The 210,000-nt window shown below is 38.2% G+C and overlaps 13 protein-coding genes and 2 long non-coding RNA genes across 24 annotated transcripts in view; 6 read left to right on the top strand and 9 right to left on the bottom strand.

The window, feature by feature from the left end:
• Nucleotides 1-2,343, top strand: part of gm2a (GM2 ganglioside activator) — a 4,339-nt gene extending 1,996 nt beyond the window's left edge. The window contains exons 3-4 of the mRNA XM_043256480.1: nucleotides 1,556-1,738; nucleotides 1,810-2,343. Coding sequence (XP_043112415.1) covers nucleotides 1,556-1,738; nucleotides 1,810-1,995 — 369 coding nt within the window. The 3' untranslated portion in view covers nucleotides 1,996-2,343. The remainder of the gene's footprint in view (nucleotides 1-1,555; nucleotides 1,739-1,809) is intronic.
• An 8,291-nt stretch (nucleotides 2,344-10,634) lies between these two features.
• On the top strand, nucleotides 10,635-19,855 carry ccdc69 (coiled-coil domain containing 69). The gene is made up of 9 exons (XM_043256467.1): nucleotides 10,635-10,778; nucleotides 14,854-14,917; nucleotides 15,239-15,396; nucleotides 16,665-16,752; nucleotides 16,859-16,932; nucleotides 17,078-17,179; nucleotides 17,255-17,374; nucleotides 17,670-17,767; nucleotides 18,525-19,855. The coding sequence occupies exons 1-9, from the start codon at nucleotides 10,731-10,733 to the stop codon at nucleotides 18,697-18,699; spliced, it is 927 nt and encodes a 308-aa protein (XP_043112402.1). The 5' UTR covers nucleotides 10,635-10,730; the 3' UTR covers nucleotides 18,700-19,855.
• A 7,495-nt stretch (nucleotides 19,856-27,350) lies between these two features.
• On the bottom strand, nucleotides 27,351-54,360 carry LOC122358095. 3 transcript variants are annotated; one of them, XR_006252573.1, is made up of 4 exons: nucleotides 54,219-54,360; nucleotides 46,972-47,087; nucleotides 38,050-38,189; nucleotides 27,351-27,714 (listed from the first exon to the last, which is right to left on the bottom strand). It is a non-coding gene; the product is annotated as an uncharacterized LOC122358095 (long non-coding RNA). The 3 variants fall into 3 exon arrangements; XR_006252571.1 differs by lacking the exon at nucleotides 27,351-27,714 and having other exon boundaries at nucleotides 37,744-38,189; XR_006252572.1 differs by lacking the exons at nucleotides 27,351-27,714; nucleotides 54,219-54,360 and adding an exon at nucleotides 51,761-51,956 and having other exon boundaries at nucleotides 37,744-38,189.
• Nucleotides 54,361-57,499: 3,139 nt separating this feature from the next.
• On the bottom strand, nucleotides 57,500-66,111 carry emx3 (empty spiracles homeobox 3). Its single transcript, XM_043256796.1, has 3 exons — nucleotides 65,422-66,111; nucleotides 60,040-60,224; nucleotides 57,500-58,630 (listed from the first exon to the last, which is right to left on the bottom strand). The coding sequence occupies exons 1-3, from the start codon at nucleotides 65,768-65,770 to the stop codon at nucleotides 58,463-58,465; spliced, it is 702 nt and encodes a 233-aa protein (XP_043112731.1). The 5' UTR covers nucleotides 65,771-66,111; the 3' UTR covers nucleotides 57,500-58,462.
• Nucleotides 66,112-69,627: 3,516 nt separating this feature from the next.
• Nucleotides 69,628-73,859, bottom strand: b4galt7 (xylosylprotein beta 1,4-galactosyltransferase, polypeptide 7 (galactosyltransferase I)). Its single transcript, XM_043258051.1, is given in 8 exon segments — nucleotides 69,628-70,192; nucleotides 71,124-71,228; nucleotides 71,299-71,382; nucleotides 71,471-71,696; nucleotides 71,781-71,854; nucleotides 71,856-72,111; nucleotides 73,030-73,068; nucleotides 73,247-73,859. Coding segments are annotated over 8 exon segments (993 nt in total). The 5' UTR covers nucleotides 73,300-73,859; the 3' UTR covers nucleotides 69,628-70,036.
• Nucleotides 73,860-74,640: 781 nt separating this feature from the next.
• Nucleotides 74,641-78,503, bottom strand: tmed9 (transmembrane p24 trafficking protein 9). The gene is made up of 5 exons (XM_043257655.1): nucleotides 78,338-78,503; nucleotides 77,736-77,836; nucleotides 77,519-77,644; nucleotides 76,170-76,316; nucleotides 74,641-76,095 (listed from the first exon to the last, which is right to left on the bottom strand). Exons 1-5 carry the CDS (start codon nucleotides 78,483-78,485, stop codon nucleotides 75,946-75,948), a joined length of 672 nt encoding a protein of 223 aa, XP_043113590.1. The 5' UTR covers nucleotides 78,486-78,503; the 3' UTR covers nucleotides 74,641-75,945.
• Nucleotides 78,504-79,612: 1,109 nt separating this feature from the next.
• Nucleotides 79,613-86,195, bottom strand: lman2 (lectin, mannose-binding 2). Of its 2 annotated transcripts, none has more exons than XM_043257838.1 (8): nucleotides 85,796-86,195; nucleotides 84,520-84,638; nucleotides 84,272-84,389; nucleotides 83,918-83,997; nucleotides 83,097-83,258; nucleotides 82,031-82,145; nucleotides 81,829-81,948; nucleotides 79,613-80,537 (listed from the first exon to the last, which is right to left on the bottom strand). In XM_043257838.1, the coding sequence occupies exons 1-8, from the start codon at nucleotides 85,980-85,982 to the stop codon at nucleotides 80,377-80,379; spliced, it is 1,062 nt and encodes a 353-aa protein (XP_043113773.1). In that variant the 5' UTR covers nucleotides 85,983-86,195; the 3' UTR covers nucleotides 79,613-80,376. The 2 variants fall into 2 exon arrangements, with proteins under 2 accessions (XP_043113773.1, XP_043113772.1); XM_043257837.1 differs by lacking the exon at nucleotides 83,918-83,997 and adding an exon at nucleotides 84,037-84,119 and having other exon boundaries at nucleotides 85,796-86,188.
• A 617-nt stretch (nucleotides 86,196-86,812) lies between these two features.
• On the bottom strand, nucleotides 86,813-93,830 carry pld7 (phospholipase D family, member 7). Its single transcript, XM_043257484.1, has 11 exons — nucleotides 93,231-93,830; nucleotides 91,359-92,249; nucleotides 90,345-90,532; nucleotides 90,084-90,267; nucleotides 89,889-90,003; nucleotides 89,679-89,806; nucleotides 89,194-89,397; nucleotides 88,667-88,806; nucleotides 87,850-88,015; nucleotides 87,654-87,753; nucleotides 86,813-87,420 (listed from the first exon to the last, which is right to left on the bottom strand). The coding sequence occupies exons 1-11, from the start codon at nucleotides 93,231-93,233 to the stop codon at nucleotides 87,215-87,217; spliced, it is 2,325 nt and encodes a 774-aa protein (XP_043113419.1). The 5' UTR covers nucleotides 93,234-93,830; the 3' UTR covers nucleotides 86,813-87,214.
• A 184-nt stretch (nucleotides 93,831-94,014) lies between these two features.
• gpr137 (G protein-coupled receptor 137) lies at nucleotides 94,015-98,168 on the top strand. 2 transcript variants are annotated; one of them, XM_043257486.1, is made up of 8 exons: nucleotides 94,024-94,254; nucleotides 94,668-95,249; nucleotides 95,318-95,367; nucleotides 95,454-95,682; nucleotides 96,533-96,676; nucleotides 96,753-96,881; nucleotides 97,502-97,620; nucleotides 97,704-98,168. In XM_043257486.1, the coding sequence occupies exons 2-8, from the start codon at nucleotides 94,905-94,907 to the stop codon at nucleotides 97,795-97,797; spliced, it is 1,110 nt and encodes a 369-aa protein (XP_043113421.1). In that variant the 5' UTR covers nucleotides 94,024-94,254; nucleotides 94,668-94,904; the 3' UTR covers nucleotides 97,798-98,168. The 2 variants fall into 2 exon arrangements, with proteins under 2 accessions (XP_043113420.1, XP_043113421.1); XM_043257485.1 differs by having other exon boundaries at nucleotides 94,015-94,254; nucleotides 94,668-95,367; nucleotides 95,513-95,682.
• A 533-nt stretch (nucleotides 98,169-98,701) lies between these two features.
• On the bottom strand, nucleotides 98,702-106,305 carry syvn1 (synovial apoptosis inhibitor 1, synoviolin). The gene is made up of 16 exons (XM_043257863.1): nucleotides 106,102-106,305; nucleotides 105,247-105,384; nucleotides 105,064-105,156; nucleotides 104,823-104,975; nucleotides 104,051-104,099; nucleotides 103,716-103,819; nucleotides 103,462-103,588; nucleotides 103,291-103,390; nucleotides 103,131-103,196; nucleotides 102,343-102,459; nucleotides 102,096-102,253; nucleotides 101,862-102,011; nucleotides 101,651-101,791; nucleotides 100,631-100,814; nucleotides 100,399-100,511; nucleotides 98,702-99,387 (listed from the first exon to the last, which is right to left on the bottom strand). The coding sequence occupies exons 2-16, from the start codon at nucleotides 105,376-105,378 to the stop codon at nucleotides 99,212-99,214; spliced, it is 1,863 nt and encodes a 620-aa protein (XP_043113798.1). The 5' UTR covers nucleotides 105,379-105,384; nucleotides 106,102-106,305; the 3' UTR covers nucleotides 98,702-99,211.
• Nucleotides 106,306-107,887: 1,582 nt separating this feature from the next.
• Nucleotides 107,888-122,483, bottom strand: smad5 (SMAD family member 5). Of its 2 annotated transcripts, none has more exons than XM_043257118.1 (7): nucleotides 122,344-122,483; nucleotides 114,722-115,485; nucleotides 113,336-113,593; nucleotides 110,934-111,044; nucleotides 109,705-109,926; nucleotides 108,704-108,960; nucleotides 107,888-108,621 (listed from the first exon to the last, which is right to left on the bottom strand). In XM_043257118.1, the coding sequence occupies exons 2-7, from the start codon at nucleotides 115,122-115,124 to the stop codon at nucleotides 108,478-108,480; spliced, it is 1,395 nt and encodes a 464-aa protein (XP_043113053.1). In that variant the 5' UTR covers nucleotides 115,125-115,485; nucleotides 122,344-122,483; the 3' UTR covers nucleotides 107,888-108,477. The 2 variants fall into 2 exon arrangements, with proteins under 2 accessions (XP_043113053.1, XP_043113055.1); XM_043257120.1 differs by lacking the exon at nucleotides 122,344-122,483 and adding an exon at nucleotides 122,002-122,260.
• Nucleotides 122,464-127,382, top strand: LOC122357655. 3 transcript variants are annotated; one of them, XR_006252511.1, is made up of 3 exons: nucleotides 122,464-122,598; nucleotides 123,330-123,571; nucleotides 124,588-127,382. It is a non-coding gene; the product is annotated as an uncharacterized LOC122357655 (long non-coding RNA). The 3 variants fall into 3 exon arrangements; XR_006252509.1 differs by having other exon boundaries at nucleotides 124,585-127,382; XR_006252510.1 differs by having other exon boundaries at nucleotides 123,330-123,575; nucleotides 124,585-127,382.
• Nucleotides 127,383-128,075: 693 nt separating this feature from the next.
• Nucleotides 128,076-139,462, bottom strand: tgfbi (transforming growth factor, beta-induced). Its single transcript, XM_043257862.1, has 17 exons — nucleotides 139,302-139,462; nucleotides 139,008-139,106; nucleotides 135,495-135,559; nucleotides 135,255-135,412; nucleotides 134,951-135,115; nucleotides 134,644-134,790; nucleotides 134,399-134,540; nucleotides 133,720-133,932; nucleotides 132,735-132,872; nucleotides 132,501-132,646; nucleotides 131,898-132,034; nucleotides 130,513-130,643; nucleotides 130,267-130,391; nucleotides 129,193-129,295; nucleotides 129,040-129,101; nucleotides 128,914-128,938; nucleotides 128,076-128,822 (listed from the first exon to the last, which is right to left on the bottom strand). Exons 1-17 carry the CDS (start codon nucleotides 139,415-139,417, stop codon nucleotides 128,767-128,769), a joined length of 2,028 nt encoding a protein of 675 aa, XP_043113797.1. The 5' UTR covers nucleotides 139,418-139,462; the 3' UTR covers nucleotides 128,076-128,766.
• Nucleotides 139,463-145,460: 5,998 nt separating this feature from the next.
• stard15 (StAR-related lipid transfer (START) domain containing 15) lies at nucleotides 145,461-152,820 on the top strand. Of its 2 annotated transcripts, none has more exons than XM_043256664.1 (6): nucleotides 145,461-146,042; nucleotides 148,183-148,330; nucleotides 148,989-149,092; nucleotides 150,137-150,254; nucleotides 151,236-151,288; nucleotides 152,002-152,820. In XM_043256664.1, the coding sequence occupies exons 1-6, from the start codon at nucleotides 145,896-145,898 to the stop codon at nucleotides 152,218-152,220; spliced, it is 789 nt and encodes a 262-aa protein (XP_043112599.1). In that variant the 5' UTR covers nucleotides 145,461-145,895; the 3' UTR covers nucleotides 152,221-152,820. The 2 variants fall into 2 exon arrangements, with proteins under 2 accessions (XP_043112599.1, XP_043112600.1); XM_043256665.1 differs by having other exon boundaries at nucleotides 145,986-146,073.
• Nucleotides 152,821-154,897: 2,077 nt separating this feature from the next.
• arap3 (ArfGAP with RhoGAP domain, ankyrin repeat and PH domain 3) lies at nucleotides 154,898-186,011 on the top strand. Of its 2 annotated transcripts, none has more exons than XM_043257851.1 (34): nucleotides 154,898-155,050; nucleotides 163,244-164,250; nucleotides 164,329-164,375; nucleotides 165,467-165,558; nucleotides 165,656-165,717; nucleotides 166,639-166,857; nucleotides 167,112-167,181; nucleotides 168,090-168,210; nucleotides 169,023-169,207; nucleotides 169,432-169,538; nucleotides 170,972-171,171; nucleotides 171,477-171,562; nucleotides 171,703-171,885; nucleotides 173,079-173,220; nucleotides 173,861-173,965; nucleotides 174,985-175,138; nucleotides 175,239-175,341; nucleotides 175,424-175,622; nucleotides 175,714-175,777; nucleotides 176,693-176,856; nucleotides 176,957-177,169; nucleotides 178,125-178,230; nucleotides 178,305-178,452; nucleotides 178,611-178,679; nucleotides 178,824-178,898; nucleotides 179,178-179,295; nucleotides 179,423-179,551; nucleotides 180,304-180,440; nucleotides 180,554-180,636; nucleotides 180,718-180,753; nucleotides 181,389-181,452; nucleotides 181,533-181,676; nucleotides 181,775-181,813; nucleotides 184,827-186,011. In XM_043257851.1, exons 2-34 carry the CDS (start codon nucleotides 163,316-163,318, stop codon nucleotides 185,226-185,228), a joined length of 5,001 nt encoding a protein of 1,666 aa, XP_043113786.1. In that variant the 5' UTR covers nucleotides 154,898-155,050; nucleotides 163,244-163,315; the 3' UTR covers nucleotides 185,229-186,011. The 2 variants fall into 2 exon arrangements, with proteins under 2 accessions (XP_043113786.1, XP_043113785.1); XM_043257850.1 differs by having other exon boundaries at nucleotides 174,982-175,138.
• Nucleotides 186,012-210,000: the final 23,989 nt, after the last annotated feature.

Genomic DNA, 210,000 nt, shown 5'->3' with positions numbered 1-210,000 from the left:
GCTTCAACAGAATTATTAAAAAAATAAACTCATGAAACAGACCTGGACAAAAATGATGGTACCCCTAACTTAATATTTTGTTGCGCAACCTTTTGAGGCAATCACTGCAATCAAACGCTTCCTGTAACTGTCAATGAGACTTCTGCACCTCTCAGCAGGTATTTTGGCCCACTCCTCATGAGCAAACTGCTCCAGTTGTGTCCGGTTTGAAGGGTGCCTTTTCCAGACTGCATGTTTCAGCTCCTTCCAAAGATGCTCAATAGGATTGAGGTCAGGGCTCATAGAAGGCCACTTTACAATAGTCCAATTTTTTCCTCTTAGCCATTCTTGGGTGTTTTTAGCGGTGTGTTTTGGGTCATTGTCCTGTTGCAAGACCCATGACCTGCGACTGAGACCAAGCTTTCTGACACTGGCTAGTACATTTCTCTCTAGAATTCCTTGATAGTCTTGAGATTTCATTGTACCCTGCACAGATTCAAGACACCCTGTGCCAGACGCAGCAAAGCAGCCCCAGAACATAACAGAGCCTCCTCCATGTTTCACAGTAGGGACAGTGTTCTTTTCTTGATACGCTTCATTTTTTTGTCTGTGAACATACAGCTGATGTGCCTTGGCAAAAACTTCGATTTTTGTCTCATCTGTCCACAGGACATTCTCCCAGAAGCTTTGTGGCTTGTCAACATGTAGTTTGGCATATTCCAGTCTTGCTTTTTATGATTCGTTTTCAACAATGGTGTCCTCCTTGGTCGTCTCCCATGTAGTCCACTTTGGCTCAAACAACGACGGATGGTGCGATCTGACACTGATGTTCCTTGAGCATGAAGTTCACCTTGAATCTCTTTAGAAGTCTTTCTAGGCTCTTTTGTTACCATTCGGATTATCCGCTCTTAGATTTGTCATCAATTTTCCTCCTGCGGCCACGTCCAGGAGGTTGGCTACAGTCCCATGGATCTTAAACTTCTGAATAATATGTGCAACTGTAGTCACAGGAACATCTAGTTGCTTGAGATGGTCTTATAGCCTTTACCTTTAACATGCTTGTCTATAATTTTCTTTCTGATCTCTTGAGACAACTCTTTCCTTTGCTTCCTCTGGTCCATGTCGAGTGTGGTACACACCATATCACCAAACAACACAGTGATTACCTGGAGCCATATATATAGGCCCAATGGCTGATTACAAGGTTGTAGACACCTGTGATGCTAATTAGTGGACACACCTTGAATTAACATGTCCCTTTGGTCACATTATTTTCAGTGTTTTCTAGGGGTACCATCATTTTGTCCATGCCTGTTTCGTGAGTTTATTTTTTAAATAATTCTGTTGAAGCATGGTTGAAAAACAATGTCTGACTTTCATTGGTTAACATTTATAGAATTTTTATTTATTATTACTTTTGTCAGATAACAGTTATTTCTGTGACCATTGTGAGTTTTTCTTTCATTGACCAAAGGGTACCAACAATTTTGTCCACGTCTGTATATATATATATATATATATATATATATATATATATATATAATATAGCACGTTCACCCCATGTTGTTTGTTTCAGGTGAACGTGACGCTGGAAAGAGAAATAGCAGGTTTGTGGGTGAAAATACCGTGTCTGGATGAAATCGGGAGCTGTCATTATCCCAATGGCTGTGACCTGCTCGATCAGCTCATCCCGCCGGGACAGGACTGTCCCGAGCCGCTGCACACATACGGCCTGCCCTGCCACTGCCCCTTCAAAGCCGTGAGTGCAAACAACGTTGCCTCGTTGTAAAAGTCCGTCACGCATTAACATTTATCACCTTCTTCTTGCAGGGAGACTACGCTTTGCCATCGACGGACATCATTATACCAGACGTTGAGCTGCCTGGCTGGCTGACCAACGGCAACTACAGGGTACGGAGCGTTTTAGGGAGCTCCGAGAAAGAACTGGGGTGCCTCAAAATCAGCTTTTCGTTGCATTCCTCCAGGAAGAAAGAAAACGACGTGATCGTTCAATAGGACCTTGACTTAAAGTTCTCCACATTTTTTATATCGATGAATGATGGGTCACAATGAGCACGTTTGTTTTTAACTACTGACAAATCTCTTGAATTGTTTTTAAATGGTTGGATGTTGCTTCGCATTCACTAGTATTGCTTTATAAACCACTGGACCGCACATTGTGGGTTTAATGTTTTTTATCGCTCGTTTTAATTAACACGTTAACAATCCTTTGTCTGGTTTTGACTGCTGGGTTTTGTTCTCTGGGGTTAATGAAGTTCAGTGCCAAGGGAAAACGCTTTTCCTCAAGTTTTCTTTAAATGGGAAGAGTCTATTTTTGTTCTCAATAAACATTCAAACATGCAAGTGTTTTGTAGTTTTATGATTTATAATAAAACAATTATATAAATTGTATAATGATTAGATGGATAATAGTTTAATGGACATCATATTTTGGCTGAGATTATGTCCATATTTTCACACCTTACAATTTATATTATAAATAAAATAAAATTATAAATAAACGTTAATGTTATATATAATGTTTTTATTAAAGGCTAGTTTAATTTATTTTGGCGTATTTGATTCACATCTTTTCTATAACTAATTAATTAAATTTATATAAAATAAATAAACATTATATAGACTACCAGTCAACAGTAAGAGTATTTTTGAAGATGTTTCTTATGTTCATCAAGGCTGCATTTATTTGATCATATAAAGGGAAAAAAGTAATACTGTTAAATATTTTTATCTTTTAAAATATATATTTAATATGCTTTAAATGATAATTTATTTCTGTGATGCAAAGTTGAATTTCCATCAGTCACTGCTGCAGTCTTCAATGTCACATGCTCTTTCAGAAATCATTTTAATAAGAGATTATTTGTATGTGTATTCCTTTTTTTTTGTGTGTGTGTGTGTGTGTTGTTGTTGTTGTGTTGTTCAAAAAAAAAAAAAAAAAAAAAAAAAAAAGTTACATGTGTGTATGTATACATATATTACAGTAATAAAAAAAAAAAAAAAAAAACATATAATCAATTAATTAAAATAAAAATGTTGTTGGAATTACTATAAAAATAATAAAAAAAAGAAATCATTTTAATATGCAATAATTATCATCGTTTGCAAAGTTTTTCGGGATAATATTTTTTCAGAAACTTCAAAACAACATTATTTTTTAAAAATAATCTTTTCAAACAATATAAATATTTGCCATCACTTATCAGTTTAACGCATCCTAGCTGAATGAATTTAATTTATTTTAAAAAATAAAAAATTAAAATGTACTGACCCCAAACCTTTGAACAGTAGTGTTTATTGTTAGAAATCTTTAAAAAAGTAAAAATCTTATGGTTTCCAAACTTTTGACTGGTAGTGTGTGTGTGTGTGTGTGTGTGTGTGTGTGTGTGTGTGTGTGTGTGTTGTATTCCAAAAACGTGACAGAGTAGTGTTTGAACATTAGATTTGTTTTTATCAATTTTTTTTAAGCTATCATCATTCACTGTTTTAAACGGGTTCTCGTGGTCAGCCTGCAGGGGTCGCTGTTCAACGCTGTTTTATTGTTTTCATGAATAATCACGGGGCAAAAACACATTTTATTACCACAGGAAGAACTGACATGACAGCAGACAGGGCATAGATCGCGCTGGTGTTTAAGAGCAGTCGTATATTTAACGTTAAGTAAATGCATCTTAGATTAGACCAAAAATGAATGACTCCGCCGTGAAATAAAAACATTTCCGTGTTTTTCGCTCTGCTCGCTGCCAGCGGATTTACGGCGTTGTAGTATCATAGTTTAGTTTTTATTTACGAGTGTTTTATATAGATATTGTTAAATGCGTTTTTATAATTTGATTTGTTTTATAGGCTTTTTACAGCATTTTATTTTCAGTGTTAAATCATGTGAAAAAATACTAAAATATTTTTATTTTTGTACTAAAATAAAATAATAAGGTTTTGTACACTTTACTTCAGGTCTTTTTATTTTATTTTGAGTAAACATAAAGGCCTTTTTTATTAGTCTTGGCGTCTTGCGGAGGAACATTGTAGCCGGATCTACTTTCTACTGTCTACGGCGAATCACGCAGGTAATGCGCTACTACGCGCACCGGTGTAAAATAGGCCGAATATAAACAGGACACACTTTGGAAAACGGGTTCACGGTGTCCTCGTTTATTATATAAATTCTTATTAAATTCTAAACACACAAAAAAATTACAAACTGCAGCTTTAACTCTATAATGACCCCGATAACCTTCCCATGAAACCCCAAACTGAGCAGCGCAGCATCCTATTCCCTACAAACCCGTGCTGTCATGAATGCATTTATGCCTGAGACTCGCTGTGAATGTTGTGTAGACGGCAAACCTGTCTGTCCACATTTCAACAGCTCTTTACATTCATAAAATCATCAGAAATGTTTTATTTGTTTCAGGTGAACTTGACACTGGAAAGAGAAGTTGCAGGGGCGTGGGTAAAAGTACCTTGCACTGAGGACTTAGGAAGAGTAGTTTATTTCATATCACTGTTTTAAGATTAGCATTTATCTGTTATCTTATTCCAGTGTGACTACTATTATTGGTAGTATTGCCATCTTCTGGTATCTACGTGCCAATTTTTTTACTGCCTGATAGGCTGAGCAATTTTAGACTGCAGATCGTTTTGGGAAAAGGGCTGGGATAGCATCGGTCCACAATTAAATGCGGTTGTCGCCATCAAGTGGCGGTCTGCTCTTTACCTGGCTTTTGGTCTTGAGATGGGACGGGTTCGGGACAGGATTCAAACTCCCGTCTTGATTGATGCACTAATGTGATTAATGATGAGGGATGCTGCAGCTAAATGAAGCCAGTTCGGTTTCTGGTTTATTTCATTAAATTGTTTTTCTTAAAAACATAATGAACATTTAAATAAGTAACAGTGTTCTTTAGTTATGTAGTATATTTTTTTGTTCAATATGCATATATAACTACACACCTGTATACATTTAGAAAATATTTATATATTTATTTATAATATATATATATATATATATATATATATATATATATATATATATATATATATATATATATAAAAATATTATATATTTTTCTTAAATATATGCATGCATGTGTTTATTTATATATATATATATATATATATATATATATATATATATATATATATATATATATATATATATATAAAATAAACTAATTACACGCTCATATATTATGGAAACTAAAAAATATTTATCTTGGATGCAATTAATCGTGATTATTGCTTGACAGTACTAGAAAAAAAAAGAGATAAAAAGTTGCAATTATTCTACCTTTATATACCTGTTATATCTACATCAGTAAATTCCATTCAAGTAACTGTAGGGGGCTTCAAAATCACCAACATATGTAAAAACTGCATTTTTTATATATATATATTATGTTCCTTTGGTCCTAACTCTGAAATCTCATTCTCACAGCTGTGTCAGCGAAGCAAAATAAGCCAAAGTTTAAATATATGCAAACACTAATGAGATTTGAAAGCGGCAGTGAAGGGAAGCGTCTCGGACGGCTTTTATGGCACTTTATTATTCTTTCTTTTTTTTTTTGAGCTAGACTTCCCCTGGCTTCTGTATATGATTTTGTTTTACGGAGCGAAGTGCACAAAATATTTAGCTTTCCACAGAAGAACGCCAGTCAAGGCTGGAATAAGCTACTTGACTCCTAAAATCTGTACAGATTTATAACCCGTACAACAAACGTGTGTACAGACGCGTGACGAATGAAACCAATGAGTTATCAAATGCGTTTAAACATCTTCTCCAATGCACGGAATAAGAGCCTGAAGCCAAAAGAAGATTTTACAATAAAGAGGTTTGTGCATTGAGTGCTTTGTTATGCTGATGTGCATTTATTACCCAGAATACGTGTAAAACCTCAGCCAGGTCTGTTCTCCTAAACATTGTTTGCATTCCTGATTTTTCAGGCCGTCTGTCAGGAGTGGTCCAGCCCTCGATCCAGATGTCCAGGTGGAATACCAACCGCAGCAGATTTCCCCCGAGAGCAAGACTAGCCATGTTCTTACTTTTTTAATGATCGCTGAACCCAGATGTGACATCACTTGTAAAATGCTCCCGACAAGTGAGCTGTTTACTCTAAACTCTACCATTTTGAACTCCCGTGTGAGCGTATTATTATGCATAACGATCTCATTTCATTTTTTTTTATTCAACCTAACCTGACGGAGCTCTCAGTAGGACTTGCGTGTTTTACTTCGCCCTTTGAAAGCGCTTTGAAAGGTTTTGTGAGGCCTGGAGGCTCACGCCATGCCTGGGGTCGGAGGGGGAGCAATGGAAAGAATGTTATCTCCTGGCTGACTGAGGGCTTGCGTCTGGATTTTTAAGAGCTTTGTGGCACAAAGCATGTTCAGGAAGCTTTGTGGCACATACTACTCCTGGCTGGCAGACTACATGCATTTACCAAGAAGAAAATCACACTTAACGGCACTGAGAAGTACATTATGTGAACTCATAAAGTATGTGTGCTTTCTTAAATAACGGAGACATTAAAGAAATCTTCTAATAAGGCAACAAATCCCCACAAATGTCTGTTCTGGGAGTATATTAATTGGGGACTGCTTTGTGACAGCATTAAATACATGTGTACAACTATCTATGGGATGATGTTTTTGCCAGGAGAAAAAAATAGCAACTTTTTTATCTCATACTTCTGACTTTCTGAAGAAAAAACAAAATACAGTGCTGTCAAGCGATTAAAATATTTACATATACATATATATATATATATATATATATATATATATATATATATATATATATATATATATATATAAATATTATATATTTTTCTTAAATATATGCATGCATGTGTTTATATATATATATATATATATATATATATATATATATATATATATATATATTAAACTAATTATAAGCTCATATATTATGTAAACTAAAAAATATTTATCTTGGATGCAATTAATCGTGATTATTGCTTGACAGTACTAGAAAAAAAAAGAGATAAAAAGTTGCAATTATTCTACCTTTATATACCTGTTATATCTACATCAGTAAACTTCAAGTAACTGTAGGGGGCTTCAAAATCACAAAAATATGTAAAAACTGCATACACTTGCTTTAAAGGGATAGTTCATATAGAAAATCCTGTCACTTTCAATCACTCACACTCATGCTGTTCCGAACCTGAACACAAATATGATAATCAACATTCATCAACATATCTTCTCTTGCGTTCAACCCGAAAACAGATCCTCTAATACAGGTGTGAAGCGTAATCTAAAACGCCCGTGGTTACGAAATGCACTCCGTAAATCATTATGGTCCGAAAATGGTACCAAAACGGTTCAGAATTGGTACGAGGAAATGTTTCCCGACGAGTCTTAAGGAAAACGTGCTCGATTTCTCGTTCTCCCTTCAAACCCTGAGCTCACGCCTGTTAACTTTGGCTCATCCTACGGTAAATCCAAACATGCTGTTTTACGCGATTGCTGTGTTTTTGTTCCCGTAGATAACCGGAGAGCTGATCTCACTTTATTATTGTCCCAGCAGCTGCCCGTCAATGGAAAGTTTGTCGTGACGCACGCTTCCCAGCGACAACTGCTCTATCGTTTTTTTATGACGGATTAGAAACCTTGCTATAAATAGACGAAAAGGAAAGTCTCGGATTACCCAGAAGATCTAAAAGTCGATGTATCATATTAACGCTTAATATACACCAAACAAGAAAGCCAAAGATAGATGTATCTCCGGCACACTAGCGTATGCACCATATACGACGAGCCCGTTTATATTTCCTCCACTCGGTATTTGACAATACGTTATGCTACAATAGGCAGCGGCAGAAGGCTAGAAAGGTTCGCTTCTCTCTTTCTAAATTTGCACTTAAGTGTTTAACTCATTAGTCATTAAAACGACGCCGGTGATGAAATCGTAACTAGCAGCCGGCATAAACCCGGTAATGTTTACATTCAGAGCGTGCATCCACGTACCTCGCCGCCGACCGTGGATCACTGCTGCTTTGACAGGTTCTCTAAACAGAATTCCTCCGCGGCGGCGGGGTGACAGTGCGGCCGCTTAAAATGCGTTACGGCTTACAATTCGCTCCGTTGACCCGCGAGCCTCTCATTCAAACGTTTTGGATAACGTGGCCGTGTTGCTGCGAGAATTCGTTTTTTAATTTGGAGAGCGTTGACTAACTAATGCTAAAATTGCTCGTTGCAAAGTTTTTCTTTAGTTGACGAGATAGTCTGTCTGTAGGGCCGTAGTGTACTTAAGTTATTTTCACACACTAAAAATGATTCTTTAGTATCTCCTAAGATAAACTTAAGATCGTCTAAGTGTGCTGGACGGTGCTGTTTTGAGACGCCATGAATATGAACTAAAATGCACTACTATCTTTGTTTTTAAAAATGTATTTAGTTACCGCTTGTAGCACACTTGAGGGTACTATCGGATGAAAAGATGGTTTCAAGTGTGCTACCTGGGAACAGTCTATAATTAACTTTCAAACATCAAACTTTGATATGAACTGTATAATGTATGGTGTCCATTTCTTCAATATGCATGGACTTATATGGCCATAAACATAAATTAAACATTGTCCGTGAAAACGGTTTAGCACTACATACCCAGATCTATACATGCATAAATATATGCATAGATACATTAATAATTAAACACATAAGTAAACAATAAATACCCATTGACGTTCCATTGACGTTTTTATTTATTTATTTTATTTATTTCCATAACTATAATGTAACTCTTTATATGTCGATTTAATGCATTTTATTACCAATATATAACATTCATATTTAATAAATATTTCATTAAGATTTGCTAATTAATTAATAATTAATTTGCTAATTCATCTTTTTATTTATTAATTCTTTTAAACGTACGCCAAGAAAAAGTGCCAGGGGTTCAAACGCGGCAATTAAAATTCAAAAGTGAGAGAAAAATACATCAGAAAGAAAGAAAGGAAGAAGTGAGGTGGAAAGGTGAAATACACTCCTAAACAAAATGTTAAAGACTTACAAGTATTCATATTTTACGCTGGTGGATTGTAACTAGGTTGCAAGTTCAAGATGGCGAAAGAAGAAAAAGGACCAAGAGATAAAAAAAAACTGCATTTAAACTCAAACAGGCTGATCAAAATTGAAGACCACAGCCTTAAAAAGTTAAAATCTGCACAAAATGGTGGCTTTCATGTCATTGTTCTTTAGGCAGCAACACTGTCATGGTTTCCTGATGGCAAAGTCTTCCAGTCTTCGAGCGTGGCAGGATTAAACATTCATTTCACAATTCCTAAACGATCTTGATAGTGATGCATTAAAGTTGTAGAACCAAAAAAGTTCAGGGAAACACGCAGCATGGACTTAAAGAGCAACCTTATTCCCCTGGAAAAAGTCCTTTGTTAGTTGTTGTGTTGTCCTGAAGATCTTCAGTCGATCCGATGCCCCTGCAGCATGTCCTCATGCCTCGTTTCACGCCCTGCACAACCTGAAGATCTGTGATCCCACTGAAGGAAAGAGCACACCAGATCATGATGGAGCCGGGTAGAAAACAAACATCTTCAGCGGGATCTCTTTGTCATGCACGTAATATTGGAAGCCATCCATACTGTCCATCCGAAATAAAACTTTCTTTCGCTTTTCAATGTTTGGTGCTGTCTTGCAAACTCACGGGAGGAGACGTGGCCTTTCTTCTTTATTGGGCTGCAGTCAGCATCAGTGAGGGCCTTCATTTGGGTCAAGGATCTTCCCGGACGGTCTGTCAGGTCCTCCGGTGCAGAGCAGCTGATTTTTTTGGGGGCCTACCACTTGACTTGTAAACAAAAATAAAGTTAAATAAGCTCTGCAGTGATGGCGTGTTGCGAGTGTGGCCTGCCACGTTCAAAGACAGAAAGACTTTGTGTCATAACAGTGTTACCGCCTGCAGAAAAATGAAAGCCATATTTTTGTGCATATTTTAATGCTATGGTCTTAAACTTTTGATCAGCTGATGAACAGCCTGTTTCAGTGTAAATGCAGTTTTTTAATAAATTGCGTGTTTTGTATTTTTCTGTCTCTTGGCCCTGTTTCTTCTTTTGGTATTTTAAAGCAGTACTATTCATCCGAGTCTTGTTACAGTATAAGCATATCACATAAATATAAACCAGTGCTCCCAAACAAGTATTCGCGTCTTCAAGTATCACATCCAAAATAAGTTTTTCTTTACATATGTGTGTGTGTATAATGTGTCTTTATTATGCATATAAACACATGCATGCATACATTTAAGAAAAACGTGTCGTTTATACATTATATATATTTATGCATTTAATAAATGCACACACGAACAAATTTTCAAAATCTATACTGTATGTGTGCGTATTTATACATGCACGTATTATTTTGAATACAATTAATCGTGATATTTATGGACATACTATTGTATTTTTTTATAGTATTCGAGGAAGTTTACGCAGCTCACCAATTTCCCGCTTGTCTCAAATTGTTCACGTAAATGCAGCCTGCTTTTTTGTAACGCCGCCCCGCTTCCGCATGCCCCGCCCCACAGGCCCCGCTCCGCTTTCGCATGCCCCGCCCCGCCTCCGCATGCCCCGCCCCTCTCGGTCTCAGCCTATTCGACAACGAGGATCAATGAGAGCTCAGCTCGTATTTGAACCGCCGCAGACAGCGACTAACCAGCGCCAGCGGGGTACAACACAGAGGCAGAGCAGAGGAGCATGGGTTGTCACAACAGCAAAGTTTGTGGCCAGGTCTCCCGGAAAAAGGTAGGTTTTAAAAACCTTCTCGGGGACGTTCAAAAGTCACGCAAAACTTACAACGACACAAATACTGCAGATGCAGCACGTGTAAAATGCGTGCTTTAAGGCAGCCCCGCTCGTTTTGTTCTCTCAAATCACTTGTTACTTCCTCCCTAATGCGTCAGTCGATGCGAGAGCTCCCGTGTTAGTTTGCATCGACTTGTGAAAGTTTTAATTAGTAACAGATGCCGGGTCGAAGAGATGAGATCTAGTTTAAAATGCGCCGATGACATCCGTTATGACAAATTAAAGGCGTGCTATCCTGCGTTCAAGTGTGAGCGCTTTGTGTTCGCTTCTTAAATCGTTCCGCATTTCGGTCAGCGATAAATCAGGATGTACGAGGTGATAAAAAGGTGAAATCTGGTTGTTAGACACGAGCTTGCTGGGATCACGTTTGTGGCATTAATCATTTAGTGCCTTTAATGGATGTCTTTCGGTGCACTTTGTCAATTTAATTAACCTTTTAGTCATAACTAAGTTTGTTTTTTTGGAGGGTTGCTCTCTAGTTGATGAACAAAATGAGTTAGTTCATTAGTGACCTGATCAGGCGATAATTAATGACTTGGTTATGTCTGTTTTATGTAGATTGCATTATTTATGCAAAGTTTTTCATTTAGTACTGCATGTATTTTTAACCTAGTTTTCTTGCATTTTGCATTTTTTTTTTTAATGTATATTTGAATGCATTAAAGGGGGGAAGTCGGTGACTTGTTTTAATGGGTATATATTCTTATATTTTTAGACAATTTTTATAAAGAGTATTTAGACGACATCATCGCTTGAGAAAAATGTGATCTATTTTTTAACATGCCTTCACATGCATGTTTTTTGTTTGTCATGCTACTTAAGTATTTCTGTTTTTCAAAATTGTCAGCTTTTTAAGCAATCGCACCATACAGTGAATGGAAAAAGTTTCTAGAAGATTTGAATGTTTTTAGCGGGGGTCATTGGCACTTAAAATTTGACTCTTTACGTAAGAGCATGAGAAAATATCGGCGCATTCCTGGGGCGTTCAAACATGCGGGGAAATCTGGCTTTGATATCAACAAGGTCAAGCTTTCATTAGCCCAGATTGCTGAAGGATTTAGACTCGCTGGGCTTGAATGTGACAGACACAGGGTCCCGAGTTTCTCGCTGCAAGTTTTAATGTGACCTATAAACGGCCGGAGTTCATTTGGTCCCGGTAATCGCGTAGCCATCCACACGGACAACTGGAGGAGTGTGAAAACTCTCTGAAGACCAAGCGGAGAAAGCCTCGCGCGCTCACTGTTACGGCCTCTGCTGGAGTCGCATCAAAAGCGCGTAACCACATGACGGAGAACTGCAATAAAGCCATGGGTTCATTAAAGTTCCAGAACATTTGGTTCTCTGCCACAGAGAGCCGGCGAATGCATAATAGCGCTGTTGTGGATTAAACCGAATTATGAGATGGAAGCGGTTCCTGTTCTGCCTTTTTATTGCTGATTAATTTTCGAAAAGTAAGCCTAGCCTACTGAATTGTTACGCTATCAGAAAGTTGTAGACCTTTTTAAAATGCTATTCGTGGTTCTCGGGGCACGTGGAGGCCCCGGGGGGCGACAGATCCATCGAACTGTGGCACATCCTTGTCGGTTTTCCATCGGTTTCAAGCCCACCTTTCAAAAGAAGGAAAAACGGATATATGTGAACGAACCGCACGTTTTCGATCCATATAAAACGCCTTGCGCAGTATTAAAAGACTAAAAATGTGGATGCGTCCTAATGCATCAAGTATATATGCATATAATATTAAAGTCCGCATGCACCTTATTGATGATGTAAATTATATATAAGCAAGCGTTTGAGCCCAGAAATGAATGCATTTGGTCATATTAATCGCTTTATAGTGATATTCTGGCTGCATCTTTTCATGATTAATGAGGCGTACAGTGAGCGTGCTCTTTTAACACCGCTGTCTCAGTGCATTAGTTCCTAATATAAACCTGGTTAAAAAAAAATAAGCGGCATTCGGCGGAGGAAAGATGGGCGTTTCTACACAAGCGTACTTGGGCAGGATGACATCATTTGCTTTGGGGTTGCTTTCAGCTGTGCGTTGCATGAAGCACAATGTCATGTTTTGGTTGGCTCGCATCCCACCCCGACACTTAACCGCGCACGTCTTGTCATTTCTCACTTAAACGGTCTCAAGTGACGGTGAGAACCTCGGCGGTTATTAACCAGGACGATTTGTTGTGGTTTGGCCCTATTCGTTCTTGAACGAGGGCGTTGGCTTCGGAGCGTAAGAGAAAGGAGGGCCCCTAGAAATCACCGTGAGACTAGCTGGAAGTCGTAGTGAGTGTGAAATGTACCTCGCTGATCGTCTGCGCTACAAACTGTGAAAATGCATTTGAAGTTGAGAAACGCTTGGAGATTTCGCTCCCAAAGCAGAGAGATGTTTTGCAGCTGTTTTGAGGCCGTGTGTAGGCCGTATCTCTAGACGTTCGGCACGTAAGTTTCAAAATGTTAAATCACCTGCGAACGCCGCTGACCCCGAGCGCCGTCTTCAAACATTCACACTTCAATCCCACATTCTTTACTCCCTGCATGTATGACTGCATTCTTCCTCGATTTCAGTGCTTGTTAAATGCATTATAATAAACCGAACGATAAGCGCATTGATGTTTTGAGCAGGAGGAGGACCGTCTCGTTGGAGAAGTCTGAATGTTATTCTTTCAGTTTGCTCTGTACACTCCTGATCAAGTGTTTAGGGTCAGTATAGGGCAGGGGGGTTAAAAGAAGTCAAGTCAAGTGGCTTTTTATTGTCATTTCAACTACATATAGCTGTGCAGTGCATAGTGAAATGAAACAATACACAGTGTCTTAGCCACATCAAGTGCAAAGTGTGCAGACTAGCGCAAACAGCAAGGAAGTAGAGTGGAAAATCCAGTGTGCAAACTAGTGCAAAGACAAAATCGGTGCAAGAACACAAAATACACACAACAATAAATATGAAGTGCAAGCACGCCTATGGAAGAGGAAGACCATTCAGGTGTGATTATTGAGGAGATGATTTTTTTTTTTTTTAGAAAGGACGCGTTAACAAATTTGGCAAATTGATCTAAACTGACAGTAAATATGTATGAAATTAGAAATATTTTGGAACATTATAAATAATGTTGTTTGTATCTATCAAAACAATTCAGTTTCTGCAAAAAAATTAAAATGTACATAATTTTGAGCACATTAGAATGATTTCTGAAGGATTGAGACACCTGATAAAAAAATATATATATATATATATATATATATATATATATATATATATATATATATATATATATATATATATATATATATATATATATATATATTTTTTTATCAAATAAATGCAGCCTTAGTTAGCACAACAATTCTTGAAAAATAGTAGAGAATATGTGGGATTTGAGTAGGCTTTTACATTTTTCTGTTTTTATTTATATCCTCAGTGTATAATAGGCAGTGACTTTCTGAAACCAGTGGAAAAAAACATAGTTTAGCAATTAAAGCTGTTTGTTAGTTTTTGAAAAACTAAAGCATAAAAACCTTGCAGATATTTTGGAAACTTGCTTCTTTTTTTTTTTTTTTTTTCCCTAGTAGTATTTTGACTCCCTGGGTTGCCAGTCGGTGGAAAACGCAGCGTATTACAGCCACAGACTCAACAAACAAACTCTGAGATCATAGATTCCTAAAAAAAAAAAAAAAGCCAGAGGAATAATAAAACGTGGATAAATCAATCAATGTGTACGGCTCGTCTCCATCCGCCGTCATTCCCATTTCAATCACTTCATATTACACTCTGCACCTTCAAAGTAAGTGAGATCAGACTTGTCCCACTCATTGAGAAATACAACTCAAGTGTGCTGTACTACCGCAGGTGGTTTTTCAATGATGTCATGTTGGTTGTGCAACCTTCAGCTCATATCTCGCCGGTAATGTCAGAATGCTCTGGAATGCAACAAATATCAATTTATATGACGCCAGAGCTGTGCATGCATAGCTTGTCGGCTAGCTTTTCATCAAGGTTTCGATCCTATGTCTCTTTCAGAAAAAAAATAAAGCACAAGGAGCTGAGAAGCGCATAAAGGACATCAAACTTCAAGCTGGAAGCGGTAAGTGGCTTCTCTCGATCATGTTTAGATGTCCTCAGATAACTGAGAACGGAAAGTGCATTGTGAGCGAAAACATGACGCGTGCGCGCTACGGTTATTTTCTGTTAAATGCGTCTTTTCAGTGCGCCGCGGCTCCATTGTGAAGCGTGTTGTTCTTGGCAGAGCGCGGGGGTTCGGTAGCGCCGGCGCTGGGTTGCAGGGACCTGTTAATGCTCTTGTGTTGCTGGCCGTGGGCGATCCTGGCTTAAGCTCGTGGAGATACTGTTTCAGATGTACCACGGTGCAAACGACGTAGTGTTCGATTGCTCTCTTTCCCCCCAGGTGCACGCTCGTCTGAGGAGAATCTACTGGAGGCTTACGAGAGTCAGATGAAGATACTGCGTGCGGTTCTGACGGCTTCAGGAGACCAGGAGAGAGACCAGCTCCTCAAGGACCATCCTGGAGACATCTGCACTTTAGTCCACAGCATTACGGAGAAGGTAGAGTTTGAAAGGCCTATTCAAAGCCTCGTCTCGTGAATGAAGTGCGTGTAGCTTCATGTAGGCATTCAAGAAGTACCGGTATCCCGATCCCAGATTATGTCAGCGGGTTATACGTTACGAAGCTGTCGGAGGCAATAAACAAGATGAGCTTTTCCATTACAACATCATTGGGAACGAGGCCGATTCTGTGCGCTGTTGTTCTGCGGTACATCTGTCCTTGTGCTAACCTCTGACCAGCAATGCTAAACCTGTTTGCAGGGAGGGATGTTATTCATTGCTCTGTGAAGAGGGCTGGTTTGTGTGCTTAAACGTAGTCGAGCGCTGCTTGTTTTAACAAGCGAGAACAAAGATGTTTTTTTTTTTTGTATTATTAACTGTTAAAAGTACAATTTTTATATAGCAATATAATGGGAAACGTTGCATAAAACATGCATTTTTTTTTTTTTTTTTTTTTAAATATAAAAAGCTGTGTATAAACACTATAAACCATCCCAGCCAAAAACATCCTTATAATGAATATTTATAAATATGAAAAAAAATACAATGAAAAAAATACTTAAAATATGTATACAGCATGTAAAATACTTATAACAATTAAAGATCCAGCTCTGTCAAGTATTGTAAATTTATACTGTATTTTCAGATTTATTAGGGTTTTTTTTTTAAGACAATTCAGTCAGCTTGCTTAACTTTTACTGGTGATTTGACAGATATTTTTCACTTTTTATTGATCATTTTTATTTTATAATATCAGTTGGTATATATGTATATATGTGTGTATGTGTATGTATATGTATATATGAAGTGTATTTGCAAAAACCAAACTTTTTGCAACTTTGAAAAATAGTTTTTAATGTTATCCTGTTTTGTGTCAGCTGTATCTTTTAGTTATTTTGTAACATAATCAAAATGACCCAAATGCTGTTTGATTCATCCACAATTTAAAAATATGATTTTTGAGAATTAAAAATGTTTTGTGTTTTGCACTCTTGTTGTTTAATAATATTGATGAGGATAATAATAATAATAATAATCATTGTTGTTGTTATTTAGATATTTCATTAATTGACTTTTTATGGAAAAAAAAGTATCCTTGGGTAAATATCATGTTAAACTGAAAGAGCTAAGCAAATGTAATTTTATTTTATTTTTTTATTGCATATAAGTTTATTATTTTAACTTCTACTACATTACCATACATATAGCCTGGTCTGTGCTCCCGATGAAGTGTTAAATAATAAATGCATCATGTCTTGTGTTAACAGGTAAAGACTGAGATAACTGCTGATCTAAATGATCTTCATGAAAAACAGATGAGGAGCACCTCAGAGCGGCATCAGAGCGCAACAGAAGGTCAGAGCGCAGATGGGAAACGTGAAGCAACTTTGGCAAACAGAGAGAGAGAGAGAAGTATAATCTTTCATTAAATAGTAATATTCAATAACTGTTGACTTTGCAGAGCTACAGCGATTACACGGTGAAGAGAAGAACGTTTTAATGGAGTCCCATGCAGCAGCTGAGAATGCGCTGAAGGTAAAGCACGTCTATTTGTAACATCACTGCTCCGATTTAACTTAACGCGTTTGATTGAGAGCAGATCTAATATACTTCCCACGCCGAGCTAGACGAAGCAGACTTGACTTTTGAAGTGACTGGTCTGAACTTCCTGTGAACTCAGGATCGGATTGAAGGGCTGACGTCGGAGCTGAAGCTGTTCGACGAGTTAAAGCGCAGAGCGGACGAGTCCACGCTTAAGAGAGACCTTCAGAGAAACATCGAGGTTTGTTATGAGAGCTGTTACGGAGCGCGCTTCAGATAGCAGCGGTATTCATCTACGTGTGTCTGTTCGTCCCAGACTCATGGCAGCCCTGGTGCTTTCTGGGAGCAGGAGCAGGAGAGTCTGTTATTCGTCATCGAAATGAAGCGTGAGCATTTACAGGACCAGAGAAACAAGCTGATGCAGATGGAAACGCTGGTATGAACTTGCATTGGTAGTTATTGCTCGGATAACTTATTTTTTTACATTTGGTCCCTCCGTATGAAAAAATTGGTTACGCCGACTTAAGTCGTCTGCTTTATGCTCCTAACGTACAGAAATAAGAGCAGGTGCAGTATTTGTTTATTCATGTGTATTTGAATGTGGCAAATTGACCTATTTGTTTGCATAAAGAAATGCAGAAGTCACCAACTCAAACCAAAACCAGTTTTTTTCTTTCTCCTCAGTATGTCAGCTATTTTGATAACGTCACACTTCTTGTTGTGATCGTCAGGTGGAGAGGAATCTGTCTCTGGAGGATCAGCTCCTGCAGGCTCTTCAGCAGAGCGAGGACTACAGAGTACGGATAGACAACTACCAAAGCCTCATACAGTAGGTCTTCACTTCAATCTGTGCAAACTAAGTCATTTAAAATGGTGAGACCAAAGTGTCATGCATTTTTAAGGGTCGATCCTCTAAAGAAAAATAAATTATATATAAATAATAAATATATAAATATAAATAAAAAAATTATATATATATTTTATAATTAAAGCACTGTAGTTTTTATTGTTTGGGCGACGCTTAATTGCATGCAACACAATGATAAGAAATAAACATGCATCATATTTTAACAATAGGTTTGGTAACATTTCACAATATAAAAATTATTTTTTCATTTACTTAGTCTGTAATGTATTCACTTAATATTGTAATAGATTAGTCAAAACGGGCTTTTTAGCAATGTTTTAATCGTGTTGATAATGAAACTGATCTCAAGTAGTTAACTTGCTATAGTTCAAAAAAAAAAGTTTAAAATTAAGTTTTCCTTTTTGTCATTAATTCTTGCGCTGATGTGATTTTTTTGAATCTGGCGCCCCCTGGCGTTTAAGATGCTGTTATTAACATTTCCCTCGCTGTTTCCAGGATTGCTCGGTTATGAATCTGTACATAAAACACCAAGAGCTCCTTTGCAAAAACAAACATTTACCAAAAAATGTTCAATCAAAATGCAGTTGGATTCTCTTAATTAGTTGTATTGTTGTAGCCTAACACGATAAAACATTAAACATTAAAAAAAAAAAGTTTGTTTTAGCAGTTTTTATGACGCTTTCTTAATGCATTTCTCATTTTCCATAAACTCTTTCAGACAGCGGTCCAGGGAGCAGAACGAGCTGCAGGAGGCGCTGGAGAAGCAGTCTCTGCAGAAGCAGAAGCTCGTCCAGGAGAAAGAGGAGCTGCTTTTTAAACTCCTGCAGCGCAGAGACTCGTGCTCCTCCTTCCACCTTCCTTCGGTCATACCCACGCCGGTGTCTCCCAGCTGACTCGCTGTGAGCGTGCGGCGCTGATACGGACCTACCCGCCGCGTTTCAACTATATTTTTATACGAAGAGACGTTTTTTTTTTTTGGTTGCTTTTTTTAAAATAGCCGTGGATCTCTGCTGCACTCGTTCATGTTAAGTCTTTTCGTTATCGTATAAGGTGTAGCAGCCCATTTTTGATATCGGTTGTAATTATTTTTTATTATTTCTTTCCGGAAAACGGCAGGTATTGTTAGCATTAAAAAAAAACGGCTATATTTTTTTTTAAGACTTTATTGGAGCCAGAGCACTTGAACGTGTAGCGTTAATATCTGCGATCTTTGCACTTGCACTTTTATCAGTGTTTTATTTTGTTGGAGAGATGATGGATTGTGGTCATTACCGGTATGCTTTCCATCCGTCACTTTGCACGCCATATTTCCGTTTTAAATACTGCTTTTTAGTGATAGGTAAGTTGTTCGATTAAAAAACCGCGGTGGTGGCTTCACCAGTGTGTATATATTTCAAGAAGACACTAGCCGTCTTCTGTTTTATTGTCGCTCTGGGAAACCCAAACTTTCAAAGAATAATCAAAACATTCAGAACGAGTCCAGTATGCTTAATTTTACTGAATACTTCAACATTTCTCTACACTTCTATGTGGCCTATTCCTTTAGCATTGCATTAGTTGCTTACCAGTGTCCCTCCGCGGTGATTGGGTGCCGTCAGGAGGGGTTAGCATCTATTAGTTAACATCTTGTGGAATCAAAACCCATCGTTAAGACATTTTAACTTAAAACGTAAAGGAAACGCCATGCATTATCAGCTTTTGTTTGGACTATCGTTCTGGCGGCACCCATTCACTGCAGAGGATCCATTCGTGAGGAAGTAATAATCCTCCTGATCTATCCTACGTCTTGGGTAAACCTGAGGCCTGAGTACATTCGGCAGACTTATTTTTGGGTTTAATCGTCTTCTAATCGCAGTGATTTTGATCCGAATGGTAGATAGGTTGCCTTCGTGCCCATATTTTTATTAACCTCTCCCTTTTTTTTCTAAGCTATTGTGAATTCTTGCAAATGTTCGACCATTATGTATGTTTACTTCTGAATCGGTGCCTTTTTGGTTTAAGATGTTTCCTGGAAAAAATCAAGCAATAAAAGCTGCCTCTGAGAGACTGTTTGAGAAACCCTGTACAGTTATTCCAGAACGAGCTACATTGGGAGAAAAATCACAAATAACACCACCACTATTAAGCGTCCTTGGGTTTTACTAAATTTAATTTAGGGTTTAGTCAAATTAGGATTAAATGAATGCAATTGGAGGATTGAAAGGCCTGTTAATACACCAGTTTGGCCCCCAGGGGGCGCAAGGACTCAAGATTCAAACCTGAGAACTTTAGTTGTTGCTCTGACAAGTTTAACATGTTTGTGTGTTTTGAATTAGTTATATGCAGCAATTCTTTAAAAATATGTCAAGTAGCCGATGCTTGAATAGTCGGAAGCCGTTTTAACAGCCAAATTAGCATTGCTTATTAATATTGCTCCTCGCTTTTCGGCTCGCGACCGACGTTGCCTGTCAAGTATAAGGTCAACTTTCACTGCTGCATGTAAGGGGACACTGATTGGTGGGCGTCTCTCGTGACAAATAAGAGCATAAAGCCCGGCTGATTGACAGACTGAGACGTTTGCCCCACTGTGCCCCCCCTCCATTAGACTACACCAGCACTTAACATGGAGAAGAGCCCGGCTCTTTTTGCTGTTTGAGCGGATGTTCCCTGACTGTTTGACATGTTTGGACAATACCTGCCTGGCCACTAAAGAGAGCCCAGGTCAGCCCCCTGCAGTGATGTCAGGAGGTTCCCAGAGCATTTAACAGCCACCTGGAGGATCTCCAGTGTTTTCATCCCACTTGATGTCACGGTGGCAATGCTTTTCCCCATTTAAACCATTGTAAAGAAACCCCAGTGTAGAGTTTCTGTACGTATTTGCAGCAAGAATTATATACCGATTATTAATTTTAATAACGCCCGGTGGGTGTTCGGGCAAGTAGGCTAGTGACTATTAAAAACAAAATATATATGTCAGAAATCACGCACATCGGGCTGCGAGGAATAACCGTTTATTTTTTTGTTGTTTTTTTCGCGAAAAATCAAATATGGCGCCTGTGCTGACGAAAATGTTATTTACAAGGTAGTCGCGATTTTTGCCCGTTTTTGTTTTTATTATTAACGTTATAAAACGGTTATATTTTTGCCTCGAGATATTATCGAAGCTGGAGCGCGAGTGTTAGCTTATTAACGTGTGGCATGAATATTAAATATATTTTAAGATGCAACTTTTACTTTTATCAGTGTCATGGCCTATTTGACGGAGATGAGGGCTTTTGGCGATAATATTATTGGAGCTGATGGGTTATATATATATATTATAAACGCGCTTTCTAATTTAATCAGCTGTTTGTCTAATAATATTAATAATAACCTGAAACACGGTATTTGGTAACACTGAAATAAAAAAATACTTGTTACCAACAATCCGTAGATATTCTAATTAGGCCTATTTTTCGTACTTTCAAGAATGTATGAATGGCTTCAAACGAGCACATGTAATATTAGGTCTGAAAAATAGTTAACGATTGTTTAAATACAACGGATGGTTTTCCTCATATTTAAAATCGACAAGAACCTGCGCGAGAAAGCCGCCTTTTTAAAAAGAAAGCCTGCCGTTCCTTCCTCCCCAGATTTGGCGGGAAGGCGCGCGGGTTTCGTGCACCTGAGCTCACGCGCCGTCCCTCAACGACGTCACCATCCGCCGCGCGAACGTAATACAATACCTGTCTTTCAATTCCACGATCTGCTAATTGCCCGGCCCCGGCGTCCCCATGTGCATCAACAGCGCGGAAAATAACGCGTCGCCATTAACTTACATCTGCCTCCGACGGCGACGCGCGAGGCGTGCGCGCGCCCGAACGCTTTTATTTATTACAATTTCGTCTTATTGCGGCGAAGATAGCGTTTTAAATCGTCAGGGGTTGCAGGCAGACACGACTCTTTCTCGAATGAGATGATTGCTATTTGGGGCTGCTGAGCTGTTCCTTATCACTTTGACTTAGAACAAAAAAAGGTGAAAATTGCACCCCGGGGAAAACAGCTTTGATTAAAAGGTGTGGGGCTGGTTATCACCCCACTTTTTTTACACGCCATAATCAGCTTTATTTCCTAAACTCCTGTTTCGCTGCAGCGGTATAATATTTTAAACATGATATTGGTAAACAGATGGGGTTTGAAACCAGCGGATCATTTCACAAACAACAAATAACGATATCATTTCGAGCATCCCCCCCCGTGCATGAATTCAGAGTCGCGTTTATTGGCTATTTAGATAAAACTGGGTTTTCTTTAAAGTCGGACCAATGCGTTTACGTTTTGTTCATGTTTATTAATTTGTTTTGCAAACAAATGCACAATTTTCATACAAAACGTACCTTTTCTGCGATTGGTCTGACGCGTTTGCGTATTTTGAATTCAAATACATTTAATAAAATTATTTACAAAATAACAATGATATTTTGTAAATACTAAAGACTAAATGTCTGCGGTTTAACTGTCTCGAGGTAAAAAAAAAAAAAAAAAGTCTCATTAATTGAGAAGGAAAAATAGGCTGCATGCTTTTGCATAATTTTTTTTTCTTTAGAATTCTTAAACACTTTTTTTTACAACGACACCTATTTTCTTTTTAAATGAAGTCTTTAAGAATACACAGGCTATAAAGTTATTTATAATTAAAAAAAAATAATGTTAATGTATTTTTAGGATTAATGTATTTTACCCAAACATGTACACATCGATTTTATTTTTACAAACTTGTCTTAAAAGTAGATTATTGAGACTTATTTGCAGCCTGTTTGATGCAAGACCTTTCCTCTTCACATTTCTGAGGGATTTAACGATCGCAAATAACTAAAAAAGCGTTTGTGTTCGCATCCAATAAACGGAAAACGTGCATGCGTGCAACTTCAGTGAAGAAAAAGTCTTTTTCTCGGTGATCTACCGCTGGGGTGCAACGCCACTAATGTCCACTAGAGCGCAGTCGCGCGCGCTCCTCCCAAGCTTGGCTCCACTCCTAATTCAAATCAGATAAGATACAACATGTTTGCACTGACTACTCGTCGTAATTTGTCGGGATGATAGCGCCATGTGTCTGGCTGCTTAATAAATCAAGCGATTTGATGGGTAGAGCTGATCGCTGAAACGATACGATACGTGTAAAAAAACTGCAAGACTTGAGCTTAAGCTTTTTTGCATTTGTATTAAAATAAGGCAAGTTATTTAAATGTGGAGGCTTCATTACGAGGCAATAAAAGTAGTGTAATGGGCTGGTTTAACTTTAAATGATTACCTTTTAGGCCTGGCAGGAAATCTAAAAGCGTGGCCATGACTTTTTGTGCGCGCTTTGCCTTTTTCCAAGCGTCCCGCACCGAGACGGACAGATTAAACCGACAGCTAGCGAACGGGGCCGTTTCTGTCGCTCTGAAATATGTGCTCGAGGTCTCCAGAAACTCCTTCGGTCGCCCAGAGATATGGTGAGTTATGGCATTTTTTGCATAGCTCCCATACAGGTGAAAACACGCAGAAGAGATTCGGTTTAGTTAATGGTACGCCGCCCCCCTGGAGCGAAGCGTCCCCGGGAACCAAACGTAAATTATCGTCTGAAAGCTGACTGTTACAGCCGGACGGAGTCGGACGCGAAAGCCGCACAGAATCTGGATTGAACGGCTCGCTTTTGCACGCCGTCGCGTAATTGCGCTAAACGCTCGCCGTACAGACTGCAGCGAGTCCCTCGTGGGGTCAAGGACGCTGGCGTGCACTTAAAAGGTGACTCCCTAATGAGTCTACATAGGTGCTCTCGGCTGATACAGGTAGACTAATTACTTCGAGCAGGAAGAAACCGCCACCAGGGATCTTCCTCACGAGGTCTGCTTTTTTTGGAGGCACAATAAACCGGCGCGTTTGAAGTACGGCGATGGCTGAACGTTCCCTGAAAATTGCACTGTTGTTTAACGACACACACGGATGCTCACCTGTCCAGACCCTGCATTTATTTATATTAACAATATTTTTCGGGGATTAATGGCTTGTTGTCGGCTCAGTGCTGGTATTGGGCGAGGGCTGCCCCGCGGCCGGGCTGAGAGCGTGACTGACATGTGCCTTGCATCGGTGGAGGATGATGGACAAGAGATGCAGCTTAGCCGCATTCCTGCCATACGCGAGTCCACACACACACACACACACACACACACACACTCTCTTTCGCTCGGTGGTATGTGTCGTGTCAATTTATATCATATTCGCAGGAAGAAGCAAATTTGAGTCAATCATCGGCGAGGACGCGTTTCAAAGACAGTCCTCTGAGCAAACGTTTCCTGCCGCGATCCATCAACCTGTTAGCGCTTTAGCTGAGTCATTCGGAGTCGTTTAGTTGGGGGGAAAAAAGCCTCGAGAAAGAATTATACTTCTGCAGGATAGTTACTCACCAAACACCCCAAAATGTTTCGTTGTGGAATATAGAAAAAAGTGCAGTCAAGTGATTAATCGCATCCAAAATAAGTTAAATATACAAAATATATATATATATCTATATATATATATATATATATATATATATATATATATATATATATATATATATATATATATCTATATATATATATCTATATATATATATATATATATATATATATATATATATATATATATATATATATATATATATATATATATATATATATATATATATATATATATATATATATATATATATATATATATATATATATATATATATATATATATAGATATATATATATATATATATATATATATATATATATATATATATAGATATATATAGATAGATAGATATAGATAGATGGATATATATATATATATATATATATATATATATATATATATAAAAAATATATATATACACACATATGTATATGTGTATATATGTATATATTTGTATGTGTGTGTGTATATATATATATATATATATATATATATATATATATATATATGACATACACATACAGCTTATTTAGAAAATATTTATATGTATATATTTATATTTGTATAAATTATATCATAATATAATAATAAAAAATGTTTAATTTATCAATTTAAAATATTTTTCTATAAACATATATATTAAAATGAGTATTGACATGTTTCTGCAGTTGAAGTGAAATATATTATGATGTTCATTCATGTTTATTTTGTGCTTTAAGTAAATATGAAAAGACTCTTTTCTTTACGGACATAGCAACAGTAACCAAGGAGAATGGGGTTTTGAGAAGGGTCTATTCCAAATGTTTTTTGTCATTGATTGACTGTGAGTGTTTTATTTGATTTTTAAATTGTATTTTATGAATCGCAAAAGATATTTGGAAGAAATGTTGAATGTTGTTGAAGTATGGTTCAAAATTTTGCCAAAAGATGATTCCCAGTTTGATTGTTTGTGACGTTTTCTTCATTGGGGTCCAGTGTTTTGAGTTGGTATTTGTACTTTTACAATTGTGTTCAAATTCTTTTATTTCATTATATGGATCACAAAAAAAGATATATCTATTAATGTCTCAGTACTTTTCAGTATAATTAAAGTCACTAAGCCTCAGTGTTGTTTCGAACCTCCATTTTCAGTTATTTATTTATTAGAATTATTTATTGGATCACAAAAGGCTTTTTTGAAGAATATATCAGGGTTTTTCTTTTTTTTCATATGAAGAAAGGCACCAAGGCCTTAATTGATGAATTGATTTGGATGCCATTGCTTTTCTTAGTAGCTGTCAAAAATAAAGAAATCAAAACAAAACAAAAAATTACCCAAAAGTATTTTATTTTATTTTAGAACACGATAGATATTTTAAGAAATGCTGACAAATGCTTTCGTTTTCGATACAGTGACGTTCGATGAGTTTCAGTGCTGTTTTGGACCCCACTGAATTACAACATAAGGAAAAAAAAAACATTTTTATATCGAAAAATCAATGCCCGGTTCAAAGACGACGCTCTTTAGACATCAGAGCCAAAGCTCTGAATGAAGTCGACGTCGTAAGAACATAACATACCACCAAAACAAACAATGAATCAACATGAAAACAGGAAAACAAACAGCGATGTACAAAGGCCTAATTGTGCACACCAGGGAGCCGTTTGGGCTGGTTAAAGCCTCTATTTAAAGCCCCATCACCTTTAGGGATTTCACTGGAAACATACGCCACCACAGGAAGACCCCAGGGGCAACGGAGACACCCCCTCTTCCCATCAGCCCATCTCCCCTTCACAAAGCAGAGGCACCCTACCTTGACACCTGTCAACACATTAGGTGTCAAATAAACTACCTTTCAACCTGGGCCAGCAGGTACGCAACTCAAAGACCTCACTTGACAGCACGGATCAGTGTTTCTTAAGTCCCTGGGCACAATACTAATGGGGCCCGTGTGATCTGTTGCCTCGAACCTTTTTACAAAATAAAGTCCAACTTGAGACAGTCTGTAGGTAATTTGTGACCGTTTTGCATTGATTCGATGTTTTAGTTGAGCTGCACGGATAAGCTCGTAGCTTTCTTCCGGTATTATTATTTTAGGCGCGCTGCAGTGTAGCTTCCAGCTGTCGGGATTGCAGCGGTTCGACAGTAAATCTTCTTTTATGGCTACTTAAGTGGTAATTTATCTTTGAAAATTCTACAGGTGTCGTCTCAAAGTGGTCTGGATCAGATAAGGCCACTCTGACGTCCCTCCACCCCTCCTCGAGGGCCAGTGTGCCGGAGATTCACTACAGGCATTAAATAAGAAAGTCATTATATATTTAGCACACTCTCTATTGCTGGGGAGACCGGGGCTAGTTGTCACATGGAGATAAATTATACAAATACGTGTTTTCTCTAGCAGTGGTTTGTAGATCGACTTTAGAGAGTATTTTCATAAATATTAGGCCGAGGCAAGTTATCATATTTTAATTGTTATACATCATTTTCTCATTGTGACGGCGATTCAAGGAAATTTTTGGGCTTTGTTTTCCCTCCTATTTATATTTCTGTGAAACAGGAAACCATAGCTGGATAATTTAAATGTTCATGGTCACCCTGGAGTGCTTAAAATTTTAAAATCAGAGGGATTTTACTCATACGAATTTCTAGGGGTGCCAATAATTGTGCCCAGTGTGTATTTGAGAAAAAACGTTTCATAATGATATTTCCTCCCATTTTAAATTCTTATTATCAAACGATTTTTTTAAAGATTAACAACACAGATTAAATTTTCACAGCTTTCTTTGATCATATTCATCGAGGGCCAATGTTTTTGGTCACGACTATATATAAAACGTTTTTTATTTTTATTTATTTTATTTTTTAGTTAAGACTTGGATAAAAAAATATTAAATTTTTTAAATAATTTAAAGGAAGCAGAAGGAAATGGCCTATTGTGTGATAGATAAACAGATAGTAAAAAAAAGAGACTGTTACTGTGTTAGTAATTTGTATTTTGTAATTTGTATTTTCTTTTCACCTTTGAAAAAAAAAAAAAAAATAGACTAACACCTAGCAACAAGTTCCTGTCTCTCCTGAATATAATAACAAGTTACTTTGCTAACATGCAATGAAAGTGCTCGATGGGAGGTGGTTTGAAATTAAAGCACGTCTGGCTCCAGCATGGTCTGCAATCATTGTATTAGTCACAGAGTGCATTACCGAAATTTACAGTTAAAATATTTCTTAGGAAGTTCGGTTAAAAGTCATCAATATACCACTAGCGTACCCAAACAAAGCCCTGAAAAATGACACTTTCGGAAAGCACTTTGGTTGATTTTCGAACCGCTAATATTTAGTTGTACTATCTGTACCACTGTTACTGACAACCGTAATTCTGACGAAGTTGTTATGCCAGTTGATTTGACTGCAGCAGGATGCCTTTTGCGTCATTGGAGTGTTTTTAGAAACACGCAGTGCAGATGGTAACATGCTAGTTGTCAGTCACCTATCAGGAGGAAACAAAAACATACCGTGTCATAAACACTGACAAAGAGCATTTGTTTGATGTTGGACGCGACCCAAAGCAAATAAAAAAAACACGGATGAATCAAAAGATATTGACATGCAGAATGTCATGTAACTGCTAATGGATACAGTGAGTTTCATAAACCCAAGATTCATCTCTTACACAGCTCGAGGAATGATTTGTTTTCTTTTTTTTTTCTGTAGGATGATTTGGCAGTCAGAGCATACAGAAGGTACAACAGGTTTATGACGTGTTGGAAATCTGGAACAACATCCTAGAGATATCAGAGCTCAGTAGACGTATGTGGTGTCTGTCTTATATATATATATATTCTTTTTTTTGAAATATTGACATGTTCAGTCAAGCAATTTGTACGCCATCGTCTCTCAATGAATAGGAAAATTCTCCAACTTGTTTCCTCTCTAATGACCTGCAAGCGCGTCAGGGCCTCAGACGTTTGAAAGGCGGCGTTTCCGGGGCGCTCGGTGCAAACTGACGAGATCAAATGTCTCTTAATGCTTGTAATTCGCTGTAAATCAAGGTGACAAACCACCATTACCGTGGATTTTGGGAAATGTGAAAGCGCAGCGTGCCAGGGGGAGCTGAGTCACTCTAACGCGAACGCAGACGAAATGTACGGTTTACAGTGAGGGTTTCGAGTCTAAACTTGAATTACGTAGCCCTTCATCGGCGAAGAATAGACTGTTTATCCAGTAATGTTTAAATTAAAAACTCCTCAATGTCAGGTGTTTCAGTGCCTGTCAGAGTTTTGTCACCTGAGACACCGCAGTCTGTCTAGTCTTGCTCGAGGCCTAATCGTTTCTCTCTAGACTGCTCATTTGTCAGATTATTTGAAATAAAATGCCGCATGCTTGAGTGATTTTCATGTCACTTTCACGAGCATGTTTTAGAAATGTCTTTTTGGTTGTGACGACGCGTTTCATATTAGGATGTTTAGCAACGTTACTCCTGCTGATTGTAATTGGTAGCAATGTACAGAGCACATCAGGGTTTTGTATTTGGGTTGGGAAATGAGAAATGCTTCATTGTCTGCAATCATCTGTTTTAGTATTTTTTTGCTTAATGAACATTTGCTCACATTCAGGACATCCAATATGTAGATGAGTTGCTTTACTGTAGAAAGCGCCATTATGGATTGTGCATTCATATTTTATTCAGAAGTGACAATTAAAGTTAAAATGATGGACAAACGAGAAGATTTTAATGTCACAAGATGTTAATTGATGGGCTGGAGCCATGCTGATTACTTGTAGTTGTTTTCTGCTGTTTTGGACGGCACCCATTCACTTCAGAAGGTCCATTGGTTAACAAGTGATGTGATGCTGTCCCAAATCTGTTCTGAAGAAATAACTCATCTATATCTTGGATGGCCTGAGGGTAAGTGCATTTTAAGCTAATTTTCACTTTATTCCTCTTTATTTTCACTTTATAAATTATTCCTTTAAAGTTTGTTCTTGAACCACTTTTAAACAGCTAATAAAAAGTCATTAAAACATTATTTTGCCACATTGATGTGGCATGCATATATATATAAGCAGCCTAAATAAGGTCTGACATGACCAGAGAGTTTTTTAAATTGAAAAATGCAAGGATAAATTGTTCACAAGACGACCAATCAGATGCTTTTATAGGATGAATTTTTATTTCATGCTGACTTTAAAACAAGGCAATTTGGGTTTTTTAAACCCATTTTTATCTTACTCGGTCTTAGGTTACTCATCTGTTATTTTCAGACAGGTGATGGGCAGAGCCCAGACATACGGGTTTATAGATTATAACTGTAGCCGTATAATTAGACTTAAAAGAATCATTCAGTCTGTGCCTGAAGGGACATTGATGAGAAATTAATAGAATGCCATGTCTCTCACTCAAAGAACTGAGCTGATGCTGTGCAATTTAAATAAAACTGGTATATGTCACAACAGATAGACACTGCAAATTATCAAGAGACAAAAAGCCTTGGCCACGTACCAAACTTTTCATATGAAAGGCTTAAGCCACGCCTGTCAGTATCACAGAAACAGACAGGAAATGGAAAATTTGACGTGAAAAATTGATTCCACACGCAGAGCTGAAAAAAACAACAACATGTCATTCAGTGTAAGAGCCGTTTTCAATGCCGATCGGCTTTGGTAACAAACCGCAACGCTAGAGAGTTACAGAGACTAATAGCACCTTAATTTGTGGTTGCTTCTCTGGCTTCGTTGGAAACAGTGGCTGCAAGCGAAAACTCACCCCAAACAGCCACACGGGAAAACGGTTGAAGGATTAAGGCATCAAGCATGTGAAAACTGACGCTGCCTTAAATGAAAGCCGTTCTGTCATCTCCCTTCACAAGAGTGCACGTCAAATCAACTGCTCGACGAGCACGAGGGAATAAAAACCTCCTTGTTTAATGAGCACCAAATAAGTAAACCGAGCCACTGTGAAAATAAAAAGAGAGGTAGCATGAAAATCAAATGTATGAATACTGTTAAATTCCCAGTGGGTGGGGAGGGAGCTGGGGGCTTGAGTCAAAGTAAAGCCTTTGGCCGTTGGAGGTGAAGAAATGTTAATCCTGAATTAAACGATCTGGCACTTTACAAAATACGAGACAATTACACGGATAATTATACCAAGCCTTCACACAGTGCCCGTGGGTCACAATTAGCATAATGCAGGCTTCACACAAGGAGCACTCGAGCGTCTCCAGGTGTGCCTGTTACAGTGCACAGACCTACTGGGGAGGTGAGGAGTGTGTGTGTGTACAGGTGTGAGTGTGTGTGTGTGTGTGTGTGTGTGTGTGTTTGTAAAGGGAGTGGGGTTTGCAAAAAAGACTTATTTGCAGCAAGGCTGACTGGCATTGGGATTTATGCCTTGATCATTATTATTATCAGAATTCAAATTGGTCTTATTATGCATGCTTCGTAAGTGCATGTAAATAAAAATGAATAACAGTAACACATTACAGGTAATGCAAGTTATGTAATCATTACTGTTCTCAACTAACTAGTAAAGAAACATTAGTTACGCAATAATGCAATGCAAAAAAAAAAACTTTCTCTGATACCAAACACTGATAACAATGAATGGATAAATAAATAAATAAATTAAAAAAAAATAAAAAAAAAAAAATATATATATATATATATATATATATATATATATATATATATATATATATATATATATATATATATATATATATATATTTTTTTTTTTTTTTCTTGAGAAATGTAATCAAATTTCCAATAATATTTCAATATTTTTATAACATCTTCAAAATACTAGTCGAGAAAGCAACCTACGTTCTCACTGTCAATTAGATATCGGCTGATGTAATATATTATTATCATCATCTTACATGTTCTGTGCCTTACTGTGCACGTTTTATAAGTGCATGCTAACCTTGAGGGAGCTCATGGATAATGTTAACCAATTATTTAGGCAGCAAATTCTGGTTTGTAAGCTGCAATCAATTCCTAATGAATAAAATCATTCCCGACCTACATTTGTTCTCAATACCCTGTTGCACTACTTCACAGAGGCAAATTAGCGTGCAAACCGTCATTTCTAAATTGTACTTCACAGTAAACACGCTCATTATTTTTAGCTTGGTCAGGAGGAGATTTGGTTATTAAATTAGTGCTCCGCTAGGAAACCGATTTGTCTTTTGAGACGCATTAACGTTGCAATAATGAACATCATTTGAATTACCTTTAGATAAACTAAGCATACTAATTATGCTGCATTTTAGCACCATTTATTGGTGTTTAACTGCCACATTGCACATACATATGTACCAGTGAGTTTATAAACTGTGTTTAATTGTATGATTCTTCTAATAGGGGCCTTGGAGGCAGATCTTATGACATCTTTCTTACTAGATGTTATAGCCACCTCAGGACGGCCATCTGTACAGCCAGCTTGGCTTCTCTCATTAGATCACCATCATCTATTGCGGACGACATGTTCACAGCCAAAACATCTGTCTTTACTGTACGTTGTGTTCGTTGGAAAACTATAACCCAAGCTGGTCTGTGGACACAAATAGAGTAAATTCATTAATAGGAGAACTAACTGGTTTGAAGACGCATTCCTCACCATTTAAAGGGACAGTTTACCGTGTCACTACCAACCCTGTTATTATTTCTCTGTGATATACGAAAGAAGATACTTAGAAGAATGTTGGTAAATAAACGGTTTGGTGACCATTGACTTTAAATTTACATGGACATTTTCCAAAATATTTTCTTTTGCGTTTCACACATTGCAATTAAATAAATGAATAAATAGCTGAAGTCCAATACAACTTAATATACTAAATGCAAAAAACTTTGTCCAGACAATACATTCAAAGCAAGGCAAAGATTCAATATTCATCGGTTTTTCAATTACTAAGACAATAAACTGATCCACCGTTGTTTTAAAACATAAATTACTAACTTACTAATGTGTTAAGCAAACTATGCTGTCTTTGTTAAAGTTTAATCATTCTACTAAATATTGTATAAAATGTTAAGACCTTATCAAAACATAAAAACCAGTCACAATCAACAAGTTCCTAGCATCACAACAACAATGAACTAATAATAAAGTATTTTTAAATAAATCAGTTTTTTAACTGCATGTAAATGTATTTTCTCGGAATTTAAATATATATATATATATATATATATATATATATATATATATATATATATATATATATATATATATATATATATATATATATATATATATTCTGCTGGATGAGAGCCTTTGTGACTGAAAAGTTTATATAAAGTGTGACTAAAGTGTGTATTTGCTTTATTGTAGTGCAGAATAAATTCAGTCATACAGATTTTTAACGACACAAAGGTGAGCGGTTATTTATGGGTGAACTACTCCTTGAACAGCTTCCACATAAATCTGATCTAAAAGATAGACTCTAAAAGTTGATATCAACCCGCTTTAACTTTATCTGCCTTCTCCACAGTTGACCCCTTCAATGATTTAAGGTTGTAATTTAAGTACTGTGAAGTCATTGGTCCATCTGAGTGCTTGTCATTATGGACTCTCTGGCTCCAGTCCAGGCCCTGAGGGCTGCTGTCACGGACATCATCAGGACTTCCTCTTCTTGAGCAGCAGGGCCCCCTGCCAACACTACAGCCACAACAGGGGGGTTAACCCAACTAAAGACTACTCAGCTTGTCAGCTTTGAGCTTATAGACTCCTTCGGCTTGACATTACGCAACCCTGCAATCATTAGAAATCTTCAAACCGACTCCATAGGACGTTTTCTGCGCGTCGCCAAAGCAATCAAGCTAATAAATCACATCACCCGCTGTAATCACGAGCGCAATTCACTTCCATTGTATTGCAAATAATTGCACGCGGACAACGCGTAGACATACAAACGAGACAGAGCGGTCTTTCTGCAGATGACAAACAATAGCAGCTCGCATTTGTCTCACCAAACTGCCAGGCGCGATGCTGCGCCTCCTCGCCGTAATTTATGCAGGGCTGAAAGCCGTTCCAGCGCGGATCAGGCCTTCTGCCGGTTTCACTCATCCTGGTGCCCAGACCTGCTCTCTTGTTCTTCCAAACAACTGTGACTGTTTTAATTCTGCTCACTGATTAGCCCGAATCAATTAAAATCGCCATGCTGGGCCCAACAGCAGCACAGCATGGGGCACTTAGAAACACATTCATCAGCCCCGGCCTCTTAATCATGCTTTAATTACAGCGCGGCTCTAGAGAGATGAAGGGCTACATTAGTGCAGCGCTGCTTGTTCCCGCTACGCCGACGGTAAAGTTGCCTCACTTGAGCAAAATAGTTCACTTCTAATTGCTGTAATCGGCGAATCGTAATTTTTCAGCCAGGTAATAAAGTTTGAAGTAGGAGCCATTAGACCAAACAACCGGGCATTTTCGCAAAACGCTACTTCGAATGTTGAACTAATGTCTGATGCATGTGTTTCGCTAAACACAATCATCCTTGTTTGACCAAACATGAGAAGCTCGGGATCGCTTTCAGCACATGATTACGACACGCTTTGTGTTCTCAGGATCTAGACATTTATGTAGGGTATCAGCGAGGATAGCGTTATTTAAAGGCCAATCGATAACGATTGTGGTTCGTCAATTAAAGCTGCTTTTACTCTAATCCTCCCCTCGTCGTAGAAAGACTCCGGCATAAAGGGGGAAAAAGTGAATCGCTTTAATGCCATCTAATGACGTTACCTCCAAAATAGCCCCATACTGCTGGGAACAAGCTAATCCATCCCTGCTCCTTTTCTAGTGGTGGTTTTCAAACTAGCCGCCACTCCTCCCACTCCTAAACCTCTCCTGGAGAGCCAACACAATAGACACCTGCAGGAGCCGCCGTCATCCCAGGTTCCCAAAACAACTCGCTCATTACGAGCGGCAGGACCCGAGCTCAGCAGTGATTAGCACAGCGCTCGCGATTGCTTCCTAGCCTTCAGCTCTCCGTAGAGGGGCATTCCGGCGTTTGCGTGGCCTTTCATCTGGTCATCGCTTTCATTGCATGGGGTGTGATATGAAAACATGCCTGCCTTGAAAGACTAGTTAAAGGTGCACTTCATGTGTATTGTGTTTTGGATGTATCGTAAATAAATGAATGGTACTTTCTAAAGCTTTTGTAAAATAACATACATACGAGATCAACAATTTAGTCTTTTTAGCATGATAAAAACTTTTTAATGTTAATCGGGTTGTCTCCAGTGCTTTCACAGAATACTTTTATATTTATTTATATTTTAATTGATTTTTATTTTAATATTTTTCAATTAACTTTTATCTAATGTCTTAGTGATTTTTGATTTAATTTTATACATATACGTACACATTTATTTATTTATTATTATTTTATTGTTGTTTGCTTTAATTAAACTTTAATTAAATGAAAATGAGAAATGTTGCCCTGGCAACTAGCTGAAATAAAATGTTTTATGTTTATATTATTGTAGGCAGTGAAATGTTTTTATGGTTTTAGTTAACTACAATACCCCTCATGACAGTGTGGTTATTGTTAATTAACAATATAACTGCTAAAAGAAAAAAACATAATTCCTGAAAAAGGAAATACGTTTGAAATAAAATAAAGATATTTCTTTTCTTTTTTTTATGTAAACAATACATAGATATATTGCCTGAGCAACTAATTAAAATAAAGTAAGCTGAAGTACAAAAAAAAAAAAAAAAAAAAAACAGTAATTAACACCAAAACTGCTAAAATAATTGCATGATCTGAAATAAGTTTGAAATAAAATAAAAACAAATTGAATAAAATGTATATAAAAATTTGAAATGTTGTAGAAAAGTGTAAGCTGAAGTACTAAACATGACTAAAATGGTACTAAAACAAAACGCTGCAAATTACAATATTTGAATATACCATATATATTCAATAATATTAAAATGAGCAATAAAAAAAATGTATAAAACACAAATACTCTTTTACTATAAATAATACTAAAATAACACCTCAGGCCGAGATCACATGACCAACAAATACTACTAATCTTTCTATTCTACACTATTGCTGAATAAGTTAATCATGGTTGACTGCTAATAGCTCATTACTTTATTTAAAATTTTTTCCAATTTTACAAATGTCTAATTACCCAGAGAAACGGGTCAGTTTTTGACCGTCCAATCCGATCTCATTCTTGCATCCTATTGCCACGGGCCTCTTTAGCTCTCAACCATTCAGGCCCTGAAAAGACGACAGATTAAAGCTTTCCTTTAGTTGTCCCTACATAAGCCTGTCTTCCTCTGAAAGCCCCAGGGCTTTGATGACTCACTTTTGTGACAGGTGGAACGGACATAAAGGATTCAGGAAACGAAGATATTTTAGAAGATATTCTTAGATTTGTCTTCCTTTTTTGTATCGAAAGCTGAAACAGATTGGGAGTTAATTGGTCACATGAATTTATGCCTGAGAAAATATTTACTTCAAGTCATATGTTGGCAGTTCACTTTGTGTGACATTTAGTGTGAGATCTATGCTTCTCCAAATACTTTCAGCGGATTCACACACGCAGAACGTCCAATCACAGTCCATATCCCACCACTTTTGGGAGTTGTCTGGAGAGAGTTATTTCAGAGTGTCGGCGGTGGAGGTAGAGCATCCCTGTGTGCCAAGAAAAGCCCTCGCAAGGGAAGAGCGGAGGACAGATGGCCCTTCCATTTGAAAACAGTGCTTGGTGTGCTGCAAGAGAGACTCTGGAGATAGTTTGGACTTTTCAGCAAGTTAAGAGTCAGAGAAAGCAGATGCTTCTGCATATGGTTTCATTCAAATGATTCATTTCATTAGTGGGATTAATGCCCTAAAAGTTATTAGGATTTATTTATTTACTTGATTAGCTCTTCCTGCCCTTCCTCTCAGGGTGCCTGTGTGTACCAGAAAATAACACCACTAGATAGTTAGTTGGCTAGCTGGCTGGCTTGGTAGTTAGTTATGTTACAGCTATTTTTCCCATACCCTTCTGCCAAGGTTACTCTGTGCGTGTTTACAATCAGATCGCTGGTTAGTAAGGAAGTTGGTTTTGCACTTTCTGTTAGGCCATTATGTTTTATCATAAGTAGACTTAATTAGTTAGCTAGTTCTTTTTCCTTTTTTGCATAAACATCATCTAACTAGTCAGTAATCTTATTATTTGTATTTGCTCTGTTTTAATCCTTCTGTCGCTGATTAGTTAATTTTTTTTTTGTTAGGTTGGTAGTGTTTTCGGTCTACCCTTCTGCCAGGGCCTATACATATTTACCTAAAATCAGATTACTAGTTAGTTATAAAAGGTTAGTTAAGTTAGCTTTGCTGTTATAAATCCCTCTGTGAGCACCATTATGATGTTATCAGAAATAGACCTCGGTCCACTTAGTTAGTTAGTTAGTTAGTTAGCTGTTTTTACACTTTTGTGAGGTTGTTCATCATCTCACTAGTTAGTGATTTAGTTATTAGTATTTCCTCTGTTTTAATCCCCCTGTCAAGGTCTATACTTTACTGGTTAGCTTGTGTAGTTAATTAGTTAATTATATAATTAGTTAAATTAGTGCTGCTCTGCTTTAACCCCTCTGTCAGTGCTATTAAACTGTTATCAGAAATAAACCAGTAAATTTATTTAGTTTTTGTCTTTTTTTCACTTTTGTGAGATTTGCTTATATCACATCTTCTCACTAGTTATTTAGCCATTTAGTTTCCCTTTGTTTTAATCCTTCTGTCAAAGTCTGATTTTTATACTTAGTTAGTTAACTAGTTAGTCTTTCCTGTTTCTACACTACACCAGAGTATGTGTTTACCTATGATCAAATCACTATGTAGTTAGTTAGTGAGTTAGCTGTGCTCTTATCCTCTTGTTTTAATTAAAAATAAACATCTGCTTGCTATGTATTTAATTACACTGAAAAAAAAACTGGTGCACATTGGAAAAAAATTTCACTCAGAAATTGGAAGTAAATTTCACGAATAAAACAGCAAGTATCACACTGAATTAACATGGAATTATTTATTTTGTATAATCTTTGTTTTATTTTTCCACGTTTTTAAACTAAATCAAGCTTAAATATCATCTCACTAGTTAGTTTTAGTTAGTTTCAAACATTCTGTCGAGGTCGATATGTTTTCTTAGTTAGATTTTAGAGTTAGTTAATTAGTTAGTTAGTCTTTCCTCTGTTTCATCCCGCCTGTAAGGACCCTTATGAGTTTAGGGAGCATAAAGATCAGATCACTTTGATCTAGAGTGGCAGATTATAAAGAACACAACAAGTCAGAGACAAAGAGCACAATATCAGAGACAAGCAGGTAATGAATATGGCATTTAGCGCAGAGGAAGTGGGCGTCCCTCATCAAGTGGGCAAACTCTCATTAGAGGCAAATCCTTGACAGATTTCACAAAGCCCCCTTTTGAAGTCTTGGCTCACTCAGATACTGCCATTCAGCTCTAAAGCTCCTCGGAGAGAGCGAGAAACCCCACATGAAACCGTTTCAGAATCTCAAAATCTCTGGCGAAAAAAATAGCTTAATTTTACACGCGCTTCAAAAATTCCTGCGCGCGCGATTACAGTTTATTAACACCGAGAGAGATACGAAAAAACACAAAATACACAGTCATTAGGCAAAATATTATCATTCAGAGTTAACATGGCTGCTCTGGGCAAGGAGCGTGGAAAGTTGCACGCCGGGTAAAAATACCTTCCTCTCCCCGGCAGAGGTGCCAAGCCCCGAGGCAGAGGGGGCGTGGAGTTTGCTGGAGCTCGCCGGCACCTCGGAAAGCCCAGAGCAAACAATCTGTCGTGACAACAAGATGGTACCTTCATTATCGGCTTCATCGCCCCACACCTTCTCCTCATCAGCAGAGCGGGCTGACAGCTGAGGTGCCAAAGCTAGGCGGGCACTGCTGCACGGCACTCTGGGAAAGGGACCGTTCCTGGTGTGCCTGATGTCCCAGGTGCTGCGGATCACACATGCGTACGCAAAAAAGAAAAAAGAAAAAAAAGTTACCATGCGCGCACACACACACACAAACAGACAGACCAGTAGCTACAGATACTGTTATTGCAAAAACAACAATTAATCCCGTATAAGCATCGAGCTCATTTGATACGGAGAGCAAAAACACCAAAGCGTACATTGGGGTTGTAGACTAAACATCATTCCCTTATTTTAAGTGTGGCACCGTAAATTTAAATTCCTGCCAATTTGATAATTGGCTGGAGATGACAGGTCGGGTCGGTGTTTAGATGGAGCGACAGTGTTTTGTTACGGCCGGGTAATAACTCCACGCTCTGTGATCTCTGAAAGCTTCCTCGCGTCTAAGTGTTCCTCGTTTCCTCGAAGTGAAGAGCGTCAGGGCTGAGCCGCGCTCTTCCCCTGGGGCGCTGCAGGTGTGCGAGCCGGACCGACGGCGCTAGCGGATTCCCGACATGAAGGAAAAGGAAAATAAACAAAATACGACGTAAGAATGTCACATTAAAACGCTATGAAAGCCGGAGCTGTCAGGCCTCTTTGAGAAGCGAGGGCCCTGTAAATCCGCATAGTGCTGATTCAGACCGAGCGAGGAGGTGCTCGGGGGAATATGTGTGAATCGGAAAGAATTCCCTAAAGCGTGGGCATCCGGTGAGAGAGGGCTGGGCCTGCTTGACTAATGCGCCCGTATAACACCTTCACCACAGACACCTGAACCGGCAGCTGAACGAGCAGTAAGAGAAGCTCAAAGTGCATCGTGTTAATACGGAGTTGCAAGTAAAAAATGAATTCGCTCCGATCCGAGCAGAAGCCTCCTGACAGTCGCGTATGTGCGAGTGCGAGCGTGTGTCGTCACTGCCATAAAAAACAGCTTGCGAAAGCAGCACGTGCACGAATGTTAATACACGCTGAGACGCATAAACAGGGCACATCACATTGTGTTTGTCATCCAAGTCACATTCTCACACTGTAAGTTACCCATAAACCTCTGAGATATGTTGATAGGCCTGTCATCATCTTCGCACAATTTTCTTCGCAACTCCATGCAACCTAATTAGAGACCCAAATGTGCCATTGACAAATGCGGAACGTCTCGCAATATTTGAGTACATGAACAATAAATTACCATAAACAATACACTAATAAAACACATTAAATTATGCCATAATCTCAAGCTAATTATGTACAGTCAAAACTAAATAATCACATCAGCCTTTATGAATTCTGAAAAGATAAATAAATTACTTCTATTCCCACTAACAAGGCGTACATGCTACTCGTCGAGCACAGGCTCAAATGCATGGGAAAAAAATATCAGTGTTTAATAAATTCTCTCGATTTGTACGTAGTTCAAAAATGTTCTCCCTTTATTTAGGTTTGTTTCAATTTTTTGGTTTTTTAAAAATGCTGTTGATAATTTTTATGGGGGGGGTCATACATTTTAATTTAAATATATAATTCAAATTGCATACATTAAACATTTAATATTTTCATACATATGTTTTAGTTAGGGCTTGCTGTTTACATATATTTTACATACATTTCTAATATTATATTTATTTTGGTCAAGAAAAATGGCAAATAAATTAAGTTACAGGACGTAATTGTTTATTTAAAAAAATGAAATACACAAAATACTACTTTTATACAGCCTGTATAAAATATTAAGATGTAAATAAAATGTTGGTCAGCTTTTACAAGGGTGTATATACTTTTTTTTTTTTTTTTTTTTGAAAAGAAAATGACTGAATGTAATTTAATGCGGGTACTTTAGGTAAAACTTTCTGTTCTCACTAGAAAAACTAAAAGATTAATATGATTAAGATGAAGAATTACGGTATTGAAGGTAATCCTCCTTTTAGCTCCTCAAAGTAAACTGTTTTGTAATTAGTGTATCAAAAGTATCACAAGCCGGAATCAAAGCTGCGTGTCTTGACATCCCTCATAGGAGAAGGACAATAAGTCTGAAGGAAAAGACTTGTCTTTGCATGCCATCTGTCCTCAGCTCTGACGCTTGCTCTAATTACTGCTTCTCCCTTGGCTAATGCTCCCTCATTAGGCATCGGGAGCATGTGCAATCCACACAAGCACTGAGAAATTTGCACTAAAAACGCTAGCTGGAGCCATAATGGGATCAGAAAATCTGTCTGGTGCGAAAGGCAATTCACACTCGCGGCTAAACGCTCATTTTGCTTTTCTGTCTCTCTTAAATTTGTGCATCATCCACTACAACAACGCTGCTCCAGCCTCAGATTTTTTGCTCCAGCATTGAAGTTTCACTCACGTCCTCCCGGACAGCACAATGCTTCCAAAAGACAACAAAATCCCAATGCAAGACAGAAAAGAGTTGGCAGATCTCGTTTCAAAGGGGATTCTTTTTGTTTATTCACCATGCAACGGTGTTAATTGATCACTGCTTAAAACATCAGAGAAGTTCTCGATGCTTTATGAGAGCAATTATGAGTTTTTATCTGGAAAGCAATCTGTTTTATTATCTTTAGGGTAGTAGGTGAGTTCTTGCACACCTCACGGCGTTTTCTCGTCTTGTTTTTCTCATTGTGTTGGATTTTTGTGGTTAATTTCTCCTGTTTTGGGTAACCAACAAAAAACAGAAGATATTAGAAAAAAAAAACCACACGCAGAATGTGTTGAAGTAATTAAAATCCATGGATGCAAAGGCTTCCTTTGTTCTTTAGAGCCCAAGTTTGTCATTTGTGCACAGCAGGAATCTCAGTACGGGTTGCTGTTATCTTTACAGCAATCAAAGCAATGGGAACGGTAACCGCACACAGCTTTAAAACTGTAATATCAATTGTCATCATTAAATCATTGCAACATCATCGCTGTAATGTGAGCATGGCTCAAGGGTTTTCACTGCATTCCTCAGAAAGGACTGTTGGTATGAGCTGCCAAGAAAAAATGTGATTTATATTCTATCAAAAAATGCATAGTAACCACAGATATGAAATCTCTCTACATAGCATTTATGTATTGTGATGGATGTTGTATAGCATAAAACACAGGTTGCATTTAGTGAGGTTAAACACGTCTTTCTTATCACTTCCTAAGGTGACGAGGCCTATTTGAGTAACATCGCATCTTTTCGCCAAAACGTCAAACGGAGGTATCATTGTATCGTGCTGATGCATATTCGCTTATTGAAGTTCGATATTTTAACTAATAAATTACTTCCTCTGGTGTTTCTGCTGTAATTACGGCAAAGCTGCTTGTTTTCAATTTGTATTAACACAAACTGGGAGTGTTGAAATTTTAAATTAATTAACCAGTGCTGCAGGGATGACATATTTTTGGAGGCTAAAACACGGAAATGCACTTGCACTTTAGTATATCCAGTTCCACTGTCCTGCGGTTTTTCAGTTAAACGCTTGAAATGAGGTCGGCGGTTAACACAAACTTCATTTCACCACAAGAAACACAGCAGTAACAGCCCTCTCGTGATTTTCAAAAACGATTCTATTCTAACTATTCTATTCTACTCTACACTGTGTCAGGGTTGACATACTGAAGCATTATATGGTTAGTAAAACTAATGTTTCTACTTAGATTTTGTGTCATGTTTGATAAACTTTGGAACATTGAACTAAATTTAAGATATAGTTCACCCAAAAATGAAAATTATGACATTTTTCTCACCCCCAAGCCATCCTACGTGTATGTGACTTTCTTCTTTCAGACAAACAGTAAGAGTTTTTAAAAAGTATCCTGGCTCTTCCAAGATTCGTAATGCTGATGGATAGAGGCATTATTTTAAAAAGTTCTGTAAATTGGATGCATCCTCAAGTACTGCAACGTAAAAACTAACCTAACCTGAAACTCTCTCGTAGGAAAAAAAAAAAAGTTATTTATGTTATAATTTTAAACCTAGATGTTTGTTACAAAAACTCGATCCGCTTTAGAGGACATGTAATAACCCCCCAAAGACAGATAGGTTCACGAAGAATATATCTGATTTACGAAGCTTCAAAACAAGCATTGCCAAGCTTAAAAAACCCAGGATAAATTTCAAACTGTGTTCGTCAGAAAGAAGAAAGTCACATAAACCTAGGATCATTTTTGGGTGAACTATTCCTTTAAACCTTCACAAAAATGTCCATCACTCCACACAGCATGTTCTCACGCAGTAAAAAAATACACTGCGAGGCAAAGAGAAATCTGAAAGCGTGCCCACACGAAACACTAAGCAGGTTACCTTAAGAACGAAACAAGGTATGAGCTTTCAAATTTTGTCATTTTTTAAAAGATTCAAACTATAAATAGCATATTGTGCCTCTAAGGTGTCATGACAGATTGCTACAGCGCCTCAGCTCAGGCAGTATTTTAAGTGATCGTCTCCTCTTTTTTACTAGTTATAGCAAGGAATAAACATGAATGAGCATCAAAAGGTGTCAACTGCATTTAGACATCAATATACATCCAAGTTAAATAAAGTCCACCTGTCTGGTAGAATTCTGCATCATGATTGGTCAGATCATCTGTCATGACTGACCTGAAAAATAACACCGCTGAGCTGCTTTACAACTGAAATTGAATAGTTTCGTCACTGACGAATTCTGCAATATTAACACTGTCACTGAACTCAAATGCATCAACATCAAGCAGCCCTGAGATGAACACTGACATTATCGCTTTCCGTAAAGCTTGTTGTAGAATTTATCAAGATTAACACTATAATCTCTCTAAGGTGAAACTGCTTTGATCTGCATTGCACAAAAGTGCTATATAAATAAACCCAACTTGATTGAAAACACATTTCGGTTTACCACTAATGGCATATTGGTACAACCACGTCTTGCTAGGTCGGCACCTCAATATTAATGTCAGTTACCCCTCTGGTACTCTAATAATATACGATCGTCAGTTTGGGCCTGTTATTGTTTCCCAAAACAGTGGTTTGCTTTTCCTTCAGCGGCACAGAGAAATCTTAAAAGAGGTGATGGAGGACTGAAGCACGTCTCCAGTTCTGTCCTGTTCCCAGCTCTCCTCTCTCCCACACAGAGACCCACACCCAGCCCCTGTCCATCTGCACCGGCAGGCACCTCAGCTGGGAGAGTCGCACGCACCAGCCTCCCTCTTCTGTTCAGGTCAGAGTCCTTCACACGCGATGACATCATCATTGTCTGTCAGTCACAGAAAGCTGTGGGCCTCCTGTCTCAAAGCAGACTTCAGCCATGCCAACAAAGTGCCTGCAGCACTTAAAGCCGGAGCGTTACAGATGAACGCGGATCCGCTGTAGTGACACCGTGCATCTAGAGGCCCGCTTTACGTGGGCTCCGTTTGTTTGCTGCGCGGTGATGTGCTGAGTAGCTGGCTGTCTTTAACGTGTGCAGACGGCGATAGAGAGATGTGAGCCAATCCAGCCATCTTGTACTGAGGATTCAGGGCTGGACAAGCGTTTGCCATCTGTAGCTGCGGCGAAGCGTGAGTCTGCAGCCAGCCCACATTGTGTCAGCAGCAGCCCCGGTACTGAGGGCTTTTTAAGACGTCTCAGCCCTTTTCTGTTGTACGCCATCACCCACTAATGGAGCATGAACTTTTAGGGGGTGACATCAATTACTTCAAAAGATTTAATGAGTGTAAATGATTTATCTTAAGTGCAAAAGAGGAACTGGGAAGGAGCTCATTATGTAGTCAGTGATTATCACCTGCATATTAAGTGTTGTTAATAGTTATGGAAATCCTCGTGTTACACTGCACTGGAAGTGTCATAAATGGGGGCTCAAGATACTTAAACAATGAAGGAATATATATATATATATATATATATATATATATATATATATATATATATATATATATATATATATATGATTTCATTTTAAAACTGAAGAGTGCCATTTTCCCCAAGAATAGTTACACTTTGTTTTTAGCATTATAAAAAGCCTAACAAAGCAAACAACGTCTACATCAACCAGCAGCATCAAATGGAGTGGTCTACACTAGCTTGTGCATACGAAAGCTAAGTATATTTTGGGCTGCATGTGCAATTGCATAATTTTTTACTTCTGAAAAACAGTATGTGAGTAGAGCAGTGTGTCTAATTTTAAAGTGTTCATAAAACAGTAGGCAAAAAATTTTTTCAGAGACATGTATCTGATGAACACTTTACCAGCCCATGATGCCACGGGAGACAATTTGCCAATTAAGCGATGCAACTGACGCTGTAGGTCACATGTCAATAACATGTCAAAACTAATTGGATTACATTAATACTACATGCATGCGTGCATATATACCATAGAATTTGCACACTATATAGATGCTTGTTTAACAGTCATTTAAAGGAATAGTTTGCCCAAAATTAAAATGATGTGATCAATTACTTGTCATTCTAAACCCATAAGACCCACGTTTACCTTTAAAACAAAAATTAAGATATTTTTGATGCATTTCGACAGCTCTCTGACCCTCCCAAAGAAAGAAAGGTCCGGAAACATAGCAAGGATATCAGTAAAATAATCCATGTGACATAAGTCGTCAACCGTAATGAGAATACTTTTTATGCATTAAAGAAAACAAAAATGATGAATTTAATTGACAATTTATCCAACAACATGGATCCAATGTAGACAATATCCATGTGACACGCAGTGTAAGATCACACAGAAAGCATTTTTCTTCTCATAAAGTCACAAATTGAGACTGAGACTGTCCTGAATTGAACCACCAAAATAACTCTAGTGTTTAGGATCATCTGCTCAAGAACAAGTCCGCAGGTGTTACCATAGCAACCCAGGCCTCTGTTCCTTTCCTCAGCGTCACCCTCAGGGTCTTCCAGCTGACAGTAAGGTGCCTTAAATCACAGCTCAGGCGAGAGAGACACATGCTAAACTTCTGAAGTTTGCTCCTCTTAGTCATTCAGAGAGTTCATTTCTGCTCCTCACCTAACAGTTTCATCATGTCACATCATATCACAGCAACCGCCTCTAATCCACAAGACGTCTGCATGCTAGCCTTGCTTAGGATTAGAATTAAGTCTTTATATGATGATTAAATGCTCATTACATGAGTCATATGTTATATGAAAATGGCTACAAAATCATAACTTCCTTTCCAGTCTAAAATGTGTCTTTATTGAAACAAAACAGCTGAAATGACTTACTCTATGATATGATTTTGGCAGTGTCATTTTATTAGTATAGTGTTTTAGTAATAATTATATTTACTGGTAGCATTTCTATACTAGGATAGTTTATATTCATTATTTGAAATTATATACTTTTTATTTTTTTCAGTTTTGGTTTACTTTTTTTAAATTATTTTATGGGTTGAATTTATTTTAATTTCAGTTTTAGTTTTTTCATTCATAATTTTAGAATTATTTTTTTCATTTGTAATGTTTCTATAATTTCTCATATATATATATATATATATATATATATATATATATATATATATATATATATATATATATATATATATATATATATATATATATATATATATATATATATATATATAGGAATAAATAACATTTCTGGTGCAAATGCAACAGCTTTAAATAGACACAGACATTAGACATTAGGTTTTTAATATTATTATTTATGCATGGAGGTGCTTACTATCCACCGAGCCACATTTATTAATTTATTTATGCATTTGCTCAGCATTTATGGAATTTATGCACAATTTCCAAGCAGTATATATGTGTAAACTTCAGCAAAACAAATCATACCACCACGCTACACAACTCTACCGAATAACTCAAATACTAGCATGTAAAACAGATTGAAGAGGTTTGTCCATATCATGCATGCATCTTAATTTGCTGAATCCTTAAGCTGGTTATTAACAATAATCAAATCTGATATTAACAGTTTGTGCGGCACATTTCAGCTTGGATTGTTTTATGAATCTGTCACAGTTTAATACAGCCTCTGCAAAGAGGGTGTTATTGAAGGATGGGGAGGTAAAAAAGATGATATTTAACGCGGCAGCAAATCCACAGCCAGTGTGTGAGCAGAGCTGGAGAAGGCGCTCGGCGCTGCTGCTCTTTACACATGCAAATAGAGCGTCGTAAAGATGCAGCAGCAAAGAATGGCCTGTTTAATGACAGGAAATATATTCTTTTTGTCATCTCACTACATTTTCTAGGAGGAAACCTGACTACGAACTACAGAACTCTATGTTCTTTGGCCTCAAAGACGCGTTTCAAGAAATCGGCAAGGCCTCGGTGAAAAGTTCTGTTCTTTGTCTCATCTTTGTTTTGAAGCCAGTTTGTGATTGTAAGACACCTTCCAAAATGGAAAGTGCCACAAACACGCAAGAAACAAAGCCGCATCAACTCAACGCGCACAACAACACACGCATTCGCGCACAAAAGAAAGTCGACATCCTTCCCACACCTGAGGTGGTGAAGCTCTCACCTCCCGATCGCGTACAGGTGTGAAAGCAAATACAATGGATCTTTATTCAGGTTGAATCACGTGAAGGCTCATCAAGCCCCGACGCAGGTGCGCAACAGACTTTCGGATCATCAGACACTTTAGAAGGTGGATATTGGATCTAATCACTCCATCAAGCAGCATGAGTAGGAAGAGCCTAATCGTTCGCTTCCAGAGAGCATCAACAAGGGTACGCATCTGTAAGAGGCCTGTGAATCTGTGTCATTTCATTAGGGAAATCAGCGGCGTGTTTAACCCCCGCTCGGCAGCAACACCAGCCGCTATATATACGAGCCGCACAGCCCCTGCGTCTCATTTTATGCAGCGCTGCATCATAAGGGAAAAAGAGGATAGAGTGATGTTTACCTATTCACACCTCCGATGGGTGCAGGAGAATTGAATTCATGCTGAGAGTGGAATAATTGATTTGGACGGCAGCCGCGCCACGAACATCTGGGGTCGTTCTCACTCCGGCACACCTTCTGATGACATAATAAAAGAAGGATGAACCGCGAGGCGCAGTCATTTACACCAATATTTCCCCCGCAAATGCATTGAAAGCGCTCCCCGATGAAGCGAATTAGCCTGTCTTTACAGTTGCGGCGTGACTTTGATAATCGGATCTTCAGATATATTATTTAAGTCGTTTTTTTAATTACCCGAACATCAGAGTCAACATCGCATTTAGTGGGATTATCGCTTGAATGGAAGCGAACGCGATGCAAAAACAGCTAGACGGGGAGCACCGGCCGACGCTTGCGCCCTAACTTGGGGCTCTTTCCTTTCTGGCATCTGGTTCGCTGAGTAAATTGGCTGCACAGACACCCTTCCTCGCTCTGCTCGGTTCTGTGGCGCTCCCATTTAAAAAGTGAGAAATTATAATTATCAGAATTATGCTTTTAATGATGCGTTAATTAGACTCCTACAGTGAGATTAGCAAGTGCTTATGAATTATTAACTGTGAAGTCTTTCCAGAATTTTAACAGGCAGGACGCACTAAATTTGCTTTTTGGTGATTAGCGTGCTGGAAAATAACACAACAGACTGTGGTGCATATGCTTATGATTACAACTTTAAGTGCATTTATTTAACTCTATCACACACCGGCAGTTTCGTGCCAAGATTCTGTGCAAGCAACTTCTCGGGCAAAGAGCCTCGCGGATTCCTACTTTCTCATTAACAGAAACATATGATGAATCATTCTCTGCCAAAAGTCTTTTTTAGCACGCGGCTGATATATATGGCGCCCGCTCTTTCTGTTTGGTGTTTTTGCTTTGATGCTTTGACAAGGTCACTGTAATGATGTATGTGCTTTCTTTGCTAATGCAGTCGTCAAATCTTCAGCTCCACTCTGTCAACAGCAGCGAAAACAACGAGGATTGGTAGCGCACCTTACCGAACCCCCTGCGAGCGAGCACGGAAGACGTTAAATAAACAAGCCTCCCCGCAGCCAATCCCGACCGGTGTTACATGAGCCAAACCTAACAGAGCATGGTAAAGCTATTTGGGTAATCCCTAGTTGTAATAACTAAGTCAACTGTTTTGAATTGCGAGAGCAGCCTCTGGCCCAACCGCAGTGGTCATGGCCGGCCTCTTTAGGGCCGCTTGCTATGCTTGATCTGAGCTGTCCAAACTTTCCGATGGAAATAAGCCTGCTAATTTGCAGGACGTGGGTACCACACCCCGCTTGGCATGCATGAGTGCACCGCGCACCCAGGAGACGTCGCACAAAAGACAATTTAAGGGGAAGGAAGAAGCCTGCTCTTTGCCCGCAGTCCATTTTAAACAAATAACCAATAAATAACCCATGTCCAAATGGCCAATTTAGACAGCGCCAGTACCAATTGGTCTGAGGACTATTAGAGTGAACAAAGGAGACGCCTGATTGACACCTCAATCTGTGATGCCATAGGGAACCATTGAGTTTTTGGACAGAGATGAACAAGAGAGATCTTACTCTTGCTAGTGATGCAAAATAAACCCAAGGCGAAGCAAGCAAATGGGTCTTCATTCTAAAGGAGTTTTAGACCTGAAAAATAAGTCAATAAAATGACATGAAATACTGTGGACAGCGAAGAAGACTAATGACTAAAAAAAAAATCCAGTATTTCAGAGAGTTGAGAAATATGTTACTATAAATTCAGCAATAAATCAGTGACTGGGCTTTTTTTCATTACTTTTTAGTAACACAAACTAAAAAAACTTTTTGTGATCCTGGGTTGTTTTTCGAAAACAAATTTTACATTTTGCATTGTTAAACATAATTTTATATATATATATATATATATATATATTATTTTATTTTATAATTAATTAAAATTTATTTTAACAATGCAAAATTTAAAAATTATAATATATATATTATAATTTATATATACATATAATATATATATTATAATTATATATATACACACACACACACACACAAACATACATATGTGTGTGTGTGTGTGTGTGTGTGTCTGTGTAAAAATGAAACAACATAATAAACAAGCCACACAATATAAGACACAATATACAGACACAAAAATATATTTATATATACTGTTGTGATCCATGTAACTTTTTATGCAATGTTTTTACATAAAACATGTTTTTCAGATTACAGGATTGAGTTATTCAGATTCCTCCGATTCAGTCACCGGTAACATGCCTGTGGCAATAACGGATTAACGGCTTGTTGCGTGGTTATCAAGTACCTCCATACATAATGCAGTGGATCACTGACAGTGCTCGAAAAAAAGTTCATCATATCAATTTCCTCAATGACAACGTGTGACTTATGAAGCGCATTTTAATGAACCATTGTTTCTTTGATATTTCCTGCTATACGTTTTTTCTCCACGGGGCATCGGTAAGCGTGTTCGTGGGCCGTAGGGCAGAAAATAACACAATGCAATGCATTTTATGAAGAGACCTCCGACAATCGCACCGAGCAAAATACTCATCGGCAGGTTTTGTTTTTGCACAGGTTATGCAAATCAGTCCTCGTTGACTCACCGACTCGTTATAACATTAATTAACACAGTGCTACCTTGCTCAATATTTGGTAACAGAGCCACTGTCTGCGGATGTAAAAATTTACAGGATTCCAATTTTAATGAGGGAGCAGAGCACAGGTGTGCTAATGAAGGGATTGGCTCATTTGAATAAAACCATCCTGTTTGGGAGAAAATTAATTAGCAACACTGGAGTAAACGCTGACACCTTTGAGCAGAGATGGTGAAATTATACCATAATGCAAATTTGCCTTTGATGACAAAGGTGCTCCTGCCTTATTATATCTGTTTAGTAAAAGTTTGTTAATCAGCATTAATCACCGTGTTATCATCCGCATTAGAGAGGTTAGTTACTTCAGACGGTTTTAACTGCGGGGCTGAATCGCGTTAATAGTCACAAGGTCGAGTACAAAAAGCAGCATTTACCAACAGCTTTCCCTCTTCATGTTTAGTCTCCATTTGAGGCTAAATTTATGCGACGCGCGTCTCAATTTTCCTTCCTGGATTACCGTGTTTAAGCCTTATTTTCGGCAGACAACACAAGCTAAACGCAGCTTATTAAAGCGTATGAGGTGGAATTTTTCAGCGGCATTCAAGACGGAGCAGATAATAGGGAAATACCATGTCTTTTCATGAAGTCTAGAGGAACGTAGTCTTAACCCGAGGCCTGATATTAAAACGTTCTTCTGCGCTTAAAGCAGCAATTAAGGAGCGTTGTGAAACAAGTGTTAGATACTCAAAAGTCTCTCACACGATACCTCTGAGTTTAACACTTTGAATACCCACTTGAGGCTAATGCTTTTCATAGCTGATGTTTCATCCGCTCTGTCTTGGTGGGACCACACATTTTCCACCTCTACTGAAAACTACGGCTATAAATCTAAAGCTTTACATAGAGCCGGCCTTTAGCCTCCAGCTAAACAGATATCATCCTGCACAGCCTGAAAAAAAATAAAAAATAAAATAAAATAAAAACAGTCACTGGGCTTTTCCGTACTTTTTAGCAATACAGGCCAGCAGTCAGTAATCTGCTTTTTCAGGATCCTGGTTGTAGTTTATCTTACAGTCGTTTAAATTTATATTAAATAATTAATAGTATAATAAATTAAATAGTATTATATTGAAAATAAACAAATATGATTAAATGCAAATGTACCATATAAAAAATATGAAAATAACTACAATTATTTAACACTGATTTTTACAATGACAATTATTTTCAACTGATCTTTAACAACATGAGATAAAATAATTGTCATGTGCATGCAAAACTTTCAGGAGTATGCACAGAGTTTACTTACAATATACTTCTATTTTATCCTACATTTGCCGTGTGGCACTATTAATGACAATTGTCTAACTTAGCCCACAATGTTCTTGGTACTTGCTTCCAATATAGATCGATGGATGGATGGACAGATGGATGGATGGACAGATGGACGGATGGACAGACGGATGGATGGATAGACGGATGGATGGATAGACGGATGGATGGATAGATAGATGGATGGATGGATAGATAGATAGATAGCTTACAGGTTTGTAGCTTTCAGATCCTTTTAAATTATGTGAGTATAGTAATAGAATACTAGTTCTTTGTACAACTTACTCAACTGACAAATTTTTGTCATACTTATCATATGGACACATGTATAGGCCTATTCAGAGACTTAAAATGTAATAAAAATGTGAAACAGATTTGCTATACATCACAGAAGGAGCTCTTTTGGATTGATATTTTTGGCATAGGGCCTAATAACTTCAATAATAGCCTATTGTGACAGCAATATTAATGCTGCTGGATTTTTGGCAAAAAAAATATCGCAATTCTATTGTTGTGAAGTAAACATAGTGCTCAAATGTGTCAGATTTACAACCTATTCGTTTAAAATGTGATCTGTCGGGTCGGACTTCCGTGATTACCTCATTTGTTTGGTTTTTAGGTCAAGTCCTTAAACACAAAAGTTTGGCGACTACACTGTTGCTACAATAAACAGCTGTTTGAACAAGTCAGCAGTATAGCAATTAGCAAGGACAGAACAAACAAACAAACAAACCTTGGGCCGCGGAAAGTCTGCATTTCACAAAACGGAAAGCTAAACCTTTGGCAGAAAATAAAACCTGAACCACAGCGACAAATATGATAGCCAACTTACTTGCTCGGGTAAAGCGTTTTTGTTTTACACGCTTTGATGGAAACGGTTCGCAGTCATCGGCGCTGATTGCTATTGCTATTACGGGTAACTATGGAGACCTCCCAAACGACCGCAACTGGCGTAAAATAACGTAAATTATGTTTCAAGCACAGATGGCGATAGAGGCCGAAATTTAAGTAGAATATAATATCAAAGATACCAAGTACAATATTAAATGTGCAGCAGGTAATATTTACAACTAGCGATTAAAATGAGTTATGTAAATCATGCGTTGTTTCCCGCCCCCTCGGACTCGACGTTTACGCGGGTTGCCAGATTCAAGAAGACCTCAACATGCAACTGGATTAAGGACAAGCAGCTAGCTAGAACAAGCCCAATCGACGATTGTTTATCTAGTCAGAGAGCTCTTTGGATAGAGGTTTTTTTTTTGTTAGATTAGAATATGAGTTCGTTTGCTGGATTTCATGACTGCAATTCGCTGTGTTTTCCGCCGACTGGCAACCCTGGTGTACTGTTGGGTAAATTAGCATTGGGCAGAACAAAAACAGATATTCCGACACTGAATGCATATTTTAAGAATTAATGGCAATGTTTATTTATTTTTTTTGAAGAAAGTATGCGTGTTTCCTAAATATCTGCAAATATATTATGGTATTTTTATGCTTTAGGTCAGTTAAAACTATTTTAAAAAACATTATTATTAATAAAATAAATAAAATTATTATTATTATTATTAGTTAAAGAGTCAAATGCAAAACATTTCTCAATTTACAGTAGAGATATTTTCAGGGCCTTCTACCGATGCACAGGGGGCGTACAATATTTTTTACTCCCTAAATATTTCAGCATATGATGACCTTCAGAGCGAAGCGCAAGCTGCTGATGCGTTGTAAATTTCTCACCTCGCTAAGTTGATGCGATTGTCAGTGGTCAGTCTCCTTACTGTCATCCATAAATACAGGGACTGATAAATATAGTCGCAGCAACCGGATGCCCGTGATGCTGATGCACCGCTTTTCATCATAATTCTGCACCCAGAACCAGACTGGGCCCCTTAAATAGTAATGTGCTAGAACACAAATAGGGGATGCGTGATCGCATTGGAGAAAACCTGCTGTCGGGTGTTGATTCGCGCTGTCTGGTGAGTGCCAATGGGGACGCGCGTCAGTTTTATAGCTGAGCCGGGAGGAGAGGCGTTGGCAGGGAAAGAAATGCGCTCATCAATGTTTATTAATCATCGGCTTGATATGATACTGTAGAATTGTGGTATTTTTACACACACTGAGCATGCACAATCATCTTTGGCTACAAGTCGATTAACTTAATTAGTCACAGGTCTGTGTGAAAGCCATGCAAAACTGTTTCTGGTATAAGCAAAAATCCGTAAGTGTCATTCTATCAGCTGTCAGTCAAAGTCATCTGCTGGGCCTGCTTTTTCTGTTTTTAACACGAATGTCGGGGTGTCTCAAGCTGTTTGCAAGAAATCAAGCGTCAAATTTTCTACATGAACCGCACGAAACAAAGGAGCAACAGCTCACACGTCGGAAAACCCACTGCGTATCTATGAAAATGGCAAAAAAAATGCTAGACGAGAGCGATGGGGCCAGGAAAGCGAGACAACATTACGAATAATGGTTCACCAGTGCATCCTCTTCAGCGAATGGGTGCCGTCAGAATCAGAGTCCAAACGGCTGATAAAAACACTCCAGTCCATCAGTTAACGTCTTGTGAAGCAGAAATCTGCACGTTTAACAAATCCGCCGTTGAGATGTTATAACGCAAAATCATGGCGTTTGCTCAAAATGTTATTTTATGATCCCTAATAACGCGAAAAGGTCCACCGCTTGTTTTCCTCCAACCTCAAAATCCACCAACATATTTATTCAGAACTGATTTGTGCAAGTTTTCGCCTGTTTGATCTGTGCGCATTTCTCTCCTGATTCAGATGAGACGGCTAGGACTTTCAGCCGGAAGCGATTATACCTCTCATCAGCTGTTTGGACTCTCATTCTGACGGCACCCATTCGCTGCAGAGCATCCGTCGGCGAGCAATGCCGCATGAAGAAACAGAACGCCCTGAAGGCGAATACAGTTTCGGCATAATCTGGTTGAACAGTCGCTTTATGATATTACTCTTATGCAATATTCAATAGTAAATATTAGAATTTAATATGTTAACACGAGGACAAGAGCTTTGAGGCGCTACGTGCTCTGACACGTGAAAGACAAAGTAGATGTCTATCTGCAAAGAGGCATGGCGCACGAACGATTGTTATAACTCCTTCCCTGTCTTTGTCCACTCAACACGCTATTAACCGATGTTTCTGTGTAATTACTCCGTCTGTGTGTTTTACAAACACGCAGACACTCGCAAAAGAGGCTGCTGTGTTTTTCGAAGAAGCAAAGCGGCATGTCTGCAATAATTTAAATATTTGTAATCAAAACAGAAAACTCTCACCGGCTGTTTTGGGTACACAGAAAAGCCTCGCCAATCAAAATATTGTTGCGAAAGCACCGCGTCAAAAAAAAAGCGATGCACTTTTGAAAGATCGATGAGCGTCGTCGTTTCGGATCGGCGACGGTCATTGTGCGTTAATTAGAGCTCCTAACACCGATTCACAAAAACCAATCAATTACTCTTCTAGACTTGACTGGCGGTACCCTGTAATTGGGTGGCTGCTTTCCTTTTCTCAAGTGCCCCGCAGCCAATCGGTGCGGACCAAACAGGTGGCTGCAGAGGAAACAAGCTCTTCCAGTCCATAAAACTGGCTAACTAGCTCCCGAAAGTTGCCAGCCTGCAATTATCATATCATTTGTGTTGTAAATCACACTGCTTCTTGTCATGGTATCATCGCATGCGGCAATTTAATGCACCCCTTAAAAAAAAGAAAAAAGTTTAGGGGGTAGAGTAAACATATTTCAGGACGCTGTCGATGCGTACAGAGCGAAGTAGCTGAGAAAACATAAATCATAAACGCGCGTGACGTCGTCCCTCCCTGCGCGTTGCACAATAATCTAGGACGCGCTTCCTCCTCCTCGAGTCCAAACATCCCCAATCTCGGCCTACCCGCCCGCATGCCGAATTATTATCTGAACACGAAGAGGTACAGCATTTTTATGATGCCTCACATGCATTACATCGCGAATAATTCTGCTTCGTAAAACGAACAAACCTTCCATCTGGCTTTTGTTTTCCATTGGCTGTTATAATCACGACAACCCCCGAAGACCGATAGCAGCATGTTTAGTCATTTGCGCAGTTATCGGATAATTTTACGGATACTCGTAATTAAAACACGCACAACAGCGAACAGTGACACTGTTTATAGCCTCGCTGAGGTACTGTATGTTCTCACCCTCTAAACACATGGTAATTGCTCAGCTGCAGTTGATACAGCCACAAATGAGGCAAATGAGTCACTGGATAGATAAACAACTAGGGGTTTTTAACCAACAGAGGTCATGATTTACATAAAACACTAACTTGTAAAGAAATAGTTTAAAAGTGAACGCTAATATAAACTTGTATCTAACACGTTTTCACTGAACTGCATTGAACTTTGCGTGAATTTCAGAAACATTTACAAAGAAACGTTAAGTAACACGCTGAATATAAATATGAACTTTTGCAGCATAAAGCATACTCCAGTAATCTTCGACACCATTGTTCTAAACACGTTTTTAAATATTTTTTTTATTTTTTAAGCATTAATTCTTATTTAATTAATGTGTCTTTTAATATTTTTCAGGGTAGTATTTATTTCATTTTATTTAGTAATTAAAATTAAATGTACAAAATTGAAAAGTTTTCACTAAGAAATTGCTGTAAAAATAAGAAACGCCAAGTAACATACTGAATCATACGTGACATTTTAATTAATTAAAACTGAAATAGTATTTTTGTTTTCGTTGTTGTCTTTGTTTAATTTTTTTTAAATGCAGCGTATAAATTATAAAAGTTATAAAAATTAATGGACATGCTGCAAATTCAAAAAATATGAATACACACCTGCTGTATGTTTCATATGTATTATTTTAATAATTGCACTCAGTTGTGCGTTTTAAAATTAGCAGGAAAGAGAATGACCACAGTGACCAATTTTTCAACAAAGCAAAAAATTTGTATTGTGTTTTGTAAGAAATGACTGTTTCAAAAAATCTCATGTTTGCTTCAATGCATCGCTTGCCATCTCTTTCCAACTGCAGAAATTTCGCGAGCGATTTCTGAGCGAAAACTCTTTCCAGGAGACCGATCGTGTACAAAAGACTCTATCACAGTCCTCGCGGACAGACTTTTTTTGTTTTGCGGGAGAAATAAGTATTTTGATTAACTCGCTGAAGCCAAATTGGTGGCCCACTCCGCGCTTGGCGTCGATCCAGATCAAATTACTGTAAGTTAGATGAATTATTTCACTTAACGTAGTTGGGAAACATCACAGACTGCTCTCTACACCTACATGCTTTCAACCATCTGTTCTTTTGTTTACACCTCTTCATATCCATGGCAACAACATGGGGGCAGGTAGCTAGTCGGAAATATTTGTGAGTAGCATAGCCCTCATAAGATTAATGAGCGTTTGTGTGCTTTGACACGGAGGAATATTCTGAGACGGGAATCGATGATATAACATGCAGTGGCTCCGGCCTAACTATTTCACGCGCTTCATCTCTTCCTGCGCACATCCGTGTTTCGAAATCGTGCTTTCCGTCTTCGTCGTCGCGTGTTCGACGGCGATAACGTCCCGTCTGTGCCATCGTTACTCACGCGGACAGAGAGTGGTCATCTCGCATACACAAACGTTACGTCGCCGTTAGTGAAGTTCGACTGCAGCCACGCGGAATAGATCAGGGGCCCATTGTTTGCCGCTTCGTTGCGTTTCGGACTAAATACCTGGCTATCTGAAACATAATGGCTACGGTTGAAACAGCCTTTGTTTACACTACGGCGTTCGAGCGAGCGACGTCTTTCGTGTAGTGGGTGTTCGAGTTTAAACGAAGCTTATTATATCTTTCTGAAGTGTCGCGGCGTATGTTTTTTTGCGCCGCGTGTTGCAGAAGTGTTGTTTCCCGGAGACTCTTCCATTAATTAAAGAATACGAAAAGACTGTTCTTATATTATCTTTCACAGTTTATAGGCATTGCGGCTGATAATGAGGCTTGTATTAACGTCTGCGTGTGCTGAGGTGACGCAGAGAAGCAAATTTAATTCATTTCTGTCACTCCTCAAGGGCCTTAAAGATTAGCAGGTGTAAATTACGGTACATAGAGGTGGCGTGGATGCATTTCAAGCTGACTGAAATATACATACGTATTTATGTACGTTTGAACGAGTGATCAGATGCGCGTAAGCAAACGGTTAAATGCTACAAAACGAGTATTAAATCGGAAAAGTTCAGAAACGCGTTTAGGAGTGACGGTGGCGGTGTTTGAGGTCGTACTGTTTTGCTCTAGTTTCGGCGTGACACTGACTGTTTGCACATGGAAATCCAAAAGGTGGAGATGTTTGTGTTCACGTTCGAGCACTTATATGTTGTGTGAGCATGTAAATACACTACTATTGGGAGTATTTCTGAGTAACGACACCCGTCTGCTTTGCGTACCTGAATTAATTAGGCCTCGGTCGCACAGGAATGCAAAAGCAACTTACTTTAAAGCTAAATAAAGGTTCTCAGAAAAGCATTAATCGAAACCATACGCAATAGTCAACGATGCAAGGAATGAATAAGTTCCAAACAGACATTAAGTTAAAGTTTTATTATCTAATAGTCTGCAGAAAAAAAGTTAAACAAACACATAACAAAAAAAAAAACGCCTGAACAATGAAGATGAACAGATGGGATTACAGTGCTTTTCACATCAAACGAAACCCAATCAAGAAACTACGAAGTGCTACAAACCATTCTGGGTCTTGGAGGTTAGACTGAGATTTTTAATCGAGCGAAGAAAGATATTCAAGCATTTTCTAAGCTTTCTCTAGGTCGCTGATATTTGACATCAGTTCAAGAGCCAGTAAAAAAAAAGAAAGTAAAATAATTCTCACTGCGATGCAAGTAAAATCTTTCGTAAGCTTTAACCCCGATGTAAAACGCAAAATAAAAATTTGGGTTTGGAGCTCAAATGCATAGAAAAGTCCACTCATTCAGAATAAATATGTCAAACGGCACTAGTGATTTTCTAGGGTATTCCACCGCTTTGAATTCGCCCCGGGTTCGTAAAATAATGACATCTCGTCAAATACAAACATCCAGTTTTTCAGAAGCACATCTAACGAGTGATATTTTGATTCACACACTGGATCAACCTATCGGTGTTTAGAATGTCTAAAGCAATTTAACACTACGAACATTTATCGATCTAGTCATTAAGGTGGTTTTTAATCATACCTTTGCCGTCCGATATACTACTTTATAATGGAAATGTTCTGACGGATGACAAAGGAGCGAGAGAGAAGAGTAACAAAAGAAAGCGTACAAAAAAAGTCTTCATTGCTCTGAGATGGAACGCGATCCAAAACGAAGAGGTCCATGTGTATTGCATACAGAAGTCTTCCGGTCGGGTCTTTGTTCAGCCGCGCACTGACTCAGTTCCTCAGTTTACGAGCCGAGTTCAACTCGCGACAAAGTCTGGAGAATGTCTTGTTTTTTTTTGTGTGTGTGTGGCAGGGATCCATCAGCGTGACCGATGTTCGTTAGCCGCGCGATATCAGTCTTCTGAAATGACGTCGATGTCCTCGGGGCTGCCCTGTTGAGTGGCCACCCTCCAGCGGCTCACGTGCTGGCTACCTTTCCTCTTCTGCTGCGAGTCCGGCGACTCTTCCTCCAGCTTCTGTCTCTTGTGTTTGGTCCTTCTGTTCTGGAACCAGACCTTCACCTTCACAGGAGGAGACGAAGAGAGGCCATTTTAACACATCCGCTTATAACAGTAATGCTTTTCGAAACGCTTGCTATTCTTTTTTTGATTAAAGAATAAGAGCCTCCCGTGCACTGTGCGCGTTTGCCATTAAAATGCTTTAAACGGCACGTTATTTAAAAACATGCTTATGCCTGCTGCTCGTTTGAAATATGGCTGCTGACGTAATCTCTCAATATGGTGAGGAAATCGTGTTTCATTGCGCTGCGCTTTATGTGAAAGCATGCAGGTGAGCTTTTAAAACAGTATGTTAAAAAGCATTCAAAATCAAGGTTTAACTTAAATGTACCATAAGAATACAGATAAAACTGCGTGTTGATAATAATTCATTTAAAGCGGGTGAAGGCCAGTAGTCTTACACCACAACTGTAGAAAATGTATCTGTATTTTTATAATTATAAATATATAAATTAGAGTAATATATATTATAAATATATAAATTAGCTGACTTTTTTTTTAATAAAGGTGAATATCACGCATGGAAGTAACATTTAAAACATCTAAAGCAAGTTTAAGATGTTAAACTAGTCTGAAGTATACTGCTGGAGTATATTAGTTGCTACACTGTGGCACGAGTAAACGTGAAAAACACAGCAAAATAAAGAAAACGTTCAAAATAAAAGCAGCTTGAAATACAAAATAAATAATTTCGAAAATTAGAAGTTCACTAGTAAACATTTTCATATAAAATAAAAATATAAAAAACCATGAAACTGTCAGTTTTTGTATTGATAACTTTTTTTTAACGAGAAATGTATCGGAAAACAAAAACTGTATAAATACTGTAAAAAACAGCAAAACATTTATTTTAGCGTTTTTTGCTGATGTTAGATTTTCTAAATAAAGATTTTTTTAAATTAAAAAACCCACAAAGAAATTGCCCACTTCCTAATATCTCTTTTTTTTTAAAGAAAAAGTTACATTCGCATGAATTCACTGAAGTGTTGATACGCTTTGATTTAAAGGATTCACAGCCGGTGCCCGAAAGCCTAAAATATATAACGTATTTTTAATTTCACATCATAACATTTATTCAGTTACTCTTTTATTCCATTTTTTCATTGGTTTTCCGATTTTAAATCCCAGCTTTTTCAAAAGCGCCTTTTAAAACCCCAGGTATTGCTCAAGCCTGACAATCCACGAATATGTACGTACGGACGATTGTGAAAATAACCGATTATTGAGAGTCGTATACATGCTTTGGAATTTGTACGGCATAACCCAAGGCAAGGGATGATGAATTACTTCCGTCCTGTGAGGAAACTAGATGAGTAAGTGTGTGTTCACGTCCCGTGTGTGTGTGTGTGTGTGTGTGTGGAATGCAGCCGTGTTTGCCGGAGGGATGGACCCTGACGCCTCTGTCTGCTCACCTGTGTCTCCGTCAGGCACAGGCCGTTGGCTAACTGCTTCCTCTCGGCTCCCACCACGTAATGGTTCTTCTCAAAGGCACGTTCCAGCCGGAGCAGCTGCGATGGGGAGAAGGCCGTGCGGATGCGCTTGGGCTTGCGAGAGAAAGGTCCGTGTAGCAGCAGGTTTTCCGGGCTACTGTCGTCACCTGGAGACGGGAAACAAAGAGCACATGTTAATTAGGAGCTCCGCGGCTTTACAGTTGTATTTAAAACGAATGAATGAAAATGTAAAAAGTGCAAGTTCATTAGGTATCTGATTTTTTTTTTTTTAAGTTTTCTTTAAACTATGCAAATTCAAAACAGAGTAATAAAGAGGAAGTAGAACTTTTTATAGGGTTTTTGAAATGATAAATAATGTAAGGCTTTTTTTTAAAGAAGATGGGGGGTAAAGAGTTTGGGATGTTATTTGTGTAGTTTTATAGTGGGATTTTAAATGAATTAATAAAAATGTCGCAATAAATAGCGCATGTTGGAAGTGGACAATCACGCAGTGGGATTTTAAATAAATGAAACATAATAAAAGCACATGAAAACTGAGAGCGGCGTATGAAAGCCTTTAAAAACGGAGACATCAGTTATAAGGAATGAGTAGGGAGTGTTTGTAAAAACAAAATCTACAAAAAATAATACATGCAAAACTGTCAAAATACGTTTTTGTGTTACGTTTTCAGCGCCGTTTTGCTGACATCACAGTGACGTCATTGCATTGCTTCTTGAAACGTAACTATTTAAATGCCACACGTGTACGGCACTACATGCGCATTCATGAAATTCTTCTGGAGTGAATTAGAATATTAAAATATCTTTCTCACGGCAAGCTTTACGCTGACGCCGTCTTCGTCCGGGCACATGTGCTATCCAAAGACTGGTTTTGTACAAATTAAGCGCTTTACATAGGCACAGCAATGCACGTCTTAATCGAGCCGCGCGAGTCGATTTGAATAATTCCAGGTCTGTTCTAGACGCGGCTGATGTAAAGTGTGTTCACACCGCATCATTCATACCAACCCAACGTCTCCGTGCATTCACAGACAAGTCTTTAACCTTCGGCCCTCACGATGTGGCATTATCCTGATTTTCATACAAATGCAAGGCTTTGAAATATGGCTGCTAATATATAAATAGACATCCGTGGCTGAAAAGACGATTGTGATGAATATGCTAATCGTCAGTTAAGCAAATCTAAATCCCTGACATTTGGGTTGATTACATTCAACATGAGGGAATAGTAAAATTGAGTGTCCATCAGCGTCAGGGCGAACGTGATCTCCGCGCGATCCCAGGCGACATCTGGAGGGATGCCGTTTATTGCAAACACACCAAGGGAGAAAAACATTTTTCATAAACAAATGGATGTGTAATTTACGTGACCACTTTAGTGTTTGGAGAGCCATGCCTGAAAGAATCTTCAGAAAGACGATGACCGCAATCACGTATAAACAAAATGTTCTCGCGGAGCGGTTGCTGGGAGGACGGTGAAGCGCGCAGAAGTGACAGACCATGAGCTTTTGTCAATGAAAAAAAATAACCAAAATGTTTCAACGTTCGCATCAGGTGTGCAACCGCAAAATGCGCGTCATCGGTAACATGCAAACGTCTCGAAAAAGATGTTTGCTTCAATAACGACGGAGTCAGGGTAGGCCGCAGATTCGACTGCAATTGATTAAAAGCGTGCTCTGAATAACATTGTCGTAGTTTCAACCCGAAGGGCGACTGAATCCTCTAACAGCGCATTACAAAGGCCGACTGACCTAATTGAACCCAAATCCGAAATGTTAGCCATAAAAGTTACGTTTACACAGAGGCCATTTAATTTTCGAACACTCATCATCAAAGAAAGCACAATGATGTACCACAAAAGCTCGCTAATGGCATCACCGGCCGATGAAAAGGGGATTATCATAAAGCTGTTCAGACTTAAAGTCTCTTTAAAAACCCCAAAACCGACCCTTTATCTGCAGACAATGGCTTTGAACTGACTCCATTCAGGGGAGCGTTAAGCCATCAACTCTCAGTCTCAAACACAGAAGCTGCTGTTTAATAATACGTCGTCTAACGCTCAAAAAAACACACACATTTTGGCCACTTGCAACATGTAGGGTGTTTGTTTCCACGCATGGACCAACGCAAGCCTTTATTAGCAGAGGCTTCCTGAAAGGTCCTAATAATGCGCGACCTTTACTTCCATTTCACTAAAAGGCGCATATTTTCTGTCAGAGCACTGTCATTGACAACTGCTTTCAGCTGGCGTGCTGAAAACGCTTTGAACACCGCAGGCAAAAACAATGGAGACACCTCCGTGCAAAAATGAGGGGAGCCGGGCGCAAGAATGTAAATAACGAGTTCTCCGCGGTTTGAAGGTGTTGAAAAGCCCTCCTTAAACCCCACTCAAGGTGCGCCGAGCGCCGACCGACCGAAACCCGGCTCGGTGGCGACTTCGAGAAACTTTCGCCCCTCAAAGTGTGCGCCCGGTCTGGCATCATCAGCATGTGTGGCATCACCTCGGCGTCTCTCAAGAGAGAGAGGTGCTGGATCAGACGCTGACAGAGACTCCAGCCTCCTGAAGAGCCGGGAGACCCTCCGGGGCTTTGGACTCAAACACACACTGGCCTCTCCACGGCAAGAAAGCCCCAACATGAGGAAAAGGGAACCAGATGGCACCCAGATCAGCTTTACTATCGTTCCCTTGGCACAAACAAGCTTGGTCTTGTCAGTGCTGTTCTCATTAGAGGCAGGGAGAAGGGTGGCCTATAGTGGGAAAGAAAGAGACTGGACCCTTTGGTCTCTCCTACAGAATGTGTGTCCCCCGTGACGCTGCCTCCCTCCAGTTTTTCAGTCTTGATCAAATAAAACGTGTACATGTACATGACTTTAATGTTACATTGTGATATTATTTTAGGCCATTATATTTTTGCTCATTGCCTCTATAAATTACAAGTCTGCTGTTTGTCAATGTCTCTCTCTCTCTCTCTCTCTCTCTCCTTACATATATATATATATATATATATATATATATATATATATATATATATATATACCACACCCATATATATATATATATATATATATATATATATATATATATATATATATATATATATAATATTACTATATTACATTATTATATTACAATATGGTATGAACATAAAAAAATTTGATGAAACTCATCTCAAAAAATGTACTGCTTACTTAACACTGTTAATACATCTATATCGCATATGTCTATTCAAAACACATATACATACATATCTATCTATCTATATATTTGTGTGTGTGTGTGAATAGACATATACAGGCTATAGATGTGCACACACACATATACCAAGTCTGAATACCCAAGAACAACATGACCATCAAACACAATAAATTACATTTAAAATTTAGATTTGTAACAAAAATGAAATGTTTTTTTTTTTCATATTTTCGAAACACGCCTACCATTACGTAAACTATACACAGCGCACATATATTTCTTAACCGACATGACCTGCTTTCACATTGCATCGTTGCTTTATTTTGCTACTTTTTTTTTTTTTGCATCGGAATGCAGCCTCCGAACATGAAAATCAGCAGTGCTGAGAGTCTGCCGATGACGGTGTTTATACCTCTGGAAGATTTGTACTGTAACCCGATCGCGCACAAATCTCAGTAAAGTGCATCAGTGTGGCACTGTCGCAGTCTGAGAAACGCACCCATAACACGAACCCCTGCTCACGTACGACAGCAGGCCGCTCTGGGATCCTGTTTACCTTGTCCCGCATGACGGATCCGAGGGCACGGGCGCCTCTCTTTCCCCATTCAGTTAAAACCCAGCGGACGCATTAGGCCGTCCTTTCCCACCCAATCCCCACGGCTGCATTTAGTCTTGTCCAAACAGTAGTTTTTCTAGGTTATTGGACACCATCAGTGAGCGGATCGGCTCTGTGTGTAAACAAAGAGGCTCTATCTGGCCCCCGGATCTGAGTAATAGTGACAACAACCTCTGACTTCCACCAATTACCTGAGCGATGCCCTCGAGGGCCGTGGAGCAGCTCAGGACCCTCGCAGACCGGCCAGGGCTACCCATAGCAAGCTTTAACAAATCGCCTGGTAAACAGGACCTCCCTGTATCGATTACGCTTTTTAAGGACTCCGCAAACAGGGCTGTCACATCTATCCAGTTTCATTTTTTCGTAATAATCATAATAAAAGACGTTTGAAGAAACCTCAAACAGCAATCTCAGTGATGCACGCACTACACTTAAATCAAACGAATGAATCAGTTCTTAAAATAAATTATTCTAGCTATCTAATAAAACCATAAAAGTAAGTGCTTGTGCAAATAATTGCTTGTGCCTTTGGCAGCATTATAACTGTTTGCTTTTTCATTTTAAGAGCTATAGACATTATAATAACTATATATATACATATATATACATATATATATATATATATATATATATATATATAATTGCAAACATAAAGGAGAGGGGCTGAATGCATTAAATTGAATGCATTAACAGTAATTAATTTTTGTCCCCTTCAAAATAATTAAATGATCATAATGGTTTACGTACATCCGACTTATTAAAAAACGACGCAGAAACGCAGCGCACAGCAGTGCATTGCGGGACCTTCGTTAGTTTTAATATATACAAACGAGATCAAATGGTTACACGATTCTATTGAATGCAACATTTTTAATTAAAATAATGATAAAAGGCTGAACTACGTTCAAGCAGCCTACAAGCGTGATTAGTAAAAAAAAAAAAAAAAAAAAGCAGTACATTTAGGCTAATCTATAATTTAGCCTTAAAAATATCGATAACATTCGGTTATTTATTCCAATAATACTGTACACCGAGAAGCGAAAATAACTCAAAAACGAGCATCGTTTTTCTTTTATAATATTTGTCTAAACATGCAGTCTGAATAAAGCCAAATAAAGCGGCGGTCTTCCGTAATTTAACGTTTATTATTTTGTAAGTCGCGTTTATTAGTTAAAGAGGTAAACATTTACAGTCGATCTCTAATAACAGAAGTATATCGCACGGCGTGATTTTTGAATATTTTCGATCAAATTAAAATAATAGTGTTACGTTATTTACGTCTTATTCCGTGCGCATCACCATAGGCCATATATATATATATATATTTTTTTATTTTTATTATTATTATTTTTTTATAAATAATACGCATATTTAAATAAAACGCTGAAGTGCTGAAAACATCGAATGCATCGTATTGTGCTCAGCATCTCTTTATTTTAACGCGCGAACACGTCAAGCCGCGTTTAACTTCCCAGGCCCGCGCTGCTTCTAATATTCCGGTATTTTCCCGGCATCCTCGCCGGCAGTCGCTCACCTTGGAATCGATGTCCCAGATACCTGTTCCTCAGCACCCACGGGTAGAAGTTCAAGGTTTCCCTCTGATGGGGGCTGAAGAAGGGCTGCGTGGGGATCTGGAGGTGCCGCAGAGACAGGCCGGAGTTGCTGGAGTGAGTGGCCGGGTCCGCGAACATCATCTCCGGGCTGCTGCTGTACAACGTCCTGCCCGAGTTCTGGAAGCAGCTCCCGAAGGGAGAAGGATGGATGGATTCAGTAAACCTCAGCGCGGTCGGTCTGATGGGCTCGTCCGCGGCGGCACTTGAGGAATTGGAGTCTTTACCGACAAGAGATTCAATGGTGAAGCACTTCTTGTTGTGCTGGAACATTGTGAGGGTTTATAAAAAAATGCGCTCGGTCAATAAAATCGAATAAAACAGCGAGCAAGTCACTCTGAAACCGAGTTTAAAAAAGCCAAAAAGATGATATTTATATAGTCCATCTACAATCCATAACTTCATACGTTTCCTTTGGTTGCAATACACCTCCAATAGCTGCAAATAGGCGCGTTAGTTATGTTCAAATGAATGCGGGTCTCATCTCATGCACGTCCCTGTCGGAAAACTCGTGCGCCGTCGGCCGTGTCATCCGAAGCGGGCATCAGCTCCTCCGATGCGGTTCGCTGCGAGCTCTGACGATCGACGGATCCCGTCAGCTTGTGCTCCGAGGATTGTCGCGAGCCAACTTCAATACCTGCGCGCGGAGCTCCGGCGGCGAGGTGCGGTGCGCATGCGCAGATCGGCCCGCGGCGCACTCAATTACTGCCATTTTGTGCCGTGTGAAGAAATTCGGGATTCGGCCCGAAAGAGTTCATCGGCAAAACAAATTAAAACTGAGACCCAGAGCCGAATCTTTATGACTGGTGGTCGGTGCATTAAGTTGCAGTTTCTTGAATTTAATTGCGTGCATTTTTTGTGCTTTTTTTTATTTTCTTGCTCCCCCCCCAAAATAGGCACGTAAAACGGTTTCATAAAATGTATTTAAAGGTAAATATAAAAGAAAGCATATTTAGCTACTATCTCTGTAAATTAAAGGTCGCGTGATTCCCCACGATATAGGCCTGTATTACTTTTTCGTTGTCTTATATATGAAACTGCCCGTTTTAACAGAAATAACCCCGTTTTTTCGCGTTCATAAATATCCAAAACGTTTTTTTTTTTTGTAATAACGCATTGCTTAATTTTATTAGCCTAATTCGTATTTTAAAATATTCTGAAAGTGCTTGTATGCACATATTAGACTAATTACTTTCCGGTGCAGCCTGTTAAAATAATAATTAAAAAAATTAATAATAAAATATATTTTTTAAAGGCGCTACCATCGTCCGTCACTCGTCAATAAGACTTAAAGACCAACAAATGACGAAATTCGTTATAAGTAAAACAACCGCCAGCCTAATAATATTATTAATTATAAAATAATTATTTAACATCAATAATAACCGCCTAATATTACATAATGTCATTAAAATGCCATTATTATTATTATTATTATCATTAGCAGCACTGCTAGTTATGTTATTAACCCTTGTTGTTGTTGTTGTGTCAAATGATTATTATCTTGTCTAGTAAGAAATATCCTTTATTTTTTAATCAGCTTTATATTAAAGTGAAGATCGTTTAGAAAAAGGCAACTGGTAACTTTCACATCCAGCACTCGCTCCTGTTTCGCGGCTAGCAAAAAGAGGACCCCGAAGCGAGTTTCTGGAGGTGTCTCAACGAAGCGCCTGTCCGCGTCTCGTCTGTCGGCTACAAACGCGATAAGCCGTCGAGGAGAGGAGAGGACGGAGGCTAATGGGGTGGATCAGAGTCTCGGAAACCCTGGACAGATGTCACCCTTTTGAGAGGGAACAATCGCGGCTCGGGAGCCGCACAAAAGCCCCCCTGCTCGGGCCTTTCACGAGCCACCCAGCGGAAGCCCGTGTGAACCACGCAGGGCACGGACCCCATTGAGCCCCGAAGCGGCCCGTCTCCAACCTCCCTTCTCAGTCCCTCCGCATATAATTAATAGCTTTCTCTGGCCAATTTTGTCCCCTTTGCCTCAAATACAAATGGCCATTAACGTCTATTAATTTCGCCTCTGGCAATTGATTGCGGATTGTGCGGAGCTGAAAGGCCATAACAGTTGGAGTTTTTGTAAGCGCTCTGGGTGTGAAGGCGAGTTAAAATGTGATTATTGTTCCCCTGCCTGGAACTAACTGGTGTTAAACCCTCTTTGAACGCGGAGAAGCCAAGATTGGTTATTTTACTAGTCATTAGCTGACTCGGAGAGCCCAAATTAAACGGACGGCCGTCAATAGAGGCCAGATAAAAAAATAGCTAGCAAGTTGTCGAATTCAGCTATTCACGATTTAAAATGTACGGATACATTACAAAAAGGCCGAATTGAAACTCGTTAAATCACGTACAGAACTAGTAGTGATGTTAACAGACGGCCGCAGTGAACTCTTATTTGCAGAAACGCGCAAAGTGCTGTTTTTTTTTTTGTTTTTTGCAAATGATGCGGAACAACGTGGGCTTGATTACTTTTGCTGCAGGGGTTAGTTAAAAAAAAGTTAGAATTAGTAACAAAAAGTTGGATGGTGATAAACATAGCACGAGTGAAAACAACAAAAAAACGCATTCAGCAATGTTTGCACGGTGGACTACAGCTGAACATGTAGCCTCAATTAAAACAGGCTGCAAAGATGCAATGGTTTAAGCGCACGAGCCTTGCTTAATGTGGGACTAGCCGCGCGTGCAGTATTATTATTGAATATACAATATGTTCTGATAAAGGTTTTGTTAGTTATGTTCTTCAGAAGGCTACCAGAGCCCAGGAGATTCGTGGCGAGTCTCATTCTGTACATATAGCGCCCTCTAGTGTACCGATCTGTTACAGACAGCATGCTCTCTTATTTATTTTTAACTAACAGACGGATTGAAATATATCGCCCGCACTCAAACGTTGCTTGATTAAATACAATTAACACGGAGAGCTATGCACATAATAAGTTCATGTCTAGAGTCGTTATGCTGATTATTAACTCCCTCCATCTGTTCAGGATTTTCCAGCTCTCACGTGCGTTTAATGCAATCATTTTGCGTCCTCATAGATATAAAATTGCTCAAATTGGCTGCTTATTACAACATTAACCCACTGATAAATTTTACGTCGTCACCCGTGGTAGGATATGACTTGATGTTTGAATTTGCTGTTGATATCACGCGTTGAATTGGTTTAGCTGCTCAAAATGATAATAATTTTAAACACTTTAACAAACTTAGCAGGCTTGCAAGCTAACGAGAGCATGAACTTGGCAAAAGCAGAAATGTATGTCCAAACGTTTCACCTTGTGGTCAACTTAACCCAGCTTAACCGGCCAATAAAAAGCCATTTATTTGTTTGAAAAGAAATCGCCAACAGCTCGTTAAAAGCCAGCAGGGTAAACTTCATTAACAGCACAACATCGTGTCTCAACAGGATCAAAATGCATTCTTTATGTGCAAAACAACACAGATCGCGTTCATTACTGACATTGCTCCGCCGGTGAGTGTGAAGTAGTACCCCGTGTTTTAATAAAGACAGTCATCGCAGTGGATTAGAGTCATACTCTCTTTATTTTTTTGGCAAACATGTTCTGTGCAGTTGTGCAGCAGTTTGTTGCCACAGGCACAATAACACTTTAGTCTGGACAGAGTACTGATTCACAGTTTTATCTCAGGCATTGCCAATAAAAAGTATGCATGTGTCCGAATTTTATGCTGCAAGAATTTTATTTTATTTTTTTTGGGATACAGCTTCATGCCTCCAGTCCGTAAGATCTATATATAGTCCTGCGAGTGTAAGTTATAACAGCATTCCATGCATCTGAAACATGGGAGAAAAGTACAAAGACAAACTAGGAAAACTTTTATATAAATACTGAATAATGTGCAAATACAATCCAAGTACCCTTGAAACCCTTCCATATATATATATATATATATATATATATATATATATATATATATATATATATAATATATATATATATATATATATATATATATATATATATATATATATATATATATATATATATATTTATATTTAATATATATATATTATTTTATATTTATATATATATATATATATATATATATTTATATATATATATATATATATATATATATATATATATATATATATATATATATAAATAAAAAACAATGTCCTTTTTAAGACATGGTTTTGAATTCAAGCGAAAAGAAATAGTTCTGTCAAGACACAGCTGAGCAAAATACTCACAATTGCACTAAGAGAAACGGTCCAAAACAGGCCACTGCTACAACTAAAATATTATAAAACTCATCATTAAAAATTTGGATGCTCGTATTTGAAATGCAGATGATGCAGTACCTGACGTTGCTCAATAGTTCGGTTGAAAAAAATGAGGCAGCGCTCCATCGTGGATGAAGCCAACAACACCGTCTTACAAAAATAAAAACTCGGGAGAAAAGTTCTTTTCCCGCAGTCACATGTTCAAGTCCTTTTGGTTAGACGTGAAAGCCTTCCCGCCGCCGCCAGGAGGAGGATGAGAATCATCCTGACTTCACAGGGCCTGCTGAAGCGCATCAGCTGGACTGGCACCACGGGGTCTCGCCGAGGTCGCACTCCAGGAAGGTGTTGATGACGGTGCATGGAGCTCCGCTGACGGTCACTTCTTGTCTGGACTCCACCTTGTAGCGGAGGTTAGTCAGGCCACCCTCCGGGTCCACCTTAAACTGCTCCTGCAAAACGGACACGAACGCAGACATTAGGACGGCGCTCTGCGTAACGAAAGTAGGTGGGGGGGGGGAAGCCCATTTAAATATTCAGTCAACATCTCATGTTATAAAAGATGAACTGCTATGGAGGCGATTTAAGACTATATTAGCTGATAGCTGTGGACCTAAAGTGATCATTTTTTTTGCCTTCTCTCTTTACTGTTCCCACATCTCAGACCTCTAATGCACAAAATGTATTTTATCTAATACGTAAAACAGTCCTGCACAAAACTTATTTTCAGTGTTGAATTTAAAAAAAAGTTATGACCGGTGCTGATGAAAAGAAAAATTAGATGGCTGAAACAAGAAATTAGAATAGTAAATTGTTTAGTACACTTATTTTCTCTTTATTAGTATTTTACGCATTTTACAATAACAGCAAAGTCATAAAAACTACTAAATAGGAAATTGTGTTATGACCAAAAATGCTCAGAAGCGTATAAACTACCATTCAAATCTTTAAACTACCTATTTTAATATTTACACATTTCTTCAGAGGCATCTGATCCTTCAGAAATCATTCGATCATGTGATTTAAGAAACGCTTATTATTATTATTAATTCTGAAAACCGTATTGCTTATTTGTTTTAGAAACAGTAATGCATTTTTTCAATATACATTATTCAATATTGTTCTGTAATTGTCCAAAATAAACGTTTGTATTTATATGATGTGTTTACTGATTATATTTATTATGTATAAATGTATATTAATAAAATATATACATGAAAATATATTCTAAATATATACTGTATATGTGTATAATATATATATATATATATATATATATATATATATATATATATATATATATTGCATGATTAAATAAACCATAATGTTGCAGAATTTCATATTTTATAGAGGTATACATATTTTATAGTCTAGATTTTTGACCTGCTTTTGTGCAGCAATCCGCTTCTGATCCCTCTTCCTCCAGGCTGGATCGTGGATGTGTCGAAACGTTTTAGTTCCTGTAGTAATACCCGTCGGCCTAAAAAGCTGCAGACGTTTGAAAGTTAAGCCACACAACGATCTACGTAACGTTTTCTTTTTCAAACCTTTCAAGTACCTTAAGATCAGCCGTTTTCAGTCTCCTAAAAAACTCGTCATCCTCTCTTCCCCATCCCCAGAAGCGGTTCGACATCCCGTTGCACTTCAGACACACACATGACAAGCGACTGTAGTTTGCAAACAAAAACCCCTTCAGAAGTTCAGTACTCGCAACTATTCAGGTGTCTTACCATCTGGTAATGCTTCTTGGTCAGCAGCAGGATCCCTCCCACGTACGTCTTATAATGATATAAGGGGTGGAGCTCTGGAGAGGCCACATGGAAGGGACCCTCCTTCGGAAAGCCGTAGTCCAGATCCTCATTTTGAGGCAACAAGTCCACATCATGCATGGCAATGTAGTCCGTGTCATTACCGCTTTCCATGAACCCGACGTTAATAAGAGAGGCCCGGTTGAACCTGCAAAGCATGGACGTAAACGCCATCTTTCAACGAAACTACAAAAGACGTACGAATCCAGGTGCAGCGATGAAAGGCACTCACCGAAAGTGATCCAGCTGGTTTATAATAAATATTTTGTGTCGTATTTTCTTTTTGCTGAGGAAAGCATGCATGTAACGGGACAAACACGAGCAGCTCTTCGAAGCGCTCTCTGAACGGCACAATGAGGGCCATTTTGTGAGGCCCCCAGGAGGGGTCGTCGGCGGACGAAGACGGTCTCTCCGCGGGACAGGGCTGGTGAGGGAGGTGGCCGTACCCGACCGTCTGGCCCATGTCTCCCGAACAAGTCAGCTGCACCCAAAGAAGAGACCCCAAGACAAACAGCATGCAGAGCCCAAAGAGCTTCCAGACGGTGCACTTCCTCGACAGAAAACTGGAAATATAAATACATTTGTGAAACCTCAAAACACTCGAGCTCAACCCGACACCGCCGTGTCTTCAAGCACTGAATAAACGGACCGCAACAGTCCCTGCGAACTAAATATCAGCGACCCACACACACACACTTAAAGAACTGAGCCGTTTCCCTTCAAAACCGGAAGTAGTGCTCAAACAAGTCAGAAGTGAGATGCAGTCACATTTAAAAAAAGCAAAAGACTTCCCTGTGCAGATTTCACAACAGCTATGTGTTGATTATGGAAACTCGCAGTGCTCAAAAAGTCACTCGTCTTCGCGTTAAGCTGTCATGCATAGCTACGGTTTACATTTCGGCCGCTTTTTTCGATTAGATTTAACTAACGCGACTGTACCTTTAAGCAACATTAGTGGGAGGGGCATTCGAATTCTAGAGAGCATTTCATTGGCCAGAACGAACGAGTACATGCCGAGTCATCAATACTTGTGGTTAGTTTTCCAAGAGGAGAAAAGGTAATGTATAGGCTTACGTGCAAGTGACTTACAAGAAATGGCCTAAAAGTAATAAAACTCTAGATTGAAGTATATTGCAAAAAGTTTTTTTTTAGCGAGCCAGCTAATCAAAAATTAATTAAATCTTTATTAGATCGCATTGTGAGTTCTACCCGCCTGAAATAAAAACTACAGAGCTTTGACATATTACTATGAGATATATAGGGAAACCCAATAATTGTATGACCTAATCTTTTTGCTTATTGCTATAATACACAGTTTTTGGTCTCTCGATAAAACCGATGCGCTCTCACTATATCATACCGATTTAAGATTTTTTTTCCTTTCATATTTTGTCTACACGTCCGTAAAACAATTGTTAATTCTTTTCGCAAGCCAGGCTTTAGAGGGTTAAAGCTCCACACACCGACACACTCATACTCACTGAACCTCTCCGCGTCGCTGCACCCTTTGACTTTCACTTCTTCAAACGATGAAACACATGAAACAACAACAACTGCTAGCGCGCTAAGATCTGCATTCATTCACACAGACGCTTTTACGAACAAACAGACCTCCCGTTGCACATGACTAAAACAAGTCTAACGGGGGAATACAGAAATAATTCACACGTTATAGCGCCCGTTCACACGTACGTTTACCTTCTGTCGTCTTTGAAATACAGCACAGGTTTTCTCCGCGAAGAGTACATCATCTTCGAGCCTTTCCGAGCGGCGCTGCACCGCGATACCTTCACGAATATTTCAGCCTCGAGACGCAGATCACGCCATCTACATGTTAAAATCAAATACCTAGTTTGCAACAGCGCCTTTTGTCTCTTTCCATCACAAATGACTTGCGACTTTAAATCCCATCCTTCTTCCTAGCGGTCCGGCTCGAACGGTTTCTCTCGCGGTAGGCGCGATGCCAATCACTCCGTGCTCCGTTGAGCACGATCACAAACCCGTTTCATGCTCGTTTGCGTACGATTAGAGGAATTTGGCGAGTTCGGTTACACGTCACTCACGACGGTACGACAAAAAAAACAAGCGCACGGCGCGAGCTCGCGGTAATGATTTCTCGGTTAACGCATCCGTCCGAAACATTTAGACGTGTTTCGCAAGCCGCAAAAACATTACAAGGCTTTCGTTTGTTTCATACGGCGCGTCACGCCGGCGATCGTTTAAAAACTTCAGTGACAACTGTGACAAAAGAAAAAAAAAAAATCACACGCTGGCTGCAAACCGTCCGTCTCTGAAATATTCCTCTGGAAACAACGTACGTAGAAAAAAGTTCCGGTGATATTCTGACCTGACCGGTACAAATACTTTAAAGACATATTTTAATATATGAATAAATAAAAAGGTAACCAAAGGATGTTGGTCCAGGGATACTAAAATTTAATAATCACATTTAAATTAAATAATAAAATAGTCACTTAATAACAAGCAGTTTTGATGGAAAGTTCACTACTCTTTCCCAAGAATCGGTTCTTTAGAACAGTTTAGTGAACCGGTTAAAATGATTCAGTGACTATTTTACGCTATATTTTACGTGATCAGTGACTAATACTACACGGTCCATTAAAGCTTGATGGGAGGCACAAAGTACCGTTTTTTTATGTTTATTGAGCAAAATAAGTTGCTTACAATAGTTAATGGTGTCCCGCGTGCAGTCTTCATTTAGCTCGTTTCCGTTTTTTAGAACCTAGATAAACATTTTATTTACGTTCAACTAAATATTTACATTTATTAGCTTCATCAAAATACGTCTTATAGGTGTTAATAAAACAGTTTAGAGACACGCTAAGAGAAACCGATTCACTATAAAGATCCGAGTCAAAGAAATATTTAATAAGTAGTATAATACAACAGTATAATACATCAAATTACTTTTTTAAAAATAGGTTATATAATTACATATACCTACGTGACAAAAAAAAAAAAGTTTCGTGTCAATGTAAATTTTTGTAACGAGTGCCATAGAATGACTGGCGACAAATGTGTTTCACATTATACAAGTATGGTCAAATATGATGAAAACAACTGAGCCAGTGTTGGGGAGAGCGGAAAACCTTTATTTCTGAGTGCAATTATGGGGTCGATTTCTCACCAACAAATTTCCCCTCCCCTGTCCCTAAAAAAAGTAAACCCATTTTCCTGTGGCTGTTCACAAACTAAAAAGTTAAACCATACAAACATGACGGCAAAGCAATTCAGTGAGCGGTAATCTACGAGTAACAAAACACCATGCAGTTTTTTGCTTTTTTAAAGAAATTACAACATTACGACACCAGCTGTGGTATCAGAAAAAGCGAGCGAATCGCAAATATCTTTCGCAGATTTTCTACAGTGTATTCCGGGCAGATCAATTCGAGAGATTTAACAACCCATCAAAATCTCTACTTCAACCTGAGGAGTCTACAATAGGAAAAAAAAATAAAAAGATGTGGAAAAACACGCTTTCAAAAGAAACAGGGAAAACTTTGCTAATGAGTATTCGTGAGAAGTATAAAACCTTTTTGATATCGTTTATTTCGACGTGCCAAGTGCTCACGATTAAACATTGCGCCTTTCTGATAACTACATTTCGCCGTTCCTTCGGATACATACATTTCAAACATGTGCACACTTATTCAAAATCACCGAGGTCGACATCAAAGTGTAGCTATCAGTGACCCGAGCGCTCTCGGCGGCAAAAAAATAAAACGGGGGCATGGAAAAGAAAACGTCGACCAACTGCATAAAAATTTAAACACCAAGAAACATTCACTCCGAGCAAAACTTTTTAAATACACTAGTTACTGCATAAACAAACAGAATACATTTACACCTGCCACCAGGATAAACTCGGTTATTTTCGTCTTGTAAATGTGTAAGCAAATAATCCAGGGTCATTTGGGAAAATCGTCACACTCGCAGCCCAGCGGGTAGTTCATCTTCATCGAATTTCTGAAACAAATACGTTTTAGCGAGCAATGGGGGGGTTATAACGAATGGCAAGGCAACCGTTACGCATATATATATATGTTTTGAATCCGGTTAACTGCCCTGTTGAGCGCCTATCACCTCGGTGACAAACTATAATGCGTTTCTGAACAGAAACTAGGTTCACATTACATGGGGCGTGGCACTGAAACGAGCGGCGTAAAACGAATCTCGATGCAGGATAAAAAAAAAAGAGAGGGCAATTTAGGGAGGGAAGTGAACTGGGAGCGTGTGGACTTCTCAGCAGTCTTGACCGCGCACACGAAGCAGGCGATCTTCAAAACGCCCCGTGTACTGTATCGGCTGACGATCGTCACAACTTTAAAAAGAAAAAAAAAAAACAACAAAAAAAAGAAAAATACCAGACTAAAGATCTATACTAATTTCTTGGCCTCGAAGAAGCTCTTCAGGTGTCTCATCTGCCAAAAGCCGATGGCCACCAGGATCAGCGTCTGGACGATAGACCACCACAGGACTCTCTGGTTGGTGCTCTCGCTGGTCTGTCTGAAGCGCTCCTCGCGGTACTGGAAGAAGGAGAAAACGGTCACGCGTGACAGAAAACGCCCACTCGCTCCGTCTGACCTGGATCTGGACTTACTCGCTGGTAGTTCTGCTCTTTCTGGATCTGATCCACCTGCTCCATCAGCTGTCGCACCCTCAGCTGCAGCTCCGTCAGCTTGTCTTTGGCCGCGATCTCTGCGTAGTTGTTTGTATGCTCACCGACCTGGATGTCCAAGTGAACGCGCTGAAAATTGAAAAGGAAAATCCATCTCACTAGTTAGCCACTGAATATAGAAAAAAAAAAAAAAAAAAAAAAAAAAAATATATATATATATATATATATATATATATATACACACACACACACATCTTTTTTTTATTATTATTAGTTATTATTATATATTAGGTGTTTGTGTGTGTATATGTATGTGTTTTTATATATATATATATATATATATATATATATATATATATATATATATATAAAAACACATATATATACACACACAAACACCTAATATATAATAATAACTAATAATAATAAAAAGATGTGTGTGTGTGTGTGTGTGTGTGTGTGTGTGTGTGTGTGTGTGTATATATATATATATATATATATATATATATATATATTTTTTTTTTTTTTTTTTTTTTTTAAATATTGAAATATTACATTTTATTTAAATAATAAATTGGAATTCTCCTTACACAGTGGACAGGCTGTATTTGTTGGACATTTGAACTCTCAACTTCTCCTATACATGGATCTAATGTTAAAACTATACATTTATGCTATGTCATCTTCTCTAAAACCTATAAAAAAATTATTATTTTATTATTATTTTTTTAAATCTACCAGGGGTGGGTTCTAAATTTGAAGAAGCATTTTATTTTATATTTCTGTTATAAAAGAATGACAAAATTGTTAAAAACAAACAAACAAACAAACAAAATAAAAAACAAAGATTTAAAAAATATTTTTATGTACATTACAGTGTGACCCGTTATTTTTTTCTAAGCAAAAAATAAGGTCCATCATACATTTTTACCATGATTTATAGCAGACACCGACTAAAATGTCATTCAGTGAGTAACAATAGTTCATTTACCAAAAATAAATCTTGTCAGGGATATTTAGAGCAAGCATATTTAAAGATCACAGTGCAGTCCCTATTTATTGTAATTTTAAATGACCAATCTTTTACCCATTTATATCAGCAAGACATTATTTCACCCATATTTTGTTTTTGTAAAAATTATTCGAAACATTAAAACTAGACACTTTCCATTTATATAATAAGTAAAACGTAAAATTAAATGAAAATATAAGTATTTTGTGTATTTTGTGTGGATCATGTTTGCATGGTGCATTCTGCAATATTTCACCCGTCTCGCCGACATATTTATAAATATAGTTTAAGAAGAGCAGAAGAAACAAAATGAACTCACAAGCATCCCTCCAGCAAAAAGAGCAAATTTGGAGGAATTTGAGTGCAAACAGATCTGATGCTCTCCCGGTGTGTGGGAGGTGAAGATAAACCTGCCCTCGGATCCGTACTGGCGGGACAGGATCACCTGAAAGCCCCAAAAAAGATGACCGAATGAGAGCAACGAAACGCAAACATGCATGAATTTTATTACTCGCAAAACCTTTAATCAGACCGACCTTCTCATCGGGATCCTTCACTTCCACAAACATCCCAAGTCCTTGAGTCGCAGGCAAATACTCTTCTTTCTGCTTGTCATAGAGCTGCGTTCGGTAGTTACCTGGTTAAGACAGAATTGCATACTTGAGGAAAAAGAAAGGTGAAGTCATTTCAATCCTTTCATAGTAATCCACTGAATAAAACACACCAAACACAGTAATTCGTGATCTTGCTGTGGGAAGTTATGTCATATTCACTTGGTGCTGTCACTGCATGCAGGATATTTCAACATCAGACCCTTAATTCATCTCTTCATCTAAAGTTCAGCACTATAGCGTTACATTAAAAACTTTATTTAATGTTTTTTAAAAAGTGTATTACTTAATACTGTCGCTGTCTCGGTGAAGTGTCGTTTTACATCCGCGTGTCTAATTAATTGTTATTTTTATATATATTATATATACACAAAAGCTCATTTGCAACTTATATTCTGTTTATACGAAGTAGCTGAAGTCAAGCTGGCTGGCAACGAATAAACTCTACCTGACAAGCCTGCTAGTTAGCAATAGGCTAAGCATTAACGTGCACCACAAAGTTGGCTTATACTGTTTATGCTGCTTACCTATGATCATGGTTTCGTCCGGTATTTCTTCTATGAAGCATTTCTTTTCGGTCTCTCCGATATGAAAATACAGCGCAGACACAAAACTGCTGTAAATGTTTAACAACAACACCAAATAAAGTGTAAACTGCATTCTGACTGCCACCATCTTGACACTGCCGGTGAAACGCGCACTGCGCATGCGCAGAGACTCCAATGCCACGTAACCCATCGCCGGCCATCGTCCAATCACGAGCGGAAAGAGCGTTCTCCAGATTGCTCACGGTCACTGTAGTTTTATTTAGTGGCGTTCGTCAGAGTGAATCGAATCTTTTGCAACTTTGAAAATTATTTAGTTATTTAAACGGCCCCGTTACACTAGCAGGTGGCGACAAAAGCCCTTGTCATCCGAAAATAACCCAGAAATTAGTATTAGAAAAGTGTTTCATGACCCCCTAACTTCACATTGTTCTTGCACAGTGAATAACAAGGCGAATTCAGTTTTATGGGCCTTGCAAAGCAGTTAATTTGTACCATTTGCATCTCCACAGCATTTGTTCTCGTACCACTAGCTTTTTTTTTCTTTTAGAAATACTTTTATACCTTAGAATCTTCGTAAAATCTTCTCTGACAGACGGTAAAAAAATGGCAACTTCCTGTAACTGTTCTTCAGATGAAGATAACGGTCGACCGAAAGACAAGGGGTCATTGTTTGTGGATGATTTAGATCAATTACACAGCTCTAAATAAACCTAATCATCTCCACATAGGCTTTTAGAAAAGGCTTATGACACGTGAGCTGCCCCGAGCATGTTTTTCCTCTGTATATATTATTTCCTGTGCTTTGTCATTTTACTGTTTTGATTATTATTTATAATTTTTGTAAAGCACTATATAACGGGGTGCTTCTTCAGTCTATCTGCACGGTGATCAGTGGCCTCTGCACATATACCTATTCATTATTTTATGCAAAATAAATAAGCAGATTAAAGAAAACGAGGCTGAGTGATACAATCCATGATTTTCACAGCAGACGATCTGTTTCAACACCACTAGATTGTTCTGACTGAATCTGATCTATCAATATTAGGTGCGCTTAGGTGCAAGATATTTATAAAGTTTCATGTTTCTGTGCACAACCTATCCTAACAGATAATGCATCATGCTGCATCACATTTTTATTATGAATTATTATTGAACACCAGTGGCTTAATATGAATATGGCACAAATCGTTGTACTAGCAATTAAAGGCAACATAAGAAAAAAAGAAGAAATGAATAAAAGTTAAACAAATGTTTGAGTAGTTAACTGTTGTAACTGCTTTATTTTCTCTCCAAGAGCATCATTTTACAGTCACTGCCCGTTTAAATGTGAACTTCTTTCCAGAAACAACTGTAAATCAGTGCAATAACTTCTCATAGAGGCGCAAAAAGCATCTAAATGAACAGAAACATAACTCGCATAAGGCCGAACTCTTGTTACCCTGCAGTAATAAAACAACTGAAAATGTGTTTTTGGTTTAATTTTAAAAACTCCTATGATTAAAAACCAGGCTTGATCATCGTGCCACAGAACAAAGGGGACCAGGGCAGCAACTTAAAATATTTACATTGATGTACGCTTTCATCAGTCTGATTTATTGTGCAGTCCATTAAAATCCTCTTAAGTAAATCACACAGGTTAATAAAAACAAAACAAAAAAAAAAAAAAAAAAAGCACTCCAGAGCAGAGCAGAGCAGAGCAAAGAAAGGTGCAGATGTGAAAGAAACATTAAAGGGTTAAAACAGTAAGAAAATAAAGCATGGATTTAGAGAATAAACTAAAAGAAGTATATAAAGGGTACTACTGTAGACCGCATTGAAAAGGTGTAATTTACTTCGGCAGACCCAAATCAGAAGACAAACATGAAGAAAGGTTTCTTTGAATCCACAAATCCCACTTTAGACTCCTTCCGGTCGAGCGCTTCAATAATATCCACAAGTATACAGCCGTTTCAAAATTCACATTGTTTGTTTTTTCCTCCGCCTACGATCTCCAGAGTTCTTTGAAATCCTGCCGTTTAGTAGAACCTCTTGTTCCTCTCTTGACGCTTCTGAAAGACTACGGCACCGACAACGGCGCAAACCACGATTCCCAGCAGAGCGCACAGCAGCAGCAGGAAGACCTTCCAGCCAGTGAGGGGCGTGCCTCGGAAATTTCCCGTCGGATCGTCGATATTGTCTGTTTTAGGGGAGAAGATGTGAACATGACCAGTGACCGAACGAGAAACCATTCTGTCTTTAACAGTACGGTTCGGTAGAGTAAGACGCAAATATGTCTGTTTCCATCGTGAACCGGTTTCCAACGGGATGCCCTTCACTCGTTCCGTTCTTGCTCCCATGCTTATTTTCAAATTATTCCCATTATTGTGACATAAAGAGCCCTTTTAAGAGTTTTTCAGGCGAGAATGTAGTTGACTTTGTTTGCCTTTTCTCTTAAGCGTCTAATACTTTTTGATAATGGCTATTATAGTTCAAAAAAACTGAGAGTTGTGCTTATTGTCATGCTTTACCGTCAATCTCTACGGTCCCTCATAAACTACACCTATAAGCCATAACAGTGTTGGGTAAGTTATAAAAAAAAAAATAAAAAAAATAAAAAAAAATATAAAAAATAAATAAATAATATATATATATATATATATATATATATATATATATATATATATATATATATATATATATATATATATATATATATATATATATATATATTTTAATGACTAGTTACTTATTGAATCTTTAACAGTGTAACTAGATAACTGTAAAAAGTATTCTCCAAAAAGCAAATCTTTCTAAATCCTTTATCAGGATGAACAAGTTACTGACACAAGGATAGATAAGAAACAGCTCTCAATTCTTTCAAATAAATAATAACTAAATATAACTATGATTAGGTATAAAGGATGTAGAATAAGTATTAATGTGCTTAATTTGTATTAATAAATGGCTAACATTCTAGTAATATGCATAACTAAAATAACGCGTTACCGTAATAATAACCACATAAATTATTCTGGTCACACTTTAGATCAGGGTGCAATTCTGACCATTTATTACCTATAAACTGACTTTTGCCTCAATATACTATATTACTGCCTATAAATACTCAAGCAAAGCACTTGCTCAGTTGAAGAACTGGGTAGCGTTAAGGATTTAGTGTAAGGTTTTGCAGAATAAGATATTAATATGTGCTTCGTAAGTAATAACGCACAGCCAATAACCAAGTAATATTCATGCTAAACAACTAGTTGAAACGCTAAAAAGTGTCACCAATATTTTTAATAACTCAAAGTATTTCAAGTGAGAAGTATATACTTGTTCTACAGTCTATACCAGTAAGTTTAATTACAGTATATGTATTTTATATTTAAGTAAACAGAAAAAAAAAAAGCACTTGAAAAGTTATTAAACTACGGTAACTTAGTAAGTAGCTACGCCCGACACCGGTAACTACATATTTGCCGTGTTACCTTTGGGTGACTTGAGGAGACTGACACTAGGCTCGATCTTCGTCCAGTCCTGGCTGTCCTCCTCAGGAGTGTGCTCCACCATCAGCTGGTACATCTTCATAGAGACGATGTCATGGTTATCTGCACGGAGCGAACCGTATCGGTGAGGACATCTAGGACGTCGCTGGGGATATCTAGGGGGGGACTTAGAAGGAACACTTACCAGAAAGGTCTCCTGTAGCTGCAGAAGACCCAAAATAGTATCCTGTGGGGAGGCGGACACCTCCGATATCGATGCATTCTTTCCAATCGTTCCTGTCATCTACATCTACCATGATCTATGGAAAAAAAAAAAACACACACCTATAATATTTATGTTTTGATTGTTGAGCTGCTTAATATTTGGTGGACACCATAAATACAGTTTTATATACACATTTGTACCATGCTTAATGTCTTTACTGTAATGTTTATCAATTTAATTCATCATTACGAAATTATTTATTACTTACTGTAATTCTTTATGAATTTAATGCATCATTCTTGAATCATAACAAATATCTTAATATCAAAGAAGCCTGATAAAGCTGTATTTATGGTGTCCAAAAAAATATTAAGCACCTCAACCCTGAATTTTTAGCACTGATAACGATAATAATGATAAGAATACATAACACTGACACTTTACAATAAGAAAGCATAACACATATACTTACAATGAGCAATACTTTCGTCACAGTATTTATTAATCTTTGTTAATGCTATTTAATAAAAATACAAACATAGTTTGTGTTAGCTCAAGTTCATTAAATAATGTTACAGCAATGCAACATTTTATTTTAATATAGTATTAGTAAATGTTAAACTTCATTTGGTAAAATATTCCTTTTAGGTCATGTGAACCATTTTAAGTAGAGCGTAATTGTAAAGATTTTATTAATTCATTCACTGTTTTTTTTTTTAACAATGTCAAGGCTACCTTCGTGACCAAAAAGAAATAAAGGTAAATAGACATACAATTAAAAAGAAGCTAAGATGTTTAAGGCTAATACTAGACATAAATCTTAAATGCATTCGTTTAATACTTCTTAAAAATGCATTAGTTAGTTAAACACATTTCAGAATAACAGTGCAGAATGAAAAATGTTACCGAAATTAAACGCTATTAAATCAGCAACAAACTGCATTTAAAAATGCAAAACATTATTACATCACTGTAATTTTGAGAGTTACATTTTTTTAAAAATTATTCTTACTGCCTCTTTATCAGTGTATTTGCAGTATCTTACCGTGAGTCTGCCTTTGGAGTATCTAATGGCCAGGTACGTGTCATGATCTTTGTTTCTGACTTCCACAGAGCAGCCTCCCAGTTCGGTAGATCGGCCATCTTTCCCGTGGTCGTACGGCAGGGAGCCGTTATTCACCATCGCAGAAATATAGGGAAAAGAGCGCTGGAGGACAAAAGATTGTGAATTCAATTCATTGCACGGATTTTTCACAAAAAGCAACGTAAATTACTAAAAGATAGCGCATTCCACCCTTATCCAGCGGTTCACGAGTCAGCTCGTGTAAAACAGAATAATCTAAATTCATTAAAAGGTCACTGCGTACTAATATCAAAACAATAAGCACTGTACATATTTTAAAGAAATGCTTCATCGACAAGTAATGAATGATGAGGGTAACAAAAAAAAAACCACATGGACATGATGCAAGCAAAACAAAGAAAGCATTGCTTATTTGTAGCAGAAAAAAATAGTTGCTATATGTTAATAATTCAGAACATATAGCAAATAAAAAAAGCGAAGGGATAGATTGAATAAAATACATTCTTCTCTAGTCAAAATATTTTTTTTTCAGTTTCAGAATGCAAATGATCATTAAAACGATCTCTTTGAAATCATTTCCCGTATGAGGATAAAGCTGAAGACCAAAAGCAGAAAAAGCATGCAAAAAAAAAAAAAAAAAAAAAAAGTATCGCCATCAATACTAGCGTTTTTGGAAATAGATATCTTTGTATCTACTCTCAAGTCCATCCCATAATGACAAAGCAAAGCTTTCGTTCAGATGAAGGTACGAATACACAAATATTTTACATCTCTCAACTCACATCCGGAGCCTCATCGTTAGGGTATGTGTCTATAAAAATGGCCAACCCGAGGAAATTGGCACTACTGCCAAACACGGTGCCTGCAGAGAAAGAAGGACCCGTGAGTACGGCGCACTTACATCCATTCCTTGTAGATCATTACGGAAGGTATCCACAAAAATAGCCAGGCCTACAAAATGGTCTTGGTTTCCAAAGACTGGGCCTAAATGAAAGTATGACACAATCAACCGCGGGGAAGAAAGAGCAGGCTTGCAGATGGATCACAGACGTGTACGTGGACTACACACACACAGCATTATAACTCATCACATTTAAAATTCGCGTTACGCTTCAGCTTTCCCCTCGCAGACCTACCAGGATGCAGCCTCTCTTTTGTGTACCAAATGGCAAAACCGTCTCCATGGAGATTCTTCTTTCCTGATCCATGAATTTTAAACTGCACGTGCATCTCCCAATCCTTCAAATAGCAGGGCTGCAGAGGGAACAATTAACATTACTCAACATCATTGTACATTGGGGTGCATCGCATTTTTTTTTTTTTTTTTTTTTTTGCATTTTGCATCAGGTTTAAGTTGGCCGCGTTTTAGTTCAGTTTTACTCACCACCGTATTCCAGATGGACCCCTGTTTGCTCCTCTCATCCGGAGTCAGGCGCACATACTGGCTGGTTACTAAAGTACTTCCCCAGAAGTCCCACTGACTTGACGGGCTTGTTCCAACACCTGATACGCAAAAGATCGTGCAATTTATTTGATTCGATAGCGAACTGGTCACTTGGTTTGATGCATAAGCATAAGCGTGCGTATGCAAACACAGTCTACGAGCCATGACACCATCACTTTTTATTGTGAATAAAAATTTAAAAAAAAAAAGTTCAAAAGAAATTAAAATTTAGGATTCCAATATTAATACACAGTAAATAAAAAATGCTACATCTAATTAGTTTACTGTAATGATTTTATTTTTTAATAAAATAATTTTTTTTAATTTTTTAATAGCTTATTTTTGTTAGCAGTAACCTACCGTTTTGCTTTACACGTTATTTAATATTTAACGCATTATTTTATATTTTACTCTGACAGTGTTTGGTGCATTTCGTATTAATGCATCATATTAACAGGGCACTTTTGCAGTATTAATTTCTTTTCGCCACATCAGCATCTACGGCTATCCTAAAACATATAGTTTGCATCGGTTTTAAACGTACAAGCTGCCAACAGCAATGGAAGCACCGTCAGTTTTATAGAGAGCTTTTTTTGCAGTGTACCTGAAAATAAACTGAAGGTATTAGGATTAAGCAGTTTTTATTACATAAAACAAATACGATATATTTTGTATCGGTGACACTGCTGTGCAACTTTTTGTCACTAGATACCCTTCAGGTCGTCCTCTCATAATGCAGGAGAACGAGATCATCAGGTTTAGCACAATCCTGTGGAGCAAACGTGTCCCTGATAAATACATTTTTGGCAATGCAGTAATGCAATTTTTACATGACATGACAAAACAAACCGGTCACCAAAATCTTAACTACGCCTTTGTCTTTTATCAAACATTACACGGACACTTTGCCTGCTTTCCCTGTAAAGGTGGATCCCTTTATAACCTGCACTTCAAACGCAAACTGTCCTCACCTGTTCAAATAAAGCCTGACTGGCATTGTTTACATTGAGTTGTAGCTGACTCCACAGCAGCCTGCTTGAATATCCTCAATTAAATACGCGACCCGTGCTATTACAAAACAACAACAATGAGGTGACAACCTAATTCAGGTACAGCAACTTAAGACCCTTTTAGCGACCGTGCGGCTAAAGACGTCAACAAACACTAGCAGGACAATAACTGCTCGCACTAGCAGGCGGCTACAGAAGCTACTCACCCTGATATGGCTTAATGAGCGAGTGCTCCCGCTTTAAGTGCTCCGTGTTCCCGTCCGTTATATCGGAATATACGGAAGAAAAGTGGAGCAGCCATAAAAGTAAGAGTATTCTGCGACACGCCGGCATCCTGCGAGCTACACCCGTTTGAGGGCGAAGCCACGACGCTGGGCTTCTCTCTCGTGCCATTTTTAACGTCTTCCTTCCTCCAACGCCTTCACTTCCTGCGCGAGGAGACCCGGGCTGCGTGTCAAAACCTCGCGAGCCGCCTGCGCGGACGGCACTGTCGCTCTTCACAGGCAGCACGTTTAAATATGGTTTAAATATGGTTTTACTACAAAGAATAGAAAAGCATTTGAGCGTGGCTAGCGCAAATCAGTAACCTTTAGTTGCTGCCTGGTTAAAATGATCCGCCGAAACCCACTTTTACTTTATTAAAACAACAGGCTAAAGAGGATTTTATTCGTGCTGATTTATCACACGTTGGATAGTGAAATGTCACGTGTCACGTCGTTTCAATGATTTTGTGACTTATCTTTTTGTTGAAAATCAGATAAGGTAAGGTAAGTTTTATGCTAATGGTAAGACGAGGTAAAGTGTCTTATTTTGTCAGTGGAACTGAATACCAAAATAAAAGTTAAAAGTATTTGTTTACCTAAATTGTGTGTACTGTTCATATTTATTGTCTATATATAAATATATGAAGTATATATTTTGGAAATATTCATAAGGACAATTAAAATAATTAGTGTGTGTGTGTGTGTGTATGTATATATATATATATATATATATATATATATATATACATTTATATATATATATTTATATACATATATATATATTTATATACATTTTATATATATATATATATATACACATTTATATATATATATACATATTTTTATATATACATATATATATATACATTTTTATATATATATATATATATATATATATGTATAAAAAAATAGAAAAATAATCTTTTAATTAAATAATATTAAAAACATCAGAGCACAAGGTTTTTCTTACTAAAAAGGCAGTTTAATCTGAAAACAATCCCTACAGTCATTAAAGCCAAGGCACCCATTGCAACAATACTTCATTTACATGCAAGTTTAACCAGTTCAACATCAGAGATCAGTGCTTGCTCAAGGACCTTGTCCTTATTCCGGCAAATGTCACATAATGCTAATATACAATAAATGCACTTCAAAAAAAAACAACAACAACCTAGAATGAATATATGCCATATTTTATAACAAACGTTAAAAATGCACAGCATCATTTGGGCAAATACATACATCATAAATAATTTATCAGTAGGCAGGAATGCCGCAGGGTTTTGAGTTTTTGGTGTTTTCTTGTTTGTCTTTTTTTCAATCGTACTGCATAGCAACATAACAAATAAAGAGCGTGGTATATTATGTAAGCTTTTTCCCGCTGCAGTGCTCCGCGTGAACGCCGGCGAGGGTCTGAGCGTATTCTGAATGCCAGTCCCTCTGGAAAATCTCCTGCATTTGGCTCTGAACGGTTCTCTGGCCCTGCCCTACCGCAGAACCCGTCTGATTCACAACAAGCCCAACCCCAGCCGTCTGGGTGAAGTAATTCTCAGACCAGTTGGAAGTTCCTGTAAAGCACAATATAACAATCAGTCATCGTACCAGGATTACCAAACCGACGTTCGCTTTATTGCAAAAGCCCATATTCGCAGCGATTCAATTGTGAACGTAAACATTGACTGTTTCTGTTGGCAGGTTTTTATGACGCGGCGCCAAACCTGCCGCCAGGTTGCTAGAATATTGAAAAGCATGCAAGTGAGACCGTGCTGTGAAATTCGAGCACGTCGAGGGGGAAACACACCGATGTAAACAACCCGATCAGTCACCATGTATTTGGCGTGGTTAACACGTGCATACAGGATCCTCTGCTGCTCTCGCGTTGAAGGCACCTCGAAAACTTTCTGTGAAAACCAACCGATTGAAACAATGAATCGCAAGTGAAGGCTGGATGGCAAAAGAATGCATGCGGAAGATGCGAAGGGCGCGCAGAAACGTACGGCGTGAATGTTGCAGCTCAGAGGGGGCTCGTTGAGAACCGATAAAGACCGGAGGAAAACAAACATGGCGCCGGGAGAGTGGCTCCAACAACTGACCAGCAGCTTGACCTCCACATTCCTCGCACAAGCCGCCTCGCGGAGGGCCGAGTCGATGACAGGCCAAAACCTAATCGAAGTCAAGAAAATTCATTCAAATCATCACAATAATCTTCTACATGCTTTATAACTGAGCACATGCAAAAAGAAATTTCAAATTATTTAGTATCATTGGCATACCTCTCTCTCTCTCTCTCTCTCTCTCTCTATATATATATATATATATATAAATATAAATATATATATATATATATATATATATGTGTGTGTGTGTATATATATATATATATATATATATATATATATATAAATTTTTCTTTTGTTTTTACATTATTATTTCATACATTTAGCGAATTAGTAAATTTTCTTAAATGTCTGAATTCTTATTTTTTATTTGTTTCAGTTTTTTTAGTACAAATTAGTCAAATGAAATTCAGTTTTATTTCAGTATTTAAAATTTTTTGTTCAATTTTAGTGAATTTGTCGTAACTTCGTAACAGCACATACTTCTTTAAAATGTGTTTAGTCCATTTTAAAATTTCTATACAATTTAAAATATTTTAAGTTTTAGTTATTTTAGTACATTAAAACAAAAAAAGCTGCTGTGTATTTTTTTTATATTTAGTTAATTAAAATGAAGTACAAAAGCAATACTTTTTTACGAGTTTAGCTGTAGTTAACTGCAATAACCCTGACTCAATATCAAGCGATAAAAGATTACCGAGTGGGCTCTGAGAACTGGGACGTGGGAAGGTAGTCCATCACGGACACATATATGATTCGCTGAGCATCAGCGATTACTGACAAGATGCTTGAGAGATCGTCAGAACGGCCATACGATGATAAAGCAGGAGGAGAACTCTACAAGAACAAGTCAAACATGATCATGTAATATTTGGAAAACATTTCTGCACACACTAAAAATGCATGTGTCAAGTTTAGAATTAAATAAAAATGAACAAGATGATATAGGCCATATATATATAATGCATGCAACTGGATTCATTAAAAAGCAATGTTTTTTGGTGGCAAAGGTGGTAATATGACAAAAAGACAACATTTCAAATTACATGAAAAACAAACGCATGAAACAAATGAAAATCAGCCAGCATGAAAGCCAGAGGATGAGTGGAAATGTGAGCGGGCTGAATAAAAATGATTACGAAACGTGCAATGAAAACGTGTTATGATTGTGGCAAAACGAAGACCAAACAAATGAAGTCAACTTGTGAAAGTAACGCAACTCACAGACAAATAGACACGTGCAGGGACACCGTTGAATTTAACAGCTAATGGGTACTTAGAACTGGAGAGAGCGGAGAAGCGGCCCGGCCAGAAATGAGGAAGAGATCCATTTTTCTGTGCTCCAACTTCCCAGTATACGTCAAATATCCGAGAGGCATCCTGCGCTAGACAGCCGCAGTCTTCCACGGACACCCCGACCTCTTTTACCTATTAGAGAAATGTATAATAATGCATACGTATGTATATTTTTAAAGATCGATTATTTGGGTTAATAACCATTTTGACATTGCAATCTAATAACATGCACAGGATAAAAATAATAACAATAAAAATCAAAATGAATGAATGTAAAACAAATGAATGAATAAAATCACAAACACATTAAATGACAGAACCTGCACGCACACTGACTGGGTGTACTTGCGTGTCAACAGAAACCTTTTGTCCGGTCAGATAATGACGCACGATGTCGCCCGAATGAGGCGTACCTGCGTGAGGGAACGCCAGTCCATGTTTGCGCTCCCTAAATACACGTGCTTCTTATCCACAACCCACAGCTTGGTGTGCAAAACGCCTCCGGTGATGCTCTGCAGGTCAACTCCCCTGACCTCAGCCCCTGAGAGAAAAGGCAAAAAGCCGCATGACATCCATTCCAAACCATCTGCGTTCCCGATTTATGCCTGCGAGACGTTGAGTACCTGTTGCTACCAGTTCGTCCGTGTCTGCGATGTACGTCTGAGGGGCGTTTACAGCGATCTTCAGCTTTACTCCTTTCGGTTCCAGCTGCTTCAGTTGGTTAAACACTTTTTTGCCCTATGGGAAAGTATACCGTCCTATTAGATCGCACGCAGGGTAACGAATATCCCAGAGTGCGTAAAGTGTCCGAAACGTACCAGCACAGACGAGGGCTCTGTGAGACCCAAATCTGAATCTCGGAGCGTGAAGTAGAACGCACCAATGTGGACAGAGCGGTTGGCTCCGTTTAGTAGATTAGTCCAAGTGTCCGAAATGCTGGGCAGGTGTGGCGAGCCGGAAGGGAAGCGGAGGCCCTCGGGGACGCTCTCAACTAGAGTGAGTCTGATAAGGGGCAATTTAGAAACACGTTACCATCTCGGACACACCAGTTAAATACCGAAAAGGGCCGGTTTTCTCACCTACAGTCAGAAGGGCAGGCGTCTTGAGGCGTCCAGAAACTTTCCATCCAGTGCAGCTCCAGCTGGGACATCAGGTGCGACGCAGATTTAGGGACTCCATACTGCCAGATGTGTGACGCAAATCCACCCGAAAGAAGGAGAACGGTGGGCAAGAGACAGAAAAGGGAAAGGCTCCTTCCTTTCGTCTCCTAAAACAATAGAAAACAATAGCGGCATTCAACGAAAACCATTAAAGACTTTCTGTTTACTCATGCAACAACACTGACGTAATGACTTTTGGGCCGTTTAATTTCACATATCCTCTCCTGTTGAAATTCTGCTGGGATTTCATGGAGATACAAATACTTGCCAAGGCAACTAGTCTCAAATTTGTATACGTATGCAAATCAAAGAAGACAAATCAGTCCAGAGAAAAACAATCCGGTCTGAACTGCAGTGTTTCACGTTCTTACTTATTGGATTTTTCCAATACAACAATTTTAGCAAGTGAAAATGCACATTTTTCTTTTTAAAAAGGTTTTAAAATGATGGAGTTTATGCCTAAAACAAGAGAAATTACCTTGGATATGATGGGGTAAAAAACAAACTTAATTCGAAGGCAAAACAAGATTACTTTTCTTATTCCATTTCTAAGCAAAAATAAACAATTCAAGATAAATATCACTTTTTACTTATCACTAAAGATCGCTTTTTTTTTCAGAAAACAGAATTATTGCCTCACATAATTTTTTTCTTAAGTATTTATTCTGGAAATCAAGACGAATAGGGAATAAGAAAATTATTTTTTTTAAGCGTGATTCCTTTATTTTTTTAATCAATTTTATTGTCCACTGAGAGAAAATTGTATGTCTGTTTACTTTAAACAGTAATAACACGTCTCTCCTCAACAAAACAGCGCTTTATGAAGTCTATTATTTAGGATTAGAGGCGCGTATGAACGATAACAGCATGCTTGCTTTTACAAACCCCGTTAATTTTGGCCATTGCATGTTTGCGAAATATGGTTCGCCTAACCTTGGAGGGCGTACACGTTCTGGTCTTGGCTTGTTTTGTCTGAGTAGTATTGACGGTTTCGCCTCCCTGCTGTGTTTCTTTAAAGCGTTTTCTGCTATCTGAAGGTTTCTTGATCTTAGCCGTTTCATCTTGACCGCCGAGTATGGATCCGTCGTCCTTATCTGGAACGCATTCCACAGATTTCGCATCCTTCCCCGTGCCGCCATCTTCTTCGATCCGATGCGATCGCCCCACGCTTCCATCATCAAAGCCGTCCTCAGCGTCTTCGCAGGCTTGACCAGACGCCTGAGACGAGCTGAGATCCTCTACGGCGGCATCCCGCGACGACGTCTGCTCGTCCTCTGAGACGGTCTCTCCGCTCGTGGCTTCGAATTCAGAAACCGGCTCCACGACGAGATCAGGGGCCTCGCAGGCATTCCTGAGCGGGGGTCGCTTTAGTGACGCGTCGGCCTGATCGCAGTCTTTTGTAATCTCTGGCGTTTGATCAAGAGATTGATTTATTTTCGGAGCCCAAAGAGCGGAGGCGTGACAAGATAAGTCACCCTGTGAGGGAACGTCAGCGGGGCTTGTGTGTGAACGAGCCGATGGGACGGGCAACGCCGTTTCTCTCCCCGCAGAGCAGGACATTTTCACTCGTCCAGCCTCCGTAGAGCCAGCTCTCTCTTTTTGGCTCTGCTGGATAGATCCATCCGTCTTCGGCGATGACTCTGCACTCTGGACGGTGACTCGCTTGCGGCCCAGGGAGCTTTGAAAGGTAGGGATGCGGGACAGCGGCGGTCTCCCTGCTTTGCGGTGTTCCTCTCCATCCTCCTTCCTCTCGAAGGCTGCTTTCTCGTTCTCTTCCTCACCCAACGAATGTTCTTCTGATCTGAAATGCACATCCTCTGGATCCTATGGCATTGATTAAATGCAAAAGCATTACACAACGGGTGTATACACATGTAACGCGTATGTAATTTATGCAAAGAAGTCGTCGTTTTAATTGCCAAAAAACTTCAAAAATCAATCAAACTATTCTATACTATTAAAAAAAACATTAATATAGCTAACTAACACAATACAAGCATGATAACACGAGTTATCCGTTTTGGCTAATAAACTCTTCATATGATATTATATAATAGTAGATAGATAATATGTATGTATATAGGTAGCTGATGTGTCAATTTGTACTATGGTGTAACCAAAAAAAACGGGAAATGTGGAGGAAAAAAAACTATTATTACTAACATTGAAGATAAACCTTTCTTGTGCTACTTGTACATACATTTTCTCATGTTATATGTATGTTTAGTTTTTCCTCCCATATTTTTGCTATGTCACACCATAATTTTTATTTGTCAACTACCCTACTATACCTACATATATATATATATATATATATATATATATATATATATATATATATATATATATATATATATGTGTGTGTGTGTGTGTGTGTGTATGTTATTAGCAATTATATTGTATTTAAAAGGAATAGACTGTCGATAGATAGATACTACTGTATACTGATAATACTGTTTAATTGTCTATATTTCCCATTTTCTCCTATATATATATATATATATATATATATATATATATATATATGTGACTGTTGATAGATAGATAGATAGATAGATAGATAGATAGATAGATAGATACTGTATAAGCATCCATATTTCCCTTTTTCTTCCAATGTCAGACTGGTTAGCGAGTAAGTAGCAATTACTGGAACAAACGTTTGTCTACCAAACCTTCATGAAGATCAGGAGAGACCGTGTAGAACAAACTTAAACGCTTAAACGCAAAAGAAAGCTCTCGTAACCTTTAAGAAAAGCACTAAGCCAGCAAGTTTGAGCCGTAAGTTAGCAAGCGGGCTATACTCACCATGACTACAGCGGAGAACTACTCTCTATTTATCCGCGGCGAGTAACTACTTTTACTATAAAAAGCCTGCCCGACGAACCGTACGAGGAGATGAAGGTGTCGTGGGTCCAGCTGAACACGGTGAGGTTTGTGAGGGCGATGCTGTCTCTGTCTGCGACGTGGCTGCAGAACTACAGCACACAGTGCGGTATAATGAAGAAAAAGAGAGAGAGAGAGAGAGAGAGAGAGAGAGAGAGAGAGAGAGAGAGAGAGAGAGAGAGAGAGAGAGAGAGAGAGAGGAAAAAGTGAGGAAGAAGAACCTCGCCTACTAACACGCCAGGAGTTACACGACAAACCAGCTCTGACTCACTGAATCTATTCGTACTTCTCATAGAACTGCCTCAAAACATAACACATTAATAAAGTTATGAGACGATGAGCTCATCTGTTGCGGTGGAGTGCACGCGTAATTTTGCTATTTGAACCAGAATACTGATTTGCGTTTATTTATCAGTTACAGGTACGAAACAAGATGACAAATAGAAATGACAGCTCGTAGTGACGGTTATTGGTGGTGTAAAATTGAACTAACCGCCGTTTCCTGTTCTCAGTACAGCGCAAGTAAAGCAATGGGCGTTTTTTTCATGATAGGTCTGCTTCCTGCAAGACTGCAAGCCACGCCTAGCTTGTTATAAACCCCGCCCGGGTATACAGCAGACCACGCCCACAACGCACACGCGCGCATTATATAAAGCTATCGTGTTTTCGTAATGGCGGAAGTCTCTCTGTTCCTCTTTGCACTCATTAAAAAAAACAACTTGGTCTTCTGTACCGCTAAAAGTTCAGGTAGGAAGTTAGGACGCGTGGGGTGGGCGTGGTCTCGACGGAAGGCGGAAGACTCTTTTGTTGACGTTTTTCTTTCCCAGCGTGCGCCGCTAGATGTCGCGCGCAGCGATGGTTTGGTTCGATGAACACGAACGGGACTCAAGCGATGAGGATTTATCGGATTTGTTACGTCGATTACACGACCTCAGCCGTTCGCAAGGTGATGTCCAATTCAATCTAGTAATATTTAAAGCGGTTTATATTAACGCGCGTCGCATATTTATTTTAAAACCGGTCCGACCTGTGAACTAGCAACTCGATTTTAAACTCAATCTAGCAACGTTAGCCGCTCAGCTAGCTACTTTAGGTCAGTTTAAAGTCGGGTCGGGGCTTTCAGTATTAGTTAAACGGTCTAAAAGGATTTTAATTTGCGCGGTACAATCTATCGGGTAGATGAAGAACGGCTCTAACGAAGTCAGGGCTGTCATCGCGGCTGTCAAAGTCAGTTAACGTTACAGTCACGATAAACGACCGGCGTTTGATGAGGCATAATGTGTTACGTTTTGACTTGTTGCTACGTAAAGCTTGGCTGTGTTTATTTTAACTCCACTTTACTTTTATTTTATTTTGCAGGTGCCCATCACCGAGAAATGACATTTCAGACTCCGCTTTTTTGGTTTTCTCTTCCCCGTCGCGTAGTTTGATCCTCATCGTACGCGACGGAATATTATATCAACGACGAACATGCCACAAATGACTTTTTCATTTTTGTGAATGCGTTCAAGATTAGCATTTTGCACACTTTCTGTTTTATTTCCTGTTATTAAATCTATGCGTTGTATCGTATTATTTTAATATATTTTCATCGTAATGCAGGCTCCGGTCCCGCCTTCCCCCATAAAGCCAGCCGTGGCCCCTTCAGTAGAGCTGGGGGTCACGGTCCTTTACACTTGTCTTTACGGGGGCCTGTTTTTAGTGGTGTTCGTTCAGCTTTGGCTGCTGTTGCTGTACAGGCATAAGCGATGGAGCTACCAGAGTATTTTTCTGTTTCTTTGCCTCTTCTGGGCAGCGCTTCGCACGACGCTCTTTTCTTTTTATTTCCGTAACGCCCTCGCGGCCAACCACCTGTCCACTCCGGCCTACTGGCTCCTTTACTGCTTCCCGGTGTGCTTGCAGTTCTTCACGCTGAGTCTCTTCAACATTTACTTCACTCAGGTGAGACGGTATATGAAGAGAGGTCGGAAACCGACCCGGGGCCTAATAACTGTGCTTCATTTTGACAGGAGCTGCTCAAAGTTAGGGACGTGTTTCACGTCGAGCCCAGGAAAGGACTGTGAGTGGATTTCCATATCAACGCGTTAATGGATGCCACCTTTATTACGCGTTTAATGAGAACTGTGTGTGAACTTTGACTTCTAGATGGGCGGCTCGGTGTGTGTATGTCACCATGAGCGTCGTCTTCCTGTGTGTCAATATAGTTTGCGCGAGCCTCGGACAGCACGGAGCCGGCGGCGACACTTTTAGGCTGGTTCTGCTTCGGGTTCTAGTCAACGACCTGCTGTTCATTCTGGAAGCTGTGTGTCTGGCCACATCTCTGCTCCTCTTAACCCGATCCTCGCCTCCTACCACCCCTTATCTACGCAGCAAGGTACACACCTTGCGCCCGCTTAAAGAAATCGTAGCCAGTCCTCTAAACCGAATGGGTGCCGTCGGAACGAGAGTCTGAACGGCTGATAAAATCATCTTGTGAAGTGAAAATCTGAATGTTCATTTTTTTTTTAAATACCTGTATACACTTTTTAATATTCTATAATTATTTTTATATATAATATTAAACTATATAATTTTTTTAATATTTAAATTTTTTTACAAAATTAATGTTTTTAAAATCATTTTTTTAATATAATATTTTAAATAAATGAGTTTTTGAAGAAATTAATAATTTATTTGATCGAGAATGTAACTGCATGTCAACTAGCAGTCATTATGGTCTGCTTTATATTTTCGAACACTTAATTTTGATGGTACTATCAGAAACTTAATATACTAACCCTAAGAGTTAGTAGACATGTAGTTGCAAACTAATGAGAATTAGTTGACACGTAGTTACTAAGTCACTTATAGTTAGTAGACGGTCTAAAGCGGACTGTCAAAATAAAGTGTAAAGTTATATTCGTTCGAATTTTCTATTCGCAGATAATCCTGAAAGACATGCATTAAGGTTTCCAGATAATATTTATACTCCAGTCCGTCAGTTATTATCTTGTGAAGTGAAAAGCTGCGTTTTCATCATCTATAATAACACTTCCTACAGTGGAAAAAGTGTGTGGTGTGTGTATATATATTTATTTAGATTTGTAAACAGTGCGTATTTCTCACCTGGTTTGGACAGAAATGCTTTTTAACCGGGTAACTGAGAATGATTAGTGTTTTACAGAGACCGGCTTCGGGATCAAAAAGGTCGCTCGTAGCCGTTCATGTAGTTGTTCTGCTTGCAGGGGTTTTGCCGGACGGCGGTGCTGGGGGCGGGCGTCATCTTGCTCTTCTCTAGCAGGGCGTGCTACAATCTCGCTGTGCTGTTTTTGTCTCAAAACCATAAAGTTGAGGCCTTTGACTTTGACTGGTACAACATCTCCGATCAGGTGGGCAGACTGGTGGCTAATAATAAAGGTGTTCCTGTCAGTGGTCCGCTTGTGACGTTTGGTGTCGTTTTCAAAGGCTGATCTTCAGAGTGAGCTTGGAGACAGAGGCTACATTATCTTCGGAGCTGTCCTCTTCATTTGGGAGCTGCTTCCTACCAGTCTGCTCATTCTCATCTTCAGAGTTCGTCAGCCTCCTCAAGAAAAGGTCTGCCGAACTTTATTCAACCGACTATTGCTTTCCATTTTAGTTTTTTAATACACTACCTTTCAGGTGTTTTGATGCATACATTTTTTTTAAATAAATGCTTTTATTTGATCATGAATGTGTTCAGTGGGTCAGGTTTATATAGTAAGAAAAAAAAATGTATTATTTTTGATAAAAAAAAAAAAATTATATATATATAATATATATTTTTTTTTTTAAGAATGTTCATGTAGTAACAAAAATATTTTAAATAAATTAGTATACTTTATTTGATCAATAAATATGTTTTAAATCAATAATATTTTAATGAATAAGTTTCAATAAATAAATACCTTTTAATTTGATCAAGAATGTGTTAAGTTTATAAAGTTACGATATAGTTATTCAATTCTATTTAAAACTAATTTTACATTTTAATATTTTTGCTGTATTTGTGATCAAACAAATGTATAAGAAACACCTTTTAAGAAACGGCAGTATTCGTGCTGGTTCTGTGTTTCTGAAAAACATTTTGATTCAATGCTTTAAAATGACGTCAAAACTAATTTAATGTAACTGCATAAAAAAATAGGCCCCAAAATAGTGTCCCAACGTCGAGCTGCTCGCTTGCTTCGTTTCAGAGCTGCAGCCCAGCGATGTGCAGCACTCGAGGCTCACGCTCGTATTTCTTCGACGATCCTCGTGGAGCGGATGACGACGCGGCTTCTCTCTGGAGTCACGGTATCAATCCTCACAGCAGGTAATGGGATGTTTAACATTCGACAGCTTGCGGGATCCGTTACGATGCAGAGGTCTAACTAAAGCTCCGCTTCCTTCTACCAGCTGGTTCGGATCCGGCGAGACGACTCCGCTCCTCTTCAACCGGACTCAGCAGAGCGACCAGCACCACTCTCTGTACTCCACCCCGCAGACCTGACCACACGCAGCGCTGCAGAGATCTTCTCTGACCTTCTCAGGCAACAGCACAGCATTACCTCTTCCTGTTGAGTAGCTCAATAGGTTCGTTTGCACTAAAATTCACCAGAAGCTTCTGTGCTTCTGAAGTTGCACCTTGACTTTTTAAAGACTAGACGCTTGTGATATAAAAGGGACCATTTAATTATATTTCTATAAGGATTAATTGTTTTCATCGTTTTATAAGGGTATCTCTGAAATGTATTAACGGATGCTATTTTTTTTTTTTCCATTTTAAATGGTGCATAGGAAAGCAATCATTTTGGTACTAACCGTGAGCTGTTATTTGACAATGTATTTTAATAATAAAAAAATAATAATAATTTAACCATATAATTTGTACTTTGCTATTTATACATTTTGGCGCATTCAGAATTGGTCTCCTCGTGATTTCAGAAGAAACGTAATATTTGTGAAAATGAATTTCACTGTTTAAAAAAAAAAAAAAAAAAAAAAAAAAAAAAAAACACCATCTGGTCATAAAAATCTTAATACAATTAAAGAATTTTTTTTTTTTTTTTTTAGATGATCATTAGTAGGACAGACTTTGCAGTTTTGGATGAGAATTTTTTTTTTTCATTTAGTCCTCTCTAAAGGATGCATTGATTTAAAACAATATTATGAAACATTGAAATTTCTGTGAATTTTCAGTAACATTACTCCCATCTCGTGATCCTTCAGACAAATTATTATTAATATGCCAATTTGCGACTCAAAAAACATTTTTGTCCAGGTTTCAAAAGTATTTATTTGAAACAAATCTTTTGTAAAATCAATATAATTTAATTAACTCAGTCCTTGTCAAATAAAAGTATTATTAAAAAAAAAAAAAAAAAAAGTAGCTGATAAACTCACTAGACATAATGTCTGGTTTGAACAATTTATTGTGCAGTATTTACAGATCCTCCTATTAAAACACTTTATACATTATGTACAGCGAGTTAATTTAGATATTTGGTTCATGGATATCTTTTAACTATAACCAACGTTGATCCAGGAAAAAAAAAAAAATCTACGATGTAGCACTAGAAATAACGAAAATACACGAAGAATGGGAAAACATGAGTTTTAAGGGCACACAAGAAAATCAACAGACCGCGTTCCCGTGAGAGACGAATCACATTCAGAGAGGAGAGTCTCACCGGAACTCGAGTCCGACGTCACGGCAGTCTTTCAAGGAGCTTTTTATCCTTTCTGTCTTCCGCCGATATCTTCCTCTCACAAATCCTCCATACAGCGGGAAGAGCCTTGATGTGCCTCGTTTTAAATGAACACCTAAGAACTCATCAGTTTTCCTCAGATCATCTGACATCGACGCGCCAAGTGCCCAGGAGTCCGTAAGAAGCATTTCTACCGTCAGAAGTCAGTTCACGTCATCAGTGGTCAGGAGCGTTCTCCAGAGCGGTCTCCAGTTTACGCAGGCGACGTCGTCTCAACTCGGCGGCATTGGGCTCACCGTCGTCCTCGTCTTCATCTCCTTCCTTCCTGTCTTTGTCCGCCGCTGTGGTCGAGTCTGGTGGAGAGAAGCCCGTGGCTCCATTTACGGATCCATCTATGAGCGACAGAGAACACAACATCAGCGTCTGCCGAATGGTGGTTTCGTGAAGTGCCCGCTAACATTAGGAAAAAATATATTTGCTTTGGAAACACACGATCGGTCGAATGGATGCCTTTCGTTTTTTTTTTCCAGCATATTATGAAAAGCAGCCTTTTTGAAGGAGCACAAAACATTAGCAACACTCTACAATAGGGTTCATTAGTTAACGTGAACAAACAATACTTCACAGGCATTTATTAATCTTAGTTAATGCTAATTTCAGCATTTACTAATGCATTATTACAATCAAAATATAGTATTATATGGCATATTAATATAGTACCGTTCACTGTTTGTTCATGTCAGTTAACTAATGGTAACAAATCACACCTTATTGTAAAGTGTTACCTAAATATCGGCAGTAGTGTGTAAAAGGATATTGTGAAATATTTTAAATAATAACATTTGGGTTTTAATGCAATTTTGCTAAATATATTGATACATTTAATTTATTGATTCAATTAGCTAATATTTAATTTAATAATCATATAATTATTTCAGAATAAACTGGTTATTTAAATGCTTCGTTCTATCAAAGTTTTGTTTAATTAAACATTTCCTTAACTCATGATTTAGCACGCAATTTTGTTTTTCATTTAATAATAATGGTATCTATTCCGGACGAATGTTAATGTTTATATATTTCAAATTCATTGTTCGCCCACAAAGTGCGTTAAAAGCTCAAAAGCGCTGCTTTAAATAAAATCGGACCAATCGCCGAGGGGTTTGGAAAAAAATGTTTGGGAGTCTTTGAACAAATAAGGCAAAGTAAATGCAAATTAAACAGTTTTTTTTGACCTTGCATGCGTTTCAACCTCTTTCTTTACCCATTATATGGGCTCTTTAAGTAAAGGTTTCTCGAATAGCAAACCTGCTTTCTGAACAATCATGTGACACTAAAAAGACACAAACAGTTCATATTAGCCCAGTCAGTCATGTGAGAAGTGGCGTCATCGTTCTTCTCACCGCTCTGAGCCTCGTTCTCCTGACTGGGAGTTTCCGTGTTGCCCGCGGAGGAAGAGGACTCCGCGTTCACCGATGTACTCGCCTCGCCAGCGTTGCTTTCTGATCTTGGAGGGCTAAACAGAAAGTGAAAAAGAAAAGAAGAAAACACGGGGATTTCAGAAGCAAGAACCGGGCGTGCCACTTCTTTTTTTTTTTTTTTTTAAACATGACGCCTCAGGCCGTGTTGGCATGCCTTAACGTCGCCACCGTGCTGAGGTAGTGGTGGATGTTGAGCATGGCGGCGTCCAGCAGCGTGTGGATGTTGTGAAGGCACTGCAGCCTGGCTTCCAGACCTCGCCTGCCCTCCTGCTCCAGCTCTCTGAGCTCGGCCTCGGACATCGTGGACAGAGTCGATGGCGGCGGCGGCATGGAGGACACTGACGGACACAGGAGTCACACATTACTCAAATACAGCATTTTTCAAACACATTTAGTGTCGTAAAAATGATTAATCGCTATTATACTGCATGCAAAAGAAGTTTTTGTTTGCATAATACATGCATGTATAAATTAACAATTATTGTAATGAAATATATTTTACATATAAACAACATATACATGCATGTGTGTGTGATTATAAAAGGGTCAAAGATGAAAAAATCTGTTTTATTTTAATTGCAATTTTGTTTTTCCTGAGCAAAAAATAAATAGGATACTTTTTTTCCGGGTTTACAGAAAACACCCACTAAAATGTAACAATTTTGCCAGGCATATTTACAACAATTATCAATTTATGATATTACTTTGACCTCAAGATAAATATATATATATATATATATATATAAAATATGAGTTTTTTAAATTTAAGTAAAATTTTACATGCTCCCTTATTCTTTTGTATATTTTAATATGTACAAGTCAGAACAAGCATATTGTTTGTTTACAATAATGTTGTATTACACTGAATGACAGTGTAACATTACTTCAACCAAATTTCAAAATTTTATTCTTAATCTAAAGCCTAAAAAACAGACACTTACTTTCTATATACATAAAATAAATTTTGTAAGTTTCTTTTGATGTGGACATCTTGACTTCTTAGACCCACATACGTAAGTGAAAGTGAAGGGACTTCGCGGGCAGTTATGACTCGACTGCCCCCAAATACGCTCATACACATATTACGTAAACGAAAAACGCATTTTGAATGCGATTAAATCACGTTTGACAGTTCTTATTTTCATAATGCCGAAATTTGACCGCTCGGACGTACTGAAGGGTGGAGGGGGAGGCATTGGCAGCCATGGAGCTGATGGGAAAGGTGGAGGCATGGAGAAAGGGAATCCCGGCATTGCTCCGGGAGCAGCAGAGGCCCCGTCTGCGTTTGGCTGGGTCGAGCTGCTGGCTCCGGACTCTACAACACATCATATTATGAGGATCATAATGGTTTTTGAGCGAGGCAGAACAGATTAAGAGTCGCTGACCTGCTCCCTGGGCCTGTGTCGCAGCGGTGCTGGTCTGCGGAGCGTCAGGAGCCGCCTGCGCACCCGGAGCAGCAGGAGGAGGCGCGCCTGGGAAGGGACCCCAAAAGGGAAACAGACCCGGGGGAAACTGAGGCATCATACCTGGAGCGACTGCGCAGAAAATGAGGCACGGTTAACGGTGCGCAAACAGCCGAATATCAGCGGCCTCCGTCGGCCTGGTCTCGGTGTTTTTACCATTGACGGGTGGAGGTATGGGGGCATTAGCAGGGGCAGCAGGGGCGGGTGCCTGCGCAGGAGCTGGGGCAGGAGTCTGGTTTGGCTGGGACGCTCGGAGGACATCCATACGACAGGTCGGACACGTCTGCTGTCTTTGAAACCATGAGCGAAGGCAACTACAGCGAGAGGAACAAAGCGTTTAAAAGATGCACCAAAAAGACACCAAAAGAGCCTGCTTTTTCTCCCGTAAATAGTGGAAGAGGACCTCGAGTGAAAGATGTGGTTGCAAGGCAGCTTCTTGGCTCCAGTCACCATCTCCTCTCTGCAGATGATGCACACGTTGTCTGTGGCTTGCAAGTCTTCAGGGGTGGCATCTGGGTAGCTGGAACAAAGCATGGCGGATGGTGATGCATAGCTGGAAATTATTACTGAAACTATTAACATATTTGAAAAATAAATATACAATAGAAGCACTGTGAAAATAATTCAACTGATAAGAAAAAAAACACAAAGAAATGATAAAAAGAGAAAGTGTAGACTACAAATATTAAGAATAATAAAATGCACAAATAAAATCTTGGTAGCACTTTATTTTAAGGTGTCCTTGTTACATGTTATATGTACTTGCTATTATGGTAACAATTATGCAGAATTTCATGCATTTGGCCCTAATTCTAACGCTAACCACAAAGCGCAAGTGCATGGAGTTAATTATTATTATTTAGTACTTAAATATATATTTACCTGTAACACGGACACCTTAAAACTACATGCATTTTTCCAGAATATACAAATAAAGCAAAAAATATTACACTGCATTAATTAAAATGTAAAAATTTTAATTTAAATTTAAACAATAACACTCGCACATATTTGAGAATTTAAATACAGGGCATAATTTAAATTAAAAATAAATGATTAAATACTGAGAACATTAAAATGACAATAATAACAGAATTAAAAAAGGCACAATAAAATAAATAACTAAAAGCGAAACAAATTACTTGTATATTATATCAAGGTTAATTAAAATGATTTCAGAGAGGTACTCACAGAGTATTCATGTTACGAATGGCTCGTCGAGACATGATGGCGTCTGTCACTGCCTTCTTGAATTGCCTGAAATAAACACATTGCACGCGAAACAAAAAAAAATGAGACAAACCGTTCAAAACACACCAGCTTCACTGGAACCTGACGATTCATCACTCACCTCATTGCGAGATACATGGGTCGGATGGCAAACAGAGGGAAGGTGTGCACTTTGATCATTATGGTCATGAACGCCATATACAAAAGCACCTTGATGAAACCTGAAGAAGGATACATATAACGTCGGTCAGGCTGCGAATGGGTGATGAAAACATGCCTCTCTGGGACGTACCTGTGAAGAGCTCTGTGTACAGCATGTAGACGGCCTTATTGTCCCACGGGTTCTCACTCTGCAGATCAATTGTGTGTAAGGTGTACTTGATGAAGGTGGTCAGGACCATAGTCATCAGAATCGCATACTGAAAGACGAGCAGAAAGCATCATTTTTTAAAAAAACATGCTAACATGATATGCGACACGTAATAATGCTTCTTACATTTATTTGGCAGGATCTCAAACTAAAAGTGTGCTTAAAATGCTGCTCACCTCAAATCCAAAAACCAGCTGGACTGAAGCTCCTCTGGTTATGATGCTGTGACACGCGTGATTGACAAACAGGAAGTCTAACACTCCCAGCAACACCATTAGAGCTGCACCGGAGAGACAAGAACACGCTCACGAAATGATGCGAGAACCACAACGCCGAGTGCAAATAAGGCAGTCTGCCGTCAAACGCCGTTAAATTCAAGAAACAGGTGCGGCTCCAAAATTTGCATGAGTTGGCAAAGTAGTTTCATATATATATATAAAAAAAGGAAATAAGAGATGCATTCTGTGCTGCAGAACACAGGCCGAAGCAAATCCAGTGACAAATTACTCACAGAGAACTCTGAAGTGGAAGACCCAGGAGATATTTGGACTCCTTTCCATCTAAAGTAAAATAAACAAAGTCTTAAAACAAACAAAAACTTTAAGAAATAAGTATAATGAAATATAATATATTTTTTTTTACAGATTAGACAACTATAAAATATGTATAAAAAAATTATTTAATTCCTAATATATATATATATATATATATATATATATATATATATATATATATATATATATATATATATATATATATATATATATATATATATATATATATATATATATAAAAATGCAAAAAAACATTATTCTAATTAGGTGTAGTCTCCCAATGTTCTTACATCACAAAAAATACAAAAACATACTTTTAAAAATTATTTATTAATAACATACAAATATAAACTGTAAAAATTAATAATACTTTTTCCAAATTAGAGTTAAGCTTTCAATATGAACACATAAAAATAAAAAAATAAAATATCTTTATATTTATAAAATATTTTTTAAGCGCTCATATTGAAAGGTTAACTAAAAAAAAAATAAAAATAAATAATAATAATAATAATAATAATAATAATAATAATAATATATATATATATATATATATATATATATATATATATATATATATATATATATATATATATATATATATATATATATATATATATATATACACACACACAATACTAAAAAAACACTGTATTCAAAAACAATCTTTATAATAGATTAAAGCTATAAAATATGATAAATAATTTGGCAATCTTGTTGTTCACTCACAAAGTCCACCCTGTCTTCAGCCAGCCAGTGGAAGCACTTGAGGAAAAGCAGCAAAGTGAAAAGGGCCACAAAACGAGGAGAGAAATCATCCCTGAAGACTGTAAAGGCTAAACAGGTCTCGGTCACCGCATACCAGGAGCGTTCAATCAGATGCTAAAACATACACAATACACAAATAAGAACGAAGCACATTTTACGTGGTTTTTTTCTGCCATTCCACATTTCAAGTGTAGACGCTGACCTCCATTTCGGCAGCTCTCAGTTGCCCGAAAAACACCTTGCGCATTAATTTCCCCAAAAGGAAAACCAAGACGAAAGCCTGGATGTATAAAACCTGCCGAGGAAACAGCAGACGGGTCAAAAATCACATTTCACCTCGCCTTTCCGTAAAGATCTGACGAAGCGATGACAGCCGGCGACCTACCGCCATGCTAGGGCTGCTTTTAGTGAGGTATACCACAGTCGGGTAGAACTGGTGCTTGAGGAAGTAGGCATGAGCGACCACTGCTCCCGTCAGCACCAGACTGGTGGCTGTCACAAGAGCGGCTCGCACCATCTTTCACTGCAGAGGAGAGAAAACTTAATGCATCGTGTACCTACATTTAAAGTAACCATTTAATACGATGCATTTATTGCATGCATAAATACAGGTCTTCACACTGTTCATCTATAGCTGTAATTGCATTCAGAATTACACCGTCGACGTACTTAAACCTACCAAGTGTTTTGCAATGCAATAAGCACACTGTACTTATTTTCTGATGCAAGTGCATAGCATTTAACATAAAACGGACCCAATAAATCATAAAGGACACGAGGTTCGGACTAAATCGACGATGAGGGCGAAACATTTAATGACACCCAAACATACATGTTGATAAGCCAGTATTATAATAATTATAATAATAATCTGGGAAAGGCATTTCTAGTAAACTGAAGCGAAAGTAAGGGCGCGAATTACAGCATGCGTGCGCATTAAACGACTAGCCGTATTATAAGAGCGCGTATTAGTTCAATTAAGGCTTAGATACACTGCATTTTGTAAAGTTTGTCTGTTTAATGCCTGGCTGCAGACTCTGAAAGCGGCGCCAATTAGATGAAGAGACTGCGAAAGACGGCACGACGGCTGTCATTAATCTACGCTACAGATAACAGACGTTTAATAAATCCGCCGCAGCGTGTATAATAACCCACCATATGCTGATGTGTATGAAGCGGGGAGTGGACCGGCCGACTAGCTGAGGCAGTCCTGACTGACATGACGCGCGGTGTGTCTTACCTTCAGCCGCAGGAATCCGGTATTTCTTCAGAGAAACGGCCCGTGGTGAGTTTCGCATCTAATGACCGCGTCTCGCGTCTATCCTTCCATCTAAAGCGATCGCGTCGCTGCCGATGTCTCGTAGTCGCGGCCGCCTGACGGTTACGTGTTTATTTTTCGCTTGCTCTCGAGAAAGGCCACCTCACTTCCGGCGAGCGCCCGTTCCTGCCAGTAGAGCGAAGACAGCGCAGCGGCGTCGAGATGAGCGGGTTTCGCTTTCAAAATAAAAGCCTGCGAAACCTTCATCAATCCGACTAAACCAGTTTGTTCGTTCGCAAAAAAAAAAATTCTTTCGTTTTCAAAGAAACATTTTTATTGTTTTTTTTTTTTTTTTTTTTTTTTATATACAGCTTCGCATTAAGATAAAAAGTACTAATTATTACAAATTAATTCCATGTCCAAATGAAAATATTTCACATTTTCTTACATTTTTCTAATAGAATTTTTAGTTTTTGGTGAGTTTTTGCCTTTAAAACGTATTTAAAACATATTTACACACACACACACACACACACACACACACACACACACACACATATATATATATATATTATACTAAATTTAGCAAATAGAAGAAACAGATTTATACCACTTATAGACAAAAGTGGGAAAAACGAATGATTTTAAAAATGCATTTGAAAGCTGGCCGTGATGTATTTGATCTGTAATAAATAATAAACAAGGACGACTCCATACTAAATGTAGCCATATAATGTACAAAAATATAGATTGATTTGTAAAGAAGTTTTCTTTGTAATTTACATACAGTTGTTTGCTAGGCTTCGCTTTTATACAGGTTTACCCGGCTCCAAACCTTTCTTTGCTTCATTCGTATTCGACCTATAAACTATCCAACGTCCCTTTAATCCAAAAGTAATGAAAACATTAATGAAAATGCTTTTTTAAAAAGCGTTCCGTTGTGCCTATCTGAAACAAACACTTTTCGAACCTGCAAAGTTCCGATTTCAAACAAAAGATTCGAAAACCCGCCCTAAAGTTCCGATCTGAATCAATGAGCGCGTCTTCAATTGAGATCTTTAGACAGAGATCTTCCTTAACTAGAGGTCGCTGTTCGACAGATATTAGCGAGAGCGCATCATTAAGTGCAATTGCTGGCTCAGTTTACATACCGTGTGTGTGTGTGTTGACTGAAAAGTAAATGAATAAAAAGTAAATTAATAAAACGACTGCATTTTTAATGGTTGTCCGTCTCGGTAAGCATGTAACACTCATCAAAAGCACTGATATTACTTCTGTATTTATAAAACATTTTGGTACGATTGTTCTCAGACACAGTCACAGATATGACCTATAGTACTCTGAATGGCTTTAATGTGGTCTAAACGCACTGTTTATGCCTAAACTCCTGTTTTATATCTTATAAAGCACACCGTTTGATGTGAACGGGAACATACAAGAACGACGGGAAGTCTAGGCAATGTACAAAACTATTGGGTTACAGATTTTCAGAGAACTTGTACTAAAAATACTGCATGCCTTGTCCGGCAGATGGAACCAAATAACAGGCATCAGTCTCCATGAGCCCCGATTTCACTTTCATGCGTTTCTACAAAACATGTACAATCACGAAAGACCAATGAAACCTACTATACTATGCACTTGTGTTTTATATGTCAGAGAAAACACGCGTGCAAGGGCATATTGTGCTAGCTGTGGATTTAAAAAACGTTTCAGTTCGTACGGCTTGCATGATTTGTCATCACAAAACACGAAATGAACAAATTTATCAGATAAAAGAACTTTATTTAAAAGCAGTAACTTTGATTTGCCTTAAGGCAACAGATGCTATAAAAAGGAGACATTTGTAATGAGCGTCGAGTCTAACAGTAAACGTATAAAGAAAAATATGCCTCGCGAATAACAGGGATTAGACAACACGGCAATTAAAAAGATTCTCACAGAACTAGGAAATTGCCATTTTCAACTGGTGTAAAGTGAAGTAGATACATGAAGGCATGTCAGTTTCATCTACTAGATTACCTACAGTTAGAGAAAATCAGTCATACAAGCGTCATTTTAAAACAATCGTATGCAAAAACGAACAAACAAACAGGAAGGTAATTGCTAAAGCAGTAGTTAGTCCATTTTGTGTCACTGCCTAGAATTCTCCTCAGCTAGGTGTGCTCGCAGCCCCAGTTCATTCTTCTCGTTCTGACTGTCGCAGGATCCCGTCGCCCTTCTGCAGGTAGTGTAAACAGTTCAGCCCTTAAGATCTCTTTTTCTTTCAAAAGTGAAGAAAAAAAGAAAAGAAAAACGACAACTTAAAAAAAAGCTTAAAAAAAAAAAAAAATTCTCCCAGCCCAGCAGGGCCCTTCATTATGAGACAGAGGAGATGGGGTTCAGAGGAGAACCCATTTGTGTTAGGACTTTATCCAGCCATTGGAGGGGACCGTGAAGATGCACTTCTATCCAGCAAGGGGTGCTCGTCACATCTTGTCTGTGATACTCTGCGCCCCAGCCCTAAAAAAATATATATATAAGTTAGTTTAAGAATTCGGTGAAGAACCAGATGAAAACCGCTCATCGGCGGTGACGAGCGCACCTTTACAAAGCTCATGCGGATGGTGCACATCTTGGTGAGCTCGTAGACGGCCTCGAATCCGTGGTTGACCGACTGAGCGAGCAGCTGAGCGAACTCTTGGTTGTTGAAGATCTTGAGGCTGCAGCCGCTGGGGATCTTGCAGACGGTCGTGGGGTGGAAGCCGTGATGGTAGTTGCAGTTTCGACTCTGGACGAAAATACTGGTGTCACTCAGACACTCTGCGTACACTTCTCCTCCGACATAGTACAGGTGGACGCCTGAGGGAAGGGAGAGGTCATCGTAAACGTACGCCTGAAATATTTCATTATCGAGTGAAATGCAAAAGGCTCGATTCCGTGCAAGATTGGAAAAAGACGCATCTTGTAGATCTTCACGCGATTTATTTCAATAGCGAATCATCATACAGTCCAACAACGATCCACCATTGTAATCGAACAAGTTTACTTTGAGAACGCTTGATTAACTTTTTAGGTGTGGAGACGATTAATTGTTATTGTAATATTAACACAATTGCCTTTGTTACTAAACCGGATCGTCCCACCGTGAATTATCTATAATAAGGGCCATGCACGCCAAGGACGACTATAAAAGATAATTAGAAAATGTAAATATTAGTCTAATTTCATGACAATAGAGAACTATTCAAACTATTTTTATTCAGCTGAACACGACCAGAACACACCCAAATTTAAAGATCAAGCATTTAAACAGGCAAAAACCAAAAACAGCCATTTTATAAACTATTAGACCATTATTGTCAGTTGGTGTGTATTCAATGTAGTCATCAGTATAGTTTTACAGGATACAAAATGTTTTGATTACTTGTTTTTAATAATTTAGTTTATTTTAGTAAATTCTAGAGCTTCAACTTCAGTTAGCTGGCGAGGCAACATTGTTTAGAACGCTTCTAATGGTTTTAGTTGATAACGCTGCTTTGCCGAAGGTAAAAATCTCTCTGGGTTTCCAGGGCTGAGTGACATAAAGCACGGTTATATGCATACCTTTGCCGATGTGGCGACGAGTGTTTTCAATAGTGGAGTTGCGATTGACGTTGGAGAGCAGGCCCAGGCAGAAGCGGTTCTTGTTGTTGGATGGGTCGGTGAATCCATCAACCAGCACACTGGTGGAGGAAGCGTGGTAAGCCTCTCCTACGCGATTATTCAGCTCATAGTACACAATAGAGCACCAGTGACTGGGCTCCTCATACTCCACCGGCTGCACATCTGAAAGAGGAAAATAAAACAAGACCTTGAGCCGAAGCCCTCTATTGTTTCAACTTGCTCAGATACTCCAGCACATCAGCTAGATAAACATTCTGGAGAGATTAGAGGTGGATACCGGGTCAAAAGGATTTAAAGATTACAACGGGCAAACGGTGTTAGAAATTCAGGCTCAGTCATGATGACAATGTGTTTAACTAAAGGTTGTTAGTGTGACTTCGCTTAAAAAGAAATGTAAAAAAAAAATGACAAGAGCTTTCTCAATGCTGGGAGCTCTAATTGGACCGTCTGGCTTTACACAACGGCCACGCGCACGTTTTATTTTGGTCTGCCGCAAAACGGTTGATACAATGAAAGCTTAAGCAAAAAAAAAATTGTACAAAGAGTGAACTGTTGATATTGATTTCTTGATTCATTTAGATAATCCAGCATCCATTCATACATTTTAAGATTAATATTTTGCCGTCAACTACGAACAAAACTTCACTAAACATCATTTGTAGCATGCCTGCTGCAGAAAAATGTTAAGAATACCAGTTGCAAACAATAATGCAATATTATTCAACTCTACTACACGTGCGATATATATTTGTCTTAGCTATGCATGTTTGAATAAATCCGTGATATGATTTATGACAGCCACCATTTGAACTTTTACACTTCAAAAACAATTATATCATTAAATAGACCTTTTTTTTTACTGTGTGTTCTTACTGTATATAAAATTTTTAACAGTCCAGTGGTAATTATTTTTAACCTCTTACATTTCATCCGCTGTCTAACTTTGTAGAATGGCCAAAATATTTTTACTCTTATGGCTGAAGTCACACGTCTGTGTCTGCATCACAGGCCAATCTTTCCTCTATGAAACACCCCGTAGACAGACATGCACACATGCTTCTGTAATGAACGAGCTACATGACGATGCTTAAGATTAGAGGGAGTTTTTTTTTTTTTATTGTTTATGTTCATCGACATCACACCTGGATCACTTCTGAATAGTTCCTTACCCCCTCTGGGCATGTTCTGAGGAACCATGCTGCTGCCAGTCTCCATGGACTGAGACCCGTCCTGTCCCATCTGTTCATCTGGAGGCATGTAAGCAGGAGGAGGGGTATCAGCTGGTAAAGAGACACCACAGAGAGATAGCGGTCAGACGATGAGGCCCGCTGCAAACAAATGAGCTTCCACTGCAATCCCCTGGAGCCTGAATTCTGACGATTCTTTACAGGAAGCCACTTTGCATCTTATGGAAACCTTTTAGTGTCGAATTTCGCAAATCCCTTACATCAAACGCCCACTTCTGTGCTATAACACGAGATATTCATGATGTGGAAATAACAGCTATTTAAAGCAGACTTTTTTTTTTGTTAACAGTATCATCTGGGCTGGTTTAAACATGTGGCAGTGCTGAGCATTATTCGGACACGCATATTGTTTAGAAGGACCTGTTTTACCACTAAAAAGCAAACAGAAGAGCAAAAAAAATGTTTGAATGCAATCTCTTCCAGAAACAGTTTATGGCTTATAAAGCACCTCTGGCTCTAAAACAAAATCCTTGGAAGACATTATCTAATGCAAGAAGTATTTTAAAAAGGCCTGATAAGTAAAATTTCCAGACAAATTCAATGAAGCCAAAAAAAGAACAGCGTTGTCAGATTGCTTGTCTGGTGGATCGGTCATATCAGATGAGCTTTTTTTTTTTAAATGGAACAATATATATATATATATATATATATATATATATATATATATATATATATATATATATATATATATATATATATATATATATATATATATATATATTATGCATATATATATTTATGCTGAAGAATGGATCCACCTCAATGAATCGTAAATAGCTTGGGGTTGGTAAGATTTCATGTTTCTGAAAAAGTCTCATGCTTACCAAACCGTACCAATATTTTGCAACCTGTATTATTGTATAGTATTGTTAAAACTTAAAATGTACTTTCTCAAAAAAACAAATTGTAATTTATTTCTGCGAAGGGAACATAACTTTCAGTAGCACTGATTTTTGGTGCTCAAAAAGAATTTATAATTATTAATTTATTAAATAATTCTCAATGTTTAAAACAGTTGTGCTGCTTTATATATGTGGCAACTGAAGTATGTTTTTTCAGGACCATCATTTTTTCTTAAATTTAATCCATCCTTGCTTAATAAAAGTATACATTTATTTAAATGCCAAACTTACTCAAGGTAGCGATTAAATACTGAACCGTTGATGGACTTCACTAGCGATTAGCTGGGACAAAAAAAAAAAAAAAAAAAAAGCAGCTCATACTGTAATTCATTCACAATGTAAATGCCACATATGTTAAAGCTTCAAGTGCTTCCATCACTTTAAATCACTGAGGCAGACCTGATGCAGTGATGAATCAAGCAATTTCTATGAATAAAACCAGCTTTAGTTCTAACCCACAGCGCTATAAAACATTTGCCGTCCTTCTGCCTGAGTGCACCCGGCCTACGGATGCAGGCATCAGCAAATCACTTGATACAGAATAGAGGGAGCGCGGGCCGGTGCCAAGTGATGGGCATCCAGCAGCGGGACTGAAGTCAGCGGGCTTTGGTGTGCTGCTTAGCTGGCATTTTTATTGTTTACTGACAGCAATCGACAGTGGACAACTCACCGTCATATCACAGGTTTATTATTCAGCGTCACGCATCCGTTTGCAATCGCAGCAGCAAAGAAAATCAACACATCAGTTTGCCGCTGGCAAAAAACATCCCAAAAGATCTATCAATATCATAAGTGGTAGAGCTGCACGATAAACTCAGTGTCACCATTTTTTTTTTTCGGAATTAAACTAAATAACGTAACGAAATATTATTGCTGGAGTCTATTTAAAAGTGTTTGATTTAAACTATTAAAACACACATACATGTATATACACACACACATACATGTATATACACACACACACACACACACACACACACACACACACACACACACACACACACACACACACACACACATACATAACATCCACGCTTTTTCATTTTATTTAATATTTTATACTTTTCATTTGTCACTGGTCTTAGTACACTATATAACTACAGAAGAGTCAAGTTTTAAATAGGAAAAAAAATTTTTTTTTGAACACGATGCTAATCGTCTAATTTGATTCAATGATCTATGCTAAGCTATGCTAAAAGTGTTATCGCCAGACCCAGAGATCGGCCGAACAGATTCAAAAACAGCAAAACTCAACTTTGAGTTGGAGAATGTGCCTATTTCCAAAAAAAGTGGAGTGTTGATTAAACTAAACATGCTCTCTCTGTGTCAGCGATAGACACGGCGAGTCATTTTTTAATACTGGGATGGAATGGGTGTTTGAGCGATTAATCGCGCAGCTCTAATGAGAAGTGTCGTGTGTACCTGGCAGCTGGAAGGGGCTGGATGGCCCAGAGCTTGCAGGAGAGTTGGGGTAGGTGCCGCTGCTGGCGGGAGACGGAGGATAGGGCGAGTTTGGGGAGATGGGGAAGGAGCTTCCTCCGCTGTGCTGCTGGAAGGACTCTGGGAAGGTGGCGTTGAGGGGCATGTGAGGCTCGTTGTGACTCAAGTTGCGAAACTGCACCAGCAGACTATGCTGAGGGTTGAACTCGCTGTGTCGTGGCACCAACACCGGAGGGAGCACTGAGAAAAGAGAACACTATTTTAAACATCATTCTGATTTAAATATTTATGGCAGTCCTGCATCCTTGACATCTGGGTGCTGATTGGCCGACTCCGGCTCCAAGGTAATGGCTAAGGCTCCAACAGATCAGTTTTCTGGCTTCAACAGAAATGCGTTTTCTCTTCTGAATGACATGTGATATCTGCCCTTGAAAAGCTCAATACAGCGCACATCTCGATCTAAGCAGAGGGCAACAGAGGTTACAGAGATCAGAAGGCCTCTGGGGGCGAAGGATATCTGATAGTCAACACGGTCTATACTGCTGGATATGCAGAGGAAATAATAGGCCATATAGCCTCGCAGGGGACGTATATGTGGACCAGTCTGCTGGTTTTCGGTCTGTTTTTTGTTTGCTTGCCATCAACAACAGCTTATCGGAAGAACACTGCTTTTGCAGAGAGATGAAACCAGCTGATAAGTATTTAATGATGTGTGATTGATCAAATGAGCTTTAACATAGTTCAACAAAAAATATGAATCTGCTAAGACTGGTGGTATACTGGTTGAAAAAAAGTAGTACTTTTTATTCTTAAATATTAATACCGTTACACTCAAGAAGTAATTATATTTATGATATATTATAAAACTTTTAATATATTTTTACTATTATATAATTTTTACTATTTTTTTATTAAATAAATGCAGCTTTGGTAAACATTATACATTTCCAAGCAATAGTGTACCAGGTGTTATTTTAGTATTACTGAAATACAATAACAGTTTTTTATACTTATATATTTTTTGCATTTTAAATGAGTACTGAGTAAGCGGGGGTTTTTTTTGTCCTTTTAATTATTTTATTTTTAATGTCTTTATTGCTGTTTGTTTTATTTCAATCTGAGTTTTAATCTCCATAATTTTAGTATAAAGCAAAAAAAAAAAATGCTCAAATTAAAATGAAAGTAAATGAAAATGAGTAATGTTGCTTTGGAAAGTAATTGTTTTTATTTTATTCCATCCATTTCAGATAACAAAAATACTATATAATCACCCTGAAGTGTACTTATAGCTTTTCCATAAATGTGCAAAGAAAGTCTTAATATAGCTTTACAATGAGAAGTAATATAAATGTGTCGGTCTTGACTTACCAGGACTTTCAACTCGTTTGTAGTGATACGGGTTGATGCACACTTCTTTCTGTTTGGAACCGAACGGATACTCGCACACCTCAAGGGGTTTGAGCTCGTGATGGGACTGCAGGTCGGGCCAGCGCCACACGCGGCAGTAGATGACGTGAGGCAGGCCTTTCCTGTGGGACACCTGCAGCCGCCCATCCAGCGACCGGGGGATGGTCACACATTTGCTGGGCTGTCCGGGGCTGCTGAGGGCTTTCTCCAAGTCCTCCATGGCGCCCTTTTTCTTCTTCAGCTTCTTCACCAGGGCATCCACGGCCTTTTCCGCCCATTTTTCCTCCTCGTCGCCCTGCTTCCAGCCCAGCAGCCGCTTCACCGCCGGGCTGGTGAAGGAGAACAGACTGGACATGGAGGTCATAGTGCTGGGCTGCACCAGGAAGCAGGATCTGAAGCGCTCTCGGTCCGCAGTGTGCCAGGAAGACGATTATGTGTGTGTTTGTGTATGTGGGGGTGGGGGTTGGGGAGTGGACGAGCTTAGCCTTGTACGACCAAGGACAGGAAGTCGAAGCAGGACGCAGCTGCTGGTGCTCAGGGCTCAGGAAGGCCTGCAGTGAAGCGGGAAGGGGGTGGAACTGGGTCACAACCACTCCGAGAATTAGCGTAAAGGGCGTTTGAGAAATTAAGGCTGAAAACAACGATGAGATGACTATTAGATATTAGAGACTAATCCATGCCAGATACAGGCTGCGGTCAGAGGCTGGCACTTTGAGATGGGGCACCTGCAAAAAAAGAGAGTGACATCAGTTTGGAAATCAGATGCATGTATATCATTCATAATGATGACAAAGATTGCACAGAATGCATCTCCTATACTATATAGGCTTTTGTTTGCATGTAATCTGCGGCCTTATGCGTGACCCTGGACCACAAAACCAGGCAATGAGGGTCAATTTTTTAAAATTGAGATTTATGCATCCTCTGAAAGCTGAATAAATAAGCATTGATGGATGGTTTGTTAGGATTTGGATCATATTTGGCTGAGATGCAACTATTTGGAAAATCTGGAATCTGAGGGTGCAAAACATCTAAAGAGAAAACGGCCTAAAAAGTTGTTCAAATGTTCTTATTACTAATCATAAAATTATGTTTTGCCATTTACAATATTAAAATGTACACAACATTGTCAGTGAAACTGATCTTTATTTAATATCCTAATGATTTTTGGCATAAAAGAAAAACCTATGCAATATCATTGCTGATTACTACAAATATACCCATGTGACTTACGGCTGGTTTTGTGGGCCAGGGTCACCTATTATCATCTGACAAGACGTACAGAATATTTTGTACTTCACTCAAAACTTAATATTTAAGTAACAGTTCACCCAAAACTGAAAATTCGGTCATCGTTTACTCACCCTGAATAAATTGCCAAACACACAGGAAGATATTTTAAAGAAAGTTTGAAAGCGATTTGTTCATTCGTGCATTAGCAATATCCTATTGGCTCTGTACTGGAATTAGTTTGAAAGAATCAGAAGATGAACCAATCAATTCTCTTTCCGGATCATACTGCAATGGCTAAACCTTATGAGGGCTATCACGCAATGAACGAATGACTCAGACCCGAGGACAGATAAGAAATGAGGTGAGCTTTTCATAGCAATATAGTGTTGCATTGTCTGTTGTGTGATCAGCATTTACACAAGTAGAAGAAATGTTAGGGAAGTGACATAATTATGTTTTGCTAAAATAAACAAAATGACTTTTTCATTTTGCTGAACGAGACCCGAAGGTCGTTAAAATTGATCCAAACTTCCCATTGTTATCTCACACCAGAAGGTAAGGGTCAAAATAATAAAGAAAGCCTCAAGATGTTAAAATAAGACAAAGGCAGCTTTAAAATAAGATAAAACAATTGGGAAAAAACAAGATATTTCCTATTTAAAAGTAAACAAATGTAAATATCATAATGATCTCCCAATATCATTTTTATACTGAACACACTTTTTTTTATATACATATCGCTATAAAATAAAAACAAACAACTGGAGTAATTACGTAAATTTTAATGACTTTGAATTTTAATTAATTTTGATGTGCGGAAACTAGGATTGTTCAAAGATTAAAATCATTACAAGAGATGCGGAAACCAATTACCCTATATGACAGGGTCTTCGAATATTATTGTGGATAATGGGAAGCATCGGAGGCAAAAAGGTTTGGTAGCACTGATGTAAAAAAATATTATCCCTCAAATTTTAACTTACAAAGTCCATTAGCGCTTTATGGGTGACAAATGCTACAAGCTATTCAGGTCTTCAAAGTGCTGAAAAACTCTGAATAGTAGAGTTGACTATTTACAAGTTAACACATGAAAACACTGTCCGAAGAAACCACTACTGCCTACTCGGTTGTAAAAACCACACACTTACGCACACATCTGAGGTCTTGGAGATAACTGTTAGGATGTACTCATCTGCCATGTGTTATGGTGAACTACAACAGACTCATTGTGTTGGACCTGTAAGCAACAGCCTCCCGTTGCCCCACCCAGGGAGCTCCCAGATCGAGACGAGCGGAGCGCCGCACAGCTGCTGAAAAAGTTGCAAGTGTAACCAGGACAGAAAGGATATAAGACCTCTGAGAGGCACTTCCTGTAGCCACATCCCTTCCCCTTGACCTCTTCGGCTGCCAAACATCAGCCCATTGGCTCTTCGGGGACAAAATGTTACTATTCAAAGCGCTTCCCACTCCCAGACCACTACAGTGTTTGTCCTGTCAAACCACACTGTGCTTTATGTAAAACGAGACTGATGGATCGGTAATCATTGTTAGTCAAAGGCACAGTTAAGACGGGCGAACAACAGCCAAGCATCTCCAAACAGTAAGTAAAGTAGGTCATCTCTTCTCACTCCACTGTCAGTACAACAGAGCTTCCCCGATATTGTTCAGACCCTGATTGTGTACAGACACATACATATACAACGGAAGCAGGAGCAAATCAAACTAGCCCTGACATTAATAGCACATGCTGTAATTGACAAGTCATTGTCTTCCACCAGGAGTACAGATCTAATTTTCCAGTGCATCAGATGAATTAAAGGTTAGGTTAGGAATTATTCAATATACACTATTGTTCAAATGTATTGGGTTAGTAAAGTATATAGTTTCATGTGTCCACCAACGCTGCATTTATACAATAAAATCAGCAATACAGTATACATTATTTTCAATGTATTCCTTCTAATGGGCTTTTCTTATAATAGTTAACGCTGAAAATAGCTGCCTAATATTTTTGCGTACACTAATCACTTCCTCAGGTTTCTTCATTTGTAACGTTTTAAAAGTTGCAATGTGATACTCGATGCTTAAATCTAGTCCTTCGTAAAATTGCAGTAACCCTAAACAGGCACAAATAAGTATGCGGAAATATGCATATCATGTGAGCCATGACGTTTGCATCTAAAAAAAACAGTATGCGTCAAAAGTCTTTAAGATTGGAGAAGTCACCCGTCATGGTCACTGTAACAAAAACTAAACTATTTACTGTGGAAAAAAAGCACCTGCATTTCACTGGGGGGCGGATGTCTGTCACTGATTTAATTCCTGTTTTACAATTTTTGTATGTACATAGTCCTGCTCTTGGATTCTCACACACACCGTGCCAAAGTTACACGCCTATAGTACAAGCTGTCTGCAGACAAAAAAAAAAAAAAATCCGTCTCACAAAAACACAGTACATTTTTTCTTATGCAAAAGAGGCGAGTGCAAAGTCTGCTCTTTGGTCTGTTTTTAAGTGCACCGTTCACGTTTGTCACTTTTTCCGTTTTGAATATGAACAAATAAAAAATCTTTCTGGTAGACCTTTTCGGTCCGATTGAATCTGGACAAATTCAGCTACCTTTTGGCCTAAAACTTTATTTTTTTTTATTAGCTTTGAGCACAACATCCCTGTTAAAATTTGATAGAAGCTGTCAAACCGATAAAGCAAGCACAGAAACAGCATGTTCTGTATATTAAAAAAACCAAAAACAAAACACCGGTGCTGTCAATAGAGCGTGTCTTCTATAGAAACTCAACACTACTTTAATCTGCTCTATGGCTGTGTAGCCATTCACACAGAACACGTTTTTCCATTCCAGGGAGCTACTTTTCCATTGTTTTTCTATGCAAACACACGCATGACAGACGTGCATTACAGCTACGCTCGCATCTGGTGTTATTTGCAGTGTCTCACACGAGAGACGTGTTTTCAAGAGCTTTTACATACTGTGCCGCTGATCAATGCCAGTTCCAAAGCAGTGCACCAATCATAAGAGCTATGAGGCAGGGCGATCGCGGCAAGCTTCTGTTAACAGTAGCAAGCTGGCACGACAATAGTTTTATTTAATGGCAGCATTGCAGAGAAGGTACTCATAATGGATACCTTGAATTATATAACATTTCTACAAGCGATTAACCCAACATGTTCCTTCAAAAACGCTTGGATTCTCCATCAATCCTTCTGTTAGCCTATTTCTATTACTTCTGTAATCGCTTCCCGTCTCGGGAACCTCGCTTTCTACGCCGTGCTTCTTTTCAAAACCAACCTCGGACGCAAAGATGTGTTCTGTGTGAATGGCCCTTAACAGTGTGAACGGTAAAAATCAAGCCAGAGACTGAATTCCTGAAATCTGCCATTACGCTCAATGAGTCGGCACACGCCGAAACGCTTTGCTTATCAGCAGAAACAAGTAATCAAGCACACTCTGCCTCGATTGCTGAGGGACCGATGATAGCGACGCTTTAACAATAGGAAGTACAGAGCTCAGATCAGCAATATAGAAGCTCAATACACAAACACACACTTCCCTGCTCCCTATCTCCATCCTGCCGCTACACTCCGCCGCTCCATTTGCAAAATGAGAAGCATTAACCGTATTGATTTTTCTAGAAGTCGCAAAAGCCTCCCACTTAAAGCTTTTACTCTTTCTACGCTCCTATTTCATGGGGAGAGAGACATTTTGCTTTAAAAGTGCAGAAGAAAGGCTTGGAGTGAGGCTACAATGGCCATAAAAAGAAAATCGACGGCCATCCGTTTCATCCCAAATAACGAAAACAACGTTAAGATGCTGACCGCAACCGCAACATGATTATCAGAAAACGTGCATCTTGATGCCGCTTTATAATTGTGATATACATTCAAGAGCAGAGCCATTTGCGAAATTACACGTGAAATCGGCTTTCTAAATCACAATGGAGTCACATTTTGACACTAATAGAGCTCCAGACCGAGGAAGAGGTGCTTTTATTGCGGATCAACTGATTTATTACGAGGACTGCCATGCAGTCGCGATGCCTCTAGTGGGCTTCAACCCATGCATTATGCTTAAAATCCGATTACACATACAATTAGGAATAATAGCCAGATTGCAAAAGCCATCTAATATTTCAGTGACATTTAAGAGCACGGCAGATGCAAGACACAAGCACAGCCTTGCAATTTTATCAGTTTGAATTCGATCAGAAAAATATGGCTTTCTTAAAAGCACAGAACAAGATCTCTTCTTCTAAATAAGGAGGAGAGCCGTCACACCCATCCAAGACAAAGATGCAGTCATTCAGAGGGGGGCCGTTTAATTGCTCGACACCATCCAGTCTCTCCATCCCCGGAGCATTACATCATCCACGCAAACAGGGATAGACCTCCTTTACGCTGCACATAAACAATTACCATTCCATTGTTCTCCACGCCTGAAACACTACAAAAGAAAAGCAGGCATCCGAAGGTACACGTCTGCGACATTCATTTCAATCGATATGATTCAGGATCGGATTATAGCTCGAGATTGGCAACAGATGCGAGCGCTCACATGAACATCTACGAGACAGATGTTACACGTTGGCAGACATTCAGAGGCTCTCAATGGAAACCAATTGCGCTGTCGCAAAAATGCAAAAGACGAAACTTCAAAACAAGAAGCAAAATACGAAGCGAATGCAATTCCAAAAAAAATGTTTATCTGAAAAAGTTAAAGCTCGAGATCTTAAAATCGACTCATTTTTAATGTCAGTGTGACTAGCCATTTAAAAAAAGCTTTCGGCTATGAATATTTTAAATCGTGTTTGCAACGCTTACGAATGGGACTTCGCTTTCGTTCTGCTTAAAAGAAAGCGTACACGAGCGATGAATGAATACTTACAGAAATTTAATCTCTCATATAGAAGACTGCTAAGGAAAACCAATTGTATTTAACTTGCAGATTTCGCTTGCTGACAAGACCATCATTCACGCATCACCATTAGAGAAATAAAGCAATGCCACGCTTTGATAAAGCAGAATCTTATTAAGCGGTGAATGAAAGCCAGCAAACGTGGTGATGCTGCTCTTTGAAGGCATTCCATCTCTGATAACACATTTCAAGATGACTGTATCTAAACCTCCCCTTGGCCAAGGTCAAAAACAAGCCGGCGTCGTCTGAATGCGTTTCTACCACGAACTGATGTTATAACGCTCGAAAAGGTGCATCCTTTATCTCTGTGCGCCAAGGACAAAATATGATTTTTGAAGACAACAAAAAAAACCAACTCTTTTTAAACAAATCCCCAATCAAACACACAGCACCTAATACACTTTTTCGCATCTTTCTCCAAATGTTTCAAGGATGTGCACCATGCACACCGGCTCAAACGCAAACTTTGACCCTCATGTAGACGATTTAGTCGGTAGACTAGAAGCAAACATCTGTGAACGTGTCGATCTGTGGAGAGATTTAAACGAATATCGCTGAAGACACGCTCACTGACCGCAACACCAAGCGAGGTGCCCATCCAGACAGCATTTTGGGCATCACGGGAACGTTTAGAAAGTCCGAAGCGAGGCAGAACGGACCGAAATGCCCCAAAAACGCTGTCTGAGTGGGCAGCACACCAGGTTTTGAGACACAGCCAGTAAGACACGCCACGACACGCACATCTTTCCTCACAAGAATGCGAACAGTAACTTTCTTCGACTATACACTAATTATTATTATTAAACAACCTTTGTGTAACCCGTCCTCTTGGGGTTTTTGTATATAAACACGCGCGACTCCGTGCGAAATCATAAATATTTATTAGCTGAACAGACGAGGAGCGAAGCTAAGCTACGTTAGCCGCAACTTTGCGGGATTGAGTTCAAAACGCGGCTTTTCGGTTTAAAATCAAACCGCTTTCGCTACAAAAAGACCCGTAACTTGCAAAAAAACTCGATATATACATTTTAGATGCGTTCTCGGTGCCTTTGTCTTTTTCTGTATTGCGCGAAAACTTACCGATAGCCGAGTTGCTACACAGCCAAGTTAACGTTAGCCGTTCAGATTCGCTTAACGTTAATTAAACCCGAATAACCCCCGCGACCTCAAAACAGCCGCCTGCAATCCGTTTCAACCGTTTCGAAAACTCCTTTCAGAAAATGCGAATGTGCCCCGTTCACGTGTTTTTTTTCCTCGCCTCATTCGCACAGAAAGGAAAGAAAAAACAGCAAGGAAACTTTTTCAATCACTTCTAAACACCCCCCCTGCGGAAAAAAAGCCACCATCCCTGTAGGAATAAAGTTGATAAGTGACCACCGAACCGTCTTTATCGGCTAGATGTATTATCATTAGATTGCATACCTTTCGTGAAATGGTGTAGCGTCTGTCGACCTTTGCTCTGTTTTACAGACACCGACATGAAGGAGTTTTTTTTTCTTTTTTCCTCCCTCTCTTTCCCTCGTCTCTCACCAGTCCTGGCGTCAAACAGACTGGAGGCGAATCACATTACTGAATATCAATCCGCCCGTTTGACAACCTACTACTCTTCTGTGCCTGCGGATGCGCTCGAGATCATCAAAAGATGCCTGTGATTATTGGTGTCTAATATTGAATTATGTGAGTATTGCGGTTTCTCTTTAGTGGTTGTAAGATGGACGACATTAGAAGGCATTTACTAACAGTCGAATGCTTCTGTTGCAGTATTAAGGTGTACTATTATGTTATTAGTGTCCATCTAACTTGCTATCTATCCTTCTATCTGGCCCTAAACGTGATGCTAATAATTATTATTATTTAGTTATTTGTTTCGGTATTGCCTTTATTAAGATTTATGGATATATTGCCACTCTGATCTATATATATATATATATATATATATATATATATATATATATATATATATATATATATATATATATATATATATATACACACATATATATATATACACACACACACACACACATATATATATATATATATATATATATATATATATATATATATATATATATATATATATATATATATATATATAAACAATACTGGAGCACATATAGATTGATATGAACGCGTGCATATTAAAAAAAAAAAAAAAAAAAAACATTGTTATGGTTTTCATGTTTCCAACAGACAAATAATACAAATAATAATTATTACTATATATGATATATTATTATGTCCAACCTTTCGGTGCGTAAGCAGATTAATTAAAAAAAATAGGCAATGCAATTGATTTTATCTGCTTTATCGACTTATTTTAATACATTAGCCAAAAAAATATATATATTAAAAGCGACTTCTAACATTACACATAACATTAGTCGATATGCTTATTTTTTTTATAGGCTGCTGTATCTATTCATGTCGATACTGTCTAGAAAACAAACAGCCTAGCTTGCGTACAGCACTCGACACAATGAGGAACCACCAAATGCACTAAGATCTATAGTCTATATAAAGGCGGAAGGATACAGCCGGGTGCCGTGTCATGCAAGCGCTGTCCCGAAGTTGTGCTACGGCCGTGACGTCACGAAAGTTGGCTCCACTCTGTCTGGCTTTTAAAACTTCAGCAGTTCAACAACCAATAGTGAGTGAGTAACGCGGTGCACGCTCGCTCGCGCACACACACGAGGTCATATTCAAAATAATTAGTTATCTATCTATCTATCTATCTATCTATCTATCTATCTATCTATCTATCTATCTATCTCTCTCTCTCTCTCTTCTAGTGGATGTAAACTATTTTTTGCAATCAATAAGCATACAATTAATTACATTTTTATGCAAGTGAAAAGTAGTTCGTTTAAACTAGCCGGTTTGTAGATAAATAATATGTTTTAACAGTGTATGATACTTTGTAAATCGCTTTGGATTGACTGTGCAGATGTGAAAACATCTTCATTCGGGTTTTTCTTCTTCCAAGTTTGTGTCTTTGAGTGAGTGAAGAGCCCTGATGTCGACATGAATGAGCCAAAGGGGAAGTGTGCACTCAAATTAATCTTTAATTCGTCTTTATCTGAACATTATGTCGACATCCTTAGTTGTTAATCTATTTATACACTCCCTGTTTAAAACACTTCGGTGGTCTAGTTTAAAGACTCACAGTCCGACCATCACAGCTATCATTGTTATACATATACATATATATATATACCATATATACACACATATACATATATATACACAGACATATATACGTATGCAGTTAGAGCAACATATATATATATATATATATATATATGTTGCTCTAACAGCCTGTGTGATGAATGAAACAAGGAGGCAGATCCTAAAGCAATCACTAGGGGTCAGTCTTCCTCTTCAAAAAGGAAAAAAATTCTTTACAAAATCTTTTACATTTATGTTAATACCTCTTTAAACAATTCCTAAAATGTAGGTTTTAATCTTCACATGAAAATGCACGTAGAAGATACAATACATTTAGTCCGGACAATATTCCTGAACAGCTGAAGACACCTGAAGTAACAAACAACAAGTGTATTAAGCAGCATTAAATGAACCATTACTCTTCCCGAGGTGTTTTCTGTGCAGTTTAAGGCGATTAGGTTTAATTTCTGTCCCCGTTTCACTTTGTGTCTCCAGCAGGCATCTTCACAGATTTTGTTCACGCAAGGGTCGGCCTTTCACAAGCTGTGAGTTTTATGGATACTGGAAACCTGGTTCCACAATCTGTTCTCGCTGGGTGTCCTGCAAGTGATATAAGAGAGCCATTGTGGGGCGAGCCCACACAGCAAAAGGCCAAATCAGAGGGCAGCATACGCAGAGCAGGTCATGTGTGTTGTCAAAGTCATCCACCCAGATCCCAAAACATCTGCGTCTGTCTGTAAGCACCGAAGAAGCACTCACTCTCTTCGGTTTCAGAAATCTAAACAGTTCGTCTCTTTTACGTCGCTGCCTTTTTCTGAACGAGCGCTGAAGCTTGGCCGGGTTTTGTTACTGTAAGCCTTTCCATCAATGAAAACTCGCTCTGTCACTCCAGCTAAAAGAGAACAGCTGCACGCAATACAAAGATTTAATATGAAACTTATGACTAGCGTGAAATGACTGCCCTAAATTCCATTTATGTTTGATTGCGGCTCTGACTTCATTGTGCAAGTTTCAAGCTGCCAGACGCCGGTATTTTTGCTCCGCGTAGACCAGCATGCTTTAAAAAGTGGAGTGTGTACAATGGTTGGGTTTAAACAGTCATCTATAATGCTTGGTCCTACCCTTAAAGGAAAAGTACACCCAAAAAAGAAAATTCATCAGATCATTTTGCATTAATGGATGCTATGCAGTGAATGGGTGCCGTCAGAATTAGTCTAACATCAAAACACACTGACGTATTTGTTTAAAACGGTTAAGGACCGGTTTTGCTTGCGAACAGTGTTTTATCTGTGCATATTTCGCTCCCGATTCACACGAGATGGCTTATATTATGCAAATGTGAAGAACAGAGGAAGCAAACGTTGGTGGATCGGATCACTTGCGAATTACTGCGGCACATTTGATTTTTTTTCTTTTAAAAAAGGTGCAACCTAACGAAGACCTAATTGTATATCTTTCATCTGAATACAGTAAATGTAGATATATGACTGCATGAAGCACATTTCTGATACACAGAGAGTGAAAAACCACATTATATTGAGCCATTAACGGCCGCACATGTGTTTCCCATTAGAAAGGTCCTCCACAGACAAAGATATCCCACAATAGCCATGTGTAGGTGTGCTGGAGACCGCTTTCGATAAAACGTACGAGATTTACGCATCTTGGTTCAAAGCAGGCCGGAAATCGCCATCAATAATGCCAGATATAACAACGATTTACCAAATCTGATAATCTGATTTCAATTTAGAGGGTCGGAATAGTAGACGAGGAAAAAAAAAGTCTGAATGCTCTGGATTAAAACCAAACGGAAACAGACATCGCATTATTTCTAAAGGTCTCAGACAGGTCTCCTACAGTGTAACTCTGAATGTAATACAGATGTAGACTTATTAGACCTGACATTTGTTTTCCGTGCAGTGCCGTAATGGCGTGGATGAACGCGGTTCAGCGAGAGGAGATGAGTATCCTCAATATTTTTCAGCACATTGACCTTTTGGTTGCTACGTGCCTACTGTAACAATAACTTAAGCAGCGTTTTTCCGGCAGGTTCCGGTAGCACTAGACCCCACTGCCCTCCGCGACACCAAACAGGCCGCTCTGGGAGCTAAATGCTGCTGGAATGTTTCTTCGGGCTGCCAGCTGAGAAAGGGTACTGCGCACATATGTTTCCTACTCCGGCTCTGTTGGGCAGCTTTGAGACATCCCATCCCATCCCATCCCATCCCAGGAGCGCCGCAGGGGACGCCAGCGCTGTTTACCGTCCTCAAATGTTTCCAGAGCGTACATAACAAGCGCAGTAAAGCAAAATGGCAGGTTTAAACAACAGGCACCTTTCCTTTTAAAGCCGTTACGGGAGCTACAGAGGCCTCGATTTGATTCCGGTGGCCGGGCGGGATCCAAACACGGCGCGTCTGCTCTGAACGGGGGGCGAACAATGCTGAATGTAAATAACAAAACGCAATTAACCACATCGTTGTGAGTTGAGGATGACAAATTAAGTAGGTTTTACAACTTCTAAAGACCCCATGAAATTAAAATATTTTTTTATTGCTTTTATTATATGAGAATTGGCTTTAAGGTACATTTAAGTGTACTTGAAGAACAGAAAGTAGCAAAATTAACATTTCTATCTGGGAAAACAGAGCAAAATACTGCACTATACAACGATGACCATGGATAAATTGTTTATTTATCCTATTCAAGTAATGTTAAGTAAATATTACTATCTAAGGCACTTTTTATTTCCTCTGTACAAAAACGTTTTGCTATTAGCAGTTATTTTTGCTATTTAGCAGTTTTGCTACTGTGTTGGATTTGAAGGGGTCCTGGAGCACTTCCGGGTCCTGAAGCGCAACAAACTGCCCTACAACAACGCCTGGCTGTCCGTGGTTTTCAGTGTTGTTTACATATCTGTCTGTCTTTTTAATATACAATAGACAAACCATTCATCAGTCAACGCATCTGCTGAGCGTTGTCTCTTTAAAACTGCAGTGAACTGATTCAAATGATTCGCTACGCGCTCCGAAGTCAAAATCTACATAAAAAGATTCACAAACCCGCTTAAAGGGAGGGTTGACTGTTTTTTTCTAGGCTTTATTGTATTTATGGGGTGCAGTCTAACGTGTGTTAATGCTCTGTTTAATAAAAACGCATTATTGTTCACATAATTTGCCTTTATTCAACATCGCTCTGTTCCTTCTCTAAAAGACGCGAGGATCATTTCCTGTTTTATGAAGCCCCGCCCTAAACTGCGCCATGGGCTCTGATTGGTTAGATAATCTAGTATGCACGTTGTGATTGGCTAAACCACCCCTGGAGCCTGTCCCTCATCTATCAACCGATTCAATTCACCAGACCGCAAGAACTAAATTGATTTCGATATTTGAATCATTGATATTTGTATTCAATTATTGTTGTACCTGATTGTATTAGAGTGTTACTCAACGTAAAAAGACGAACACAAAACAGGTAAAATATTTTTAAGCTTAATTCAGAATAATTTCTTGACACAGTATTATTGTTTGCTTGGTTTTAGAAATGCTTAAATGTATGTGGCTATTAATTATTTAATATTTCATTTAATTCCACTTAATTTGTTATTAAGGCCTATGCTTATTTTTTTAATCAATTTAAACCCGTTTGCGCCACGAAAATAAGCAATTTGTTAAATCTACCTTGTTTTTTGGTACTTAAATTATAGTCATAATCATCAGCCTGTACACATACATTAATAAAACATTGACGTTTTAACATTTATGCAATATGTAAGTACAGTGTAAATTCATGGGCTAGAAATATATTTTTTTGTAGAAACCTGCGTGTTTAGCTAGGCCTATACTTGCCTTTTTAAATGCATTTTAAAGGCATGAAATTAAGGTGTTTATATTTGATCAAAGATGAGTTTGAAGGGATAAAATGAGCAGAACGAGAGAATGCGGAGAGATTATTTAGTCATGAATAATGGGAACAAGCAGACTTTTAAATTATCATCCGAGTGAGACTTTTAATCGCCACACATTAATCACCACATTATGACATCCACCACATTGTGAACTGACAAACCGGCTCGTAACAGACAGAGCAAACTACATTCAAGGGCACCGGCTAGTTATACGTAAACTATAACTCTGTGGCTACAAAACGGTCACGTTTATTAAGAAATATGCAGACAGTGATCTTTGGTTCTTCGCAAAACATCTTTGGTGTAATATAGCAGATAATCTGCGCACGTTTACATTGTAGACCACGGGAAATGAAGACATAAATTTGGTCTGTGTTTTTTTTTTTTTTTTTTTTTTTTTATATGTGCCCAAATAGCATTCGTTCCAGCTTAAACCATGCAAACATGCTATATCAAATACAACAACCAAATCATTACAAAAAACGATAAAAAAGAAATACAAAATGTTAACCGACATCCGATTCAAATAATTCAGACAACGGGAGCTGAATGAATATCCAAAACGTAACAAATCGCTGTCGTGAATTTGAAAAATTCGTCCAGATGAAAAAAAGTCACAATCTTGCAATGCTGAACCGTTTTCCATTTTCAGCGTTATGTACTTCGTCGCCCTGGATTTCCTTAGCCTTTAATTATCTCTCCACCGTGTGCTCCCATCCTTTTGAAGTGGCAGAGTTTCAAACGAACTACAGTTTTACTTCGCAGAGCTCTGTTTACTGAGACATCGGTCTGCTGCTGTGACTTCTCAGGACCTTCTGGAAGAGATCATCTGTAATGCGGCAAGAAATATGTATTATTTGTTTTCTTCGGCGCAAACGGTTTGTTAATTGCATCTATGTGGAAAAAAAGTGCATGCATACCGTTTTTCACTACTTGAGTCCCAGCCTGGGATCAGAAATTTGAGAGTTAGATATATTTCATTTATTTTGACAATTCAAAAAGCAATTGAATATCAGCTGGCAGGTAATAGCCGACGGCGTACTCACCCTCACAGCGGAGGTGCGTCTGATCGTGGAGCCTTCGGCCTGGTCGTTCACGATTTTAGGAGCTGCAGCAAAAAGGCATGCCACGCTGTTATGAAGCGCTGAAATAAGATTGCTTTTATCGTGGCGGCTAAGAAAAACCGATTCATGACTTACGCAGGGGCTTTATGATTGCATCAACGGCGTGCACAACTCCATTGGTGGCCATCAGATCAGTCTGGACAACAGGAACCCTGTTCACGTATACGGTGGAGTTACGCTGAAGGGGAGGACAAAATCAGAAGGTACTGTAAGGATTATCACTGAATAATTTATGAACGCTTACTTAATGCTTATAAGGTTACAGCATTTCTTAAAAAGAAATTAAAGGTTAAACTTGTGTTTTTTTTCTGCTGTAAACAAAAAGATAGATATTAAAGAACCGTTTCCACAGAATGCCGGTTAAGAGTGATTCATCTTTTATATAAGGAATAGTTTCAGTAAATAAAAAAATAGGAAAAGAAAGAACAGGGTAATTATTTAACTAAAAACATAAAGAATTACTTGAAATAAAATAAATGTTATATATAAAACTAATATATATATATATATATATATATATATATATATATATATATATATATATATATATATATATAAATAATAAAATAATAATAAATAAATAATATATATTCAATTTAATTTAAATTATTTTCAGTTTAGTTTGCATTGTACTTAAAGGTAGCAAAACAAAAGCTAAAACTGATATAGAAATGTATAAATATGGAATAAAATAATATAATAATGGATAAAATGATTTTGACAAAATTAAAAAAATTTAAAGTTTAAAAGTATAAATAAACAAGCAAAGAATATGTTTATACGTTTCTATGTAAACGAACCATTTTTGTGTGTGTTTCACAGAATAACAGCATATATATATATATATATATATATATATATATATATATATATATATATATAATATATATGTATACTTAAAATTGAGCAAATAATGACGTAAATTTGAATTTTTGGGGAAACTGAGCATAGTGTATACTGAAAAGTTAAGTGGTTGCAAAAAATGACCTAAATATGTAGCTAAAATAAATTGTTTGCAACCACTTACCTTGTAATGGTAAATTTAACGAATCGTGTTTTTTTTTCCAGTGATGTTCTACCGTTTAAAAGTTTAGACTTAGTAAGTTTATCGACTCAATAACGAGATGAAACTGATAGTTGAGTACTGACAGTGCCTAACTCCAGTTTATCTCCTGTCATGGGCTTCACTCTGGTATGGGAGGTCACCGCGCCGCTGACCAGGAACTCCTCACCAATGTGGTATCTCAGAAGGTTTGCCAGCTCCTTGGGGTCTCCTGCGTACAGAAAAGCAAGGACACAGCAGATGTCAGGTATATGCCGCACATAAACGAATCTGTGTATTGACGCACTGAACATCTGCTTTTCTAACACATGTGCCGACGCAGGAGACATTACTCATGAGCTTGTTGAGGTCTGCGGGGGGCATTGCGCTGAAAGCGGCATTGGTCGGGGCGAAGAAGGTGTAGGTCCCTTTTTTGTTCAGGAGCTCCGTCAGGCCTGCCCTCTGAATGGCGCCGACCAAAGTGCTGCACGGATGAGAGCTCATTAAGGCACGTTATTAGGAGTGTATCTTTAGGCGCTAGAAGACAGCTAGACTGACAGCTCAGAATCTACCCAGGTCATTAGAAATCTGAGGTAATTACAGCCTCGAGTTCGAACACGCAAGGTTTTGAGAGACTGACACTGAATGTGGGCGAGAAACGGCAGCTGCAATTTTCCTTTCAATAAGACTGTGAAAACAGTTATGCCCTTTATGGTGGAAAACATTTTCTTCTAGGTTTTTATAGGGTATTTTTGTTAAATCGCCGCTGATGTGAGGTTAAACCTTTTGTACTCTGAAATGCTTTCAGAATGGCTTAAATGGTCATAAGCACCGTATTTAAAGTAAATAAAAAAATAGGAAAAGAAAGAACAGGGTAATTATTTAACTAAAAACATAAAGAATTACTTGAAATAAAATAAATGTTAGTTATATAAAACTAAGTTAGTATATAAAGTATAGTATATAAACTTAGTATATAATAACTAATATATATATATATATATATATATATATATATATATATATATATATATATATATATATAATGAAATAATAATAAATAGGAATTAAATAATATATATTCAATTTAATTAAAATTATTTTCAGTTTAGTTTGCATTGTACTTAAAGGTAGCAAAACAAAAGCTAAAACTGATATGGAAATGTATAAATATGGAATAAAATAATATAATAATGGGATAGTAAATGATTTTGACTAAATTAAAAATATATACAAAATTACTAAATATTTAAGGTTTTAAATCTTAAAGATTTACTTTAAGAAATCAAAATATGAAAATAGAAAATGAATCTCATAGATACTAAAATAACGCTGTTCCAAGCCCATACAGCTACATGTCTTATGTGGAATACAAAAAGTGAATTTAAAAATGTTGTCTTGTTTCCAGATAATAAAAAGGCATGGCATTTGGGCTGTCAAGCTCTAAAAAGCAGCGTAAAAACACCATAAACTTAGACTACACCACTAAATAGCTTTTTCTTGCCGGCGCCTTTTGTCGCCAAATGCAGTTTGTTTACATCTGTCTTCTGACCAAATGCCATTCACATCAGTGGGGCCACACGTGATTCGAATTCAAGATGTTCTTATCTCCTAATACTGAATATACAGCGGAAAGCCATACTGCTTCGAAATGACATTCAGGTGAGAAATTGATAGCAGAATTTAATTAACTGTCCCTTTAAGGCATAACCGTGAGGATTATCATCACAGTGCTTACCTGAAGCGATCATCTGCCTTCAGGACGTCCATGACCGTTCCCATGGGAGGGGCCAGGATCTTGTCAATGATGAACATGTTCGCAAAGCGGCCATTTTTGTCATGTGCAGCAATGCAGCCGTTCTCAATGCACAGGTTCTGCAGAGTGAAACGGTTAAGATTATTGGATATACAGATCAGAGCATTTGTGTCAAAGCTCTCTTTTCTCACAAGACAGATGATGCACGGAGTGGGCTGTGGAAAACGTTAAGGTGATCCAAAGGAGAGGTTTCCGGTGGTCTGCGAATTCCATTACAAAGCAGAAATGTGAGAAAGCAGACTGAACGATACCAGCGGCGCTGCCAGCTACAACATGGCTAGGAATAAAAAAACGTGGCTCTTGTGAGTGTTTGACGGATTGGGATGGGAAATGGGGAGTTTCAAAACGCAATATGTCGTCAAGAAGGATTTATTTCCTTCGCCACCGTTCGTGAATGCGAAAGTATCGATCTGTTGTGATAGGATTTTGTTCGGTATAGAGAGATGTCAACGTTTCATTTCAAAACAGCAGCCGGGATTTGGGTTTCTGTGGAATTATTCCCCGTATGTATAATTCGAGACTTACATTTCTGAACACAAACACTCTCAGTTTCAATCCACCAAGGGTCTCCAACTCCTGCCCATGGTAAAGGCCCTTAGAGGAAAACTTCTCCTTGAGAATGTGGTTTCTCAGCAGTTTCTTCAGGTCGGGCGTCATGGCCAAACTCTTGTCTGCGGGCAAATTACACAATTGCGGTTATTTCAGAGTTTCTTAAGGATCAGTTGCTACCGTAGCTCAAAGGAAACGGAGTGATCCGACCTTTAAAAGCATCGTTCAGTGGAGCTAACAAAGTCACAGCCTCGGAGCCAATGAGATGATCAGTAAGACCGGCATCTTTAAAGAGCTTGGAGGCTGTAGTAACAACGGATCCCTCTGCGAGCTCCATGAGGGTCTTGGCTAAACATAAATCAACAAATAAAAAGACAGTACAGCGTTACAAATATTTAAAATGATATGCATAATGTATATGTATGCATATTAGTGCTGTCAAATGATTAATCGCGATTTATCGCATCCAAAATAAAAGTTTAATGTGAATATTTATTAAGCATATATAAATACACACACATACAGTATATATTTTGAAAATAATTACATGTATTTACATGTCTATATTTATATTCATATAATTTATATTATAAATAAATATATTTAATATATAAATATAGCATTTTTCTGAAAGATATACACACGTATGTATTTATATTCACATAACAAATATACACAGCACATATATATTACATAAACTAAATAAACCTAAAAACTGTGTCATGATATTGACATTTAGGCCAGATTTACTAACAGTTTGCACCAGCGCAAACCCACTTCTGGCATTTAAAAACTACTGTCAGGATTTACTAAAGGCACGCAGTGAAAAATTTATGCTGAAAAGGCATGGACAGTTTTTTTATGCATTTGTTGGAGTCTCCCTCGCAAAGGCAAAATTCATGGCAGAAAAACATTTAAATGAATCATGGAAGTTTTGCTAAGGTTTGATCTAGTCGCTTTGTTGGTTTTTGGGCTGTAATTTAACTGCCAAAAAAGCATGTCTTAAAGCTGATTTAACTAATTTGCACGGTTCTTGGTAGATCACGCTGGTCATTATAGAAATGATCCAGCTGTGTCTGTTCTTCATTTCATGCATTGAACTTTCCACTTCCATCTGCGCTTTTATGGGATTGCGCTCTCGCACTAATTTGCCCTGCTTAGTAAATCTGGCCCTAAAATCTTTTAAAGATCAAACCTGAGTCAGGGATAAGAAGTTCATTGACGTAGTGAATGACTCCATTGGTTCCAAGCTTATCTCTCTGCGTGACGATGGCTTTGCCGTTGATGGTCATCTCGTCGCCGTCGCAGCCGACTTCCAGAACGGTCCCCTGCAGGGTCTCCAGAGGTGTTCCAGCCACAATAGACTCAGCGCAGTGCAGGTTCTTCAGGATGTGGTAATTCAGCAGATCTAAAGTGGACAGAGACCAAAAAGTAACGAGCAGATTACCATGGCAACTGCTCTGGAAACACACAAAAAAATGTAACTGTTGTTGCAACATCTGGGATGAACTCAGACTCAACTGAAACCAAATAGTTCCTATTTTTCTGCATGATTCTGCTCTTATCACACATGATTCACAAGTGTGCTTTATTCTTAACCAAACGTTTGTCTTCACGATCTTTTAGCACTGTCTAATAGCTTGCTTGGATGCTGAAACGATTTTCCTGCTTGGCTAAAATTATGATTTCAGTGGCTTCTTCCAAGCACCTGGCTCCATTTTGCTATAGACAAACGTCCTACTTTTCGCAATCCAATCAATTCCCAGCGGATACAATTAAATCCCACGCACAATTTTTTATTCTCATTGAATATCCAGTTTCACTCAGAAATGCATCGCATTTGGAAATAAAAGCAAAATCGCTGAATAAAGTACCTTTGAGAGCAACAGGGTCTCCCAAAATTCTGGTCAGCGTTTCTGGAGGAATCTTCTCAAAGGCTTCATTGGTTGGAGCAAAGATGGTGTAGGAACCCTCGTTCTCCAACAGATTGGTGAGACCAGCGGCAGCAACCGCAGTCTAAGTCAAAAGCAAAAGAGGTCATATAATGGACTTTGCACTATTTACACTACTAAATGCCTACCGGGCCAGCAAATTCCCTCAATAACCATATAAGAGCTACCCGTAGTGTGTCCAGGTCATCATCTGTGTCAATCAAAGAGTTGACATTGTTGGTAATGGCGGTGATGACTCTGTCAACAACATGCACAATTCCATTGGTGGCATGCTGGTCTGTTTTCACAAGCCTTGCACAGTTCACTGTCACAACCTGCAACAAAACGAGTGATTGGTAAAATGCACGAAACCTTTGGAATATACACTAGTTGGCACAGCGTTAAATAACCATGGAGAAAGTATTTCACATATTTCCATTCAGAACGTCTAAACAAGACTCTTGTTGGTTCAAGCAGCAACCAAACTGGACTTACTCCATTAGAATAATGGTGGATATGAACATCAAAGTCCTGATACATGGAGGAGAACAAAGAGCCATGCTTAAGGTCGTCAGAGGTCAAGCGTTTGTTGATCATGTGGTAGTGCAGAGCGTTGAGGAGTTCGATGTTGACGTTGCTCACCAGGGCATCCAGAATTTCCTACAGCACATTTTGAAATGACACTGAGCTCATCTTGAAATTTTTGCTGTTTTTACATGGTTTTTTGGGAGCTCTGCCTTGACAGGAAACTCTTTATTTCTTCTACATGATCTATGGTGATGCACTAGTGGGAACTCACAGTGGGAAGCGCAGCCCAAGCCTCATTGCTTGGAGCAAAGAATGTGAAGCTGCCGGGACCTTCGATCTCCTCCTGCAGTTTCGCTCTTTCGGAGTACATCTTGGTAGTCGTGGCTCCAACCACACCCAAGGTTTTATAGATGTTCACCAGAGGCAGAGCTTTGAAAAATAAATCCAGTTTTTATTGTTATACCATCATAAAAAAAAAAAAATTTCATGCAGACAATTTATAATGACTTACCTGCCGGGCAGCCTTTTTCTCCAATCACCTTCTCATATCCAGGACAGCACTCATAGCTGACCACCCTACAAAGAAATGTTAAAAAACATTGCTTCATTGGGTTTCACAGAAGATTCTGTACAGATCTCATCGGAAATGGGAGTTCTTGAGGAACCTCTGCAGGAAATCAGGTCTATATTTCTCTCTTTATTACTGGGAGGGCTGTGACAACCAACACACTCCTCGATGCGTTTTAAAGTGCATGGCTTAAGCTATACTGTACTACTTCTTTTTATTTAGTGCCAGGTATTTCCATAATAAATAAGGTCTGTGCTCGAGTTGGTCTTAGATGGTCATAAAATCTAATTTCCTTTGGTAGTTAAAGAATTCAGAGGTACGGTATGGGCCAGGGAAACTCCTGAGAGGGAACTCTAACACCAGTGGCCCTGCCAATAAAAACAATGGGAAATTCCTAGAAACCACCATGCAAAGGTGCAATAATCGGGATACTGAAGATTGACGTATAGCTTTCCCTTAGACGTTTCCTTTTCTGAAAAATGTTACGATCTCTTACTAATGCGGTTAATATTTATATGAATAATCACGTTTTACCAGTTTACTATTGCAAACACAATCCTAAAAAGGGCTTGTTTTTCCAAGAAATAAATGATGTGTTATTTCACGGGTAATTGGGTTTAACAGTGATACAGTGCTTGTACTGAGACTGAATAAATCCATTTCGGAGCCATTACTAGTCTGTCAACTTGAATGAAAATATATATTTCTGCCTATTTTAACTATACTTACGCAACACAAGAATTTTCTATTGCATAATTCTTTTTCTTCCCATATCATGACTTAGAGTTGTTTGACATAAGATATTTTGGCGAGGAACACTTGAGGATACTTTGATGATATATTCCATGGTATGGATTTAGAGACGAAGTTTATATTTTTTAAAGGCTGTTGACATACCGATCTCAACAAATTGTTAGCATACTATCTTGAGCAACCCGCAGCATCTTAAGACGGTGATAGGGTGGAAAACTAGAAGGCAAATCTAAACAAAGGCAACAATCCTAACATTCAGGCATGGGACGGACTTGTAAAACACACGGAAGAGGAAAGCAGATTGAACTGATTATCAAAACAGATGGTAACTCAACTCCTGTTTGTCCTCTGCCAACATAAGCAAAGATGGTAGCCATGGATTTCTGACAAAATAAACAGCTAGGCCGCAAAAGTTACATATCGTGCGCTTTCAAGTGGCGACGAGCGGTTCCAAGAAGCATTGTGAAAACTGTATTATGTTGAAATCTATATTTAGCGTGCGGGTGGTCATCTGATTCATCATTTGCATTTTCTAAAACGTCTCACTTCCTTATGGCAATATCATTTTCTGGTCAACTTCTTCTTAAACGGAAGAAAAGGCATAAATGGTAATCATGTTTTAATGGCTTGCTGAAATCATCCAACCATATTATCACCAATATATATCAATATAACCATTACAATCACTAATGGTCAGCAAAAAGCGTTTCTGTTAAAAAAGTGCCCGAACCAGGTGGCTAGCAAAAAGAGAGCACTGGGGAGTCATTTGTGAAAAGAAGTTATTGGTCTCTCCTCAAGTGACCTGGAAACATCCTGTTCCACAGCACTGACCTTTATGAACCAACCATACAAAGAGTGCAATTGTTCCCACAAAATTCCCCCAACCCCAAACTTCGAAACCCCAAAGAAAGTCTGTAAATCAAGTGAACTTAAGTGTCACAGAACCCAACCTTGGGCTTTCCTGAGTAAGGTACATCCTTTCACCGCAAGGCTCGACATTTTTTTCTCACAGACATCAGAGTGAATGGAAAACTCCTTGAAACCTGGTCTCAATGATTTGTGTGTGCTTGGGGATGTAAGACTTTCAGGAGTCCCAACTGAAGTCATTTCCGAAAAGCATCCAAGCACCCGGAGCAGCTCTGACTTCCTTCTCGCTTTCTTGAGAACGGCTATGAAAGAAACTCTGTTTAAACATGGGGAGATGAATAAAACAAGTCCTTCTGTGTCTCAAGATTTTCCTGTGCGATTTAAATCTTGTTCTTGGGCAGGAATTGCCGAACAGATGGCATTTGGAAGAAATAAAAAAATAACGCATTACCAAAAAAATCAATTAATTAAAAGACGAACTGGGGCAAAAAAGTAGTCATTCTTCCACAATATGCATTTTTTTTAAGTATACTACCAATCAAAAGTTTGGGGTCAGTAAGACCATTAAAACAAACAAATACTCAGTAGAACACATTAAATTGATCAAAAGTACCTGAATTTCCCCAAACTGTACAAAGTTATTTTAAATTGCAATCATATGTCATAATTTTAACATTTATAATGTATTTGTAATCTTTTGACTTAGGATATCACAAAGTATCACCTAACCAGAATACACTGGGATATTCAAAAACTTTTGCACACCAAACAGCCCCCAACACTTGTTGGCGTACCTTACGTAAGCAACATTAATCTGTTACATAATGTCTCCAAATCTAGACGCAAATAAGCATTCCAGACTCCATTCCAGTTTCCAGCATACTTAATAAGCATCCATGCCACGCATTGTGCCAAAAATCTTCATTTACACCCTCCCATTAAATGTGTTCAAAGTTTAACTTCTGCATCACTGGACATGCAGTCTGTGGTATGTTCCTGTAACCGATAACACCTTTTCCCCCTGTGGGGACGTCGAGTGGATGTCAGTCAAACAAGTTGTAATTGTGATCCAGGTCTTAGTGAGCTGAAGAGCTTTCAGACAGAACGGCACTCAGATTTGTCCGCCATGCGCTAATACACTGTTCAGGATGTTAGGCAATTTAACCCCACGAAGACCGAAGCCAATTACCAAGAGACATATGGAAACTATTACTGCACAACGTTCTTCTATATCTACTGTCAACTTGAACTCAAATACCCTTTCTATGTAAATAAAACTTTACCCGCTACACAGCTGATGGATAGTACTGACTGAAAGATGTGCTCTTCAACTCGTGAAGGCTTCGTTAACACATTAAGAGTCTTCAAAGGGTTATCATTTTAGAATATGCTTCACTAAAGTTGTCTACCTCCATCCACTGCACAGGATAATAATAATATTTTATGACAACCTGTCCCGCTCTTCAAAGCAAATATGATGCTTACCGTTAGAAAGGTGTTTGCGGTCTATTAATTTTTCCATATAAATTTATTCACACGCATATATCTCGGCACATTCGGGGTAGTGTAGATGAAAAAAGTAATAAAATGTAATCTATAGTTGCACAAATGTGGGAAAAAGACTCTTGCATGACAAATGCTGAAACATTTTCCATCCAGTTATGTCCTGAGAGAGTTTTTCCTCAGCGGCTTAAAAAGACAATGGTATTTTATCTGAGAACTATTCATTGAAGCCACAGTACAATAATACCTCTGCAAAACACTGTTATCCTGTTAGATAGACATATGGATAGATAGATAGATATTTTCAGTATTAAGATATCTGTGGTAACTCACGTTGGTTTGCCGCATATTTTACGGTGATACCATTGCTTGCAGTTGGTGAAATACTTCTTATCCGTTCCTTGAATCTTCTGCATCGCACAAACATTAGGGCTGCAACACAAAATCAAATCAAGCTTTTCTTTAAATGCTCCTAACATGCACCAACTGCTCAATGCATGCTGCAGGACAAGTTTTCTGCGCATGTATATAACTTTATTTGTGTTTTCACATCAAATTCGGTGCACGCAGCAGTCATCTGCCTTTATAACAATCAATGAAAGACTCAAAAGTATGAACGGCTCTCACCCATGAGTCCTTCCTCTTATCCTGCTGTGCTGAAGAACCGCTTGGTAAGGGGTTTTCGCGGCGAAAACCGTCGCGATTAAGGTGATAGCCAGAGCGAACAAAGTTAGGCGCTTCATCTCGCGTCCCTGCAAGCGCACTCCAGAGCGGCGCCGCGTGCGGCAGAACCCGGCTTAAATACCGAGACCCCGGCGCTCAGGGAGGGGCTTGAGACGACCAGAAACACGACACCTTCACTCGCACGCTGATGCGTGTTACTGGATTATAACGCTCAACGCAATAACTCACTGGTAAGGTTTTCATTTGCAATAGGCCAATACACTGCAAGCACGTTATAGACTACTGCTGCAATTGATAGCCCATAGTTAAACCGACAATTGTGCATAAAGTAAATAAAGTGCGGTAAATATAGCCTCTTCAGTATCTTATTTTTGTGTAGGCTGTGTAAAAGTACCGTAGCCTGTTATTTGCAATATTCGTGAAAAATGTCTATCACTTTAAATATGGCCGTAATGCACTGAAAAAATGATTTTTAAAATTTTAATGAGTTTAATGAATACATAACTAAGTGCAATCAGATTAATAAATTCTCTCAATAGCCTGCTCTAGTTCACTGTTACACACTATCACTATTATAGTCGCTATTTAGAGATTAGTTTATCAATATTGTCATTATGAACCGCCATATGGGTTAAACGTGTAACCCCTGCTGGGTAAAATAAGCAAACCAGCTTGGGTCCTCCCCTGTATTTACTCAGCAGTGCATTTGCAAAAAAAACAAAAAAAAAAACACTGGGTTGTTTTGAACCCAACATTTGTGATTCTTTAATAATCCGACATATTTGACTACTATTGGAATTCTTACATATAATGGGGGTATCGTAGCAATTGTTAAAGTCTCTTGGTTAGCATGCTTGCTGTATGTGATAGATCTAAATTCTGAGCCCAGTCTCATGAAAATGCTGCCCGATCGCATTAAAGTGCGTGTAAATAGTTCGCCAAATAAAAACTCGTGGTACTGATACGCAGAAAATTAGATTAGGGTTTTGAGGTAGATGCGTGTCATATGTACGCAAAAACTGAGTATCATATGCACGCTAATAAATTTCGTATCACATGCACGCGAAAACGGCGTATCATATGCACGCCAAACACGTGCTTGTCATATATAAGTCAACCTTTGCGTATCAATACCAGCATTTATCTTTTTTATTTGGTATACTATTTATACTCATTGTCGAGCCACCACCAAAACCTCACCTAAGTGTGCTTAGACCTTTTTAAAACAACTTACATTCGAAGAATGCCTTTTTTAATATGCCACTTTGTAAACCGGCACTGACATCCCAGAAAAACAGAAAACTCCATCTTCTTTTCTATTTCCCCCAACAAAAGCACGGCAAAGAGCATCGGATCCATTACTGAATGCCTTACCGCAACATTTCAAGCATTTCATTATACAGTAAAGAGGTCAGGTTTCCAATCCAGTTGAACAAATTGCATGATCAAACGCTTGATATTTCTCTTGGACGTTTAAAAACAACATTTCATTCCATCAGTTGCAATTTTTAAAGCAATTTTATCTAGCGTGGTGGGAGTCATGTGGGTAGTTACGCAGTCGAATCCACTACCGTAAACCAATAAATAAGTGAGAAACTCAAATAAATAATACTGATGCAGCGGATTTCGCCAAAAATACAAGAGATGATCTAAAACAAACACTGTGTCGCCTTCAGGAGACGGTATGTTTGGACAGGCTATTCCTTCTTATTTTCTTTACAGTAGGGCTGGCGCATGGTCTATTTTGGGGTTACCCTATAAATCTAGCAGCGGCGTTTAATGACCGCTCCTCGTATCCCCGAGACCGGCCGATGCTCCATTAGCCGTGCGGTATTTAGAAAGGTGATTCCTCCTGAGTGGCTTTAGGAGGGATTTTCCCTCGTTGTGCGCATTATATTTCGGCTTTGTTTTTGAAGTTGGTTGAACAACAGGAACATCCGCTGAGCTCCACCTGAACCGTAATGGGGTTATTTTCCGATCTTGGTTTTCTTTCCTTGCATAAAAGCGGCAGGGATCCAGGATGCTGTATGTTACAGTAGGCCTTTATGATGCAGACGCCTGCCGCGTCGAACATCGTATCGTATACGCAGCCTGTCAAACACGTTTCAGCGAAAGGGGTAGCTGCTTAGACTAGTCTTAAATAGTTAAGCATCTAACTTGTTTTAAGAAATGATTCAAATCAGTTGCAAAATGGTAGACTGGCCCGAACCGAATCAGAAAGTAAGAATCATTGATAAATATTCTATTATTGTGTTGCCGAGAGAACATTTCCAGAATATTTTCCAGAGTGGCCAGTTAGATGTGAATAACCCGCCTGCTGTAATCGCATGCTGAGAGACTCATTTTGATTTGATTCGAAGTAGAAAATATGAACGTTTTTGATCGCAAGACATCCCCCGGAGAGCCATTTGAAACCGTCTGCAACAATCTGTTGCTTCAATTTCCCTTTTCATACATCATAAACGTAAATCTTACACAGGTTTTTGAAATTTTACGCAGTACACTTCCAGTATCCAGTTCTTATCCGAAGCTAGCATTTCATATTTAAAAACGTTGTCAACAAACAAGAGAATCTCCAATACGAAGTGTTTAATCTACAGTCCCAACGTTGACTGACAGTCCAATTTACTCACTATTTTGTATTTGTTATTTCATGTCAGAAATGAAATACGGCACATTAGCGGTCTGTTTCTTCTATTACTTTTTATGGCCATGTCCAGGAGTTGCCATGGGGCCTAGTGTTTAATGTTCAGCTCGGCTTCATCCAGGGAAGAGCACATTCCTCGACTCTGAAACCTCCAGAGGGAGAAGCAATACCCATTTGCCCTTTGTATTTTGATCCTTCGATGCTTCAGATGCCCAGCAAACGAAAACATTTTACCATTCCGTTTGATATCGACCCCATTGTGAGCTAATCTGCCGTGAGCTCTCCTTTCGAAGTTTCTCGGTTTCCCTTTTCACGCTCGTTTTTGAATGATCTGTCCTTTCCGTTGTTGATCCGACGCTCGGGCGTCGACGGGATCATTTGTAATGGATTGAAAAACTGCCCATGCGGCATCCTGCAGCTTTCCGTATCGGGCCGCGGGAATGGGGAACAGGTTAGGAAACAATAAAGTATGTTTTTCCACTCTCCTTGGGGTACTCCTTGCTGTCTGGCATTACTTCCTGCTTCCAAGAGCAGCTTAACCGTAGCCAGAAAACAATTTAGCAAGAAGACAACGTTGACTCTTAAACGATATTTAAAAAGAGAAATAACAGGTATGAAAACACTAGTGCTTCTTTGATACCACAGGAAAGATATAACAGGTGGCTTTGTGTATAAAAGCACATTTTCATGGTTACCCCATAAGTTGCATGGAATCTCTTTTATAAACAGTCCGAGAGCATCTTTCCGGTCCAGCTGATGAATCAGACGTGCGGAAATGTAAATCTAAATGTACTCTGTTCAGTGCCCAACCTCAAGAGTTATTTTATTTTTAGATGTTCTTGGACTGCATCATCCCACGTTGTCTGTGTTTATGCCAGCGTCAGAGAAAAATGGCTTTTAATCTCATTTGTTAAAGTCCTTCATACTTGTAAAAATCCCAGAGTAATGGACATGCCGTTATCATGGCTCACTTCTGTTTAGATAGAGCTGCCGTCTCACATTAAAAAAAGGACATGTCATTCATTTAAAGTGCATTTTAGTATGGCTCTAATCGTGGTTTTCAGTTTAAAACAGCTTTGTTCATGTTGCTCTAAAAGCAAACAATGGCCACAGGAATAATAGTGATATAATAAAATAAAAGAATCAAAGAATCACAGAACTTTATTGATAGTAAGTAATCTAATCTAATAAAGATTTCATGCACAAATGAAAAACTTTTGGGATGCAATTATGTGAAAATAATTTGTATTTTAAATTATTTGTTTAGAATAATAAATCAATGAATTAAGGATCAATTAAAAAAATTAAATATTTATGGCTCGCTGAAAAGAAAAACGCAAGAACTACATTATCTATTATTTTAAAAACATTTCCATTAACTTTAAAACATAATACAATGCATAAAATACTGGTAAAATACTTTTAAAAATAAAAGTAAATATTTTTATTAAAACATGCTTTTATATCAACATAGATTTATTTGACAAATTAATGTTTCTATCAAAATCGGTCCAAAGTATTTTTATTTTTCAGTGCAATGCTGCTCTTCATAAAATAATTATCAGCCATAATAGTGCTTTTTAAAGTTAAAGAAATGACTGAGAGTGTGTTTTAATAAAATAAGAGGGACTCTATTTGTGCAGCTTTGTATCTGAAACAGGATCAGGTTACTGAGGCCGATGCCTCGAGGGAAAAGGTCAACATAACATGCTCTTGTGGACCTCTCAGGATTCCCTTAATTTTTGCCAGTATGGAAAAGTTCAATCAGTCATACACTTTCGCTAGAAAAAAAAAAAAAGTCCAGCTGAACCTCTCAGTGCTTAATGCACTCCACAACCACTTAAACCTAAACCGCAATATATTTCATTGGCGGTGATGTTTAGACGTGTGTGAGACGTGCCATACTGAATGCCCCGGTGTGACCCCGGCGGAATGAATAAGTCTACAGTGAACCCTTGTTAGGCCACATTACAGGACAGGGAAAGAGGAGAGCCTGTGTGATCTCATGACCCTGCCACATGGAGGAGGAGGAGGAGGAGGAGGAGGAGATCAACGCAAACATATTCCAGCAAAGCCTTTCTGGACAGCTGGACCGAACATACATTACATGCAAGGATGAATGCAAAATATGGATGCGGTGAAGATAACAGCAGGCGTCTGTTATCAAAAGACATCATTTAATTTGCCTTCAGCTCAGTGTAAACAGAGGGATGAAGGGTACATGATTTGTACTGTGTTTTCATAACGCAGCGCTTCTGTCTTTTTGACTCCATGTCCATCACAATATTTAAATTAAATTTGTTAATAAGAGTTTTCATAGAAAAAAAACAAACATAATTTTATTTTTTAATTAAAAAAAAGGGATTTAACCTATGAAGTTCTCCAGTTGTTTGTGATACATTAAATAAAAAAATATTTTAACGTATATTTAGCTTGGCATAAAAAAAACATATATTTTAATAAAAAATGCCATGAATTTATGTATTAATTTACATGAATTTTACACTTTAAAATCACATTTTTCAATATTATTTAAAAAACTATAAACACTTGTCGCGGGGGTGAATTTAATATCTTGATTTTTCTGTTGTTTTAGCTTATTTTAATGCTTGATTTGAAGCCTTCGGTTGAGAACCTCTGTCCTGAGGGGTTCATTAGTGCCATCTCATGGTTATACACAAACTCCTTGTGTGACATATGGGCAAAATTCAAAATTATGATATAAGCTAAACCTTCATTAAGGTTACACGGTGCTACATCTGCCCAAGATCCGAGAGGCTTCGTTACATTTTCTCACGAAACAGTAAAAGACTGTCAAACTCCAACAGTTACACATTGACTAAAATATAATAAAATTTAGATTAGGTGGGCATTTTAGCATTCTCCTGTATGCTCAGCAATTATTAATAAAGCCGGAGGCGTTTTACTACAAAAACGCAAAATGCGAATAAATGATCTTTTGAAGATTGATGACAGAAATGCATCCAAATCAAGAAAGGAGGTTGGCTTTCGTAGTTGAAGCCCAAGAAAGCAGCAGACTGACAGCCAATATTATCAGGCACCTGCAAGAGATTCTTTAAGACTGACACATGCATCTGCTTCACATGAATGATTCAACCCCTCAAGATAAACCACCCAGTGTAGCGACGCCGAGCCTGTTTCATCGTTATTCTGAGCTCCAGAGTTTACGAAGGCGTCTCAATATATACTCTCCCATTCCCTTAACATCTTAACAGACGATAATCGATAGCTTAGCTATTTCCTATAAAGATATTTTCTTGGTTGCTGTTCCCAATGTTTCCGACAAAGCATTGTATTGCGTTTGGAAGAAGTCATCCTTCCAAAGAACACAAAAGAGACCTCATTCGGGACACGTTTTTCTCTGCTGATCTGTGCAAAGCAGACTTTTACTTTTTTCCGCTGCACTATTTGATATTAAGGAGGAGTGAGGCTGAGGGAAGGTGATAGAGTAGGAAACAGTAGACGCTGGATTCAGGCTACACCTGCACAGGTTAAACAAAACAGTCACGGAAAAGAAATCCTTTGAATCGACAAACATGACACCTGATCCGCGGATCATCAGTCAGTCTGACTAAATGAGCCCTTAGACTGCTCCACCTGAAAAACGACATGGCGGTAACGCGATGCCTCACTTATATAATGCCTCTCTCCAGTATGGCACTGATACAGGGCTGAAGAGGATGCTCACGCACCTGTTCCAACACACCTTAGCTACGAAGAGACACGGCTAGCCGAGGTGCAACAGTTAGTCACCAAACTGCGTTTTGGCTTTCGTAAAAGACACCGATAAGCGGAGGAGAGCGCGCGGACGAGCGGATCATTGATGAGAGGAGCTTTTAGCCCTGCAGACCTGACCAATTCACAGCGAGATGCCAGTCCAGATACCGGACGACACCGACTTCTTATCTTTCCGCGATCAATGTGAAAGTCAGGATGGCTGGGTCGCCCGTTATAACAAAGGAGGAGTGACGGTGTGGTGTCGAGACGAGGAGTGCAAAACTGTGCAGAAACTCAAGGCAAGTGCGCTGCAATGCGGATCAATAGACGGTACTTATAACTTATAACCCTCACCGCCTTAGGCTCGAAAACAAGCTGTGTATGCTCGATGTTACACGTCAACAGTATATGATTGTCTATGAAAAATAGATTCCGTGTATTTGTTTGCTCGGTAAACAACCCAAACCGGAGAACGCGGCACAACGTGGCAAGCCGTTTTAACATGCGTTCGCGTGACCGAGGTATTTTCGCGTTACTTTTACTTTTTTTTAATTACTAGTAATCCAATAGTGACTCGCAGCTTATCGATTCGATTAGTCGCTGGTAATAGGTCTAATTATTTATTTACTACCAGTACCTGCTTAGTAACCAGTCCAGCGATGCACGTTTGCTATCTGGACAGTCCCTTTCAGCTAGTTTGCAAATTGCTAACAATTCAGTATTTAGTTTAGCCATCAGTAATATTAATAAAAAAGAAAAAATGTGGCTAGTAACAATAGCTAATAATAGTGAATAATAGTAGCTATCCGAGAAATAAATACTGGTAAATCTATAAAATATACTAGTAACTGTGGTAATAGTAAGACATACCATTACTTGTCTAACCGGAATAGAGCAGCAACAATGACCAGATAGAAACCGGTTCCTATGTCACAAAACACCAAAGCTGGAATATCCAATATGGTATGCTATTAACATATTAACAATACCGAGATAATGCTGTATTGGTTTGTGCATTTAAGGAAGTAATTCACTGTAACGTCACCTTTTTGTGTTTTTATTTTGACATATAGTTCGTCTTTCAGCTCATGCACCTGCATTATTAGTACGTTCAAAAAGTTTAAAACATTTCAAAATATCACTGTTTTTACTGTATTTTTGTATAAATAAAAGCAGCTTTGTCGAGCACATGAGTCTCCCTTCAAACCAATAAAATTATTATTTTCAGTATTTGTTACATTTAGACATTTCAAGTTTGTAGACTTGAATATACGTTGCCTTTGAAACAGCAGTGCGTTACTCTTCGCGTGCGAAAACAGCAGTACAGTATATCTTTCAAGCTCCTGAACAGTAGCTCTCCTCACAGACTCCAGACCCTTTCAGCGAAAATTTTAAAGAAACAAATAGAGATATGGTTATGGGCCATTTGCCCAGGGGAGCAGGCCAGGCCTGACGGCTTCATGATCCACAGTCTCTGACATGAAAGAGCGCTCTCTCAGGGACGGACTGCACCCATGAGATGTGCTGAAAAATTAAGAGCGGAAAACCGTGGTAACGGCGGGCTCAGATGAGGAAACCTGAGCCCCTCCTGCTGGCTTACCAGAGTCGGCCCTTTTTCAGTGTTTTTTTTTTGCGTAAAAGCACGTCCGTCGACCTCTCTGACAATGGCTAATGCGCGACCCTATGCGCGAGGGCCGTTTCAGCTACGTTTCGGGCAGGTGTGGGCAAATTATTTAGACCCGTAAAGCCTGCAAAAATGAAAGGAGATGACAGGCCTTCATCAATAATTCACGCGGCTCTCCGGGCCACCGAGGCGTTCTTTTCATGAATAATTGAGCTTCGTAGGCTTTGACGACATTCCATTCATAGAGACTAAATAAAACTCGTTCCGAGGAACCCAATAGAAATGAGCGCCGGCCGATCGAGCCGGGGTTGTAGGGGGTTGGGAATAAATTATTAAATGACGCCAGGGTAGAGTCGATTGGGTTACACGGTTTCTTGCGTCGTGGAGCCATACAATATCTGATCGCATTGCATTTGATGTATTCATGCTTACCTGACCCTCCTCGCAGCGCGGGATAAGGTAGCTACAGTGTACGTGGAAAAACACGCGAGCTTGAAACACAAATGCAAGCCAACAAGCTAAACTGTATCTCTCACTCCGCCGGGGATCCTTTTATGCTCGCTGTTTGCCGTGTCAACTTTTACTCTTTTCGACCTGACATGGCTGAGTCACGCAGTTGGCAGGGCTTTTAAAGATAAGGAAATGAATAGATCTATGTGTAATGGCAGTGCGGCATCTGCAATCTGCCCGGTAACAGAGTGCATTCGAAATCTGTCAACCACTCGACATACTGTGTGAACTTTGTACTCAACCGTAACGGAAAAGTTCTTAAGATCCGAATGACTCATTGAGACAATGTCTGATTTTTCTCTTAGATGAGAATCGTGTGCAAGGACGTGACGGCAGAGACTCTCTACGACGTCTTGCACGACACGAGCTACCGGAAAAAATGGGACACCAACATGATCGACACGTTCGATATTGGACGACTGACGGTTAATGCAGACGTAGGGTATTATTCCTGTGAGTCGCTCCTTTGTTTCTGTCTCGGCTGCGCTGTTCCTGTTCCCGGCGATGCACAAAACACACTTATTTTTGATATTGAGACCATTTGTTCTTACTAAGAAGATTGTGGGATGCAATGCAACGGTGGTGGGTGGCTGCAGCAGTGTGTGACGGGGTGCAGTTTCTATATTTTAACTGCAATGATGAAAAGCATTTGGATGTTTACAGTCAAACGAGTGCCCTCAGGTACATTACGCATAGATATCAGCGATAAATAATAAAGGGACAACGGCGAAAGTGATTTAAAGTGACAGTGCGAGAGAAGTCTATTGCAAAACATGACAAGAGAGAACAGTGACCTAAATACGGCAAGGTTTAAATTGTCTCCATTCAAGTAAAAAAAAGGTTAAATAAGGTAGAAACATATCTGTAATGCATGCTCTAACAATGCTCTTTTAAGCAATGTTGTGAGAACATCACGCTTATAGACTTAATGGTTAGAAATAGGGCACACTGTACTGTATTTATATGAAGTTATTTATTTGTTACAGGTATTGTACCTTTTGCATGTCATTGGCGAGTTACACAGATGATGTCCTGATTCTTCTCATTGCATTTTAGCATGCAGCGTTGCAAATTTACCAGGCCTCTAAAGCATGTCCTTGTTTATTTACAGGGAAATGTCCGAGTCCACTGAAGAACAGAGACTTTGTCACCATGCGGTCATGGCTTCCTCTCGGCAACGACTATCTGATAATCAACTACTCTGTCAAGCACCCGGTATGTCTGTGTTTGGTCTGGATCGTTAGGTCTGTGGAAGCTCTGATTTTAGGAGACATTTTGGCAGAGGTAACAATATAGTCCAGCACAGTATGTCAGTTGGTATGTAGGTCAGCCTTCCAGGTCTCCGGGCGCTTGAAACAGAAGAGGCCCGATCGGTGGCAAAAGTCTGACAGGGGTATCGAGTACGGCGTCGGGTGATCAAATCCCCGTGTTGTAATGAATAATTACATGTCTAGCGTCAACGGGCTTGTGTCTTTCGTTGTTTTCTCCGTGGAAAATCTGACACAACTGTTGACGTCTCGAAATAAATCGGCTCTTCGAAATGCTTGATTCCCGATCGGTCGGTCGCCGCCAGACGTTTACTGTGAAATTACCGCAATGCACACAGTTGCAGTATATGGCTGGAACGCACCGCGCGACTCCCGAACGCATCGACGTCAGCTTCGCCAAATGTTTACGCGGACATCATAAACAGCTCTTGATCGCTAACAGACTCTCGAGTTGTTTCGAACACAACAAACTCTTGCAAATCTCGTTGCAGGGAAACGTATGACAAATAAAAACAAACTCCCGGAGACACTTGTACAGTGTATTCCAGACAGTTCGTGTGATATAATATAAAAGAAATTCGACTCAATTCTACAATTTATGTTCACACATTCGTAGCTGTGTAATACGATTTGAGTTCAGTTTGAGACGGCGACCAGCTATTTAAAGGGACAGTTCACTCAAAAAAGAAACTGCGGTCATCGACAATGAGTTTCTTTCTTTTGCTGAACACAAAATGAGATATTTTAAAGAAAGCGGGTGACCGAACAGTTTTTTTTTGCTTAAAAAAATCTATTTCAGCAGAAGAAAGAAGCTCATACAGGTTTGGAACAACTTGAGGGTGAGCAGATGATGACAGAGTTTCATTTTTGGTTGAACTGTCCCTTTAATACCTCGGCTGTTTAGGCCAGACTGTTTGTATATCTTATCCTTACAACTTTAAACGCTGACTCGTTCCAGTGAAACTAAACACTCGCTGTTGTTATTTTGCAGGAATACCCACCAAAGAAGGATTATGTCAGAGCTGTATCATTACTCACTGGGTACTTGATCCAGTCCAGCGGAGCAAACTGCTGCACTCTTTATTACTTGACGCAAGTTGATCCACGAGGTGAACTTCTCTAGTTTACATTATGATTACTATTTAAAGCGCCCCAGGTTACAGGTTAACAACAGTGTAACATGCATGCAAGGTCAAACACTTTCATTTTCTTGCAACATGCAAGATGTTCGACGACTCCCAAACAGTTGAGGGTGTCAGTGAGTCAATGCAAAAATCACGTTTCACAGTTTCAAGCGGCAATATGTTAATATTTCACGTTGACTCGTTTTAAAAATGACTCAGGGTTAACTCTTTCTTTCGTGAGACAATCTACATGTCACGCTTTTTCGTATATTTAAACTTTGCAGGACGTTTTCATTCACTCAAAGCCACGTTGCATGGAAGGTAATTTTCAAAAAATCCCCAATTGCATGGATAAATAAAGACGCCACCTTTAAATATCAGCATGCTGGAGTCACAGCATCAGGCCAACCTTTCTTTCGATGGAAAAGTACACCATGCACAAACCTGTTTACGGGACTCTTCGGCTGTTTACAGTCTCGGCTGTTGGTGTATATACAAAAAAGTGCAGCTTCATCCTGCTTCCTTAAAAAAGTGTTTATACTGAATGTGTATTTCACGGTGTACTTTTATGTAATGTCTCGTACAGAGAGGGGAGCCAGGAAGCCTTTGAAACTCCTGCTTTACACATATTTTATGAATTTGCTGATGTCATGTTTTCCGTGCTGCTCGAAGCCATGGCTTTGATTATTAATGTCTTCCGTTGCTGTGATGCACCAGCTGTTTGCGACCTGTGGGATAGACACTTAGATTCGGTTTATTGCATTTGTACGGCAGACTCCAGGGACATTAAGGCAAAATTACAGTGTATAAAACCAGATTAAAGAACATGCAAAAACTGTAACTATTTTACTGTCGCAGCTTTATTAAGGGCTGAATGCTTCAATCACATTAATGCTGATTTCTGTTCTTTGAGCATATTTTTAAAGCAGTATAATTATTGTTTTCATTATCTCTATTTCCTTTCAGGATCTTTACCCAAGTGGGTAGTAAACAGGGCCTCGCAATTAGTGGCACCGAAGGCAAGTACATTTTCAATTTATAATTTAATTTGCATAGTATGTGTAAAGAAAATGACTTTCCAGCATTTTGACATGATTGGAAGTATGGTACATACAATTTGGTTCAGAAATTTGAGAGATGGAAATGTAATATATATATATATATATATATATATATATATATATATATATATATATATATATATATATATATATATATATATACACACATTATAATGTTAATATATTATATAATAATAATATATTAATATATATTATATATATATATATATATATATATATATATATATATATATATATATATATATAAAATGATTTTTCATATGGTAATATATTTATTTATTTATATATACTTATATAAAAATGTTTATTAAATGTAACATATGTGTGTATGGTTTTAAAAGAAGCCTTAAACACTGTATTATTGGAAAACATTATTGAGCTGAATTTTTTTTTATTTTTTGCTTTTAGTAATAATATCTAATAATATAATATTCCAACAATATATTTTTAAATGTAGAGAATTCGTTTGATGACCAAAGTTACTGATTACTGCTTAAAAACTCAGCCAAGCTGATGCTGCCAATCCCAAATTTCAGTTTTCCTCTGCTGCCATCAGGTGGTTAGAAATGCACAATGCAAGATGTTTTATAACGGCCACAAGAAGTTATGTTTGAAAACAAAAGCATATCTTTCAAACCCTTTTTTTCCAGGCCATGAAAAAGATTTACAAAGCCTGCTTAAAGTACCCAGAGTGGAAGCGGAAACACGAGCCCAATTTGAAGCCGTGGAGATACCCGGAGCAGAACACGCTACCCTGCATCAACGTGGCTGACCTGACGGTGCAGAGAGCAGATTCGCTGGAGAACATCGACGAGAGCAGCGTGAGCGAGGAGAAAGCCCAGCACCACAGCGACGACGACGAGACCTAAGACCACTGACTCTCCCGTGTGCCGCGAGGGTGGTTCACATGCATTCATCCCGTAAATCATACACTCTTTGGATTGAACAAAATACCATTATATTGTTTTGCAGAGATTTAAAATCCTCCGTTCTGTGCTCTGAGGAAGGGCCTGGTTGTATTTGATGTGTTTAACCGATGTGTTTTAGAGTGTACGATCAAATCAATCAGTTGTAAAACGTCTTAAACAGCGTCAGTAAATACTTTGGAAGTGTATCAGCTTTAGTGTTTCCAGTGCACAGTGCAGATGTATTATCGTGACTTTATTAAATGACTTCAACGGCGCACAACTCATGCTGTCGTTCTGTTGAGCGGTAATGCTTTAACTGTTAAAACACCATCTTTCAGCCCCGCGCTCTGAGGTGAAGGTTTCCTGTGTGAGGTTGCAAGGACTCAACCCTTTTCTCTTTAAAGTGACAAATATCTGCGTATTTCACTGCCTTGAGAAGACCTCAGGGCTGTAAAAATTAATTCCTGTGCAGTACGTTTGGATTTGTCTGTGTGCTTTTGACTGCGTGGCATTTTTCTCAGTGTCTAAAAAAATTAAAAGTTTGCTCCTGTATTTCTAAAACTAGCTTTTTGGAGGCATTTATTTGCATGTGCCTTACGAAACAGAAATATACTAGGCAAATAATTTAAAATATATTCATTAATATACAATCCATAGGTGCTTATGTTGTACATGATAATGGATATGCAAGAAAAATGTGAAAAAAGTAGCTTCACTCAAACACTCAATTCATTTATTTTTCATTAGTTAAAGGTTTGCACAAAGCTGAACACATATTTATAAACTTTTATTTCGCTTTATTGTTTGTATATACGGCAATAAACAGCATGGCATATAAAAAGTGTCTTCATTAAAACACAAGTAATCATGTCAACGTGCTTATAACTGATATATAACACTGTATATTTTAATGTATGTGTAATATATATTGTCATGTATGTGCAATATTGTGTACATATATTACACGTTTCCATATAAATGTGCATTTATAAACTCAGTATAATATTCAATCACATATACACTTAAATATTTAGTATAATAAGTATTATTGGACATAAAATTACATATATTGCGATATAAATAGTCCCATCTTTTTGGATACAGTACTAAAAGCGGCTATAATTGAATATATTGTAATATAATAATAGAACGTATTCTGTACATTTTCTGTATGCATGAAATTATTTGATACATTTAATTGATATATCAAATATATTTTCTTTATGCAAGGGTAAATGTTGTACTTTTAATACGTAGTAAAATAAATAAATAATACTACTAATAATACAGATTATAATAAGCCATGCTGGATATCATAAGTTGTGTAAGTTATATAATGCTGAGGGAGATTCTGTTTAGAAGTTTTATTTATAGCGACCGTTTAGAAACAAGCTTTTGCACATCTCAGCTTTAAGGAATTGTCGTTTGAGTAGAAATGCTTTCCTCTTTCTTTTGGCAGCGAGGAAGGTTTATTCACAACGGTATCCTTTTTCTTCATCCATAAACGTACAGCTGGGGACCACTCCTCAAAACCTCTATTGTCTCAGACACTTCCTGCTTCCCATTTGAAACAGTTCCTGCTTACATCAATCAGATTGGGCTGTAGGGGAGAAAAGGAAACTCCATAAGTGAACCCTCCGGCTTTCTCTCACAACAAAGTGCTATTGCTTTTGCAGCACAGATCACGCCTTTCTTCACATCATCTTAGTTCTAAACCTAAAAACCCACACTTACAAACACACCCCAGTGTGAACTTTACGAAATACCCGTGACGTCACATAATATGACAGTATAACATTTTCACTGTAAGATTTGATGGACATATTCGATATGGCACTTTATTTATTGTTAGCAAGGTGTCAGTAAAAAGCATGTTTGGGATGATATATGAAATGTAAGCTAGCCTGTGCGATATGTGATTTAAATATGTTTTAAGGATACACAAAAAGGCTATCAAACTAGCATTTAAAAGACAAATAGCTGCCATTTTATTCCAAAAATAAGCTTTCCGTCACACAGTGCTGTGAAACACAATACATAGGCTAATGTAAAGACATTGTGGGGAAAACGTTAATAACTTCAAGGAAAAATCATAGCATAATGTTTTCTTTTTTAAATGAAGATACATAATTAAATAAAGTAGGCTAACCATATAGGTCGTGTTCCTATTTAGAAACAACTCAAGGTAATGTTAAGTCTTTTGAAAACTGTATTTGCAGGCCAGGCCATAAAGCTAATTAGCTTAAAGACCACAATTGTTGACCCAATTACATCAAGAATGTAAACTAACATAGTCGTAGTCTTTATTCAGGGACTCGTTGATAACTGATCCCGTGTGCAGTATGCAACACGTGAAAGATATTTAATTAAAGCAGGTCTAATCAGAAATTAAGCGTCGTTTTAAAAACCCACAGAGAACTCCTGAGGGAATGCTAATGTTTTTTATGCGCTAGCCTGCCGAACAGCCGTTTAAAGCGTCAAAGCACCAATTTAATTCGTCAATGTAGATGAAAGGAAATTATTAAAAACTTTTTTACACGGCTAATTGTGTGTGTTTTGCGGCCACGCGAGCTCTTTATGCTCAGGAGATTGAACTCCAAGCGCACTGTCCCTTTAAGAGGTCAGATAACGCTCAGCAGCGCTGCGCTCCGAAACCTCCGGCATAACAAACACAACTATCAGCGGCTCGGCACTCAAACTTTCTCCTGCACATCTCGCATTACCGGAGTTTAAAACGACCCGCCTCAACGCAGCGCGGTATAACGGGAATATGTAAGGCGAATCAATCACGGTAAGATGCGGTTTTTTCACTCAAACTGACATTTGATACCATCTAGCGAGTCTTTCGGGTCTATAGCGGGGAGTTTGATTCATATCTGAACCGTCCGGTGTGTGATGTTCTAACTTTTAAACGATCGTTTATTATTGTAACGCTCTCTTTTCGCAGTCGCGAAATTACCCCAGAGCTCATGAAAAGGACCGAAGCGCTGTCAGGTGAAGGTCGCTTTTTAGTTAAGGTCGTGAGTTAAACTGTTACTCAGCAGAGCGTTGAGTTCAGGAGGAATGCCATTGATTCTCGTGTCAGGATTAGCGCGCATTGAATCCTCGTGCACTTCACCGTTAACGCGTGAGATTGGCTGCGCAATCCGATACCCGCGGGCTTCACACCGCTCAATGGCACGGTTCGGTTTAAACTGATTTAGAAACACCCAAAGCTAATTTGCCAGTTCCTTACAGACACAACAACTGTGGGAGTCACCGGGGAATTCGCAAGAATAACATGCCATCTCGGAGGCCTCTGCAGAAAGCACGATAGGGAGAAGCGTTGCAATTATCCCACTTTTGTTAGTTTTTTTTGGTAGAAATTACTTTTTAAGGTAGCCTACAGGTTTGCGCTTTTTAAAACGATTCTTACACCCCTGCCATATGTCTAACTGAGCAGATTCTTAAATGCAGATTAAGTTCTCACAACATGGGCGAGTGTATTAATTGTGATAAATCTCTTGTTGCATAATCTGACCTGTATTTTGCCCCGCTGATACTCGGAGGATGAGACGTATTTTCAGATCTGGTTTGATCACTGGAATGGGAATGACCCATAAAAGGGTTGTGGATGTGATTTTTTTTAATTTTAAGTTTTGAATCTAATCCGGTGTTTTTAGTATGTATGATTTATTCTTGAAATATTGCAAACATTTAGTTAATCTACCGCATTTATGAGCTCTGCTCATATCTCATATTTATTTTAGAGCTTTATTTCCTGCATAATGTATCTTATGCTCACCAAAGCTGCATTTATTTAAAAAAACACAGTAAATATTAAATTATTATTATTATTATTATTATTATTATTATTATTTAAAACAGTTTTCTAATTTATTATATTTTTTCTGTTATGCAAAGCAGAATTTTCAGCATCGTTACTTTTAGTTTTCATCTTCACACGATCCTTCAATAATCATGCTGATTTAAATATTAGAAACTTTTGTGCCGCTTAATATTTTTGTCTAATTTTTTTTGATGAATGCAAAGCATAACATAGTGCATTTCTAATAACATAACATAAATGCAAGCAAAACGAAATCTTATTGCCAATATCAAACCTACTTCAATGCAACAAATTGTAAAAATAACCGGGTATTGTGTCATGGAATGTTTGATTCAGTTTGTTTTCGTCATTTTAACAATGTGCATGCATCGTCTGCTTCAATATTTCTGATTTTTAGTAAGACTTTTCTCTTTTTGGAGGGTATTACGTGATCTGGTATGACTTTATTGTGCAGGCGTAGGTTATCTTGCAGCAGCGTGGTTTCAATGGAATAAGTGAACCGAGATCTCAACATGTGTTTGAGCAAGGACCCAGCATATTAATACACGAGTGTGTTCTGTCATCTCAGCTACGCGGCCTCCGCCAGTTGTGAACAATGACGTATTGTGTCGCACAATAGTGCTTCACTGTTATTTATACACACCCCCCAGCACACTGCATCCCAAAAGCCTCCTCGATTCCTGCGTTTCACAAATTGCTTTCGACTCTACGGCTTCCACTAATTGTTCGTTCTGGAAGCCCAGGGATGGTTGAGTAGGATATGAGAGGGAAAGATGTTGGGAGATGTTTTTCTCCTTTGGCTCCATCACAACCCAGCGCTATCGACAGGTCGAGAAGCATGCTTTTCCATTAATAATAATAATAACACGTGAAAGAATAACAACAAACAGAAGTAAAAGCACTTAAATAAAAAAGGTAGGCCTGCTCGATTAAACTGCCTTCTCGCCGTCCTCCCGTGAGACTGGATTACAGTAGACGAGGGTTTATTCGATTTATGCGTTAGTCCATGTTTGTGCCGTTTATTGAATGGCGTGCATCTTCTCTTCCTGTTGCATGCACTTTTGAGAACCTCCGAAGAGGCGCCATTTGAATCTCTCCAAAGTATGAAAATAGTCATTTTCCTGCTGGTAAAGATTAGTGTTCTGATAGAAAACCCAAGATCGTTTAAGGATCGTTCTGCCACCAAAATGTTTCCTTCCCATTAAGTTCTAGGCGACCAGTCGGTTCCATTCCATTATGGTTCGAGATTATGTCTTTTTCGTATGAATTTCCTATGAATCATCCGGGTCAATTGCGAGCCCTTTTTTGGGAACAACCTAAAAAGCTACAAGCACGATTGGCGTCTGTTGGGAGTTGGTGCCTGTGACTTATGGGCCGTGCAAAATAAATGAATCGAAATGTTGCGGGCGCGAACAACGTAAGCAATTGAAAATTCGACACGTGTTTCGCTCGAGTTACTTGATGTTTGGAAAACCTGCCAAAGAAATGTAGGTTGCGGAAATACCAGATTAAGAGAGTTTAAGAAAGTTGAGGGTTTTCTGTCCAATTGAAAAGTCATGCAAGCCAAAACTCTGATGAAAGTAATCCGGTATGAATCGGACAGTTTAATTCAAGTCTTCTGAAGATAACTTTTATATGATGAACAGTGAGGTTAATAATACAGTATTTGATTCATATATATATATATATATATATATATATATATATATATATATATATATATATATATATATATATATATATATATATATATATATATATATATATATATATATATATATATATATATATATATGTTAAATAATTTCATGTTTGTGACATTATTTAATGTTCATAAAGCAATTGTGTCCCTTAAAAGGATTGGCAAAAATGATCAGAGAATATTAAAACTATTTTCACTTGCGTTGCGAAGATGAATTAAAGTCCTGTTGGTTAGGAAACGATATGAAGGTTGAGTAAATGATGACTGACTTTTGACTTGACATTTAAAGAGTGTGTATGCGTCCGACGTGCATCCTGTTTTAACAGCTGTGAAATGTTTCAGGTTTAACGAAATCTGTTAAAAGATGGCCTGCGAATGAAACCGTCGTACTGGACGCGAGAAAAGTGCCGCAAAGCGTCATTTTCGATATAAAGTGACTGCTTATGTTAGTATGAGCTCATGTTAACTCGAGCCTTGTTCGCTCACTTCATTGCAAGAAAGCATCCCTGGCTTCATTTGATAATGGGGTACAGGAAATATGCATGTCTCATTGAAACGAGTGGTTCTTTTATTGCTGATGTGACTACTTTAGACTTACCCTTAGTGCATTTACGTGATCGTTTCATATAAAAGGGTTCGCATTTCAATTGTTTTGTGGCGAATCGGAGCTCATCAAAGACACGGTTTGTAGATGGTGTCGAACTGCTTTCTAGGTTTTATGCGCAAATCGCTTTGATTTCATGCAAGATTATCAACGCGCACAAACTTTCTTATGATTTCTCGCCCGGTCCATCTGTGTGTCACTTTTCCTTTAGCGCGGGAGAGGGGAGGAGGGTTTTGTTTGAGGGACAGCTGTATCCTGTGTATTCAGTAGTTCGGAGAAAACCCAGATCGGCCATCAAGATAAATATAGTCGGGGCGGGGCGGGACGGAGCAGAGCAGGGCACAGTTTTCCCAGCTAAATGCGCGTCGATTGTTGTTTGAGATGGTGGCCATCTTGATTTGAAGATGCTGCTGGAATAAGATGGTATGTCCTGGCTTCACCTCGTCCGCTCCTTCATCTACGAGAACAGGCCTGTCCGAGACCGTCTCAATCATCAGGGCTCTTATCAGCAACCCCCCCCCTCCCCCCACCCCCACCGGCAGGATCTCCAGGGCGCTCGCTGGAGGGAATGCACTCATTAAACAAACACCGTGTTTATAGTGCGTCGTTCTGATGCCATTTCTTTGTAAGGCTGCAGGGTGTTTGGGATGGTTGATTACAAGCCCAGGTCATAAAATTATATTGGGATTTTTCTTTTATCGTGCATTAGGCAAAAATCACGTTCGCTCTGTACTTGTTGAGAAAAGGCCTTGGTATTGGTAATTGGTTTGATATTTAGACGCCTTCATGTGTGCAGATCCTTAACCCTAAATATAGGCTGTAATATTAACAGTAATACAAATAAACAGACGGCGGTCTGCTGTGTTGTTGAGTGGGCGTCTAATGCACGGTGTTTGCTGTAAAGTTTCGAATTTGTGGTTTGGGTTTTTTTTCAGAATCGTCTTAGTCACAAAGGTTTAACTGTAGTGCACGTGGTTGCAAACTGAAAGAGAAATCGTGAGTCTGCGTGTAAATGTGGTGTAAATGTAATGTGGCTGTCACCGAAAATATCCTGAAAAAACTGCCATCAGTGGTTCAATCTGAATGTTGTGAAGCAATGAGGAAAAAAGACTTGTCCGCATCAACGAAGAATATCTGCTGGACGCAAACTACGTAATCTCTTCTGCCAGCCGCGGTACGTGTTCTGCATGTATTTATGCTTTGATTTGAACCGTTGATGGCAGATGGGCTATTCTGACAATGTTTCATACTTTTCTGGTCCTTGACAGTGTTCATAGGACAGTCACAAACCTCCCGGGTTTGATCTGAAATATATTTAATTGTGTTCCAAAGATGAACTAAGCTTTTTCGGGCTTGTAACGTCAAAGCGGTGAGAGACTAATGACCATATTTTTATTTTGGGGAGGAGTAATGCTTTAAGCTTTTGAAAGAAGTCTCTCATGCTTACAGAGACTGCCTTTTTTTTATATATACAAAAGTACAGTAATAATTTTAACGATGTACAATATTATGATTTAAAGGTCCCATTGGATTTTTATTTTAGGGGTTGATGTCCTCAGGAATATATAATTAACAAAAACCATCTCGATATGTTTTTACAGCTCCTTTCTCAGGAGCCCTGTGGATTTTGGCCTGTCTAATTACTGTTCATGGGTCTCTCTTCTGATTGGCCTGTTCTTTTCTGAGTGACGCACGAGCAGGCCAATCGAATGTAACGACGTCACAGTCATGTCAGCGCTAACTAAAAAAAACCCGGTTATGACAGCTATGGTTAAACGCTATATAACGAGTGGACTGGACGGAAACGTTCATCAAAAATGCTTGAGTTTGTACACTTCTTATCAGAAAAGGTTCAGTTTTGTCGTTTAATGTCTGTGTGTATGTGTGTAAAACAACTGACGTTTTATATATATTCATGTTATTGTATATGCATCATTGTGATTAGCGTTCTGATTTGACAATATGGCACCTTTTAAAATAGATATTTTCTGGTTTAATAGAATTTAAGATGTAAGTTTTTCCTGTGATGCTAAGATGAATTTTCATCTTTTGAGCATTCTTAATAGAAAATACAGCATTTATTAAATAGAAATATTAAATAACATCATAAATGCTTTTACTGCCACCTAGATGTGTGTGTGTGTGTGTGTGTGTGTGTGTGATATATATATATATATATATATATATATATATATATATATATATATATTAGTCAGTCTATGATTCAGTCTATTAAAATGCATTTAGAATGCATTTAAAAAAAAAAAAAAAAAAATAAATAAAAAAAAAATACTCTCACTGTCGCTTCTCATCCCCCTTGTTTATTCCTTCCCTTCTGGCATGTACTAATTTGAACACTCCCTGTGACTGGGTGTTATTAGCACTTACTCTGTCTGTTTGTCTCTCTAAAAAATGAATCGCTGTTGTACTCTCAATTGTAAGTCGCTTTGGATAAAAGCGTCTGCAAAATTACTAAATGTAAATGTAAAATGAGTAAATTTTAAAACTAAAAAAGTAAATTTAAACTAAAGATTAAGTTTTATCGTTGTGCACTGACCTACACACAGAATATGAATAGCAAATATCTAATTATTATAATTATTATAGGGAATAAAATCCAAGAAAATATTGAGATTTATTTATTTTTGTCGGTTCACGATGACAGTCTTGCTGAAAGGAGCGTTTCTGCATTGCTGCTAGAGGAAAAAGACAACACCCGGGCCTGTTTCTCTCTTTTCCTCAGGTCACACTTTATCAGTCCGCCTCACAAGCTTCCTGCCTCCCCCCTCACCGTGGGATCCGGTGAATCAGAGCGGCCGAGCCAAAGGTTAGCATCCAGAGTCCAGACAAAGGAAGACGAGGATATGACTCATCAGCCTTTTTTTAACAGCCTTCCAACGTCTGCTTTTCTACTCGCACTCGGTGTTGTCGAGAGCAACGGACCCCGTTGACACTATCATGGCTTTTTAACAAATTTTTGGCTTTTTTATCGTGTTTCGTAATTGCGGTCGGGACGATTGTGATCTCTCCCGCAAATAGAAAGCGTGCTCGTAATTACCTCCAATTGGAGATGTCCTTGTGCGAGAGAGAGAGAGCGAGCACAGTGCATCCTTTGTGGGTTGGAGATGAGTTTATCCAATCATCACTCCCACCCGGCAGGCTCCGCCCCTCCTGGAGGTCAAGGAATCTAGCGGCTCTCCGTTCCCGGGTTTGGCCATGTGCCGCTCGCGTAGCCTTGAGATTCCTCTCGGGCCACCGTTCTCAAGTGCTGTCAGTCTTTTGGAAACGCAGTCGGGAAAGTGTCAGGAATGTTTATATAAAAAAAAAAAAAAAAAAAAAAAAGCGCTCGCTGAGTTATGCCATCCCCGGCCAAGCAAGCTTTGCCCCACCCACGTGGATTTTCTCCCAGGCCCACCCTAGTTTTTTCTCGACTGGTTCCCTCATGCGCACCACGTTTTCAACAGCTTTCCCTCAATGAATGGAGGGGTTTCTAAAAATAGCCCCAAGAAATATGACCGTATTGTCATTGCCTGCATGTGCTCCGTGCTACGGCTCATCGTGGTTCGCGATACTGTAATATTCCCATTTGTGTTCAGCGTGAATGCTCATTTCCAGATGGCACAAAGATTTGTTTTTATTCGCTCAATGACTGTTTTGTTCCAGTGCTGTGGTTTTTAGAGGCTGTGAGCGGGGTCATGCCATCGTCTGCAAATGTCAGAGTGATTCAGTCTCAGGCAGATCAAAAAAAAAAGACCATTTAACTATCTGCAACTATCAGCCGTGTCTTTCGTTTGCCTACAAAGGTGGACGTTAGTTATTTTGTAAGATTTCAATTGCTGCTTGTCTTTGCATTTAGGCACAATTTTAGTATAGTAATTGTGTTGTTGTTGTTATTAAAATGCATAGTGTGTTGTAATGCAAAACAGGGAAATTCTAACGGTATATCTGCAGGATAAAAAACAAACAAAAACACATTTTTCTTTATTAGTAAAAATCTACTGTAGTCTTTATTCCTTCTCCATTATTTTAATTACATTCTAACTGTGCACATGTACACATGTATTTTCATAAAACAAAGAAAAGAAACAAGAATACCATGCGTGTGCACACACACACACACACACACACACACGCGCGCACACAAAAAACATACTGTAAGCCTCTGTTTTTAGCTTTCTGTTAGCGCTTCATCAACACCACCATGCTTTCTTTTACATTTGTTACAGTATATGCTAAAAAAATGTCCTAAAGCAGTCTCCTTATGGTATAAATTAAATTTTATATTTTTGAAATTTACATTTGCTGTTACAAAACTGTTACTTTTTTTTTTCCTCCACTCATGGAATGATACGTCATACCTTTTAAATGAATAATATCTTAAGCAAGTTATCGGGGACTATTTCATGATTTGTTTTATACGGTTATGGGTTATGGAAATCCACATTTAACCGTTTGGATTGCAATGATTTCTGATGAGCGTTTATTGTTTATGAGTGTTTTGTGCATACTTCCATTAGCCTTTGATTGTAAAATAGGATGTGTTTTATATATTATTTATGCGCTGGACTGAGGGTAGATGAAATTATTGGCGTATTAGCGCTAGTCCAGAAAAAGTCTTCATCATTTACTCTCACCCTCGAGCCGTTCCAACATTATGAGAATCTTTCTCGTGTTAAACACAAAATAAGGTTTTTTTGAATAATTCTGGTTACCACACAGTTGCTGGTAGCCGTTGATTGAAAGTCAATGGGCTGTCAGCTATTGGCAGAGTTTGTATTTTGTGAACCATCCATTTAAAGTGTTGTTTCATCTTCGTAACGAAGACTATTTCCTTTGCTTGTTTCCTCAGATGAAGGACTGGCGTCGTCTTCTGCTCTTGGCTGGAGTTGCTGCAGTTTTGCACGCAGCCTAATGAGCACCCATGCACACTATGGCAACAATCGGTCCATGCTCAGATGCAGAGGACCTGTTGGCTTCCATCCACCTCGAGAGGTATCTGGACCATTTCCGTCAGGCGGGCTTTCTCCTCGCCCGGGACTTCTGTCATGTGGACAATGTGGCTCTGAACAGGGTGGGAGTCACCGCCACCGGCCACAGGAAGCGTATCCTCAAACTGGTCGAGCACATTCAGCTGATCTGTCAGCATCAAAGGAGAGAGCCCTCGCTGGATCGCTGTAATTCAGAGTCCGCTATTCACGAGGTGACCCCTGTCAAAGCGGAGCCTCCTTCTCCTTCCAGACACCCTAGCGCTGCCTTAGAAGCCTTGCGTAACAGCTCGGCCCCGAATCTCTGTGCGCAAGTGAAGCGCTCGTTTTCGGAGCGCAGCGCCAGCGTCGTAAAGCCGGTACCGAAACCAAGAACTGTCTTCCACCGATTAAGAGCAGAGAGAATTTCTTTACCAACGCAACATAAAGTCCAACCTCGCCAGGAGTCACCCCAGGAGCTGCTTTTAAAAGCACCCTCCAGTACAGAGACTGCTGAAGCATCTACCGAATCGAAAAAGGGCCCAGGCGCGAGTAATACCGCTTCGACCCCGGAGACTAGCGATCCGTTACCCCCAGTGCCTCCCAGGTTAAATCGAGGAATTCCTCCGTCCGTATTCAGGAGAATGTCGGACCAGGAGCGCCTGAGCACCCCACCCCTCTGCACCCCTCCTGACTCCCCCTCGAGCTATCAGTGCTCTCCCTTCACTAACACACCCGGTTCACCCCCGAGTCCACCCTGCTCCGGGCTGGAGATGGTCTCTAATGAAATCTACTGTGGCACTTTACCAGGCGCTCCTCGCGTGTTTTGGAGCCGCTCTGTACCCGTTCCGCCTCCACGCCAGGAGGTCAGCCCATCCACTGTAAACCATAGGTAACTCTTGTCAAATCTTTCTCATGACAAAGTTTTTTTTTTTATACATCTAACTATAGTTTCTCCTCCTTTTTATAGCACTTTAGAAAAGTCCAACTCAACTGAAACGTCTAAAAGAACATCTGGTAGGTTTATTACTGACTCTTATTTCCAACTTTTGTTGTGGAAAAGTTGTTCCTAATTTTTTTTTTTCCAACGAATGAATAATGTACCATTTTCTGAACAATGAAAGTGAAGGAAGCTGTGGTATATATTTTATTCGTGATAAATTTAAATAAATAAATATGCTATTCAAAGTTTGGGGTCAGTACAAATGTTTTAAAATGCTTTAAAAAAAATGCTGTGAACTTTCTGTTCTTCGAATCCTAAAAAAGTGGATCATGATTTGATTTACGGAAATATTTGGCAGCACAGCAGTAAAAGTGTAGTAATACTTTTTTTTGTATAACCACAGTTTTACTACAAATACCACGGTTATGGTATAGTATAGGTATAACTATAGTAACCAGTTTTTTTTTCATCTTAAGAGGACAGACTAATATAGTTTATTCTTTACAAAGTATTTACAATCCAGATCTGAATAAAAAGATTACGCGCTCCAAAGTTTTGATCTGGAGCAAAGGCTTTGCGAAAGATGCCATTGAGATTGGATTTATAGAGAAGATCGCGAATCGTTCAGTTTGACAAATGATTTGAGAGTTCACTCAGACGATCCAATCGAAATCAAAAGGTCACATATTTAAATATTTGATCAACATTTTGTTGGGGACATGTCCCTAGTGTCCAGACAATGGTAATAAAACTTCATATTAGATTGATTTCTGAAAATCCAGATTTGATCACAGGAATAAATTACATTTTCAATATATTCAAACAGAAGAGTTATTTTAAATTGTGATACTATTTTTTACTATTTTAAGTAATTATTTTATTTATTTAACAAAAAGCACCATTGGACCAAGCACCTTCATAAGAGCGTTCTTTCAATAACATCCAACCCCAAATTTTCAGCAACAGTAAAATGCACTACAAACCTGCCATTAATTTTTTATCTTCTGCATATTTACCTTTTAATGTTATGATTTGAGAGCTATTTTTGGATGGGAAGATTTTCATTAAACATGTTGGTTTTAATTTGCTTTACACTCAGCTCAGATTTAGCTTTTTAATTGATTTTATCTTATAAATGTATGAAATGGTGCTATTTTCTGTTTAGGTGACACAGCATCTGCTGAGGATGACGATGAAATGATTAACCCGTACTGTGAAACCGTTTTCCACAGCAGACGACAATATCAGCACTCAGAGGTGACATACAGAGTGAAAATGCTCTCTTAAACAGTTTTTTATTCTCACTTTATGTACGCTTTTTAGGTGGAATTTACTTGTGTTTAAATGTGTTTAGGTTGAGAGGACCAAAAGTGAGGAAAAGACTGCAAATAAAGAAGATAAACTAAGAGAACATGGGTATGAGAGTTGAAATGAACTGCAGAATGTTTGCTTTGCCAAACGGCATTATATCCAGCTAGTAATCACACAGTAACACCTAAAACAATAGGATATAGACAGTCTGTTTGTTTTCTTGCTCAACCATATGGATGGAACATTTTATTCTGTCATCATTCAGTCACCCTTAAGCTGTATCAGATGTATGTGATGCATGTTTTTTAGAAAAGCAGTCTATTTCAGGATTGGCAGAGATGTAACGACACCTAAAGACACCTAAAATTCCATGCAAAATGAGCAGCATAGTAATCCATACAACCACAGCCTTATGGATTATCCTAACACGTAAACCTTTTTTAAATCATAAACCAGAGCTTCAAACCAGTTGTCATACACTTTCATGATACCATCTGGAAGTACCACAACAGAACATTGTGAAGCATATTCTGACATTTAAGGGATCTATCTCTTTGCATTGTTATATAAAGTTCATTAAATAAATGAACATTTTTGTAACAACTACAAAAAAAGAAATAAAAATGATAATATTTTAGAAAATATTTATTGAATGTTTTGAACCATTAATTATATTAGTACTGTCAAATGATAAATACACACATGCATGTGTAACTATTTTATATTTAATAATAAATATTTATATATTAAATATTTATTTAGAATATAAATTATCTGAAGATAAATATAGACATGTTAATATATATATATATATATATATATATATATATATATATATATATATATATATATATATATATATATATATATATATATATATATATATATATATATATATAATATTTAGCTTTTTTTATTATTTTCCGTATTTTCAGGAGATTTCCCTCAATTTACTGGAACATGAAACATATTTTTTCCATGTAGTGATATCACTGTAGAGTTTATATTTTCTACTTCCTCTCACAGGCAGCACAATCACTCGTGGCTCAAGCGTCTTGATTCTCCAGGCTATTGCACCGTGGGTGAACCTTCCCCGGCCTCTCACTCGTTCTCTCTCCCTCATAACCTCGGCTCCAGCGAAGCGGACGAGGACCACATCATCTCGCCCTACGCCAGCTTCACCTCGCTGTCCGAGCGGGTGGCACCCATCCTCAGCGGCTGGCTGGACAAGCTCTCTCCTCAAGGGTACGCCCCGTCGGGGCTGCTGCTCTCTTCTCATCTCTGCGTCTCCTTCACGTTCCTCAATGGCTGTTTCTGCTCCCTGTCTGTCCTCTCCAGCCGGTTTGTCATTACTTCACATGTTGTGTCTCCTGCTGTTTGTTCCTGTCCTCTGCTTGACGTCTTCCAGTGTCTAGATTCATTTCCTCCCTGAAATTTCAGACAGCATTACATGTGACCTCTGTAGTCTGTCTGATGTCATCTTTGTTCCTCTGTTATAGAAACTATGTGTTCCAGAAAAGATATGTCAAGTTTGATGGGAAGAACCTGATGTACTATGGTAGTGAGAAGGTATGTCCACAACTCTAATGTTTTATGATCATTATGCATTTTTCACTCATTTCACATGACTTATTTATTTATGTTTTGTACTTTAACAGTCATAATGTACAATGCTGTTAAAAAGTTTGGGGTTAGTACCAATTCTTTGGACCAAATTCTCAACCAAATGCTCAACCAAGGCTGCATTTAAGAGAAAAATACAGGAAAATAGCAATATTTTTCGAATTTAAAATAACAGTTTTGAATGTTTTACTCCAGTGTCACATCCTTCAGGAATTATTCTCACATAATAATTTGCTGGACAATATCATCAATCATTTTCATGTCAATTTGAACGTCACTGTAGTTTTTTCTGCCTCACTCTGAACTGTTTTGAAAAAAAACCCATCTTTATATGTGCGCGCGCAAACGTTTAGCGCCAAATGTAATTTTTATCCTCCCTGCCATATTGTCAGCGTTGAATAGTGTGTTGAGCAGGTGAACAACACTGAATAGACGCTGATGACGTGTGAAGGCCCTGTCACGCCAAACACCATGCAATAACTCCTAATGAATCGTTGATGAATGGGAGACCGAAACCAATTTTCGCCGAGCTGAATGAAAAGCGCATTTCCAGAACAATAGATAGTGCTGATCGACTAAACGCGCGTGTGTATTAAACCTTTCAGCTCAGCCGGTCTGGAAAATGTTATGTTACGCTATATAATCATTTAAGGTTTACTAATTAGTCTCAATAAATGTTCTTTCTGGGCTGGGCATCTTGTTTTGTGTTCCCAGAGTTACAGCGCAGCACATTTTCAAAGCACAATCAAGTCCCTTTAATCACGTCACGCTGCCTGAAGGCCTTCGCAATCAACAGTTCCCACATTCCAGTGTTTCTGAAGTCATTCCTAACACAAATGGTCTCTTTCTCCCAGGATGCTTACCCCAAAGGTGTGATCCCCTTAGCTGCCATACAGATGGCCCGCGTTGCCAAAGACAATAAATTTGAGGTTGTCACAAGTCACAGGACGTTTGTTTTCCGAGCTGATAATGATGGTAAGCACAGCTTTTATCCAAAGAGACTTTTTATCGCATTCACATAAGATCATCAACCCAGGCTCATTCGAAATATTCATTGATTCACGTTTCAAACTACACTTTCGAAATGAAACGTGCTAAAACGCGAGTTTATTACGTCACCCTGGCAAAGTGTTTGGATTATGTTGCTTCAGGCGGTTCACAATTCAAATATTTGGGGAGTTTCACTGAAAGTTAGTGCTCTATCGTATTGGAAAAGTGATATAAAAACGCATTGGGGCTGTTTTTTATCTGAGCTGTTAAACTGTCGGTTTATGAGGGTTCAAAACTGAGCTACCGAGCAATCGTAGTTAGAAAACCCATGCATTTGATGCTAACATTTTCGATATCAGGTTTCAAATGGCACAGCATGTTAAAATTGGTTTGAATTTAGAACATAATGTTTCTCAAGTAATTATGCGAAGATTAGTCTTCGTTCATCGAAACTGTGGACCTGCAAATCATACTTGCATTAAACGTTGAGGGAGTTTGACTGCCTCTAGTGTTCGTTTCAACTGGAGTAAAGTTTTGGAGTTTTGCAAAAACGTAGGTAGATGAACATATTTCCAATGAGTCTAGGTTGAAGTTTGTGCATTCCACCAAACCCATGACCAAAAATACAGATATGCCGGCGGATGATCTAGTGTTAGATACTGTATCTTATTGACATATCCTGCCATCTAAAAACACATGGCGCAATATTAAGTATCGTTTAGAGAAGTGTTTTGCTTTATTGAAACTTTTAGTTGGTCAAAAGAAGCTATATGATCCTGATTTCTGTCTTTTCGTAGTCCAGAGGAGCAAATGGTGCAGCACGCTGCAGGAGCGGGTCAAAGAACAGCTGGTTTTCGGCCGCCCACGTTTTGGTCCCGGCAGTCACTGCCAAAAGTGCGGCTCTCTAGAGCTCAAAGGAACCAAGTCAAAGATCTACACAGCCATTATAATGGAGCAGATCTGGTTGTACAAGAATGAGCAGGTGATTTAGTTAAACACGTTACAGTTAACCAAGTTATAGCCATACTATTCAAGATTTTGTGCAGAAGATTTTTTTTGAACTTCTGTTTCAATACTGAACGTATTTTAAATGTACTGTAGCATATGTGCAATTCGTGCAAAATTAGCCTTAAAGCATTCGCGTCGTGGAGGATTTACTATTAATTCTTGGTCAAAAGCTGACACTTTGCGATATGTGTTCTGCAGTGCTTTAAAAATGGAATTGGAATTACCGTGATTGAGGCCAGAGGTGCTACAATTCGTGATGGGAAGGGCAAGAGCTTTGATCTCATTACACCTTATAAAACCTTCAGGTAAACACTTCAAGTCACGCTATGCTTCGGTTAAGTAGCTCGTATGTGTGCAGCCTTTCAAGTCATTTCAAACTCTCCAAATGCATCGTTTAATCAGTGATTTGTCTGGAACCGAAAAGAAAAATCAATTGATCAATAAAACATATTCTCCACGCAAGTCCTGTTATCATACACAAATTTAAGTCTCATTTAAATAAATGTTTTCCAGTACTTATAACTATCCTTAAAACTAAGACAAATATGTTGATTTAAAAATATGAAATTAAAAATTATATGTCTTTAAAAAATATAATACATTTTGATACATTTCTGTATTTTAAAATAACATTTTAATTATGGTTTAGCTTTGCAACCTTTCAAAAGATTGGGGTCTCTAAGATTTTTTTTTTAAACAAAATTCTCACAGATTTAACTGATCAAAAATAGAGCTAAAAAAGCTAAATGTTCTGCAGTTGTTTCTGGTACTCAGAATTTTATTTTATTATAATCAATTAAAAAAATTACTGTGCAGCTTAATATTTTTGTGGCAACCTGATACACACACTAGTAAATTTGTGCTATAATTTATTTAAAATAAATGTGTACTTTAGATCTGTTAACACATTTATTAACGCGTACATTTAATTGTAATGTTATATCAGTAGGTTTTAAGTGATTTGTTTGTTGCACAATGCAAATTTCTTAATATTATCCCTAAAACGTGTTTTAATGTGCCTCCTAGAATAAATGATCTCTGTATAATATCATATTATTTAAAGTATACCTGCAATAAATCCAATTTAACACAATTAAACGTACTTAAGCATATCTTTAGTTGGACCGCACAATTAAAAGTGCATTAAGCACAAAATTAGTTTTTCAAATTTAGAAGACTTTCTGTTGATCTGTTTAATATACTTAAAGTACAGTTGCAGGGTGTTTTTATTAAGCTCATATATATATATATATATATATATATATATATATATATATATATATATATATATATATATATATATATATATATATATATATATATATATATATATTATTATTATTATTATTATTATTATTATTATTATTATTATTTTTTTTTTTTTTTTCACTAGGGCAATTTTATCAGCATTCTTTAAACTAAAACAGAACAGCATTTATTTGACCTAGAAAACACTAATAACATTATAAATGTCTTGACAGTCACTTTTGATGAATTTAATGTGCCCTTGCTGAATAAAGGTATTTTATTGTACAAAGAAAAATCGTACAGACCCTAAACTTGTGTGTGCATATACATTTTTAATACACACACACACACACACACACATAGATATTCTAGAAAAAGACTTAAAGAAAGTATAGAAGTCCATACAGAAGTCTGTAACCACGCCAGACTACAGACAATTAATAGGATCCACGGTGGCAGAGTATTAAGAGGGTTGTGTGCATCTTTGCAGCTTTACGGCAGAGTCCGAGCGAGAGAAACGGGACTGGATGGAGGCCCTGCAGGAGTCTATAGCGGAAACACTATCTGATTATGAGGTGGCGGAGAAGATCTGGTCCAACAGGTCCAACAAGATCTGCGCAGACTGCAAAGCCATCAACCCGGACTGGGCATCCATCAATCTCTGTGTGGTCATCTGCAAAAACTGCGCAGGTGTGTAGCGGCTTATCAGCTCCATGACGTTTTATTACGTAAACTTGTGAATTCTGCTAAATTTAGTTGGTTTTGAGATGTTTTTCCAATTGGTGACTAGCTGGCACGGTGAAGGGCAGTGCAGTGTTAAGGTTGATACAGATGGTGCTAAGAGCGTCTAAGCTCATTTAAGGGTTCATGTGAGGTCCGTATACTACAAATAAAAGTGGCTCAGAGGCACCGTATCAGGAAGTCTTTGTGGGACAAATAGAACGAATGGTGCGTGGAGAGTGATGTGGTGCCTCTTTTGTTCTGTCCGCCTGCAGGCCAGCATCGAGGTCTCGGCACAATGGTGTCAAAAGTGCAGAGTCTGAAACTAGACACCAGCGTGTGGAGCAATGAGATCGTTCAGGTAGGGCTTGCCGGTTTTTTTTTAACAGGTGTTTTTGTGAAAAGATCTTTTTTTATTCCAATTATGGGGATTCGAGATATCCCCAGTGATTTTTACCACAAGGCGTTTCACAAATTAGGCCTTATCTTGGTGTGTTCTAGCTCTTCATTATGCTTGGCAATGATAGAGCCAATGAATTTTGGGCGGCCAGACTTCCTGTGACGGAGGAGCTGGACTGTGACGCCTCCCCGGAGCAACGGAGAGAGTTCATCACCCACAAATACAGAGAAGGCAGATATCGTCACCCTCATCCCAGTTTTAGCAGCCAAGAGGAACTTCTTAAGGTAAAGGTTAAGCCATTCACGCCTACAGGGAAGAGATCATGCAATCCAGTGGAAGTAGAGTCAGAAGTGTTGAACGTGGTTTCTTCAACCTCAGATTTTATTTAAATTTCACAGCGTTTATTTTTCAATATGAAAAATTAAAACGGTATATCAGGGAATTTTAAAATGGGTTTTTCTGGCCTGCAGTGCCATAATAATAATAATAATAATAATAATAATAATAATAATAATAATATAATAATGTAAATAATAATAATAATAATAATAATAATAATAATAATAATAATAAAAATAATAATTAATAATAAAATAAGAATAATTAATAAAACAATAATAATAATGTATGTTATAATAATAATATTTATATTAATAATAATAATAATAATAAATATAAAATAAAAGTTTTTAAATGTGCAGAAAAAGTTAACAATAACAGAATTAAAACAAAAATTATTATGATTACTCTTACTAATAATATTTTGTTTTTAAATACAATAACATTATTATTATTATTATTATTATTATTATTATTTTATTTGGAAACATCTATGGTAAATATACATTATTAGAAGTACTCAGGAGTCTGGAAAAATCAATGAAATTATTTGTTCAACAAAAAGTAAACTTTATATTTATGTCAACAACTAGCACTGACTGAAGCCTTTGTGTAAACCTTGTGTAGATGTATGGGCCTTTTGCATAGAACGATGAGCCACATACCTTCAACAGTTGCACAATAAGTGCATTTCCTTTTCCTCGTCTACCACACACTTTATTTTGAAATACCCTAAATGCTTCCTCAAGCAAGTGAACTGTTGCAGGGGACATTTCTCCGTTTAATAGCTTTACTTCAAAAGAAAACTTTTAGATCAGTCCCCACTGGGCCAGTGAGGACATCCTGTCTTAATATAGCTAGAGCCATCTAAGTATTATACCAGCGGTCAAGCCAAGATTAGGATGCATTATTCTTTCTCAGGACTTTCCCAAGGCTATCATTTGTGTATCCAGGTTACCTATGAACCCCCGAATAAGCCGGTGGCTGTGTTGTGAATTGTAAATAATTAAGAGCGCTAGTAAAAGGACTTCAAAGAATAGAAGAAGCTTTAAAAGTCTGCTGGCTGAATATGCTATTAGCGTTGCATTTGTTGAAGTGTGTGTGATGGTGTGTGTGATGGTGTGTGGTCACCCTGCAGGCGCTGTGCACCGCTGTGACCGAGCAGAACCTGCTGAAAACAGTCACTCACATTTTTGCGGAGGCTGAAGCCGCTCGACTCGCCGACGCTAATGGAAACGATAAGCGCGTATCTCCGCATTACTCATACACGCAGTCTGCAGGTACGGCAGTAGTCCAGTACTCTCCGGTACTTCACTACAGCAGTGTTTCTTAAAGCTGAAGCTCGCAATTCTAGTCAGTACTGGGAAAAATAAACCAAATCGCAAGAATCTTGAACGTGGTTCATTGCTGACATTTTATTTTATGCTGTTAGCATGCATATTGCTAATTTAGCACATATTACTGCCTTATTCTACATGACATTATTCTAGATCCCTGATCCTACACAATACCTAAACCTAACAACTGCCGTACTATTAATTAAAAACGGGAAAGGTTGTAATTAATAGTTAACAAGTGTTGCCTATCCGAAAGTGTTATCTGTTTATTAAATGTACGTTTTGCCGCATTCTCTGATTTTCTCTATTTTATAACATCAATAAAATGTTAAACTTCGCCAGTTTGCATTGTAAAAAGTGCAATGCAGATAAAGGTCGAGTCACTTTTATCTGTATAACACTTTTTACAATCAAACTTTGATGTATTTATTGTTATAGAATAGAGAATTTTAAAATAAAAACATTGTCTCAAAGTGGCTTTACGGTATTTAGGTGGTAAAATAGTGTGTCTTTTAACGTGTGCAAATTGTAATATGTCGTACTTGAGTGAAATACGAGTGTCACTGTAATTTTGTGGATTCAGATTCCTGTGTCTATGATGAGATCATGCAGCCCATCTTGTACTCCGGCTACCTCTACAAGTCAAGCTCGTTGAACAAAGGGACGTTATCCCGCAGAACCAGAGACGGTAGGCGACTATGTGCCGTACACAAGCTTTGGGAATGATTTAGGAGAAGATTTACCTATTTAGTAAATCAAATACATAAATAAAATCAGTACCGTATAACTACTTCATACTCATCAGCAGTGCACAAGTAATTTAACACAAGTAATTTAAGTATATATATATATATATATATATATATATATATATATATATATATATATATATATATATATATATATATATATATATATATATATATATATATATATATATATATATATATATATATATACAAGCCCAGCCTAGTCTGTGACAAAAAGTGATGCAAAAGTAATGTCAGTCCCTTTAACGCACTCATTAGAGTAGAGTATTAATAAACGGGTAGGGTTAGGGTTGGAATAAGTTGAAATCTATGTGCAAAATTACTTCTAGACGGTTTAATGTCTGTTGTCACAGCAGATATTAATCAGACAGTCTATTAATACTCTAATTAGAGATAGAATGCATCTTTAATTAAATATTAATTTCTGTTGGTGATGCATAATCCTGAGAAATGTATTATGGTATACACAAAAATATTAACTGTTTTGAACCTTGATAATAAGACAGCAAATCAGATATTTGCATGATTTTTGAAGGATCATGTGACGCTGAAGACTGGACCAGCGATGCTGAAAATTCAGCTTTGCATCACAGGAATAAATTATATATATATATATATATATATATATATATATATATATATATATATATATATATATATATATATATATATATTTATTAAAATAAATATTTTTTAAATATATATAATATTTCATATATATATAACTGCACTATTACTGTTTTACAGTATTTTTTTTTTTGAATAAATGCGCAGAAGAGCCCTTTAAAATTGTATGACTGTAAACCGTGACCATCTGATCGCCACCCTCTTCAAAGCATCGGTGCTCTTGATATTCGACATCTGATATGAAACCTAAAGCAAAAAAAAAAAAATCCGTTTTTATTTATTACCTTTTTTGATTTCCTTTATTCAGCAGATTTTCAAAAGTACTGGTGTTCGGTGGAGAAGTCCATTCTCTTCTACGAGTCTGACAGATGTCACGAGCCCAGTATGAAGATCGATGTTAAAGACATCATCTGTTTAGGAGTTAGCAGGCCAGACTCCAGCAACAACAGCGGCTTTATTGACAAGTGGGTGCCATTACGTAACCGGCCTCCTTCAAGACATAATCGCATTTAGAAATATCATTGCATTATAACAACACGATTCTTTGTTGTTTGTTTCCTTCAGATTTCGATACACTTTTGAACTCTACCTAACGTCTGATAAACTGGTCCAGTTTGGCTTGGAGACTCCAGATGCGTTGCACAGCTGGGCTCGAGCAATCGGGAAGGTAAATATCAATCGGTCGAGCTGCGCTTTATGCACGCAGGAAACGTCTTGTGACACCTCGCCTCGGTCTTGATCTCCGGCAGGCCACCACTCCTCTCAGCTGCCACTGCCTGCTGGCGCGAGAGTTCGAGCGAGTGGGCGTCCTGCGCTACAAGGCCATGCTGGACCCGCAGCAGTGGAAAGAAGGCTTCTTTGTTCTGCAGAAGTCCAACCTTTTCATATGCCCTGGAAACGATGGAGCCGCAGAGGATATTATAAACCTGAAACGCCTGCAGGAGCTCAGTGAGTTTGTTAGCTCCATCGCCGAGAAAATGCTGTTGCTAAATTTGCCCTCTGTGTACTTATCCGTCTATGTCTTGGGTTAAAAATCAAGGCATTGCATCCGAAACGGAGAACCATGAGAAGAAGGACATCCTGGTTCTTGTTGAGAAAGGAAGGTGGGGTGCACCAAAACTCTTTGCTTTCTTGAAGGAATAGTTCGGCTTCAAAATTAAAATGAGATTTAATATGTACTTAAACTCGTGTACATTCTGAGTGGCCAGAGGTTATTTGTTCATCAGGACAGATTTGGAGAAATGTAGCATGTCATCTCTTTCTCCCTAATAGGTGCTCTGCAGTGAATGGGTGCCGTCAGGATGAGAGTCCAAACAGCTGATATTGACTACATTTAGTCATTTAGCAGATGCTTTCATCCAAAGCGAAGTAATCCATACCACTCCAGTCCATCGGTTAACATCTTGTAAAGTGAAAAGCTGTTTGTGAAAAAAAAAAATCAATCAATCATTAAGACTTTTTTTTTTTTATTTCAGACCATTTCGCGAATATCCTTTTTTTGGGGTGAAAATGTTCATCTTATCTGAATCGGGTGAGAACTGCACAGATGAAGCACCATTTATTAGTGAAAACAAATATGGCAGTGCATTTTGATGTGAGAGGACAACAGGGGGTGGACTTTTTCAATGGAAGTGTTATTATGGACTCCTATTTTGACCAGAAGAAACAGTTTAATGTAAAAAAAAAAATTTGCAGTTTTTCACTACTTAAGACATTAATTGGTGGACCAGAGTGATGTGGATTATTGTGCATTTTTTTAATTTATTTTTTTTTAATACTTTTTTTTTTTTTTTGGACTCTCATTCTGACGGCACCCATTCACTGCATAACATTCATTTGTAGAGCAAGGTAATAATTTTTATAAACTCTATCATCTATGTTTTGGCCTGAGGGTAATTTTTGCAGTTAGCCATTCCTTGTAATGCATTTCCCAGCCCTTATTGCGAACGGTTGCGTGTTATTGCAAATCATAAAAGTCCCATTAATCTTTCACCAAAATATAACGACTCTGTCTGCAGGACTCTGCATCTGCAGGGCATGGGGAGGACCGATTTCTCCCTGTGGTACGCGGACATCCAGAAGGCAGCAGGAGGGAAAGGGAACACCCTGAAAGACCAGCAGCTCAGCAGAAATGACATCCCCATCATCGTTGACAGCTGCATTGCCTTTATAACTCAGTACGGTGAGAACGCACACTTCTCCTTTCCCTGTGCTTGCGCTAAAGACGCTCCACCCTGCCTAAATCTACAACATCAACACCGCATTGAATCTCTCTCACGCAGGTCTGGGCCATGAGGGTATATACAGGAAAAACGGTGCAAAGTCCAGAATCAAGCTTCTGATGGAGGAGTTTCGTAAGGACGCCCGCAATGTGAAGCTTCGCATTGGAGATAACTTCATAGAGGACGTGACGGATGTACTGAAAAGATTCTTTCGGGAGATCGATGATCCCATATTTATGGCTGATCTCCACCCCTTCTGGAGGGAAGCTGCCAGTTAGTACAGTACACTTCCTCTGAATGTTTATATGCAGTTTAATCCAAGATTGCGGGTTATTTCCTGCATAATGTCTATTAAATGCGTCTGTGGCCTGCTTACAGATGCATTCATTTCTAATATGTAGTTAAAACGGTAATACTGTGAAATATTATTAGAATTTAAAATAAGAATATATTTCAAGATGTACATTTTTCCTGAGTTTCAGTATCGTTACTCCAGTCTTCGGCATCAAATATTCTTTCAGAAATCATTCTAATATGCTGAATAGGAAACATTTGTTTCACCTAAAACAGCAGAGTACATTTTTTGATTTAATAGAAAGATCAAAAGATCTTTTATCTGAAATAAAAAGCCGTTTTGTTTTCTTTTTTTTTGGAAAAAAGTATAATAATTAATACTTTTATTTAGCAAGGATGCTTTAAAAGTGACGATAAAGCCTTTTTTATAATGTTACAATATATTTGTATTTCAGATAAATGCTGTTCTTCTGAACCTTTTATTTATCAGATAAACCCGAAGCTTCTACTTTAGCTGTTTTCAGCATAATAATAATCTTAAATGTTTTTTTGAGCAGGAAATCAGAATATTAAAACGGTTTCAGAGGGACAATGGGACACTGAAGTAATAATGCTAAAATGTAGCTTTGAAATCACAAGAATAAATCGCATTTTTAAATATATAATTAAATAGAAAATAGTTATTTTTAAATTGATAGACACATTTAACAATATTACTTTTTTTTGCTGTATTTTGGATCAAATAAATGCAGGCTTGGTGAGCAAAATGGAATTCTTTAAAAACATTAAAAAAAAGATTTTGCATCCATAAATGTGAAGTTGGAAACCCAACCCAGAATATTTGTTTAACTGACAATAAACAAACATACAGGTTTTTTTTTCTAGTTTGAGTTGTCTCAGTGATTTTTATTTTTTTTTTTCATACTGTATGCAGAGATACCTCAAAAGCCACAGCGTTTGGACAGATACAAAGAGCTGATTCGAGGGCTGCCTCGGGTCAACAGAACGACTTTAGCGGCGCTCATCAGTCATCTCTACAGGTAGATCTTCACAGTGATTCTGATTGTTAGTTCATAGCCGATCTCACGTGGCTTGCTCTCTTCCTCTGTCTTAGGGTGCAGAAGTGTGCTGATCTCAATCAGATGTGCACCAAGAACCTGTCCCTGCTGTTCGCTCCCAGCCTGTTTCAGACTGATGGGAAAGGAGAACATGAGGTCAAAATCATAGAAGACCTCATCGATAACTACTTGTATATATTTGATGTAAGTGAACAACTTCATAAAATATTATACCAGCTTATTCATTTCTGGATACCATGCAAATCACTGAATTCTGTAATACTACAGTGGTACAAAAATATGGTACCATTGCATGCTTTTTTTATGGAATGTTTTTTTTTTTTTATTATTATTTTGATCAGATTGATGAAGAACATCAAACTCAGATTGAACTGGAAATCAGTTTGATAACCACTTGGAGAGACACACAGGTAGACTAAAAGTTATTATTTATGCATATTTATTTTTTTTTTATATTTATTATTTTATAATATCTTTAATACAGTTTTTTTGTTATGCTTTTATTGTACTATATCTTAAATTGTATTTTAATATCTTTTGTGATTTTATGTCAGCTCTCACAGGCAGGGGACTTGATTATTGAAGTTTATCTAGAAGAAAAGATACCAGATTGCTGCATCACACTGAAAGTAAGTAGATCATATTTGATAAAAAAAAAAATAAAAAAAAAAAAATAAATAAATATATATATATATATATATATATATATATATATATATATATATATATATATATATATATATATATATATACACTTATAATTTTTTTTTTTATATATAATTTGACATCCAGAAAATTTCATTTATATTTTCTGTGTTTGTTTGACTGAGAGTTGCTGTTGCACTGCATTACCACACGGTGGCGTATTTAACCCATTAAAGCAGCTGTATGGCATGGCTCTCCCACAGGTGTCTCCCACCATGTGCGCCGAGGAGCTGACCAATCAGGTGCTGTATATGAGAAACATTCCTGCAGGGGAAAAAGATGTGTGGATGACTTTTGAGGCCATCGAGGAAGGAGAGCTCGGTAAATGAATGAATTCAGACACAATTGCACTTTAGTCACTACTGAATCTATTCAGACGCCGCACCGCAAACAACGCTTCTAGAGGCCGGGAGAAGCAATAGATAAATGCGTCCTGTGATTTCCACAGAGCGACCTCTTCACCCCAAAGAGAAGGTTCTGGAGCAAGCTCTTCAGTGGTGTAAAATGGCCGATCCCAGCTCAGCGTATCTGGTGGTGAAGAAGGTGCCTAGAGGAGAAGCTATAGACATTTTCACAGGTGAAAGGATATTCATGAACTAACCTTCAGAAAATATAACGAAGTGGGAAATATTTTAAAGCTGTGCTGCATCGTCACCAAAACTTTTTATAAGAACAAATACTCCATATAGTCTTTCTAGTAACTTGAGCTGATGAAATGCATAAGACTTGCAATACTGTTCAAAAGTTTGAACCCTAAAGAGGGAAGTTTTTTTTTAATGCGAAAGCCTAAAATACAGTAATTTTGTAAAATATTAGTAACATTTCAGACAACCGTTTCTATTTGGATACAAATAGATATTATAATATTATATTTTAAAAAGAATTCCTGTGATGTAAAGCTGAATTATTATTATTATTATTATTATTATTATTATTATTTTATTTTTTTATTATTATTATTTTTTTTTTACATCAGTACGTTTGTGTCGCTTCATCCCTCAGAAATCATTTTAATATGCATATTTGTTGCAAAAATAACTTTTTGCATTTTTTGAACAGCATTTATTTGAAATAGAAATATTGTTTAAACGATACAAATGTCTTTTACTGTTACCTTTGATCATATTAATGCATCCTTGCTGAATAAAGTAAATTCTTAAAAATAAAATGAATTGAATTGCTACACGGCTATAACTATACAATAGAACTATATATTTGTCAGAAGCAAAACGGTGTATACTTTGTTACAAAACTGCACAAAGGGATAGGACTGTATAGTTGGTTGTTGACCTGGTGTGTGTTGTATCTGTGTGTTATTGCGGGCTGCAGCCTATAAGAGTGAGATAGTGAAGTCTGGAGCGCTCAAGTGTCGGGAAGAGCCGCCCAAGCTCTTGCAAGGAAACAAATTCCAGGAGCGATCTTTCCAGATTAAAGACCACAGATTACTCCTGATGAAGGACAAAAAAGTACGTATACATCTTCACCTTCTACGTTACTTGACTTTACGAGGCTTCTGTTTAAATAAGGCTGAACTGAAAAGGAAGCTAAACGCAGCTTCTTTTTTTTTTTTGCAACAAAGAGCAACAAACCTGAGAAAGAGTGGCAACTGAAAACCCTGAAGATTTACATGGGGATCAGAAAGAAGCTAAAACCACCAACAAAGTGAGATGCTCATGCCACAAAAAGCTTTTTTTCATCAGTGAACTTGCTATAACTTTAAATAACAAGTGTGTTTACTTGCAGATGGGGATTAACAGTGATGCTGGATAAACAGCAGTTGTAAGTGTTAGTTATATATGCTGTGTGTGTGTGTGTGTGTGTGTGTGTGTGTGTGTGTGTGTGTGTGTGTCTGACCCAACCTGGTTTCCCCCAAGGTTTTTTTTTTCTTCATTCTGTATGGATGGGGTTTTGATTCCTTGCCGCTGTCGCCTCTGGCTTTTTTAGTTGGACTGCATTTAAAAAAAAATTAAGTGTTTAATCTCTGTTTAATACGTCACTATCACTCTATTCTCCTATTTAATATTGTTCAGTGCTTTGATACAATCTGTATTGTTAAAAGCTCTATATAAATAAAAGTGATTTGATTGTGTGTATATATGAATATAAATATACAGTTAAAATATTTTAAATATTTAATGAATATATACTGTATGTATGTATCTCTTTAATTTTATATATATATATATATATATATATATATATATATATATATATATATATATATATATATATATATATATATATATATATATATATATATGTATATATGTATGTGTGTGTGTGTATATATATATATATATATATATATATATATATATATATATATATATATATGTGTATATATATGTATGTGTATGTATGTATATGTGTATGTATATATATTTGATCAGTAATCCCTCTCCTTGACTGCACAGGTACCTCAGCTGCTCCTGTGAGACTGAATTATGGGACTGGATGACTAATTTACTGAAAGCACAGGTACAGCACACTTTAAATCGAACGAGTCTGAATTTTTTGACATTTCAGAGCTGTAACTTAACATTAACGTCCTCCCTCAGAACGACGACTTGCGGCCCCCCGTGATGAGACGCCACTCTTCCTCTGACATTTCCAAGCAGAGGTTTGGCACCATGCCGCTCGTGCCCATCAGAGGAGAGGAGAGCAACACTAACTCCACCATGCTCTCCGCCAATCAGACTCTGGTACAGCGCTGTGGCGTCCTCTAGCGGTTCAGTGCACGTGACGCTCACTTGATCTTTGCTTTGAGACTTAGCTTGCTGTCTGTGTGTTTTTTTTACAGAGAAAGCTCCACACAAGAAGGGCACTCTCTATGTTCTTTGTAAGTGTTTCTTTTTATCTCCATATTAGTCCAATGCATTTTATATAAAACTTCCTTTTTAAAAGAATAGTTAAGCCGTAAAAGAATAGATGCTAGATATTGACTCACTCTCGGTACATGTAAGACGTAGATCGGTTTGTTTCTTCAACTGAACAGATTTGGAGAAATTTAGCGTTGCATCATTTGCTCATCAATGGATCCTTTGCAGTGAATGGGTGCCGTCAGAATGAGAGTCCAAACAGCTGATTAAAAACTTTACAATAATTCACAGCAGTCCATCCTTTAACATCTTTTTAGGCAAAAAACTGTTTTTAACTTCAAATCATAATTAGTCTTTTATCCATAATATTGCGTTCTCTAGTGAAAAAAAAGGTCTTTTCTGAATCAGGTGGGAAATATGTACCGATCAAGCTCCAGTTATTTATAAAAGAAAATATTTGGGTGTATTTTCATGTGAGAGGACAACAAGGGATGGACTTTTTTTTTTTTCACTGGAAGACTGGTTATCATGGATTATGAAATTTAGTATTTTGGATAGAAGTGATGGTTTAATGTAGGGCTGCACGATAATGACAAAAATCATAATTGTCTATTATTCCCATTAAATTGTAATTGCAATTATTAATTACGATTATTACCATTTACACTGAATGATGTTTAATCAATGTTTGATTGCAAAGATTCTAACTGAAAGAACTTTTCTATAATAGTAAGCCTAAGTTAGTTATATATCGGATTGATTTATTCTTTATAACTATGAATGGTATTATGCTAAAAATAAAATTAAACAGCGGAAAACCCTTAAGAAGAGAAGTTGAAAACAAACAAACAAACAAATCTTAATCATGCAGAATAACAAAAGTGGGCTTTGAACGTTCGCATAATTGTGGCGATTAGAAAATCGATTAATTGCGCAGCCCTAGTTTAACGTTAAAAAACTTTATGCATTTGTTTACAACAAACGCATTGTTTGTGGATTACTGTGATCTCATTCTGACGGCACCCATTCACTGCACAGCATCCATTGGTGAGCAGGTGATGCAAAGCTACATTTCTGCATAAATCTGATGAGGAAACCAAACTTACCTCCACTTTTAGGCGATCTGAGGGCGAGTGCGTTTTCAACCAACGTCCTTTTTTTTTGGGTGAGCTGTTACCCAACTTGTAGCCATTTCTTTAACACTTTCAGCCACAATGCCTCTGATTACAGTGGCTGGTCAAAATGCAAAAGTGGGAGGTTCGCAAAGTATCAGATGGCTTCTGGGTCTAACAAACGCTCCAAAATGTAAGGGTGTTCTTTACAAAAGAGCCTATACTTAATTGAGGAATTCCCTTTGACTTCCTCGGTCCTTCCCCCCCCCGTTCCTGTCGGGAAGCGGGGTTTCCTGATATGACAGGATGCATTCGGAGGAAGAATGCCTCTACTGCATTGTTCTGCAACTGTAGCCTTGAGGGAGGGCAGGGAGCTCGCTTCACCTCTTGTGTTTTGGGGAAAACGCCGCTGCTTCTGGTGCGTCCCAGCCCAAAAGCTTTAGCAAGCAAATTGTCTGCGGGCTTCGTGCTTTTGTCTTCAGTGTATTGGCCAATTATCTTGATGTTGTCGCTCTGATACTGAGACAAAAGTTTCAACTCAGAAAAAGGAAGTAATTTGTTTTGAACATTTGTTGGGGAGCGAATCCCTTTCTGTCCCGCTAACCACAAATACTACTTTTGTTAGCGTAAGGGTGTATCATCTAATCTGATATCCAGCGGGTTAGCTATTTTCGTGAGATAATAGTCACTAGTGTGTTCGAAAGCTAACAGCGGTGTGGATGAAATGTAGTTTTTATGATATTCATTCACTTCCTTTTGGATGGAAGCTCAGAAGCTTACTGGAATTATCTGAGCACTTAGCATTATAGGTTGCTTTGAACGGTTTAGTTATACATTCAGCGCTGTTGTGAAATAGCAGATTTATTTTTTCATTTTTATTTATTGTTATGATTTCTGAAATGAATTTTAAAATGAAATAGCATTTATTTATTATTTTCTAGCTATTCTTTGTAATTAATATAATGTGATGCTGTACTACATCAACACTAATAATAATGATAAACACGTGGTTAGTAGTATATACTATTATTATTATTATTATTATTATTATTATTAATAATAATAATAATAATAATAATTTTAATAAGGTTCTTTATAATACTGTATTCACTATAATTGAGTTTTTATAGTTAATAATAAATTAATAATGTATTAAGATAATTAACCCAATATTTATTATTATTATTATATATTATTACCAATATAGTTATGGTATTATCTAAAATTGTGGTTGTTGCTGCTGTTTTTGTAGTGTAAATAAGGTTTATATAACTGTGTTTTCACTATATAGTGAAAAAAAAATTAAGATTCTGTCATCATTTACTCACCCTTAAATATTTTTAAACCTGTATGAATTTCTTTGTTCTGCTGAAGACAAAGGAAGATATTTTGAAAAAGTTTGTAAGCAGGCTGTTTTGAGTCACCATTGACTCCCATAGTTTTTTTGTCCTTACTATGGAAGTCGATGGTGACCCACAACAGTCTGCTTACAAACTTTTTTGTAACTACTCAAGGGTGAATAAATGATGACTTTTGGTGAAAATGTTCATTTTTAGGTGAGCTATGTATATGTCATACAACAGCATGATGATGATGATGACGATGATTATTATCATAATAGTGTGTGTAATATTCACTATATATATATATATACATGTATATGTGTATATGTATATGTGTATATATATGTTATATAGTTGTATGAAAATATGTCACAAAACAACAGCAACAATAACAGCTATTATTATAATCATCAAAACACAGTATAGTTGTAATATATAATAATAATTATTATTATTTAGTTGTTTAAATTTGTATTCAATCCTTTAGTGAAGTTACTGTACAGCTTCTTGGTTTAAATATTTTCGACCCCCTCCCCGGATCGCCTCGCCATTGTCTTTTTTTTGTCTTTCCCGCTCAGCCCATGAAGGTGCAGCAGGACTCGTTTGAGGAGCGCATCGAAAGCCCCGAGCCTTTGTACGAGGAGGTGGGCGACTTCGGTCTGCAGGTGCTCAAATCTTTGGAGACGAGTTTCCTGTCCAGCGCTCACGCAGAGACCCAGGAGGTGCCGGCACGGCCCGTCACCCTCGGACAGAGGAAGGCCGCCTCCCTGGATCGCATGGTCGGGTCAAACCCCACGAGCTCTCTCTTATCCTCTGGAGAATCAATAGACGCTCTGGGACAGGAGGACGCTCCGCACGTCCCAGGTAGGCACAGGTCCCACAGATCGTGTAGTCCTCAACAGGAACTGCTGTTACAGGAACTCTCCACCATTTTCTGCAAGAAAGCGGAGTCCGAAGAGCAGCAGGAGAACCTCACCTGAGCTGAGAGACTAGATCGATCTCGACATTGCCGTTATTAAATATCCGCGCGTGTCCGTTCCAGATCGGCTGTGTTTAGTAACGTGAAGCATTGTGCCAAAGCAGTCGCCGAAATTAAAAATCTGTGAATCTGTGCTATAATTGTTTTTGTATAAATTGGGCAAATCTGTTTTGGCTTGTGCGTTTGTCGACTCGTTACGCTAAAACTGACCGACCTCTCAGCATTTAAAAAAACAAAACAAAAAAAATCGCTTTTTTTAAATCATTATTGTATTTTATTGTTGTGTTATTTGTACCTGAAGATGAAATTGCATTTTAATACCCTTTTCGTAACTGTTTTTAAAAACGCATTTCTCGGCTCTGTGACATTACATGTTTGGTGTAACAGTAGGAAACGCACGTGCAGTGTGTGATACATAACCGGTGGGTTTATTAGCAGCCAAAACATTCACATTGATATTCCTGGACTGCCGAGTGATTAAATGACTACTTCATGGGAGCATTTCACGTCATCTTTTATATGTATACGGTGTATTATATTTATTAATTTATTTATATAGACTATTTGAGTCATTCTCATATTTGTAAGTGTTTGGATGGGCGTTATGGGAAGGATAAATGCTGTTTTTTGAGTTTGGACCGTAACAGTAGAGGGCAGCATAGATACAGCACATGATCCTGACAATCTACTTCACTGCTGATTTTCACTCCTTTTTACAGGCATTTATTAAAGTCATGTACAGTTCTATAAAGATCATAACAAAATAAATCTGTTCCTATCCTGATTTTAATTTTTTTTGTGATTTTTAATTACATTTTGTAAGCTTTGAATAAAGTATCATTTGTTTTTGAGTCTATTTAAAAAAAATTATCATCTAGATAAAAACATAACAGCTAACTCATTACTGCTGCTGTATCGGTTTTATATGATGCTAAAATGGATTTTGTTTTTAAATGACTTTTTATTTTTTTTTATTTATTTTTTTTTATCATACTATTATATTTTTGGATTATTTTTAGTCCAAATAATGGCATAATAATTTTGCTCGTGCACTTTTTTTATGTTTTTATTTGTGTTTTTAGCTAATTGAGAATTTCACCTATTTTTACAAAATCCCGATGTGTTGCAATATAATGCAGAGCCATCATAATCAAGATAGAGATGATATTACTGGTCAGATTATGTATAATATTTAGGGTGAAATGACTCTTTTTAATAGGTTTGGGGTGTTGAATTGGCTCTTCAGGTGTAGTTAAGGAAACGGTCGGAGTAAAACAGGATTATGTTTGGTTATGAGAGCAAGCGTGTAGGCCTGGCTGAAGATCAGTCAATCAAAAGTGTCTTCTGGGGAGATTTGACTTTGAGAGTAATCTTATTATCCATGCTTTTAACTGGACACCTCTGAAGTCACCTTGTCATGGAGATGCCTCTCATTTCCTTCAAGATAATCTCTCTTTATGTCCAAATCAGATATCGGTTTTATTTGTAGCAATTATTTGTTCCCTTTAGGTAAGTGGGGAAAAAAGGTATTATTGCATCATGACGTTTGATGATATGGATATGAAATGGCTAAGACTTATAAAAAAGGTTTTGAGGGCCATTTTCCTGCATAACTAAAAGCTGAAGCTGGGTTTTCAGGAAGTTGCGACACACTGAACTTTTTTATGAGGACACTAAGAATTAAATGTCACCGATTTCATAGAAAATACAATCTTTGTGATATTTGAATGTTCCTCTATAAATCAAACGCTTGACTGAGATTTGGCAATATCATGCACTTTCCGTGACCTCAAGATTTTTTTTTTTTTTTTTTTTTACATCGGAAGCATAAATCCCATGTATTACAAGAATTATTAGGCATGTTTTACTAAATTTGTGTTGGCGGTATTTAATTTTGAGGACCACTTCTCACCGTTAACTAGCATGCATTTAACATCATATTGCCTGTTTGTTATTCATTTTTAAGCACATATTAATGCCGCATAATTCTGCATGACCATATTGTATATCTTTTAATCCTGAATTTAGCTGCAAATTAGGAGTCGGAGTCAAACCTTGTAGTTAATAGTTAGTGAGAATAGGATCAAGTGCTACACTCCAACATTGAGTCCCAAATTAGCTAAACATTGAGTGATTTTAATTTATGGTGCATTCGCAATCATATTACCTTTTTATTTTGAATCTGTACAAATATAATTTTTTTTGCGTAAATGTCTATATTGATGTTAATTTCACTGATATTAAGTAACAATATAAGATTCCTAAAATCCTTAAAGGGTTGATAATTACCAATTTCTGTTAGATCAGAAGACATTTTTCAGGAGTGATTTTGTTATATTATTCACATATTAAGTCGCACGTTAATTCGAATGTTAAGTTTTGACGGTTTGTTTTTTTTTCTCCAACATTTGTTTTCTAATATTGCCACGTGCATATCAAAAATGCAGCTTCAAGCTCATTCCCCACACTGAACGCACAGATATGAACCAGGAGCTTTTTTCTTTTCTTTTTTTTTCAGTAAGCATTCAGAAGGCACAGAGTGGGTGCTCTTGTTTGAGTTGCTTTGTACGTCCGGGGTCTTTTCTAGGGAAGAAGGGACAGCAAAGACAAGCCCCAACAAGAGCTTAGGGGATTAAGTTCATTCTCACTGCCAATTCGTCACCTCCGCTGTGCCCTCTGCTAGTGGTCTCAATGTGCTGCAGTGTTTTGTGGTGGCTGATTCACTTCAGTGAACAATTATAAGAAACATCAGCTCCTCCAAAAGCAGGAGGAAAAATATCCTCGGGGTTTTAGTCCTTCATCGAGTACAAGAGGACAAAAAAAAGCTCTAAATCATGAAGTTGTATGCGAGCTGCTCGAGCTGCGAGCTGAACAATGTTGGAGTCTAGAAGATCCTTAGTGAGCCTTTGTTCCAACGTGTCGCTTCTGTACTTCCTTCTGTACAAAAAAAAGCAGATTATATGAGGATTTGTAGGGAGGATTGTCAATCTAATGCTCATGTGACCGAGAAATCTTGGTAATATCTCTATATCTGCATGCAGTGAAGTCAAATCGTTCGAATGCTCGACTGGTCTCAAATTTCGAAGCGTTTCTTTATCTTTGCAAGCGAATGTTGAGATGACGGACAGTTGTGGAGTGATGACACGGCTCGGTCTTCTTGCACCGGGCACCCTCTTGTGAGCAAACACTTATTGTTGAGTCTGTCTGTGTATGAGTACCCCACTCTGAAAGGATTCATTGAGTCCATGGATGAGTAACCTCGGGCCGCTCGCTCTTCAAAAGGATCCTCTAGTGTGTCTTTGAAAGCAGGCTCCTTCAGTGCGAATCTGAAGGGGGACTCTACACCCATTTAACAGTGTTTTTGGAGTAAGCCTCGCACTCGGGGTGTCTGACCCAATGGAGAGATAGAAGCTACAGAAAGGTGAAGAAACCGCAGGCTTACCGCAGAACGGGATCTCGTTTCAGTCTCGAGGACGTACTGCCTGTTTCCGAGCCCCAGGACAATTGGGTGTAATTGGGACTTTTGTCTGAGTAGCATTTCTTCAAAGACGAGGGAGCCTCTCGGATAACCGCCATTATAGTTGTCCTTTGGCCTGGCAATTAGGGTTTGAATCGAATGGTCACAAACCAAACCCTTAACACTCGTTTAATATGACCCTGGAGTACAGTCGGGCTGATTTTGGGGGCGAGAGTGATCATAACAATAAAATACAATGTGGTCCATAAGTCTGAGAGCACTGGTGAAAATGCTTGAAATGTTTCATTATGGTAACACTTTACAACAAGGTCCCCTTAGTTTAGTTTGATGCATTAATTAGCTTAGTACATTTTTTACAGTATTTATACTTTATCTTTGTTGACTGTTAATTATTGCTTCATTCAATGCCAGGCCCGTTAAATAATATCAACAGGCACAACTTTGGGTTTTAACAATGTATTAGAAAATTCTATAGCAAAATATAACTAATTAATTTGTATAATTAAGTTCTTTCCTGCTCGCGAAATATCACGGGCATAAACAAAAATCTGGCTCTGAATATCTCTTTATTCGAAAGTTAGTCTAGAAAAGTACGTGTAAACTTTTCAAATTGCTGTTAATCCTAAACCAACCTCTGTATTCATCCTTATCGCACGTATCCATCTTAATATCTGTGGTTTTTCATAGATGGTAGGTTTGTTCTGTAGCACACGGAGTACAGAGATGTGCTTGAGAGGCCAGGACCTCCGGTTTGGATTCTGTGTACAGTTGGCAAAACCCTTCAAATATGTGTAAAAGTAACTTTTTATATCAGTTTTGGATTTGTTAACACTATCGCACAGGTTTAGGATTGGATTTGCTGTAGGACATTTTTCCAACATGATAGAGCATTAACTTTAAGCAGTCCCTGGATATTTAACGTAATAAAACACAGCAATATGTACCTATATCAACATAATAAAAACGTACCAGGGTTTACGTATTGGACCTGTGTTGTCGCACCACTTAGTGGACATTCTTCTTTGAAACTGCGGTGAAATTTGCAAAGGAACGTGTTTTAATGAGACCAGGGCCTGGACAAGGACTTTTTAAGACACTTAAGAGTTTCTTTAGCAGTGGAGAAAAAAGGAGAAGAAATGTGTTAATAAGACACGTTACACATTAAATCGCGCAGAGATCATGTTTGTGACCGATCTTACTAGAGACATGCTAACATTTACCTAAATGCATATGTTCGCACGAATCATTTGTAATTTGGCTTCGCCTCCAGGAGAAGTGCGCAAGAGTTTTTTTTATGAATCTTTGCAAATCGACATTCCTAATGATGTGATGGTTAGAAAGTTAGTTAACAGTCTTAGAGAGCTGCTTGTCACCCCATGGAAGAAAGGGGCGGAGCGAGCAGAGCTCATTAGCATTTAAAGGGCCGTGTAAAAAAACGGCTGTGAATAGAGCTGTTTTTGGTAAGGTAAAAAGATTGTCATTTTGTCCATATGTAGCTGATGCAGTATACAGTGAAATGCAGCAACGTTTCTCCAGGACCCTGGTGCTACATATAACAATAAAAAACATCAGAAACAACACAGAGTTGCCAAAATCACAATAACACAAAGCTACATAATGGGACACCAAGCTACGAACTAAAGTAATTGCAATTAAAGGATGTTGTTTTACACTACCATTGAGACATTTTAACCAAAGTGTGTTTTAGACGACTTTTCATCAAGGCCTTAACCGCTTGTGGAAAATTGTCATCCAATGACCTCTTTGATTCCCTACTTTTTAAATACTTTGTCCACTGCAATTCATTTGGTGACAATTCAACAGGAAATTAATGGAAAGCATCGAGTCTAATCCTAATCTGTATTAGCCTATATATTGCTATTGTAGCCAACAAAGGCTTAATTTATAATGGCAGCCAACATACTCATAAAGAGAGCCTTTCATATTAGCATATTCATCAGATTTGCCGGTTGTTGAGCTAACAGTTTGCTTTGCACATAAAGTTAAAGCAGATAAAAGGTATCATTCAGCTGCACTTTTGTTTTAAACACTTTGCATACTTTATGTCTTACTTCACAAATGTGTGTCCTTAAAAGCTTTTCTAGTGCATTTACTTTAACTTTAGGTAAGTAAATACACTAGAAAACCAAGCTTTTAAGGACACACACTTGTTGGTATTGTTAGGGACAATTTAGTAGTCGCTTGATATCGGTAAGGATATGTCCCCATCCTTGCTAAATTCTGCAATTGTGGATGCGCAAAATGAAATTTTTCAGTTACCAGTGCCGCTGTAGAAAAACAGTAGTGGCAGCCGGATATAATGATTGAATTCTGTGAGCAAAAGTGTCTGATTAGGTGTTCATGTGATAAAGTGAGTAGCAGGCTATTAGTAGATGGTCATGTGATTGCAATATGACAGAAAGCGTGGAAGCTGCTTTTATTAGGATATCTGCTAATCATCATGACAAAACATTTGATGATAACAATACCAAATGCGCATGTAACAATAATGAGATTTAAGAAGTGCACTGCACTACAGGTCATGTGAAGAAATGTCACAATTTGCGAACTCTTACCTGCAAATTTGTATCAGGTGAAGACATGTGACCAATAGAAGATCAGTACAGCACGACACGACCTTTTAATTTAATTACATTTGTTTGTCATAAGTTGCTAGTAAGTTTCAGAAATGTGACACTAAATGTGAATTTTTTTCAGTGGAAAAACGAAAATAATATTCAGTTGTAAAACAGTCGTTGAGTGTAGATTGTTATACTTTTGATTTATAAATTTAATCATATCTTGACTGTTTTTTATGCAACTGCACCTTAAAGGAATGAAGGCGTTAATTAACCTCCATTCAATCTCTGGGTCTGGCTGAGCACTTTTAGGTGCATCTTATTAAAGATAATTGACTCTCATTAGACCGTTAGCTCAAAAATGACCAAAGAGTCTTGATATTTTTCCTGCTTAAAACTCGACTCTTCTGCAGTTACATTGTGCGTGAAGACCGATGGAAAATAAAAAGTAGCGATTTTCTGGGCCGATGGACCTATACTCTGATTCGACGAAAACTCAACCGTATACCTCTAGGTGAGTTGGGAAACAAGCTTATTTTCAGAAAGGCGCTGTGTTTCCTTAACAATCAAACAAGTGAATATTTCTGCTATCCGTATGTGACCATGAAAAAGTATCTGATATCACTCAAAAATAGAGGTTGCTAGCGTTTGCCATGTTGCTAGGGAGTTTCAGCTGGTTGCTAGTAACAGCAGTGGTGCCACTGTACCTCTTCTTTGTGTTTCGCGGTTTGTTCTCAATTATAAAAAAACTATCCATCTGAGAGCACCTGCGCGATCGCGGCATGCGTGCGCGCTAACGAGAGTGCGATTCGTCTTTAGTTATCCGAAGGCCGAACCTCCCCCGCGAAACAATCGCATCCTGTTAGTTGCCCCAGTTATTTAAAACAACTTGAGCCTGTTTAGATGCGCCCGAGTTATGCAAATCTGCATGCGGACGGCATTGTTGCGCACGTATATCCCCGGAGGAGATGAGCCTGTAAACACCACGCCGGCATTCTTCCCTCGGCCCCGAGTTTCCCCCTCAGCGCCCAGTCGATAAATAAAGGCAACGTTAAAGGGGTCTAATCCCGGGGATGACCCCGCTTTGTCACGTCACCTCTCCAGAGCTGAAGGGGGACGGGTGGGGAGAAAAATGGGGCGAAAACGCTCCACATTAAATCCACAACAGTGCACGTCTAAGCTGTCACCTCTGTAAATGACCTCAGGCCTCGAATGGGGAAGACAGCAGAAAAGGACACACTTTATAACTCGGGCTCAATTCAGCCCCCAAGGCCCCACCTCTTATTTTGGCTGCACAAAGTGTTGTTGCCGGCTTCTCCATACATTAATCTTCAACCCCCGTTCGCCCCTCCCTCTCTCTCACCATCTCCACTTGGACGGCTCTCTCTATTGTAGCCCGGCTCATTGTAATGTGAGCCTGACTTCATCTCTATGCACCGGCAGGCAGGACTGTCTTTTCCTCTGTCCTGCTCTCCCCCCTCCTTCGCCTCGTACCCCTGCCTTAATTGCCTCGGACCACCAGTATGTTGCGGCTGCAGATGTCTCTCTCCTTAATTTGCGTAGGGAGCACAATCAGCCCCATCTGCTGCAGTTTTTCCTTTCCACCGGCGGCCCCCTTCCCCGAAGAAATCACCTCTGCTCTCCCTTAAGTCTCCGCGGTAAGCCCCCCTACCCCAGAGCCAAAAAAAGCCACAACTCCTACTCCTCCTAAAGAAAACCTTGTCAGTGGGGCTGGGATTGAAAGCCTATCAAAAAGCTATAGAAGAGTGCTTTGCTTCGGAAGGGCACAATCGAGGGTTGGTGTGAAATGAGGGCCCCCTACCAGTTTACTTTTTTCCAGCGCTACTCCCTGTCAGGCCCCTGAAAGAGGCTCGGGCTGCAGAATCGGGGACAGATGGGAGGACTTTAGGGAGGAATAATCAGAAAGCGCCGCGGCCGATAAAGGTAGTGCGTAGCGCCGTTGTTTATACAAAACAAAATAAAGTACACAAGCATAAATCCTCTCAATGGGCCGTGTGACACTCGGCCAAAGGCGAGCGGGCGGGCGGGCTTTCGGGCGGACGGACTCCCCCCGCCGGGCTTGCGCCGATTCCGCGTTGCAGGGGAGCGAATGCAGATGGCGCGTAACAAGGTGGGCTTTTTTTTTTTTTTTTTTTTATTCTTCCAGAGATGACATATTTAAAAGTTGTCAAAGACGCAGGAGTAGACGGACAGGGCAATTACTCTTAAAGTGACAGATGAACAGAACAGGGATTTTGACTGACATCTCCACTCCCAAATGCCCATGGATTGCATTGGAATGGACGCTGAGAGTTGGGAATGATTGATGGTGCGTTGGAAGAGAAGGGAACTCCCTTTTTTGGTGCATTTTCATAATTTCCAGAGACGACTTTTTGTCGTATCAAACAAAGCTCTTTTTTTTTTTTTTACCCTGCTAAAATGAGGGTGTGAGATGAGCGGAGCCACTGTCACCCGTGCGAGCCCTTGTTATGGAGGGTTCAGTGAGCATTTGTGTCAGTTCATGTGTGCAAATGATTCTCTTTTCTTCGTTTCATTTAAACCCTAATTCAAAAGATATTGAGGACGTTTGCGCTAATTCTGAATCTGGTCTGAGGTCTCGGGGGGGTTCTGTTTGTGGGTTTTTTTGCAGAGATGGACAACTAACTCTTTGCACAGCGTATTGGACACAAAGCAGTTGCTAAAATCATACGCTCAAATGCATAAATTATATAAGTAACTCTTTAACTGATAGTCCACCCTAAGCATATGTCAACCAACAGGCATTCTGCTGACTTTAAATGTGTAACTATTATTGTACTAACCCTAACCTAACAGTCTAGTAATGGTCTGAAGAGAGTTAGTTGACATGTATTTACTTATAGTCACTTTTAGTAGATTACTGATTCAAAACGACAAAAAATTGCATTGCACATTACATAATCAGACCACTTTTAGATTACTTTTCACCTTGTTTATCACATTGAATTAATCTTGATTCGTATAAAAAATACAAAGAGAAGATGAAATATTTTACCTGAATGTCACGTGACCGTTAACCAATGTTAGGGAGCTGTGAACATATAAATGTGTTAATTATTAACCAATAACTATAAAATCTCAGGGGGTACTGTAATGACATTTATTAGGTGAAAGAGGTTTGGCTGACACTTTTGTGTAATTATAGCCAGATGACCAGTGAATAGCCACAAAACTGAATATATATAAGCGATAGGCTAGTTTAAAAAAGTTAAATGTAAAAGATAAAAATCAATATAAGTAGTATAGAGTATTTTTAAATTGAATGCAATCCAATAATGAGTACTTCATTTTTTGGAATCTGATTGTGTGTGTGTGTATATATATATATATGTATGTGTGCATATATATGTGTGTAATATATATATATATATATATATATATATATATATATATATATATATATATATATATATCTAGATTATACAATCAGATTCAAAAAATATATATATATATATATTAAACTTTCATCCATTTTATCACACTTTAGGAACATAATTTCTATCGGTTTCTATTGTTTGCTATGTCGTTACTAGGCGTTCCAGCTGGTTGCTAGGTCTCTAGTAACAGCAATGGTGCCGCTGTACCTCTTTGTGCTTCACGGTTTGTTCTCAATTAGATGGCTTCGTGTAAAAGTGAACGATTTGCAGCAAAGTTTATCTTTGCCATCTGTGGAGGGTTTCGACTTCCGTAAAAGACACTGCATCTATTTCTTTTCTGCTTTTTTTTTTGTTAAAACTTGGCAAATTAACTTTGCAATGGTTCAAAATGTTTACAACTTGCTGTGTTTATAATTGCTTCCTAAATCAGGCTTGATATGTGAAGACGTCTTCGTATATCATTAGTTATTTTTAGCTGCACTTCAAACATGCCAGTGCATGTGCCCATCTCTGTCACATGACTCTTTGGCGCTCTGGCACCGGCACCAGATGGCATAGCCTGGTCCCCTGACATTGGTTCGATAACGTAATTGACAAATAAAGGCTTCATAACTATATACTGGCCACATGCTCAACCCCCACAGGTAGCGTTGTAATCTTTTTAAATGGTGATATGATAGAAGGAGTGATATGATAGAAGCTGCCGAAGGCAAGACTAATGACATTTGTGCTTGTTCCTCAACTAGCTAAGAGCCGAATGCATTTTTGATGAAATATAAGCCTTGAAACGAATGCAATTCATATGAACCTGTAGCCTGTCTAATAAAAATAGGTTCAATATAATTAGCTTCTAGTATGTAGCATCATCTCATTCATGCGCAATGACCTCAAGAAATATCAAAGACACTTGAAACATGCATCTTATGTTCAATTTTTATGTTTTTTTATTTTGTGATATACTGTTAAAAATTCTCTTCTAACAAGGCTGCATTTTATCATTTATTTTTTTATTCATGTAAATGCAATTTATTAATTAATCACATGATCCTTCAGTAACATTTGTTATTATTATCAATATTGGAAACTGAGCTGCTTAATATTTTTGTAAAACCGTGATACATTTTTTTTTTTTCAAGAGTCTTAGATGAATAAAAAAATTCTCAAGAGCTGCCTTTGTTCAAAATGATTTTTTTTTTTTAATTTCGTTATCAATAAGTCTTCATTGTGTTACTTGGATGAAAAATCAGAAGTGTGGATAACATTAAAACGTTTTAAAATACTTTTTATGTATAAACATTGTACTTCATAAACTGTTTTGAAGCAATGAGAATTAATTTAATTTTTAAAATAAAGATATATATCACAGTAAAACTGAACACTGTTTTTGTAAATATTAAATAGTGTTTTATGTGGTATTTCCAAAATGTAAAGTTGACACATTATGCAAATATATACAGATATGATTTATTCAGGATATATAAAACACCAGTCCTTGTCTTTAGCCATTGTAAGACAAAGCAATCAGCCATTATTTTAATCAGCCGTTTTCTTCACAGCATGCTAATAATCAGGATATATAGATTTAAATATATATTGTTGATATGTTTTTGTTCTCAAACAGTGTGTATGAACTGCGCCTTTGGTTGCTCTTCTAGGACACCTGCGGGAACTTGGTAAGAACTGCATAAGTGAACTAAAACCATGAAAACGTGTTTATGAATTAAAGCTTAGTCTAAATACACTGAAAAAAAAAAGTACAGTAAAATAGCAATGAAACCTATAGTATGTAAATAATACTGCTAGCTGCATCCAGTAATGCAGCCACTGTTTCGCAGGTGAAACTTAGTTTGATATTTTGTGTCCAATGCAATGACGTTCAAATAAAAGCCTCTTATCTCTAAATGGTGTAAGGATCGTGATCGGCAGTTTCCGAGCTGTATGTCTGCAGGTGCTGCTGTCAGGGGAGTACGGTGCTAATTGTGGTGTTTTCACCGCTGGAGCCGGGTGTCAGTGGACGTCTGGCGAGGGACGGCGGGGACACGCAGCGCTCGTAGGTGCGAGTGGCACCGGCACTCGTAACGGAGGCCCAGGCCTCGGCCCCTGAACCCCCCGCAGAGCCTGCTTCGCTGTGAAGCACCGCCTTTTGTTTGCCATTTATTTACCTTGCTTACCCAAGCCACAGTGGCGAGAACAATGAGGTCTAGATCAACAGCTCCTTGAATGGCTGCGGCTTCTTTATCCTTCGCCTCTGAACACTGGTTACCTCCGAAAGCCAGTGATTAAGATCCCAACGGGCTATCTGCAGTTCAAAAGCACAAAGGAACTCCACTTATCCAATAAAGAGTCCCACATTCTGCATCCGTAGCTTGTTGCCGTTAGATAGTGTACCGTGAATGCCACGTGAGTCTTTACACACTTCAGACACAATTGTTATGTTCAGCTGTGAGTGCTTTTATGGTTTTTTTCTTTCATTTTATTATACCGTCTTAAACTGTGAAAAGCCGTAATAAAGACTGGTTTGATATGATTTTTACATTTATTTTTGTTATACTGAACGTATACTGAGCCTCTATGAGCAATGCATTATAAAGGGTTTTTAAATGCTATAATTTGCAATTATTCATGAGATTGCGCCATGCATTATAAAATGCATTACAAAGCATACGCGTTCAAACCACTTTGCATATATTGCAATATGCGTTATGCACAAAGGCTTTAAGGAAACGGTTACCACTTGTTTTTAAACACCAAGTGCCAGTGAAGAGCTTAAATGAAGAAAAATCAAGAAAATAATACAGCATATTTTTTGTGTCATTTCCAAATGGTAATTGTGTGCAAAAAGTACTTTGATATTATGTAGTTGTATCTAAGAAATATATAATACGTTATTGTTTTAGTTCATAAATCTTAAATATTTTTTTAAAGATAGTTATTAAACACAAATTATATTTGAAATGTGCATGTATATTCATTTTTAAGTGCTGTACTGTATATATATATACATATATATATATATATATATATATATATATATATATATATATATATATATATATGTGTATATATATAAGACACACATACAGTATATATTTATATTCATATAATTTATATTATTTAAATAAATTAAATATATAAATATATTTTTCTTAAATATATACATGCATGTATGTGTATTAATAAATATATACAGTACACACACCTATATCATGTACAAAAACACTTTTATTTTGGATGTGTTTAATCACAATTAATCATTGCACGTGTATATATATATATATATATATATATATATATATATATATATATATATATATATATATATATATATATATATATATATATATATATATATATAGTAATACTTTATTTTGATGTTCCCTTTTGTTCATATTCATGATTTTGCACCTACTTGTCATCTAATCTTTATTAGAGTATTAGTAGAATCTTTATTTAATATCCATTTAACTCTTTATTTTAATGATCCGCCAAAAGACTTTTTATTGACAGGTAACTTTGCAAGAACATGTCAACTACCAAACCCCACCAGTCTTCTAATAATCTACTAAAACTATAGTTGACCATCGAAATGAAACCATATACATAATCATGAAAGGATCTCTCGGGTACTGAATTACTGAACGACGCCTTTGTGTTTTACAGTTACCATTGATCTCCATACGGTTTAAGTTTTTTTCTGTTTGATGGCTGGATGTTGGAGGTTGGTTTGGCCGCATGGGGTAGAAGGGAGGTTTGGGAACCGGCGCTCTCAACCAGCTGCGTGCCAAAACGCCGCCCATTCCCTGCTCCACAACAAAAGATGAAAGCATGTCCTGCTGGGTGGCAAAGACACCAGGTGACTAGAGCAACCTGAAGGGTGAAGCCCAGTGTTCCCTAATGCAGAAAAAAAGCAGGATCCCATTCTATGGCCGCCATTTAAGCATTTTGCAAAGGGGAGTTGTTTCCCCAGCTTTTTAAACATGACCGCATAATCCTTTCCCTCTCTGAACACACAATAGAATGGTAAGAAGGTGGCACCGCTGAAGCCTTCCATAATAAAACCAAGCATTCTGGACCAATGCACACAGGTCGGGTTTCACAGAGGGAACCGGGATCACCAAACACCGGCCTGCTCTCAGAAACATCCACAGAAACTGGCATCTGATTTACTGGAAAATATGTTTAGATTTAATTCCAATATTCAAAGTATTTAAACGTTCTCAGTATCAAAAATACTAATAATAGCACAAAAATAAACGTTTATCATGCATAATATGAATAACACTGTCCCTAAAAGCTTAGCGTCTTTTTCGCTTTCTGACTTTGAAATACTGAATACAAAATATCGATAGTGCTCATGAGAGTAAAAAAACTACGTTGGCAACCTATACAAACCACATGTAGGAAATGTCGTGCTATCCATAATACTGAGCTAACAACAAGAGTCAGCATAAGTGGTCAATCAAAACTTTAAGAGGCGTAGATTAACATATCTGCAATAAATCAATGTTTCATAACCGAATGCTTCAAGACCTAAATATTTGCCAAATTACTGATATGTGAAAATAAAAAGTATAATTAGCACCGCAGAATTACAGAAGAACCATACAAATTTAAGTGAAATATATTTTTGATTTATTGTTTAATATAATTTAATGTAATTATTTTATAAAATTGAATTATAATAGGCTTTTTATAATAGAATTTATAATACAATTCTAGTAGGTAATGTATTAAAATGTCTATTAAAAATGCTATTTGTCTAGCGTTCCAGTTTTTTAATACTTCGTCGCTACCAGCATTGAGTATCTTTAAACTTTATTCAAAACCAAATGAGAACAATTACTCTCTTTTTCCAGACATTACATAACCAGTATTGGTGTTTCCATGGTAATGTGACAATATCCTTTTGTCCATAATATATTTCTTGCATGTCCACATATTGACTATGCTGCTTTGTGGCCTTTTTAATAAATCACATTTTCTTTGATGTCATGATTAAACGTACATTGAAATATTTAGCGTAGTCAGCGATACGATGAGAGGTGAACTGAAATAAACGATTAAGCAAAATGATAAATGAGTAAAATGTGACAGAACAAAAAAACACCGGCTTCATAATCAAACGTTAATTGAAACCGTCTAAATTAAATTAAATTACATTAATGGCATTCTATGCGGAATACTGTAGAAGTAGGTAACTGTGAAATTCAGCCCTCGGGGGAAATAAGAAAATAACCGAGTGTAATGTAATGAACACTTACAGCTATTATTTTACTGGTGTCAGTATTATCATCTCTCTCACGGTTTTTAATATTTCTTTCAAGCTTTATTGTTGTTAATTGATAGCTGATGCAATCGAGGTGGCATTTATATTCTTTAGGGGGAACCTTTTAAATTTTGTTAATTGCGTTATGATATTGAAAATGTGAAAATATCTAATTAAACGTCTGAATATATGACTAAATTCACCTAACAAGACCAAGTTGAACTTTTTTTTTTAATTATTTCATATCAGATATGCCTTCACACTCTTAAACATAAAGGTTATTTATTACTATTGATGGTTCCATACCTATAAGCTTTCAATAGAATGGTCTTTAAAGAGAAAAAAAAAAGCTTGATTTCAAAAACGTTCCAAGAAAAGGTTCTTTTAAGAACTTTTCGCTGAAAGTTCAAAATAGTTCTTTAATGGCGACATGCACATTTTTGGATCCTTTATTTGTAAGAGTGGCAGGTCTTCTTTTTTATATTTATCCATTTATTTTTATTCATCTGAAAAGACCTCGGCGCACCCAGAGCTGTCAGCTTGCAGTTCTTTAAGTAAAATTTTGATCGCGCTGCACAGCTTGTCAGAAGTGATGACTCCCGAGCATTACCCTGTGAATGAGAGGTGGCGGGTCTAGTTAGGTTGTGAAGGGTTTCTGGTAGTGTGTTAATCATTCTCGTGACAGAGCACTGGCAAGAACCCATCAAAAGCCTGAGTGTCGGGTCCTCGGGGCGAGTGATGGATGCTCGCCCCACTCCGAGCCTCCAGAGGAGTGATCCGCGGTCTCCTCTGGCTTTACAATAATGAGGACAGGAAGCTCGGTTTGCAAAAGAAGTGCTACGTCAAGAGTGGAGTGGGTTCCTCAGCGCTGAATAAGAAAAAGAGAGGGCGCGATTGATCAGCAGCTTTATTGATCGCCCAATCTGGACAGCTGAGGCGTCGCACGAGCGTCACACCCCGGGTACCGTCCTCTCTCTGCATTATTCCTCTGACAGGACACTCTTTAGTCGGCGCTGGAAATACTACAGGGCTCAACAAACATAACAACACATAATTTAATAAATAAAAAGTAACACGAACATCTCACAAACGATTGATTGGGGAGGCCATAGAAAGCATTCAGTCACGAAACCCCTCTTTATACCATATATTATATTTTTTAATTCTGCAAATTTATTATAGCTTATCTTTCAGATTAGACCGTGCATTTTATACACAACTTGTCTTTTTTTATTTTTTCTTTCTTTATTTATGTGCTGGGAACCTGTTTGTGTTCATATTATCTATCTGTGTTTATTTATTTATTTATTATTATTATATTAAAATAATATTATTATAATGTTAATAATAATATTATAGTTTTTTCTTTTATTTTCTCAACTTGTACAAAAATCACCATTAAATTCATATTAATAAATACATGAATGGATCTGACATAGCCATTGAGATATAGTTAAATATTCTACACGTATTATACACGATATGAATAATATGTAACGAATGACAGATAGATACATTTATATATTCCCCATTAACATACAGCTTCCTTTTAATTCTCTAAGGCTAAAGATCCGAACACATGCCATTACTCGTCATTGATAGAGACAGATTGTTTGTATATTTGATCAATATCTAGTTTGTCCCAATGGACATGGCAAAGTGCAGTGATTTACACAGTGTGTCTGTAGATTATCTTTATTGTTATATTACGTCACTATTTCATTGAATAGGTTGATGGGCAATAAATAAATAAAGAGTAAATATGCATAGGTCTTGTTTGGCTTTGAAGCAGGCTCAGTTGCTAACAATATATATTATGGACATATATTTGCATATATTGAACCTCTATAACAGCACGGAATCTCAAGACCTATCAATGTTAATTAGTGCAAACGTTTAGGGACGAATGGCATTTATGTTATTTATAGCCTGGATCACTGAATTTGCCATCATTATGTCATGTAGTGGCGTTTAGCTAGTTTTAGCTGCTTTGATTTGAAAGCAGTTGGCAAAACTGATCGGTAACGATTCTCCAAAATAAATGTAGGTCCTGTGGAAGTCATATGGGTTGTAACACAACTAATTATCTCAAATGAAATATTGTAAAGACTGGAGTCAAATGCGGTCTACTGCACAAACTAACGGAACATATACGGAACTCACAGAACAAATTGTGACATTCTAGTGGGATTATGAAGCTCGCATGTTTTCTGAAAATATTTCTGTTGCACATTAAGAAAGATTATTGCCACCTATCCTCTATCATGAGCCTTAATGTTTATGCACGCTAATATGCGAGGCTCCCAGCGTTTTTACTGTCAGGAGTCCAGGCGGTGACTATTATTTGCACATTTATTTCATTCATCTTAAACATTAGTTTCTAAACGACACTGAACTCATTTTTATGCAATGCTTCAATTGTTTTGCTCCCACCTTGTATAATGGAACCAGTAAATGTAGTCAGAGACCCTGAATGTGATCTATCTGACATTAAACCATTTTCTTCACCTGCACAAGAAAAACGAAACAAACATCAGTCGCATTTTAAAATCACATTTTCGATACGTTCGAAGACCCGAGGCTTTATTCGCGTTCTCTTAAAAGTGTAAACTCAAAAGCCCAGTGTGACAAATCCCCTGAACTGTGACAAAGAGAACTCGTCTTGCCCGTGATATGTGGTCTCAATTCATTTTCCACTTTTTTTTAACTGTGGAAAACGGAGGTGCCTTTCCAATTTTACCATGTACCGTTTGCCCCTTGCTTCACGTGGCCTTTTGCCCTGATCTCTCCCTCCCCTCTTTAGTCCTGCCGGCATCACAGACCTTGCAATAATTGCCGATTTCTAACTTCCCCTGGAACTAATGTGATAAAATCTAAGTAAAAGACAAGGTAGACAAAGAGAAAGATGTAGCCCTGGGCAGGACGGCTAGCAAAGGTCTAAGCCAAGGCAACAAGTGCCTTTGGGACCTAATGGGATTTTCAGGGGCTTGCATTGATCTCCTGCATGCCCATTCACAGAGTCTTTTGGCAGCCGGACGGCACACTTCAGCCCCCCAGCTCTCTCTGGTGCGCTCCGAGAGGCCCCACGCGCAAAAACAGATCAGCCGCTCTCTGAGGTCACAGCTACAGGTGACGCTAATGGACGGAGGCTCTGTTATCAGTGTAGGACGCTGCTTATGACACAACTGTACGTGCGAGGACTGTATGGAACGCTGTAGTTTAACGGCGTAAGATCTCTTAAAGGGATAGTTCACACAAATATTTTATTTGCTGTTAATTCACTTACCCTCAGGCTATACAAAATATAGGTCACTTTTTTCGGTAAATAAGAGGTTTAGGTGAAACCGTGGTCCTTGGTGATTCATAAAATGCAAGTTTGAGAATAAAAAGCCTATCAGGGAAATATATTCACTTGGCTCCAGATGATATACTGAGGTCTTAAATTTGGGGACAACTAATTTTTTAGCGATTATTGTCACAGTTGTGCCACATATTATTTAAACTAAACTGAGCTAGACAATGATGTCTCTGAATTAATTAATGAAATACCCGTGTTTAATCATGTCCTTATAAATTACTGATGCTCTAATCTCCAATCTGATTCTGTTAAGTGCTTTGACACAATCTGTATCATTAAAAGCGCTTTATAAATAAAGGTGGACTTGACTTGACTTATCAAATGAAACGATCTATCTGTGCAACAAACTGAACATTATGTGTTTCATTATTGTGTCACAATTTGATTCGGTCCACAATACTGATTTCACAGTACTTTAAACAAAGCCAAAATAGAGGTTTATTACTATTATTATTATTATTTATTCCAGTTAACAAAATGTTGTGTTCAATAATCAGAATAGAAATAGTAATGAATCCGCTCAGCTACATGAATATGCACATATGTCTCTGTGTAATTGTATTATTGTACAATGTATTATTATGGAAACTTTTTGTATGTGCATTAATCACTGTTTATTATGTCAATAAACAACTAAAGCTTAATTTTAGGTTAAACTTTACACAATTCAGTAACTACACTGAATCACTGCACCTGCTGGGGCCGTGGCACAGCAACAAACTTCGATTATTATTCGATTATTCGAATGACAGTATAGTTCCTCGGCCTTATTGCGCGCTATAACTACAGAAGAAAAAAATCTGAACTCTTCTGTCATTTTTAAATGCGATGCTACTGGTCTAATCGGATTCAATGATCTATGCTAAGCTATGCTAAAAGTGCTATCGGCAGACACAGCCATTGGCTGAATGGATTCAAAAACTGTAAAAAGCTTATTAACTGGAGTCTTATTTCAAAGCACACAGCAGATGTTTCTAAAACTTTTATGTTACAGTAGTTTTATGCAAAGTGTTCTGGCTCCATCTCCAATCAAAGCCCTGAAACAGAGATTATTTGATTGTTACTCGCTTAGAAAGTGCTTACGCTACAAGTGTTATTATTAAAAATTACAATTGAAATATATCATATCCGGTCCCGCTTTATATCCGACTGCCTTAACTACTGTGTGTACTTACATTTAAATGAATAATTTGGTACAATGCACCTATTACATACACACACGTTTTTACATTGTACTTGATTTTTTTTTTTAAATACCTATATGCAATTACATCTGGAATGAATTTCTGTAACCCACCCTTAAACCTACCCATAGCACCAAACCTGTCTCTAACCTCACCTGTATCCATTTCAATAGCAGCAAAATAGTTTTGCAATATCACATAAACACAATTAGTATATTGCACTTATTTTTTTGATGCAAGAAGCAGCCACCTAATGTAAAGCTTGACCGCATATTCTTCCAAAAATAGCGCGACAGTTTGCATGAATTTATGCTTGCAACCGTTTCATGAAGAACTGCCGTATTCAATTTCGCTTATTGCTGAAGTGATGGCATTCACGTTTGGAAAGAGCAATTACCTCGAGCTCTGAATGTTACCATAACAAGAGAGCGAACACTTGTTCATTCATCAGTCTCGCCGCGTCTGTTGTTACAGCATGTACTGTATATAGACAAGTGGGTTCATTCTTCGCAGCGAGGGCTTCCTTTGTATCGCTGACGGCCACAGAGAGAGCTCCGGGGCTTGATCTGAGGGTGGGCAAATCTGACAGCCCACACTTTGAGTCGCGGTGGACGTGAGGGGGAAGGGAGCCAGCAGCTCTGTCAGGCAATCTTCAAGTGGCAAAGCTTTTCAAAGCTTTGTTATCCACTTTGGGATGCCCCCTCTGACCTCGCTGTGGACATGCTTAGCCCTTCAAGGAAATGGAGAGGGATCCAGGGCGTTCTGTATTGTCGTCCGAGGGAAGCAGGGTTCAGGCTTGCATGACCGCCGTTCCCCAAGGAGCGGTCGGGGTGAAGACCCCGGCACAAAGGTGAACCAGGGGAGTTGTCATCGGACACATGAGAGAAGCAGAGCAGCAGAGAGATTTAATGTCCGCAAGGCGACCTCCTTGTTTCGCAAGGCTGTAATACACAGCGTCTATTCTCTCTTTGTTTTACTTTTCCTTGTACAACTGTGTCGTCCCTCAATATCCTTCTCTTATAGCAACAAAAAGACTTTCAGTGAATTCAATCTGTATTTTCAAGCTTGTAGGTCAGGGAAAATGTGGCACATAGAGATTCAAGTCACTATGCTCAATTCAAAGCAGCTTTACAGAAAGTCTTACTTAATGTCTGCAATGCCTTAATGTTTTAAGATTAAGAACTGTTTTTTTTTTTTATCTTAATTCTAAAACGTATAGGCATCTGTGTTTCCATGAGAACCTCATAGAACGTTTCCATCCCACAAAATACTCTTTAGAGTGTAAAAAGGTACTTTTTTTTAAGATATTAAAGAGAATATCATGCACTATTCAATGCACTATTTATTTTTATGTAGCATCAATTTTTTTTTAAATATGTTGGTCAGGTCCATTTTAGATAATTAATTATGAAACACTGGTTTACAGATACGTTTTTGTACTCATTTTGCACATTTTTAAAAGTTAAAATTTGTTTTGCGAGGACTGGAACATTCTGGAAGTTTCTGAAACATTCTAGAATATTCTGTGATCTAGTGCTTTTTGGAGCTTTCTTTCATATTTTTTTATTTCAAACCTTTTATGTTGCAACACTTAATAAACAAATGGATGAATGAATAAATAACAGATTCGCTTGTATAGGTTTCATGAGCACCGTTAATGATTTTTGTATTCAGCACGTGAAACTTCATAAACATTCAAAAAAAGTAAAACAAAAACTTTATAAAAATAGTTCATCAGTGAAAATTTGCCAGCGATTTCGAGGAATAATAGCAAAATTAAGCAGTTCATTTTGAAGCTAAAATATTAATAGCAATCTTTTTATCGCCATCTAAAATAACGTTAATCTCAACGCTGAGCTGCTCGGCTGTGACTTTTCTCTCTTCTCTGAGCTCTGAGGAAAGATCACGGTGGAAGCAGGTGTTACACACTTGTCTTTCACGAGCCAAATCAAACAGCCGCCGATCCAACGTCGGCCGCAACACGCAGCAACAAATGTGCAACAGTTGGCTATTTCCAACTCTGAAAGGCCAAACCAAATCCATCTTTGTGGTTCATTCAACGGCAAGGTGAAGAGTAAAAGTTGTGCTCCATCTCCTTTGATTTAACCCTTGCTTTGAGATGCTGCCCGATCTGGGTTCATCCCTGGCGCGCCAATAGCTGCACACAAAATGCAATTAAAAGAGGCTGCCTTCTCATTCTCCGTTCCAGACACTTTCACTCAGAGCTTAATCCATCCCCCAGCTTTAAGACCCTTATGTGATCTGGGACACACGGTTCCCATTCACACCGCTTCATCCTGCTCTTTTGTGTTCTTAATCGTTCCTCAGTATTAAGCAGCCTTGGCAGCCCAATCCCCTTACTAACACACGGCCCTGGTGCTTTGTTAGGTCCAGCACATCACCCCCATCCTCCGAGCTGCGTGCTGCCCCTCTCCTGCCTGAGAGGCCCTCCTTCACGCCGCAGGGCTTATCCCATGTCGCTTCACGTGCCCGTTGTGTACCCGCAGACACCCAGAAAGACGCCTTAACAGACAACTAGTCAGGTCTTCTTCATTGTTGTTGGTCGCTCAGAAGCATCTCGTGCGCTCACAGATACGATAAATGTTCCACCACAGATGTTTAAATCAGTTTTTTCTTTGCATGCGAAGCATATTTATATTGCATTCAATGCATTTTATAGTAAATGTAGCAAACGTTTTAAAAAATAATAATAAATTTAAAAAGTAACAATAATTAAAAGAAATATGAAGTACTTCATTTTGTACACCAAAAATGTATTAAAACTTATTTAAAAATTAAGGATAAAGAACTTAATGCTTATGAACCAACGAACTGTCTTTACATTACTGTTTATGTGCAAAATAAAAATAAAATGTTACTTTAATTAATTTCTATTAGTGCTGTCAAACAAATAATCGCATCCAAAATGTATGTTTTTGCTCACATAATATATGTGTACTGTGTATATTTATTATGTATAAATACAAACACATGCATGTAAATATTTAAGAAAAACATGCATTATATATAATTAACATATATGAAGTTATATGAATATAAATATAATAGATGTTATATATTTTAAAAATGTGTATGTATGTGCATATATATATATATATATATATATATATATATATATATATATATATATAGTGATATAAATACTATCACAAAAAAATGTATTCAAATACCCATTTAATAGTTTGGTGTGGAAAATATTTATCTTATTTTTTGAAAGCAGTCATTCTAATGCTCACTAAAAACTCTAAAAACATTCTAATTGATACTGAGATTTGTTTTTGAATATATTTAAAATGTAATTAATTCCTGTGATTTTCTGCATCGTTTTCATTGTCACATGACCCTTCAGAATATAATCTCACATCTATTAACTAACATTTTTCCAACTAAGTCTAAAACACGTTTTTCTATCAGAGAAAACAAAAAAAACACCCAGAATTGAATTAAAGTAACAATTAATCAATGCTTCTATGTGGAATACGATTATTTATTTTTGGTTTTTATCTTTTTCTTTACACATTTTTGAGCAAATATTTCAATGCATAGCCTAATTCAGTCAAAACTGAACAACTCAAACGTTTCTTCTTAAAATTGGTTCGTGCTTTTATTCAATCAAACTTGGCTTGACTTGCTTTTGGATTCGGATGACAATGAAACCTTGACGGACAAAGAAAATCATGGTAGTTTGGCGTTAGAAAGTTTTTCTTATAACGAGACAATCTGCCTTAACATCCACTGATGGATCAGACTTGCTTAAAAACAGCGTGATTTAAAAACAGTGCTAAACTGGTTCGGCAAATCAGACTGTCATCTGTAAAACACAATATCCTTTTCTCGCTTTATCGAGAAAGCCCGTGCGACACAATAAGTATAATTTTCAGGTCTGATTTGGTTTCAAAGCACTTTTATCCCTGCGCGCCATTAACCTCAATGAGCAAGAAAAACAGCGTAGAAGATCGTAAAGCCATTAAAAGAATATTTTCGCCGCTCTTTGTTTTTATTTCATTCTGTCGCTCTCCGAGTGCTCCTCCACACAACTCTCAGCCACACAAACAAATGCAAATCAGTCCCAAAACTTTACATAATGTAACTCGGACCCCTATTTTAGAACAGGGTTGAATGGCTCTTAAAGGGGGCCTAATTAATCTAAGTATAGAGGCAATGGGCCCTCTTGGAATTTTTTTCCTTCTTTCTCTGCGCAGAAAGAAAGAAAGGGATCAGGCCTCCCCTTTCTGTCCAGAGAGGAGTCCGCCTCATTCAGCCATTTATGTTAACATTACTGAATGTTATACCCCGTGGGTGAGCAGAATCAATCACTCCGACTCTGTCCTGGTTCCTTTTTAACTGTTGTAAAGTGTGCAGCGGTGCAAAGGCGTCCAAAGATATATAGCAATATTCGCAGTGGTTTTTTGGCCTGCGCGTTTTAAGCGGCTAAGAAAGCCTGGTGCTAGAGTTGTCAGGTGCTGGGGTGACCGGAGAGAACAATGGGAGAAGAGAAGCAGAAGGCTCGAGATGAATGCTTTTGGTAAATCAGTAATAGAGCTAAAGGGCATAGCCTGTGGGGAATTTGCTGGCTTATAAAAGAGCTTTAAGAGGCCTTCATTCATATGGACCCAAAGAGATTTGAATTGCCCCCTTCACAATCACTTGAAAGGCAGAGCTCAGGGTGTTCCGAAACAAAGTGGAAATCACGCTGCCTTTCAATGGCTCTAATAAGCTTTTAACTATTTTACATTATGGCGTTACCCTCTTCATCTCCTCTCCACGAGGCATTGTTTTGCCATGTAGCAGGCCAACTTAAATGTCTGATTTATACTTTTCTTCACGGTGTATTTAAACAAAGAAAAAAAAAATTGAAACCAGACGCGCGGTCGATATGAATGGGAGCGATTCAGCTTGATTTTATAAGGTGGAAAACGGGCCGCTTTATTTAACCGACTCGTGAGAAAAAAAAATATATATATATATATATATATATATATATATATATATGATACAAGAGGCTTCAGTTCGTTCGTCGAAGTGCGCATTAGCTGTGATATCTGCTGGCCTTTCCGATAAAAACAAGGCTGGCGAATTGATAATAAAAAAAAAGCCTCTGTACGGATATCAAGAGACCCAAAGGCCATGAGTCACAGACAGCATCTCTGTTGCCATGGTGGGTTTTATTGCCCTGGAAATTGCTCCTCTCCACAGTCTGCAGGGGTCACGGGTTCAGCCGGAGACTGCTGCACCTTCAACTTCTGCGCCGCCGAGGGAGGAGAGCCGCGGAGACGCACAGCCAGAGCCCTCGCCCTCTGGATGACACTCTGAAATTTGGGGATCCCTCGGCTGTGTGGACATTAAGAATTTCATGGTAATTGTTGAAGACAAGGAGGAGGGCTTGACCTCCGCTGGCCTGATTGAGTTCTCATAAAAAGCCCATGGCCTGGGCCCATTGATGCCCTCAGACAGTAAAAAAAAACGATTGG

This window comes from Puntigrus tetrazona, chromosome 14, assembly GCF_018831695.1.
Source record: "Puntigrus tetrazona isolate hp1 chromosome 14, ASM1883169v1, whole genome shotgun sequence".
Taxonomy (NCBI): domain Eukaryota; kingdom Metazoa; phylum Chordata; class Actinopteri; order Cypriniformes; family Cyprinidae; genus Puntigrus; species Puntigrus tetrazona.
Note: the sequence above shows the minus strand (reverse complement) of the source record. Positions and strands in the feature narration are given on the sequence as shown.

Excerpts from the sequence above, each read along its gene's own strand:
- ccdc69 (XM_043256467.1), top strand. The coding sequence starts at position 10,731 with ATGGGTTGTCACAACAGCAAAGTTTGTGGCCAGGTCTCCCGGAAAAAG. Across the intron at positions 15,397-16,664 it reads TCCACAGCATTACGGAGAAG|GTAAAGACTGAGATAACTGC; the intron begins GTAGAGTTTGAA and ends TTGTGTTAACAG. Across the intron at positions 16,933-17,077 it reads CAGCTGAGAATGCGCTGAAG|GATCGGATTGAAGGGCTGAC; the intron begins GTAAAGCACGTC and ends CTGTGAACTCAG.
- emx3 (XM_043256796.1), bottom strand. The coding sequence starts at position 65,770 with ATGTTCCAGCACAACAAGAAGTGCTTCACCATTGAATCTCTTGTCGGT. Across the intron at positions 60,225-65,421 it reads TCTGGGACATCGATTCCAAG|GTGACGACAGTAGCCCGGAA; the intron begins GTGAGCGACTGC and ends TCCCGTCTCCAG. Across the intron at positions 58,631-60,039 it reads TGTGCCTGACGGAGACACAG|GTGAAGGTCTGGTTCCAGAA; the intron begins GTGAGCAGACAG and ends CCTCCTGTGAAG.
- tmed9 (XM_043257655.1), bottom strand. The coding sequence starts at position 78,485 with ATGGTGGCAGTCAGAATGCAGTTTACACTTTATTTGGTGTTGTTGTTA. Across the intron at positions 77,645-77,735 it reads TGAAGGATCCCGATGAGAAG|GTGATCCTGTCCCGCCAGTA; the intron begins GTCGGTCTGATT and ends TGGGGCTTTCAG. Across the intron at positions 76,096-76,169 it reads AAGAGCAGAACTACCAGCGA|TACCGCGAGGAGCGCTTCAG; the intron begins GTAAGTCCAGAT and ends TCCTTCTTCCAG.
- lman2 (XM_043257837.1), bottom strand. The coding sequence starts at position 85,982 with ATGGCACGAGAGAGAAGCCCAGCGTCGTGGCTTCGCCCTCAAACGGGT. Across the intron at positions 82,146-83,096 it reads ACTCCAAAGGCAGACTCACG|ATCATGGTAGATGTAGATGA; the intron begins GTAAGATACTGC and ends TTTTTTCCATAG. Across the intron at positions 81,949-82,030 it reads AGCTACAGGAGACCTTTCTG|ATAACCATGACATCGTCTCT; the intron begins GTAAGTGTTCCT and ends CGCTCCGTGCAG.
- pld7 (XM_043257484.1), bottom strand. Across the intron at positions 89,807-89,888 it reads GGACGAACTGGTAGCAACAG|GGGCTGAGGTCAGGGGAGTT; the intron begins GTACTCAACGTC and ends CTTTTCTCTCAG. Across the intron at positions 88,807-89,193 it reads CTGCACGTGTCTATTTGTCT|AGTTCTCCTCCTGCTTTATC; the intron begins GTGAGTTGCGTT and ends TTGTTCTTGTAG.
- gpr137 (XM_043257485.1), top strand. The coding sequence starts at position 94,905 with ATGCAGGCTCCGGTCCCGCCTTCCCCCATAAAGCCAGCCGTGGCCCCT. Across the intron at positions 95,368-95,512 it reads GTCGAGCCCAGGAAAGGACT|TTTGCGCGAGCCTCGGACAG; the intron begins GTGAGTGGATTT and ends GTGTCAATATAG. Across the intron at positions 96,677-96,752 it reads GGTACAACATCTCCGATCAG|GCTGATCTTCAGAGTGAGCT; the intron begins GTGGGCAGACTG and ends TCGTTTTCAAAG.
- syvn1 (XM_043257863.1), bottom strand. The coding sequence starts at position 105,378 with ATGGTGCGAGCCGCTCTTGTGACAGCCACCAGTCTGGTGCTGACGGGA. Across the intron at positions 101,792-101,861 it reads GACACAGGCCCAGGGAGCAG|AGTCCGGAGCCAGCAGCTCG; the intron begins GTCAGCGACTCT and ends GATGTGTTGTAG. Across the intron at positions 99,388-100,398 it reads GGAGAACGAGGCTCAGAGCG|ATGGATCCGTAAATGGAGCC; the intron begins GTGAGAAGAACG and ends TGTCGCTCATAG.
- smad5 (XM_043257118.1), bottom strand. The coding sequence starts at position 115,124 with ATGACCTCCATGTCCAGTCTGTTCTCCTTCACCAGCCCGGCGGTGAAG. Across the intron at positions 111,045-113,335 it reads CAGCCCCTTCCAGCTGCCAG|CTGATACCCCTCCTCCTGCT; the intron begins GTACACACGACA and ends TCTCTTTACCAG. Across the intron at positions 108,961-109,704 it reads TCGTCGCCACATCGGCAAAG|GCGTCCACCTGTACTATGTC; the intron begins GTATGCATATAA and ends CCCTTCCCTCAG.
- tgfbi (XM_043257862.1), bottom strand. The coding sequence starts at position 139,417 with ATGAAGCGCCTAACTTTGTTCGCTCTGGCTATCACCTTAATCGCGACG. Across the intron at positions 135,116-135,254 it reads CTTGGGCTGCGCTTCCCACT|GAAATTCTGGATGCCCTGGT; the intron begins GTGAGTTCCCAC and ends AATGTGCTGTAG. Across the intron at positions 134,791-134,950 it reads TCCACCATTATTCTAATGGA|GTTGTGACAGTGAACTGTGC; the intron begins GTAAGTCCAGTT and ends GTTTTGTTGCAG.
- stard15 (XM_043256664.1), top strand. The coding sequence starts at position 145,896 with ATGCCAGTCCAGATACCGGACGACACCGACTTCTTATCTTTCCGCGAT. Across the intron at positions 148,331-148,988 it reads AGACGTAGGGTATTATTCCT|GGAAATGTCCGAGTCCACTG; the intron begins GTGAGTCGCTCC and ends GTTTATTTACAG. Across the intron at positions 149,093-150,136 it reads ACTACTCTGTCAAGCACCCG|GAATACCCACCAAAGAAGGA; the intron begins GTATGTCTGTGT and ends GTTATTTTGCAG.
- arap3 (XM_043257850.1), top strand. The coding sequence starts at position 163,316 with ATGCACACTATGGCAACAATCGGTCCATGCTCAGATGCAGAGGACCTG. Across the intron at positions 168,211-169,022 it reads TTTCCGAGCTGATAATGATG|TCCAGAGGAGCAAATGGTGC; the intron begins GTAAGCACAGCT and ends GTCTTTTCGTAG. Across the intron at positions 173,966-174,981 it reads ATCCCGCAGAACCAGAGACG|CAGATTTTCAAAAGTACTGG; the intron begins GTAGGCGACTAT and ends TCCTTTATTCAG.